The sequence below is a fragment of the Ursus americanus genome, chromosome 30 (assembly GCF_024610735.1).
Source record: "Ursus americanus isolate L20-20 chromosome 30, mUrsAme1.1.p, whole genome shotgun sequence".
Taxonomy (NCBI): Eukaryota; Metazoa; Chordata; class Mammalia; order Carnivora; family Ursidae; genus Ursus; species Ursus americanus.
This window is the reverse complement of record NC_142156.1, coordinates 15,131,439-15,375,231: the sequence shown is the minus strand read 5'-3', so window position 1 is coordinate 15,375,231 and position 243,793 is coordinate 15,131,439. Positions and strand designations below refer to the sequence as shown.

Here is a 243,793-nt window from a genome sequence, read left to right as displayed (position 1 = left end):
TATATGGGCAATTTAATGCAACATGCTCAAAGAGGAAAATGTATATTATTTTTGCTCCTTTCTAAAAATATGCTCTAACAAAATGCTTAGGAGTTGTTTTTAGCAATGTAAGCATTATAAGTATAGTTTTTTCCCTAATGGTGTTATTCTACAATAAGAAAATGCATTTCTTGACATGAAAAAAATTATTTAAAACAGGAAACTAAAACGATAGAAAGCAAAGATGATGAGATGCTAGGGTGTGTTATTTCTGGGTGGAGGACCCAGGGGTATTACTCTGGGCATTTTTCCCTAATACCATCCCCTGGAGTGCTGTTCTAAGAATTAAATTGCTATTATATAGACAGTGCTTGGCACAGTGTCTGAGCCACAGTAAGGGCCCAAAGTATGTCAGCTCCTCCCCTCCCCTATTCTCCAAATCTAGATCATGGGTCCCTTCCAAGCTGGTCTCCACTGGGTGGTGCTAATCTCCCTCACCGGGCTGGGGGCTCCATGAGACTTGGCCAGGGTAGCCCCATCCCCAGCAAAGGGAGTTGACCTTCAGTGAGCTGCAACATAGTAGGCCCTCAGCATCTTGCCAGGGAGTGAATGATCCTGCCCAGGACCTGGCAAACAGTGGGCGCCCAATAAGTATTCTTTTGAACGGGACAACTGAGCATACAGCCATGATAGAGGCGTTCCATCCCACCCATCCAGAAAGGGGCTTGACCAGACGTGGGGCGCCAAGAAGGTAAATTTTTGGCTGAGGGACCCACCTCCTCCTCGCTGCACCCCAGTTTAGACTGGGAGTTAAAGCCGCCTCTGGAAGGGGCAGAGCCTGCTCCCTCCCTCTGCCTCCCAGGATGGATGCCCCAGGCCTCAGGCAGGCAACGGAATGTTGTGTGGTTGGTTGCCCTGGCAACCAAAGCCTGCTAGGTGGCTGACTTCTTAGAGCACAGAGCTCGCCGCCTGCTGCCCTCCATCTGAAACCCCCAGGGCCTCCGGAGCTCGTGCAAGACTCCAGGCTGGTGGAAAGAAAGCCCGGGGCAATTGCAAGGAAGATGGCCGTGCCCTGGGAGGAATATTTCCAACTGGCCTTGCAAGAGAAAATGCCCAAGTGAGTGCTTCAGAACAGCAGGGAAGGGTGGAAGGGGGGAAGAAGTGGGTGGGATGACCCATGCCTTCCCCTTGCCTGTGGCACCCTGCTTCCTTCGGCAGTTCCTGGTGGCGGATTACTGTCCCCACTTCCCAGAGGGAGAAACTGAGGCTCAGAGGAAAGTGGTCTCTGGGCTAGTTAGGGCAGAGCTAGTTAGGGCAGAGCTGGGGGGCCAGCCCAGGCCTCTCTTCTGGTCCTGATCCCCACCCCGGGCTGACGTCCAGCTGAGATTAAATCGTTTGGACTGAGGGGGAAAGGAATTCTGTGAACTCGTGCTCCCCTCTTCCTGCGAACTCTGCATTTTCAAGGAGGAGTGGAGGAAGCTTGTCGGGGGCCTGCTTTGTGCTCTACAGCGACAGAGAGTCCCAAGCTCAGTACTGGGAATGCCCTGCTGGACAGAATGTTCAAGCAACCCTTCTGCTCTCTACACAGCACCGTGGAGGGCTGTGTGCAACTCCCCTTCCCCCAACACACACCCCAGCTAGACTCCAGATCCCAGCCTCCTCCTGGAGCCCCCGCAGGGAGGTCTAGGGGAGGTCTAACAGCCTTCCAGCCACAGCTTGGCCACAGCAAGGAGCTGACCTCCCCTGTGCCCCATTTAGCCTTCCACCAGCACCTTCCTTCCAGTTCACCTGGAGTTCACCGCGCCCCCCCAACCCCGTCACTGCACCAACCAACTGTGCTCTCAAACTGCAGCGTGACCACCCTCCTCACCCCTCCCCTACAACCACCTGACCAGAACCAAACCCCATTACCATCTCCTGCAGCTGCCCTGCCTCTCTTATGGTCCTCGCCCCCCACAGCAGCCTCAAGTGTCTTCTACAAACCAAGGTCTTTCTCTTGGAGCCTTGGCATTGGCTGTTCCCTGCAGGTATCCACGCGCTCACTCCCTCTTGCCCTTCCAGTCTCTGCCCAGATGACCTCAGGTCTCCTCGGAGACTTTTTCACCTCCCCATTGAAAGATGTCCTTTTGCCTGCTTAATGACCTACCATGTCCTAGCATTATTTATTGTTTGCTAGCTTTGTTTTCTGTGGCCCCCCAGCAGAACGCCGGCTTCTGGAAGGTGGGGATTTTTGTCTGCCTTGATCACATCTGCAGCAGTCCCCCCGCCCCCGCCCGTCCTAGAAAGGTGCCTGGCACAGTGCAGTTGCTCAGTATAATTTGTTGAATGAGTGAACAATTCAATAGCTAGTATATGGCTAATGGGGGCATTTTAGGCACTAGTGGAGAGTCTGGGGGCCCTGACTCTTGCCTCCTTTATCCCCACCTCCCCCTTGGAGCCCCTCCAGGAAGATCCCAGAGCAAAATGTGGACCACCTCCCACCAGTGCTGCGCCTCCTGGAGAAGAGGCAGGAGCTGGTGGATGCAGACCGGGCTCTGCAGGCCCAAAAGGAGGTGAGCCTCCACTGCAGTCCCTGAGATTTTGGGGGACCCCAGGCAAAAAAAAAAAAAAAAAAGATGGTGAGCAGGGGTTGAGAAGTGATAGAACCAACTTATTAGCTACAGGGTCGGAGACAGGTCATTTCATCACTCGGAACCTTGGGTTCCTCATCAGTGATCAAATGAGGATCAAATGAGATCAGCTGGTGCAAATAAATGTGCACTGAGCACCTACTATGTGCACCACACTGCACCGGGATCTAGAAATCTCGCCATAGTCCCCGCCCTCATGGGGCTCACGTCTAAAGAAGGAGACAGACAAGTGTCCAGGTAGTGACGGCTATCAGGTGGGGAAGCACTGAGAAGGCTGTGGGAACCCGGAGGAAGCCCATATCTCCACAAAGGGGTGGCCAAGGAGGGCTTCCTGGAGGAAGTCATGTCTGGGGATTGGGGAAGGGCATGTCAGCTAATCCGGCAAAGGGGGTGAGGTGAGGAGGGAGAAGTGGGCAGAGGGAACAGCGCATACAAAGATCGGAAGGCAAGGACAAAACACAGGTGGATGAGTGTCTGGAAGACAGTGTCAGAGGAACGGGGTAAGATGAGGCCAGAAGGAAGAACAGGGACAGCGGCATTCAGGGGCTTCAAGAAGGCATTCAGTCTTCATCACCTGTGGTGGGAGCCACGGCGGCGGCGGGGGGTGGCGGGTGTTTGAGCAGGAATGTACTGACAAGATCCAGGACAATAGATGACAGAAGTTAAGTATGAACCCGAAAGCACTGGATAACTTGAACCCCCAAACGCACACACACCCCCACTCCTCACCTCTCCCCAGGTGTTCCAGACCATGATGGCAGCGCAGAAGCAGCGCTGGGAACAGGTGGAACAGAAGGAGCGGGAGCTAAAGGGGTCTTTTGTCCGCTTTGACAAGTTCTTGCAGGTAGGTGGAGACGGCTGGGGGAGGGGAGGCAGGTCACTGGGTCACAAAGTCACCATCCCCTAGGGGCCAGACTTGCATGTGAATTCTAAAAGTGGGCTTCCTAATACAAGAGAGAGTAGTACGAAATACGCACTGCCTGATGCATTGGAGTTTTTTAAAAAGCATGGGGGAGAAGCGAGGGACCAAAACCAGAGATACTGGCTGAATCTGCCCACAGGCCATCTGTTTGCAACCAACCGCGCCGCGTGCCAGTGTTGGGGCAGGTGGAAGCGGTGAGCCCCGCCGGCTTCCAAGTACTGAGGGCAGTCGCCTCCTTTCCATCCGCCTCCCCAGGACACCGAGGCCCGACGCAGCCGCGCACTGCGGAGGGCGGCAGAAGAGCGGCTGCAGGCAAGCCGCCAGGAGGCCGAAGCGCTTCGGCTTTGGGCCCAGCTGGAGGAGCTGCAGCGGGAGCGCGCGCGGCTACAGCGGCGGCTGGAGCGTCTGGAGCCCTGCGCGCGCCTGCTGGGCCAAGTGCTGGAGCAGCTGCCCGAGGTGAGCGCCCTGCCGATGGTTTTGGGCCTCTGGGACGGCTCTGGGTGTGCACTACTGGAGCGCCGCCTGTATGCCAGGTATCACCACTTATTGAGCACTGACTGTATGCCAGGGACAAGGTTTGTCCTTGAACTCTTCCCAACGCCCGGTGAAGTGAGTCCTGCTCTTGTCTACAGCATTTTATAAATGGTGAAACTGTGGCTCACAATGGTAACTTCCTCTCTGGGAGACACAGGCGAAAGGCGGGGGGTGTATCCAGACACTCCATAAATAACAGTGGAATGAAACAATCCGAGGTAGTGAGGCTTGGCTAGGCTTTATGCTGGGGTGGGAAGGGCAGGGGTAGCCCTCATTCCTGGGGTAATGCCCTCCTTTCGCACGTGGGCTAACCGAGGAGGTGCCCGAGGGCCAGGTGGCATGGGGACCCCATCTCCACCCCACCCCAGTTCCAGGAGGTCCCCGAGCTGGTGGCGCGCTTCGACGGCCTGGCCGACATGCAGGAGGCGCTGAGGCTCACGGAGCGCCAGCGGCTGGCCGAGCTGGAGGAGGCGCGCGCGCGCCTGCAGCAGCTGCGGGACGCCGGGCAGGACGAGCTGCTGGGGCAGGGCCAGAGGCGAGCGCAGCTGCTGGAGCGCCTGGAGGCTGCGAGGGAGCGCACGCTGCGCGGGGTACGGCACACTGGGAGGAGGTGGGCACAGGGGACCCCAGCCTCCTATCGCCCGGGACGAGTGCCAGGGTTCATAGGAACAGAAGCGGCAGCGCTTACCCCCAGAGGGGCGTTGGCGGGAACGCGCAAATGCAAGCGTCAGAAAGCGCTTTAGTGCACAGGGGGACGGTCCTAGCGGACGTGACCCGGGGTTCCTGCTTTCCTCTCCCCGAGGCGCCCATGTGCCCCTGACTGGAGGGAAGTGGCGGGGCCCCAGCCCTCCTCAGCCAGCTCCAAGCTTGATCTGGAAGGGGGCGGGGTGTTCTTCAGGAATCCAAGTGGATTGAGATCCAGAACACAGCGGCCGAGAAGACCCTTCTCCTGGGCCGCACTAGAATGGCGGCGCTCAACCTCTTCCAGCTTGTGTGCCAGCACAAGAGGCAGCCCCCCGCCCTGGACATCGAGGACACTGAAGGGCAGCTGGAGCAGGTGCGCTCCCTCCTTACAGCCCCTCCACCCCCCGAACCTTCAGGAACTTCCCTGCACGGGAAATCTCACCCACTCTGGGTTAAGCATGACCCTCAGTGAGCCGCACAGACGCTGCCCGCACCACAGATGTGGGCTCCATGGCCACTTGGGAACCCTGCCTAGGACGCCTGGGTTGGGTCTCGGCTCCGAGGGGCATCTGGTCTGTGGCCACAAGGAAGTCGGGCTCCTCTCTGGGGCCCAGTGTGCTGATGACACCGCACGTTCATGACAGCAGTCTGTCCTTTGTCCCAGGGTCAGACAGCACAAACAAGTGACAACATCGATGAGAAACCAGGTGGAGACTCACCTTTAATTAATCCCTGAGCCTCTTGCTCCCTGCATGGACAGGCCTCAGCTTCCCTAGGAAGGGAGAGGGTGGGGCTGGGTCCTTCCTTGTCTTTCTGCACAAGTGCATCACAAATGTCACTGTGGACCAAGTCATTCAGGTTTGCAAGGTTGTAGAATGTTTGACATGGGTTATAACGGAAGGAGGGGTTTCTGACTTCGGACGACTCTGTTGCTTCTAATGGGGACCCAAAGCACGGTCCCTTTTACTGAAGAAACACGTAGAAATGCTTGCCTGCCCCTGCCACCCCTGTCCTGTGCCCAACACCCTGGATCCCAACCAAACACCAAGAACTTGGGCCCCGGGAGCCTGCCTTTGTGCCACATGCTGAGTGGGACAGATCTGTGGACACCACTGGTCTCCCAAGTGTGGCCCAGTACCCTGAGCCACACAAGATGACACCAGGAGGGACTGAGGCTCAGTATGACAGAGTGGGCAAAAGCCTGTCCCTTTTCAACCGACCCTGATCCTACCAAGGAGAAAGGCTCAGTGCAGGGCGAGTGTGCCTTTAACCCCTATAGTGCTCCCTGGGCCTGGGCCCGGGCCTCACACTCCCTGTAAGCAGCAGCGGCGGGCCAGAACCAGGAGTGCAACTGGGTTTCATGTTCATCATAGTATTTTTCCATTGCCCCGCCAGTTACGACAAGGGGTAACTAATTCTATTTTTGTTAGAAATACAGTTTCCTTCTCAAGTGTTTATTTCAGTGACAAATGTGAAGGGAGGGCCCAAGGGTAAGTTGGCCTCAAGTTCTGGCACTTGGCAGTGGGCCCATGGGCATTAAGTTCATATCAATAAGTGTTAATTAAAACGAAATATGGAAGTGTTAACCCATGGAGATGAGAGCAGGTCAAACACCAATGAATATGACTGATCTATTAAAAGGGGGAAAATGAATTAATAGAAGTGAAAATACTCATTTAATTATAATGCAGGTGATAACCAGCTAGGAAACTGAGGGTGTCTGCTCACAGACCATTCAGGAGGCTTGGACTGAGGCTGAAGGACCCAGAACAGCCTAGGGCAGGTTGGCTGGCCCCTGGGAACCACTGTCATCGCTTTTAATAGGGATCTCCACCCCCAACCCCTGCTCTGTGGCATCCTGGGTTGGGGGGGGGGGTGGAACTGGACACTCAGGGGCTGGGATGTGACTGGCTGTGCTGGGGACCCACAGGTGAAGCTGTTCATCCTGGACCTCTCTGCCATGCTGGCCAGTATTCGTCAGGCCGAGCCCACACCTGCCTCCCAGCCCTGACCCAGGTGAGTAGGGGGTCAGGGGGTCCCCCAGAAAAGAGGTGCACATTTCCTGCGGGGTGTGTGCTGAATGGTCCTCACCTTGAGCTCCGAGCGAGATGGGAGGGCCGTGCCCGCTCAGACTGCTGTGGGGAGTAATGGAGGGGCATACAACAAGTACTAAATAAATGTGGGCTATGTCCTTCATCCAATCCCTCATCCACCACATGGCCTGGGCCAGGTCCTCCCTCCCAGGGGAGTTATGGCATTAAACAAGCCAATGTGTGTCAGGTGTCTGGAATGAAGCCCAGTGCAAATTCTGGTAAATTCTAGATGAGTGTTTGGTAAGTAAAGTAAAACAGAGCAGCAAGAGGGCCACACAACAAGCACCCACACATGGGGCATCTGCTCACAAAGCTTCCTCTATTGTGGATCCGTGGCCTGAGAATCCAGCTGCTGGAGGCTGCCCTTGACCTTCCCAAGACCCCACACTGGGGCTGGGGAGCCCAGGGCTTGGAGGGCAGAGGCCAGGTCAGGTTCTGACCTCTGTGGGTGTGGTGGGGCCATGTGAACCCCTTCACAGCCAGAGGAGGAGCCGCTGAGCCCTGTGCCCCACACCCCACTTCCCAGCTCCTTCCCCATCCCCCACTCTCTCAACTCAGCAGGCATAGTAGCTGGGACTTTAATACCTGGGTCTGCCCCTTCTGGCTCCTTGGGTAGACTGCACTCCCGGTCCACTCGAGGTGCTTAGTAAAGGTTTATTACATTAAAAATACATCACTGGGCCTTAGGCACGCAGGGCTTGGCCCCATGTGGCCACCACCTTGGAGCTCAGGAACCACCTAGAACACATGGAAGCAGCGGCAGCTGAGTGTCCCGACCTTGCCAGCAAACCGCCGGGCACCCCCGAAGACCCTGTCTGAATGGCTCCATCCTGGGCAGAGGCAGCACCCCTCTTCTGCAGGGGGCTCCACGGCCAGCACAGGGCCAGGCGTACAGTGGCACACAGGGACATCCGCTGACGGAGGAGCACGGGGCTGGCTCACCTGCCTCACATCCTCTTCCTCATCTTGCCCTTCTTGGCGGGGGCGCCGCGGCCGAAGGCGGCCCGCTGCAGCTCCTGTGCCCGGCGGCGGTTGCGGGCCGAGAGCTGTTTCAGGCCCCCACGCTGTAGGAAGCGAAGCTTCTGCGCCCGGCGCCGCTGCTTCAGAATCTGCTGCTTGGTCTTGAGCTCCGAGCGCACGCGGCCTGCAGGGGCGCCAGGGGTGCGGGGCTGGGATGCACCTGCCAGGACAGGAATTCAGGGAGCGTGGCTTTCCAGTCCACTCCGAAAGCCGACTCCTACCCAGACCCCTCCAGACCACTCCCCTCCCCCTGCTCCCGCTCTGGGTTCACTGCTGTGGCCCCAGTGGTCTGGCTCATCGTAGGTGCTAATAAAGCTTCCAGAGTCTGCTGTCGTGGTCAACAGCGTGGACCCTCAAGCCCACACTGCCCGGGTTCAAATCCCAGCCGGGACCTCCCGGACCTTGAGCAAGTCACTTAACTTCTCTGAGCCTCCGTTCCCTACTCTGAATTAGAGAACAGCACCTACCCCACGGGTCCCAATGTGGAGATGAGGAGGAGGTGTGCACCGTGCTCAGAACAACAGTCAGCCCACAGTAAAGGCCTCCGAGGTGCGCTATCACGAGTACAGACCATCCGATGGAAATTACTGAGCATGTGCTCTATGCCAGGCACTGGGACCCAGCACGGACTGAGAAAGGCTCCAGTCCCTGTCTCCATGGACTGCACGCTCTAGGCTTGTTAGCTTAACTTCCTTGCACAGGAGAGAGGTCAGAGAGGGCCAGAGAGGGGAAGGGATGTGCCCACGGTCACACAGCAAAGTGGTACCAGCAGACGCCAGCCTGCTCTCCCAGGTCTCTGAGAGGGCACTTACTCTCTGCCGCCCTGGCTCTCCACTAAGCCCCGGGTCCCCTTCCTCTACCATGTTCCCTCTTCCTGCCTGGCTCCTCCCTTCCCACAAGAGTGAACTTTTCGGGGCTCCCACACAGATGATCAGTAAGGCAGCCCCAGATGTCTCCACAGGGGCCAAGGTGCCTGACAGGGACCCATCACCTCCAAGGAGGACAAAGCACGGAGGGAGAACAGCTGCTCCTTCCCGAAGCCCATAGGCCATCCTCACCCCGCGGCCCAGCAGGCCCAGAGCAGCGGGTAAAACCAGGAGCTGGGCCATGAGGGGTGAGAGGCCCAGAGGAGGCAGGAGCAGAGGCACAGAGAGAGGGAGACGGAGGCACCAAGCGGGAAAAGAGACACACAGAGAGACAGGGAAGGAGAGAGACAAAGACTGAGAGATGCGTGTGTAGAGAGAAAGAAAAATGACGAGGGAGACAGAAGGAGACAGAAAGACCAAGACACGGGAAGAAAGGAGACAAAGAATGAGGAGAAAGGCAGAGAGAAGAGAGGAACAGGGACGCAGAGTCAGAGAGGAACAGGGACCCAGAGAGGAAGCTTCCAAGAAAATCAGAGACAGAGACAGAAAGGGAAAACTGGAAGAGACCTAGCCAGAGAGGCGAGGCGCTGAGGGAAGAGGGGAGTCCACACGGAGCACTGAAGGGGCCCAGAGGAAGGTGCAGAGGACGAGCTAGGGGCTGTGACAGAGAACAGGGCCCAGACTGAAGGACCCAGACCCAGAGACACCCAAGAGGAAGTGAGCAGCCCCGCAGGGTTGCAGGGAGACAGCAGGGCTAGGCCCCTGGCCCGGGAAGGCCCTGGGGAGGGGAAGCACCTAGGCCCAGTTGCCGCTCTCGTGAGCTAATTCGTTCCCTGTGCCTATAAGACAGACGTTCCGTCTTCTTGCTGCCTGATCATGTGGGGAGTGTCCAGCACAGAACCTGTCCCCACACAGCAAGGGGGAGCCCGCTGACAGAGGTGGGGGCAGGGTGGGGGCCATCCCTCCCGCAGGGCACGGTGGACGTCCTGAGCCCTGCCACCCCGTGGCCCTTCTGCCCTGAGGGGCTGACCAAGGCCCTGGCATACAGGGCGGCTGAGCCGCTCGGTGGCTGTAAAGGACAGGCTCTGGCGGACAGAGCCCGCTCAAATCCCACTGCAGCCTGGCACGGGCGGAAGGGCTCAGCCCGGCCAAAGAGAACCAAGTGATGCTGATCAAATGGACCACTTGGCAACCTGTTTTGAGGACCATCCTACCTTGGCCTCTGCCCCGCTTCCCACCTCTTCGCTCTGGGCCTCGCTGGTGGGATGTTCCTTCATCTTCTGAGTCACGATCATCGATTTTCTGTTTCTGTTTCCACTTCTGGTAGCTGGGAAGCCTCGTTAAGGAGGCTGCGCGGGACCATGATGCCCTAGACTCCAGTGGGCGGGGAGCAGGTCCTGAACCCCCTCCAGCGGATATAGGTACCACCTCTCCGGGTGGGGCAACAGAAGCTGCTCACCCCGCCCCCACATCCAGAGTACGCACTGAGAGAGGCTGCTCGGCCCCTCCCCTGACCCACTCCCACCTCCAGGGGCTGCTCGGCCCCGCCCCCTGGCCCCGCCCCTCTGGATACAGGTCCCGTTTGTAGGAGCTGCTGATGTAGCGGCCACTCTCGGTCTTGATCTTTTTCTTGTCTTCCTGTCCTGATTGTCCCACAAACCGTTTCTTCTTCCGGTCCCTGCGGGAGACGGAATTGGGAGAGCTAATGTGGAAGGAGGTGGCCTGGGGCGCCCGCTTCCCCTCGGCGCCTGTTTCCTCCCCACCCCCTCAAGGGAAGCAGCCAGCCCAGGTCCAGCATACAGCAAGTGCTCAATAAAGGCCCATTCCCTGCCCCTCTTCACCTCTTCGTGGCAGCCTAGGTCTCAAAAGGTGGTGTGGGGGTCACTGGGAATTGGGGGGCTTGTATCAGGGGTAGGGGCCCAACGGGGGTTCCCAATCCTACTCCACCACCTCCTGGCTCTGTGACCCTGCGTTAAGTCACAGCATTTCTCTGGAACCAGAGTCCAAATGGGAGAAATGTGTCAGGAGCTCTGTCGAGAAAGACGAGCTGGCAGCAAGGAGAGACGGATCGAGATCCGTGCTGTGTACGGTCACATCAAGGGGACAGGACGTGGGGGTGGGGGCGGTGGGGTCACTGTCCTTGCTGTGTGTCATCACGTGGGACAACCCAGGAGGGCTCACAATCCATGCTGCATACAATCAAGTGGGGGGTGTGATACTTCCTGCTCTAGGGGAACAAACGGGAGTCAGGACAGATAGGGGCCACCTGCCCACTGTGTGGGACCGCAGGGCAGACAGGGGGGCACGGGGGTGCATGCTCACTTACTCACCACTTGAGCTGCTGCCGGCCCCTGGTCAGGTTCTGGGCCTCGTCCCCCATCAGGTCCAGGACAGCGCCAGCCACCTGCTGCTCGAATGCCCCCCCATCCCCACCGATGCTCAGGCTGCAGACGAAGGGCGGGGACATGCCACAGGGTCAGCGGGGGGCCCATCAGGCCCCACCTACCCCACCCCAGACCAGCCTGCCACTCACCCACGCTCACTGTCGAAGTCCTTGGGCCGGTAGGGGATGTAGAACTCCTGGTCCCGATGCCGGGCTTCCTCCCTCCGCCTCTTGGCTCCCCGGTTGGGTCCCAGCTGCTGCCGTTTCCGGCCCATGACCTCCGTGAAGACATCCTGGCAGACCAAGGCCCGGCGTCACACCTGCAGCCCCCGGGGAAGCCGCCGCCAGCCTCTCCACCCGCCAGTCTAGCTAGAGTTAAGGGCCAGCAGCTTCTGGGACTCTAAAAGTTTGGAACTGCCATCTGCACCCTGTTTCCTCGTCCGCACTGCGGGACGACCGCAGCACCAGCAAAGCAGGCCAGGTGCGGGAGGAGGGGCTGTGGGCCAACCGGGGTAAGACCCACTTTCCAGCCCCAGGCCCAGACTCTAGTGTCACCACGGTGGGACCTGTACCTCCACACTCTCTCCCGCTGCCTCCTCCTCCTCCTCCTCCTCGGGCTTCTGTTCCAGGGGTGCCGGGCAGCCGGGGGCAGGGCCAGCTGTGTCCTCCTGCCGCCCCTGCCGCCCCTGCCGTCCCTGCTGGAAGCTGGCGATGGCCTTGCGGTCCTTTTGCCGCTTGGCGCGCATCACCTGGCTGCTCAGGTCCCGGCTGGAGGCGTTGATCTCAAAGATGGTCTGTGGCGGGAACACATGGGTCCTTCACCCATGGGCCTCCTTCTTCCCAGCCCTGCCCTCACCAGCCTGGTGGGCTCCCTACGGCATTCCTCCCCAAGTCCTTTCAGCTCTGTAAGGTGCGTACTCTGGTTCCCTGTATTTCACCATTAGAAAGGAGGCCCAGAGAGGTCAAGAAAGCAACCCGAGGTCACAAAGCTGAGACAAGCGAGTGGCATCTCGATCCTGGTTCACCTGGTTCTGAAACCAGTACTCTCAACTAGGACCCTCTCCAGCTCCTTTTCCCTGATACTGGCTGCCTTCCAGGCTTGCCCACTCCTAGGTAGGTCCTTCTGAGCTTCTGTGCATGCTTGGCATTGGCCCCAGATGGAGTGCCCAGTGGGAGCCAAGAGGGGATGACAGGTGACTGAAATCACAAACAGGCCTGGCACATATCACTCCCCTCTGTGAGCCTCAGTCTACCCCTCTGGAAGGGGCAGGAAGTGGCTACCACATGGGGAATCTGCTGCAGACCAGCAGGGACAGTTCTAGAACAAGAGGCATCTCTAGGGATGCTGAAGAGGCAGTGCCTCAAGCTCAGAAGAAAAGCCCCGCTGGGGTCCTGCTGGGGGTCAGGAGCTCAGCCAGAGTCCTGGCTCCATGGCAGCCACCGTGACCCCTAGACCCCGTGGGCTCTCCCACTCCCTGACTCACCGTCCGTGAGCGGTAGCTCTTGATGCTGTCCACCAGCTTCAGCCGCTGCAGCTCCTTCTCCTCGAAGCGCGAGCCTGGTGGGCATGGGGAGGAGGAGGTGTGAGGCCGGGGAGGCTCCACGGGGCCCACCCGCTGCCCACCGCCCCACGCCCCCTGCAGGGACTCACTGAAGAGGGGGTGTAGGCCCAGCCCCGCGAGGTCCAGCTCCTTGGCCCGCTTGATGGACTCGGGCGAGGGTGCGGGCCGGGAGCGCACGTACTGCTGCTGGGCGTTGTCGGCCACCCGGCCCAGGCCCCGCAGCTCCAGCGCCGCCGCCAGGGTGCTCCGCAGGCCGCCCTCCTCGTCATCCACCACGCTCTGCGGCACCCGGCCCAGCACGCCATCCGTGCCGCCCGCGCCTGCCGCCACACACGCAGCCCATCAGAGGCCTGCCAGCCCGGCGTCCTACCTGCAGCCGTCCCTCCTCTCCCCGGCCCTGAAGCACGAAATAATCCCCAGCTACGGAGCGGCTGCTCCGACCGGCCGCTCAACAGAGCTCGACCCGCAATTACAGCCCGAGGGCCGCTGCCTGTTCTCCCGAAGATCGTTTTCTTGGAACTCAGCCCCCCCTATGAAGGTTCTTATTGTCCTTGGCTAACTTGTCACCAGAAGGGCGGGACTGAGGAGCTGCCGCGGGTCATCGGACCTGCGGAGCCTAAGCCATTCCCTCGCTCGCTCTTTCTGTTGACTCTCCCATGAGACCATGGAATCCCCCAACAATCCCACGTTACAGAAGAGGAAACTGAGGCTCAGCAGAGGTTTAGCCTTGCCCAGCAGCATGCTGAAGGGTTGTGTCAGGATTCGGCCCCCGCATCGGGTTAAGAGCCTGGCCGCCCACCTCCTCTGGACTACGTCGGTCCCGGGCCATGCTGCCCACCCTGGAGAGCTTCGGGGCAAACCCCCCAACAGTGAACTACTCCACAGCTGGCTTCTGTTAGGACCCTGCTATAGGGGCTCCTTCCCTCTCCCTGCCCCTCCCATCCCCACTGCTGGGTCTCAACCCACGGGGTCTGCCAAGGGCTCCAGAATCTACATTTGGACAATGGGCCCAGCGGCTCAATGGCAGACACTCCTGATGCTCTGAACCTCAGATGCAGCACACAGTAGGTGCTCAGTGAACACGTGCAGGGCTGCCCCGAGTGCAGGCTCCATTTACACCTGGCTTCCTGAATCCAGGCTCCCACCTCCCTGCTGAGTAACAAGCAACGTGGGATGTGTGGCTGGGCCTCACCTGTAAAGCGACCCTCCCGATGTTCCCAGACGGACACAGGAGACGATGTACATTAACAGTTCGACACACAGTAGGACCACAGGAGACTACCATGATCGCTGTTGCCCACCCCATGCAATTCCACCCCACAGAGAATAAGGGAAAGCTCTGTGAGCTCGGCCTGAATGAACCTCAGTCTCCCTCTGCCTGCCCCGGAAACTTAGTCAAGGGCAGGGTCTCAAACAGATGCCCGCAGGGGCCAGACAAGAGGAGCAGGGGAGGCAGGGGCTGCAGTGAACCTGGGGACCCATCTATCCGGGGCACATGGCCCAGACCAACTGCGCAGCAACCTCAGGAAAAGGTAGACTGAGCAGTCAGACCCAACTGTTTTCCAACAGACATCAGGAATCTGGATTTCTATGTGAAATTCTGAGTTTAAAATACAGGGATTGCGCCCTGGGGTCAAGTCCAGGCCGGCCTCCTCCCAGAGCCAAGACAGCTTCTCCCCGGCCTGCACCAGGAGCTCCACAGGTGACCCACAGGGACCTCCTGCCTCAGTGTCCCAGCCTCCACTCACCTGAGAACCCCTCATGGCGGGGGGCAGGGGTGAGGGCGCGGCCGAGGAACAGGTGCAGGTCCAGCAGATAGGGAACCTCGTCTGGGGCCACCAAGGAGTAGGCTGTGCCGCTTCGGCCGGCCCGGGCCACACGGCCTGTGGCGAAAAAAGGTCAAGCTGAAGCAAAGACAAAGGGCCCTACAGCCCAGCATGAGTCCCGCTGGCCCGACTCTAAGGGTGCGGGCCAGGCCAAGGCCACACCTCACTGAGCTGCTGTCCTCGACTACGAAAAGAGAAAGGGCTGCACAAGCGTGTGAGCCCAAACAGTGCTCTGGGAAATGAGCAGAAATAAAGGTAAGGCCCTGTGTTCATTATCAACATCAAAAGTCTTCAGCACCCCCACTTCGGGAGACTTTCCCCAAGGATCCAAAGATGCATGTTCAAGGGTGTCTACGGCAGCTCTGCCCGGAACAAGCCCAAGCGGGAAACCACTTCAAGCCTTGACAGAGGCCTGGCTAAACGACTTAGCTGATGACCACATGATGGGACAAAAACACAGGTGAGGAAAGGGGCCGGCACGCTGTAGCCAGTGACCAGACCTGGCCCCTCCCTGTTTGTGTCAATAAAGTTTTATAGGCACACAGCCATGCTCCTTCATTTACATATTTTCTAAGGCTGCTTTCGAGCTACAATGGCAGAGATCAGGGAGATTACAAGCCCTCAGAGCCTAAAGCATTTAGTATTTGGCCCTTTACAAACACAGATTTGCCAACCCCGTCACAGCGTGATGTTTAATGGTGAATGGAAAACACGCACGACACACACGCGCTGACGCAAGACAAAGGTGACAGGAAAAGAATGTCCAGTGTGATTCTAATTCTGTGTTAAGTGAATCCAAGTGTAACGTTACCTCTGGCTTGTTTCTGCATCTTGCAAAAACAAAGAGTCACCACATTTGCAAGATTCGTTCGGGGTGGTCTGACTCTCACTGTGGGTCACACGGCACGTGAGAAACTCGCTTTGCGGGGGGGGGGGGGTTCTGCAGACCCCTCAAGGAAGCTGAAGCCAGCTCTTCCCAGAGCCATAGACACCAGGGCACAGCAAGCAGCAACCAACAGGGAGCCCAGGCCCCTAGACCCGCGGCCGGGGACCCGGATGGAGGCCTCCCACACGCCCCGACTGAAGGTGGCAGCAATTCTCCCGGGGCCCAGCATGGCAGCCAGAATTTACTTATTCAACGAAGTTCAATCACATGGAACCTGCCCTCCCGATTCTTCTCTCACGGACACGCACTGAACTTATTTGTACTTACAAACGAAGCACGAAGCACGCACAGTTACGAGTTAAAAGAAGGCAAAGAGAATAGAATGGTGGTTGCCTGGGGCTGGGGGAGGGAGGGCAGGGAGTTAGTGTTAATGAGAACAGAGTTTCCGTTTGGAAAGACGAGAAGGTTCTGGAGGCGGACGGTGGTAACGATTGCACAACCACACGAATGTACTTAATGCTTCTGAACTTATGCCTAAAAACGATTAAAATCGTAATCGTGCATGATGTATACTTTACCACGACTTTTAAAGAGGCAGCAGTGACAAGAGACATACTAAAATGACAGCCATGTCACCAGGGAGGCAAGCAGGGACAGTGGGGAAGAGGAGGTTCCAAACCCAGCCATCCCACTTTGCTAACTGTATGACCCCTGGCCAGTTATGAACCTCCCTGGCCTCAGTTTCTTCTTCTATAAAATGGGGCTGATGCTGCTGGCACCCACTACATAGGATGGTTGTGCAGACAGAAAGAGCCAGTAAAATGCTCGCACCCAGGCCCGACAGGAGCGCTGGGGGGGTGGGCACCAGTTGCTGTCGTATCCCCAATAACAGGCACGTGGCTTACTGCCTTCTGTGTGCTTTGCTTCATTTTCCAGTTTTCCTACTATGTGGGAGCCTTACTTTCATCCCTGAAAAATTACAGAGTACTTGGCCTGGGAGGGCAGAGATGAAGGTGGGTCCCACGTGCTGACTTAACAAGGTCAGGAGCCCCTTCCCGTCTGCCCTCGATGAACAGGAGGCAGAGGGGTCTGTGTGTTATTTCGATCTTGCAAAGGTTTGAAGGAGAGGAACTAAAAAGACAGAGTTTCAGGGAGAGGACTGTGATGAGGAGGGGGGTCAGGGGACATGCCACCAGGCCCCAGGACAGGAAAGGGAGACAGAGCCCAGAACGGGGCATCCAGACAGCGGGAGGATTGCAGCTGCTCGGAGCTGTGGGAATCAGGCCTGGGCCACATCCCCCAGAGATGCGAACTCACGGGGCCCTTGGCCAGGCCTCGATTTCTCTGCCTAGAGCACTGAGCCCTGCACTGTCAGCTCCCACCCTGGGCCAGGTCCGGCCATGGGCTCCTCACCCACGCGGTGCAGGAAGAGCTTGCCCTTGGCAGGAAAGCTGTAGTTGATGACGTTGTCCAGCAGCGGGATGTCCAGGCCGCGGGCTGCTAGGTCCGTCACGATGAGGGTGGAACACTTGCCGTGGGTGAACTTGGCGAGGTTGATCTTACGGGCCGTCTGATCCAGGGCACTGTAGATGTGGGTGCAGCTCACCCCCTGCATTGTCAGCAGCTGTGCAGAGTGAAGACAAGAGGGAGGGAAAGGGGTAAGAGGGCTTCCGGGAGACAGGAGAGGAAGCCAGGCCATGGCGGGGGTGCCACGCTGTGCTGGGAAGACCGACGGCTCTGGAGGGGGACACCTCCGGTCTGAATCCTAGTTCTGAGGGGTAGTGTCATCAGTACAAACGGGGCCTCTATCACCTCCTATCTCTCTGCAGGGCCAGAGGGGTATCAAAGGAGATGACATGTGCAGAGGTCTCCTGTAAAAGTGCCAGCCCAGGACACCAACTTCATCCCGCCTCTGCCACTAACAAGCTGTGTGACCTTGAGCAAGTTACCTAACCTCTCTGTGCCTTTGCTTTCCTTATCTGTAGAATGGGGGAGACTAATAGTTCCTTCTTTGTGGCTTTGTGACAAGGACTAAATGAGTTACTACACATAAAAGGCTGAGCCCAGGGACATAAGAAGTACCGTGACAGTATTAACTGCTCTTTAAAAATTACTATTTTGGTTTTATTCATCAGTGATCCCAGCAGCTGCACAAAGGAAGCACCGTTAAACGTACGTGAAACCCAGTGAACTGCGTCCTCAGATAACAGACCCCAGGTGTGGCCACCGGGGTAGGTGGCAACGACTGGCAAGGGGCGCTGGCAGCCTCTGGGGCACCTGGACTGCCCCAGGCCAAGGGTCCCAGGTATATACGTATGGAAAAACTCCACCATGCTACTCCCGGAAGCTCAGGACACTTTACCCAGCTTCCAGCTTGCAGGGCACACCTCCATTTTAAAATGTGAGATACACGGAATGCTGAAAATCTACAGAAAATGGGAGGACTGGGGGCTGGGGAGGTACACATCAAAACAACCCGGATGTAGGGGACTATCAGAGGAATCAAGACTGGGCCTGAGTTGATAGAACTGAGTACTTGGGAGTTCGTGATGCTATTCGCTGACGTTAGTATGTGCTTGGAATTCTTTTTTGTTTTTTTAAAGATTTTATTATTTATTTGGGAGAGAGAGAAAGAGACAGAGAGAGAGCGTGCTCATTCGAGAAAGAGCCGGGGGGAGCAGCAGAGGAAGAGGGAGAAGCAGGCTCTCTGCTGAGCAGGGAGTCGGCTGCGGGGCTCGATCCCAGGACCCTGGAATCAGGACCTGCGCCCAAGGCAGATGCTTAACTGACTGAGCCACCCAGGCGCCCCAGCAATTCTTTATGACGCGAAAGTTAAAGAATAAAAGAGGACCATCCCTGGCCAGGCCTGTACCCAGCTCTGGTGCTGCCCTCTGGTGGCCGCACACGGAACTGCAGCTCCAAGCTTGCCACAGAGGAGGTGCTGCTCCCCAGGAGGGTGGCCCACTGGTGGCTTCCCCAACCCGACCCCCTCAGGGCCCCCTCACCTCGCTGAGGTACTCGGCGTGGTGCTTCGTGGCCACAAACACCACCGTCTGGTCCTGGGGCCGCACCACGGTGCGCAGCAGGTGGAGCAGCACGGCAGCCTTGGTGTCCTCGCGCGCGACGAAGAAGGCTGTCTGTGGGGAGAGGGGCCGCGGTGGGCTCACGGGGCCTCGGCTGCAGGCTGGGGCAGGGGCACGGGTGGAGCCTCACCTTGAGCTGCTCGTTGAGTTTGGCATCCACATCGAGCCGGATGAGCACAGGCTCCGTGAGGCCTGCGGTTGGCACAGGGCAGGTGTTGGGGGGTGGGTAGTCACGGAAGGACGAGCACCCCAAGGCCCCAAACCGGCGGTGGCCCCTAGCCGCGCCCCGGCTCACTCACCCGCCCGCGCGAACTCCACCAGCAGTTTGGGCAGCGTGGCAGAGAACAGGACGGTCTGGTGGCCCCCGGGGAGGCGGCCGATGATTTCCTGCAGCTGCTCAGCAAACCCCATCTCAAAGAGCCTGCGGACAGAGGGCGGGGGTCGGGAGAGGGGCTTCCATCCCAGCGAGCTCCAAACCCGCCGCCCTTGCCCCCGGTGCACTCTCTGCACTTGCACTGTGTGTGCCCCATGTGATTCTTCACGTCACTGTTTAGTTCACCTTTTCTCTGCGTGACCACCTCATCCCCACAGTGATGACCTAAAATCCTTGAGTCTGTTCTCAGTTACATGGCTCCGTGTCATGCTGAAGCCAAAGCTAGCGGCCCTCCCTCGGCGCCAGGCACGGTTTGCGTGCTTTCCAAGCACTGACTCTCCCAGCACCTGCCAGTGTGGGCTAGTGGATCCCCTGTCCGTGGATGAGCCCACCAAGGGCCACGGACCCTCAGATTTGCCCAAGTTCACAGAGCTGGGTTATGATCCCACCCCGTCTGGCTCCAGTCGGCGCTCCCCACGTTGTGCTACTTTGTATTTCTTTGAAATCATGTGTTTGTTGTTGTACTGGTTCCTTCCATATCCCTAAAAAGAAATACAGTGTACAAACACAAAATAAAAACTGTCGGTGCTGCCCTGGGTCTGTGGCCCGCGTTGGGGGAAACGCTGCCTTGAGTACGGCCACACAGGCCTCTCCTGGCGAAGTGCTTCCTCCGGGCCTCGGGGCCAACCTTGGCGCAGGTGCGCAGGCAGCGCGCGGCCTCACCTGTCTGCCTCGTCGAACACCACGTACTCCACACTCTGCAGCCTCAGGTTCATCTCCACAGCCACGTGCACCAAGCGCCCAGGGGTAGCAATGATTCTGGAAGGGGGTGTGTAGGCCAGGTCACCCGGGGCCGGGGCCGCCGGCAGAGCCCTCCTCGCCCTCCCCAGCAGCTGGCCGTCGGGGAAGAGACCCCAGACTGCCGTCCTCAACCCAAACTCACATGTCGGGATTTTCATGGAGGGCGGCAAACTGGTCTTCCATCCTGCGGGGGAAGGGGAGGTGTCAGCTTGACACACAGGCCGCTTTAGTCCCTCTGTCTCCAGAACCAGGTGGCCAGGTGAGGCCCACACCCGCCCCCAGACACCGCAGTAAGGAAAGGCTGTGGCCGAGCTACTGGGCAAAGGCACTGCCCCGACAAGACATGAGTTCAAACATACAGAAGGACTGATACTGCAGAGTTCCCCAAGAGATGGGCTCAGCCCTGGAGCTCCCCTCACTCCCTCTCTGGACTGTCACCTACCAGCTAACCCCGGAACTGCCAGCTCCCCAAGATGCCAGGCTGCTGGGTCTCTGTCCTTGTTCTTAAACCCCCAGGGCACACAGCCCTAACGCTGGTCCTCCTCTGAAACACCCTCGGGACACCCGTAGGAGCCAGAATTTTGAGTCTGGCCTAGCCCAGGGAGGCATTTCGGACAATCAGGAGCTCCAGAGATAACAAATTACAACGTGGGCAAAGGAACCCTTAAAAGCCAAACATTCTTCTCAGAATTCAAAGCGACCGGTCACAGTGACATTCCGAGAGAAGAATAAGGAAGGGGCTGCCCTGTGAGGGAGAAGCTGTGGGACGGGGCAGGAGGCTGGGGTCCAATCTTAGCTCGACCACCAAATCGCCACGTGGCTCTGGGCCTGTCATAGCCTCGGTCTGCTCATCTGGAGAACAGGTATGGTGACTGCCACCCCAAAAGATGAGACCACTGCATCGGGCAATCTGAGCTATTACAAACACTCCTTGGTTTCTGTGCAACAGCTCACTATTAGGTGTGCGTATTAAAGTAGGTACAACCGAGCAGCCTGAGAGTCGACCCTGTGCACCGCCGGCTCCCCTAGGAGCACCCGAACCCCTGTAGGAGCGGCGTGGGAAACTCCTGTGGTATTTCACTGCCTGTTCCCCCTTCTCTGTGGGGTGCGCAGAGACGCTGCCACTGTTCCTAAGCCGCCCGGGCTCCGTTGACCCGCACCCTGGAGACTCGGCTGGTGCTTGCAGGGTGGGGCCCATGGCAGGGGGCAAGGGGGTTCTTACTTGTCCCCGCCCAGGATCAGGGCGGTCCTGAGGCCTGTGAACTTGCCGAGCTGTGAAGAGAGAGAGAGGGAGAGAGGTGACTCGGCTCGCGGAGGCCTCCCCGACCGGCCCGGCTCAGCCCAGCGGCCCCAACAAACCTCCTTGGTGAACTTCATGGTCTGCAAGGCCAGCTCGCGGGTGGGTGAGAGGACGAGGGCGCGGGCCCCGGTCTGGGCGCTGCGGGTCTTGAGCCGCTCGAACATGGGGATAAGGAAGCAGGCCGTCTTGCCGCTGCCGGTCCGGGCCATGGCCACCACGTCCTTGCCATCCAGGATCACTGGGATGGTCTGCAGGGAAGCGGGTGGGAGAGGGGCAGGGTCAGGTCCTGCCCCCTGCACCACACGCTCCAGAGCACTGAGCCCCCAGGGAGAGGGTGAACTCGGGGTCTCGCTAAGTGGGAAGGGGTCTGTTGCCCGGTCCTGAGCCCATTCCTACCAAGGCTTATTTTGTACACTTCCAGGGATGAGCAGCTCACTACTCCCAACTCTTTCCACTGCTGGAACACACCCTTCTTAGGTAAAACCAGACTCTACCTCCCTGTCTTATCCTCGTCCTCGGAACCCCAGAGAATCATTGTCCGCCTCTTGGCTAAATGTCTGAGAACAATGCTCATGACCCAGGGGTGATAATGGGGCACCTGCGAGTTGCCTGGGCAGGGGCTTAGCAGTGGGCAGCCTTGAGGAGGCTCAAATGGCAAAGAGGACAACTTTCTCCACCTGGGAAACGGACCAGATGTGACAGCTCAGACAGGGGGCAGGGGTCTCGAGGCTGGACAGGAGGGTCAAATCCCTCCCCCCAAGCCCCATTAACCTTCCCCGTCTCGTACCTTCCTCTGGATGGGTGTTGGCACCTTGTAGCCCTTCTTCATGATGCCCTTGAACACCGGGTAACTCAAGCCTGGGAGAGAGACAGGGATGGTCGGGGGAGGGCAGCCCCCGTGACACACCACAGGAAGCCAACCAGGCCAGATGACCGTATCATCAACATCAACAGCAAGAAGAAACGAAAGGCGGCGGAACAAAACTTAGGAGACAAACCGACCCCCGGGGTGGGATTCACCTCACATGGATTCTGACTTGAATACACGCTTAGTGCCGTGAGACAACTTGGGGTCTCAAGGTGGCGGGATCTCAGCCCTGCTGAGGACCTGTGCCTGTTGCAGGCAAGGGTAAGGTCACGTGGGAAGTATTTAGGGCTACGAGAGGGGATGTCTGTGACTCGCGTCAGAATGCTCCAGGATGCGGGGGACAAGCAGGGGGGTGGTGTGGAAGAAACAGGATGGTCGACTGGCGATGGGTACGGGGAGACTGTTCTCTATTTTTTTTATACGTTTGAAATTTTTTATAGCTAAAAGAAATGGATGGGAAGTCGTCAGGGGCTGCGAAGGGCGCGGGTGTGGGTGCTGACCAATGAGGCACGTGGCCCCGCATGGGGGAGGAGGTGGCTTTGGAGACTGAACGTGACTCGGCCTTGTGGCAACGGGAGGACAATCGGAGGCCTGGGGACAGGAAGCACCGTGGCTGTAGCTGCTTTTTGGTCAACCCTTCATCTTTCTGATCCAGAAAGGCAAAAAGTAACCACATGTAGATATTTTTATTTGCTTTTTCTCTAATCACTGATAAAAGTTTAGCAGTTTTAATATATTAATTCACCGTCCAGACTCCTTTTGTGAGTCGACTATTCGTTTTCTTCACCCAATGTTCTGTCAGGGTATCTTTTTCTTACTGATTTGTAAAAGCTCTTTGTATGTTAGTGATGTTAATTCTGTATCTGTCCCCAAGGTGGCAAGTACGTCACAGATACAGCATTTACTGTAACTTAGTTTACAGGGTTTTTTGGCGAACACACATCTAAACGAAAAAAAGTCAGACAAGGTTCAGATCATACCTAGGGCTTCTTCTTTTTAAAACTATAAAAATATTCACCTTGATATTTATTTATTTATTTTTAAAGATTTTATTTATTTATGTGACAGAGAGACAGCCAGCGAGAGAGGGAACACAAGCAGGGGGAGTGGGAGAGGAAGCAGCAGGCTCATAGCGGAGGAGCCCGATGTGGGGTTCGATCCCATAACGCCGGGATCACGCCCTGAGCCGAAGGCAGACGCTTAACCGCTGTGCCACCCAGGCACCCCTCACCTTGATATTTAAATCTTGGCACCAGATGCTACTGACTGGTAAAGAGCAAGCAGGAGAGCTCGGCATTATTTCCCGCTAGCCAGGTGTCCCCATCCCCCCACTACACCTTTCCGCCCTCTCCTCTGAAGTGCATTCTGTCCTGTAGTAAATCCCTGAACGTCCTCGCCTGTTCTGTGGCCAGCGCTGCCCTGAGTCTGCTTTATCTGCTCTCTCACTGCGCCAGTCCTCAGCCTACCCAACACCTACCACAGAGCTGGGCCCCGAGCACAGAGGGCATGACGAACCCCTGCTGCGCCTCCCCCAAAGTCCCCGGACGCCTGGCTCACCCACCCATGGACTGGAAGCCTCCGGACTTCTTCTTCTTCTTGTTCTGGGCGCGTACCATCTCCCGTGTGTCCGGCTCCACGTCTGAGGTGCATTCCGAGGTAGGGAAGGTGGGCAGGGGTCTGCCAGGTCCCAGCTGGGAGGGAGGAACAGAGAGGCAGCGTCACCCCAGGCACAATCAGACCACTGGGGACAGGGAGAGGGACTACCTTGTTGTGGACACCCCTCCATTCAAGCCCATGATGCCCCCACCAGGTCACATGACTTCTCTACTAAAGGGCTCCCCTACGACTGGGCCAGGGCAGGGCAGAGGGTCAGAGTGTGGGCCATGCAGATTGACTGCCTAGGTTTCAATCCCAACTCTGTCACTTTGTCACTTACCTGTTGTGAAACCTCAGGCGAGAGACTTAATCTCCCCGAGTCTGTTTCCACGTCGGGGAAATGGGGATGACAGACAAGAGCACGTGTCTCACAGGGCGTGTGAAGACTAAATGGGTAAGTGTAAAGCCCAGAACAGCACCCAGCACATAAATGGTATCCTGGTCTGTCATCCAAAGCCCTCAAAATTAAAAACCCTAGGGGGCCAATCAAAGCACATACTGTGTGTGTGGTTCTAGACTTCTCCAAGCTGCCCTGTCCCCCTCTCCTGAGCCTCGTTCTGATCCATCACCCCTCCCAGCTCTGCGCTCTCTCGTGCTGGCCTCCTTCCTGCCTAGCCAGAACCCACTTGTCCTAGAACAGATATATCCAACCCAGACACCTCCTCTGGGGAGCCTTCTCAGACCACAGAGCTGTCCCCCTTCCTCTCGGAAATAACATTTCTGGAGCACTAATTCATAATAATGGTTAAAACTTCTGCGGCACCCACTCGAAGCCGGGTGCTGCTCTGAGCATTCGTATAAATTAGCCCACTTTGAATCCTCACGGCAACTCTATGCAGTAGCTACTATTAGTTTGTCCATTTTACAGAGAAGGAAACTGAGACACAGAGCGATGAAGTGACCTGCCCACGCTCACACGGCCGGCAGGGATTTGAACCCTGGCTTCAGAGTCTATGTTCTTTCCTCTGTGACCTTCTGTGGCCCCCTACAACCGTCTGGGTCAGAGCTGCAGCGGGTCCAGTGTGGTCTGTGAGCTAAGAATGGATTTTATACATTTAAAAGTTTGTAAAAATATCAAACAAAGAAGAGAATGACCTTACATGGCCCCACAAAGCCTAAAATATTTACCACCTGGTCCTTAACACGTAAAGTTTGCCAACTCTGCTGAGTGAGCAGAATGCGTGAACACTGTAATTTAATCCTTTCATGAGTCTTTAAGGCACATGTAATCCTCTGTCTTGTACACATGTGGAAACTTCTGCCTTCTACAGATGCGGCACAGAGAGATTAAGCAACTTCTCCAAAGTCCCACAGCCAGTACACGGTTGGGCCACATTTGAACACAGAACCGCACCAGGGCAAAGCTCTGTGTCTGAACTGTATCTGTGGGCTCATCTTTGGCACCTACTACCTTGCCCTCTTGTGTGCTTTACCAATGTCTCCACGTTTATAGAGCACCTACTGTGTGCCAAACACTGGCTCCATTGGGGTGGGAAAACATAAGATCCAGTCTGGTCCCTGGAACATAGATTCCTCTCTTACCTAAACACCCACTCTTTCATCTACTCACCCAAACCCCACTCTGTGCCAGGCACCGGCTGGGCACAAGGCTGTGGGAAATAATGGGCTTTTAGCTCTTCTGCCCCCCTGGTGCTCACATCCGACCCTCCACCTTTTGCATACAGTTGGCACTCAGTAGTGGAAACAGCATGGGCCCTAGAACCAGAGGTTTGAATCCTGGCTCTCCCACTCACAAGCTGTGAAGTCTTGGTCAAGTTCCTAAACCCCTCTAGGCCTCAGGGTTCTCCTCTGGAAAACGGGGACGGCAGCACTTAGCTTACAGAGCTGGTATGAGGATTAAATGATAAGGCTTGTAAAGTTCTTAGCATGGAGTCTGGCACACACTAATCGGTCAGCAAACGCGAGTTTAATTTATTATTTGTTACACAGGGGCTTTGGGGCGTCACTGCCTCAAGCCACGAGGCCCGGCCTCCGCTTAATTCAACCTGGCAACAATCCCCCAAAACTCTTGGAAGTCCGTACTTTGGCACCCGCACTTTTCATTGGACCAAAGGGCTCTAGGACCCGCCCCCTGGGCAGGAGGTAGCCAATGAGAGGCCGCGACCGAAAGCCGGCCAGGAAGGCCCGAACGCCCGGGCCCCTGGAACGCATAGGCTCTAGCGTCGGGGGCCGGGGCGTGACGGGTGTGGAGACACGTGCTCAGACTGGCGGTCCTGTCCCCGACCCCCGGCCAGCCGACCTCTCCCCACCCTCAGCCGTGCCCACTCCCCAGCTGGGGAAACCGAGGCCGCAGGGCAATGCGCGGAGCCGGGGCCCGGGCTCCAAAGTGTGCCCCGGCGCCGCGCGCCTACCTTCTGGGCCCGGGTGTCATCTTCCGCCTGGATCTCAAACTCGCCGTCCTCCGAGTCGCTGCTGCGGGCCTGGGAGGCCGCGCCTCGGCGCTTCCGCAGCCCCTTCTTTTTCCTCCACTGGGCCATGGCAGCGCGGGACCGAGGTCCGGCCGCCGCGCGCGTGCCGGCCGCCATGCGGGCCCCGGTGCAGGCAACCGGGGAGGGGGCGGGGCCTGCAGGGACGTACCAACGGCGCAGCCGGGCGGGGGGGGACACCGCGCCTATGCTGCCCGCCTGCGCTGCCTCTCCTTCTGTAGCCCTAGGAGGATTGGCGCGCACGCGCGAACACACACCTGACTGGCGTGAGAGGGACCTCTCCTCGGCTTCGGGGAAACTCCTGGTGCGTCCGAAACGGGGTGCCCCCCCCGGTGCTAGTGGTTCCGGCCGTGCCGCCCAGTCCCTCGCTGGTTGCCTTGGGCTGCGCGCGCCGGACACACGTCTCTAGGGCCTGGCTGTCGCGCGAGTCCGTCCGCGCGGTTCCCGGGGCTGGGGCTAGGGCTGGGGGTGGGGGTGGGAGCTGGGGGCGGCTCGAGCCCCCTGGGCTCTGGGACTCCGGGCTGCAGATAAACTGGGATCTCGGAGGCATCCACGGAGGAGTCCAGACCTGGTGAGGAGGGGCCGCTGAGTTTGCTGCCGACATCCTGGAGCCGAGATGCTCAGGTAGGAAAATTAACTCAAGAACGCAAGGACCTCGGACATCAGCCGGGGCATTGACTTGGGGATCGGGGAATATGGGGCAATTGGAGGGATGGGCGTGATCTGCCAGTAGTAGAATGGTTAAGTGCGTAAGCTCTGCACTCCTCTGTCAGGTTCAGATTTCTCTTCCACTGTTTTAGCTTTATTAGGTGCGACTTACAGGTGTGACTTCGGCTTCTAAAGCCTCAGTTTTGTCATCTGTAGAATGGACAGAACCGAAGCTACTTCGAAGGACTGTTAAGATGATTAAATGAAGCAATGCGCGTAAAGCTTTTTGCACAAGGTAGGCATGAGATAATGCTGGGTATTATATTCACCGCATAAACACAGGATTTAAGGACCTGCCTTGTCTCCCCCATCCCACCATGCTAAGTTTTCTTGTTGGTGCCAAAATAGGCACAGGCCCCATCTCTTCTTCATCCCCGTAGTGTTCAACATTGAGCACTGTATGCCAGGAATGCACATTTATTCATTAAATATTTGCCAATAACACCCCTCTCCCTATTGTTGTGACAGCCAAAAGACAGACGAACAGATTTCTGAAGTGTCGCCTGGGGTTGGCGGCTCCCCTTTTGCCCTTGGGTTGGGAACTTAAGAGACAGCCCATCTTCCTCTGCTGGCACTGACAATGACAGGGGTGTTTCACAGGGAGCCCTGGAGGCACGACCTGGCAGGCAAAGCATGCCTGCGATCACGCAGAACTATGGGCAGCATGAACACCCCTGTGGATCTGGCCATCAGTGGGATGCAGACCCTCCACCTTCAGCACCGTTGCCGGGGCAGCCACCGGGTCAAGGCCAGGGCGTCATACGTGGATGAGTCTTTGTTTGGCAGCCCTGCAGGTACCCGGCCCACACCACCAGACTTTGACCCACCCTGGGTGGAGAAGGCCAACAGAACCAGTGGAGTGGGCACAGGGACATCACGGGCCTCAGGGGCCAATGGGAGCTGTGAGACCACCTCCTCCAGCGGCAGCACCCCAACCCTTACACCAAGGAAGAAGAACAAATACAGGTAACGGGATGGGAAGATGCACTCCTGTACTTGTGAAGCCACCTGGGTTCCTATTAGAGCTCTGCTGTTGACGTGCTGTGTGACTTTGGGCAAGCACCTTGACCTCGCTGAGCTGCAGTTTCCTTATGTGGAAAATGGGACCTAGTGGGACTATGGAGAGTAAATGAAGTGAGGTGTGTACAGGGCTTGGCACAATATCCTGTCAGGAAGCTCTCAAAGTGATAATGATGATGGTTGAACACCCATTTCCAAATGCCACAGACCAAGCAAGTGAGGCCCAGGGGGGTCAGGTGATTTGCCCAAGATCACAGAACAGTTTGCATAAGAATATTAATGTGGTTGATCCACGAAATGACATAGATGTAGTGGGTCCCAATTTCAGCGAGTCATTTCGGAAATGGTTTTTGCTGCCTTTTCACGAACGACCTAGAAAAACAGGAGTTGATGCTGATGGTTATTATTGTAAATTAATAAGTTAGATTGTTTGGATTATTTCAGGTTGATATCCGCCTGGAGGAAGGTGTCTAGTGGTGAGCCACAGGGCTCTATCTTGTTTATTGTTATCGGTGGTTTGGACAAAAACACAGAAGACTGGAATATTCGTCATTTACCGCCGCCGTAATAAAATACCGTAGACTGGGGAGCTTAAACAATGGAAATTAGTTTTCTCGCAGTTCTGGAGGCTACACGTCCACGTTCAATGTGCTAGCAGACTGAAGCCTCTCCTCGCCTGTTCTCTCATGGCCTTTTCTCTGTGAGCATGTACGTTCATGGTGTCTCCCCCCTTCTCATAAGGACACCAATCCTGTTGCTTTAGAGCCCACCTTTATGACCTTGGTTAAGCCTAATTATCTCTTTAAAATTCAGTGTGAATTTTGGGAGGGCATTGTTCAATCCATAACAACTAGCCAATCATATTTGGGGTCCATTCTGAGCAGGAGGGGCATAGACTGGTGGAAAGAAGTGAAAATGGGAATGGTGCCTATTTAAGGACATAAAATTCAATGAGAGAAAAGCAAGGCTCCATTATTATTATGCCAGCTTGAGCGTGCATCTGACGTAGGGGCCATAAGGTAGGGTCAGGTTGTCATTAGCAGCACTGACACCTACAACGTAGCTGAAAACGCTGTTGTAGTGTGGGCTGCATTAACAGGGATATGGTGTCCATGATGAGGGAGGTCAACTCAACGCTCTCCTGGAGGACAGAATTTTGTGCAGGATGCTGACAAGTAGAGGGTGTCAGGTGAGAAGGTACATAAAAGAGAGAGAGGCTATTGAGTAAAACCTTTGGCGCTGGACAGACAGGCAACAAGCAGGTGTGGTTTGAGAAATTAAATCAAGTGGCAAAAAGTTGACTTTTCAAAGACTTGCAGTTTCAACACAGAAGCGCTTTCAGTCCTGGCCAAAAGCCATCAAGCTGACACCTTGTAGGTGTGCCATGAACATTTGTGAGATGAACAGAAAAAAATAATTGCTGAGTGAATCTAATTAAAGGTGAGAAAGCCTAGAAGTCACTTGTGTCTGATACGCTGATCCCAGAGCTTGGGCCCTTGAGCCAGGCTGGATTTGAATCTCGTCTCTACCCTCCTTGCTACAGGGGCCCCCTCCCTATGCCTCCTTTATTTGTTTGTAAAACGGGATTATTCTATCTCCCTCCTGTGGATGTTTGCGAGAGATAATGAGATGAGGCACATGACAGGCCGGAAGAGCCCTCAGTAAATATGCAAAAATTTTAAAAGCTGCTTTGGTGAGGAGGCCAGGTCAGCTTTATAACAAAAGTTCAAACTGAGCACCCTCTCAATGCCAGGCACCTTGCTGTGTCATTTCAAATACTGTGGGACGGGCCACAGGACTGCAGAGGATTCGGCTGACAAGGCCACTAGAGAGAAGGAGAATTGGGGGTAAGAAAGTAAAGACTGTAAAGATTAAGGTTATATTAACTGGGACTCTGAGATGCAAGTGACAGAAAACTTAACCAAACTGGCTTCAGCAGAAAAAGGACATGTCAGGCTTGCTTATCCGGGGCCCAAACTGTTGTTGGATCCTGTCTCCCTCTTAGCCCAGCTTACCCCCCAACGTTCCAGCCGAGCCAGCCACCCTTACATCCTGCCGGCCGGCTTATCAAGGCCAGTTGGCAGACAAACATCTCTCCTAGTAGCTTCAACAAGGGTCCTAAGGCAGGCGCTCATTGGGCAGGATGGGCCATATGGCCTTTCCCAAGCCAATCAGTGTGGCCAGGAAGGTGTAATATGCAAATTGACCAGGCCTGGGACATGTGGGGGAGGTAAAGGGGGAGGTCGGGATGCCGGGGACTGGCTGCTTGGCTGGGGAAAAACAACAGAGATGGGGGTGGTGGGACACCAGAGGGCTGTGGCGTCGCTGTGGCTGCCAGGCTGGGAGACAGGGACTTTGGGATCGACAGGCAACCCTCTCTGCTACTGCAGGTGCCTGGCAGGGGATGGGGGCTTAAGGTTTTTAGGGTTTGTTCGTTCATTCCCTCAGCTGACTGCATTTCTCTTCCCTTTATCAGACTGATCAGCCACACTCCTTCATACTGTGATGAGTCGCTCTTTGGCTCCCGACCATGGGGCACCAACTGGGAAGGACCGTGGATGGCAAAGGGGGATGCTGCCAAACTCCATTCCCTCTTCTGGACACCCCCAGCCACCCCTAGGGGCAGCCACTCGCCCCGCCCCAGGGAAACCCCGCTGCAAGCCATTCACCCAGCTGGTCCCTCGAAGACAGAGCTCAAGGTGGCAGCAGACTCCCAGAAGTTGTCCACGGGTGGGTTAGACTCTCCACATCCTCTGAGGCGGGAACGTTCCCATTCCCTCACACACCTGAATGTCCCCAGAACTGGTCGCCCACCTACCAGTGGCCCCCACACCAGCGGGCCCCGGGATCCCAGGCCTTCCCCATCGGGGGTGACCTTCCAGAGTCCCCTAGTGACACCCAGGGCTCGCTCGGTTCGTATTTCAGTGCCAGCCGCCCCCCAGCGAGGGGGGGCCACCCAGAAACCAAAGCCCCCTTGGAAATGAGTTTCTTGGCCGTCTCATCAGGTTTTCCCATGCGGTCATGGTGAGGGGCCCAGTTTCAGAGGAGGGCAGCCCGGAGTCTCCTAGGTAACCATGAGTCATTGGAGAAGCTCTCATGGGGGCAGACATAGCGAGAGTGGGCAGCGCCTCTCTTTATGCCGACAACTGCCTGTTTCTTCCTTTACCCCATCATGGGGTTTTGACGGCTGCCCCCTGAGATGCCTGTTCCAGTCTTGCTAGAGCCATAGGCCGTAGAAGTGCCAACCCAGGGGTGCTCCTGGGAGGGGCCCACCACTCCCCCATCACTTCCACATCGTCTTGCTGCCAAGCGTGAATAAATGGCACAATCGCCAACCTGAAGGGTCCCTTCTTCCTTCAAGCCAAGCTTCCTGCTCAGGATGAGTTTCCAGCTGAGTCTGGAGTTTTCCCAGGCACAGTGAATGGACCATGGGGAACAGGATCTGGGTGATGCATAGGTGGACATGTTTTTATTTTAACAATCGTGTATTTATTTTCACATATTAAAAATATATCAGTACCTCATCAAAGCCATGACTTGGACTAATTTTATTTTCCTTAGGGTAAGGGCCAATAGAGGCCTGAGTGGAATTAAATAACAACGTTTAATAATATAATAAGGAAGTGGCAGAAATCATAACTCTGGCCAGTTGACAACTAATGTTTGGGAACATGGGCCTCATACATTTCCCACGTTTTCCCAAAAAACAGAATGACGAGGACTCTGCCAAGTGGAGAAGTCCAAGAAGGCCAGAAGGTTACACATGGCATCCGAGAGCACTTGGGACAGAGAGCGGGGTAAGCACTCCAGGAGCGACCCGCTCTCTGGCTCAGGTGCCTGTCATCTGCACCACCCTGGGTCAGGTCACTTACCCTGCTCGGATGGAGTTGCACCCAGAATCCCAGGATCCTGCTGGATTTGTGTGGGGGCTAGGCTTTGGCCTCTTTGTGTCCCCATTTCCCTCCAGTGCACCTCCAGGAAGCACTGGGGTTCTAGAGAGCCCAGTTAGAAGCCACATCCTTGGTTCTGTACCTCCCCCTCCAGGAGGGGAAGAGCAGACACGTGGGGGAGCAGTCTGGGAGGGACCAACGGTGGCCAGGACCAGGGACACCCATGCACATGCCTACAGGGGTCAGGTGGGCCATGAGCGAAGCAAGCCCACCACACTCTTGGCACAAACACTTTGCAAACATGTAGGATGTTTAAACTCCTAGAATTTTCACAAAGAATTAGTTTCCTCCTTGGTTTCACCAGAGACATCTAGCTCTCTGCCTTTATCTCCTCTCCCTGTGTTATAACAGACGAACCAGAAATGCCTCTCCTTCTGAATAAAAGGGTGACAGCCCGAGTGTGATGATACTGGCGCAACTGACACAGGCCGCGTGTGTGGAAGGCAGCTGGGGGTGGTGGGGACTGGGGCACCCTGCAATGTCTGCCATCTAAAAGGGACTGCTGCTCGGCTCTAGAAGACAGGCAGACCCCGGGGTATCTGGATGAGATGTTTCCAGGAAAAGCAGAAAGCTGGATTTCTCTGGGACAGCCCCTGACCTGAAAACCTGATCCTGGAGTTTTCTGCCTGCCCTCCCCACACCCCCCAACCTCTTGCAGGCAGCTGTGACCACAGCCCACTGCCCTGGTGGCTGGTTATGTCCACTGCAGTCGTGGCAAGGAGCCTGGGGCCAAGAAGGCTGCAGCCCAGGGTCTGGCTTCCCACTGAGGCTAAAGGAAGGAATAGCTCTGTGCTGACACCCTGGCCCGCGTGCTCTCCCCATGGGCAGGGCATCTACACATATGGACACACGCAGCCAACAGCCCTGGGCAAAGTGACATTTATTTATAGGGTATGGTTTAAACGGCTTTTAACTTTGAAAAACCATTCAATCCAGGAATGGCAAGGCTTCCCCCTCCTTGTGGCCTCCTGGCCTGCTCTGTGGGAAGTGAGGAGCCCACTGGCACAGGCCAGGAGCCGGGCTCCCAGGGGGAGACTTATTTCTTGGCCTTGCCCTTGCCCTTGGCCTTGGCCTTGCCCTTCTCCTTGATCCTCCCTTTGCTCTTGCTCCGCTTCTTCTTCCTGGACTTGAGCATGGAGCGGACCAGGTAGCCCCTCCACAAAGCCTGGATGAGCGTGGCGGCCCGAACCATGCGCAGCATCTCCTGCTCCGCCTCTAGTCTCTTCTTGGCATTGACCTCCCGCTTGGCCCGGATCTGGGAGAACTCCTCCACTAGGACGTCGTGCTTCTGCTGCAGCTCCTCCAGCTGGACCTTCTCCTCCTTGTGGATGATGTCAAGCTTCTCGTACTCTTCCTGGGATGAGGGTCAGGGGGTGGGGGTCACCAAGCATAGGGCGCCACCTGCCACCCTCTCCCGCATGCACCCCCACCCATCCTGAAGGGGCTTCCGCCCCAAAAGCGCCGCCTGCACTAAGACTTTCTGCATCCAAGGCCCGGATGAGAACAGGAGAGGTGCTGTGGTCCATCCCCTCTTGAGGTGGGACCTGACTGAAGTCATCTCAGGAGGAAGGAAAGAACCCAGGCTGGTGGGTTGGGCAGACCGGGTTTCGCATCCCAGATTGGCTATGCCTTGAGGGGGCCTTCACTGTCGGAGCTTCATTTGTCCTCTGAAACATGGGGACAATTCCAAACCCAGGAAGTGGGTGGGAGCTTTCTGCAGGATTAAATGATGGGGTGGACACAGTGTACCAGATGCAGGGCCAGGCACATAGTGGGGACATAAAAATGCAAGCTCTGGGGCGCCTGGGTGGCTCAGTCGGTTAAGCATCCAACTCTTGCTCTCAATCCAGGTCATGATCTCAGGGTCATGAGATCGAGCCCCACATCAGGCTCTGTTCTCGGTGTGGAGTCTGCTTGGGATTCTCTCTCTCCGTCTCCCTCTGCCCATCCCCTCACTCATGCTCTCTCTCTTTCTCAAATAAATAAATCTTAAAAAAAAAAAAAAATGGAACTCCTGCCACTAAAGCCATGTGTTTCACAAAGGTACTCAGAGTGGAACTCAGGTGACTGAGTCCCACAGTTCTTTCTTACGTCCAACTGTTGCCTCCCGCTGCAGTTTACATCTCCCTCCCTCCCTCCCTTCCACTCCCTTACCAACAGCCTACCAGAAGTGGAGGGCTCCCCAAGGACACAGAGCTGAGTAGACTCGGTCTCTGCTGACAAGGAACCCACCACCCTCATTGGGACCAGAGAAACAAGAGCACAGCCTCTGAAGTCCCTCCTCCCTGGAGCACTCCTGATCAGACAGAGCAAGACCCCCACTTGCCCTTCTCCTGACTTGGGACCACTCAGAGGCTGATGTCATCTCTAGTGCTTACCAAACCTTCCTGGCCCTGAAGTCGGGACCGTGGGCCACCAATGTTATCACAAAGCTGTGGGGAGGGGCCGGGGAGGAGCTCGAGGGCACCCCGTTTTCCAGGCCACCATTCCCTAAGCACTTCCTCCAGGCCAGATCCTGTGCTGCGTGCAAGCATTTGTGACCATGGTGCCCCACTGCATCCCCGTCATGGTCCCAGCACGGTCAGCACTGCCTCTGGGGATCACAGGCACAATCAAGCTCAGAAAGGTCAAGCATGCCCCTTGCTTCAGGTCACCCAGATGGTCAGTGACACTGGAGTATAATCTCCAGGTGATAATGGGGACCATCCTCCCTGTGCTACTCCAGCACATGGCACATCTCAGGCCCATCTGGGTGACTGAGTGAAGCAGGGGAGGCAAGCTCATGCCTGAGTCTGCCGGGAAGGGGCCCCGGCTTGTGAGGCTGCTGGCAGGAGCTGAGCGTGGAAGGGACAGAGAGTATGGGATGTGGACACTAGATGGAGCCAAGATCGTTGGGCCTAGTGACAAGCACTTAGTAGCTTCCAGCTTCTGGCTTCTTCCTTTTCCATCTCTCCCTTCGCTGCCCCAGGCCAGACAAGCCTCAGGCCTAAGGAAGGGGGCAGGGAAGCCTGTCTGGAGAGGCCCAGAGCTTGGCATAGTTCATGGACCATTCCTAGAGGATCATGGGAAATGCACCCGAGAGACGTATTGCAGCACAAATACCTGCTTCTCACCCATCTCCATGTCGTACTTCTGGATCCAGTTCTCGATTTCCGTCTCCACTCTATATTTCTTCTAAAAAAATTCAGTGAGTCAGTGTTTGATGGATTAATATGAACAGTAAACTGCACCAAGCTCACTCTGCTCCAGGGTTATTGCCTTGCCCACCGAATCTACACAACAAGGTAGGTTCTCCTCCATTTCACAGATGCGGAAACTGAGGATCAGATGTGCTAACTCACTTGCCCAAGATCACAGAGCTGACAAGTGGTAGAACCTGGAACTGGGAGCCAGAGGTCTGGCTCCAGAACATTCTAGGCAGAGGAAGTAGCAAGTGCAAAGGCCCTGAGGTAGGAACAGGCTTGGGGTGTTTCAGAACAGAAATTGAGCTGGTGTGGCCAGAATGGAATGGCTGAGGAGGAGCAGGGTCCCCAGGAGGTCAGAGTGAGAAGCTGTCTCGTAGAAGGAAGGGTCAGCAGGGGAAGGAGTTTAGATCCTAGTGTAACGGAGAGGGGAAGCCATTGGATGGATTGAGATGTAGGAGAGGGACAGAATCTAATTTGTTTTTAAAAGATCAGCTCCCATACGTACTGTGGAATGTTGTTATTCAGCCATAAAAAGGAATGAAGAATTGATCAACGCTTACGTGGATGAACCCTGAAAACATGATGCTAAGTGAAAGAAACCAGACACCAAAGACCACATATTGTGTGATTCCATTTACGTGAAGCATCCAGAACAGGCAAACCCACAGAGACAGAACACAGATCAGCGGTTGCCAGGGGCTGGGGAAAGGGGAGTGGCTGCGAATGGGTCCAGGGTTTTATCTGGGGGGACGGAAATGTTCTGGAACTATCCAGAGGTATGTGTTGTACGGGGTGAAGGTACTAAATGCCACTGACTTGTTCACTTTACGATGGTTAATTTTATATTATATGAATTTCACCTCAGTGAAAAAGAAAGAAACCAGCTCCCTAATCCTGCAGAGCAAGAGCTCTTCACTTGGACACCGCGAATGGGACGGCTTCAGGGGGCCTGTGGCCCCAGGAATCGTCCACCAGTTACGAGTAGGTGTATCTGCACCTCCTTGTGGAGGAGAGGCCCATGGCTGCCACCAGATGCTGTGACACTAGACAAGAACTAGGAGCAAGTGTTGGAGAAGGCGCCCTTTGCGAGGAAACAGATTTGAGAGCAAGCTGGGTGCGTGCACGCTGGGGCTCCGCAGAGGCGATGGAGAAGACGAAAGAAGAGATGACGTTTACCGAGCGCTTACTACGCACTCATTCTTAGGAGAATCTCATTCAATTCTCCTAATGACCCGTTAGCCCAATCTGATCACTTTGGCCTTGAAAATGGCAAAACTGAGGCTGGAGGGGATTATGAAATTCACACCCTTTGTACAACAAGGTGGGTATTATCACCCCTGGGGGTGGGGGAGGGTGTGCTCAGAGCAGTTAAGGAACTTGCCCAAGGTCACACAGCCAGTTCGCTGCAGGACGGGACCAGTCCCTCTGCCCCAGTCCCCGGGCCTGTGAGCAGCCCGCTTGCAGGGGACGCTGGCTCAATCCTGGGCTTCCCCTGCTCCGCTGCCCTCCTCCTCAGGGGAGCTGTTCCCTGGGTGCCTGGAGCAGCCCTACCTTGCCCTGCCCTCACGCTGGACCTCTCTCTGCCCTTCCCCTGCCCCGCGGACCTCCCGTGGTCTCCACCCCTTCCCCCCTGTGCCCTACTGTCCCCCGCACCTTCCTCAGCGCCTGCTCTGCCTCCCGGTTTTCCACAACCAGGTTGTGGTATTGGGACCTCAGCATGAGTAACTCCTGCTGGATCTTGGCCACCCTGGCCTGCGAGGCCCGGAAGTCGGCCTTCTGCTGCTTCTTGGCCTCCTGCTTGGTGCGAAGGAGGCTGTTCTCTGAGAGCTTGAGCACCTGGTGCAAGTGGTTTTTCAGTTCTTGGATCACAAAGTTCTCTTTCTCCACCTGGGCCGGGAAGACGAGAGGCTCCGTTACTACCTCCCCGACGCCCGATAATCCCAGGAGAACCGGCATTCCTGCCCGCTAGGAACAGGCGTAGAGCGGAACAGGCGACCTGCCTTATTACCTTGCAGATTCCTACCCCTCACGCCCCAGGGGGACAGAGACGGCCTGCTTGCAGGCAAGGAAATTGAAGCTCAAGGGGTCAAGTCGTCTGTCTGGGGCTGTACGGCTGAGCCGGGACTCGAGGCCAGGTCTGCCTGATTCAGAGCCCATGTTCTTGGCCGCCCCCCTCTGCTTCCTGGCAGGAGTGATGGGCACAGGCAAGCCGGAGAGCGGCAGCCGGGCAGGTCTGGGACAGTGGCGGTGCTCCTGCCTGGGGTATAGAACGGGAGTGCTCAGTTGGCAGAGACACTTGGCATCATTCTTGAAAGTAAGAGATACACATACTGTGGGGATTGTCACCCGCTGACACTTGAGGGCCTGACTTGTCCCCTGCCCTCAACTGGTTCTAAGACAGGAATGGGGGTGGAGGATGGGGACTTTTTGTAAATAGGTTCCAAAGGCTGGTCCCAAGCCCTAGAGTCTCCCTCTGAGCACATCACTGCGGCGACTGGCTCAGGCCAGCGGCCTTGGGCTGGGCCGCAGGGGGTCTGAGCTCGCCTCCTGCCCACAGGGAGCAGCGGGGCGGAGGGGCCTTTGGGCAAGCCGATCCTAAGGGCAAGGCTTCCGGCTCTAGGTGTTGGGTTCTAGAGCAGCTGGTATTATCAGCAGTCAGAGCTTTTCTTGACCCCACAGCAGCCTAACTGGCGTCACCCCCTCATTTTACACTGAGATCCAAGGGACGTGATAAGATTTGCCCACCTGGAAAAATGGAATTCGACCCCAGATCTGTCCAACTTGGAGGCCTGAGCTGTTTCCACCACCTGATTGGGACCAACAAAGCCACTCGGGGCCCCTCTCCCTGTCCCTCACTGGCACCCTTCTAACCTGCGAGTGGTCTCCCTTGACTGACCACCCAAGAGCCTGTCATCTCTCCGCTCAGAAAGAGCTTCCAGAGGCGACCGGGCGGCTCAGTCAGTTGTTAAGCATTTGCCTTTGGTTCAGGTCATGATCCGGGGATCCTGGGATCGAGCCCCGCGTCAGGCTCCCTGCTCAGCAAGGAGTCTGCTCCTTCCCCGCCGCTGCCCCCAGCTCTGCTCTCAGTCTCTCTCTCTCAAATAAATATATAAAATCTTTAAAAAAAGGAAAAGAAAGAAAGTCATTTCCATGCCCCTCCTTTGTGCCAGGCTTACTGGGGACATGACAGCGGGCCGAAAGAGCCAAGGTCCCCGTCCTCTCATGGGGTTGCCAGACCTACACCAAATTATCAAATAATCACATAAACATTTACCAACAAACTCGGATGAATGCCTTAAAGGACGAAGGCGGTGAGAACGTAAGGACGGGGGAATGGCCTAAGCCTATGGGCTACTTCCAGGCTGTATCCCTCCTCCCCTTTCTTCCACTTGCTGGTTGGACCAGGGGTGACATGATGGGGGGGGAATTTCTGCGTCCACAGTTAGAAGTCCTGTATGGGGCACAGCAGAATGGCCAACACAGAAGGAGCCTGGACCCCTGACAATTTTACGAGGCAGAGTTCCCGTGCCTGCTCCAACTCTTCCACAAGAGAGAAATACATTTCCATCTTGGCTAAGCCACTATTATTCTGGGTCTCTGTTTCGGCAGCCAAGCCCTATACTTAGATACCATCTCACAATGTACGTAAAGCGTAATACATAGTTATGTGTCCCAAATGGTTATTAGGTTGGGATCATGTTAGCACTTCCCTTCTTAAAAATTCTTCTAGAGCTTCCACCTGTCCCATCTGCCCCTTGTCCTCAGAACAGAGATCACATGCCTTGATCAGGCCTCAAAGGCACAATGGGATCTGCTGGCAAGGCCTAAAGTATTTACTATCCAGCCCTTCGTAGAAAAAGTTTGCCTGCTGCTGGCCGGCAGGTCCCTGCCTACCTCTCTTGCCTGCTTCGCTCCCTCCCGTTCTTCATGTGTTGGCTTTGACGTCTCTGACCCTTTGGGTCTAAGCTCAGTTCTCTTGTAACACCGTCTTCTAGCACTCTATGCTTCCCCTTCATTATACTTCTCAAAACTGTAATTAAATCAGCTCTTGAAGACCTACCTCCGGTGAACTGCATGAGGCGGGGGCCATGTGGACTTACATATACGACCTGGTACCTGGCAAGCACTAACGACAATCTTTGTCGAGTGAATGAATGACAGCAGGCATTGCAATCACTGAGGAAAAACCACCACTGCCCAAAGGTCTGGCTCCTCTGTGCGGCTCCTTCCGTAACCTGACCAATACCATAAAACCATACCTCCGCGTCCCTGTTCTTCACGCTCGCCGCCAATTCATTTTCAAGAGTGTCGATGATTCCTTGGTTCCTCCTGTTCCGTCTGTTGATATCCTGTATGAACTGACTCTTGTCTCGAGCTTCCACGGGGCCAGTGAGTAGCTTCTCAAAGAGGAAACCCCGCAGTTCTATCAGGCAGTCGATGAAATTCTGGGCTTCGGCGCTTCTGCTCGGGGTGTACGTCTGCAAGAGCCTCACCGCCTGCGGATTATTGAGTAAGAGTCTCAGGGTGTCCTTGGTGGATTCTTTGATCTGCTGCATAAGGGGCGGGAGGCTGGATTTCTGCAGTTCTATGGAGAGAATGCGATCTCTGAACCACCCTTCCTCCTTATACTCTTCCTCCTCCTGCAATCGCCTTTCTTTATCCTGCAGGTAAATGACAGTGTCCAGGAGGCTGCGGCAGAGGTCCTCGTGCTCGCTCACGGCCTTCATGATGTCCTGCCCCAGCACCCCCTCCAGGGTCTCGTAATTGGAAGCCATGTAGGACAGCAGGGTCACCAGCTCCACCTTGTGGATGGTCTCGTCCAGTACGGACATGACCCTCTTGGCCTCGATGGTGGTGAGTTTGGACTTGGAGGGGACCAAGGGTTTTAGCAGGGAGGCTGGCTTCTTGGATGGCTCTGCCGTCAGCTTCATTCTGTTGATGTCGGGGCCCTGGTAGAGAGGGGCCACACCGAGGGCATCTAGAGCCATTTTCTGAGCAGTCTTCTTGCCTCCTTACGCCCTGGGAGATCAAGACGTGGCTAGACTGCACAGGTCTCCAGCTGTTATTGTCTCTGGCAACCCTGCGAAGGAAGGAGTGAGCGGTTAGTCGAGTCGTGCTGCCAGGATGTGGCTGGTGTGGCCCTGGCAGCCACACACAGGGTCGATGTCGAGAGTTCATCCCAGGTGCCCCACAGCAAGTACACAGAGCCCCTCACTGAAAGCAGTTTCTAGCTTTGTGACAGCATCGGGCCACAAGGGTGGGACGACCAAGGGGAGAGGTGTCAGGCAGGGAACACCGTTCTGTGGAAGCGACTTAACTATGTAGGATAGTAAGTAGCCCCTGAAATGGATTTGTTCAGTCATTTATAGTAATGAGCATTTAAATGCAACAGATATCATTTCGGGTGACTTAACATGAATGAATAAAAGTCAATGTGAGTGGACTTATTTAAAAAAAAAGTATCTAAATATGGAAAACGAGTTACACGGGTGGTGGAAAGAGTTGAGAGGCTACCCAGGGAAAGGGAAGCCATCCAGCCAATGTCAAAGGCAGGAGTCTACCACAGAAGGAGGTGGTGGTGAGCGTGGGGACAAGGGTCACCAGGGGGAAGCTAGAACCACAGCCGTTTCCTGTCCAGGAGGAGCTATAGCCCGGAGGAGCTGGGACCACTGCTGGCAATGCAGCCCAAAGCAGAGAGAAGAGGAAAACGCCATGGTTTCTTCTTCCTCGCGCCCTCCAGTCCAACACCAGTGCCTCCCATTGGCCAGACCCAGTTGGGAAACCAGATGACAAGGGAGCGTGGGCCCTGCAGCCTGCAGGTGTCGGCGGCCTGAGGCAGAGCAGCACAGGGACAGAGCAAACAAGGCAGCTGAGAGCAAACAGGACTAGGACCAGCACAGCACTGCCTCACTGGTCTTTAAGTGTGGACTGCAAACATCAGAGTGGGGGTGAACAATGACATCGAAACACAATTTTTAAGTCCTGTTTCACTAAATGTGATGTCGTATCCTGGATTGGATCTTGGAATGAAAAACGGACACTAGTAGGACAACGTAAAATCCAAAACCAAGCTGATAGCATAGTCAGCAGCGTTGTACCAATGCTAATTTCTTGCTTTCGACAGACACATCATGGCTATTTAAGATGTTAATGCCCTGGGAGCTGAATGAAGGGCATGTGGGACTCCTGAGCTATCTTTGCAACTTTCCTGTAAATCTACAATTATTACAAAATAAAAAGCTTATTTAAAATTCAAGACACTCAGAAAAATGTAAGGCAGCAATCAGAGACCAATCATCGATGTTGCCCACATGGCATGATGGCTGAGGACTAGATTTGCAGTGGCCCTGCTTGGGCTCAGACCCGTGCTGGGGCACCCTGGGCTGGCTGTCTCATCCCCCTCAGCCTGGGCTTCCTCAGCCATAAAACGGGGATCCTACGATTCAATGGGAAGTTTCTGGCACAGGGCCTGGGCATTGTGAGTGCACAGTAAATGATAACTAGCACGATTAGCCCAGGGAAACCGCGATCCCAAGTCCAGGACTGTGGTGATTTCCTCGTCTCAGTGTCTGGGCTTGGCTGGAGATCTGGAGGGACCAAACGAACACCTCCTGCCCGGGACTGGCTGGCCTTTCCCAACACACCATGTCTAAGAGGGACCCCACCATGTCCCCATCCCTCACCCTGCTCCTTCTTTATCTCTCGTCCTGATGATTGGCAATGCTGTCACCCTAGTTGCTCAAACTGGAAACTCGAGTGCCTCCCCCCCCACTTCCCCCCCACTTCCCAGTCCCTGTTCTCTCAGTGTTCTCTCCTTGACAGCTCCCAGTCCTTTCGTTCTTGGCAGCCTCTCTGCCACTGAGTGAGGGCCTTCTAATCTCTCACTTGGATGATTAAAGAGCTTCTTAACTGGTCTGCTTACATCTGCTCCTGCTCCCTGCAATAAGGATCATCCCCACAGTCATCTATTCGAGCATTTATTGAGCCCCTGGGGATATAAAAGAGATGCAAGGTATGGTTCCTATTCTCCCAGAGTTTATAACCTAGCTTGAAATGTGAAACATGCACACATGGAGGTTCAACAGCTATAGGAGGAAGGGCATGAAGTTGTATTCACAGAATAGGTTGAGGTCATGACCAGCCTTCAACAGCAGACTGGGGACTTTGGAGTTTATCTTATAGGAAATTGAGATCCATTTTGATTTCAGGAAACAAGTAACAGGATAAAATCAGATTTTTGAGAAAGATCGGTCATAATGGATGATTTATAGGGAAAAGTTTGGTGGCAGGTAGGTGGGCTGGGATATTATAAACCTTCCACCACAGGGCCTTTGTGCATGCTGGTTTTTCTTCTTCTTGAAACACTCTTCTCCCTTCTCCTTGCTAAGTTAATTCTTTGTACTCAGAGCTCAGTTCAGGTGTCCCTTCCTCACAGAAGGCATTCCTGGGCTTCCAGAACGGGTCAAATTCTTGTAGCAGGTTCTTATAAGGCCATGCCCCTTTTTTTTTTGCAGGCACCATCCCCATCCCAGTCTCCTTCCCTCTTGCTTGCCTATACTGTAGTGGCTGGAAATACTCAATGCTCAACTTCCCCACCTCCTTTACAGTTAGGATTGGCTATAGACACTGTTAGAGCCAATAAAATTGAGAAGTTTTCTAGGGGCTCTAAGGGAGACCTTATTCCTTCCCGATACAAAGGAAAGACATTGTTGGCTTGACCTCCATTCCCTGAACTTGGGCTTTAATGCTGGCAATGGCAGCCACTTTGTGAATGAGAAGGAAAGGTTAAGAGAATTGCAGGAATGCTGTCCCTAATGTCATTGAGCCTCTGGACCTTTCGAGGGTCCATCATCTCTTACCCAGATGACTGTGATAACCTCTTTACCGGTCACCCTGTCTCTGACCCCCTGCCCCACAGTCTCGTCTCAGCACAGCAGCCAGAAGGAGACTTTAAAAATGTCAGATCCTTTCACTCCTCTCTTCCAAATGCAGCTCCCCAGAGCTAATTGTTAAAATTTCGGGGTATTTGTGAGCTGGTTGTGAAGCCATTGGGAAGCTTGAAATCAGCCATGGTGGAAGTATTATGCCATGGAAATTGTTAAATACTACAAATCAGCACCCCTCCCCTCCAAACTGGCTGTTGAACGTTTACCAGCACACCACCACCTCCGACAGCTCCCCATCTCACTCAGGATAAAAGCCAAAGTCCTTACAGTGACCAGGAAGGCCCTACATCATCTGGCCGTTGCGACCACTCACTCTTCCGTCCTCATACTGACCTTTTTGCTGTTCCTTGAACATATCAGATGTGCTCCAACCTCTGACAAGGCCTTCTCACTTGCTGTCTGCACACCACTACCCCCAGCCCTCCAGCCCCAGGTCTGGAACATTCCTCTAAATATCCTCAAAGCTTGTTCCCTCCCTTGCTTCCTTCTCTGCTCAAATCTCAGGATAATAGTGAGTGCTTTCCAGATTCTCTTCCTAAAATATAAACCCTCTCCTCCTCCCTGCCCTTATCCTCTTACCCTGTTTACTTTTCTCCCAGTTAAGTATCACCATCCGATGTTTCTAAATGGGCATGTTTGTTTACTGTCTGCCTTTCCCCTCCCCTAAAAAGTCAGCTCCAGTGAAGGTAGGGGCTTTATTTTGATGACTGCTACATACCCGGCCCTGAAAAATACACGTCAGCCTCGTCCTGGGGAGAGGTCTTGGGCTGGCACGGACAGTCTCCCTGTGCCATTCTAATCATCACACTCCGTCTGTGGACGCCAGAAACGTTTTGAAGAAGGAGTCACCAGGACTTAATGAGCGAGACCGTTTTGCATTTGGGGGCCTGAGAGAGAAAGATGGGGCCCTTGAGAAACTAGGAAAATTGGGGGCAGAGGTTTGGAAGGGAGGACAAAGAGCTCGGTTTTAAACTCCTTTAGTTCTCGCTCTTATCACTGGTATAGACAGTGGACAAGGGAGTCTCCATCTCCCCACGACCTCTCTGTCAGGTGATAGCACCCCAGTTTTCCGTTGGGGAGCTCATCCTCTCTCCCACTGTATGCAGTCCTGGTGGGACTGCCAATCAAAGAAGGCTGGGAATCCTGAGGAGTCACACGTGGGTGGGAGATGGTGGGAGCTGGGTCATGCTAGTGGGGTGTTCCTAAAGATCCTGCACTAGGACCTCCAGAAACTTCCTTGGCTGCTGTCCTTTCTGGAGCCCGTTCTTCAGCTTTTCCTTCACCGTTTTGCTTTAGTCACAGTGTCTGTGGCTTGCTATCCAAGAACCCTAGCTGAGAACACTCTAGGCATCGGACAATGAACGATCTAGATCCAGGGGGCTCCAGGGAGCCCTTGGAGATGGAGACATAAATGTCGCTGATATCTGAAGCCACAAGAGATATTCGGTTCTCCAAACCAGAGTAAAAGGAGAGAAGAGTGTGCATCAGAGGAACATCTCAAGTGACTACGAGCCAGGAAGAAAGGCAGTCAGATCAGACGCTAAGGATGTTTCGTGGTCACTTGGCCGGGCAAGATGGGTCCCAAAGTCAGAAGCCCCTGGGAAGTGACCACTGAGACGAGAAGAGGCGTTATCTTGCATCTTTGTGTTCCCCACGCGCTTTTTGCTCCCAAGTCAATCTCGTGAATTCCCTCACGGCTTTTCCTGACGATAACGTTTTAGGGACAGCCTGGAGTTTCCTCAGCTCCTCTCAGGGAGGACGAGGGATCTTTGCCCCATGACCACAGGATGAACTTGAACAAAGTGTTTCACGAACGCTTTCTCCCCCATTGTCCCCCCAAAGCTTTCAGGCATAAATCAAAACGCCCGAATTCTTCAGAGATTGCGGCTGGAAATGCAACGTTATTTGAAATGTTTCCAATTTGCTTTCAGCCAAATTACCTCTTTTGCTTTAAAGGGCAAACTTGTTTTCTTTGATTATGATGACGCCCATCGGTTTTTGACAGCTCATTTGGGTGAACACGAAAAAGCCAGTGGAACGAGGATCGGGGGAAATGCATGACTCTGATGACAAAAAAATCACTGGAGAATCTCTTTTCCTTGAATCCTAATATGATTGTTTCATGTCCTTTTTAATGCCACCAACCTTAATATTTAAATCATTTCCAACTTAAGCCTCTCCTTTTAAAATCCCTGCCCTGAGAGTGAAGCAAGATTGCTAATGGATGGGGAACTTTAATTGGATCTTCCTTTATTTGTCATTAATTCTGCTGATGAACTTTATAAATGGAAATATATCTTTATCATGCAAATTATACCTCGTCTTCATTCAAATGGGCTTGTTGGATATTTTATTACTTTCACTCTCAGAACATTTTGAAAAAAAAAAAGGTTTGAGTGAAATTATATTTTTTTCCCTCGGGAGAAAAAGAGGAAGAAAATCCAACCCTTGCAGATACCCCACAAATCCAGCAATGGTACGTGGCATAGTCAGAGGGGTTTAAACAAAGTTGGAGTGTGTGTGTGGGGGGGTGTCTCATTTTACTTCATTTTATTCTTGGGGGGGTAGAAATCTCATTTTATTTTTTTTTAAAATTTTTTTAAGATTTTATTTATTTATTTGACAGAGATAGAGACAGCCAGCGAGAGAGGGAACACAAGCAGAGGGAGTGGGAGAGGAAGAAGCAGGCTCATAGCGGAGGAGCCTGATGTGGGGCTCGATCCCTGAACGCCGGGATCACGCCCTGAGCCGAAGGCAGGTGCTTAACCGCTGTACCACCCAGGCGCCCCAGAAATCTCATTTTAAAGAATGCCATTTTAATGTTAGCAAACTCTTGAGAACTAACTCCATACCAAAGGCTGTTCTAAATGCTTTGAGGGAATTAACTCCTTCATTCCTTACAACAACCTTTGAGCTAGGTGCTCTTGTTAGCTCTTCTTACAGGCAAACAAAGGGAGGCAGGGGGAGGTTAGATGCTTTCATGAGTTTACAGCTCCTAAGTGGCCAAGCTGGGGTCTTAGCCCAGGCAGCCTTTCTTGGGAGCCTGCCCCCTATAACTGCTGTTCTGTCTGGTCTCACCCTTTTTGGATCGACTTCTATAGTGGTAGTGTTCCTGCTGGTGTCGTGTTCCTGTAGGTATACCCAGGATTAGACACAGTTTGCAACAATAGAGCTGTCACCCCATCCCTCTCACCTAGCTCAAGAGAGCTTATCAGGATGCAAGTGAGTGAGTGGCTGAATTATTTTAGGGTGAGCCTTGAATCATCTCTCATTGACTTTTATGTTTTTGAGTCAATCATTACATACTTTGGAGCCCATTATAAACCAATTACCGAGACACACCTCATAACTGATCACGACACAGGGATCATTGGGCAGCAGGAGGCTGCCATGTATGAGGCAGAACGTGGGTTCTGGATCAGGAAAGAAGCCTTCATGAGGGTTAGTTCTAATTCAGGGTTGTCCAAATCTCTCTCACTAGCATGCCACCTTTGGGATTTCTGCCAAGTCTATAGACCAAGCTGTACTATTATCAACTCAACTTTTTGTTTTTCCTGAAGTATACTTTCATTCGTAAGTACTTTTCATTAAAAAGTATCTCCACTGTAACTGGAAAAATCTATATCATTTTCCTTACATAGAAGGTAATAATGTCTACAGCCTGTTATTTTACTCTATCTGGATGCTATTGCCCAGGACGATAAGTGTGAGCCCAGATCTCTATGGTTGAAAAGCAAGATTCGCAAGTGGTAGGGAGATGTTACAGACATACTAACAGAGAGAGAGAAGAGATAAATGACTAATGTCAAGAAGGAAAGAAGGGCCATCACTACTGCTCCCATGGATGTTAAAATGATAATAAAGGAATATAATGAACTACTCAATGGCCATAAATTTGATAACCTAGATGAAATGGACCAATTCTTTGAAGATACAATCTACCAAAACTCTCACAAAGAGAAATAGATAATCTCAATGGGCCTTTATATATTAAAGAAATTGGTCAATAATTAATAACTTCCCCAAACAGAAAACTCCAGGTCTAGAAGATTTCACTGGTGAATTCTACCAGACATTTGAGGAAGAAATGACACCAATTCTCTAACATTTCTTCCAGAAAATAGAAGCATAAGGAATATTTCCTAACAGATTCTACGAGGCTAGCATTACTCTAATACCAAAATAGACAAATACACTATAAGAAAGGAAAGCTACAGACCAGTATTTCTCACAAACGTGGATGCAGAAATCCTCAACACAATATTCACAAATTGAATCCAACAAGGTATGAAAAGAATTATATTCCATGACCAAGTGGGATTTCTTCCATGTCTGCAAGGCTGGCTCAACAAAAATCAATTAGTGTAATCCATCACATCAACGAAAAGAAAAATCATATTAACAGATGCAAAGAAGCATTTGGCAAACTCCAACACCATTCATGACTTAAAAAACAACAACAGCAAACCTCTCAGCAATTGAGGAATATAGTGGAATTACTTCAACTTGATAAAGGAGGACATCTACAAAAACCCTACAGCCAGCCTCATACTTAATTGTGAGAAACTAGAAGTTTATTCCCTAAGATCAGGAACAAGACAAGAATGTACCCTCTTATCCTTCCTGTTTAATATCATATTGGAAGTCCTAACTCATGCAACAAGACAAGAAAAGGAAGTAAAATGTAATACAGATTAGGAAGGAAGAGATAAAACTATCTTCATTCACAGTTGACATGATTATTTATGTAGAAAATCCCAAAATATCAATATACACACTTCTGGAATCACACGATCACAGCAAAGTTGCAGGATATAAGGTTAATATACAAAAGACTTATTAACACCAAACTGAGACTTTCTTACTGACATAATTAGAATTCTAAGAGACCTGAAAGGGGTCTTCGGAATAGGCTTCTCACCAGGAATCAATGTAAATACCATGAGTGCCATGTGTGTGTCTCTCTTCCTAAACCAGGTATTGTTGAAATAAAAAAGTGAGCTAAACACATCCTCTCTGATACCAGCCTTTGTAGTACGTGGATTCCTAGACAAGTTCATAGTACGTGGATTCCTAGACAACTAAATATTTCCTCAGTGATTCTTAGCTTCGATGGAGATTTTTTTTTGCCTTCCTAGCCCCAGTCTTGGTACTTCCCACAGCTAGACATAAAGGCTGCTTGCAGCTTAGCTGTGAGAGAGCTAAGAAAGAATGGTTGGAGGCAGAGCAGGCAAAGAGATGTTGTCACAAGAGATGGACCTCATGGGGCGCCTGGGTGGCACAGTGGTTAAGCGTCTGCCTTCGGCTCAGGGCGTGATCCCGGCGTTGCGGAATCGAGTCCCACATCGGGCTCCTCCGCTATGAGCCTGCTTCTTCCTCTCCCACTCCCCTGCTATGTTCCCTCTCTCACTGGCTGTCTCTGTCACATAAATAAATAAAAATCTTTAAAAAAAAAAAAAGAGAGAGAGAGATGGACCTCATGGTCTTTGTTTTTATTTTCTACCTTAGTGGAAAATTTGCAATTCCAGCATGACAGCAGATTGAATAAAACCATGTTGTGGATTCCAAAATTTGCATAGCTGTCTCACGTACTTGTGACAGTTCTGCCAAGTTTCTGAGATATACAATTCCCACCCACCCCAGGCCTTCAGGACCCAACACTAACACTAACCTAATACTCCCTGCTTCACTCCCTGGGGTCCTGCTTAGGACTCAAAGAAATCTTTAATGGCTAAGGGATTCCTGGTCACTTAGTTCTGATTTTACCCTCCTTGCTGGGTTAATAGGCAAAGGTTTTTTTGCCTTTGAAGCAGGAGGAATATTCCTTTTAGCCTCAGAAGATCCCACTGGTCTGGGAAATATGCAAACAGCTTTCTTCAGAAGAACTCTGTAGGCTTTATCTGAGCTTTCTAAGTCTAGAGTGGAGAGAGTGAGGGGCTGGAAAAAGGTAGAAAATCCCTGCTGGAGACTGCTCTCCCAAACCATGGTGGCATACTAGGCATTCAACAAATCACTGTTGAATAAAAGAAAAGATAGCACGTCCAGCTGTAACAATAGGCCCATTTCCTCACACCGAGATGTCGGCCTAATAGGATAATGTTATTTCACAAAATACATTATATCCTGAATTAGAACCAGAAAATAGTGTCATGTTTTAATAACGAAAACTATGGGCCAAGATTTGGCCTATGGATTGTTTCCCATTTCTGTACTCGGGGCTTGGAATTTTTAAACAAAAAGATTTAAATCGAATTTGTTTTTCTCTTTCATACTTGTTGTTGTCGTTGTTGCTGTTTTCCCTACCGCCGCTTTTGAACTATTACCCAATCCTCTCTTGTCCTTTTTGAGAACCTATGTTTTGTGGATTATATTTGGTTTGCAAAAGATTCCCAGGCGGGCGCTGTAGCAGGGAACGCCGGAGGTATTAACAGATGGGATCTCATCTGGGGTGATGACTCCGGGGCTGCAGGCTCCAACGTGACCCTGTGCTTTGGAAACAGACGACAGTGCGGAGTGACGGAGCCTAGGAGGGAATGTGCTCCTGGGGACAGATTTCTAAACTTCTGGTTCTAATGAACACTTTCTACTGGACATTGGCCACAGCTATAGCCCTGGGCAAATTCACTTGACCTTCTGGGCCTTCATCTCCTCCTCTCTGAAGTAGAAAAGAAACACACGAGCCTACGGCACCGTGATTAAGTTTGTGGGTTCTCGTGTCAGGCAAATTTGGAGTTCAATCCTCGCTGTGTGGCTTTAGGCAAGCCAATCAACCTCTCTAAGCTTCGGCTTCCTCATCTGTCAAATGGGGACAGTGATGGAACCCATGCTCAATAGAACTGTCGTTGAGTACGAAGTAAAATCCTGGCTCAATAATGTTTAGCCTTTATGACTTTTATTATGACTTCAAAAATAATATAGTTTCGTATTAACATTTGAACATTTATTTCTTAAAATAGGAGAGGTATTTTTCCTCAATATATACATTTTTTTTGTGCAGAAGTGTTTATAAAGAACTAAAATGGACCATTTTTGACTCTTTTTTATTATTTGCTTTTAATTTGACTGGTTCGTACATTATTTTCATTTTTCTGCTGGTGAAGGAGGAGGGCTGGAGCCTCTTAAGCCTCTCCTTTTCCGGTCTCCTCTTCCTTACAAATTAAGTCACCATGATTTTGAATTCTTCTTTTGCTTACAGTGTCGCTTTAGGAGTGTTTATTTCTGGTTATATCCAACTGTGGGTAGTATCCCTGTGGTCGTTTGAGACAGAAGGAAGAATTTCCTGGTGGTGCATTTAGAGTCTTCTAAAATAAACTTCCCCCACTTAAGAAAAATATTTAAATCATAATCTTATCACATGCAAAACACTGGCTTTTCCTGACTGCTTGATTACATTGAAGAAGTGTCTTTTTTTAAACCAAGGATCGTGGCCCTTTAGTGAATGGTGAAATCAATTTGCCCGTGGGGACTAGCATTCAAAATAAATGAAATAGAACAGAAAATATTAGGGTGCATTGCATGTAGTAAGTATTCATGTGTAATTAAACACGCGTGTGCTGGGTCGAGAAGGAAAATGTATTTCTTTGTCTGGTTTGTGGTTAAAAAAAAAAATCTGTGTTTGAAAGCCCCCATGTTAAAGGCATTTGATTGGTCGTAGAGTAGAATCTGCCGCTATTATTTGAAAGCTAAGGCCAAAGAGATACTTTTCCCCGACGCTCTGTGTTTCAAATGATCTTGATTTGCAATCACATTTGCTTTTAGTTCCACTAACTAGGGCCTGCAGGGAAAGGTAGGTGTATGTGTGTGTATGTGTCTGCGCGCACGCTCGTGTGTGTGTGTGTGTGTGTGTGTGTGTGTGTGTGTACCATTTGCCTTGTATGAAAATATCAGGCCAGGGGCTCCTAGCTGGCTCAGTGGGAGGAGCATGCAACTCTTGATCTCAGGGTTGTGAGTTTGAGCCCCACGTTGGGTGTAGAGAGTACTTAAATAAATAAAACTTAAAAAAAAGAAACGAGAAAAAGAAAATATGTCAGGACAGGGTTTCTCAAGCTTCACACTTTAGGTCAGCTCCTTTTTTGTCGTGGGGGCCCTCCTGGGTGCTCTAAGATGTTTAGTAGCATCTCTGGCATCTACCCATTCGATGCCAATAGCACATTTCTCCCACCAGTTCTGACCAGTTGGAGACAACATGTCCCCAGACATTGCCAAATGTCCCTGTGGGGTGGGGCTGGCGGGTCGGGGGATGCCCCTGGTGGAGAGTCACTGGTCTAGCCCACAGTGGCCTTCCTCCTCTATAAAACTCCTGGCTTCCAGTGAGTCCAGCACTCCATCCAGGTTCAAAGGAAGGCTTGTGCCTGGCTAGCTCAGCTCTGTCTGACAAGCTGAGCTCTGTACCATCTGAAGCTGCCATCAGTTACAGAGTCAAGATCAGGTTCACAAGCTGGATGTTAGGAGACCGAGGGGGCATGACTCTCCCCTGCTCTTGGAATAAGTCTGGGCAAGCCCCTTATCTCTCTGGCATCTGGGGATACAACACCTGTCCTAGCCACATCAAAAGGCAGCTGGGTGGAGGAGGGCTGATTTACTAGATGGGAAAGCCCTTTTGAGAGTTAAAAGCCCTCTTCAAAGAGGAGTGATAATTATTATACGTCCAGGCATCAATCAGGTGGGGCCTCATTGCCCTGAGCGCTTGTCTCCTAGGGGAAAAGTGTGGGGGTGAATTGAGCAATCAAGCAGAGAAGACTCACCCTTTTCATTGAATTTTTCACCATAAACGGAGTGAAAACCCAAGCTAAAGCCATGGCATTTATGTCTGACCACATAAGCCTAGAATGCTCCTGAGGGATGCCTTGCTCAGGGCTGGGGCAGACTTCTGTCTGGGATGCCCTGGGCAGACTGTCCAGCCTGGAGGCAGGGAGATTGATGCTGGGACTCTGTCACATCTGTTACCACTGCTTCCAATCTGAGGCTGTTTGGGGCTTTCTGGGTGGAGGGTGGAGTCTGGGAAAGGGAATGGTGGGGTGGATTCTTGCCTTCTACTCACTGCTTGTGTATATTGAGATGATGCATGAACAGTGACCTCAGACCTCACCCCTGCTCATGCTTGCCTTTCCTGCCATTGTCACTACTTTGCCTTTTGTCCTGGCCTGGCCTGGCTATCTGGCTCTGAGTCTACTCTCACTTCCCCTTGACCACCTTACCGGGGGCCTAGGGAATAAGAAAGTCATCCTGATCTGATTGGTTAGGAAATTCAGCCACTGGTTACCTGGGTGGCTCAGTCGGGTAAGTGTCTGACTCTTGGTTTTGGTCTCACTCTTGAGGTCGTGATTTCAGGGTTGGGAGATCAAGCCCCTAGTCAGGCACTGTGGTCAGCATGGATCTGCTTGAGATTCTCTCTCCCTCTCCTCTTGCCCCTCCTGCTCATACTCTCTTTCTCTCTCAAATAAATAAACAAATCTAAAAAAAAAAAATTCTGGCCACAACAGCTTTCCTCATTGCTAAAGAGGAGGAATCAAAGGCTTGGGTGGGGGGTGGCAGGAGTTTTAAACAGGGAGTAGCTGACAAGACCAGACCAGAGCCTGGGAAATTGTGGTAAAAGGGTTGGCAGGTGCAACATGACAAGAGGATCAGGTTTGGAAGGCTGTCGCAGTGTCCAGGGAACAGATAAGAGTGGCCTCAAGGAGAGACAAAGCAGTGGATGGGCTCCAGAACATCAAGAAGGCAGAATCAATGGGATGAGGTGAAGGACTGGACATGGGGGGTGGGGGAGAAGGAAGTAAGGGATGATGTCTAATGTGCTGGCTCAGGTGTCTGGATGGATTGTTTTGGTGTTGACCCAAAGGGTGACCACTGGAAGAGAAGCAGGGGTTGAGGGGTTAGGGTGTTTATTGTTGGTACAATTTGCTATTTGCCAACCCTTGAAAACTATGGGGTTGTGTGTGCCTGGAAGGAGCACCTCTTCCTAATTCACACCAAAGCACTATATATGTATAGACTGCACCACCCAAGTGGGACCCCTATGAGATATGCAGGAGTAGTTGGGTACCTGGAGTAGATTTCAAGAAAGACCCAGAAAGATCCAGAAATGTGAGAGCTGTCACCGCACAGATGGTGACTAAAGCCATGGTGGGGGCAGGGGACACACAGAGTGAGAAGGATGAAGCCCCTTCACTCTTTTGATGACATTCCTTCTCACTGGCTTCAACCTACCCGAGCTCCTGCTCTCACTCTCTGTGCTGCAGCCACACTGGTCTCTAAAGTGTTCAAAGCACGAGGATCTTCACATACCATGTTCCTTTTGCCAGAAACCAATTCCCAACCCCTAGATGAGCTAATTCCCAACCTTTGAGTCTCAGCTCAATGGCAGCCTCTCCCCAGACTGGAAAAGAAAGTGCACTATTATCTCTGGAAACCCTCTTCACCTTTTCTGCATGGTACTGATCATGGGTGTAATTTTTTTTTTTTTTACAGCTCTATTGGAGTATAATTTACATACCATAAAATTTACCCATTGTAAGTGTACAACTCAATGACTTTTTTGGTAAATGCTTTTTTGGTAAAAGTTATGCCACATCACCACAAAATTTCTATCACTCCCTAAAATTCCCATGAGATATTTTGCAAACAATTTCCATTCCCACCTTTAACTTTTCTAGATATATCATATAAATGAAATCATATAAATGGAATCATATAGTATGTAATCTTTTGCATCTGACTTTGTGCTAACACAGTAGTTTTTAAGCACTACTTAAAACTACTCTGGCCTCCAGGAGACATCTGACAATAATGTGGAGATAGATTTGGTTGTCCCAACCGGGAGGGGGTGTTACTGGCATGTAGTGGGTAGAGAAGCTGGGGAAACACTAAGTATCCTGTTCCGCACAGAACGGCCCCCTACAACAAAGAATTATCCAACCTGAAAGGTGCCAAGGTTGAGACTTAGCCTAATATTTTGACCTTCATCCATGTTGTAACGTGTGTCATCATTAGGTCCACTATTCTACTTTCTGTCTCTATGAATTTGGCTATTCTAGGCATTTTACATAGGTGGAATCATACATATTTGTCCTTTTGTGACTGGCTTATATTCACCTAGCATTGTGTCTTCATGGTCCATTCTTGCAGCATTTATCAGAATTTCATTCCTTTTAAAGGCTGAATCTAATTCCGTCGTGTGTATACCACATTCTGTTTATCCATTCATCCATTGATGGACTCGAGTTGCTTTTTGGGGAAAGGATTTGTTGACCTCCATGCTGCACCATTCTGGAAATGAATCTTTAATTATACATTTATCTGTATATTACTAGATTGATGACTACATCCCACATTAGACAAGCTCCCTGAGTGGAAAAATGAGGGTTTTGTTGTTGTTGTTGTTGATCACTTTACCCCAGCACCTGGCAGTACGCACTCAGTGAATACTTGTTGAATATATGAATATTTAAGGTATGGAACGAGATGACTCCCCCTGATCCATTTTAAACAGGAAGAGTCAAGGACAAATGTGCTTTAGGAAGAAAAAAAATTGCCTGTATTTACTGAGCTCAGCTCCATGCCAAGCTTTTCTTTGCCTCACCCCTTTAATTCTTACAATAAACATTTTGAATGTACAACGAAATCACATTTTAAGGCCAAGAATGGGAGTTAAGTTCTAAAGTTGTTAGCACAAAAGGCAAAAATTGGTACAATCAAAATGATCTAATCTGAACACTCACTCAAGTAAGATGCCTTTCGTTGCATGCTCACCTTGGAATGCATGGCCGTTGGGTGGAATGGTAGGGGACTTATAAACAACCCTTTCCTCCCCATCACCTATGTTTGACTTGAAGTTAGCTAACCAGGATGTGACTCCACTGGACTAGTTTCACCCACGCTTTAAGGATGGAGAAGCGGGGGGGGGGGCATCTGAGTGGTGCAGTCGTTAAATGTCTGCCTTCGGCTCAGGGCGTGATCCCAACGTTCTGGGATAGAGCCCCACATCACGCTTCTCCGCTAGGAGCCTGCTTCTTCCTCTCCCACTCCCCCTGCTTCTGTTCCCTCTCTCGCTGGCTGTCTCTCTCTGTCAAATAAATAAACAAAATCTTAAAAAAAAAAAAAAAAGGATGGAGAAGCGGGGATGCGAAGTGGTAAGCAGACGCGCAGAGTAGAGACAGGGACACAGAAGATGTCCGGGAGTCCTGGCAGGCAGTGGAGAGGGAGGTCTGGAATGAGGCAGGGGCTGGAGAGCACTGTTCTGGAGCACGAACGGGATCGCGGTGAGGGCTGCTGATTCCTCGGGCAGCCAAAAGATAGCAGACTGGACCCCATTCCACATCTCCCGCTCATTCCCGACCCTTCCCCACCTGGTCAACTCACCTGATCCAAGGGCTCCACGTTTCTCAGCGCAGTTCCCACCGCTGTGCCTGCGTTGCTAGGTTACCCGCCAAATCTCTGAAGGAGGGACTCGGCACCTGACTGACTTTCCTTTCACCATTCAATTTCTTGTTCCGCTCAGTTCGCCCCACCTCCTGAGGCTTGACCAATCAGAAGCACTACCTCTCTGACGCTCCACCAATTGAAAGACCCGGGACTCTCCCTGGGTTGGGCTGAACGCGTAAGGCAGGGAGGGTGGGAGGGGAAAGGGGCAGAAATTATTTGTCCCGCCCCTTCCCAAGGAGGTGGGCAGGGACTCGGGCATCAGCAGCGGGAGAGAACTGGGGAAAGACGTGAGGCTTGGCCAATCAGAGCTCATCATGCAGCCTAGGTAGCCAATAGGTCGCGTCAAAGGAGAAATGGGGCGGGGCCGGCGGGGTTGAAGGGACGGTAGGCGGCGGATGGGAGAGCGGGCGCAGCTGCGGTGGTGGCAGCGGCTGAAGTGGCGGCGCCTGCGGTGGCTGCGAAGGGTCCAGGCTCGGGGCTTTGGTGGCGGCGGCGCCCGCGGGCTGGGCTGCGCGGTGCGGACCCCGGCGCGCGGTCCGGGTTGCTGGGGCGGCGCGTGTAAGAATCCGAGGGGTGCGAGCGATGGCCTGACGGAGAGGTCAGGGGTCAGGGGTCAGAGGGCGCGGAGTGAAGGGTTGCGCTGTGCCCTGGGCAAAGGGAGGCGGGCAGGGCGGGCCCAGACGGGCTGCGGAGATGTTATCGCCGCGCTTTTCTCCCTCCAGCCCGGGTCGGGGCTTGGCGCCCGCTCTCCTAACTCCCGGCTTCCTGGGGCGACCCCCACCCGGGGGACCAGACCAGGGCTGGGAGCACGTGGGGCTGGAGCCCGCATTCCTTGTCCCCCACCCCACCCCGCCATCTGCTCAGCTCCCTGGCGCCCTGAGGCGCCCCACGCACAGAGACTTGTGCCCGGGTCAGCGATGGCTGCTGGCCCGCTTTCCTGGGACCTGACCCCACGGATGACCCTTCCCTTCTGGGTCCTCTGTAGAGGGAGAAGCTAAGCCTGCCGAAGGAGCATTAGGCTAGGACTCAGGAGTCCTGCACTGTGTGACCTTGGACAAGTCTCTTCTCCCCTCTGGGCCTCAGTTTTTCCCTCTCTACAAAATGATGGGCTTGAATTCAAATTGGGGGCCTGGACCTGCCAGGAGGTAGAGGGTAATGATTAAGTGGGGAGGCCCCTGAATTCAGACTGCCCTGTGAAATCTGGGCTCTACAACTTGCCTGCTTGTAAGAGGTTAAGTTAACCCCTCTAAGTCCCGGTTTTCCTCATCTGTGAAGTGGGGTATTAGCTAAAAAGGATTTCTCAACAGCAGCGCTACTGACATTTGAGCCACATATTTTGATATTGTGGTAGGTCTCGCCTGTGCATTGTAGGATGGATGTTTAGGGGCATCCCTGCCCTCTGCCTTCGAGCACCACCACCCCGTAGTTATGATAATTTAAAATGTCTCCTTATGTTGCTGGTATCCCCTGGGGAGCAAAGTCACCTGGGTTGAGATCCACAGAGCTAAGATACTGCATGCATTGCAACCAAACAGTCACGTATTAAACAGTTAAAATAAAAACCTCTAACCATTACAATAACAGCAATAAAAATTTAGAAACCTCTTCTCGATGAGACGAGAAGGTTGATTGATTCTCTCGCCTGTAAAATAAACATGGGAGAGAGTGGCAAGATGTTAATTGTCAAAGCTGAGTGATAGATGGATACGAGGAGGTTCCTTTACATATTCTTTCTATTTTTGAGTATATTTGAAAATACCTGTGGTAAAAAGTTAAACCAAAATGAAAATAAACAAAACATATAATTCTTAAGACAGCTGAATGGTAGCATCTCATATGGGATTTCCTCTTTTTTCTCTCCACTATTGAGCTTGCAAAGTAAAATTAATCCCCAGACCTGGGGAGAACTTAAAAAAAAGTCTTACAGGAAGTTGGCTGGACAGAGAGCGACAGGCTTAGCAAACAGAATGGCGCTCACTTTCGCTGCCTAGTTTTAAGAAGATATTGACGCACAGGAACTTGCGGTGGTGATGTGGGAAACATGCAAATTGCCAGGTTGCCATTTAGTGGGTGAGTTTGGAGGCCGATTTGATTGAGCCCACAAGGCCTCAGCTTGAGGAAGGAACCTGCTGCTGTTTTCAAGTTCAAAGGTCGGCTGTCAGATCTGCTGAGTCTTTACTTTGCGTATGGTCCTACTCAGCGGAAATGGGAATGTGTATAAATAGGAACTGTAACAGGCTAGTTCTGAGTGTTTTAAAATTGGGAGTCCAGGATGAGTGCTTTTGCTGTGTGACTCTGGACTTCATTTTAAAAAACACTCTTCTCCTTCCTCCTAAAACCAAAATCTAGGAGAATAATGCCTATATAAGAATGATAGGGGCACGCATAGGTGATCTGGCACGCTAATGCTACACGTCATTGAAGCTAGGTGCTTCGTAAATACCAAGGCTGGGTCTCGGAGAAACTGTAGTGTAGTGGATAGGGTAACAGGTCTGGAGCCAGACTGTGTAGTTCAAAGTTTGGCTTTCTAGCTGTGGGTTCTTGGGCAAGTTACTTAATCTCTCTGAGCCTAGACTCTCCCACTCTGTAATGGGGGCTAATAATCCTACTTACTCTTACGAAGTTTCAATCAGATTTACTTAAAAATTGCTTGAAGAACCCCTGGTACCTAGTAAGTGTTCATTGAGTATGAACTACTGTTATTTTAATGGTTGTATTTTTTTTTTAAATCTTTAAAATCCTCACAAAACACATAAACAAGGATAAAGAGGGATGGAGGTAGAACATCTTAGCCATAATCTCAATCTCCAGACATAATTATGCTTACATTTTCAGTATTTGTTCTTACAGAGTCCCCCCCCATATTTAAATGCTATTACAGTAATAGTCTTTATTGAGAAATGATTCACATACCATAAAGAATCCACCATTTCAAAGGGTACAATTCAGTAGTTTTTAGTACATTTGCGTGGTTATGCAACCATTGCCACCCTCTAATTCCAGAACATTTTCGTCAGTAGTGGTTGTATTTTGATCATTGTTTTTCTCTTTTTATCCCCCAAACCCTAGAAGATGCCTCCGATGGAGGAGTTTCTGGGAAGCACCTCTGGGCCAGTGGCTTTGAAGGGGAGCTCAAAGCAGAGACTATTTAAAGCTCTGGACATCGCATCCTGAGGGCTGCAGGAGAAGAGAGCATGGCCGTGAGTTTAGACGACGACGTTCCCCTCATTCTGACCTTGGATGAGGGTGGCGGTGCCCCACTAGCTCCCTCCAACGGCCTGGGCCAAGAGGAGCTGCCTAGCAGAAGTAAGACTGTGGGGTGCGCCAGGGACGGGGCACAGCTTTTCTGTTTCAGGGGGTGAATTGTGGGCTTGGTCATCTGGTAGCTAGACACATGTACGCTAATGCCTGACCCCACATTGGACACAAACTACTGGGAGACCGTGGGGTCCTATCTTGCATCCCCAGCTTAGAGATGCTTCCAGAGAGGGAGCAGCCTGCCCTCACAGGGCTCTCCCCTCCCTCAGAGTCTTATTTCCCTTGCACTTGAGGTACCCTGGCTTTGTTTGTGGGTGCTTGGTGGGGCAAAGGCAAATCTGCTCTTTGGCTAGTTTCCCTGCCCCATTCCGTGTTAAAAAAAGAAACAGATTTCAACACCAGCCTCCTCTGTCCAACCTGAAACTGTTGGCAGGAAAGCAGAGATGACTGCTTCTCCACTCTGGAACTCAGTCCCTGCATTGCCCAGGACAGGGCAGGAGGGGAGCAAGCATTTGTCGTGATCCATTGATTTGAGGGTGTGAAGTTTTGCTTTGTCTTCCTCTTAAACCAGAGCCTAGCACAAAGTGAGCCCAAGAGAGGTGAGCTTTAAATTTTTTACAGTTTAATTGTATTTCTGGCAGAATGAGAGACCTTAAAAAGCTTTCTGGTCCTTGTCCCGGAGCCATTTCCCTCATAAGCTCAGGCCTTGGGTCCAGGAGAGCTGAAAATAGCTTTGGTTTTGTGGAGGGTCCTAAGATGTCAGGTACTAACACTTTAGGATCTCCTCCATCCGCTAGCCATGCTCCTGAGCCAGGACAGAGAGGGTACTGCTGTCCTCCAGTTCACAAGCGAAGACACTTATGGCCAGGGAAAGACGAGCCTGGCTCTCCCATCTCCTTTGTCCAGAGAGAACATAGTTGAGTCTCAGGGAGCTCCGCAGCCTTCCCTTGGAAGTGATGAAGGACAGCAGTGTTCCTGTGGATGGGCGTGCTGTGGGAGGCCTGGCTCCCTATAAACTGGCCTGTCCTTGCCACAGCGTGTTCACCCCACTTAAAATGGTAGAGCTGGGTGGTCCAGGAAGGTTAGAATAGAAATCAGATTCTTTCCTAAGCACCATTCAGGGCCCAGAAATCGGTGGCTCTGACTTCAGGCTCACTTCTTAAATGCCCTAGAGCCGGCAGGCTAAGTGTTAGGCTCTTTCTTATCTATTATCTTAACTGAGATCCTTTTGCAGGGTAGGCAGTATTATCCCTATTTGACAGAGGAGGAGACTGTGAGTCAGAGAGATAAAATAGCATGCCCAAGGTCACACAGCCAAGCAAGTGGTTGAGCATAGATTTGAACCCAGGACTGCCTGACTCCCCTCCCCCTCCTCCCTGTTTGGCTCTCCTGCTTCTCCTCCTTGTTCCATCACAAGCCCTTAATAAATGCAAGTACTAGCCCTTAGCATTTACGTATAGTAATCTCATCATATAACCTGAAGATAAGATTGTTGTTATTTTCCATATTTACGGAGGAAGAAACAGCCTCAGAGAGGTTAAGTAACAAGTCCAAGGTCACACAGCTAGTAAGCAGTAATGCTCCTCTGATATCCACCACCACACCACTATGTAAGCTGCTTTGAAGAGAGTGATGTAAATGAATGTGACCTAGCCTCAGCTTCATTTTTATTTCATTTTTAATGTTTTATGTAATGAGTTGGATACTCAACCGACTGGGCCACCCAGGCAACCCCTCTTAGTCTCAGCTTCAAAGTAGGATACACCCTAGTGAGGGGGGGTGGTCAGGTCCACGGCCAACAAGGGAATGGACTGCAAGGGTGGGCGGTTGACATACTAAGGGTGTGGATCATTCTGGAAGTTGTCGGGCTCAAGATTCTAAATTGGAATCCTGGTCATTGTCATGGGTGCCTCTTTTAGGTCCTTCCACAGGATCAGAGCTGATGGCCAGGGTGTCTGGCTGTCCTGCAGATCAAAGTGGGAAGAGCAGCCTAGTTCTGTGTCAAGATCAGGTTTTGAACCACTGATGGAGCTTGAGTGGGAAAAGGCCACATAGACAATAAAACCAACCTTGGATGGGCCGCTAGTGAGGCTATTCCTATCTTGGCGAAGTTGGTGGCTTCTTTGGCTGTTTCAAAACAATGAAATATAAAACCATCAAGGTCCAGGGAAACTGTGCTTTCTGCACAGTGTGTTGGTGCCTCAGTTTCCCCCCACCCTCTTACTAGGTCATTTGCTCAAACCTCCAAGAACTAATAGGTATAATCCACTAAGGCTCATTGGCAAAACGGTCGGGCCTGTCCGAGGACAGTTTTGGCCTGTGTTATTTCGTCCTTGAATTTTGGCATTGACCTTCTACCCAAGGTCCCCCGTCCCTGCTGTCTGCGCAGCCTGTCTAAAACACAAATCGGACCCAGTACTCTCCCCAGCTTGCGGCTCCCCAGGACCTCCCTGTCCCCCACGGGATGCAAGCCAGGCTCTTTAGCCGGGTACAAGGCCTTGCATGCTCTGGCACCTTCTTGCCTGAATGGTCCCGTTTCCGGCCTTAGCCCGCAGTGTCACACTGCTGCTAGGTCTGAGAAGCCGCCGTGCATTCTTAAACCTCTCTGCGTTGCTGGTGTTGCTGTCTGGAGTGCCTTTCCCAGCCTCTTGTTTGTTGTTGTTTCTTGTTTCCAGTTCTGTCTTGGAAATCCTGCTGATAATCCCATCTCTTTGAAGGCTTCACCGAACCTCCCCTTCCTGACACGGCTAATTACTCACTGCTCTTTTCTGCTTTGGTATCTAGATGAGGCTTCCACTGTTACAAGTAGCTTACTGTGTGATAGTGACTTGTTTAACCATCTGATTACCTCCTGGGCCCCGAGTTCCATTCATCTTGGTATCACCCGGCTTGATGCCTGCAGTATTATAGGTACTCAACAAATCATGGTGGAAATAAACCTCGTTGGGTTTCTGGAGCCGTGTAGCTAGCTCGTGGGAGTGGCTGTCAGGGCCCTGGTCAGAGGTGGGCAGCATCTCCCCCTGCCTCTTCTCCTAACCAGTGCTCGGAGTCTCCTTGCTCACAGTACAGCCGATCGTCCTAGAGGCTGCTGCCATCACCCCCAGTCTGTAGCTGATATAAACCCTTGCGGTATCAAGGAGTTGGCAGAATTCAGGCAGAGGCCTTCAGCAGAGTTGGCAGCAACGTGGGCATGAGCCGCTGAGAACCAAGCCAGCTTTCTAAGGGCATAAGCCTTGGTCGGGCCTGGGTCTCCACCCAACCCAGCAGCTGTCCCTGAGGCCTTCTGCTGGCTCTGTACCTGTATACTCCTTTGTTTTAGTCCACTCCAGCTGCCATGACAAATAGCACAGAGTGGGGGGCTTAAGCAACCAAAGTTCATTTTCTCACAGTTCTGGAGGCTGGAAGTCCAAGATCAAGGTGTCAGCGGGCTTAGTTTTTTTTTCTGAGGCCTCCATGCTTTCCTTGCAGACAGCTGCCTTCTGACTGTGTCCTCACATGTTTGTCCCTCAGTCTGGGTGTCTGTGTCCTAATCCATTCTTACAAGGACACCAGTCAGATTGGATTAGTGCCCAGCCATAGGACCTCATTTTACTTTAATTACCCCTTTAAAATACAGCCACATTCTGAGGTCCTGGGGGTTAGAACTTCAACATAGGAATTTTAGGGGAGACACAGTTCGGCCTGTAACTCTCCTGCACACTCCTCAGATCCAAGTATACAGGAAACTGGCTGTGCTGCCTATGACCTTTGACCCTACGCTAGGGGTGGCCTATGGTGGGGTGTTATCTCCACAGGAAACTGGAGGGTTGGGATTGTTTTTTTCCCCTTTGTGGGCAAGAATGGATTTTATCCAAGACTCAGACGTCTCTGGGCTATAAGAGCGGCTGCCGAAATGCTAATGAATGACTCATAGGCAGAAGATGTCAGCTTGATAAAGGACGCAGGTAGAAGCAGAGGTATTTAAAGCCTGGAAATTAGGAATAACCTTGAAAACGGGCAGTGGGGCTGGCGTTTGACAGCGTCGTTTCGAAATAGCCCACAGTCTGCATTGTGTATCATGGTCTAGACCGCAGCTAGACCATAGTGTCTGAGTGCTGCGGGCAATACGAAGGATTTTCCAAGGGAATTCTGGTCACACTCACCGTTTGCCTTCTCATTGTCTTTTGACCCAACAGTTGCCTAAGATGGGCCTGCACTACGCTTTCTCTGGGTATAAAAAGGATTGGGGTCGAGGGGCAGGGCCAAGACACTTCGTCTCATGGGGCTACTTTGGTGCCGGTGGTCCCTGGTTTCCAGGTGACAAGCCATGCAGGGATAAGGCCTAAGGTAACAAAACAGAGGAGCCCCTGCTTCCTCCTTCACCCTGATGCGTAGTATGTCATCGGGAGTTACCTCGCTCAGTGCCGTATCTAACAGTGTAGAGGGCCACTGTCACCTTGCAGGGGGCCAACATGTGGCATCCTGGCTCCTTTTCTAGAGTCTTCATGTAGCCAGAGGCAGCTGGCACCAGGCTCAGTCAAGGTGGGCCAGAGCTGTTGGCCTTGGGGCAGGTGTAGCCAGGATGAGCTGGGAAAGAGCAGGGGGGGCTGTCCACCCGAGGATGATCAACCCCAAGGTGACCTCTCCATCACAGAAGTCTGGGCCCACGATTCTTGCCCAGTGTCCTCGCCAAAGAGTGAACACCACCCAAGGGACTGATGTAGCTTTTGCCACTTGTGATACCCTGGGTGGTAGACTGATTCAGCATGTGGACTCTCCTGGCTTCCAGTCCTAGCCACGTAGGGATCTTCGCCTCTGTAAGCCTCAGCCTCCTAGTCTGTAGAGTGGGGTCACACTAGCATCTCCCAGGAGGGTTGTTGGGATTTAGTGAGATCATGTGCATACTCCCCATGAGAAGTGCTCGGCCAGTCACAGGCATTGTTGTCATCGCTGGAGACTGGGCTGCTTCTTTGGAACATCATGGTACACGAGCAGGGGTTCTGAACCCAGGCCAGGATCTGAATCCTGTCTGCTTCCCCCCTGGCACTGCGGGTGGCCACTGGCAAGCCAGGAAGCCGAGGTAGCATGGCAGCTGGAGACCAAACAGCAATTAGATTTTCACAGCCTCCCGGGGAGCCTGGGCACTTGGCTCCGCAGAGTCATTCCCTGGGCTTTCTTCGGGCCTCACCAAGGCAGAATGCTGGGTGTCACCAGGCCGGCGGAGGCACCCATTAAAATGAGCTAGCACCCAGCCTGCTGGGTTCCAGCCTCATAACCCAGACTGGAAGCCCTTTGTTTTCTCAGCTCTCCGCGTCTCAGACAGGGGATCCTGTCTCTTGCCTTGGGCCCCCCGCCACGAAATGCCATCTCTCCCCTCCGCACACAGAAAGCCGCCATGGCGAAATGGCAGTCGTGGCAGCTGGGTGCGGGCTGGAGCACCGGCTGCTTTGCTGTCTCCCCCATTGCCTCGCGGGGGGGTGGTCTCTGTTCACATTTGCTCTGGAGTGCTCCATGAGCCAGAGCAGCCAGCTTCTCAGCCTCCAAGTCAGGGAGGGAACATGGGAGGGCTTGGATGGCTCACAGCAGAGCGTCTCTGGGGCTCCTGATGGCGGTGCCTTCCCCGAGGCTGCCTCAAATGGTGGCCCAGGAGGGAAACCCAGGCTCTTGAGGGGAAGCCCCAAGACCGATGGCGGTCTCCCAACTGCCTCCATCCCACCTTGGCATTCAGGGAGCCCACGGGGCAGCTCTCCATTCTTATCCCTTTGCTGGGGCAAATTCCCTCATTTGGACGTGTCTTCACTCCTTCCCTTCTCGCCCCGTCAGTCCAGCTGAGTAAGGTCATACACAATGAAGATCGTGGCTCTCGGGTACGAAGCCCCTACCACATGCCAGCCAGTGTCCAGAAGCACTTTGCTCGCGCTGGCTCTCTCGTTGGGTGGTCCCAGCAGGTGTGTGTGGCCGGCGCTTTCAGGAGCCTCGCACACAGGCGAGGAAACCGATGCTCTGGGAGGTTGAAACTTACCCAAAGTCACACAGCCAGGAAGGGCCACAGCATCTAACTCATGTCTTCTGACCCCAGACTCAGGCCCTTAACTCATGTGCCACGTGCCAAGGGGTAAGCTCGGTGGTAGAGGGAGAATTTTAGGCTGAATTTTCTCTTCCAAAAGAAAGTCAGTTTCCCTCTTTCTCTCTTTCTCTCTCTCTTTTTTTTTAACTTTTATTTCCTACGAGGCATGTTATTCTAAATAGGAGTTCCATACCTAGAGCTCTTTTCATAGTGTAAAAATAACCAAGCTGATGGGGTATCATTGTACAAACTATTGAATCATCACAGAGGAACCAGAAAACATGGGCACGTGAAAAACCAGACCACAAAGGACACCCATGATTCCCCCCAGTAGAAAACTCTGGCTCTCTGCTCCCCACATGCCCTTCCTCAGCTCTTCCTCCACACAGGCATTGGGCTCAATTTTCCATCACGGTGGTGGGGCTGAAAATGAGAACTTACAGGAGTCAAGATTGGGGAATAGAAAGGAAGGACAAAGGAACACCAGCGTGGGAGTGTGGCATAAGGCTCAAAAGGCTGGCTGGGGTCCTGAGGAGGGCGACCCCCTGAGGTCAGTGGTTCCCAGGGTATCCCCCTGGAGGACGTCCTTGGATTGGATAACTGAGTTAGGTCATGGGTGTTCGGGCTGCCTTTGGCACCAGGGGCCCCTTTTGCCTTGTTTGTTCTTTGTGGGAGGGACTTATTTCGCTGTAAAAATGTGCAGTTCTGCCTCTACTCGAACCACTCATGAGGATCTGGTTCAACGGAATTGACCTTGTAGCATAGGTCCTGGGGCCCGGCAGGCCTGGGGCTTCACTTCCCAGCAGCTGCCCCTTCACCTGCCCCTTCACTCTGGCACCTGCTGCCCTGTAGGATCACAGACTGGTTGTTACCAGATTTTCCACTGTATCAAGAGAAGTCAAAACCTACACTTTTAATCGGAAGTCTTCTGATTTTTAAATCTCGGTAACCAGTTCTCATTTCTTAAACACAGCCAACCGAATAAAATCTGGTCGGTGGGCCGCTGCTTTATGACCTGTGAGCGAGAGCACCCCGATTCAGCCTCGGCTTTCTGTTTAGAACCAGCTACTTTGAAACAAGGGAACAGTACACAATCGACCAAGGAACTGTGGCGCGTGAGATGTTCCTGACCTTTGGGTGGCATTCAGTGGGAATCAGAACCGGCCGGGAGGTTTTTCTCTCTGCTTACACATGATTTGCCTAGAGAAAGACCAGATTTCATCCATCCGTGGAATGGAGGCCGAAGCTAGGGGGTAGAAGTGCCAGGCACGTAAGGATAAGCGGACAGAGCAGGCGGGCGCATCTCCCCACAAACCCCTTCGTCTTCCTTTTCTGTTTATCCTTTCCTCCCTCTGGGCTACGATTCACATGACTCTGCTGGAGCGCCCATTTTCCATTCTTCTCATCTGCATTCTGTCCAACTTTAAGGTCCTCCTCTCTGTTCTTAGCTATTTGATCCAAGCTGGCTGGGACTTCTTCTTTTTTTTTTTTTTTTTTTGGCTTTTATTTTGAGATGTAGAATACTCAAGCAGGTGTTAGAAATAAAAAAAAAGTAGTAGTCTAATAGCTAGTGTCCGTCTCCTAATTCTCCTTATTTTAATAATCACTGTCGTCTTGTCAACTGAAAAACTAAGTAGAGATTTTCAGCTGGCAGCTGCGTAGTTTTTGAAAAACTTAGAACAACTGCTATGGAGGTCAGAAGGAATGTATCAGATGTAGTTATGGCTTGTGAAGAAAGGATTGATAGTCTGGTTGGCTGTGAGGCAGACGAGTATGTAACGTGTTCCTTTTGCGGCATGTATAACCGTGGAAGGGATTTGGAGGTTGGGAGAATAAGGAAGGCAGGGGAGGTGGGATATGGGGTAGGAGGAGTCGGTCTGCCTGATTTGGGGCTGGAGCAGCATTAGGAGAGGCTCTAGAGAGACTGTGTTTGAGCGTGCCGAGTCTTTAAGGAGATGCGCAGGGAGTGGAAGACCGTCCCAGAGGAAGGGAGCAAGGGGGCAGAGGCCTGGAGGTGTAGGAGTGGGTGGGTGTAGGGGGTGCTTGGGTTGGAGGGTGGGGAGGACAGACTGGCTCTCGATCTTGGAGGTTCTGTCCCCCTCCACCCTCAGGGACAGGTCAAGGAGCTGGGACCTCATCTTGGATGATGGAGAGGCCCAAAAGGGTGCTCTCAACTAGAGAGTGACATGGTCATGTTTCCAGGGAGTGTCTGAGAATTCATGCAGGACGCTCTGCGAGGAGTGGTTGGAGCTGGGTGTGGAGACCGGGTAATGTGGTGGCAGCCCAGGGACCTGGTGGGCCTGTTTTGTTCTGCCTGAACAGTGTTTTCAGAAGTGGCATCATCAAGCAGGCCTGATGCTTGGTCACGAGATGAGCATGGAGCACCTGTGGTCTCACACACCCCAGCTTCCCATGTTTGTTACCCCCTGGGGCCTGTAGGCATTGAGTTTGTTGCCTTTGGAGTAAATTCTGGTGGGGACGGCGCTGGCGGGGGACAGCGCTGGCGGGACGGCACCAGGGCAGGTGTGACACTGTGGCAGGAGTCAAGAGACCGAGTGACAGTGAAGGCTCAACTAAGGGAGTAGCAGACGGGCCTGTGGCCGGGTGGCATGTAGCAACAGGTGGGCATTGGGGATGCTGGGGACACAGGCAGGGGTGGTGGCATGGGCAGAGGGATGGGGGGTGTGCCCTTCCCTGTGCAGGCCAGAGGCCAGTGCTGCAGGGGCTCATGGGATGTGGGCCGTGGTTAAGAGTATGCGCTCGTGGGTCAGACTAGCTGAGTTTGAATCCTCTCTGCCATTTACTGCCAAGGGTTAAACAAGGTGGCATGCCTCAGACCTTCCGTACAGGGCCGCATTTGCACCAGATGGAGCCCTTGGTGGATGTGAGCCATCATTAGGGACAGAGCAGGCAGACCTATTTTCTGGAGAGCCTAGAATGCCAAGTTCAAACTTGGTTGAGTAGGGCTTGGGAGTTTCCGTGTCTGTTCGGGCCAGAAAGTGACGTGATGACAAAGCATCTCCCCTCTGACCTCTTGCCAGCACTGGCTGCCTTCCCCAGCCGCCATTATGCTCTTCCTTAGAAGCCCTGAGGTGGGCGAGCCCTGAACAGGAATGACTTTTCTCCCTGGAGATTGGTGGAGAGGAAACTCCTAGGGTGTTCTCTAGCGGCGGGATCCAGGTTTGGTGTTTTTCTCACTTTCCCAACCAGGCTCTGGCCTTCCCCAGGGCTGGGTCACGCGCACAGCCTTGGAACTCAGCACTGCGCCTGCCTCGTGCTAGGCGCTCAGGAAACATCTGGACGATGCAGAACTGGGGAGTACTCACACACGCTCACCTGGCCCGGGGCGTAGGTGAGTACCTCCTAGACACATCAGGGGCTGCATCTGACAAGGGGGAGGGAGTCAGGGAAAGAAGAGCGAGGTTGAGATGAGTCTATTCCGCTGTGCCCTGGCCCACCATGCCTTTCCTAGGTCCCCTGCGCCAAGCCCTTAGGATCAGAAAGGACCTTCTCTCCTGATTTAAAAAAGCATGGCGTCCGACTGTATCCGGCAGATAAGTTTCTGCTTTGTTCCAGTGCACTGGCACAACCCCCGGAACAATCCATTGTAATCGAGGGTCGATCAGGAAGTTCTTAGTCGGCTCAGCCGGGAAGCTAGATCTAACTTTGTCTGTCCTCCTAAACGATAAAGCCTTCGTGTGTCGCATTTCCCCTCCGTGGGGAAAAAGAGGATTGGGTTCTGTCCTCGTAACCACCCTTCATGTACTGAGGAAGTGAATACAACTGGGGTATTTGGATTGCAAATTTATAAAATACGTATATCTCTATATATATCTGTGTTTTAGCTATAAAAGCAAGCACAGAGCATGATATTGCAGCCGTAGTGTCTTTTTATTTTTATTTTGGAAGGCATGATTTAGGGGCTTTGTATTTCCACAAAGCTTCAATTACGTTTGGGGACTCTCCTCGGTGAAGCGGGTGGCTTCAGCCAGCTTATGGACCAACACTCACAGACATCTCCCATGAGCGCCCTGTGAGTTCCACCCCTGCTCCCAGGCCCGACACTGAATCCAATAGCTGCAAATCAGTGTCCTTTATGTTGCCTTAAAGTCTGTCTTCCCCGAGCCAGTCTCCTTACTCTCTTGTTGGAGGCAGCAAGCACTGTGACACTGGATTGCAGAAGGAAAACACGTGTGCGACAACGTTTCTAGCTGGTTTACCCTAGCAGGCCGTGTGCAGTAATGGTGTGCATCCCCATTTTGCAGATGTGTGGTTTGAGGCGTAGAGAGCGAAGCAGAGGGGGACCCATTCATTCTGTCACTGATGGTGGGCGCTGGGGCAGGCAGGTGTGTGGCGAGCCCTAATTCCAGACCCGTGCCACCTCTGCTCTCAGGCCTTGCACGGCGGGAGCGCTTCTCTGCCCAGGCTCGAGCGGCCTTGAAAGTTTCACTAACCTCAGAGCGTAGACAAGGAGACCGTAAACTTCCACCCGCTCCTATGGTGAAGGTTAGGCCAAGTTCTCGGATCAAGTGTAAGATGAAGCCCTTGGAAACCAAGTGCTCTGACCCACCTTCCCTGCCTGGCTCCGAGCCCCTGGCAGGGGTCCCAGCACTTTCCAGGCCATGAGAAATTTCTTCTCAGTTACACTCTGGGCTGAGCGGCCTCCCTTCTTTTACTCCACCCCAGAACTCAGGACCGATAATCAGAAGTCTGAAAACATGGCACCGTTCATATAATCTCATTTGCATTCTCATTTAAACCACTTTTCAGTACCAATGTCCCTGGGGGTTGCTGTCTCTTGCTTCTGATCTGTCCCCCCTCCAACTTTCTCCAGCTGAAGGCCTTTGTCCTGTTCTTCCACCCAGCCTTCCCCAAGCCTCCCTAACCAGTTAGGGTAGTGGCTGCCGGTCCACACCCTCCCATTCTCTACACTGTCTGTACCTCCTTCTCTGCTTTCCAGGTGCAGAGGCCTGTTCCCTCCCCAGCACCTGCGTGTGATAGATTTGATTAATGTCTTACAGACTGAATCGAGGTTCGTGTTGTGCCATGATGGATTCCTAAAGGTTGTAAGAAAATGGAATTTTGGTGAAGTAGATAATTTAAAATATGGGCAAGAGGGCTGAGTTCGGCAAAGCATCTTCATAGTCTGATTAATACCCCTGAGTTCATCCTGGGTCGAGTTGAGTATTATAAACCAAGTTCCTTTCAATCAGGGTTTAACCTGTTTGTGGATGTCTTTCGAGTGTCCCTGTGATGCCCGTTGGAGGCGGCTGGACAGGGGAGGAAGCCGTAGTGCCCCCCACAGTGTAACGTCTGGGTAGCTGCTGTTGTTTTGGGTGTTGATGTGGGGCACAGATGTACCTCTTTCTAGTAGTATAAGTTTTGCAAAGGCAGAGACCGTGTCTTTTCTACTCATAGCCTGAGCACTTTATAAATAGATGTGAAATAACATATCTGGGAGTGACTCACCAGGTTCACAGAACATCCAAGGCCCCAAGTGACTCTGTGGGTCACAGTGTAGCCAGCTCCTGGAGCCATCTGGGGTGACAAGGAGACTCATACACATGTGACGGGTCAGAAATAGTCCAGGCAGGGCCTGGTCTCTGTTGCCTCTGGGAAGAGCTGACTTTTTGGATGGTTCTAGCACTTTGTGCTTCTCCGGGAGCCCATACATGTCCCATAATTGCCGTGGCAGCCTGGGGTGCTCAGCTCCCACCTTCCCACCCCTCACCCCACCACCCTGCCATTGGTAGGCTGCCTTTTTTCTCTTGCTATAATCTCTCTTTTTGTTGGATTGGGTATTTATTTTTAAAAAATATTTATTTTATTTTATTTTATTCCTTTAGCTCTTGCTGAAAATCAGCTTGGGCAGAGTGATGGTGCGCAGTGCTGGCTAATGGCTTGGAGCCCCTCCAAGCTGCCGGATGTGTTGGCTCTCACTTGTGGGTGGTCGTCGACAAGCGTGATGCCTCCTCTCTATGACTCCCGAGGGTGCCCTCTTCTTGCGGGCTCGGCTGTTCACACTTGGCTGGCTGGCCTCGTCGTCTGCAATTGCAGTTTTTACGGCGCACCCCAAGGCCGGTCTGGTCGCCTCGACAGGGCCCAGATTTGTTCAGTACCAGAGCCCGCTCAGCCTGCAGGCCCATTGGCCCGTGTGCTGGTGCTGCAGGCTAGTTTGTGCTGTTTTCGTGTGTGGCGTGCCCAGCGTGTCTAGAGACTCTCAAGTCTGGAGACAGGGTTTGCTTGGGGAGTTGTCAGGCCGTTAGAAACGTGTGTGTGTTGGGTGGGCGATGTTGTCTGCCGGCACTCTGCAACATTCTACTGTTTCTCCAGGGACTCTCGGTCTACAGCAAAGGATGGGGTTGAAATTTTGGCGTCACCAGCTGGTAGCTGTGCAGGCTCGGGTGAGGAGCTGAGCCTCGGTTTCTTCATCTGTGAAATGGGGATAAGAATACCTCCATTCAGGGTTGACACAAAGATTAAGCTGGAAATTCCATATAACATCGCCTAGGACCAACTCAGGAAGTGGAAACAATAAGTAATAATAAAGTATCAGGGTTTCATTTTCAACAAAGTGGCGATGTTGCCCCTTCCTGAGCCCTGAGTAGGCAATTTAAGGACTCTGGATGGAGGGCGTGAACGTGCTCTTCCTCTTGTTAAATTCCCTGACCTCCTCTTAAGGAATGTTGGCTGGTTTGGGCATTTTCTTAAATGGAAAATGGAGGAATAATGTGTTCACTCACTTGACCACCATCCCGGGCGCACTACAGGGATTGTGTAATTCAAGCAGCTCTGTCTCTCGCCCACTCATCAGGTTGGCTTCTTGGTTTCCATTGTATTTTTCTTTATCCGTGATGCCTCTTTTGGGCTGCCTGCCCCACTTGACAGGAAGGGAAACTGAGGAAAAGGGAAGAGGAGGCCGAGGGCAGTGCCTGACCGCCGACTGCACAGGCTCTCGGACCCCACTTGGCTCCTGTGGGTGCAGCAGGAGCTAGACAAGCGCAGGTCTCTTGTCAAGTGGCATGCCTCAGCCCTCCAGCTCTCTGCAGGATGTCGGCTTCCGACCACTGTCACTTCCCCAAGAGGCCCAGGCCTCTGGCTACCTCACTCCTCATTGCTGCTCTTCCAAGCATAACTGCCAGCAGCCACAGAAGGTCCAGATGCTGGGGCATGGCCAGTGTTTGTGAAAGCTGGGTCCAGCCAGCCCGGCAGGTGCTCCCAAGCAGGGGCTGGTGCAGACCTCCGAGCTGTGCTGACGCATCAGCTGACGCAACAGGGGCATCGTGGAGGGTGAGTCTCATAGCCAGACTCGTCCTCTGAATGCCGCTTGTCTGCTGACCTCTTGTAGGGGCTCCAGAAGTGCCGCATGTGGTGAAAGATGCCTCTTCTCCCCGCACACTCTTCCATAGCTCCCTTCCTCGGCCCCGTGTGGTTCACAATTAGCATTTCTGATGCTTCCAAGTGAACGCGGGACAGATGTTCGCACAGGTGCTGCACTCCTCATTGGGTAAACAGAGTGGGGCTTGCAGCCTCTGTGTGTGTGTGTGTGTGTGTGTGTGTGTGAGAGAGAGAGAGAGAGAGAGAGAGAGAGAGAGAAGCAATGAAGGGGGGGCTTTTGTGGGTACGCAGACCTAACAAATGTCTTTTAAAGGCACCCGAAGCACTTTGCACATGGTAGGTGCTCAGCAAACAGTGATGGGTGATCGGTACCAGTGAAAGCCCTTTGTTTCCATAAACCCAGTGACACAGGAGCAGGAAGCAGCATTCCAATTCGAGTCTTGGAATTGACGGATGAAGGAAGGAGAAATCCCATCCTTCCCGCAGGCGTCCGGCAACCGCTTGCTCCCTCTCCGCCCTAGCAGAAGTGGGGGGTGATGCTGGGGCTCGCAGTAGTGGCCAGCGCAAGGTGGTAAGGAGGCTTAGGCAGTGGAGGTGAGCTTTGGGGGCTCCCAGTGAGGCACCTGCCCTACACAGGTGCGCTCACGGTGTTGCCCTGGGAGAGCGAACTTGCAGTTTTGCCTCGAGGCATTTGTAGGTGTGGTTGCTAGGGTCACCAAGACCGGCCACCTCCTCACATGTTTCCGATCGGCACACCTGGTCAGGTTACTTCCCTTTGGAACCCACTGGCTCCAGCCCGTCTCCCTCAGCGGGTCCTGCTCCTCCTGCCTGGTCTCTGCCTGGGTCAGCTTCAGGATCACCTAACCCTCTCAAATTTCCCAAACATGCCCTGCTTTTTGCTTCTTTGAGCTTTATGCATGACCGTCCCTGTTTCTGGAATGTTCCCCTCACCCCATCCCATCCCCCTTGTGAACTGTCTTCGTCCTTCATCCTTCAGCATTGGCCCAGACATCACGCCTAAATCCCCCCGCCTCTGCCCATGAGCCCCCATGGAGGGCAGTTCTCGTACTCTTTTCTAGGTTGTTGTAACTAAGAAGTGACTTTAGTGCACCAGAATCACATTCCTTCTCTTGCCTCCTGATGGTGAGCCCCATGAGGACAAAGTACACGGTTTGACTTTTTCAAATCTGACACCTGGCACAATGGCTACTATACAGTAGGTGCTAAATAAATGTCTTTAAATTAAACCATATTTATATCAGGAAGGCCAGCCTTTTAAAATTCCACCCTCCCTTGTTCTCCACCAGATGACTGCATGATTTATGAAGCCTGGAGAGTGGCTGTCAAGGTTATGTTTGCAACGTCAGGGTGCGAGTGCCCTGAGTAGCCAGCTAGGGGTGGGCACCTGGGGCAGTAATCACTACCCTTAATTACTAAGAGGCACTCATGTCCCCAGTCCCTCCCAGGAACCTCTGTTTACAGCTACTGCTCTCAACCTTCTAGCCATTTCCCTGCCAGTTCAAGGCCCTTCTGTGGCTGACCTCCTGTATCCAGAGACTCTCTCTGGATTTGGCCACGTCGGTCTTTGTGAGCTGGCCAGAAGCGAAGTTGAGGGTGGCACAGGGCATTATCCTGGCTACTTCCAAACCAAGGCTCCTCCTTCTAGAACAGTGCTTGACCCATAGTACTGGCCTAGTTGAGCCTTTTGTTTTTCCTTTCCTCCTCTTGGCCTGAGCCTTTGGCAGGACTGGTTTTGGGCATGAGGCCAGTGATTCAGCTACGTTGGCTCAGTGCCAGTCCTCGCCTTTCTGGAGGTCAGTATATCTGCCCGGGGCTCTGTCTGTGTTTGCAGTCTTTCCTAGGGTGCACTGATAACGTGGGTCTACCTCCCACACCATCTCGCAACCAGTCATCTGAAAGAGAAGGCCTGAGCAGGAGGAAATGTGCACTCTGCTTTCTTGCGGCAGGGTGTCTCTTGCCCGATTTTTATCTGGGGGCCTTTGAAGAGCCAGCCAGCAGCAGAAGCAGTGCCCGGAAAACTCATCAGTGTCACTCTGGTTTATTTTCCTCTGCTCTTTGAGTTTTTTCCCATGGAGTGGGGCTCTCAGCGACAACTGGTGAACGGTTGGGTGATGGCTCATTGTCATTCGGGTGGGCACTGGTTTCCGGAGGGCTCCGGGTGCTTTGTCTGTGCTGCCCGGAGCACAGCTGGCCCCAGTCCCAGTTAATGGGTGGAGAAACTGAGGCTCTAGGGATTCCGACAGGCGAACCGGGGGAGGGGAGGGGCCCAGTAGGGAGCAAGGTTTGAAGAGAATGTGCAGGGCCTGTGTGTGTGTTTGAGAATGGGCGAGGTTGTGCACATATAAGAGGAGCAGAAGGAAAAGGAGCAGAGATGGAATGAGATCTCGGCATACACCTGCCCAGCAGCCGTCACAGTCTGGTGTTCCTCGCCATCCCGGAGCTCATAGGCCTTTTATCCACAGCAGCCTCTGGTCCTAGGCCTCAGAGGAAGGTCTCGGTGGCTTCCCCAGCCCACGCAGACCCTGCCCTTGCTGGGCGGGGGTTGGATCACAGAAGCCCTCTGCCCGTTCTTTCCCTCTTTCCCCGGTGCAGCTTTATGGCGGCATATGGAAACTGTTTCTATTTACCCAGCCCCGCCAGGATGCTGCTGCATGCTGTGCTCCAGCGAACGGAAACCTTGGATTCCCCGCAGGGTCATTTCAGAGGCTGCATGCAAAGCAGCCAGCTGTTTTGCAGGGAGCGTCTGGGCCCTGTTACATCAGCACGGAGGAAGCGTTACCATCTGTGCAAACAGGTCATCCTGGTTTGGCGGCCTGTCCTCTGAATGGGGAACTTTCCTACTTGGAGTCAGTTTTTTGTTACTGTTGTTTCGTATTCTAATGCCTGCCTGGGCTTTTTCTTTCAGCCAGTGATTTTATGTTCATCTCCCGGGGCTGGTTGCCAGGATTCAGGGAGGGTAGTTAAGGAGTGGGTGTTGCATGAATCTTTAGTGGCTGAGGTCTTCGTCTGAAGAGGCAAGAGGCCCAGCCTCGTTTTCACAGGAGCATTCTCTGCCCAGGGCAGCAGAGGTGCAGAACAAAATGTTTCTCTTCGGGAACTTTCCCCGGAGGCACAGAATGGGATCTTACTGGTTGCCAAGAATGTTCCTGGTCAGCTTCCTCCGGCCCTTTTAAAACCTCTTTTAAAACCTCCTGCGAGCAAGAGCCACTGGAGAAGCTGGCTTGCTGGGAGGGCCTGGAAGCCTGCTCCTCCCACCCTCCTGCACCTGCTGTGTCTTTTTCCCTTCGTCCCTCCCACTCCCAGTCAGTCCGGCCGCCTCCCAGGAACCTGGACATGCGGAGGCCAGGGCCGCCAGCCATTGTCTTTCTGGAGGAGGTGGTGGAGGGTCAGGTCCCCGACAGCCCCGTGGTGAGGTCATCCCGTCTCCACCAGCTGGGCCCTTGCGGTATGCCTTGACCTTGCCTTTCCAGCTCACCTGGAAGAGCCCACCCTACTCCGGGTGAGGACGGTGCCAAAGTCTGAGGTCACATGTGTTAATCCTCATGAGGTCGGTTGGGCCCGACCTGGGGTGCTGTGGTGAGAGCCCCCCTGACTGCTTGTTATCCAGGACTCTCCTGTGCAAGGAGCACCCATGGGAGCACCAGCCATTCACCTGGAGGCCTGGGGGCCAGTATTTCTCCCAGGAAGTGCAGATTCAACCAGGGTGGGCAGGCGTAGGCGGGCAGGGCAGGTGGCTGCTTGCAGCCCCCAGGGTCTGAGGCTCCCCAGGCAGACGATCCGGAGGAGACCCAGTGGGCAGGATGTGTGAGCCGTAACCAGGATGTGGGGACATGTTATCCCCTGGCACTTCATGCCCAGTAGTGACCAGTCAGGGGAACTAGGAGTCCCTGTGCCGCCTCTCACATCCTGCTTTGAGGGAGTCTTTCCTAAGGAAGCCCACAGGGATCTGTTCCCCAACAGGCAGGGCCTTGTGCCCCCAGGCTCCCCACCATCTGAACCACAGGCCCACCGTCTGTGCTTGGGCTCAGCTGCCCCCTCGACCCTCTGGCCCCTGACCTGCCCCCCGCACCCCTGCCTTCCCTCCTGTATGGGCTGTAATTGTCCTGCCCCTCTTGGGAGCTGCTGAGCCTTTGAACATGCCTTATACTGCAGCAATGAAGCACTTGGGATTTGGAGCATTTCCATCACCTCCGTGGCTACTTTTCCAGCCTAGGAAGTGGGAAGCAGTGTTCGGGGGCAGGGAATTAGGACCCACGTGGTGCCCCAGCCCCCCCATTTGCGGTGCACTGAAAGTGCTTCTGGGCTTGGCTGCAGGGCTGCCCCCTCTGCGTGAGGCCTGCCTATAAAAGGAACAGGGCAAGCCAGGGGCTCCCTGCCTTCCATTTGCGCCCTTTGTATAATCCCTAAATGTGCCGCCCAGCTGCTGGAGCCAGGTGTGAGGGAGCTCTGTGAAATCTCCCATGGCTTTCCTGAAAAGCCTTGCAGCCTGTCCACCGCACCCCCCCCCCCACGGCCTTTCAGCTCTCCCCGCATATAAGAGCCATAAACAAGCTGTGGGGCTTTGCCTTTGGGGACCTAGTGAGCAAGCCAAGTTCTGTGTTCTGAGCAAGCATCAGGTTGAATGGTTAGAACAAAGTCCGCCCTGGAGGGGAGACTCCTCCATTCTTTCTTCTTGGCTCTGCCAGTCATATTTTTCCTTTTCTTTTTAAGGTTTTGCCCTGAATTACTCTTACACGAAATAGTGCCTCTCCAGCAAATCCTTAAAAGAATGATCTTTAGAAAAACGCTGAGATCAAGTCACTGCCCCTCAACGCCCTCTGGCATTCGCACTGTAGTCCTGAGGGAGCCTTCCTGCCAAGCTCTGTGCATACTTCCTGGGCCCTGCCCCCCGGTCACCGGCCAGGGAGTGTGATTCTGGAATCTTTGGGGAGGAGCTTCATTTCGCTTCAATGCAGATGTTTGTGTCCATCCTGTCCAGCACTGTTCTGGGCCCTGGGGACTCCACAACAAGACAAAAGTCCCTGGCCTCACAGAGCTGACATTCCAGGCAGGGAAACAGGCACTGAACAGGCCAAGAAGTAAATAAATGCCTTTCCAGGTGGTGATACAACCCCAGGGGGAAGCGCAGAGCCGCATAAGGAGGACAAGGAGGACAGGGCGTGCCAGTGACTTCCAAAAATGTGAGAAACCCGGGGAGGGCAGAGGGAACAGGAAGTGCAGAGGCCCCTAGGCAGAACCTTCCAGGCCTGTCGCAGGACAATAAGGAGGCCAGAGCGTGGGTGGGGCAAGATGTCTCAGTCTCATAGGCCATTTTAAATCCGGGAAGGACCGTTCTCGAGAGCTGGAGGCTGCAGTCTATTTGGAGCAGAGGAGTGAAATCATCTGGCTTAGGTTTTTAAAGGATTATTGTTACACTGAACTACAAAGTTTACTTAAAACACACACACACATACAACAAAGGACTTCTCTGACTGGCCTAGAGACTAGATAGAGGCAGGGCAGGGGGCAGGGAGCCCAGCTGGCAGAAGGGGTTGTGCTTCCCTGGGGGAGAGGTGGCTTGGGCCATGCACAGGGCTGGAGCGGATAAGCTGTGGGATCTCACGGGCCGGGTGCAACCGGTATCTGGGCGTCAGTCAGCGTAATGAATGAAGGGCATATGAGGGGCTAAGCCTCCTGACTTCCAAGGAACCTTCCTGCTCTGGGTTTCCTATGGGTGTAGCTGCTTGCTCAGAGCTTTAGGTCAAGGAAAATGTTTTCCCACCACCCCACCAAGACCTTCTGCCTGTCTGTCATTCACTCGCCGCCCTCACTAGGCGTCCCAAGTGCTCCAGCCACTGGGAATGGCAGTCTGTGTGAGGCCCGGTCGCTTCTCTTTGATGGCTCTCACAGCTAGTGAGGGGTGAGTGGTCAGTGGCTCTGGAGGGCGAGCCAGGAGGCGGGAGTGCTAGACTGGGCTCTCCTGCCCACTCCCCAGCCCCCAGTCTCCCACCTCTGAAAGGTGGGCATTGAGTTAAGTGGTCTTTACCATCCATTCCAGATCTGACAGTCATTGTTTCTAAGATGAGCAGCAGAAAGTACCCCCAAATCTATGCAGTGCTCTCAAACTAACAAACACAAGGAGAAAGAATCACCAGGAAAAGGAAATGCAGCAGCCCGGCCAATGACTATGGCAGTGTCCAAATGCGGACTCTGATTCCCAGCCCATAATACACCATTCACGCCCCCGCTCCCCACCTGCCCGAGCACATGGGGTGACCCTCCACTGCATTTAGCATGGTGCTTCCGAACACAGACCTGGTTCGCTTTCTAAACATGTGAGACCCGGGGCAAGTTCACACATCGCTCTGGGCAGCCGTTGCCTCATCCGTAAAATGGGGACAATCATGGTCCATTGGGAGGATGAAGTTCTTATGTATATGGAGTGCGTAGGAGGGTGCCCAGCACAGGGGACCGGCGCTGTAGGTGCAAGAGTCTGTTATTTGGGCAGAAGCTGAGTTGCTGAGCTCAAGGCTATGTAGATCTGTGGGGCTGCGGTTACTCAGGGGAGCTGGAAGGATGAGTGTGCTAAGAGACGCCCTTACCCTATCTGTGCAGCCAGGCGGTATTGGAAGCCTGTCGATAACTGGCAGGGTCTAGGTGGCTGCCCCCCCCCCCCATGGGAAGCTCCTGAATTTGAGTTGTTTTTAAGGCCATCTGCCCTTACCTGCCTGTCCCCTCGGAGTCTCTATGTACCGGGAAATATACAGATGCTGGGAATTGCAAGGGCAGCTGGTCCAACTCCCCGCTCGCTGGGTGAACCTCCTTTCTGTTGAAATATCCCCATGGATGGCTGTGGAACCTCTTCTTGAGGCCCCGTGGTGATGGGACCCTTGCTGCAGGGCCGGGGCTCTCCAGGTACCTCCGGTTCCCCCCAGGGCACCTGGGCACCTCCCTCCGCCCCTGGGGATGCCCACCAAATACATGAGTGCACAAACAATTCAATAGTTGGTTTAAAATAATTTTATGAAGAATTATTTCCAACTTATAGATCATGTTTAGAATAAAATAACAACCATGTACCCAGTATATATAATAGGGCCTAGCATTTACTAACTTACTTTAGCAAAGCAAATATGACAGCTAAAGCCCCCTCTCCCCAGGGCATCGTTGGTCAGCTCTGCTTGGTGGCAAGGCCCTCCCTGTGACATCCCCTCTGGGGTCCTCGTTCTGCCCTTTGCAGCCCTGTTACACGTCTGCTCTTGCACACCAGCCAGCCCTGTGTGATCCGTGGCTGTGGAGCACGTGTTTTATCTCTGCAGTGCTCCCTGTCACGTGGGGGCCCCCGCGTCCTCAGTGCTCCATAGTAACCAGCTGCCCTCTGGAGCCCAGCCTGTAAGCGCCAGGCTGACGAGCCACCCGTCTGTTAGAGCTTGGGAAGGAACGCGATTCTAAAGACCCTTGCTTGCCCGGATGCGTATCAGCTCCTTGCAGGGCAAAGAGGTCTGAATTTTTCCTGATGGCAAGCCATTATGAGATTTTAAGCAGCAGAGCACGGTCTGATTGCTGCTTTGCTGACCTCATCCTCCAACAAGATGCCTGGGGTCAGGTGGCCTGGAAAGCCTGGGGCAGTGGAGCCAGTCCGATGGCTAGTGCTGTCTTGTAGGTGAAAGGCAGGAGGCCAGCGAGGGTGGGGAGTGGAAATGGGTTTGGGAGAGGAGCCCTGCCAGAGCCGGTGACTCACTGGCCAGGATGGTGGAGAGAAAGGCAGTGTCAAAGCTTTCCATCAAAGGCTGGAAGCCTGCTCCTTCTCCCCGTCCCAGTGGTCCCTGTGGATTTCAGAAATGGGAGGGAGCTGTTGTTTGTGGCTTTGAGGAGAAGATGCCAGAGGGCACCTGCAAAGCCGCTGGTGTGGGTGTGAGTGAGGTGCGCGGGTAGCAAGGAGTGACTCGCGCTGGAGGATACTATAGCCGCCCCCCACCCCACCCCACCCCCGGTCACAGTGGTGTGCGGTCGAAGTGGGGAAGGCTAGAGGGGAGGAACTAGGAGGGCTGAGGGATCTCCTGGGTGGGAGGAAGAAGCTGGATCCATCTGCTGAGAGCCCCAAGAGGGAGGAAGGGCTGAGGAGGTTCGCACGGAGGGCCTCTGAGGCAGGGGCTCACACAGATGCCAGCATCCGGCACCGGCTGGGAGAGTGGCACTAATGTCCGCTGCCATCTGTGTCGGCTCATCGCCGCCCACCCCACACCGGCCCCGTTATTTCTTTCACCTAGGACTGCTGTGGCGCGGGCCAGGCTCCTGCTGCGGCGTGTGAAGGTCGCGGAGGACGAGCGCAGGCACGAGAGGTCACAGCACCGTCTAGCTGCCTGCCGGCGGCTTCTCCTACTGGGGAGGCCCATTCCGGCTCCTGCTTCCCTGGTCCACACCAGCACATCCAGGAAGGAGGTTTGACCTTCTCCTGTCTGCGCCTAGGGCTTCATTCTTCCAGAAATGGACACTGGGAGTGGAGTCGGGGAGTGTCGGCCTCGGGCAGCGAAGGACCAGAATGGTCAAGGGCGAGCTGCAGCCAGATGTGCCTCCTCCTGCTTGTAACGTCGTTGAGGGACGGGACTGCAGCTCTGTGTTTCAGCCTTTTGGCACTACCCTGACACCCTTTCTAGGCTTCCGTTTCTTGAGAGGCACGTAGCCTGCTGATGAGGAACTAACCACCCAGTTCGGTGTCCCAGCCCTGCTTCCCGCTCGCTGCTTGGCCTCAGGAATGTGCCTGGCCTTTCTGCAGCTTAGTTTCCTCAAGTCTGAAGGGGAATAATAGTACCTCCTTCATAGGCTTGTCGGGAGCATTGCACAGGTCAGTTGGTAGAAAGCACTTAGATACGTGTCAGTTATCTATCGCTATACAGCAGAGCATCCTAAAACACAGTGCTGAAGATACTGCCTTGAGATATTTTGAGCAAGAACCTGCAGTTTGGGTAGGGCCCAATGGAGGGGCTTATCTCTGTGCCACACGGCGTCAGTTTGGACACTTGTCTGGGGCTAGAGGATCTGGTTTTGAGATGGCTCATTCAGCTGACTGGCAAGTTGCAGGCTGTTGGCTGGGCACTCAGCTGGGCTGTGGACAGGGGGCCTTGCTTCTTCTCCATGGGCCTGTCCACCACACAACATGGTGGCTAGGGTCCAGGAGCAAGGGTCCCAGTAGAAAAAGGTGGGGCCTTATGACCTAGCCTCAGAAGTCATTAGCATTATGTCCTCCATCCTGCGTTGGTCAAGACAGGCACAAAGTCTCACCTGGTTTCAAGAGGGAGACACAGGCTCCACCTGTTTGTGGGGAAGTGGCAAGGTTCTAGACGAGCACGTAGGATGAAAGATCATGCTGTGGCTAGATTTGGAAAATACAATCTGCCACAGCATAGGTTTTGGCATGCAGGAAGCCTCAACAAATGTTTGTTACCACTGGTTTAAAACCATTGTCAGCTGTCCTTCTTCCCAGACTCCTGTCTCTTAGAGGGTGGTCGTAGAGCATAGTGGTTAAATCCATCTGTTCTGGAGCCAGGCTGCCCCTTAGAGCTGGGTGACCGTGGCTGAGTTGCTTAACCTCCTCGTGCAGTAGCATTTATGATAGTACATACCACTTGGGGTTGTGAGGATTACGTCAGCATGGAGCACAGAACACAGAGCCTGCAAGGAGTGTTAACTCCTGACTTATGTGCTTCATTGGTGCAGCCCCTTCCAGAAGGATCTTCCTAGTTACACATCCTAGCAATGGAGATGAAGCTCAGCGTGGAGTAGGTCTGTGAACTGGAAGTCTCTGCATTTCCAGAAGCCTGAGGTTGGGAAGGGAGAGAGGGAAGTGCACTGTTAAAAGGATAAGGTTCTTATCCTATGCGTGAAGTGACACAGTATCACTTGAAAATAGGCTGTGGTAAATTAAAAATGTGTACCGTAAACCCTGAAGCAACCTCTAAATAAGAAAAGAAAGCATTGTAGCTAAGCCAACAAAGGAGATAAAATGGAATCATAATAAATATTCAGTGATCCAAAAGAAGGCAGAAAAAGGGAACAAAGAACAGATGGCACAACTATAAAAAAAATAGCAAGACGATATATTTAAACCTAACCCTATCAATAATTACATTAAATGTGAGTGATCTAAATAGTCCAATTAAAAGGAGGAGATTATCAGATCGGGGAGGGAAGCAGGATCAAACTATATGCTGCCTCCAAGAAACACAGTTTAAATAAAAAGACACTAAGAGATTAAAAGTAAAGGAATGGAAAAAGCCACACTAATCACTAATCAACAGAAATAATCAAACGCTGGAGTAAATATGTTAATAATAGATAAAGACTGGTGTATATTTTGAGAATGCATGTATGTGTATAGATAAGAACTCTCAAAATTCACAAATAAGAAAATAACCCAAAAAAAGAAACAAGTAAAAGATTTGAAGAGGCTTTAACTAAAACATTACAAATGGCAAATAGGCGCATGAAAAGACGCTCGAGATTATTAGTCCTAATGCATGTTAAAAGCATTAGAACGGTCAAGATTAAGAAGACTGAGCATGCCAGGTGTGGGTGAGGGTGTGGAGGAACGGGGGCTCCCCTGCAGTGCAAGTCATTTGGAAAACAGTCTGGCAGTTTTGTTTTTTTTTTTTAAGATTTTATTTATTTATTCGACAGAGATAGAGACAGCCAGCGAGAGAGGGAACACAAGCAGGGGGAGTGGGAGAGGAAGAAGCAGGCTCCCAGCGGAGGAGCCTGATGTGGGGCTCGATCCCATAACACCGGGATCACGCCCTGAGCCGAAGGCAGATGCTTAACCGCTGTGCCACCCAGGCGCCCCTGGCAGTTTCTTAAAAAAGTTAAATGTATGATCTAGCTATTTCATCCCCTAGGTATTAACCCTAAAGAATTGAGAGTGTGTGTCCATACATGTTCATAGCAGCTTCATTTGAAACAGCCCCAAACTGGAAGCAGCCTGTCCGCCAACAGGTGAGCGGATGAACTGTGGTACGTCCGTACAGTGGAATACTACTCAGCCAAGACACTGGAATGAGCTACCGATAACACCATTCAGCATGGATGAGTTTCAAAGTAGTGACGCTGAGGGAGAGAAGAAGCCAAACCAAAAAAGCATACATACCCGGTGATTCCATCTGTGTAACATTCTGAGATGCAGATTCAGCTAACAGTGACAGTGCAGATCAGTGATTGCCTGGGTGTCGATGGGCAGGGGCGGGGCTTGAAGGGGTGTTGGATGTGGGATCTTGATTGTAGTGATGGTTTCATAAGTGTGTGCATATATCGGAACATAGCAAATTGTGCGCTTTACTGTGTCTCAAACATACCTACATAAAATTGTTTTTAGAAGTGGGTGAAGAAGAGCTTTGCAGGACCCGACTGCCCTTGGCTGGCAGTTCAAGTGTAGAAGGACCAGGTATGACCCTGCAGCCTTAGGACCCCTGCCACTTTCCTCCCCTTTCCTGTCTGGTGGTGAGCTTTACACATTTGCTTCCTACCACCTCTGCGTATCTCCTTATCCAAACATACTTCATTATTTTTCTGTAGGTGAATCAGTTTGAGTGTGAATTATGGGCAACCAGATTCTCATCCTAGATGATGATAAAAGTTTCCAATAAATTAATTTGTTGAAAGTCATTTCTTGGTGCCTTTGCTTACCATGTATCAGTAGACACACTTGAGGGTTGGGACAAACTCAATTCAGACAGGCTTAAGTATAAGAGGATCTTTATAGGCTCAGATTTTGGAAATGCCAGGAGGTGGATATCAGGTACATCTCAATGCTGGGGTGGAACTAATGTTACCTCTGTGATTCTTTTGTTCTCTGTTGGCTTTCTTCTCAGGCAGGCTTCCCTCACGTGGTGGGGAGGCAGCTACCCGCAGCAGCAGGGGAAGAGCCCCTCCTTCCCGAGCGGTCCAGGAAAAGGTCCAAATTCAGTCCTCATTGGCTGGGCTTGGGACAGCATCCCTGCCTGGGCCAATGACTGTCTGGGGAAACGAGGTGCTTTTATGGCACCTGCCCCGGAGCCAAGGGTGGAGCCGGCCAGAGACAAAGAATGGGTGGAGAGTAGGGAGAGGATGTTCTCCGAAGGCAGATGGGGTCAGTGTTATTGGAAGTAGAGGCATGGGTGTCAGCAGGGAAAAAATACAGATGACCCTGCACCGGGGAACAAATCCAATTATTTTTGTTTTCACCAAGTAGAATATTAACATGCTTCCAAAAGTCAAAAGTGTAAAAAAAAGGGGCGCCTGGGTGACTCGTTGGTTAAGCGTCCGACTCTTGATTTCGGCTCAGGTCATGATCTCAGGGTCATGGGATCGGGCCCCGCGTCAGCAGGCTCCACGCTCAGTACAAAGTCTGCTTGAGATTCTCTCTCTTCCCCTCCCTCTCCCCTTCCTCCTGCTCACTCTCTCTCTCTCTCTAAAATAAATAAATCTTTTAAAAAAGTGTTCAAAAAGATCACTCCCTTTGAGTGAGACTTCTGTGCTGCTCCCCACACCCCTTGGAGGTAAATTTATCCTTCTTATTTCTTTTCGTAAAGATAGATATCCACACGTTTTCCTGTTTCCTTTTTTTTTTTTTTACACAAAAGTAGTACATTATATGTATTCTTTTACACTTGCTTTTTCATTTAACAAGAGAATGAAAAGCATTTTTAATTAGCCACACTAATCCTTGCTATTATTCCATGGATGGAGCATTGACTTGTAGATAATGGGATATATGTGTGAGGATACAAGCCTTTTCTACTGGTGAATGGTCTCTTTATCCTCTTGAGCTGGGGTTGTAAGTGAATCCCTCTCCTCTTCCTATGCAGATGGAGGCAGCTATGCCGTCCACGACTCCCGGACCCCCAGTCTAGGCTCAGGGGGTGAGAGTCCCACCGGACACAACTGGGAGATCAATTATCAAGAGGCAGCAATCTACCTCCAGGTGAGTATCTCTGATCAGAATCTGTTTCTGGTGCGGGTTGACCGAGTCGCATAGCCAGGGCTCTGTTCATCCCAGAAATTCATTTCTGGCTCCAGTTCTTGTCCCTACTCCGTGTGTGAGCTTCTCATCTATAAGATGGGGAGAGCCAATGTGATCATGCCCAGATAGGGAGGGTGATGTGCCTGGGCTTTCTTGTGACCCCCAGTACGTGGCCCTGCCTGCCCCCGAGTCTCCCTGAGTCTATCCACTTGGCCTTCCCTGCCCTGGTCCCCCTTCTCAGGGGCACACTGGCAGCCAGTTCTCCGGGGGCGGGGGGGGGGCTTCTTTAAATACGTAACACTATAGCAGTGCTTTGTAAGCCCGCTATGGGAACTTAGAGACCTTTCTTCCTTTCCTATTAACTTGCTGTTGCTTTCGTGTTTGCTGTTTCTTGCTTGGTACTTGGTTGTTTTGGGGGTTTTTTTCTCTTTAAAATAAATACTTTATAGAAGTGATACATGCTTGTTGTGGTAAGTTTAGGCACAAAGGGGCTGTGGAAAAAAACATTCACCTAAGTCACTGTCAACATTATTGAAGAATAATACATAGGTTTTATGTGTTTTGTAAAGTAATCGTAAGGTCATGTGGTATCTACAGTTGTATAGCCTTTTTTTCCATAGTGTGCAACAGAAGCTTTTTTCTTAATGTTATTATAACTCTTATAAACGAATTTTAATGACTTTATAATTATATCTGGTAAATGTATCCTAATTTACTTAAACTATCCTGGTAAGTCTTTATATTTTCCCTTTTTATGCTTTCCTTATTATATATTATGCATTTCCCTATTATAAATTATAATCCAAGGACCATCTATGCAAAGAGCTATTTCTCTCTCTTTCTCTAATATCCAGGATTATGTCATTAGGAAAGCTTCTAGGAAGTGGAATTACCAGATGGAAGGAATCAACATTGTTAGGGCCCTTGGCGTACAGTTATCGAGTGTTCTCCAAAGGGGATATTGCCTCTTAACTGCCCGTCTCACTGCCTATGGCATTGCCATTGTAATCTTGCCATTCTTGTCACTGTAAGATTTCTGTTTCTCGTGCGCACAGAGTAAGAGTCTAGGTGAGGAAATGGAATCTTTCTGAAATTCATTTAAATAATAATTTTCCCTAATCTTTTCTCTTTGAAGCAGCTCTTACGTTGCAAGTATGTGTTTTGTTACTTCTTTTGAAAGATTTCGTTACGTTTGGATATTTGTTTGGTAGTCGTTCAGTCGTCTTTAGGCTTCTCATGTTTTATGCAGTGTCACATGAGTCGTACCCCTCAGCAGGTACGTTCCGATCCAGGTTAAGGCAATAGAAATGTTTCAGGGGGGGCGCCTGGGTGGCACAGCGGTTAAGCGTCTGCCTTCGGCTCAGGGCGTGATCCCGGCGTTCTGGGATCGAGCCCCACATCAGGCTCCTGCACTGTGAGCCTGCTTCTTCCTCTCCCACTCCCCCTGCTTGTGTTCCCTCTCTCGCTGGCTGTCTCTATCTCTGTGGAATAAATAAATAAAAAATCTTAAAAAAAAAAAAAAGAAAGAAAGAAATGTTTCAGGGACATTTTGGCGAGCTCAGGCATGCCGGTTGATGATCTGGCAGGGTCCCCCAGGGTCACCCCGTGCACTGTCACCTTCTCCAAGCTTGACTAGATGCTGGAGAAGAGCACGGGATGGATCAAAACACAGAGTTAGGATGGCCTGGGGGACTTAAGAAGTCTGGTAATCCCTTCTCTTCTTAAGCGGCTGAGAACATTAGTAATAAAAATATCTATTTTTAAGTGGGCCCCATTCTAACAACCGCGCCCCCCCCCCAAGGTGGTTTGATCATCTCCCATTTACAGAAGCAACTGACACTCAGGGGAGCTAAAGGAATCCAAGGCCACCCAGTTAGTAAGTCACAGAGCGTGGATTTAAACCATGTCTTGCTCACCTCCCAGGGATGCTTTTTCTACTGTACGTTGTTGCTTCATTTTTATACCTGACCACATGTATCCATTTGAAGATGGGCCATGTGGTTGTGGAAGAAGGGACTACAGGACTGCAGGTGTAGTGCGATGATTTTTGTATAACATTTATGCATGTATACACACTCACACACCTATTTAGGCTCACACACGTATATAGCAACATATACCTGTATGTGCCCGTGCACATGCGCACAGACCCCACTCACATCTGGAAGGTTACTCATCTAAATAGTAAAGGTGATTATCTTTGGCTGACAGAATTTTTACTGCCTTATAATCCTGTGTGTTGTTTGAAGGATCTTACCAGCAATGCATCATTGGAAATATAATAAAAATAAAAGCAGAACCCAGATGCCTGGGAACAGTGGTTGTGGCTGTTTCTGAGGGGTGGGGGCTGTAGCTGGTGTCAGATGGTTGTTTTCCTGCTCTGCGGCTGAGCAGCTGGTTGGTGTGCTTGGGTCATTGGCCCCTTGCCACTTGGAGGGTACTTGGTGCCTGTGGTTTCCTCTCTTCCCCAGTTTTACCTGTTGACTCGCTTATCCTCCAGAGCCATGTGCTCTGCTCTGCTCTGCAGTCGCAGTGCCTCCAAGACAATACTGGTTTCTTGGGTGGAATTTCTGTCCCAGGGAGCAGAGAGCGAAGCCAGAAGTCATACACAACTGGCCTGTCGTCTTATTTCTCCTAATCTAGTTCATGATCAACAGCGAGGAAACTAGGCCAGTGTTCTCCTTGGTTTTTGGATCAGAATTCAGTGCCATGAGTAATATTTCCCTCTGTCCTTGGTGCTGGAGACCTTGTCTTTTGTCTCCCCTGGCAATTCCTCGTCTGAGAGGTAAAACCTGAGCCCCCTTGTCCGTGGTCTCTGCTAGCCAGACCTTCAGGCCTGGCTATTTACTGGAAGACATTACCCGAGAATTGCATTTTCTAGTAATCTAAGCCAGAAGCTTCCCAGTCTCCCCCTGCGTGTCCCCCCAGCCACGGCGGTGCTGGTAGAAACCACAACTCTGCACAGATCACAGGGCTGCGAGCGAAGCTTGCCCAGCGTGCCCGCTGTTTGACTGCCGGGATGTTTGTTCTCTTTGTCTGGCCTGCCCCTGTTGAGTCTGTGGTTTGTCTTTATTTTTTGGTAATGAGGGTAGTGATGTGTTGGCTTCAGGGAAGTGATTCGCTCAAAACTACCCTGCAAACCACAGCCGAGGTCAGAGCTCCCCGCCCCACAGCTACTGGGCCGTTCCTGGGCTGATCTTTGGCAGGAGTGGGTCATCGTACCAAACATCCATTAAACACCTACTGTGTGTCCCAGGCACCATGCTGGGTGAGACTTGACAACATCCCGTGCCAGGCCAGAGTGCTTTCCACAGCGCAGTGCGCCCCTCTGGGCCAGTGCCCTCCTTCCTGCTGGCCTGCAGCTTCGGCAGGAATCACTGTGGAGTGTGTGAGTCTCACCTCCCTGGAATAAGGGTTGTGAGGATGGGGAGGGTGGCCTTCATTCCAGAAGAGCCGAATAGATGGAATAGTTGAAGGTCTGACCTCATTCCAGGACAGCTGGAGTGCTTCCAGAGGGCTCTGGGTCGGGGGACCTGGCTGTCCATTCTGGCTCCGCTACTTTCTCCTCCAGGAAATGAAGCCAGTGGGAAACGTCTATGCTGAGCATTCGTGCTGGAAGTGAATGAGCTAGGTGCTCTCAACTCAGCATGACGTTTGGGGCCGGATAACTCTTTGTGGTGGAGGCGTCTCCCGTGCATTTTAGGCTGTTGAGTGGCACCCCTGGGATTTGCACACTAGTTGCCAGGAGCACCCCCAGGGGTGATGAGCGGACGTCTCCCGGCCAGGTTGGGGTGGGGGAGGTGTGGCAGCATCGCTCCCAGTTCGGAAGCACTAAAGCAAGGTGAGGCATGCAGAGCCTTACCAAGTAAGTTTCCACTGCACGTTGGCTGCTGGATGGGGTGCAGATGTGATGGAGCGGGTGAGGTGGGGTGACCCTCATCCCTGGCCCACCAATTCCAGGGAGGCAGTGAAGACACCTCCCCTTCCCCCAACCATGACCAGAAGGCTGACCCTAATGGGGGGGTGGCCCTGGAATGTCATCTGCTTATAGTCACAAGTAGACCGCTCCGGGGCTCCGTCACTTAGTCTCTGCATCAGCAGCCGGAGGCTCGTCACGGAGCCAGGGTGCGGGACCCGACTGCCCAGTTCCGTAAGCTCAGGTGCTACTGAAGCTTCTGTAGCTCGATTTTCTCATCTGTCAAATGGGATAATAAAAGTACCCACCTGAGAGGGCCATGGTCAGGAGTAAAGGAGGGTCTAGGACTCAGGTAAGGGACTGAGCATGGTGCCTGGTCTGGTGGGCATTCAGTAAGGGTCAGCCCCTGTCCCGTTACTGTTGGAGCACGGGAATCAGGGCAAGGCCTGTCCTTGTGCAGGGGTTAGGAAATGAGGTGAAATAGTCAAGAAAGTTGGAAGCAGAACATACATATATATATAGTGAAGGTATTCTCAGGCTCCTTCTCAATGTTAGTATCATTTATAATCAGAATAACAGGTAACATCTGCAGGAGCCTACTGTACACCAGCCACCGTCCTAAGTGTCTTGCAGGAACCCTATGAGTAAGTACACGTGTTAGCCCATTGGTAGTTGGAGAGGGGGAAGGAACTTCCTGAGCGTTCTTCAGGGAGGAGCGGGGAAGCCAGGACTCAGCCGTGTTTGCTCACCCCAGACCCCCAGTTCCTTACGTTCCACAGACACTTCTGAGAGCGGGAGTTTGGCCTGAGGGGCTCACATGTGTCGCCGCTGTTCGGTCTCTTGGCACTATTCATTCTTTGATTCTTCCAGGTGGTTTTTAGGAAGGATCCCCATCAGCAGACTGATAGGGGTGCGGTTTGGTGAAGATAATATTTTGTTTAAAAAAAAAGATTTTATTTATTTATTTGAGAGAGAGAGCCTACAAGCAGGGGGAGCAGCTGGCAGAGGGAGAAGCAGGCTCCCCGCTGAGCAAGGAGCCTGATGCGGGACTTGGTCCCAGGACCCTGGGATCATGACCTGAGCCGAAGGCAGACGCTTAACCGACTGAACCACCTAGGCACCCCAAAGATAATACTTTTGATCTCCCATCATCTTCCATCTCTGGCCCGACTCTTTGCTCATCTGCCAGGGGCCTCCTTCTCTCCGCTGCCCACGGCACCTCAAGGTGTCTCGTCCTGAGGCCCGTTCACCCACCCTGCTCTCGTTTCCTCAGGAAGGCGAGAATAATGACAAGTTCTTCACCCACCCCAAGAACGCCAAAGCACTGGCGGCCTACCTCTTCGCACACAACCACCTCTTCTACCTGATGGAGCTGTCCACAGCCCTGCTCCTGCTGCTGCTCTCCCTGTGTGAGGCCCCTGCTGTCCCCGCACTCCGGCTTGGCATTTACGTGAGTGTCCGCGTGGCATGCCTGACAGGGAACATTCTGGAAGGGCAGATACTATGAGCTGATGTAAAACAGAGAGGCTCTGGAGTGTCATAGAGGCCTCACGAGCAGCAGTGGATCACCAGTCTTGCCTGGGGACCCTGCTGGAATGAATGTACCCCCCCCCCCCACTGTGATACAGCTCACTGGTAAATTCCAGGGAGGGGCACCATCTGATTGCCTCACTTAGGACCATGGGTCACACCGTGGCTCCCGGTGAGCAGTGCACCTGATTAGCCTGGGTTGGGGTGGGGGGTAGCCAGGTGTGACCACCGGTCAGGGAGACAGTGGGGCTGGTGATGCAGCCTCTCCCCCGTACCCTTTGGTTGCAGGTCCACGCGACCCTGGAGCTGTTCGCCCTGATGGTGGTTGTGTTTGAACTCTGCATGAAGTTGCGGTGGCTGGGCCTCCATACCTTCATCCGGCACAAACGGACCATGGTCAAGGTGATGGGCCCATCTCCGTATGGCCTTGTCTCTCATGGCACCTTCAAGCCCGTGTCTTCAGTTCAATGCCACAATCCCCCATGGGCTAAGCCCTGCACTCAGACGTGTGACCCTGGGGCCCGTCCTCGTCTTATGGAGCCTTGCTCCAGAGGTCATGGTGATGCCAACAGGAGCCACTGTGATTTGGCATCTAGTGTGTGCCAAGCCCTAGCATGACAGCCTTTGTGGGAGATGTGTTACTGTTCCCAGTTTACACCCTGCCACCCGGATGAGAATGGGACCTAAATCCCAGAGGCCTGGGATTCAAACCCAGGTCTGTCTGGCCTCCAAGCCCACGCTGATCAACAACCAGTAACCTATAGCTCTCTCTGTGCAGTGAGTAGGAATGTGGCAGAGTGCGCTTTGCTGTATAAAAAGCACGCATACTTGTCCAGGAGAATGTGCCCCAGGAATGGCAGATCAGCATGCCCGGTGGGCCCCAGCGGTGTGGGGAGAGCTGAAGGCGCAGGGCGGGCAGACGTGGCCGGGCAGAGTGGCAGTTTTGCTCGAAGTACTACCCATCGAGCTTCTGGGAGCTCTGCCTGTGGCTTCTCTCTCCTGGGACCACACGTCTGTGTCAGCGGCCACAGGGCTTGTCTCCAGGGACTGCTTGATGTTGGGGGAGGCCTGACAGAGAGCTGGAGAGAAGGGAAAGGCCTCTTGAGGCCAGAGTGGGCAGGATCTGGCCAGCCCGCTGTTCTGGGTATTTGGGAGGGAGCTGGGTTAGAGGGGCTGATGGTGCTCTGTGCCTGTCCTCCCCCAGACCTCCGTGCTGGTGGTGCAGTTCGTCGAGGCCATCGTGGTGTTGGTACGGCAGACGTCCCACGTGCGTGTGACCCGGGCGCTGCGCTGCATTTTCCTGGTGGACTGTCGGTACTGTGGAGGCGTCCGGCGGTAAGGCCTGGGGGACGAGACGGTCGCTATCTTGGCCTGGCCTGGACCCTCTGGGCCCATGGAGCGGGACCCAGTGAGTCAAGTAGTGATAAGATCAGTCCTGCACTCTGGAAGAACATAAGCACGCTCGCTTCCCTCGGCCACTCGACCCGCACGGAGCGGAAGGCAGGAATCTGCTCAGTTTGGTTTCCCGGCACTGGGTCTGGGGCTCTTTCCCGTCTTCCCCGCAGCCTTCTGGAGCTGGCTTCTCTCTCTGAGCACATTAGTTGCTCAAATACAGCAGTGGCGGCAGCCCGAAGCAGGCCACTCCTGAGAGGCCAAGTGATTCAGCAGGCTGACACCCCCACAGAGCCTGGGGGGCTGGACTCAGCCTGCCCTCCAGCCTGAAGTTAAGCTTAGTTCTGAAGAACCCATCTGGAAAATCTCTTGGCTGGGGCACTGTTGGTGAGAGCAGGCTAGCAGTTCATTCTTCAGGCCCATTGTCAAAGAGCTGGAAGCAAGCGTCCCGGGAGTAGGTGGCCCCGAAATGTCTTCATGCATCCCACGTCCCGCTCGGGGAAGCCTTGTGCCGAAGGCCGTGCACTTGGCCTCCTGCCCTTCCCTCCATTAGTCACAGGGCCCTTGTCTGCTGGGGCTACGAGCAGGGGGAGGGGCTGCGTGTGCCACACCTGCCCCCGGTCTTCCCTCTCGCCCCCTGCGTGCAAGTCCTCCGGGAAAACGCTAATGCAGCAGGACTTAGTGTTGTGTGAATCAGGAGCCCCAGGCCCCCAGCTCGCCCGTGGTGTCCCAGACAGCGCTACCCGCTTCACCCCTTCCTGCCCCGCTCTCTCCCCAGCAACCTGCGGCAGATCTTCCAGTCCCTGCCGCCCTTCATGGACATCCTCCTGCTGCTGCTCTTCTTCATGGTCATTTTCGCCATCCTTGGTGAGTCCCCTGCGCCCCAGGGCCCGGCAGCCTCTAAAAAGCGAATTCACAGTTGAAGAAACATTGACTTTGACAGTGTCAGAAGTCCAGAAGGCTTTTAAAGTGGTTAAACCCCATTTAACCATCAACTTCGGAGAGGCAGTGTTAGGAATAAAATGGAAGCCACCCCTGTATCTTTCCGTGAGGTCGATTCCCTTTCCCCTCAGAGGTCCCGCCTGACCTAGGCTTACCATCGCACACATATCTTTATAGTTTTACTTCCTGTTTCCTTAAATCACAAATAAGTGTGATTGCTTTGCATATGGGAACATTTTACATACATGGTTATGTAACGGGCGCGCGCCCTCCTGCGAAGTTTCTTCTGTTTTCGCTATTACACGTCACACTGCTGGGAACACTCACTCATCTCCTGGTGTACGAGAGTTTCTTTAGGGCGTGTGCCTAGGACGGTAGCAAGTGCACACTCCAGCCTCCCCAGGTTTCAAAGCAAGATCGTGGCCTTTCTAACCCTGAGGAAGCCTTGCCTCTTCAGGTAAGGCCAAGTATTTACGTGACAGCCACATCCAGACACAGGGCTCAGACAGTGGGGACCGTGGGACATGGCTGGGAAGCCTGGGGTCCCTTCTCTGGTCCTGGAATGGTGAAGACAGTGGATCCAGAGAGCCCTGCCTCTAAGGCCAGCGCCTCGGGCCCTTCTGACTGCTGTGTTCCGAGCCATTGGCTCCCGTGTCACCTACCCTCCCCCCCGCCACTTCCAGTCTCTGTGGAGTCTCCTTTGTGCTCCAAGGGGGCTACTTCCCTTGTCCCACTCAGGGGACTTCGAGGACTCGGGGGAATAGCCTATTCCAGGAGGGAGATACTGACGGTGTTCCCACCGCAGGACCCTGGGCTGGAGGAGAACAAGGGGATCCCTTTGGAACGGTTACTTGGCTGTCATGTTCCCAAAACCAAAATTGCAAACCAGCAGTCTGGATTCCAAACCCAGCCTGTGGATGAGTTTTATCTGGTCTGAAAATGTTGAGCCAACATTTAAAAATTAGATTTGTTGCTTGAAAATATAAATTTCCAGCCCTGAAAATTTTTTTTTTTTAATTAAAAAAGGGAGATGGGATTGACGAACGACATTGTGTTAGTTTTAGGTGCACAACGTAATGCCTTGGTACTTGTGTGTATCGTGAAGTGATCACCACAGTCAGTCTCCTTAACGTCCATCACCACACACACACTTACAGTTGCTTTTTTTCTTGTGATGAGAACTTTTAAGATCTACTCTCTGAGCAACTTCCAAATATATGATAGAGTGTTGTTACCTAGTCGCCATGCTGTACGTCCAGGCTTTTCAAACAGTAGACCCACTGGTTCTTAGGCCACATTCCCAAATGGCAGCATTTCTGCTGTGTCCAGGCACACCTGCTCCTTTAGACAGCACGGCGTGTTCTCCAGAATTCCGCAGTCCCCACCACTCCCTGACGCTCTCCCTCTGCCCCTGCGCTTGTTTACGTGTATTTGTGCAATCCTTTGACGTCTGGATGGGACCTCTGCTCTAACCTTTTTATGGTTTCTGCCACCTTCTAGGTTTCTACTTGTTCTCCCCTAATCCTTCAGATCCCGTAAGTAATCTCTGTATTTGTCTGTTTCTTTTGTTGTTGTTCGTTGTGGTTTTTTGTTTTGTTTTTGTTTTTGTTTTTTAGAGAGAGAGCATGTGCATGCATGGGAGGGGGGCCCAGGGAGAAAGAGAATCTCAAGCAAGCTCCCCACCAACATGGGGCTTGATCCCATGACCCTGAGATCATGACCCGAGCTGAAATCAGATGCTTAACCGGCTGAGCCATCCAGGCGTCCCTGTTTCTTTTTTTATGTGGGGCCTTTCCCCTCCGGCAGGGTGGCCAGCGTGACGCCCTGGACACATTAGGAAGGTCTCTCAGCATAATTTATGGTGCTGGAAAGTTCCTGTCACCCCTACTTGAACCGCTGCGTTCCTTAAGTGCCGAGGGAATCCCCTTTCCTGCCCTTGAGACGCATGTTTCCAGGATCAGATCTGGAACAGTTGGTGAAGGAGCAGTGGAGGGGAGCCAAGCCGATGGTGCAGACATGTGATTCTCTAGGAAAAGAGTCCCAGTCAGTTGTCTGCTTCTGCCAGAAGCACGGAGTTCAGGAAGGCGGAGGCGGCTGGACTCCACATTTGCTCCTTCCTCTGTCCTCCTCAGGAGTCCTTGGGAGGAGGGGGGAGGGAGGGGCAGGCTGGGGCGCTCCAGGTGGCCCATGGCGGCCTGTTCCTGGTGCCAGTGCATCTTCTGCCTTCTTTCCTTGCAGTACTTCAGCACGCTGGAGAACAGCATCGTCAGTCTGTTTGTCCTTCTGACCACAGCCAAGTGAGTGTGGGCTGGGCTTGGGCTTGGGCCCTCTGCTAGTGCCCCAGGGTCTTTCCTTTTCAGCCAAGAATGTTCCACACCTGAGCACAGACGGGTGCCCGGGGAGGGAGGTGGCCCGATGAGCTCGAAGCCCAGGGACGGAGAGGAGGGGAAGGTGGGGTGGGGCCGGGAAGGCAGAAAAGAGAGAGGTCTTCTGGGAAGATGGAGAATGGGAGAAAGCAGAGGCAGGGCCCTGCGGTCATGCTCCGCAAATCCAGTTTCCCAGATGTGATGATGCCCTCCTACTCCCGGAACCCCTGGTCCTGTGTCTTCTTCATCGTCTACCTCTCCATCGAGCTGTACTTCATCATGAACCTGGTGAGTGAGCATGCGTCACGCCCCCCCCCCCCCCCCGCTGGGGGTTCCATCCCAACCGGCACAGCACCAGGCACCGCGAGAATGGGCAATAGGGGCCCTCTCGGCCTCCTTTGGGGCAGGGGTCCCAGGCCGTGGTCAAGTGTGGCGTGGCGCCAGGCGCCCTGTCGGGACTTGAGTCCTGCTGGTTACAGTGGTAGCAGCCTCCCCGGGGCAGTCCTGCCATTGCCGTTAGCATTAGAGCCAGCCTGTTAGGTCAGGCTGCCCTGGGGCCTCTCCTTCGCCAGCAAACACGGGTCAGAATAACTATAAAAGCTGGTTGGGGAGCCTGGGTGGCTCAGTCGGTTGAGCGACCAACTCTTAATTTCAGCTCAGGTTATGATCTCGGGGTCACGAGATTCTCTCTCTTCCCCTCCCCGCCACCCAGGTCACACACACGTATGTGCACACTTGCGCGCTCTCTCTCTCTCTCTCTCAAAATAAATTAGTAAATAAACTAACTATAAAAGCTGGGCACTAATGACGTTGTGGCCGGGCAGCGGGCAAGGTACTTTATATAACAAGGATTAAATGATTTATCCCAAAAACCCTGGAGCTGCTGGTACGGTTCTCAACTTATCGATGAGGAAACTGAGGCCAGACCAGCAGAGTGACTTGCCCACAGCTGCACAGCTCAGGGTGGCCCGGCGAGGTGGTCGGATCGCAGAGCCCCACTCTTCCCCACCCTGTCCTGCTGCACCCACGTGTCTGTTTCCACCCCCGAGTGGGAACCATTAGAAAATCCAGCACAGGACCCACTCTGCTAAGGAGAAGGTAACGTCCTGGGACCTTTGAGGTGTTTGCTGAGGCCCAGCGGGCCTCCAGGAAGGTTCCTGCCATCAGCAGATTGCCCCGAAGATGAGGCCATTAGGCCCATGTTGAGACCACACGTCAATGCCAGAACTATCGGAGAGGCTTTATCAAGTCTTGTGGTTATTTTTAATTTATTTATCATTTTAAAAAAAGATTTTATTTATGTATTTGACAGAGAGAGGGAGCACAAGCAGGGGGTCAGGCAGGGAGAGGGAGAAGCAGGCTCCCTGCTGAGCAAGGAGCCTGACACGGAACTTGATCCCTGGACCCCAGGATCATGACCTGAGCTGAAGGCAGACACCTAGCCGACTGAGCCACCCAGGCTCCCTTATGTTTATTTTTAATTTTTTTTAAAGATTTTATTTTTAAGTAATCTCTACACCCAACGTGGGGCTGGAACTCACAACCCCGAGATCAAGAGTCACACGCTCTACCAGCTGAGCCAGCCAGGCGCCCCAAGTCTTGCATTTATTTTTACACTTCTGAAGAGCGTTCTTACACTGCTCACCACAGTCAGGGCCAGGGTAGAAATGGAAAGCACTCACCCGGGATAGACTTGTGCAATGTCCTAAAAACTTGAAGTCTTAAAAAGGAAAATATTTTCCTTTTTTATTCTTCCAAAACCAAAATGTTGGCTATCTTTATATGTGTTATAGTTCTTACATACTGTTGTTAGTTTAGAATCATAAAAATATATTCTGTGTAACTGATTTGCTTCAATTTGTAATATATTTAGAGCTGTGAAAATCTAGGGCATGGGTCAGCAAACTGCAGCCTGCTGGCCAAAGCCAGCCCACCGCCTGTTTCTATAAATAAAGTTTTATTGGCACACAGCCATGTCCATTTGTTTATGCATCATCTGTGGCTGGTCTCATGCTACAGCTGCAGGGTTGCGTAGTTTCAACAGACACCATCTGGCCTTCACAGCCTAAAATATTTGCTATCTGTCCCTCTACAGAAAAAGTTTGCTGACCCTCCCTTGATCTAAAAGGGGAAAAATGGGAGACCAATTTGAAGGGATGGAAAAGACAAGAGAGTTTCCCTCAAAATATTTTTGAGAGAAAAAGAAAGTGTTTCCACAAAAGGTTTTTTTTCAGTTCTGCTCCCGCCCTCCCGCTGCCCTTTGATGATGCAGACTGTATCGTTAATACGCCAGTTCTGGAATTAGGCAGCCTGGGAATGTTGTGCCCTGGAGGACAGGCTACCCCACTGCCCTGATTTCCGGGGCCAGGCGTGGAGCTGTGACTCGCCGGGAACAAGGGGACGCAGGAGGAAGCATCACGTGCAGCGGTGTTCCTTCCTGACCGATCTTGGGATGGGCACAGGTTCCCCGGCCATGATGCTTGGCTGAACTGGGTGTAGAACCCAGTGTGTTCCTCTCGCCGCTTCCCCTTAGAACGCTGCCCAGCCAGTCGTAAGCTTAGGCGGAGAGGAGCACCTTGGGAAAGTATAATAATGACTTCATGTATCCGAAGAGAGAAAATTTACAAGTGGCAGTGGATGGCCTTCCTCTGCTGATGCTTGGAGACAAACTTCCTATATGAGGGGCAGGTGGGAGGGTCTTCTCAAGCCCCTCTTCTGGGGTGGCTGGAACTGCCCAACCCCTTGAGGCCCCACCCCGCAGGGGAACCAGGTCTTGTATTCTTCGTTCACAGCTTCTGGCCGTGGTGTTCGACACCTTCAATGACATTGAGAAACGCAAGTTCAAGTCTCTGCTGCTGCATAAGCGAACCGCCATCCAGCATGCCTACCGCCTGCTCATCAGCCAACGGGTAGGGAGGGGTGGGGGCCGGGCCGGGCAGGGGACTGGTCCCTGCTGCCCCTCACTTGCCCCGAGCAGCCCCCTAAGCACGGCAGGGCCAGCAGCTTTAGAAACCAGCAGTTCTGCCCCTGGGAGAACACGAGCGAGCCAGGTGCCCTGGGATCCCTTGCTATCCTGGGGGTCCCAAGGGGCTGCTCCTCAGGGAAGGGGCATCTGGGCCCTGCATTTTCCTGCGTTCACGCAGCCATCTGCCCTCTTCCCGCAGAGGCCCGCCGGCATCTCGTACAGGCAGTTTGAAGGCCTGATGCGCTTCTACAGGCCCCGGATGAGTGCCAGGGAGCGTTATCTGACTTTCAAGGCCCTGAATCAGAGCAACACACCTCTGCTCAGGTAAGAGTGGACGCCAGGTGGGGCGGGGTGGCCAGAGGCATTCGTGAGAGGGAGCTGGAGCAGGCAAGGGCCCCAGGAGGTGGGTGGGCAAAGAAGCTTGTTAGAGACTAGTTTTCCCCACAGAGATTCTTCTACGTGTAGACGGTATTATTCATCAGGTTTCTTTTAACAAGTCACAAAAGCCCAGCCCAAACCCAACTCAAGCTGGCTTGACAAAAAAGGAATCCATTGGCTCATGAAATGGACTGGCCCCACCACTCGCTCTCAGCCCTGAGTGAGCAGAGCCACAGAGCCGGTGAACACACACACACACACACACACATACACACACACAGAGCCCTGGCAGAGCCTCCAGAACCAGCCCTGAGATCTCATGGGCAGTCTTGGTCTTCCAGACTGCTGATGATCGGAGCCCTTCTTTCTGGGAAAGGAAGCAGGTCTGCTGTAGAAACACGAGGAACCGAGCTCTGTTTGGGCTGAACTCAGTCCCCGATGTTCCATTAAGGCCTCTGCTAGAGGAGGCTCTATCCCTGTCCATCTAAGAGTTACAGTCATCCAGGGGGATTAAAGCTGTCTGTGGTCAGCGTAGACAAAGCAGATTCGGTACGCATGGCACCTGGAGGGAGGAAATTCAATGCCCCCAGGTAAGGGTCCCTGGGGCCCTGAGGTGTTGAAACTCGCAGATGTCCCCCCACATTGAAGGGGACCATGGGTGGACAAGGGAGACCTGAGCTCAGAGGGAACAGGTTCTGATTTTTTTACCTTTTCATGTGGCTTATAACAGCCTGAAGGACTTTTATGATATCTACGAAGTTGCTGCCTTGAAATGGAAGGTGAGTGCTCGTGCGGGACCAAAGACCAGGGAGCCAGAGACGGAGTGGGGCCGGCTGCTGGGGGTGGGGGGGGCTGCGGCCCAGGTCCTTCCCTGCTAGAACAGCTCAGCTCTAGGCTTGGCACCCCGCACTGTGGGATTACAGGTGGCCCCCCATGGACCCTGACAGTTGCACTGTCGCTTCCTGGTTAAGAACACTGAACCTCGGGTAGACCCCATTAGTCACGGACATCAGGCAAGTTACCGAACCTTCCCAAGGCCTGTCTCACCTGGGAAATGGGAGAACGATGATCCCTATCTACAGTTATTTTCAGGATTACATAAAAAGAAGGCATGTGCGCAGCTCCATTTACAAGCTCAGCGGACAGCGGCATCGTTGTTATTTCGATCCTTGGGTATTTTCATTGTTCCCCAAGTTAGCCAGGGGAGCAGGGAAGGAAAGCGGCAGCCTGGCCCCCAGGGCGAGGTGCTGGACACCGGTCCTCACACCCCCTCTCCATGGCCCTGTTTCCTGGCCAGGCCAAGAGAAATAGAGAACACTGGTTTGATGAGCTTCCCAGGACCGCATTCCTCATCTTCAAAGGTAAGGTTGAGCTGAGTGTGACATCTGGGCAGCTGGAGACAGATGGAGGTTTCCAGAGACCACAGATGAGCATTCGAAGAGCATGCTCACAGGGTGTGTGTGCGTGCGTCTGAGTGTCTGTGTGTGTACGAGAGACAGACAGTGTGGTCAGCCCAGCAGGCAAATACGTATGGTTTTTAAAAGGCGGTAGGATTACATTATTGATTCTCTTCTCAAACCTGCCTTTGTCCCTCATAGTGTACTCCGACCATCCTGCTGTGGCAGGACGCATAGTGAGCCCAGATGACACCATGCTTGCCCGGCATGAAATTCCAGATTCTAACATCCAAGTGTTACCCCTGAATTGAATGCCAGTTTTGAAGTTCCATGGAGGGGCATGGTCAGCTTGCAGGGGATTTCTTGTGCAAAAAACCTGAAGCCTTGGGTGTAGGCCATTAGGAACAAGAGTCAGGACAGGGTATCCTATTTTGTGATTTCTTTTGCAGCTAGGGCTTTGGGTACCGCTGTTAGTCCATATTCTTCAGAGGGTTTTCCATCCCATGGAGGGATAGTTAACTCAAGTGGTTGAATGTAGTCTCGGGTCGAGGCCAGCAGCAAGTTAAGGTTAGCAGTGACCAGCCAGGCTTCGCTCTGCTCCATTCTGGCTCCGAGCTGCCCGGGCTCTCCCCAGAGCAGCCGTTGGCTGTGTGGTCTTGCCTGAGCACAAGCGTGGGGTCACTCTCAGAGCACGCCCTCCTTCCTCACCCTTGGGCATAAACACCCCGATTGCTCACGTGTGAGAAGTGTGCCGTAGGGGAATGTGTCCTTGCAAATGAAGATTTTGATGTTAACATTTCTTCTCTTCAAATAGGAATTAATATCCTTGTGAAGTCCAAGGCCTTCCAGTATTTCATGTGTAAGTGTGAAATACCACAGCTCCAGGCCCCTTCCTGCCTGACTCTCTTACCGTTCCGGAAGGTGGAGAGGCAGGAGATTAGCCCTGCAGTCGTGTGGTTGACTTTTTATTATAGAAAATTCCAAGCATGTGTAAAAGTGGGGAGAGGATAACGAGCATCCACGTACCCATCACCCTGCTTCAACGGCCGTCACCCATGGCCAGTCTTTCTGTCCGTCTGTACCCTCACTGTGGCCCATCTTGCCCTCCCTAGACCTGGAGATTTTGGAAGCAGACTTCAGAACCACGGGATGTGGTTGTTTGCCCTGTCAAGTCTGTTTCAATCTGTAGGTTTCTCTTCCATCCCTTTTCTCCGTCTTGTGACATCCCATTTCTCCGTCTCATTTTTGCCATGTTCCTCTGTTGTTTATTTCCCGTCATCTGGTAGTTCTTTCTAGAGTTGTGTTGTCTAGTGTGGTAGCAATTTGCCATGTGTGGCTATTTAAATTTAAGCAACTAAAATGAAAAAAGCCACAGAAGCCACATCTCAAGTACTCAGTCACCACATACAGCTACCGACTACCAGTTGGACAGCACAGAGGAGGAAATTTCCGTCGTCGTAGGAAGTCCTCTTGGACAGCACTAATGGAAAGGCCTGGTTGCATTCAGTCTTTCTAAGGAGCTCTGGTTCCATTTAGTGGGAAATGGTGCTTAGAGACCAGTTTGAAATGCTAAAGGTGCTCACGGCTTGGAGTTGGTTATTATTTCTAGGGCTTTCCATGGACAGAGATAGGATTTTGTTTTTAAAAATAAACCATATCGGGAGTTTATCCTGACTTTCCTAATTCAAATTCAGGACTGTTGTGTTTTTACCAAACTTCCTCATTCTTTCATATCCAAATTCCCCCCCCCCGCCAGTCTTAAAATCCTGGTTCCCAACACCACTTACACAATTACTCATTCGCTGTACCCCACAGTAGACTCATAACCGTCTCCAGACAGTGCTCCCAACACAGTCCCAGCAACACAGCGCTGAGAACACTCCTTTGGGGACATACGTTCACATGACGGGTGTTACAATCACCTGTAGTAGTCCTTTCTCCACGTGGGGGTGTCAGCAACTGGACACACATTCAGGTTTCTTTATTCCATTTTATTTTTGATTTTCAGCGATTGCTTTTTTTTACATCTAACTTTGTTTTATGTAAATTATCTACATGGTTCCAAGTCAGATCTATAAAACCAAGTGTATTTAAGGATGTCTCATTTGCATCCTGTCAAACCTCCTCCAATGGATAACCTTTATTTTGGTTTCTTCTTCCATTTTTTAAAAACTATAAGTAGATACATACATAAGCCTATGCCCATGTCTTCAATCAATGATGGCATACTTCATACACTTTTCTCCACCTTGCTTTTTTTAGTTAACACTATACCCCAGAGGCCACTGCCCACCAACAGACAGAGAGTTGATACTTCACTGTTTCCTGAACGTGTCACAGTTGCTCCAGCCAGTCCCCTCTTGATCATTTAGGGCACGTCTAGGTTTTTGCTCTCACGAACAGTTCGCCAGCAAATGGCTTGCAGGACACATTGTTCTGTGTTTTGCTAGTCTCTCACGGGGCGGATCGCTAGAAGTGGGATTGGTATGGAAAAGGCCAAATGAATAGGTAATTTTGCTAACTAGTTCCTGCAGTCATCTTCAAGTCGCCTGTCCCCAGGGAAGAGCAACCATTCTAATGCTCAAACTTTGACACCGACTTGGAATGACCTGTAGGTTTTACTGAAACAACTGGTATCCCCACGGTGACATAGAGTGTGTTTTTGGAAACCTGTGACCATTTTCTAAGTGAAACCACTGGTTGATGTAACTCATGTAAAAGCACGAAGGGGAAGGAAGCCATCCATCACGTGGGTGTGTGGGGCATCCCCCGGGGGCTGCCGGGAAGGTAGCTGGGGCAAGGGGGGAGGTGCTGCGGCTGTGAGCTCTAGATTTGCACTCCCATCTGTGTTTTCTCTCTTACGGGCCTGTCCGTTTGCAGACTTGGTGGTGGCAGTCAACGGGGTCTGGATCCTCGTGGAGACCTTCATGCTGAAAGGTGAGCCCTGGCTGGGGGACCGGCCCGTCCGGTGGGCACACCTGGCCCACCGCCTGACCTCCCGCCTCTTATCTCGCAGGCGGGAACTTCTTCTCCAAGCACGTGCCCTGGAGTTACGTCGTCTTTCTGACTAGTAGGTTTCTGAACGTGGCTTTGCTGAACTGCTTGTCTTAAACACCAGCCTGTGGGGGAGGCTGCAGACCCCAGAAGAGCCTCAGTGGGAAACCGAGCCAGGCCAGGTGTGGGAGGGGCCGCGGTCGGGCCACTACTAACTGCATCCTCCTGTTCCCAGTCTACGGGGTGGAGCTGTTCCTGAAGGTTGCTGGCCTTGGCCCCGTGGAATACCTGTCCTCCGGGTGGAATCTGTGAGTGGTGCGCGTGTTTCCTAACCACATCCGAGACTGAGGGAGCCGCAGCTCCTCTCCCTCCACACCCACAGCATGCACGGCGGTCTGCAGCACAGGAGGAGGGGCGGAGGACAGGACAAGGCCTTTGTCTCCTGGAGCAGTTGTACCTGTGGCTCTGGGACTCGCCAGGGTCAGGCCTTGTCTTACTCTCAGGCCCCCCTTGCCCATTCCTCCGAGACAGGGCCTTTTAAGGGTCCTTAGGCTGGCTGGCTCTAACTAGTCATTGAGTCCCTGCACCGATCGCCAACAACTAAGCTCTTTTCTGCCCCATAAAAACCATGATTGCAACAGAGAAGGAAGCTCCCCCACCGACCTTGGTCAACCGCTAGCTGGGGGTGGTGAAGAGACCCGAGCAGCTCTTGTCCCCATTCCACTGAGACCTCTGAGGCCGCTTACCTCCCACTTAAGGGAACTCACCCACGAAATCAGGCTATACTCACGAGGTCTTGGTCTTGGCAGACAGTCCAAAGAGCAGTAGCGGGATGCTGTTTTCAGGGTGTTCACGCATGTCTGCCGAAGAGAGAAGGCCCCTGTCTTGAGCAGGGCTGGCTGGCTGGCCTCACGGGGAATCCGACCTGCCCATCCTGCCCCTTCCCTCAGTAACCTCATCGGGGTCAGAGGTTGCCCATGTAACCTGACATCTGCCGTTAGACCAGTGCAGGACCTTCAGGAGGGGGGTTTCTGGGCATCTCTGATCGCTGCTGCGTGTGCTGTGCCTGGGGGTCCAGCCAAGCCGGCCTCAGAAACCGCAGAGGGGCAGGGAGCTACTTCCCGAGCTGAGCTGCTGCCGGCTCTTGCTCTTGCCGGGGTGGGCACGTGGGCTTCTCGGAAGGGAGCATGGACAACAGGGCTGGGGAGCAGGGAGCTGCGGGAGGGAGGTGGGCCCGGGCAGGCCGAATGGACTGTGGCTTCTCCCTCCCAGGTTCGACTTCTCGGTCACGGTGTTCGCCTTCCTGGGACTGCTGGCTCTGGCCTTCAACATGGAGCCCTTTTATTTCATAGTGGTCCTGCGTCCTCTCCAGCTGCTGAGGTGACAGGGGCAGGGGCAGGGCAGGGAAAGCCTTGGGACTAGTCTGGGACGTGGCTGGAAGGCACCAGAAGATTCACAAGCCTGGGGTCAGGTTCACCCCACTGCGGAGGCACCGGCCCCTGTCTGTACCTGTGCGGGTGTGCGGCCTGCCAGCCTCCTCGCATCACAGGGATGGTAGCCTCTGACCGTGGAGGGGAAGCACGGCCCACGGCGCGGGTGACCTCAGCCTGCAGCCACAGAGACACATGCGCTCATTCATAAACCAGAAGGCCACAGCCTCCGAGGGTGCAAGGGGAGTTTTGAGGGGCCCCCATGCTTTTCTGGCACAGCTTCTTGTCAAGAAAAACCCTCCCTGGGTCTCACCTTTACCAGAGAGATGGCTGTGGGGAATCAGTAAGGGGCACTGCTCCATGGACCCCCCCCCTTACCACCTGGGGGTCATGAGCTCTTGGTGTCTTCAGAAGCCTGGGTCTCCTTGTGGGTATCCGGCCACGATCCCATACGTGTCCTTCCTGGGAGGAGAGGTGGAGGTAGGGATAGTGGTCAGGGGCCGTGTCTCTCTAGAGGACCCCACGGCCATGCCCCAGTGGTAGTGGCCGGGGTTGGGGGAATGTCCACTTCCTTCCCATACACGGTGGCCGGTTCCTGACCGCTGAGCCGCTGTGCCCCTGGCTCCTGTGCAGGCGTGGCTTCTGTTCTCTTCTTGCCTCTCCGTCCTGGGCGAGGCCTTGCCCCCCTCGGAGCCTCCTGGCTCTGCTGGTAAATGGCGGCGAACAGCCGCTGCTGCCTGCTCCCCCAAGGAGGAGACCGGGGAGATGCCACCGGGCGGGCGGCAGGGAGGGCAGCTGGGCTCCGGTGGGCGAGAGGCCTGGCCGTCCCCTCCGGCCCATGTTCGGGAGCGGGGCTGCGGCCACGCCGGCGTCTGAGCGCCGCCTGGTCTCTTCCCTCAGGTTGTTTAAGTTGAAAAAGCGCTACCGCAACGTGCTGGACACCATGTTTGAGCTGCTGCCCCGCATGGCCAGGTACTGTCCCGCCTCTGGGCCCCCAGGGCCAGGCGCCGCGAGGCTTGTGCCCCCGGGGGGCAGCTGGGTGGTAGTCGGGGGAGAGGAGGCGGCCCGGAAAGGACTGACATCGAGGGTCTGACGGGTCTCCAAGGAGACTGAGATGTTGACCACCACAGGTCTCCCTGGTACCACTTTTCTCCACTGACCTGTCTGAAATATTTAGTAGGGAGGGCAGGGAGCTGTCAACTCACTTACCACCTGTGTCTACATTCACAGGTAAGGGGTCACCTGTGAGTCTACCTTCACAGGTAAGGGGTGAATCTCTGGTAAAGGGGCATCTGTTACTAGAGTCCTGACTCGGGCCGTTTTTGACCCCAGACCTGAATCACGAGGCCCCTTCCCTGCAGGCACTTTCCAGTTGGTAAACCTGGCTAGGGGCATGCCTGTCCGTCAGTCAGCGCAGTGGGTCTGAGGATGCTGGGGCTGCCGGAGGCGCCGGGCTCTCCTGCCTGGCCCCCAGTCACCCTGTCCCTTCTGACCCTCCTCCCCAGCCTGGGCCTCACCTTGCTCATCTTTTACTACTCCTTCGCCATCGTGGGCATGGAATTCTTCTGTGGAATCCTCTACCCCAACTGCTGCAAGTGAGTACGCAGCGGGCCCGGCCCTGCCCGCCCCCAAGCAGCCCGTGTTTCCGGAGGACCCGGGCCAGGACTGGCGCGCTGCCCCCCGCCCCGCCGCGGGGTCCCCCGCAGCCTCGGGGGGCCGCAGGGACACAGCTCTCCGAGCCCCAGCACCCTTAGAAGCCCCGGGAATCACTTTGCTTTGCTTTTTGGGGGCTTGAGTACAATAGCTCAGTGAGGGACCTGGAATCAGAGGGCTGTCTCCAAAGCGAGGATATCCGAGCAGGTTTCCCTGTCCCCAAGCGGGCCTCTGTCCCCTCGCCCTTTGGGCTGAGGTCTGAAGGCCGCCCCTGAATCAGGAGCAGCCTGAGGCCTGAGTCCTCTGGCTTCCTCCCACTTCTCTGGGGTGGTGCGGACTGGGCAGGATTAGGCCAGTGGACAGCCACGGGAAGGCCTTTGGGGGCAGGGGTGGAGTGTGGGGAGAACCAGCTCCCATGACCTCTCCCTTCCTCCAAGCCGCCACAATGAAAGTAGTGTACTGTGACATTAATTCTCCAGTCACAGTGTTCCCTTCAAAACTGAGCCCGTAAGGCCTTAAGCACAAACTCCTTCCAAAGACACTGGCAGCCGTTTTGAGTGTCGGGCCGAGCTCAGAACCAGGCCGAGAGCAGCGGGCCACAAACACCGTGCGCCAGAGCCAGCAGGGCAGCAGCACGAGGCCCGGGACTCTGCCTTCTGAACACGTTCCCTGGGGCCCCGAGGACCAGACGGGTAGAAACATCGGCATGAATGTTAACAGAGCAGACAGAAAGGACTGGAAGGGAAACCGCAAATAAGCTCTCAGAACAGGGGCCGCCTTTTGGAGCTTCCTGCCTGGTGCTGGGGCGAGCCCAGCAAGGAGCTTCCCCCTCCATGGGGTCACTGCCCGGCGCCCAGGCTCCGGAGCAGATCCCAGATGGGAGAGTCAGGGGAGACGCTGCCTTTCTCTCCCTTGCCAGCGTCTCCCTCCGGTAGCTGGGAGGGAGACGGCTTCACTGGTAGCAAAGAAATGCCAGGTGGACACAGATAAGCAGGGGGCAAGCCTAGGAGTCCCCAGCAAAGCCCAGCCGGTGAGAGGAGCCGAGGGCTTCCCTTGAGCCGGGAATGTGGGCCAGAGAGCTGGGGGCTGGGCCAGGACGGCGGCTCCTTGGTTCGCTTAAGCCTTTTGTCCTCTGTCGAGGTGACCAATTGTCTTGTGACCTTCCCTTCCGCCCCTGTCTCCCTGGCCAGTACGAGCACCGTGGCTGACGCCTACCGCTGGCTCAATCACACCGTGGGCAATAAGACTGTTGTGGACGAAGGCTACTACTATCTCAATAACTTTGACAACATCCTGAACAGCTTCGGTGAGTGCAGAGGCCACAGGCGGGACAGTCCCCAGGCACACTGCCTTTGTCACCGCGGGCCCCAGACAGATGGGGCCTGGGCCTCCCCAGTCCGAGCTCTTTGTGACACTTTCCTGAGTCCTCTGGAGCCTCAGTGGGGCCTGCGGTTTGCCCCGCCGCGGGGTGCAGGCCAGGCCAGATCCCAGCACCCCCTTCCCACAAGGTTTCATTCCTGGGAGCAGAGGAGCGTCATGCTTTGCTGGGAGGGGGACAGCCTGAGGCTAGGGAACCCACCCCCAGTCACAACCCCATAGCTGCAGGGTAGGACAGCCACACCAGCCTGCCACAGTGCCCCGCGCTGACCCCAGCTCGGGCCCACACCGCGCTGCTCCTGGGTTCCACGGAGAGCCCGGGGCAGGGGCAGCCCCTCATGGCATTCCAGATACAGCCAGTCAGGTCCAGGTGCTCTTTCCCCACTGCCTGCCCCCAGCCCTGGCTCGTCCGTCGCAGGCTGCTGAGGCAGAGGGCACACCCTTTGGGGGACGGGCCAGGATGGCAGCACTCCCTGTGGGGTGCGCGCTCAGAGAGGGCCTTGGCACGCACAGCCCGAGCTGGCAGATGGGGATGCCATCATTTAGGTGCGTGGTACCTGGGATAGGTGGAGAGAGGACACTTGAAACAGACTTGGAAAAAGTGAGTCTGATTGAAACACTCCTCATTCTCCCTTCCCTTTGGCAGTGACCTTGTTCGAGCTCACAGTTGTCAACAACTGGTACATCATTATGGTAAGGACCTCGGTCAGCTCCTGGGGGCATCTTCCCACCATCCTCTGAGACCAGCTCTGGTCTTGCCTGGCCCTGGATGGGATGCATTGCTCTTCTGTTCCCTGTCGGGGTTCAGGCTCCTGGGTCACACAGGGTTGGGGTTCTGCGGAGAGCCCACAGTGTGGGCTGGGCCCCAGGAGCCATCCCTCTGCGTTTGCTAGACTTGGCTTTCATCCCTGCCCCCCGCATACCCCCTAGCGGCCCAGGGATGCCAGTTAGCCTGTGGGTCTCTGTCCTTCTCCCACTGCTGTCAAGAAACAGTGTGGCAAGAGTTGTGGGGTTCTGTTTTCCATTCCTTAAATTCTACCAAGTCGTCCACCCCTGCTTGAGACAAAGACCGCCTGTGTCAGCCCTGAGCCACCCGGGGAGCATCCGAGGCTCGTGCAGCACAGAAGAGTTTTTAGATCCCGGGAGCGAGGGCTCCCTCCTGTGATGGGGCAGGGTCTGTAACGAGCTGGGCGTGCGGGGGACCGTGGAGTGGCCCGAGTACACAGTGACCCGGGCTCGCTCACAGGCTGCCTCCCTGTGTCCCCAGGAAGGTGTCACCTCTCAGACCTCGCACTGGAGCCGCCTGTACTTCATGACCTTTTACATCGTGACCATGGTAAGTCCCCGGCCACGCTCTCCGCCCTTCAACACTCAGAGTACCCAGGTGCCCCTGCCTGGTGGGCGGCCGCCCCGGGAGGAGAGGCCGGGATGGGGGGTCAGCATCTGACCGGCTCTGCTGCCTGCGCAGCGGCTCACGCACCCGCCCTCCCGCTCTGCGCCCGGCCAGGTGGTGATGACCATCATTGTCGCCTTCATCCTCGAGGCCTTTGTCTTCCGCATGAACTACAGCCGCAAGAACCAGGACTCGGAAGGTCTGTGCAAGCAGCCGTGGCCGGAGCCGTCCCGCGGCTCGTCTGGCTGGCTGCCCAGCTGTCAGCTGTCTGGCTGTCCAGTCCCGCCGTCTGGTTGTCCAGGCTTCTGGCAGTTCAGCGTATCTGTCTGGTTTATCTGTTACATCTCTCGGTGCATTGATTTTCAAATACTTAGTGACGGAAGAATGCTCTCGATCTCATGTTCAAAATAAAAACAATCCATGTCCTAGATTAGAAGAACCGCAGAGCAGAGACAGGCCTATTGTGAACGCAGCAGCCCTCTGCCCCACCCTCCCACGCCTCCGGATGCTTGTCATCCATAGCTGGCTGGCCTTTTTGCTGTGACGTCTGCATCTCTAATTCACATGGTCACCGTGCAATTCTAGATTTAAAGGGTGCGAATGTCGTACCAGTGGTTCATCCTTCTGCTGCCGGATGAACGCAGCTCTGGTAACGGCCTCGCCTGTTCCGCGGTGCCGAGCTTTGTGTGTACTGGTCCTTCCAGATTCTCCATCACAGCCACCACACATCTGTTCATTGTTTCCAAATCTCTGTCTTGTCAGGCCATCTGACCATTTTGGCTCAGAGACTCCCTGCCGAAACCCTCTGTCCCCTATAAGCTGCTGGCCCAACCAGGGCCCCTGGCACCCGCAGCAAAGGGAGGGGAAGGGACGTGCGTGCCAGATGGCAGGAGGTGGGGGGCGTGTCATGCTGAGTGGGTTTGCTCGGAGAGGGAACCTTAGGATGCCTGCCAGGGCCGCAGGGATGAGGGCTGAACCAGACAAAGCCAGATCGGGGGGCTCTGAGCCCCAGCCTCCTTCCCAGCCCTGGCCTCCCCTCCCACAGTTGACGGTGGCATCACCCTCGAGAAGGAGATCTCCAAAGATGAGCTGGTCGCTGTCCTGGAGCTCTACCGGGAGGCGCGAGGAGCCACCTCGGACATCGCCTGGCTGCTTAAGGTCCTCTCCCAGATGGAGAAGCATGAGGTGAGGAGCCCCGGGGCCGCCTCCGATGGAGGGGGCAGGTTTTGGCCTATTGGAGGGCCTCCCCCGCGGTCATCCCCTCAAGCCAGCTGAGGCAGGGCACGAGGGCCCGCGCTCGGGCCGACCCTTCAGCCCCTGCTCTTTTTTAGCAAAACACCGTGGTATTTCTGGGACGGAGATCAAGGACCAAAAGTGACCTGAGCCTAAAGATGTACCAAGAGGAGATTCAGGTAGGCGCGCCCCTGCCCCCGCTTGCCCAGACCCTCCTGCCTGGGGGTGGGCCTCCCTGCTGCTGAGTGGAGGCTGCCCTCCTGTCCCTAGCCTGAGTGTGGAGTGGGGGAGGCTCAATGCGGGGATCGGGGCCATCCACTGGGATCGCTGCCAGGGGTGTCTGGGACGCAGTGCTGGGCGGGGCTCATGCTCGGCCGTGGACCCTTGGTCCTTCCCCAACACGAGCAGCTCTCCTATATGGCCCTGCCGCTTGAGCATTCTCCAGAACCTACCCCGATGTCTTACTCTGAGCCAGAGCCGCAGGTGCAGTGCGTACGGACGGCAGGGGACGTCACAGTCAGGAGGGAGTGCGGGGGCCCGAGAGCTGGCAAGGGCAGGGCTCGTCAGAGAGGTTGGCCTCTGGTCGCGGCCATTAGGTCATCAGATTCTCCTGGGCCTTGGGTCTCTTGGGTGTGTTGGCTATTTGAGGGTTTTTTGTTGTAGTTCTAATTTAAGAGAAGGGAAAAGTCAATTTTTTTTTTAGTAAAATCTCCCCATCTTTCCACATGGGCAGCTAAGTAAACGATCGAGCAACCCCATGTGGGCTGACACCCTGCATTCCAGACAGAACCCACAGAGCACAGGCCACCAGCCCACGAGCTCTGCTTTGGGTCTTCCATTCAGCCTCCGGGTCCCAGGGCTCAGGGGAGAGTCTCCCACACCACCCATCATGCTTCTGCTGTTTCTGGCACCCTAATGGCCAGAAACCCTCTGTTTTCCCTGGGACAGTGATGACCAGTGTCCATGCCTACAAGGCAGGGACAGTACCCCGAGCTGACTCTCACATTCTCTGTGAGAACACAAGGGGTACGGACACGTGGTGGTTCGTGAAACTGGGGCCGCAGACATGTGACATTCACATGAACCTGGGTTTGATGGCGGGCTCCGTGACCTTGGGCAAGTCCCTCAGTCCATTCACACCTGTGAAAGGGGGACAGGCTCTGGCTCAGAAAGCAGAGAAGATGACTGCATGTGGGCACGCACGCAATTGCTGTCCTTTGTCCTCTGCCCATCTGTCCACTCCCGGCCTCAGTGTCCCCCTCTGTACCTCTCCGTCTTGTTTAGGCTCTCAAGTTCTGTGGCTTAGATTCTTTAAACACGCAAGATAGCTTTTCTCATTCCTTCATCACCTGAACCCCGTCTCTGAAAATGTCAGATGACATGACAGTATGGGTCTTAGGTGGGTTACAGTTTTTTGGCAAATGCTCTCACGGCCTCATTGAAGGGCAGCAAAAGCAACGTGGGGGTTAGGAGAGGCTCTCAACTTCATCCAGCTTCACACAACTTCTGAGCCTCGGTTTTCTTGGGCGTATCATGAGGACACGGTTCCCACCAAGCTCAGAAGGGCTCACACCGGGGAATCCCTTTGTGAGGGACAAAAGATTATGTTCACAATCAAACGGAGGATGATATGACTACCCGGGCCTCGCTTAGAGATGATACGTGCCAAGGAGAATATTTATAAGGAGGCCTGCAAACCTCTAATTAATAAGGCAAAGATTTCACGGTAATTTTTCTGTTTGGGCCATATGCAGAACTCCCAGCAGGTCCTGGTGTCCTGAGGCTGGCTCCCGCTGCCTGCTGTGTGCCCCGGGCAGGGGGCGCTTTTCGGGCTGGGGCAGGCGCAGGGCTGGCTGGGAGGGGTGCAGCCCGCTCAGCACGCCGCCTGCGCTCTGCTCTAGGAGTGGTACGAGGAGCACGCCCGCGAGCAAGAGGAGCGGCAGAGGCAGCTCGGCGGCAGCGGCCAGGTCCCCGCCACCCAGCAGCTCCCAGGCAGCCGCCAGCGCGCCCAGACCATCACCTAACCCCAGCGCGCGACAGCCGTCTCTTCTATGCAATAACACAATAGTATTATTTCACTACGACGTATTGAAAAACAACGCGTGTGTGTGTGTACACACACGCACACGCATTCACATATATGCACATATTTATATATAGGAAGAGAAAAAGACAAGATGGGGTTTGGTGTGTAAGCACAGTGCCCTGTTTTTCTTAACCCCAGAGGTCATTTGGTTTGGGGGGTCAGGCCGCTGTGAGCTCTTCCTAACGTGGAAAGTTCCAGAAGGCCTCTCCAGAAGACCACTTGGGTAGATTCTGCCGATCTCTGCGGGGCTCGCCTTCAAAGTGGGCCAGCCCTCCCTAGGCCAGATCCAAACCGTCTTCCCGATGCTGCGCTCACACTCGCGTCCCGGCTGACAGCTTCCCCACTAACTTTCCCTGCGGCCCGCGTCACGGGGTGTCTGTGGCCTGCTTTAGGGACAAAACCACTTAGGATGTGAGTTAGTATTTCTCTATATATGATAATATAATAGAACATTCCTTTGGGGGACCAGTGCCTAGGACCTAAGGGATAGAGTAATCAAGGGGTGTGATCATAGCCATGTGGTCGGGTCTCAGCCAGGGCTGGGCAGCGCGAGATTGCGCAAGACTACGCGAATTTCACATCCTGGCTCTGTAAGCCTTCTCTCCCACACTTCCTTTGGTCTAACCCTCGTTGCTGCAGATCCTTCTAGAATGGCCTCCTTTAGCATCTCAGGGGGAGGAGAGCAAGCCAAAGGCCGGGCTGATGGCCACCGGACCCATTCCTGAGTTGGGCTTTCTCCACGAGCTCCCTTTTCCTTGTGATTCTCTCTGCCGGCAGAGAGACATCTTGGTTAACCCGGGATTCTGCTGAAGACGGGGGGCAGATCCTTCACATTGTGCGTCAGGTTCTGCTGCTGGGAAGGGGCGCACGGAGCAGATGCTCACCCGGGGAGGTCCAGGCAGGCCTGCGGCTGAGCCCCTGCCGGTGCACTGGGACAGCTACCCCCCAGCCCCGACCTTGATCAGTCCCCTCTGTGGACTCCACTGAGGCCAGATTGGGGACTCGGCTTGCCCCAGGTTCTTCACTGGGACAGCTGAGTTCAGGTGAGCCCTCAGTTGATCGAGTCCCCCCCCCGTATCTGTGGGGGTTCTCCTGAGGTCAGCATCGTTGGGGTAGGACCGGTGCTTGAATCCAGAGCCAGTGTTGGGGCTGGCAGCCTCCGTGAGCGCTGTTGGTGGCAGCAGAAGCAGGGTCAGAGCAGAGGGAGCTCTGGTTCAGCTCCCCTGGGCTGCAAACCGAGCATGGTGCAGGAGGCAGAGGCAGTGGGATGAATGGGGTCGGGAGGGGGCAGGGGAAGCAGCCCCCACTGGGCATCCTTGTCTAACCCCAGCTTTCCAGATGCCGCCGCTGCCTGCCAGGACTTAGGAGGAAGGTGGGTGGGCAGAAGTTTCCCCCTGCCATGCCCTCTTCCCAGCAGGGTATGGCCTGATCCCAGGGGTGCCATGCTGGCTCCCCCACTGCCTCTCCCCGGCTGTCTCGAAGGCCAAGCCTTCTCGAGGGCAGCCCTGGAAGGGCTGATTCCCAGAGCCAGCACTGCACAGCTGTGCCCCTCATCGGGGGAGGAGTGGTAGACGTTTGTTTCTGTTTTTAAAGCACAGCCCTTCGGGGAAACAGTGAACCAGGGAGATCCCCACGGGGCATCAGGAGACGGGCATTGTCCTCTTGGTCTCTGGAGGGCCACCAGCCAACACACACAGCTCTGCACCGAGCCTCAGGCCAGAACCCCTTGCCCTCTCCAGAGAAGGAACTTTATTTATTTGCACAATTGGGTGCCTTTTAGCATTTGTGTGTTGAAATGGGTATTTTGGAATCAGGAGTCAAAGGACAGCTTTCAAAGGAGGATAGGTCCTCTGCCCTGAGTGTTCAAGCCTCATTCTATCTAGTCCCTTCCCCTGGTGAACCAGGGAGGGGCGCCAGGGTAGTTGAGGCCCCTGGTGTGGGGGGTGGTACCAGGACTGGTGGGATCTAGTCCTCCCTCCAGCCCTGTCCTCTGGGAAAGGCCCTGGTTTCAGCTGGATGGGATGAATGCAGCGGCGACCATGCTGCGGGCCGGACTCTGGCCAGTAGTGGGCGCCTTTGTCATCGAGGCTAAGGACAGCTGGCCCCTCGGGGTCACCCAGGCCTGTGCGAGCTGAGGGACCTAGGACATCATCCAGCTCAGATGCCCTCTCACCACCCACGTCCTAGCCGAATGAAACCAAGGTCAACCTGGCCAACCTGCCCTTGGCCGTGATGGCATTGTGCCCCCGTCCCGCTTTGGGGGGACGCCACCCGGTCCCTCCTCCTCGCTTCCCTCCCCCAACCCAGCCTTACTCCACACCACGTGACAATCATTTTGTATGGATAGCGGGAGCAACGCTGTAAGGTTTTGTACATCGGTGATTTGTTACCTAGAAAAACCCACTGTGTCTCCAGATTTCTGGCATATTAATAAAGAAGCCTCTGCTTTGTAAACGTGGTTGCCGCCTCGTGACTTCGACCAAGTGACGTTCTGTGGCTGCCAGTACCATGGGGGGAAGGGGAGGGGTCCCATCCACAGTTGTTCCTGACCCCACCTTGGGCCCAAGCCTTTGGCCTTGGACCCAACCACTCCTCACCTGGCCCAGGTAAGGAAGAACCGGTAAAAGATGGGTGTGCTGCTTTCTGTACGCTTGAAATATTTAATAACTTTTTTCACTGGAAAAAAGACCGTTGAATCGCTTTGCTGCTGCTGGCAGAAGGCAGTCGGGCAAACTGAAGAGCTGCTTCTTGAAAAGGCAGGGCCACAGCTGACCGCGGGAAGGCACTGGGGAGCACTCAGTCCCGTGTTGGAACCCCGGCCCAGGGCTCCCCCTGAGGTAGGACAGGGCACAGTCCAACTGATGCCCGTTTCACAGCTGGGGAAACCCAAGATTCAGGGCACAGAGGAGTTTGCCAACAGCCAGCAGACAACTCTGGAGGTAGAGGCTAGAGCTGTGCCGTCCAACATGGCGGCCACAATGGGGCCAGTGTCATATGCTGATGTCTGGGAGCCATTAATACATATACTGTAGGACCTGTTTCTTTTGGCTTTTATTACGTCTCGACCAGAACTTTCAAAATTTGGTATGTGTTTCCCGTTCTATTGCTGTCGGACGGTGCAGCTCTAGAACTCAGCCCGGGCTGGCCTGAGGCCCACCGCGTTCTGCCCACCATCTGCGTGGCCCTGACACCCCGAGCCCAGGTGTGGCCGCGGTTTGAGTGAGCCCTGAGGAAAAGATGCAGGAAGGCAGCAGGCAGGACTACAGGCGCTGGAACACTCCGCTCAGCTGGTCCTCCGACCCCGGCCCGGAAGGCACGCAGCCCCCCAGAGGCTCCACAGATAATCCAAGGAAGGCTCCCTTCTGTCTGCAGCTCTGTGCACAGCGCAGCCCGGTCTCCGATGTCCCAGACACAAGGCTTAGCTGTCCTCTCTGCACAGGGCAGCAGCCAGGAACCACCAGCAGAGGCAGCGGGGTCCCCCGAGCCACCCCATTCGCAGCCACCCAGGCCAGACGTCCATGAGGCCGCCTGCAGTGACACCTCCCGGCCACCAGGCGGCCCCAACACGTGGCGTCACTCAAACGCAGTTTTCAAGTGAATCACCCCAAATTCGGTCAGCAGGGCCACCACGAGGAAGTTCGCGTAGAAGAGGAGCAGGCAGAAGCCGTAGACTCTGCTCGGCTGGAAGCACTGCAGTGGGACCGAGACCAGGGAGCAGACGAGGCTGAGGCCCAGGGCGCCCGCCAACACCCACACCAACAGTCCATCTGGCTCCAGCTGTGGGGGCAACGGGGGAGAGGCCGGGTCATCGCAGCCACCCGTCGCCCGCCCCTCGCTAGGGGCCAGGGAAGGACTTCTGGCCCCTCTGGCCACGTCCCACCTTGAACTTTGCTGCTTTGAGCGCCCTAACTTGGGGTCCTGTGTCACGGCGACCCTAGGAGACTAATACAGGCGGTGACATGCATGTGTTACACGCCTTTCTCAAGCCTTACACAAGAGTACGAAGTGAAATTGTCCTCTTCCCGCTTCCCTGCCTTCAGACTTCACGTCCGTCTCACCCCACACTGGGTACTGGGCTGGGTGTGTTACCCGCGCCATCTAGCCTCCCATCTCCCCACCGCCTGGGAGGGGAGCGCCGTTACCCCCAGCCACGGACGAGCAAACTAATGAGGGACAGAGCCCAAATCGCCCTCCAAGCTCTGAACGACACCCTATCCTGCCTCACCGCTCACTGTGACGTATCTGCACACACGGTGTGGGCGCGCACGCGTACACACACACACACACACACACACACACACGCCAGTCCTGCACAGCAGTTCTGAAACCAGAAACGGAATCGCACACCAGGTAGTGCTTAAGAGCAACCTGTGTTTTCCACCCAACACGACCCACGGCCAGCCTTCCCGATGACCTTCCCCGATACCTTGCGTCGTACATAATAGCGGGAGCATTTTGGAAACTTGGTACAAAGGCAGTGGAATGCGTACCCGCGTGCACACATGCGCCACAAAGAGCAAGAGAAAGGAAGAAATAGAGCCAACCCAGAAGCCTCAGTCTGCAACTGCCTGGGAATTGATAATAAAGGGAACCTAGTAAACCCATGAAGAGTATAAACAAAATTTGCAGATGGTGTTCACCTTTCAGAAAAGCAAACTTTCCTGGGCGCCTGGGTGGCTCAGTCGGTGAAGCGCCCGACTCTTGACTCCGGATTTCAGCTCAGGTCAAGATCTCAGGGTTGTGAGATCGAGCCTCTGCTTAAGATTCTCCCTCTCCCTCTCCCTTTGCCCCGGCAAGTGCTGGCGTTTTCAGCCTTTGTTAGAACAGGCTTTCTCAAGTGACCTAGCTTCATCAGTCCCCAGGGAGCCTATTTTAAAATGCAGGTTTCCAGGCCCCACCCTGTGGAATGCCTCGGACTGGAGGTCTCATGCACCCCCAGGAAATTCTTGGGCATCCTGGAAACATGAGAACCTACTCCATTCGATGTGTTTCAGAACCTTCTCCAAACCTGCCAGGCTCCCGCCTGCAGGGGCTGCCTTAGTCCCCCATCCTGTTTGTCCTCTGGGCAATGCTGGGATAAGGGGTTCGGCTTGGCCCTTACCTTGTGCATGCTACCCAGGAGGCCTGCAGGGGTGGTGGGGGACCATCAACCCCACTTCACAGACAAGGAGACTGAGGCCCAGAGATGTCCTAATTCACCCACAATCACACAGCAAGAGACTTCAGTGATGGGACCATTACCTAAATCCAGGGCCTTCTTGCCCCTTCCCGAAGCTACTTCCTAGTTACTCCATGAACTTGTAAGGAACACATCTTTTCAACCCTCTATTCAAGATATTTTTAAAACACTCTACGAATCAGGCTTGTCACAAATTCAGACAACACCTCTCCCCAGCAAGCATACGCCGCTGAGATGGGAATGGTCTCCCCCGGGGGGAGCGCACGAGAAGGGGCCCCTTGCAGGAGTGTCCGGCACTCACCTTCACCTCCGCCGCGTGGCTCCTGGAGATCTGGAGCAGACAGCCCAGCCCCACTCCCACCAGGAGATCTGTGGCCCAGCTCAGGAAGTTTGCCGGAACAACGCCCCACCGCCCCAACCGCATGTCCGTCGGGTTTCCTTATGGCCTCTGCACCCCCACCCCCAAAACGCCCTCTCTGAGGAGAGCCTGCCCAGTGTTAGCCCTTTTAGGAAGGTGAGGGTCTAGCGTGCATTTTGCACTCGATCATATCCGTAAGGAGGGAATGAGCTGACAGAAGGAAGTGCTTGGTGCACAGAGCAAGACGTGCACAGAGCTCCGAGCTCACAAGCTAGCACGTGGGGGCACCAGCACGGGCACCCAAGACCATCTACTTTCAAAGACCTTTCTTCCCCCAGCCCCAGGCTGCTTGCTTATCCTTGTCTTGTCTAGATAGACCAGGGGGTGGCAAGATACAGCCTGCAGCCCCATCTGGCCCACTGTCCGCTTTTATAAATAAAGTTTTATTGGAACACAGCCATGTCCATTCATTTCTGTATTGCCTACGGCTGTTCTCACACGACAACAGCAGAGTCAAGTAGCTGCCAAAGAGGTTGGTATGGCCCACAAAGTCTGAAATATTTACTTTCTGGCCCTTTCAGAAAAAGCTTGCCAACATCTAACATCATCAACCATGGCATCTAGAAGCAAGAGGAAGAGGGTCTTCCACAGGGCACATGTACGCTCAGCATGGGGGTATCTATAAAAAATACCACGGCCCTGGGGCGCCTGGGTGGCACAGCGGTTAAGCGTCTGCCTTAGGCTCAGGGCGTGATCCCGGCATTCTGGGATGGAGCCCCACATCAGGCTCCTCCGCTATGAGCCTGCTTCTTCCTCTCCTACTCCCCCTGCTTGTGTTCCCTCTCTCGCTGGCTGCCTCTATCTCTGTCAAATAAATAAATAAAATCTTTAAAAAAAAAATACCACGGCCCTAACTATAATACCTGCCAACCACCAAGTGCTTGCCACGTGCCACGCATTTCTGTCACCTCATTCAGTCCTTACAACAATCCGCCTGAGGTCGGTCCTCTCAACATCCCCATTTTACAGATGAGGAAGCTGAGGCCCCAGCAGCTGTGTCTCCTGCCCCCGGTGTTACAGGAAGGGCCAATCCCAGGAGTGGGGCACGGAGCACACCCATGGCCCTCGGAGCCCGTGCCACGGGGAGGGCAGCCCCACAAAGGATACTCAAGATGATGCCACCGAAACAGGCTGAGAACGCCATCCGCGGGTAGCCCTGGCGGGCTAGCGTGAAATCTGAGAAAGCATCTGCATGGAAACAGAGAGACGCCTTTGAATGGTGAGTGGCTCTCCTGGCCCTCTTTGGTCATTCACTCCTTGTTGTTACCCAGTCATTCAGTCAACAAACACTGATGAATGCCCATCTGGGCCTTGCACCAGCTAGCTGGGTGCTGCGGCCACAGCATCCCATGACACAATTTTCTCCTTGATTCTTTCTACCCCATTCTTTCCCACCAGGGGCAACTCTGGGGATATGACATACCATTACTGCTAGCATGCACAGCACTTTTACACAAATTCAGAAAAGGTGCCCAAAAACGTGAATGGAAGGAGAACTAGATTTCAGCCCCCCGACTCCTTGTCTGGATGCTCTTGTGCAGTGCACAACTTAGCCAACCCTACCTGGCAGCTATAGTTAGAGAAGGGTATATGTATGCATGTGTGAATGCCTGCGTATGTCACACATCCATGTACACATTCAGGATGGTTGACTGCCATGGGCTCCATGTCCTGCCTGAACTCTGGGGAGCCACATGTCCACACATTAGGGAGTGGGGAAGAAGCTGGGGCATCTATAGTCTCTTGGCCCAGGTACGATTCAGGCCATCTCACCCCAAGGCCCAGTGACGGTCACTCCAAAACAAGAGTGGACCCAAGCACATGCTGAGGGCAGGTGTCCTAGATGCCCCGCTCACGTGTGCTCTGGCAAGGGGGCAAAGAGCAGTGACGTGGCTGCACTCATCCCGGAACCCCAGCCGTCCCCGAGTCACCTCCAATGCTGTTCCCCCAGGCCAGCAGCGTGAGCCCCAGGACAGTATTGCTCAGCCGGAAGACCACTCCCAGGGACCGCAAGATGTTCACCACCTCGGTGGCGGCCGCGTTGATCCACAGGGCGCTGGTCAGGAAGCCCAGGAAGGCAAAGAGCTGCGGAGGGAATGGGCGCTGATGGGACCAAGGCCCGTCCCCAACAGGGATCCGGTCCCCAACAGGGATCCGGCCTCAGTTCCTCATCGGTAAAATGGGGCGACCCCAGTACCCACCGGCTGAGATTGTCATGAGCATACACGAGTTAATAGATTGAGAGCAGCTGGTGCTCGGCCCACAGTAAGTGTTCCGTAAAAGGTTAGCTCAGTAGTACTGTTTTGCCAGGAAAGAGTTCGGCAAGCTTTCTCTGGCTTCTAGTCTAGGGACCAAATGCTGTCCCATGACCACAAAAAGAAACTCCATGCCCATTAGCAGTGATTCCCCATCCCACCCAGCCGTCCTCCAGCCCCGGCCTCCACTGCTCTGCTTCCTGTCCGCGGGGATTTGCCTGCTCGAGACACATCATTACACGGCCTCCCTCACTCAGCGCTGCGTCTTTGAGGGACATCCATGCTGAAGTGTGTGCGGTACTTCAAAACCCAGGAAAAACACTGGCTGGACACGATTTCTCTAAACAATTGGTTGAAAACTCGACCTGCCTTGGGTGGACACATTCAAGAGTTTCCCAAAATAAAAGTTATAATTTTTTAAATCAATAAATAGTAAAAAAAAAAAATTTAAACTTTAAGCGAACTTTGAAGAGTACATCCTGAAAAACTGCCTAAAAATTCCTCAGCGGGCTGCAGGGTGGAGAGGATGGAAAAACCAAAACCCCACAAACACTGGACAATTCCATCCCTGGAACGTGGCTGTGGGACACGCACGCGCGTCCCCGAGAGCGTGGCAGGAGAGAGTCTGGTAATTATTCAAAAAGTGAAACGTAACGTCTGCCCCCGCAGCTTCACCCAGGAATGCACCCAAGAGAAACAAAAGCCTATTTGCAGACACTCGTGTTTACACAAACGTCACAGCAGCACTTCTTGTTAACATCCCCAAAGTACAAACAACCCATGTCCACTGATGGTGAACACAAAACAAAACGTGCTGTACCCGCAACACCGACGGTGCTCAGCCGTGAAAAGGAGTGACTCCCTAATCCCCGACTAACGCACCGAATGACCTTGACAACCTGATGCAAACTCACAAAAGACCACGTATCGTATGATCCCATTTCCATGAGAAGTCCAAACAGGCAACTCTACGGACACAGGACACAGACTGGTGGGGGAAGGGGACAGGGAGGGGGACGGGGGTGGGGGTGCGGGCAGAAGGGAAGGAAGTGACTGCTAATGGGTGTGGGTCTTGAAATGCTCTGAGACTGATAGTGGTAATAGGGGCACAAGTCTGTGAATATAATAAAAAACCACGGAAACCCACACTTTAAATAGGGGAATTCTATGGTATGTGAATTATATCTCAGTAAGATAAATTTATTACCAAAGGAAAAAAAAAAAAGACCTCAAAAAGGAACAAAACTCTCCAAAGTGGCTTTAAATTACAGAAAGGGATTCCTGGCCTATCTGCCCCGGGGGCACGAACAGCACGCCCTCCTGGGAGATTCCACTGTCCCCTCGCCCCACCTTGGAGTGATGGGATTCTTACCCAGTGAAACCTGGGGGGCTCGCTGTTGGATGTGGCAAAAAAGGTCACTGCAGCCACGGCTGTGCCGACGATCACCACGACAGCCCAGACAGGAACGAGGCCACCTATGTCATAGACGCCATCTGTGGAGGGCAAGAAAGGGAGCTGGTACTCCACCGCTTCAGCTTGGCCCCTGCTCCTGGAAGGCACACCCCTTCCCCAGAATGAGTGGGAGGGACTGGGGGAGAGATCCAGGGATAAAATTCACTTACACTTGATTGTTTGAACATACAATGTCCCCAGAGCCATCCCAGGCGTTCGCTTCCGGTGGGGGGGGGGGGAGGAATTAAAGACAGAGCCCTTGCCCTCAAGCTAGCCACATTGAAAAGTAGGCAGACAATATGAAAGACAGACTCTCCCCAGGCTTCTGCTGGGAGACCAGGATGGGAATGGCTAAGCCCACTCACCACTACTGTCCTCTCCCATGCCTGTGGCAGACATCACTAATCAACCGTCATGAGCTCCAAGGCAGCACCCTCCAGCCAGGCATTGCCAGTGGATGGACATCAGTCCAGTGATGAGCTGTACAGTCGAACCCAACCCTTACCCACCGGTCCTGGAGCCCAGCACCTGCTCTCTTGCTAAGTCCATTCCACAAACCAACCCATTCAAAGTTATAGAAGTTCCGGGGGCACCTGGGTGGCTCAGTCGGTTAAGCATCTGATTCTTGATTTCAGCTCAGGTCATGATCTCAGGGTCACGGGATCGAGTCCTACATCAGGCTCCATGCTCGGTGAGGAGTCTGCTTGAGATTCTCTGGCTCCCTCTCCCTCTGCCCTTAGCACCCCCCCCCCGCCACTCTCTCTCTCTAAAATAATAAATAAATCAATCTTTTTTTAAAAAGTTATGAAAGTTCCAGGGACTTCACAACAAAACATGAAAAGAGGAAAACCATACAGGCAGACGGGACTCTCTAGAATTCTCCACACACGACCCCTTCCATCACCAGGGAGTCAGTACGGGTCTCAAAGGCAGTGGATGGTCTGGCTGCCCAGACACTGGCATCAAGACTTTCCTGTCGTTCTTCTTCAGTCTAGCTCATTGGTTCTCCGACATCAGCTGGCATAAGACTTACACAAAGGAGCTGACACACAAAATCGTGTCCACCATACCCCGTGCGGGAATGTCAGGAGGTAATTTGACTGAACGCGGTTCTGGCCGGTAGTGCAGCTTTCGAACCCGACTCCTGCGCGAGGCGCCCTTTCTCTGTGTTTGCCAGGTCTGTTCTGGGTGAATTTTAGGAAGTGGCTGGGGTGTGGGGTGGTCGGGAAGGGCTTCTTTGAGTGCTGAGGGTGTACGTACGATGAGGCATAAGCAGACAGAGGGTACAAGGGCCGCAGGGGGAGGAGGGGAGAGCTGGGTGGGAAGGAACGAAGCAGGTGGACGCCAGCAAGAACAGAAGAGACCAGGGAGCGTGGCTGCCTTACAGATGGTCAGGGCGGGGTGGACTTGGACCAAGAGGCACTGGGGAGCCATGGATGTCTTTGAGTGGAGGAGTGACCACAACATAGGAAAAGCAGCGCTTTAGAAAGATGGTTCTGGGGTTGCCTAGAGAGGGAGGAGGCCGGGAGGCTCTGCTGGCCGACACGACACCCCCTCCAGCAGGGAGCTGAGTCCAGGGCTCAGCCCAGAAGGGGGTCATAAATGCTTTCGCCTGAACCGGTATCTCCGCAGCGCGGACCTGCTATCACCAGATGGTGCTGATATGTGGACACAACCCTACCAGGCCAGAATCACATCTCAAGCGAGCGACTTCCACCTCAGAGAAAGTCTCCAATGGCGCGAACAGGTCTGTTAACGTCTCTAACACCTGCTACAGGGCCTGTGGAACAAAGGCTCCAGGCTCAGATGCTTTACTTTTATTGTGTTTATCTTCGCAGCTACCTTGAATTTACTGGCAATGAAGCCAGTTTCCTATTGGTGCGGGTGACATAGCTTCCTTTTCAATAACTTTAAGTTTAAAAACAGCTGATTCCAGAAAAATCAAATCGAATAGTAGACGATGGGAGAAAAATCAAAGAGATGGCTTGTGAGTGACTAATGCTTGGGGTCTACTCTTTTAAGAAGCCCCAAAGATGAAAACGAGTCCCTGGCAGTGCCCTGGCCCGGGAGGCTAGGTTTATCTGCTCAACAGGGAACGAAAGACTAACGAGCCAGACAGCTGGCACCCCGAAGGGGCGCCCTTCTCAGCCCTGGGGTCACACGGAGCCCTGGAGGTCTCTCTCACAGTGTCCCCTCCCCCCATTAATCTGGGAGGCGCCCCACAGGGAATTTGCTGACCCTGTTACAGCAAAAATGCCATGCCCAGCCATGCATTTGTCCCCAGCGCCCTACCTCCTCCACCTCCAGGGGACGCCCAGGGGACAGAGAGGAGCGGGCAGCATGAGATACTAAAGGCAGACGACAGCAAGAAGCCCGAGCGGCGGGAGTCGGAAGGCGCCTGATAACACTGGGCATTTCTTGAGCCAGATCAGGTCGGAAAGGGCAAGGACAGCCTGGAGCAGACAGAGAAAACTCCAATTCCCCAGCCAGGTCCCCCAAGAAGCAAGGGAGGGGACTGCCTGGCTGCAGACCACGGACAACCCCCCACCGGGGGCGCCCTTCTCAGCGCCAGTCAGTTCTCCCTTCGGGAATGGGGCCCAGGTCTTCTGGAGAAGGCCGGACCTGGATTCTGATGCGAAATCTCCAAGTATTTTAATGCAGGCAAGCGAGCAGAGGGCTGGACCTAGCCTGAGGGTCACCAGTTTGCAGCCTCCATCTGTGGCCGGCAGTACTGGACCAGCTGAGCGTGGGACGCTGGTGTCCCTTACGGTACAAGCATATATTAAGTGCCTGCTATATGCCCAGGATTCCGCCGCGGGCTCAGGGCCCCAGCGGTGCGGTTGCAAAGAAAACTCTGGAATGTGGGGGGAGGAAGGTGGGCTGGCCTGGGGGAGGGGATACTCACAGGCCCCCGACTGCAGGGTCAGGACCAAGACCAGCGGGCTGATGGCCAGGTGCAGGCAGTTGAGGGGCCGCTTCCAGTTCCCGTCCTCCTTGTCGGGGTCCACGACAGGGACGGTGAGCAGCAGCAGGAACTCCACGGGCAGCTGGCAAGGGTGCCAACGCAGGAGGGTGTCACCAGGGAGGCCCGCGTCTGGGCTGGCCGAACCCGGGGCAAGGGTACGCCAGAACGCGGCCGCCATGGCTGAGGGCCCGACCTCGGGCAGGCCCGGGCCCCGCGCCGGCAGTCGTCTCCTGCTGCTGCTGGAGCAGCGGCCCAAGCCGAGGGCCTTCCAGCAACACAAATCCATCCCCGTACAGCTCTGGGGCACGGGGTCCTAAAATCGAGGTGTCGGCGGGGCCACGGGCATCCCCTGGCTTGTGGCTCCCGGTCACTCCCAGCTGTGCTTCTGTGATCCCATGTCCTCCGACTCTGGCCCCCCCCCAGCCCCCCTCTTTCCCTATAAGGACCCTTGTGATGACATCAGGCCCACCTGCCTAATTCAGGAGACTCTCTGTCTCTCCAGACCCTTCATCACACCTGCAAATCCCTTTTGTCAGGAAGGTAACACAGTCACGTTTCTGGGGATCGGAACCTGGCCATCTTTGGGGGGCCGTTGACTCAGCGGACGGTGGCACCTCACCACTAATCCTGACCACGGCCCCGTGCGTAGGAACTGTTCTTTCCCTCACCTTCCGGAAAAAGAGACTAAGGTTCAGAGGGGTTAAGGAACGTCTCCAAAGACACACAGAAGGGTATGTGAAGCTGGGATCCGGGGCCAGCTCCGACGGACTGCACACCTTGTGCTTTCAGCCAATGACTAAATAATCACACGTATGGAGCGCTCACTACACGCAAACCGCAGACATCACGGGTTCGGTTCCAAACCACCTCAGTTAAGCGCATGTCACAGTAAAGCGAGTCAAACGAATTTTTTTGGTTTCCCAGTGCATATAAAGGTTATGTTTACACTACGCCGTCTGTTAAGAGTGCCGTAGCACGGTGCCTCGAAAAATGTACGTTTCCTCAATTAAAAAATACGTTATTGCTAAAAGATGCTGACTAGCACCTGAGCTCCCAGCGAGCTGTAATCACCGCTCCCAGATCACCACGACCCTCGGAGTAGTGGTGAAAAGTCTGAAATATTGCAAGAAATCCCAGCATGTGACACAGGGACACGGAATCAGCAAATGCTTTTGGAAAAGTGGTGCCAACAGACCTGCCAAGTGTGGGGTCGCCGCAGACCCGCAATCTGTAAGAGACACAGTGTCTGTGAAGCTTGGGAAAGCCAAGTGCAATGAAACGAGGCAAATGCCTGTCTGGCACCATACTCAGCCCTTCACGTAGTCGTTTTTATGAAATTGTCACAATTTAACAAAACTGTGATAAGTCTGATACCGTTTGCAATTCTTCAATCCCTTCCTGGAACAGAATTAAATGCCCACGTCCTTTGTCAAGTGATTAAAGGCTGCAGAATATGATTTCCTGCCCCACTGACGTGGAACATGGCCACGGGACGAGCTTCGGCCGATGGGTGGTTGGGGAATGTGATGGGAGGAGAGCCTTAAAATGTGCGTGCAAATTTGTCTTGGCCTCTTGTGCCAAGACAAGAGCATACCCACAAAGTACACGGTGGCCCCAGGATGAGATGCTGGGCAGACCAGAAGCTCCGCATGCAGCCTGAATGAAGTATGGTCCCCCAAGACAGACGAGAAACAATACCGTCATTGTAAGTCAGTGCGATTTGGGGGGCTTGTTTGTTATGCGGCATTGTTACAGCAATAACTTACAAATACAACCGCTCCAGAAGAAACACTATCATTCGCCCCATTTTCTAGTGGAGGAGACTGAGGCTCAGAGAGGCCCAAGGTCGTGATGCCACCAGAGCCACCGTGGAGTGTAAATATAGTTCATTATTTGCCCCCTGGGACCAAGAAGCTCAGCATTTATGTGCATTGGTGGCTTCTGGGTTATCTCCAGGAGGAGACAAGGGCTGGGAGGTGAGACCCCTGCCTCTTTTGTCCTGGGTGGCGGAAGGCAGCTGCAGGTGTGCCTTGTGTCAAGCAGCTGGGCACCCCGCTCAGATCTAATCCTCAGGAGACTTTAGCCCAGGGAAGCAGCAAATGGTCAGCATAACCCAATCTCGTCCTCATTTGAGCTCCCCTTGACCCACTCCCTCATCCGAGCCCCACAGCCCTCCTCACCAACGCAGGAGGGGTTCCCTCCCCTCTCCTTCTGTCCCAGATGCAGTCCTTCCTCCATGGGGGGCAAACTCAGGCCATCAACCAGACTCTATGACTCAGTTTCCCCATCAAGTCCCATGTAATCTATTCTGAGAGGGTCTCAGCACATCCCAACCCCTCCCCTCTCATTGAGCTGGAGAAGGTTGAGTGGCCATTGTCCTGTGTTGTCACAGAGTCGTGAGCCTGGCTCCAGGGTCCCCCCTCCTACCTTGAACACCTTGAGGGCCCTCCAGTACGCTGACTTGATCCTCCACTTCCTATAATCCAGGGGGTTGAGGGCCTGGGCCAGGATCTGAGCCGTGGTCTCCTGGTAGAAGAGCAGCGGCCGGTACTCTTCACCTGGGTGTACAAGGGGGAGAGGGGCAGGTGTCTGGGGCTGGCTCAGCCTCCAGAAGACCCTCTCCCGGCCCCCTGGTCCTCCCAACCCTCAGGAAGAAGGAAAAGCCCAGGGTCTGGCTCAGCTGTTGTGCAGTGAGAGGGCATCGATGGCCCCATCTCCCCACCTCTTTACCCCCAGCCCTGCCCTGGGACCCCACCCCCGCCGGGCACAGAGTCCGCACTCACTGTAGTCATAGCTGTTGGAAGACACGGGCTCCTCTTCAGAATCCGAGAGAATTTCTGTAGGAGAGAGGGGTGTTTCACACGAGCCAGCTAGGAAGCCCAGACACCCCCCGCCCAGCACCGTCACACGGTTCCCCGGTAGGACACCTGCGGGACAGGGCTGTTTTCAGGGTACACGTGTCTAGGCCCTCTGGACCTTGGATTTCCCAGCAATCCCTATGCACACTCAGGATTCTTACCAAGTAAGAAAGTCTAACTCAAAACACATCCTCAGATGTAATGATGTAGGTATAAAGCCAAATTTAATAAAGGCATTTGAAGACGTTAACTCGAACATTTGCTGACTTCGATTTTGTACTTTTCAGAATTTGGAACCCACCATATTTTTCTTTTCCAGTCTGAAACTTTTTTTGGAAGTCCTCAGGAATGCTACAGCCTCAGCCCAGCAAAGAGGGGCCTAAAAGGAAAATGGTCTTCCTCGTTGCTAGCTCTAGTCCTGCCTCTGTGTGACCTTGGGCCCCTCTCCAGGCCTCATGCCCCCTTTTCCTCTAGCCTGATGGGCTATGATGGGTCTAGAAGACAGCACAGGGGTGATGGCTCAGTTGACAGGGGGAGGAGAGGAAAAATCATGGCAGACTTCCTGTAGGGGGAGTCACCAGCACCTGGGTGTTCACGGGTATGTGTATATGTACGTATGCGTGTTGCGTACCTGTGCTCTATGTATGTGTATGTATTTGTGTATGTGTATATTTGTACGACCGTGTGTTGTGCAGGTATGTGCGTGCATGTATTTGTGTACGTGTGGATTTGTACATGTGTGTGCTACGTGTGTTTGTGTGCGCACATATCGGTGTATGCGGAAGCATTTGGGTTCGAAGCCGAGGGCAGTGGGGAGCGTTACTGGATATAAGCAGTGACAGCTGTGAGACAGATGTTGCCCTGGAGACAGCATGGAGGAGGAAGAGCTAGTGAAACCAGACAAGCAGACGATAAGTCCTCACCAGCACAGCCAAAGCATGCAGGTGGGATCCTGGCAGGACAAGTAGGAAAAGTACCAAGAGGAGACGGACAATGATGGTGGCCTCCGGAGCCGTAAGGTAGTCACAAAGGGCGCAGAGGGTGCCGGCCCCCACTGGCCTTTCTTGGGAACTCAGTTCAGACGCTTACCTGGAGTACCCGGCATGGAGTAGACCAGGGATCTCCTGCGCTGCCATCGGTAGATCCAGGTGCCGAGAACCACAGTGACCACATAGAACACGTACAAGCCCAGGTAACCTGCAGACAAGGGTGCAGGCCGTCACCAAGTGGCATCCTGGCCACAGCCCCAGAGAGCAAGTACTGCCCGTTCTGCTGCTGGTGCCTGCCGGTGGCGGTCTGTGTTAGCCTAGCCCAGGACCAGGAGGGAAATGGCCATTTCCTACAGCCCCACCCCACCACCCTGCTTTTCCTTCCTGCCCTCCATAACTGGGCAATCAAAGAGGTAACGCCTGGCACAGACAGTGGCCTCCAGGACCTGATCCAAGTGCTAAGGGTTGGTGTCCTGCTCTGTGCCCTGGGAAGCCGAGCCCCGCAGACCGCAGCCCCTGAGCTCTGGCGGCACTGGGTGTGGCGAAAAGGGGCCTGATGACAAATCAGAAGGCAGCAAGAGAGAGTCTGTGGTGCCTTTCCAGGCCGCCTCGCTGCTGTGGTGTCCTGTCTCTGGCAGGACCTGTGACCCTCTGTGACTGTCGCCTGTGCTGGATGGCACCAGGTCTAGGCCTTCAGTCCTCGCTGGCGTCCAGCCCCATCCCCTTGCCTCTCAGGGGCTCCTACGGCTGCTGATCCCTAGATGTCTCTGCATCTCAGCATCCCTTGTGGGTTTCCAGAACCCTCTGTGAACTGTGCCTCTGTCCATGTCACTTGGACCACTCGAGGAGTGTGTATGCTGCAGGGACGCTGACGGCCCCAGTCAGCAGCCTGGCTACAGTGCTTGTTAAAACGGGACCCCGCGAAAATCCAGAACGTCACCCCAGGCTCCCCGCCGCCCTCCGTGGTTATTGGAACCACAGATTCCCTTTTCTGGCTCAAGCCAGCTTGAGTAGGGTTTCCCTCACTCGGAACTGTGTCCTGCTGGTACCCGCTCGTGTGCCCCAGCGTCTCCCACCCGCCCAGCCCTGCAGCGGCTCACCCAGAGCCCATGCCAGCGTGACCCTGCCGAGGTAGAGTGCGGTGAAGGTCAGGAACACGGCCACCATGTAGAAAACAATGTCTCTGAGAAACGGCCTGGAGGCGGCTGTGAAGGGGCGCAGGATGGCGATGCCACCGGCCACCACAGTGGTGACCAGCACGCCCGCACCTGGAGGAGAAAACGTGAGCTCAGCCCGCCCTGCACCCCCCCTGCTCCCCCCGCCCCCCCCGCCCACCCCTGCTGCCCCGGGGCCGCTCTTACCAAACAGCGCTCCAAAGGCCAGGCCAGCTGTGCGCGGATCCGAGAAAGCCACCAGGGCGCTGAAGATATCGGGTGCGCCATTCCCAAACGCCAGGAAGGTGACGCCATGGGGGGAGCACGTCAAGGGGACACAGAGCAGGGGCCCCGGCCTGGCCAGACCTGTCCTGGGCCGCGAGCCACCCCCCAGTCTCCCAGCCTCCCCCCTCACTGCCCTCCCACCCTCCAGGGTGCAGGCCCGGGACGAAAGGATACTGCCACGTTGTGGGAGAGCTTGAACATGGTGGAAATGGCTGACAAGTTCGGGCAGAAACTACGGAGAAACAGCAAACAGGGTGTGCCTTCACGGCCATCCTCCCCCTAAACACGGGGTCACCCCAATGTCAACCTCCCGGGGACTCCCTCCCCATCTATAAGCTGGATGGGAGCCCAAAGCCACACTCACAACTTTGCCGCGGTGACTCCCAGAATCAGAAACAGGTAAAGCAGCCAGAAAGCCTGGGAGAGAGGTACGGGGGTGGGGGGGAGCGTCAAGTCCAGCCTGGGCCACCAGCCCCGCTCACTCTGCCCCCCGGCCCCCCCAATCCCCACACCCCAGCCTGGGGCAGGGCCTCACGTAGAGGGTGATGGCCAGAGGGAGGAGGTTAGGGGGGAAGTGGCAGAAGATGCCTTCGAGGTAGTTCAGATAACCCCCTTTGCTGCGGCAGTCGGGGGTCGTCCGGATGAAGTCGCAACGGGCAGAGACGTTCAGGCCACACACGTCACGACACTGCAGGGAGGGAGGGAGGAGGACATCAGGGGTCGACACCCCGAGGGCCGCTGGACCAGGACCATCTAAGTAGCTGAAGACCCCTCCTTCAGCCCGACCCCTAAGCCCCCCACACCCTCCAAGTGCCCACTGCACACTTTAACTTTTTTAAATAGATATGTTTACACAAGTCATGAATTTGTTTCTCTGCCCTGCCCTCCATAAACCCACCTCTCCCCGAAGTTCCCACCACGATCAGTTTCCGGAGTCCCCAGCATGACCTTGTACACACATCCTATCATACGGCTGGTTGTGTTTTACGGAAATGGATCCACCCTAAATCTCCTGTCCCCACAATTTGCTCTTACCACTTCCCATGTATGCCACGTACTAACATACTGGGACACGTAATGATGAAGGTGACGAAGCGAAAGTACGCTGACTGATTTCCATGCGCCAGGCACAGGGCTGGGAGCTTAAAATGTATCTCAGGTCATCTGTCCCACAGTCTTGCAAGGAAGTCACTATTGTTATGCCCCATATACAGATAAGGAGACTAAAGCCGTGTCCTGGGGTCCACTCAGGGGTAGACAGGGCTGGAATTGAGCTTCTAGGGTTGGTTTGACGGTCTAGAACCCTGCCCATCACACTCCTCGTGGGCTCCCTGTCGAGTCTTTCTAACATGAGTGGAGTATTTCATGCCCTGAATGATACGGGGCGGGGGCAGGGGGTTATATTTCCCCACTGGCGGGCATATGGGTATATCTGATTTTTCAGTATAACCAGCAATGAACATCCTTGCACGTGACTCTCTGAGTACATATGAGAATATTTGGAGAGAGAGAATTCTAGAAGTGAAAGTGCTGAGTCAGAGTGCATCGCAGTCTGGGTTCCTCCAGAAGCAACCCGGAGGCAAGGATTTATGAGTGAGTAAGTACGGGAAGTGTATGGAATATAATCACCACAGTGGGGCAGTGGGAGAAGGAAGGGAAAGAAACCAGCAAGGCCGGGTTGGAACTGTCCACATTGGGCTAGTAATTCCAGGGGCAAGAGAGCTGCGGTATTTATACACCAACTCTCATCAGTCATCGGGCGAGGACGCTGGGCGTGGTGGGTAGGTGGTAGTTCCCTAGCACTTCCTGCCCACCATGTTTATAGAAGGTTCTGGAAAAAGATGCTGGCAACTAGAAGTCAACAGAAGCCCACCAAAACGTAGTGTCCGAAGGACATGGGCAGGGCCCCGACAGCACCTCTTGCAGAGGGACAAATATCTTCAACATCTGATGGGTTTTGCCAAAATACACTCCCCCAAGGCTTGCTGAGACACGCTGGCACCAGCCAACGGCAAATGGGATCCCACACCTGGACCTGCCACCAAGTCTTGTCCAGGCTGATGTGGTAGGAGTCTTCTTGCTGTTTAACGACAAGTCCCTACAAGTCCCTGAGTACTTCTCAGTGCCCTTCTCATGGTCATTTGCATTCCTTCTTTGAGCTGCCAGTTTTTTCAGCTGGAATGTTTGCTTCTTCTCATTGACCTGTAGGAGCTCTCTATATAATGGGCATTGGTCCTTTGTCCTCTCACACATTTGCTCAGGCATTGTCCCCCACCTGAAAGGTCCCTCCCCTTCTCAAACTTTCTGTGAAAAGCTCTGTAAATACCACCTCACACCCATTAGGATAGTTACTATACAAAGCAAACAAAGCCAGAAGCTAGCAAGTATCGGGCTGGGCTGGGGAGGAAACGGAGCCCTCGTGCACCGTTGGTGGCCATGTGCAAGAGCCACGGAGCACAGCAAGGCAGTTCCCCGAAAATTCAAAAAGAGAGTTAGTCACCAGCGATGGAACACACCGCACGGTGACCAGTGAGTGCTGCTGTCTGGTGAGTAGGAAAGCCGTCAGAACAATAAATCAGAAGAGTTCTCATCATGAGGAAAAAAAACCATTTTTCCTTTCTTGTTTAAATCTGAGAAGAGAGCTGTGACCTAGGCTTATTGTCATCATTTCATAATAGATGTAGGTTAAGTTGTTATGCTGGCTGTACACCTTACACTTAGCGCAGTGCTAGATGTCAATTCTATCTCAGTAAAAGTGGCAAAAACATCGAATGACCCTATGAGCGAGTAGATTCGCTTCTGGGTTTATACCAAAAACAGAACGGAAAGCCAGGTCTCGGAGAGAAGACGTGCACACCCGCGTTCCCGGCGGCACTGTTCGCGATCAGCAGAAGGGTTAGAACCAAATCCAGGGTCCCTGATGGATGAAAGGATGAGCCAGAGTTGGCATCTCCATCCAGCGGACCATCCTTCAGCCTTCAGAGGAAGGGAGCTCCAACACACGCTACAACACGGGTGAACCTTCTGGGGAACCACAACAGGGAACGCCATGCTCACTGCACAAAGCAACAGACAAGCACCCACTCACTCCATGTACAGGAGGTGTCTGGGCTGGTCAAATCCATAGAGACAGAAAGCAGGGGCTGGGGGAGGAGGAAGTGGGGAGTTCTTATTTACTGGGGATGGAGTCTCGGTTTTGCCAGATGGGAAAGTTCTGGATGCGGATGGCGGTGACGGCCGTACAACAGCGTGAACGTGCTAACGCCACTGATCGGCGCGCTGAGAAATGGTTCACCGAGGGAGAACTGTAGGTTATGTTGGTGAATTTTAGGTTATGTATATTTCACCCTAATTTCAAAAGAAACCGCTTTGTCAGATTGCGGCTCCAAGATCCTTCAGCCCTCTGTGAACTTCCACCAACACCACGCAGGGGGTGAGATTTCTGGATTCTGAGCCCTCTGGCCATCGTCCAAACCCTGCTCAGTGGCTCTCTGCCGATGCAACACCGAGCCTGTTGTACTTATGGCACCTGGCGTCCCTTCGGCCTGGTACCCCACTCCTTCTTTGTCCCCGTGAATCCACATTCATCCTCCAATCCTTAGTTCCCCCAGATGCTTCCTCCAGGAAGCCTTCCCTAACTGCTTCCAGCGTAGGGTGGATCCCCCAGTTATAAATTCTCATCACTCCAGGTCCTCTCCTTCTAAGCACTTACGTGTTTTGAAATCCCCAGTTATTTGTAGGATCATAGACTTGTTTCGTGTCTACCTCTCCCACCAAAGTCTTGCACAGTGCCGGGCACACAGTAGGTCCTCATAACTGTTTTGCCACACACTGTGCTGGCCACCATCTCACTCAGTCTTCATGACAGCCCCAGGAGGTTGGTACGATTCTTTCCACTTTACAGATCAGAAAACTGAGGCACAGAGAGGCGAAGTGACGTGCCCAAGGGCACACACCCCACCATTGCTAGCTGGTTTCAGACTCAGCTCTGCCTGAAAATTACTAGTTGAACTTCCTGGGGAAACAGCCCAACTGGGCAGGGGTAGCCTCCTCTTCCTGCCTGCCCTCCTTCCCTCCTCCCCGTCCTCAGGGTCAGCCAGGGAGGATGCAGGGAGACGCTCCCACCCCAGCTTGTCTCCCCAACAGCAGAGTGAGCCAGCACATCAGGTCCCCCAAGTCAGCCTCCAGCCCCCGAATTAGCCCCCATCCCAAGGGGGTCATGCCCTGCCCCAAGGCCCACCAGCACCTGTCCCCAGCTCTCTGCCGTGGGGTGGTACAGTTATAGTGGCCCTGCTCTGAGTCTGGGGTGGGGGACTTTTCACCTCCTCCCCATTCCCTTCTCATCCTCTTCCCCAAGTCACTTAAGGACACCTGGGAAAATAGTTGGCTCTCTTCTGGCTCTGGCCAGTTTCCCCTCCCTACACTTCAGCACAGAGATGTTTATATCCATCTCGAGGGGTTTAGGGGAGAATTTGTTGAGCCTGACACAGGGCTGGCCTGAGTGCTCAGGAACTCAGAGATTATCTGGCACAAGCCACAGATTACTGCAGTTTTCCTACCCCCGGGGAGCATGCCCCTCCTTGGAGAGGTAGCAGTGAATTTTATAACCGCAGTAACCATAAACCACTTGCCCTTCTGTAAAATAGGTGTAATTATCCGGTCAGCCTCAGAAGGTGAGCATGAACGAACTCTGCAGCCACGCTAAGTTGGCGTGGGCACAAAAAACTCTCAGCCCTTCAGTGCAAGAGGGAGTGATGTGTTCTTCCGTTCCCCTGGGAACAGGGGAGGGCGGGAACCCCAGCCCCCTGCAGGTGAAGGGGACTCCGGGGGGTCATCATGAGCAGTCCCCTGCCTTCAGTCTTTAACTTGGGATCCACCATGACCTCTCCTCTGCTTACAGACATCAAGATGGCATGATTCAAGTCCCTGCAGCCTGTCTCAATGGCCTTTGGGAAGAAGACTTCCTGCTTCTCACCCAAGGGTCCCCATTTCTCCTCCCTCCGAACATCTAAGTCAACAGCACCATTATCTCCCCAGAAATCTCCTTTCTTCCACCACTATGCCCTTTCCTCTAATCCATCAGTACGTCCCACTCATTGTGCCCCCAACATTTATCTCAAATCCTTCCATTCCTTTCCTATTCCCCACAACCACCACCACTCACCTAGAATAGCTGCAAAGCCCCCCACGGGTCTCCCTGCTGCCACCCTCACTCCTCTCAATCCATTCTCCCCAGAGAAGCCAGAGAGCTCCTCTAAAGACATAAATCAGACTTTGACATCCCTCTGCTTAAAACTCTCCATGAGCTCCCAACTATTGTAAACAAATATCATCTCCTAGCCTCAGCCCCTAAGGCCTTTTGTAATCTGGCCACCACTACCTCTCCATCTTCATCTCTTAATATCCTCTCCCTCACTCACCCTGTTCCAGCCATTCTGGCCTCCTCACTGCTCCGGGGACATACTAAGCTTGTTGTTGCCTCAGGGCCTTTGCACTTGCTGTTCTCTGCCTGGAAAGTTCTTTTTCCAGATTTTCCCAGATGCCTGTATAAGTGACTTACTTTTTCCATTCAGGGCTTGGCTCAGAGGTCATCTCCTCACAGAAGCCACCTGTGACCACCCACTCTGAAATATTTGGAAATACACCCTCCCACTCACAGCTCCCACCCGAAGAGGTCATTTGCAAAACACTTCACATCTTACCACCTGAAATGTACATGTTTGCTCCATTGTCTGTCCTCCCAGAAGACTGTTGGCTCCATGAGGGCAGGAATTTTTGTCTGTATTGTTCCCTGGTATACCCCAGGGTTCAGCTCAGTGCCTGGCACATAGTAGATGCTCAGTAAATATTTGTTGATTGGTTGAATGCACCCACACCTGATGCCAGCTTCCTACCTGGATGTTCACATCTTCCATGGGGGTCTGGTTCACACCTGAGGCTGAAAACTGGGGGCCAATGTGGGCCCCTGTAAATGGGCCCCTGGCCCCAGACACTGTCGCCACCATCAGCAGCCCCACACACAGCAAACTCAGCACCCGGTGCAGATACAGCTGTCTGCCGGCCATCAGACCCCGCGGAGCCTGGCCCTCACTCTCCGCTTTCCCTTCCGCAGTGTTTCACTTCCAAACAGCCAGGCACTCCAGGGGCCTGCAGAGAGTGAGGTGAGAAGGAAGGACAGTGTCACCAAAGAGCCTAGGCCCCAGCAGGAAGGGACTGAAAACTTTTTCATTGAGGAACTGCCCTCCCCACTCACCCCACCAAAGGAAAGCCAAGTGTAGAAACTCATTCTGGATGGAGGCTCTTTGGAGGGCCCCAGGGCCCCCACTCAGTCAGCATGCAGATCAGCTATGCCCTTCTTCCTAAGTACCCCCATAGTGTCTCCATGGAGACGCAGGCCTCTCCCACCCACACCCACACCCTAGCCTGAGACTGGAATATCGGGGCTGGAAGGAGGAATCCTGGGACTCCGGAGGAGATCTCAGCTCGGGGGACCCAGCTGGGGGAAATCAATACAGGAAGTGGGCAGTGGTGGGGACTTGGCTCAGAACAACAAAAACATACTTCTGAGGGTGGACGTGGCCTTTGGGCCACCAATTTGAGACGACTAAGCAATGCTGTTCTGTGTCTTCCAATGAGCTAAGCACTTATCACAGATGACCTCATTTAATTCCCGCAACTGGCCAAGAGAAGGTATTCTTATTATTTCCATTTTACAGACGAGCAAACCCGGGCACAGAGCCACGTCTGCGTCCTCACTCAGCCACTGCGCCTCACCTCTCTCATCCAGTCCTTGGGACAACCGTGGAGATGACGTCATTGCCCCCCCCACCTGTCTTGCAGAGAAGGGAGCTGGGCTCAGAGGAGTTCCCTAACCTGCCCAAAGCCACAAGGCAAGGAGGTCACAAAGCCAACAGCAGCTCCTCGGATGGGGAAATCAAGGCCCAGAGGGAAGTGAATTGCTCAAAACCACACAGCATGTTAGCAGCAGAGCTGAGCTGGATTCTAGCACCTGCCTTTCACCTCAACACCAAGACGAAACCAGCTTCAATCCTTCCAAAGAAATCAAACTGGGAGAAAGCCCAAGTCCTTGGCGCACCAATTGCCTTCTTTCGGCTCTGCTACAGGTTGTAGATGAACGTGTTTTGGTTTTGCCACCAACGGAAACAACGTCTCCAGAACACGTTATTTTTCGGTAATTCTTTGCGCAGCTATTTCTCAACGCCCTGACAGGGCAGGAGTGGGGAGGAGGCTCCAGAGGAAGAGAAGGAAAAGGAGAGGCAGAAAAGGCCTGTCCCAGCTCTCTTTTCTCACCTGTTAACTTTCCCCTCTCCTGTTGTTTCCGGGAACGTGGCACCGATTTGGAACCAGACACTCCAGGTTTCCAATTCAGTCACAGCCACTTAGGAGCTGCGTGGCCTCGGGGAGGTCACTTCACCTCTCTGAGCTTCTGATTCCGCATCTGCAAAATGGAGACAAATGCTGGCCCATCGGGGCATACAATAAGAGCTCAATAAATGCCTGCATCTCCGGTCTGCCTCCTTCCTCTCTGCTGCCGATTTCTGGCACTCATTCCCAAGGGAGCATTTATTGAGCGCCTTCTGTGCGCCTGTCCGGAGCCCTACGTTCAGAAGATCTGCAGTCCTGCTAGGAAGCGGCGAGTACAGGAAGTTGGGGCTGCAACCCCATCTGCGGCTGCACTTTCTAGGTAGGAGACCCCGGGAACGTCAACGTGCTGTTTCCCAATCCTGGACGGATGTTGAGAAGTTGAAGTCCGGGTGCCCGGCCCTCAGGCGGCGCCCTGGCGGACGAGGAGGTTCCCCTTACCTCGCGCCGGGCCTCGGACCCGCCAACTCCGAACCTCGACCCCGCCGGGCCTTGCGGCCTTCCCGGTCCCCCGCCGCCAGCCGGCGCTGGCCGACCTTGCCCCCACCCGTCGCCGCCGATCCCCGGGCCCAGCCGGTGGCAGAGTCCAGGGTACTTCCAGGCTCTGCCCCGGCCGGTCCCGCTCCGGCCCAGCCCTCAATGGCCCCGCCCAGTAACACGCCCCCGAGGCTGGGCCCGCCCCCTCCCTTAAAGGCACAGGCTCCCGCGAGGTCCCTGGACTGCCTTCTTTCTTGCAGTCCGGCGGTTCTTGCCGGTTCGGCTTGTGCCGCTAAAGCAGAAGCTGAGAGAAAACTTGACGGCTAAAGACAGCAGGAGGCCGGAGAGGGGGCAGTTAGAGGATGAAACTAGGGGTTTTATTCCCAGATGCCTCTGGGAATCGGCGGTGATAGGGGCGCTTGAAAAGGCCCTGCCTCACCCACAAATAATCGGGCGTCCTGCCTGAAATGCCTCTGTTCGCGAGACCTCCTGATTAGGGTCAGCACTCCCACTCGTAGCATCGCTTTTAAAAGAAGAATATGGCAAATAGATCAAGACCGCGGCGTCGGTGTTGCACTCGTACCCTCTCCCCGATTCCCAGCCTCTGGGGAGGTTCGGGTCCCCGCCGTCTTTCCGCGTGCTGGGTGACAGGGCAGCGGGCTGGAAAACTGGGGCTGACGTCTCCTCCCGGGCTCAACCCGCCCCGGCTCCTGCAAATGCCCCTGCGACGCCTCCGCCCAGCTCTCCGGCCGCCCCGCTTCCCCATCACCTGCAGGCGGCGGCCCCACTCCCAGCGGGAGTTCGGGGCCCCTCAGCGTCCAGCCCTCGCGCCCCTTTCTGACTTCATCTGGTATCCCCGCCGCCAGCCCCTCCCGCCCTGGCCCGGGAAGGGTTCCGCATTCCCCGAGCACCCTGCTACTACTCACACACGGCCGGCCGCACCTCTGCTCCTTCTGAGCTCTCTGCCCAGGATGCCACACTTCCTTTTCCACCCAACAAACCTCTTACTCATGCGCCTGGCCCAGCTCAAACGCCCGTCCTCCGCCCTCCCCTGCCAACCTCCATCGCCCCCACCCTCCCGGGTCCTTACCTTCAAAGAGAGCATACCTCTGGTTCCCCACTCCGGGTCGCATGACACTGTAGCCAGAGCATGTTATATTCGGAATCTCAGAGCGTGTAGTTTCTGTGCAAACACTCTTTGAGCCTCACTTTCCTTCCCTGAAAAATGGGGATGATAATAGTACCTACCACATGGGGTCTTGCAAGATGAAATTCAACACTGTGCGTAAAGCCCTGGGCCCCATGCCTGGTGGCTGAGTAAATACTCCCTCCATGGAAGCGTGGTTGCAGCCATTATTCCATGAATCCTGCAATATAGGGACTGACGTGCCTGATCCCCCATCAGCGGGGAGCCCATCAGAGCAGGGCCAAGGCCAAGCTCACCTGCATGCATGTACCAGCAGCCAACACAGGGCGCCCACAGCTCGTGTCTGTGTGGGGCAATGACTGAGCCCGCTCTGGGAGCAGCTGCTCCCCAGGCCACCCGCGGCTTTGGGAAGTAGCTCCAAAATTGCTGAGTTTGGAGCCAAAGTCCTTCCCTGAGGGGCCCTGACTGGTACTCGGTGGCCCCGCCAGCATCGGAACTCAATGTCACCATCCTAGGTCAGCTGGGCGAGCGGATCACTATCTCCTTGTGTCCCAGGGCAGTTGGGGGGGGCGGGGGAGGACATGAACGTGTGTTGGGACATCCCAGGAAAGAGCCAAGGGTTTGGCTTTTCCAAGGTAGGAAAAGAATCATGGGGGACAGAGAGGGGAGACAAACAGGGCCTGGGACACAACCCCCCCGCCATGGTTCTTGCTCTGGTGGACAGTGTTCTGGGTGAGGGCCAATTTCCCAGTCTGGGAAAGGTCATTTTGACATCACAGAGTCGTCATAGGAGGACCTCAGAAGTCACCCAATCCAGGTTCAGATCCTAACTTTGCCACTTACCGGCTACTTGACCTTGGAAAAAAGTCATTCAATCTTTTTAAGCCTCAGTGTCCTCATCTGGGAAATGGGGTTAAGAACAGCACCTGCAGGGGGGCGCCTGGGTGGCACAGTCGTTAAGCATCTGCCTTCGGCTCAGGGCGTGATCCCGGCATTGTGGGATTGAGCCCCACATCAGGCTCTTCCGCTATGAGCCTGCTTCTTCCTCTCCCACTCCCCCTGCTTGTGTTCCCTCTCTCGCTGGCTGTCTCTATCTCTGTCAAATAAATAAATAAAATCTTTAAAAAAAAAAAAAAAGAACAGCACCTGCAGGGCACTCACAGGACTGTAGTCAGGACGCACTGAGATCATACCTGTAAACCCCATAGCCCGCAGTCCGGTTCTTGTAACAGCTGGATACACGGAAGCTGCCGGTATTACTATTATCACTGTCATCATTATTGCCGCGGGTAGAAGGACCCGACACACGGTCTGACACACACAGTAGATGGAAATGTTGGTTGTGAATGAAGGATTTCCTGCTCGTGTCAGGTATCTATGCTTGCCATCCTCAAAACAACCACATTTTACTATATATCGGGGTTCTGTCCATCAAGAATTCGGGAAGAGCTCAGCTGGCTGGTCCTTGAGCGGGTCTCTAATGTGCTTACGGTCCAGCGGTGGCTGGGCTGGGGCGGCCAGGAGCTGCCTGGACATTCCTCTTTCTACATGGGGTCTCAGGGCACCTGCATGGGGTCTCTCTGCGTGAGCTGGTCTTTGGGCTTCCTCAGAGCATGGCGGCCACAGGCAGCCGGACTCCCCAGATGGCATAGCCAGGGTCCGGGGCAGCTCAGGCTATGTGTAAGGGTTCCAGGGGACGAGGCAGCAGCCACATTGCCTTTTATGACTTGGTTGTGGAAGTGACACTGTGTCACTGTGTCACACCATAGGCACAGGTCCATCCAGATTCAAGGAGAGGAAATAGACCCCACCTCTCAGGGGGAGATATGTCAAAGTCATGTCATAGGAAGAGTGTGTGATACGTGAGCTCTCAATGTAACTAGGTCTGGAAAGTACGATCTGCTGCCCTCGCCTGCTCCATGGATGACTGATGGTGTGTATTTAGCTGGCGGGCACAGCAACAGAGGGGAGTTATATTTTGGAGGCAGGAGGAAAAAGGACCCTCAAATCCCACTGGGTGGACAACTGCCTGCAGCAGCACATGCGGGCTGGTCCCGTCCTCAGCACCTTATGAACAAACCCCAAATGAATAAAAATAAATAAGGACTGTTTATTGAAGGCTTACATTTGCAGCGAGGGTTCACATGCTTGTCCCATCTAACAGCCCCATGGGGTGAGGGCTACAGTGATCCCCACTTCACAGAGCAGGCAAATTGAAGTTCAGGACATAAAGGGACTCAACCCCAAGGCACCCACTGGGAAGTGGCAGAGATGGGACTTGCACCTAAGTCTGTGTGACCTCAAGCGAGTCCCCTTTACCATCCTGAGCCGAGCATCCTGAATCACTCAAAGGTAAGGCCAGCTCTGCCCAACACCCCAGTTCAGGAGGCCCAGGGCATGGCAGCAGTTCCAGGAATAATGCAGGTACCTCGGGAACGTGAGCAGAAGTGGTAAGGCTTGAAGGGGTACGCCATAGAGGAACCAGGGAACCAGAAATTTCAGTCTTAGCCAAAGAGGCCCAGAGACTTGGAAAGTTCCTTCAGGATGCCTAAGTCTTACCTGCAATCAGTCCAAGTTCCCTCTTGATCCTAGCAGCCCTAGGAGGGAGCAAATGGTCACATCACACCTACTTACACCCCCCCAGGGACGTGGCACTCACTACCTATCATGGCAGCCAATTACAGAAGTGCTTTCATTGGCATTGCCGGGGGAGTCTCCATTGGAATAATCCTTCTAGAAAGTGAGTTGGCAATTGATAGCTGTCCACCTTAAAAGCCACAAAAACACATGCGTCTTTGCTCCAGAGCGTTTCTGAAGTGAAGAAGAGAAGACGTGAGCCGTGCTGTGTGCACGAGTGTTCCAGACAGCCACCTCTACAGTGTGCAACAGTGAGAAACCCCTTAATGGTCGGGCAACAGCAGATAGGGTGGACGTCTCTGGGATCTCCTCGGATCTCCTGGGAACTGTTGCCATGAGGTCATTTCACGTTCTGTTTTTCTTTCTCCTCTTCCATTGCCGCCTCCTCCTTCAGAGAGAGAAAATCTGCTGTTCTAGAATGTCCTCGCCTGAGCTCCAGCACTGCCTCGTGGAAGCGATTTAGATTACATGCGACGTGCAGAACTGAGAACTCTGAACTGAGAGAAGAACGGCTGAGGCCAGAGAACAGTGCACCCCAGCTCCGTGCTTTTCTGCCTGGTGCCTCCCGACCATCATGTTCCAGAACGCCTTCCTGTTCCTGGGGGACATCTGGTTCACCTCCAAGATATTCCATATACACTTGGCTTCCTCTTCCGATGGAGGCTTATAATTTATCTGCTTGCTTGCTTTGTTTTTTGAAAATGTTGAAAATTTATTTTTATGTTTTTTTAGAGAGACCTTGAGTGGGGGAGGAGCAGAAGGAGAGAGAGAAAATCTGAAGCACGCTCCATGCTCAGCTCGGAGCTGGACACGGGGCTCGATCTCATGACCCCGACATCAGGACCTGAGCCGAAATCAAGAGTCAGGTGCTTAACCAACTGAGCCACCCAGGCGCCCCTTTTAAGATGTTTTATTGTGGACTATATTTTATATGCAAAATAGGGCAAAATAGTTATTTATTTACAGTTAAAATAATAAAATAAACACATAAATGCCCTCCATTCAGGTTAAAAAACAACTTTATCAGTACCTTAGGAGTCCCTGAAATTATCATCAACTTGACTGTGTAAATCATTCTCCCATCATATGTATAAAACTTTCTTTTGTTTCACATATATATGAAATATACATATCATGCATATATGTCTTATTTCTAATGTACTTTATTTGATACACATAACAATATAGGAAATTGTTACATATTGTTATATATTATGTATACATATATATGTTATAATGTATATTATAGATATATTACATGCACATGTATGTATTTATCACTATATAAGTATTCCTAAGTATTCTCTGCCTGTCTTTGAACTCTACGGAAATTGAACAGTATTTTCTTTTTTTTTTTTTTTTAATTCGACAGAGAGAGACAGCCAGAGAGAGAGGGAACACAAGCAGGGGGAGTGGGAGAGGAAGAAGCAGGCTCATAGCCGAGGAGCCTGACGTGGGGCTCGATCCCGTAACGCCGGGATCACGCCCTGAGCCGAAGGCAGACGCTTAACCGCTTTGCCACCCAGGCGCCCCGAACAGTATTTTCTATATTCTTCTGCAACTTCTTTCCTATACCATTCTGTTCATGGCCTTCAACCCTTTTGTCCCATGTGCCTTCAATTCACACGTTTTCAGTGCCGTGTCATCGTCATTGCATGACTGGGCCAGGGTTTATGGGATGTTTTTCTGTTGATGGCTGTAGGTGGGTTGTTCCCAGGGGTACTGCTACCAATGACATCTTTTTGCACGTCTCCTGGTACATGTGCGAAAAAAATTTTCCTAGGGTAGGGTGTCAGCCAGTCTTCAACCAGAAGAACAACCAGGAGGAGATTGAGACTCAGTGATGTATTGCAAGGAGTGAATTTACAAGACTGTTGGGGGCTGGTTGGGTGAGTCCAAAATCCAGAGGGCAGGCTGGCGGAAAAGTCTTGGGCATGAGCCATCACGAGTAGAATTTCTTCTTTGGGGAAGCGTCAGCTCTGCTCTTAAAACCTTTCGAAAGATCGGATCAGAGCCACCCAGATGAACCAGGATAGCCTCATTTGCTTGAAATCAACTGATTATGGACTTTAATCACATCTACAAAATTCCTTCCCGGCTACCACTAGCTCAAAGCTTGACGGAACAACCGAGGACTATAGCCCAGCCAAGCTGACATATAACCATGCCTTTCATGGTCGTAAACCAGGAAGCGGGACTGCTTGGGCGAGAGCAAGGAGCGAGGTGGGAAAAGAGTCACAGTGTGCGTTTTTACACATGATATCATTCCATCTGTTTCTTTTGTTATCAGAAGGGCAGAAAGAATGGCTGTTGAAGTCTGAAAGCCCATTCAATAAACGATGAAATTCATTCTGCCCTCCTACCCCTTTCTAAGGATGCACCACCCCTCTACCCCGCCCCTGCCCTGCTCCAGACAACCAGTTAAGAGCAGGTGCATGCAACTATATGCCTATAGGTATCCCAACTTTGATTTCATTAAATTTTTATAAAAAACAGATTAGCGATATTGATGTTATTTTGTAACTTGCATTTTAAAAAATTAATAACATTTTATGGGTGTCCCTCATGCCAGGACACTTAAGTCTAAAATCATTCTTTATAATAGCTGCTTAATAGTCTGTTGGACAAAGAAAGGCACCGTAACTTTACAAACACTCCTGCACGGGTGGGCGCTTGCTGGGCTTCTGGGTTTTTGCCCCCATCCATAAACAGCCTTGCAGACATTTCCTCTGGTGCTGCTGCTTTTATTTCCATCAGACAGAATCCCAAAAGCAGAAGGCAGATTGACGGGCATGCGTATTTTAAATGTCAAGAGACGCTAGCAGCAGCTATTTCCCTAAGACGCTGTAGCGGTCCACACTTCCACCAGCAACATCCGATCAGCGAATAGCCATTCCCTGCAGGCTCACCAGCACTGATTTTTGACAATTTTGTTAACTCTTGCTAACCCAATGGGAAAAAAATCTGGGAGGGGGGGATTACTTTCTCATCATTGCTTTAATTTGTATTTTTTCCCCTGTTGGCAAGGCTGGCAAATTTTCAGAGGCTAGTCACTACTTGCATTTTCTTTTCATGAACTGCTGGCTCACGTCTTTTGAATATTTTTCCATGGGGCTCTCGCCACTGTTGCCAGTACAAAAGGGCATTGCGCAATCAGTTTTGGTGAGACTCTGTGCATGCGAGCCCTGCTCGTTTTTGGACCCCTGATTTGGCGTGGATAAGAAGTACGTCTTGGATCAGCCAGACTCAGGACTTACTTGGGTTAGTCCCTGGGGGATGTTGCCTCTCCTCTGGGACGCTGGTTCTCTCAGGGGTCTTGGGTCTCTTAGGCTTGTTGCAAAGATTGAAGGCCTACGTGCACATCAGACGCTTGGGATTCCCAAGCGCTCAGCTGGTGGCTGTCGGCTGTTGTTATCAGGGGTGGAGTCTGCAGGAACACAGAATTGCTCCGTGGTCACACGCAGCACACCCAAGGTGACTGGTGGTGGCCATGGGGGGGGGTGTCACATGATGCATGGGGGGGTTCAAAGGCCCTGCACTGGGACAATGCTGTCACAGCAGGGGACCTGCCTAACACGGACTGGGCATCGCGGAGCCTGACTGGTGTCCTCTCTGGCTGGGGAGCCCTGCTTTCTTGGCATGGATAGCTGCCTTGGATGGTGGGGACGTCGAAACTGGCTGTGATGAGGGGAAGACCTGGATAGGGGCCAGGGTGTGGCGGACAGGCCAGGATCCTGAGACATGAGGTCTGCCCCTTCTGGGGGGCACAAGGAAGTGGCATTAGGAGGCAGGACGGGAGAGGGTCCCATTACTCCCAGGCTTCTGTAGTGCCCAGGACGATGCACAAACCTCTGCACAAGCCTATATGGTAAAAATGATTATTAGCCCCTTTTCACTGGGCTCAGAGAGGTGAGGTCGCTTTCCCAAGATCACACAGCCGGCAAATGACAGAGTTGGGATTTGAACCCAAGTCTGTCTGAATCCCCAACTCCATGCTCTAACCATGACCGAACACTGTGGCTAATGAGAATGCTATTGCCCTTGCTTCCAGTTGGTCAGGCCACAGTGGGCACTTGGACCAAATGCCAGTGTGAAGCGTCCCACAGAATTCTCGGTGGAGCAGTGTCAGACAAGTACAGTATACTTAGAAGGCGCCAGTGCTGAGGTGTAACAGTGACGAGCGCCACCAACTTTCAGCTCTTACTTAACCCTGGTAGCCCTACGAGGTAGGTCCCATTCTCGGCTCTTTTTTAGAGATGGCCAAACCGAGGCACAGAATGGTGATGTCACTTTAGCCAAGGACCCCCGCCCAGCGAATGAGGGTTGGAGTGGAGACATAGGGCCCTTTCTGTCTGTAACCAGGGCCCCTGCAACACCATTTGGAGGGAGGCAGGAAATGGTTGGTATCAGACCTGAAAGGGTGGGAATTGGTGGAGTGCGCCCTCTGGTGGTGGGCACAATGGGCAGCGTCCACAGTACCCCCCACCCCAAGCTGAATTCAAATCCCTGTTCTGACATTTCAAATGACCTAAGCAAGTCATTTTACCTACTAGAGTCTCGGTTTCCCCATCTGCCAAATAGGAATAGTAATAGTGGGGGCTTCTCGGGTAGCTGTGAGGATTCGGTAACAGAAAGGGTTCACTGGTTATGATTAACACATGATAGTGATGACAGGTAACAGTGCCAAGGGAGTGATTCCTTCCTTTCCAGGGATGGGAAGAGAGCTGGAGTGTCCCCTTGGGTCCAGCTCACCAAGGGTAGGCAGAGTAGGGGAAGGGCACCCTGGAAGCTTTAGAAAGTCATTTTGGGGCAAATCAAGGACCATCCTGTGATCGCGTGCCACATTCTCTCCTCTTTCACTGGCCTTCTTTCTGTTCTTCCAAGGCCAGGAAGTCTCAGAGCAGCCTGCTTCCCACATCAGGACTGTAACCACTTTCTACCTCTTGGCTAATCTCCCCCAAACCCTGTCTTCCTCACTGTCTTCACTCCCCAGCTCAAACACCATCTGTGGCTCCCCATGCTCCCAAAGCTCACTGTCCACCACCTACCTTCAACCTACCCTTTCAAACCGCCTCCCTGTCCAATCAAAACAAAGGAACCTTGTCAAAATACTAAATCAGACCATGCCTTACTCTGCTCCAAACTCCCCTGCGGAGAAAAGTTTTGCAAATCTTTTATCTGATAAGGGACTTGTATTTAGCATCCGTACAAAACTGCTACAACTCAATAATAAAAAGGCAAAATAATGCATTAAAAACCAGGCAAGGGATCTGATTGACATTTCTCTGAATAGGCATACAAAGGGCCTGGAAGCATATTGTTTGTCATTAGGGAAGTGGGAATCAACACTCTGAGATATTACTTCACACCCCAAAGGATGGCTATGGCTTAGAAAGACAGATAATAACAAGTGTTGGAGAGGATGTGGAGAAAATGGACCCTCGTGCAGCGGTGAGAACGTAAAATCGTGCCACTGCTTGGGAAAATGGTTTGGCGGTTCCTCAAAATACTGAACATAGAATTACCATACGATTCAGTGTATTAGTCAACTCGGGCTGCCGTATCAAAGCACCTCATGGCTTATCCAACACACGTTTATTACTCACTGTTCAGAAAGCTGGGAAGTCCAAGGTCAAGGTGCCAGTGTTCTTAGCTCGGCCTCATGGGTTTTATTTAATTCAGTCACTATTATTATGCTCAAAGTGTCCTGGTTTTAACCACTGGGAGCCTTTTCATGCAGGCTCCTGCCCTTTGGATATAGCTCCATCCTTCTCTGAGTAGCTCTGTGGTTTCAAGCACAAGATGTCCCAGGCTCATCTTGTACGTTCCGTGGCTCAGCCCTGAAGTTAGCTTTTTCTCCATGGAGTCCCGACTCACTTTGGTGGATCTGGGCACAAGGTGTGCTCCTTATTGCTGGGGTGTCATTGCCCCTGGGGCTTCTAAATTGGACAGAGCAGGGGAATGTGTATGTAGATTTCTCTGTCTAAATCTGAAAAACCATGAGTTCATGCTGATACTTCCAATTCAGCCCACTGCTACAATGACCTTCCGAGACTTCTAGCTTTCCAGTATCTGTATGTCTCTCGGTGACAAACCTGGATCCCAAATCAGAATTACATTTATTCCTTTGCTCAATCTCACACTACACAGAGGATCGTTTCAGAATACCACTTTGGAAAAACAAACTCATGAGATGGAGTTTAAAATTCCTGCAGTGTGGTTCTGTGATGTATTTGAAATAAATCAACTTTGTTTGTCTCTGCTAGCATTCCTTTTTATGGATTTTCCCCATACTGTTGATTTGAATGTTTTTTAACTATGCAAAATATCAACACATTTCCAAAAGTCAAAACCGTACAGAAAGAGAACACTGTATGTTAATGATACTGGAATTTTTTTTTAAAAAAGGAAACTACAAAAAGATATCCTGATAGACATGTCATTCTGTCTCCTAACCCTTCTACTCCTTTCTCACCCACCTCCTTGGGGAACTAATTTCAGTAGTTTGGGGTTTATCCCACCTGTATTTCCTTTGCAAAAATTAGAAGATTCAAGTACATTTTATCTCCCCTTCTTTCTTACAAAAGATAGCATACCATATATACTTTTTCACACTTTGCTTTTTACAATGAACACTATGACTTAGTAATCACTCCAATCCAGTTTATAGAAAACTTCCCTATTCTCTTTTTTAACAGCTGTGTAGTACTCCATTGTGGGGCGGGTCCAGTTACTCAATGACTCTCTTACATATAAGCATTAGGGTGTTTCCAGTATTTTAAAATTACGAACAATGCTGCGGTGAACAAACTTATGTGCAAATATTTAGGTGGAATTGCGGGATCAGAAGGTAAATGCATGTGAAGCTTTTTGAGACACTACCTATTTCCCCTTCATTTAGCGCACCTACCAGCCATGTATGTGTGTCCATTTCCCCAGGGTCATCAAGAGAGTATGTTGTCAAGCTTCTTAAGTTTTTCTAATCCGATGGGTGAGAAGTCATTTTTTTTCAAGTTTTTTGAAAAGTGGTACAGTTTCTGTGCAGTCTTCATCCAGCTTCTCCCAAAGATAACATCCTACATAACCGAAATATAATGATCCAAATCAGGAAATTGACATTAACACCTCACTTTTAACTAAATTATAGACCTTATTCCAATCCCACTAGTTTTCACATGCATTCAAAACTTCTGGTGTATATTTCTATGAAATTTTATTCTCAATGTAGCTATAATTTGCATTTCTCTTATGGCCAACGAAGTGAGCATTTTCCGTAAGTTTAAGGATCATATTTAGATCTTTTTTTCATGAATTGTTTGTTTGTATTTTATGTCCATTTTTCTGTCTGGTTTTCACATTTCCATCCCCCCCCCCAAATTTAAAGAGTTCCTCATATATTAATGATATTAGCTTTTTACCTATGATATATGCTGTAAATATTTTTTACTGGTTTGTCAGTTATCTTTTGACTTTGCTTATGGTGTTTTCCACATGCAAAAGTTACAGAAGATTTTATATAGTCAACGTATTAATCTTTTACTACATCTGAATTTAAGTCATAGTTAGAAGGCCTTTTTCCACACACAACTTACAGAGGAATTCCCCCATATTTTCTTCTATATTTGCAGTTTTATTTTTTACACATAGATGCTCATCTTTCACGGGTTTCTATTTGTGTATGGTGTGAGGAGTGGATCCTGGATCAATTAAGTAAATATACCAAAATATTAGCAACTGATGGCAGGCACATGGGTATTTATCGCGGTTGCAACTTTTCTCAAGGTTTGACAATTTGAAAAATAAACAGCTGTGGGTAAAGTGTGTTAAGCAGTTTGCGTAGGTGAACGGAGGCACCGGTGGGGTGGGGCGTGGGCCTTTAAGATGGGCCCCGCCCACCCCGGAAGGACTCGCCCAAGCCCCGCTCCCCGCCTCGCCTCGCCTACGCCCCTGTCCACGCCAGCCCCGCCCTCCGCAGCCGAGTAAAGTCACGTGAGCCGGGCTGCGGCGCCCCGCTCCGCGCCGTCATGGCGGCCCCGATGTACGGCTCCCCGGGCGGCCGCCTGGCCCGGGCGCTGACGCGGGCACTGGCGCTGGCCCTGGTGCTGGCCCTGCTGGTCGGGCTGTTTCTGAGCGGCCTGACAGGTGCGATCCCGATCTCGGGACGCCAGTGGGGGCCCAACGGGCCGGTCCCTCCCGACTCCCGCAGCCGCTCGGTGCTCCTGGACGCCGAGACTGGCCAGCTTCGCCTGGTGGATGGCCGCCACCCGGAGGCCGTGGCTTGGGCCAACCTCACTAACGCCATCCGCGAGACCGGGTAAGGGTTGGCCGGACCTCGCGCGGGACCGGCCGGGGGAGGGGTTTGCACGGGCTCCGGGCCGGGCTCCCCCTAGGGCAGTGCCCCTGGCTCCCTGGGGGTCAGTTTCCCCGCCTCTGAGGCTGCAGCACAGCCATCTGGACCAGGTCCCTGGTTGGGTGGGGGCTAATGCAGCATCCCTCAGCTCATGGGGACCAGTCCCTCACCTTCAGCCAAGGGTGACAGTACCTCTGTTACACTTAGAGACCAGATCCCTGCCACCCAGGCCCCAGTGCCTCCATCTCTGCGGAGCAGCCCCCCCCCCCCCCAACCATCCCCACCTCGCCTTGTGTCAGAAGGCTGGTGATAGCTGTTTAAGAGAGAAACTCTCACTTCCTTGATTGTGGCTTACCCCATGGGTGCCAGCCTCCTGCCTCTGTTTCAGAACCAGGGCAGCAGGACTGAGCCTGGCTTCTAGGCCAGTGGGAAAACCCAGGATCCCTAAATTCATGTAGACCCAGATAGTATTTTGCTTGGGCTCTGCTCCTTCTTTCTCTCCTCCCACCTGGTCCAGGGGAAAGTTGCTTGGCCAGATAGTTGGTATGGAGCCAAGTGCTCCATGCTTGGTAGTCATGATCAGCTGTTGTGACTCTTCCTGCCTGTCTGGGCTCCCATTTCCTTGTCTGTGGCTCACATTTTGAGGATGTGCTCTGGCTGGGAGGTTGGATGGTACCCTTCTCAGGCCCTGTACCGGGGCTTGTGCCCATTCATTCATTCACTCACCTGATGTACTTGGCCTTGGGGACACAGAGCTGAGCAAGGCAGGTCTCCATTCAGTGGGGGAGACAGAGAGTGGCAGAACGGTAACCCGAGTCAGTGGGAGTGGGGAAAATCTGCCTTAAAGCCTTGTCAGCAGGGCTTAGGCACTGGATTAAAGCTATGCTAGGATTCTTAGTGAACCCTAAGTCCCCCCCTTCCACCTTCCCACTGCTCCCATCCATTTTGCTGGCATGTATTAATTCCTGCAGGTCCTGGGGACATACAGGATACTGAGGACACCACCATGTTGATGCTTTATGGTACTTGGGAGGGTATCAGATAGACAGAGATTGTGAGGAGGGGATTTGCTGCAGGCACAGGAGCTGGGTGGGGCTAATCTGGGCAGGCTCCCAGGGAGAGGAGGCCACAGGGTGGGCTAGTTATTGTCCATGGAAGGAACTAGAGCTCTGTGGCTCTGAAATCTGGTGACCCATTCTCTGCTGACTCACACATGTTTTTGGCCCTGCTTAGGGAAGCCAAGAGGGCATGACGCATCTCTGCCTCCATGCTAGCTAGGAAGGAGGCACAGAGGGGAGGCCCAGCATGGGGAGGGGGCCTCGTCCCACTGGGCTGCGTTGCTCTGAATTATGGAAAACAGAAGTGTAGAGAGGGCTTCCTTGATGATTGTGCTGGATGGTAAACCTCTTTGTGGCCCAGCTCCTTCACTGGGTGACCTTGGGCAAATCACTTCATTTTTCTGAACCTGTTTCCTCCCCTAAAGGTGAGGCTTGAAGGGAAATTCAGTGGGATCACAGAACACATCTCTGTTTGTTTACTGAAGGAAGAAATGAGTGAAAGAGAAAGGAGCAGGTGTCCTCTGCCCCCATTTTACAGTTAGGGAAACTGAGGCCTGAGGCGAGAGCCCAGGTCTCTTCATCACTTCTCATTCTCATGTCCCCTTTCCAGCATCCTTTCTGTCCAGTTGGCCCATTTAGCACTGGGTGCTGTGCTGTAGGGAGAACTGTATCAGAAGCCCTTATTTTGGGGCGCCTGGGTGGCTCAGTCGGTTAAGTGTCTGCCTTCGGCTCTGGTCATGACCCCAGGGTTCCGGGATTGAGTCCCGCATCGGGACTGCTCAGTGGGGAGTCTGCCTCTCCCTCTGTCCCTCCCCTCTGCTTATGCTCTCTCTCTCTCTCTCTTGCTGTCTCCCAAATAAATAAATAAAATATTTTTTAAAAAAGGAAGCCCCCATATTGGAAGCAGGGAAACTGAGGCCCTTAAGATCGACCTCTTAGAACTCACGAAACTCTGAGGTTTCCTGGCCCCCCGATCAGCAGAACCTCTGAACTGTGGGTGACTGTCTCATTTTTCAAAGGGTGGAGGCCAAGGATTTGACTCTTCCGTTTACCTGGAGTTGGGATCTCGCCTCCTTCTGTCCCCCAGAATTCACCAGGGGGGATCCTGGGATTGTCAGGATCGATTCCATGTCCTCTTTCCCCCCAGAGTCTGTCCTCTCATTTGTGCTGTGTCTGACCTTGGACCGATACTCCCCATGAAGCCTGAAACATTTAGGATTTGGTGCTTGGGCCTCACAGGTGCCCCAGGAGCCAGAGCCTGCGCCAGTGTGGTTCCAGCTTTGGTGCTGGGGAGGCTGCACCCCTCCAGCCCTACCTTTCCCTCCTTCCCTGACTCCCCAGCCAGCTGCCCGACACACATCATGAGTCAGCGTGGAGTTGGGAAAGGAAGTGAGTACCAATTAAAGGGAATTATCCTCAAGAAACAGGGAACCCACTCAAATCCGCCAACTAATGAACAGCAACCCAGCCCAATAAAATGGGTAAATACCATCCCGCTGCCCCCGGAAGTCAGAAAAGGTGAGCGTGTCCCATCAAGAGTGAGGAAGGCGTGGTAACCACACGTAAGGCAGGCGGGGGGTCCGTGGTGCACCATACCCTGGAGCAGGGCGTGGTGACCGGGGGAGGTGTGTGACCCCCTGCTCAGCACACAGCAGTGGTCTGGTTTTTCTCAAACGTGGCCTCTTGAGACCCTGGAGTCATCAGGCACTAGGCACCCTGACATAAAATCACAGTGCGGCCCATAGACTCTCCAGATTAAAAAAAAGAAAGAAAAAGAAGATTGGAGAAACAAATCAGTGCTGCCAACTTTTTATTTTTGTCAAGTGAGTACATTAAAAACCAAACAACAGCATTTATTGACCTCTGTCAATTTTATCTCATAAAAGGTCGGCTATTTTAGAACCAAGTAAGCAGGAAGGATGTGTTCTTTAATAGAGAAGAGTCTAATGGGTACATTTAACTTTAGAAACGCTTGTCGGTGGTTTTCTTTTGACCAGGGATAGGGATGGAGTTTCGCAAAGTTGTCAGTCGGCACAGCGGTGAGGGAATCTAGAGGCCGTTTACCCAAGTTCAGGCGTCCCCATTTTACAGATGGGGGAGCCGAGGCTGGAAGGACCAGGAAATGTAGTATGGAGCAGGGTTTCACGTTCACTATCAGAGAGATCTAGGCTTGTACCTTCACCTGCCTCATCTCTGTGGCGAGAATGGTGAGAACCTTGCAGGGGTGGGGGGGGTGAGGAATCATTTGATTAGGCTTAGGGACTGAGGCAACGCAAGGATCCTCAGAGATCAGCCTCAGGGGCTCCAGCACTGAAGTCTGGTGGCTTGGATGGGAATGTCCCCCACCCAGAGTGTTCTGGAAAGATAAGTGGAAACCCATCCATCTGGGTTTTCTGAGGACTCAGGCAAAGTGAATAAAACCCATCTAAATGGAATCACCCCACTTGCCCTTTGGAACAAGGCAGCACACAAGGAGATGGGGGTGGGTGGTGATTGTTAGACAAATAATTAACTTTTTGTGGTAAAAAAAAAAAAAAATCCCAGTAGTTTAGAAAAGTCAGACAGGATGTGTGAGGTAAGTCCCCCCATATATAACCACTGTTAGCTCTTTCTTCCAGAACTTTCTCTGCATAAATAGGCCTAAGTGTGCATGCATATGCGTAAGCATTGGTATGCGTGTGTGCATGCGTGCTTGTGTAAAATGCCTTCACACGCAGGTTATCCTGAGTCTACCGTTCATCCTTCTCTGATCTTTTTGTTAAATGTTGTCTCTGATATCTTGTCAGCACATGGCACCCCTTTCTCATCAGAGCAGTTGCCCTGTTATGTCATTACCTGCTTACATGCCACCCGTCACCCCCGCATTAGCCTTGGGATGGCCAGGCTTGAATGTCATTCACTTTTGTGTACCCTGGGCGTCTGGCACCTGCTAGGCTCTCAAAATGGCTTGCTTGCCGAAAGTATCAGGTGAGCGTGTTTTGATCGTCTTTTCCTCTCCAGAGTCTAGGCCACAGCTGTTCTTGCCCTGGAGCTCTCAGGTGGCATGTTGGCCACTTCCCCATGAGAACGCCCTGGCGGAGAGCCTCTTCAGAGCCTCTCAGAGGCTTGAGCCTCTTCCCGGTTTCAGAGCCTCTTCCCGGTCTCATTAGCGTCTTTCTGGTGCCCCTTATTTTCTTCGTGGAAATTGCCTTAACAGATGTTTGTCCCCGAGTTACAGAAGCCACGTGGGCAAATAGTTTTGTGTCCTAGGAGCAAGGGTGAAATGCAGAACCATAAAGGAAAAGATGGATAGATTTGCCTGTGCAAAAAACCCGAAAACCTCTATCTGGCAAAAGCAAAAGCAAAAAAATCAATTCAATCAATTAAAATACAAACATATTTTCAATATTAGTGACAAGCAAAGGGCTATGTGTACATAGAGAACGTCACAAATCAATATGAAAAGATAAACACGGTGGCAGAAAGTGAGTAAAGCACTTGAACCAAAGAACTGTAAGTGACCAATAAAAATTTAAAAACAAGTGTAGGGGCACCTGGGTGGCTCAGTCAGGTGAGCGTCAGACTCTTGATCTCAACTCAGGTCTAACTCTCAGGGTTATGAGTTCAAGCCCCGCATTGGGTGTGGAGCCTACTTTAAAAATTAATAAATACATTAATTAAATTTAAAAAATTAAAAGAAGTATAGTTGAACTCATTAAAAGAATTATAATTAGAACAACACGATTGCATTTTTCAACCATTGCCTTGGCAAAGATGAGAACGATTGCTAGAAGTCATGCTAAGCCTGGGAGTGGGCGGACAGTGTCCGTCGTGGTGAGGTGGTCTCCAGCCCAGCCTGGTTGTGGGCTGGTAGCACTGGCCTCACCCGGGCGCTAGGTAGAGATACAGGGTCTCGGGCCCTGCCCCAGACCTCCTGATTAGAATCTGCCTCCGAACCGGGTCTTCAAGTGCCGTGGATGCCCGTCAGAGTTGGGGAAGTGCTGCTTCCCGGATGGAGTGGGAGCCAGTCTGCGTGGAATTGAATCCCGGCTCTGCCCTTTGCCTGCTCTATAACTCTTGGCAGTTGTAACAGCTAGCGTTGGGCAACAGTGCTGTGTAACGAACCACCTGCCAAAGCCACCGGCTTCAAAATTAACCGCTTGTCCTCATGGATCCAGGGGGCATCCAGGGCAGCTCGGCTCATGCCATGGGTCTGCAGAGCTGGTCTGCTCCGTGTTTCTCTCCTGCTCCTGAGAGCAGCGGCCTGGCCAGGGCATGTTCTCCCAGCACTGGCAAAGGCATAAGAGGGCGCGCGGAAACAAAGGAGGCCTCTCAAAGGCTAATCTTACACCTGGCATACGCTTCTTCCCATCCATATTCCATTGGCCAGAGCAAGTCATATGACTGAGCCCCGCTCAATGGGGCTAGGGAAGGACTTGGCCATGGGTAGGAGGGACCACAGAGCCACATGGCAGGGGGCACAGATAGGGAGGAGGGGCAGCAGCCAGGCTTCCACGGCACTTACGGATCTCTGTGCCTTAATTTCTTCCTCTTCTGTACTACGGGGAATAACAGTGCCTGCCTGGGGCATTGTGGGATTGCCACAAGGGTGGAATGAGTTAGTAGACGAGAAGTGACTAGAACGTCACCTGGCCCAGAGGAAGCCCTCAGTTGACACTGGCTGGTGTGATGGTGGGGGCCGGGACGTGGATTAGTACAGCTTTCGGGGGGCGGCTGTTTGTCAGTGATTATTAAAGTTAAAAATACCTGTGCCCTCTGACCCAGCAACTCCACTTCGAGGGGGATTTGGCCTGACTAGTGCACACAGACAGACGGACGGCCATTCACGTGAATGGCAGTTCCTCAGTATGTCTTTTGTGGTTTAACACTGGAGATGGCCGCGTGCCCAGCCCAGGGCTGGCTCTGCATGTGCCCCCGTGCTGACCAGGCGTCGCTCTCCTCCCCGTCTAGGTGGGCCTTTCTGGAGCTGCGCACGAACGGCCGCTACAATGACAGCCTGCAGGCCTACGCCGCGGGCGTGGTGGAGGCCTCTGTGTCGGAGGAGGTAAGGGCCAGACGGGGGAACCTGGGACTCCCGCCTCCCACCCCACCCAGCGTGCGCCCCAGGGAGCTTGGAAGCGTCTGAGGGGAGGTGCGTGCAGGGTGGGCTCCCTGCTCCACCCCCAGCCCTCCGCGTAACTGGGCAGCAGGAGCTCACGTGCATTCTTTAGAAACTGAGGCTACGTACTGTTTGATGCATATGAAGGATACAGGACATGTTCCAGGTCACGAAGCACAGCAATAACACGAACACCCAGACTAAAACGTCCGGTGTCACTGATCCCTCTGAGGCCCCCTTCCCAGCCCTGCCCCCAGAGGCACCGTCACCCTGAATGTGACTTCCGTTCATTCGTTCATTCATTTATATTGAGATATAATTCACATACCTTAAAACTCACTATTTTAAAATGTACAATCCAGTGGTTTTTCGTACATTCACAGCATTGTGCAGCCATCACCACTACCCAATTCCAGAACATTCTCATCGCCCCAGAAAGAAACACCATACCCATCCCTCCCTTCTCTCCCTCACCGCGGCCCCTGGCAACCATGAATCTACCCTCTGTCTCCATGGGTTTGCCGATTCTTGACATTTCATGTGTCCACCTTCTTTTCCTCAGCATCCTGTTTTCAAGATTCATCCCTGTTCTAGACTGTGTCAGTCCTTCACTCCTTTTTGTGGCCAAATAATACTGTCTTGTGTGGCCGGACCACATTTTATTTATCCACGCATCTGTGGATGGACACTTGAGTCATTTCCACTCTCTTACTTTTGTTAAACTAGTTCTACGACACGTGCTGAACCCTCAGACAACATACTGGTTTGCGCTACTTGATTTGGGGCTTTAGGAAAGTGCTAGCATCAGTCTCAGAAGGCGGCCCATATCAGAAGTGGGTGAGACTTCGCGGTGACAGCCCGTCTCCCGCGGCGTGGGTGGCGGTGTGACACGCACTTGGGAGAGTCATTTGGCAGTGGTAGCCTTGAGCCCACACATGCCCTAGGGCCGCTGAGTGCCGTATGATAGAGCTTCGGGAAGGAATCAGCAACATGGACGCCTCCCGGATGCTGGCTGCTGAGGGGGAAAGATGACTGCACACAGGGGGCGCCCCTATAAAACTCACGCTCCTCATTCCGACAGCAGGCAGCCGTTTTGGACATCCGCTTGGGACCTTGATGTCTGGGGAGCTGCTCAGACGCTGGGCCAGGCCGGTGCTGTTTGGGGCGCGGTGATGAGGCGGGAGTCCGTGTCTCGCGGGGCCCCTAGCCTGCCAGGAACACTGAAGCCAGGCCCCAGGGGCTCTCCTGTGAGGAAACCCAGACACACGTGCCAGGCTCGTGTCGGGAGCCTGGCCCACATTCTCTCCCTCAGCCTGCACACCAGCCTCCCCGCCCCACCGAGGGAAGCATGACCGCCCCACTGAGGCTCAGAGAGGTGAACTCACTTACCCGGGGTCACACAGCCAGTCAGCAGAGGAGCCAGGATTCAAACCCAGCTCTGTCCAACCAGAGTCTCTGTTTCTAAGCGTTTTGCTCTGCCGCCTCCCCCACTGGCCCGGGAGCGTCTCGTCAGTGGTGGCACCCAGGCCAGAACCTGGTATAGGACAGGCACTTGGGAAATGCTTCTGGAAGTATTGGAAAGCTGCATGGAGGAAGTGGCATCATTTTGAGGCCTCGAGGGCAGAGGAGAATTTGGATGTGTTTCAGGGAGATGGCAATGGAGCAGGGTCCCTGAGCGATCAATCTTTGGGTACCGGGTGCTACCACAATCCCCTCACTGCCCTGTATGTCTTGGGACTATTTCCAGTGTGGCGAGGGGTGTGGCTGGAAGTTAACCCGCCAGCCTTGGCCCCGTGAGGTCCGTGCTTTGGGAAGTTACAAATCCACACCTTTCCAGGGCTCAAATCTTGACTCTTTGATTGCCTAGAGGACTCTGGCTAAGTCAGTCACCTGCCCGTGCCCCGGTGTCTTCAGCTTGAAAGCGGGGGTGGTGAGGGTGGCACTTTCCTTCCAGAGTTGCCATGATGTTTGCATGGGTCCATTCATACAGAGTGCCATTCATGTGAGCTCTGGGCGACGCACCACGTCCCCATAGCGCCACAAGATAGGGGACGTGCCTCCCCCTGCTGGAATGCCAGCTGGGTGGATTTGGGATTCCGGGCCAGGCCTGGCTGACCTTGGCCAGGCTCACCCATGCTTCCCCAATCAGCTGGCGGGGCAGCTGGGTGGCTTCGAATGGTTTCCTTCACGTGTCTGGGGGTTGACAGTCTGTCAGCTGGGGTGACGGGGCTGATGGGGCCGACGTGGTCTCGAACCTGCCAGCAGGCCAGCCTGGGCTTGTTCATGTGACACCAGGCCGGGAGGTGTGGAAGGCCCCTCGAGGGCTGGTTGAACTGGCCTGGCACTCACTTGCACGACGTCAGTTGTGAGCTCCCTGCCGTGCCCTCGGGGCTTAGGGCAGGACGCGGTAGGGCGCGAACGTGGTAGTTTGTTGACTGAGCGAATACATCCATGGCTTGGGGTCTCCAGTAACAGAGGAGGCACAGTCTAGGGCCTGACGGGACACGAGCAGGGCCTCGTGCGGAGGAGGGCCAGCGCGAGCAAAGGTGCGGAGGGGGCCTCAGCAGGGCACCGTGGTTCTCCGCGGCCTGGATAGGGGTGAAGAGTCAGCCCGAGTGGGGAGCCCGGCTCTCCCACCCCTACCCTGCCCGCCGTGCCTGCCCCACAGCTCATCTACATGCACTGGATGAACACGGTGGTGAATTACTGTGGCCCCTTCGAGTACGAAGTCGGTTACTGCGAGAAGCTCAAGAGCTTCCTGGAGACCAACCTGGAGTGGATGCAGGAGGAGATGGAGCGGCACCAGGGCTCTGCTTACTGGCATCAGGTGGGTGCGGCCCCCCTGCCCTGTGGGTCTGCTCTGGGGACCTGCCCCTGCTCTGGCTGCTGCCGTCCCGGCTGGCTGGCTGCCCATCTCCCAGGCCTCTTCCCCAGCCCTTCCCCCCTCTCCCTCCCTCTCTCCTTCATCCATCCACCCACCCACCCATCAGTCCCCCCTCCCTCCCTGTCTCCCCTTCCTTCCCACCCAGCCCCCCGTGTGTCTACTGTGTCAGCACACATACCACCCACAGGTTTATCCGTCTTCCTCTCTCTTCCTCTCACCCATCTGCCACCCCTGCCCATCTTAGGCCACTTCTCAGTTCTCCCACCAACCACCCCCCAACCGTTAACATACCCCATTTGGCTGCCTGTCCATCTCCCTGCCCACCGTCTACCCGTCTGTCCACTGCCCCCACACACATGCTTCCCATTCACTTGCCCAGCTGTCTGTCTGACCAGCCACCTTGTCTGCTTCATTCCCCACCTTCCTCCTGGCCATCGGCCATCGAAGCACCTGTCGGTGTCAGTCTGTCCATCCGTAGCTCCGTCACGGCTGCTCTGTCTCCCCATCTGGAGCCGCCCCATTCTGTGGGGATGATGTCCTCGCTCCTTTTGCACCCTGTCCATCCCCAGCTTCGTCTCTTGCTGACCTCCTCGCTCTGTGGTCCAGCCTCCCTGACCTCCTGGTTCCTCGAACAAGATGTGTTACCTCTTGCCTCAGGGCTTAGGACCTGCTGCCCCTTCTGCCCAGAGCACTTCCTCTTCCCCCCACCCCTCACCTCTGTCCCGTCCCCCCACTTCCCTGTGGTGCTCTAGTGAGGGCCTCAGAGTCTGTCTGCAGCGAGACTCGAGCCCCCCGAGGACAAGGCGGGGACCACATCTGCTTTGTTCAGCACAGCCTCCCCAGCGCCTAGCACAAGGGCCAGCACACAGTAGGTGCTTTACATGTAAAGTTGGTTGAATGTTTACTGATAGAAGAATGGATCTGTCTTGTCCTGTCTGCCCATCCAGTCTGCGCACCCGACTAGACATCTGTCCTTCTGTCCCGCCTGCCATCCACCTGGACGATTGCTTCTCTGTCCTTCCCTCCCTCCTACATAACTTCGTGGCCATGCAGCCATCTCTCAGTGCTGCCTGACTGTTCGTCCACGTGTCTTAGCTTTTTGTTCATCTGCCCATCCCACTTGCAGATGCGAACAAAGTGCCTGGTATATACCCAGAGCCGACCAAGGCCGCACGGGGGACACAGCGATGACCTCCCTAGTTAGCAGGGGCGGTGACCATGGGGAGAAGTCAGCTACTGAGACATGTGCCCTGAGGCAGCAGTACAGCCAGGAGCTGAGCTCAGAAGAGGGAGCAGTTGGCAGTGGGTCAGGGCTGGCCGGGAGGCTTTCTGGAGGAGGTGGCTTTGAGTTCTTACGGGGGGGCTATTTAGGTTGGCAGAGGGCAGAAACAATTAACTAAGTGATGGCAAGACAGTGCTTGGCACAGAGGGCTGGGTACTGGGTAAGGGGGGTCAGGGCTACCTGGGTCCCTCCTGCCCTGTCTGGATCCCCAGACCAGAGCCCCTCCCATTGCAGGAGAAGGCGTGAGCCCCCGGGGGGAGAGGCCTCACCCCGTCTGTGCCCCTCCCCCTAGGTGCGGCTGACCCTCCTGCAGCTGAAAGGCCTCGAGGACAGCTATGAAGGCAGTATGACCTTTCCAACTGGGAGGTTTACCATCAAGCCCTTGGGGTTCCTGTAAGTGCCACTCCCAGAGCGGACAGGGTAGGGGAGAGGGCCATGTACCTTATCGCCAGACAGACTTGGGCTCCAGTCCGGGTTCTGCCACCTCCTGGCCCGGCCTCGGACCGCTCACCTAGCTTCCGGAGCCTCAGCTTGCTCCTCTGTGAAAGGGATGTGGAAACGCACTCCCGGCAGGGCAGGCAGGCCTGGTAACCCTGTGGCACCCCCGCCCTCCTCAGCCTGTTGCAGCTCGCCGGGGACCTGGGAGACTTGGAGCCCGCCCTGAATAAGACCAAGAGCAAGCACGTTATGGGCTCCGGCTCTTGCTCTGCCCTCGTCAAGCTGTTGCCTGGCCACACGGACCTCCTGATCGCCCACAACACCTGGAGCTCCTACCAGAACATGCTGCGTGTCATCAAGAAGTACTGGTTCCAGTTCCGGGAAGACCCGCAAGGTGGGTGGACGTGGGTGTGTCTGTGTGGGCACAATGCGGGGGGGGAGGGGTGCGCCCGGAGCTGTGGGCCTTGGCCCCGTGCACCCCGTCCAGCCGCTCTAGGAGTCCATCTTATTGCTGACATTTTTGTTTCCTTTTAGTTCCTTTTCACTAGGTGTATCGGTTCCCTGTTGCTGCGAAACAAATCACTCCAAATTTGAAACAACAAAAGCTTGAAACACAACCGTTTATTTTTGCTAACATGTCTGTGGGTCAGCCGGACGGTTTGGTTATGCCGGGCCAGGCCTGGCTGATCTTGGCTGGGTCGCTGATGCTTGGCTCAGCCAGGGTGAGCTGGCTGACCCAGGATGGCCTCATCTGCGTGTCTGGGGGTGGCTCTCCGCTGGGTGTTGGGGCAGCTGGGCTGGCTCAGGCTTATTCGTGTGACATCTGGGCAGGGCAGTGTGGAAGGGCTCTTGAAGGCTGATTGAAACGGCTGCGACATTCTGTTGCTCAGAGCAAGTCAGGTGACCAGCTCCCATTTGAGAGGTGGGGAAACAGAGCCCAGCATTTGATGTGAGGGATCGCAGGGTCACACCGCAGATGGTAGGGGTGCAAGCACGGGAAGAATTACAGCGGACGCTCAGTGCAAACACTCAGCTACACAAGGAATGCATGAGTACGCTCTTCCTGTTGAATGTGGGAACTTTGCAGCTAAGGCCCCAGTACCCCAGCAGGGCTTCCCCCTCCGATCGCTGGCCCCAGCGTCCACCCCAGAGGTAGCCACTGCCGAATGTTTGCACTGCCTCCTTCTTGGCGAAACTTAAAAATTGAATGTTGCCAGGAGGTGGCGAGGGGGTGGGGAAACGTATACCCTCGTCCTCTGCTAATGGGAGTACCGGGTGGCGCCGCCACTTTGAGGACGAACCCAGCCAGTAGCTAATACAGTTCAAAATCTGTCACTCCCGTGGTCCAGCAATTCTTGGCTCAGATCTGCCCCTAGAGAAACATTTCAACTTCTGCATAGAAATGGTGTACAAGGATGTCACTACAGGAATGTTGGGAAACAGCCTAATGCCCGTTAGCGTAAGTAAATTTCTGCGTTGACACGTGTGCAGAGAAGCGTGCACATCACACGTGTGCAGCTGGAAGTGGCATATTGCCCACACCTGTGTGTAGCACCCACACTGAGAAACAGAACATCCCCAGCCCCCCCGAAGCTGCTCTCCTGGCCCTTTCCAGTCACGTATCCCCACCCAGCCTAATCTCCATCTGCCTCTCTCGGCGCGGAGGGGGTGTGCCTGATTCTGCGTGTCACGTGCATAGACACAGCGCGTGCTCGCTTGCGTCTGACTTCTCTCGCTTAGCGCCGCGCCTGTGAGGTTCACCCGTGGTGCTGTTCGTAGCCGCGGGTCTCATGGTCATTGCTATGGATCCATGAACATTGTAGTATCTTCTGACAAAAGCCTGCGGAAGGGGGCGCCCGGCTGGCTCAGTCGGTAGAGCGCGTAACTCTTTGATCTCGGGGTTGTGAGTTGTGCCCCGTGTTGGGAGTAGCGAGTATTTAAACAAAGAAACAAAAACCTACGTAAGTTACACACATATGGTATAGGAAATTGGAAAATACACTTAAACCTTCATATACCATCGAAATCACTTGAACACCCCATAACCTACAGGAGATAATTTCTGTGAATATTTGGTTCTGTTTTTTTTTCTAGACTAGAATGTACCTTATTTTTCCATTTGTTTTAATTGATTTTTATCATGCTAGTAATACACGAATACATTCTTGCTGACACAAATTCCAGCAATGCAGGTGAAGAAAGACCTCTCTTGTAATACCCTTCTTCCAAATTCCGGATCCTTCCTCAAAGGATACCTGCTGCCATTTTGGTTTGGATCCATCTAGATTTTTTTGCACTAGATGCACTTATATTGTGTATATATGAACCTTGTTTTTTTTTTTTAGTTAATAGGCTATTTTTTAGAAAAGCTTTAGGCTTACAGATAAATCGAGTAGATAATACAGAGTTCCCACATACCTCACTGCTCCTTTCTCCTGCTATAAACATGTTGCATTGGTGGGGTACGCTCGTTACAATTGACCTACCAATGTCGGTACGTTACTGTCAATGGAAATCCATAGTCGGCATTTCAGATCACTCTGAATAGTATGGTCGTGCAGATTTTGGTCAACGCACGATGATAGGTATCCACTTTATGGTAGTATACAGCAGTTTCACTGCCCTAAACGGTTTGCTTTCTGTTGTTGTTGTTGTGTTTTTTTTTTTTTCAAAAATAAATAAGACCATACCGTATGGATTGTTTGCAGCTTGGGCCCTTTGCTCAACAGCTGGCCTTGGAGAATTTTGGATATTGCCACGTTCAGTCCAGCTTTTAACAGCTGATGTTAAACTTCTAACTAGTTCTCCACTGGGGGTTTGGGCCACGTCCAGGTCTTTGGTGTTTCAGTCGGTGCTGCGGCAAGACAAGTGGGCCCCCAAGGGAAAACTGTAGGTTAAAAGATGAACATAAGTAGGGGCGCCGGGGTGGCGCAGTCGGTGAAGCGTCCGACTCTTGAGTTCGGCTCAGGCTGTGATCTCAGGATTGTGAGATGGAGCCCTGCGTCAGGCTCTGCACTGAGCACAGCGTCTGCTTGTCGCTCTCCCTCTGCTCCTCCCCCCACTTGCTCTCTCTCTCAAATAAATAAAATCTTAAAAAAAAAACAAAAAACAGAGGGGCGTAATTAGCGGCGCCTGGGTGGCTCAGTTGGTTAAGTGTCCAACTCTTGATTTCAGCCCAGGTCTTGATCTTGGGGTTGTGAGTTGAAGCCCAGCATTGGGCTCCTCACTGGGTGTGAAACCTACTTAAAAAAATAACAATAAACAAGATGGGCATAATTAAACATTTTAGGCTCTGGATACATGCAGCCAGATTGCCTCCAAAAGTGGCTGGTCCAGTTCACACTTGGCCACAAGTCTGTGAGTGTGTCCGCTTTCCCTCAGCCTTGTCAGCACTGGGTGTTACGTTCATTTCAATTTCTGCCATTCTGATGGGTGATAAATGACATCCTGGGCTGTGCTCCCCCCCCAACCCATGGCTATAAACACACCTTTAGGATGTATATGGGGGGGGGTCTGGACCAACACATGCAGTCATGTGACCACCACTCAGTAAAGACGGAGAACATTTCTGTCCCCCCGAGGCAGTTCCCTGTGCCCCTTTGTAGTTATTCCTCAGGCAACCACTCTTCTTGTTTCTTTCCCATTAGGTTAGAAGAAAATATAAATCTGCACTGATTTTTTAAAATTTCTGGTAGTAAAAAAAAAGAAAATTCTGGTTGTTTATTTATGTATTGGTTTATTTATTTTATTGAGGTGAAAGTCACACAACATAAGGTGAACCATTCTAAAGCGAACAATTCCCCGGCATTTAAAACATCCACAGCGTTGTACCGCCACCACCTGCATCTAGTTCCCAAACACCTTCATCACCCCAGAAGGAAACCCCAGGAAGCAGTCACTCCCCAGTCCCCTTTCCCACCAGCCCGGTTTGCTAAAATACCAGAATGGATAGAGGCTCCCCCAAGGTCTGCTGCTGCCTACCTGGAGGCTCCAGCTCTTGGGTTGGGGTGCGGGGGGGGGTCCCCAGGCGGGCTTGTCTGACCTGCACCCCCGCCCCCTGCCGGGCTCACTCTCCCCCCGCAGAGAACTCTCCCCTGGCTCCCGGCAACAAGGTGGTCTTCTCATCCTATCCCGGCACCCTCTTCTCCTGTGATGACTTCTACATCATGGGCAGTGGGCTGGTGAGTGTCCCTCCCATGTGGCCTTTCTCCCCCGGGCTGGGTGTCACCCAGCAGTTCTGGGCAGGTGGGTGGATGCAGGCCACCCCCCATCCCACGCTGGAGCCTCTTCTGCTGTGGTACTTGGACTACTGGGGAGGGGCGGGTGGCTTCTTACAAGCAGATTCCCAGTCCCCCCGGGGGCCGCCAAGTCCTGCAGACTCCCCGGACTCTGCATTCGGAACCAGCTCTTCATCAGTCGCTGCTCTTGGGGGCCCTTGACCTTGACCTCAGTGACCCCGTTTGGCTGTCTTTAGCATAAGCCATCCCTCTCTCCACACTTGCTGTTTCTCATCCTGCCTCCCCTCCTGCCTTCCTCAAACTCCCTCTAACCCGGCCAGGGTTTCTGAATAAGTGTTGTTTACAATGTGTTGTTTTTATCGGTTTTCCTGGCTGGGGTACAGGCTCATTTAGAAATCTGTTCCTGGCACCCCTCGCTGGGGCATTGAGCCCTGAGATTGCAACACGTGGAGGAGAAGAAAACACCGCTCTAAAAAATACCCTCCAAGCAGAAGGTGCCAGTCTCCCTGTGGGAGCGGCGACAAGGGGCTCTTTCCTTCCCTGCTACCTTCTGAGAGAAGTGGGGGGCTTAGTCCCCTGAAATGGGGCAAGAGGCATGAGAGGGCCAGGTGTAGGTGAGGGGACCCCTTGCAGCAGTCCGGCTAGGGAAAGGAGGGGACAGTCTGGGGAAGGACAGCTGAGGAGGTCTCACCCGGTCACCTGGGAGGGGTCCCGGCAGGAAACGTCCCTTCCATCGGGGTCTTTCACTGTTTGTGCCACAGACCCCTTTGACAGCCTGGGGGGCTGTGAACCCCTTCCCAGCATAACATTTTCAGATGCGTAAACCAAAATACATGGGATCATAAAGGAAACCAGTGATACTGAAATATGTTTAGCGAAATACCACATAAATAACATTCTCGTATCATCGATGCGCTGTTTTGTTAACTGACAACATAGCAACATCTGGGAGCCGGTGTGCTAACTACCATAATTTCGAAGGAACAGGGAGCGTAAATGATGTTTTGGGATAGGGGCAGCCCTGTCCTGTGGTGGGAACACATCTGAGTTCTGTTGGTGACGGTCTCCGGTACCCCTCAAGTCACGGCGGTGGGTCACCTGTGCTCGCGATGCGAGGAGATGCTGAGTTCCAGTTTGGTGGCGGTGGGAATGAAGAGGTGGTGTTTTCCCCTCCAAGTCTTCAGACTCCCTGAGTGCTACCCCAGGTTCAGAACTCACCCGCCCTGAGAGGGGAAACTGCCTTCCAGGGCTTTCTAGGCTGCGCTGATCTGAACCCCGGCCGTGGCTTTGGATGCTGGTTGAGGGACAAGGAAGGGACAGGCTGGAAGGAGTGGACGAAGGTGTTGCCACCTGGGCATTGCTCTCAAGAGGCTTACTTTCCAGATTTTTCTTTCAAGCATCACATTTATGGCTGTGCTATTGTTTAGCTGGTTTTTTGGCTTTGTATGAAAGAGGAGGAAGCGTGCTAACATCCTGCTGTAGAGGAACCAGCATTGATTTAAGAACTGGAAGTTTGGTGGTCAAATCTTGGCCCATCCACTTATCATACATGACCTTTGGCACGTCTCTTAGCTTCTTCAGGCCTCAGTGTACCTTTCAGTAGAAGGGGGCATTGGTAGCCAGGCTGTGCTTTTCCCAGGAGGGCTGTAAGAGGTCAGTGAGGCTGTGGTAGTCTACCAGTCTACCCCACCCCTACCAGGCTAACAGCCTCAAGCCACCCGACTTTCCCTGCAAAACTGCAAGGAAAGGGTAGAAATGGGACGCTGTCTCCCCAGGGAAAGAGTTGAGTGACTTGGTTGGGGGAATTGGGTCCATAAGGAGCACCACCTTGGGCTCTCCCAGGGTCTGTTCCCCAGGGCAAAGCGGGGTGCATGATTGTGAATCCCTGTTGGCGCTCAGCCAGGGAACCAGTGAGGAGTGTGTACCCAAACCAGCACATGAGGTTTTAAAAAACTGGAATCAGTGTATGGACCATGATTGATGCAGCACTGCCACTTGGTGGCAGCATGCCCCAGTTCTAAGTCAGGGGGCCCTTCCATGCAGCGCCCCCTCGGCCCTCCCACAGGTGACACTGGAGACCACCATTGGCAACAGGAACCCGGCCCTCTGGAAGTATGTGCAGCCCAAGGACTGTGTCCTGGAGTGGCTGCGTAACGTGGTGGCCAACCGCTTGGCCTTGGATGGGGACGCCTGGGCAGACATCTTCAAGAGGTTCAACAGTGGCACGTGAGTGGGCTCCTGGCACTGCGGCCTCCTCACTCAAGAAATGGACCAACCTCCCCGCTAACAGTCAGAGCCCAGGGACCTGACGTGGCACCAGGGCCACATGCCCCACACCCCCTGCAGAGCCCTCTCATGGCACCTACTGGAGTTGGAAGGTGTCTTAAAGTCTTCTCCCTTGTTTTAGACTTAGGGAAGCTGGGGCTTTGCCTCTTTTCTGCAGGCTCTTCCTTCCAGGGAAAGGCCCCCAGAGGGAGGCCAGGGCGAGAACTTGGGGTTTGAGGGCTTCAGAGACGGGAGGGCCATCTGAGCAAGTGGGCATGGGTCAGTGGGGGCCCTGTGAGCCAGAGACACCGGAGCTGGGTAGTGCAGGGTCTTAGAACGTCAGGCTAAAGAACTGAACTTTATTCCAAGAAGCATTAGGGAGGCATAGACTTCTCTGGAGCAGACAGACAGCATGCTGGGAGCCGAGGACACCTGGTCAAGCTGCAGTGTCAGGGCGACAGTCAGATGGCAGGACACCCCGCCATGCCACCCCTTCCCCTTGATTCCTTGTGGTGCAGGGGACTCGGGCAAGGGGCAGTCTGGGGCAGTGACCCCAAGGTGTGTTCAGTCCTCCTTCCTTGGGCATGCAGGTACAACAACCAGTGGATGATCGTGGACTACAAGGCATTCATCCCTGGCGGGCCCAGCCCTGGGAACAGGGTGCTCACCATCCTGGAGCAGATCCCGTGAGTGCCCTGGGAAGGAAAGCAGGGACCTGCCTAGGGAAAAGTCTGGAGGCATGCTGGAATGTGTGTGGGAAGGCGAACCTCTAAGGAAGGCCAGGTGGGAGGGGGAGGCAGCCTCTGACTGGGGGAAAAGATCCAGGACCTAATGTGCCTCTGGGCAATAGGGAGCCATCAAGGGTTCTTGAGCAGGGCAGTGCCCACAGGTGCCCCTTTTCTCACCGGTCTTGCCCCATCTCTCTTCTTGGTCCCAGGGGCATGGTGGTGGTGGCCGATAAGACCTCAGAACTCTACCAGAAGACCTACTGGGCCAGCTACAACATACCGTATGTCCCCACCCCCTGCTTCACCCCTATTCAGTTCTCTGTGCTGGTCAGGGGTCCATCCCTGCATGATCTTTTCAACCCACAGAGCAAAGAAACCACCCTGGCCTTTCTCTGGCCGGGAAAGCCCTGCCAATTTGAGGGCACAGTGGTGGGACTTAGGTCTGCGCCCACAGCAGGGTGATGAGGGGTGGCCAGGCTCAGGTGCCGACCCCTGCCGTGGCTCCCCCACTGCGTACCAAATGAGAGATTTGGTCCTTACAACCACCGCATGGTAGCCACGGCCCCTGTTCCCATTTCACAGACGAGGAAACTGAGGCCTCCAGCCTAACTTTCCCCAGGCACATTCCCCAGCTGTCCAGCAGTGAAGTCAGCTTGGACCGCAGAGCCTAAGCTTGGCCACCCCCCAGCATACACAGAAGACGTGACTATCGCTGTCCTGTCGTGGTTGTTAGTGATAATGTCGTGCTGTGGCCGCCCCTCCACCTCCCCGGCCAAGGCCAGCGTGGGCAGAGTGGCGAGTGACCGTCCTTATCCCCCACAGGTACTTTGAGAGTGTGTTCAACGCCAGCGGGCTGCAGGCCCTGGTGGCCCAGTACGGGGACTGGTTCTCCTATGATGGCAGCCCCCGGGCGCAGATCTTCCGGCGGAACCAGTCGCTGGTGCATGACTTGGACTCCATGCTCCGGCTCATGAGGTGCGTGGGGGAGCGCGAGCCCTGAGCCCCGCAGAGCTTTCCGTGCGCTCCACTGGTGCCCGGGTAAACCTCGCCACGAGCCCAGGGGTTCACAGGGTGGCGGCTGACCGTAACCACACGTGAAGGGGAGGGTGCTGACCCGCTGCTGAGCGGCCACCCGGTGCTGGCCACCGTGCTCGGTCCCGGAGGAATGGCACAAAGCAGGGAGCAGCCTGGCTGTGGGAGATGTGAACTCCGTCGAGCACTCACACTGATGTGGGTGCGGAGCGAGGACGGCCTGAGCCCCCAGGACTGCGATGAAGGGGCAGGATGGGGTGTCTAGCCTGGGTCGGGGATGGGGGGCCCTGAGGGGCCCTGGAGGAAGGGCTGCCTGAGCAGATGTGAGGACGGGCATAGATGATGAGGTGAAGGGTGAGGGAAGGCTGGGGCGGGGGGCGGGGGGGCGGGAGCTGGGCGTGTGAAGCCAGGTGCCTTGTTTCCGGGTCTGCTACCACCGGGAGCTCGGCCTCCCCTTCCCAGCACGCCTGATGTCCCCTCCCTTCCCACGTCCAGGTACAATGACTTCCTGCATGACCCCCTGTCACTGTGCAAAGCCTGCAACCCCCAGGCCAACGCAGAGAACGCCATCTCAGCCCGCTCTGACCTGAATCCAGCCAACGGCTCCTACCCTTTCCAGGCCCTGTACCAGCGCTCCCACGGGGGCATAGACGTAAAGGTGCTGCCCCGCCCCGGGCCTGGGGGCAGGGGATGGGCTTAGATGCCGTCATCGCTGTGGGGGACGGGGTGGGGGGCTGGTGGTGAAGGCTGGGGTCAGAGCAGATGGTGGGGTGGGGGGCAGGGTCAGCATGGGGCTGTGGGTGGGGTCAAAGGGCTGGGGTCAGGGCCCTCTGGATTGGGGCAGCTCAGAGCCTAGCCCAGGCTGGTGCTCAGTGACCTCTGCCCTGGCCCCCAGGTGACCAGCATGGCACTGGCCAGGGCCTTTCACATCATCGCAGTCAGTGGCCCTACGTGGGACCAGCTGCCCCCGTTCCAGTGGAGCTCCTCACCCTTCAGCAGCCTGCTGCACATGGGCCAGCCTGACCTCTGGAAGTTCTCGCCCATCGAGGTCTGGTGGGACTGAGTCTCCTTCTCTGCCCTGCTGACCCCCAGCGGGGCCACCCACCAGCCACCACCCTGACCTCCTGCCCGCTCCCTCTGTGGGCTTCGTCCCCTGCTGTACCCAGATCGGGGACCTGGGTCTGCCAGGTTCACTCTCGTTTGGGTCATCTCCTGGGTGGGACACGGGGCCCAGTGGGGCCCAGAACTGACTCGTTCACTCCCCTTAAGTGAGGGAGTGCCTCCCCTGTCCCCTGCCATTCTGCATCTCTCTCTCTACTCTGTCTGCTTCTCTCTTTCTCCTATGCTGGGGCCCTGTCCTCATGCTGCCCCCTCTTGAGGGTTTGGGAGGGGTCCTTGGATGGGGTTTGGGGCCACTGGTGGAGCAGGAGGGGACCATTCCAGTTCCTGCCTCCCAGCGTCATTCCTGCTGGTAGCTCTGGGACTTGTGGGGTTTCGGCCTGAGACCTGGGCATTGCGTCTGGGTGGCATCGGTCTTTCTGTCTCCTAGCCCCAGCCACTCTGCTCCCTCAGGAAGCAGCCCCCTTGTTCCCCCTCTGGACAGATTCCCTGAGGACAGAAACTTGAAAACAAACAAAAACCAAAGTTTCTGGTGACTTGTGGCTGGAGGGGCCTTCAGGGGCAGACAAGAGTGTCAGCCGCTATGCTGCAGCCTCATGTCCCCTGCCCCCGACTTGGGCCTGCCCCAGCCTCAGGGCGCTGCCCACAGCTCCCCTGCTGTAGGAACCAAATTGCAGGCTGTGCTGCCATTAAATGAGAGGCCGTGGCCCCTGTGCTGTGCTTTTTCTCCTCTCTGGTTTGGGTTCTGCACCATCTACCCATGCGTTCTCCTGTCCATTCTTCTGTCCACTCATCTGTCCATTTATTCATCTGCTAACCCACCTACCCATTGTCCATCTGCACTGGCTTCCATCCATCCATCCATCCATCTACTCATCTGTCCATCCAGCCATCCACCCACCCAACCACGCATCCATTCACCTATTCCCCCATCCACCCGTCCATTCACCTATCCGTCCGTCCGTCCATCCATCCATCCATCCACCCAACCACGCATCCATTCACCTATTCCCCCATCCACCCGTCCATTCACCTATCCGTCTGTCCGTCCATCCATCCATCCATCCATCCATCCATCCATCCATCCATCCACCCATCCATCCATCCACCCATCCATCCATCCATCCATCCACCCATCCATCCACCCATCCATCCATCCACCCACTTATCCATCCACCCATCCATCCATCCATCCATCCATCCACCCATCCACCCATCCATCCATCCATCCACCCATCCATCCATCCATCCACCCACTTATCCATCCATCCATTTGTCCTTCATCCATAGATCCATCCGTCCATCCATCCATCCACCCATCCATCCACCCATCCATCCATCCACCCACTTATCCATCCATCCATTTGTCCTTCATCCATAGATCCGTTTTCCGTCCACCCACCTGTTCATCTGTCATCCATCCATCCACGCATCCACCTATTCATTCATCTATATCCATCTGTCCGTCCATTCATCCATCCATCCGTCCGTCCATCCAGATGTTCTTAAGCACTTTGTTCTGGGTACTATCCCAGGGCCTTGTTAACCAACAAGACTTTCCCAAGTTCCACTGTAGGATACAGATCAACACAAAACAGAGGCTGTCACCGTCTGATCTTAGCCAGCTGGTTGACCCCAGGCCTCCACGCCTCAGCTCTTAGGGGGACAGAGGGGTCTGCCTTGCCTTTTTGGGGGGTTTTGTGCTAACTCGGGCGGGACAGGCGAGCTGGAAGCAATCCTATTCTGGGTAGCTTTTCCTGAACTGAGTGCTATCTTAGTCCCACCCTGTCCCCCAGGAAGAATTCTGGGGCCAAGGGGCTGATGGTTTGCTGTCCCTGCCAGCCTGTCCTTGATGTCCCATCCCCTATAAAATACATGTCTGTCCCTCCTGGCTGGAAGTCAGTGGAGAAGCCTGTGTCTGGGGTGGGTTTGACTCTCCCCTGAATCTCACAGCCCCTGCTGTTTGTCGGGGTGGGTAGGGGTTCTGCAGGCCCATGTGGATCTGCGTCAGATCCTGAGGGGCTAGAGGGGTCTCAGGCTTCACTCGGAACTTGGGGGTTCAGGGAATCACGTGGGGCTGCTATGGCTGGTGTGCTGGTGTCCCTTCCCAGACCTCGAGGAGTCCCGGCAAGCCCTCTTCTGTTTCCGTGTGCTGGTGTCAGCACACGCTTTCCTTGGAGGGCAGGCTTTCATGTCTGAGACGGTTTGCATGGCACTTCAAGGCCACTCCTTCCGAGTCCCTGAGATGGGTGTCCGTTGTCAGTTTACACACCCCCGGAGATGGGGGGCTCACTACTCTGCTCCCAGTGGTTCTGTGATCAGGCCATTCCGGTATCAGGCCTGTCAGAATGAGGCCAGCCTCATCTGCCTCAGGTTGGGGGCTGGTTCTGCCTCCAGTGGAGGCAACCCTTGCCCCAGCTCTTGCTCAGCTCCCTCCCTCCCTGGATCACAAGCCCAGCAGGGAGCAGGGTCCTGGCCCCCATGTCCATTGGGCTCCAGGGTTCCAGGAGGCAGGGTGCAGGGGTCAGGACTACAAGCAGGTAGGTGGTGGGGGGAGGAAGGGAGGCAGGGAGGCAGAGGGTGACAAAGGAGAAACTCAAAGGATCTTCATTTCATAAATACATTTTTTTCTTTTTCAATGAAAAAGTCTGCAAATAGAAAAATGCCTGGGGGGCGGGGCCAGGCCACGCCTCCTGCGGGAGAGGACAGGTGGTTCTCAGTCCTGGACCAGGCCCTGTGCGCCTTCCAGGGAGGAGGCCCGTCCTACCGCAGTCCCCATCCCTCCCGCCCACCGGCGCCGGGGACCTGGTATGGGACACGTGGGCGGCCCTCATGGAGCCGCGGTGGCTAGGGACAGAGAGGCTCCGTTCACAGCCTTGCTGGCTGCCGAGCCAGTTCCACCTCGGAGCTGCAGCCCCTGGCACAGGGCCCATGCGACCAGGAAGGGGACCGGCTGGCCTGGGCCTCAGGCTCCCAGGAAGACACAAGAAGAATATTTACAGCAAGGTGCTGGATAAAACTCCAGCTCCCCCAGGGGTCCCCCTGGGAGGAGAGGCAGATGGGCAGGGAAGGGCCCTCACTTGGGCAACCCGTTCTTCATGCCCAGCTGTTCCTTGAGGGCCCGCAGCTGGCCCAGACTGATGTTGCTGCCCCCACAGACAATGACCACGAGGGAGGACAGCGGGGCCCGGAGCTTGCCCTCTCCCTGCAGCTTCTGAACCACGCGGCTGTACACGGCGGCAAGGGCTGCCCCACAGGCGGGCTCCACCAGGATCTTCTCGTCATCTGCGGAGGAGGGGGTGATGAGGGTGGGGTCTGGGTGCAGGGTTCAGGGGAACTGTCGGGCCATTGGGAAAGCCTGAGGACTCAGGCCCCGGGCCAAACCTCCCCTCACTACCCCAGGTCGACCTTTAAGTCCTGATCCACGGCCAGGTTTCATTATGAGGCTCGCACCGATAAAATGATTGTAACTGCCTGAGCGCGGTGTTGAGAAGGCTTGAGTCGTCATCTGAGCATGACGGCCATGGTTGATGAGCCGGACTGAGTGTTAGTGCAGGAGATTAAGTGGCAGTGTTAGTGGTTACCTTTGTGTGTGTGTGTGTGTGTGTGTGTGTGTGTGCACGCGCACATGCGTGCACACATGAGCGCACCATCCCTGTCCTAGGCTGAACCCAGGAGTCCAGCCTACTTACAGACCCATTTCTGAAGCCAACCCTGAGGCCCATACTTTCCTTTTTCACCCCGACTACCAGGAAGCTCAGAGCTCACATTTTAAACAGTTATTATTCCCTGCTGTCATGGTGGTCAGGCTTACTTCTTCACTTGTGGCTTTGGCCTTTCTATTTTTACTGCTGCACTGTATTATCTTTCATTAATGGGAAGTTCTAGGAAGGGATGGGAGATAGGACTGTGAAGAAAATTTACAGTGAATGGGATGTCTTAGGACAGCACGTGGACAGCCAGTTAAGTCCTGAACCAGCAGGTCCGGACTTGGCACATACCCACGAACTTCTCAATGGCAGCCACAGCCTCCTGGTCTGAGATGACTTCAGAGAAGATGGGGTGTTCCTGAAACAGCTTCAGGGCCTGAGCCCCCACGGTCTTCACGCACAGGGCCTTGGCCACACTGGGAGGTGGGGATGGAGAAGAGGATGGGAATGGGGGAAACAGGTGGGTAGAGGGAGGCAGACATTGGGAAGAGGAGGGATAGAAAGAGAAAGATGGATTTGAGAAGGAGGAAGGAAGCGGGGTCCGTGGGCAGGTGTAAAGCCCTGAAAGGTCCCAGGGGCTCCCTGACCAAGTGTTGTCTTCTAATAAGGCACAGAGGCTTGACTGGGGGTAAATAGCATATTGTGCTCAACACTGACTGAGGAACAAACGCCAGAGAGGCCCCCTTGTGGTTCCCCGAAAGGACTCCCAGTCCCTGCTGCAGGTTGTCCCCCTCCACCCACTTAACCCTCACTAAGCTGAGCACCACTCTGCCTGCCCAGGTCTTGCCCTGTCCTTCAGGGCTCAGGATTAAGGCCATCTCCTCCAAGGAGTCCTCCAGGGAGAGCACTCAGTCCCGTGGTTCCATGTGGAATTCTGAAAGGGTCCTCCCCCATGACACAGGCATAGTGACTATGTCTTGAGGAACTATTAGGTGCCAAGGATTTGGCAAGCATTATTTAATTCTCACAACTGTTTTGCTGTTCATTGGTTTGATTTTATGGGAGAGGAAACCAAGGCAGAGCGCGTGTGGGTCACTTGCCCAAAGTTATGTGCCTAGGGAGTGGTGGTGCAGGCACCTCAAGCAGGATCTATGTAATTCCAGGACCTGCACTCGTAGTCAGTGCGTTCACTCCCCCCACCTTCCCTGGAGTCATCATCGGTTCTATTCCCAGCTCACCCAGGAGCACCTGGGGCCCGAACCACCTTAGCCCTATGCCCAGTGTGTGGCTCACGGTAGGCACCCCACAATTATTTCCTCAGTCCCAACAGTGCAGGATCAGAGCCCAACATGGTAGCTCCTGGGTGCCAGTCTCAGGAATCCAGAATCCTGGACTCGGTCTTCCCTATCTGTGGTAAGGACTTGTCTACCCAATATCTATTGTAGCTGCACACGTGGAGACCTGTTAGGAAGACATTTCCCAGCCTCCCTTGCAGTTGTTGTGGCCGTGTGACTAAGTTCTGGCCAATGAGAGGTAAGTGGAAGTACAGTGTCTGTCTTTAAAGGGAGGGGGCATCACTTCTGCTCTCCCTTTCTCCTCCTGCCAGATGGAGTGTGTGTGTGATAGTCGGCACTTAAGCAGCAATTTTGGGCCATAAGGCTACATGATGATGATGATGAACAAACTCAAGGAACCTGCGCCCCCGACTTCATGGAGCCCCTGGACTGCCTACCTCTAGACGTTTTTTCATTTTATATGAGAAGAATCAAAGTTCAATCTGGGTTTAAGTCACTGTTATTTGGGGCTCCTGTATAATGTGCCAAACCTAATCCTAATTGCCATCTGTCAACAGTTCGGGGCTGGGATATGAAATGAACCCGAGGGAGCAGGGGCCGTGTTTATTCACCGCTTTGCCCCAGGATCAGCAGTGCTTGCACGTATTAGGGGCCCAGTAAATGGCTGGCAAATTAATGAGGTGTGTAAAACCCTGTCACAGGGCACTTGATAAATGCTTAATCTTGGACTCTTGGTGTGAGGAAGCATGATGTCCATGGTACTGAGTCAACGCTGACTCGGGTTCAGTCCCAGCAGTACCACTCAATGGCCGTGTGACTCTGGGCAAGTGACCAAAGCCTCAGTTTCCTCATCTGTAAAATGGGACTGACATGGGGGTGTGCCTCACAGCCAGCGCCGAGGTGGGCTTCCCAAGGCTGACGAACCCCCGACGGAGGCAGCCCCGCTGCTCACCTGGTGACCTGGGGCAGGGAGACGAGCTTGCCAGCGGTGGTAGCAGCGTGGAAGCTGTGGGCTCCATCAGTCTCCATGGCGATGATGGGCACATCCCCCCAGCCCACCTCCTGCAGCCCCTGGACCACTCCGCACAGCAGGCCCCCGCCACCCACCGACAGCGCAATGGCCCCTGGCTTTGTGCTCAGCGTCTCCTTCAGCTCCTTCACGATGGACGTGTGGCCTTCCCTGGAGGGGGGGACAGGGGGCAGGTCAGGGCCGGGCTCCCTGGAGACCCCACGCAGGGGTCCCGGAGATGCCACTTGTCCTCATCCAGGCAGCTGATGGGCTCTGGGCTAGTTACCTCCGCCCCAGCTCCACCCCGATTTCCAGCTGTCAGCCTCTGCGTGTCTACCCAAGGGCTTCCTCTGGCCACTGGAGCTGCCTGCAGATGTGGCAGGAGATGACATCCCTGGAGAGCGGCCCTCCACCAATGTGGGGGTCCAGAATGGTGGCAGTGGGTGTCTAAGATCCCCAGCACCCTCTCCTGCAGCTGGATCCCTCTGGTTTGGGGCCTCTGAGGGAGTAAGCTCCAGCTGCCCACCGCGGTTGCCCACGAGAGCCCTTTATCCGCTCCCTTCTGGCCTCGGCTCCCTTCCTCCTCTAATGCATCACCACCCAGGGAAAGTGCTTTCCCTGGAATCTTCATCTTGGGGTCAGCTTTCTGGGGACCTGGCTGCAGATCCCTGTGCATCTGAGCTCACACATTCACTCGTGGCCGCGGGGGATGGGTAGTGGCGCACGTGTGTGTGCACCTGCTGCCGAGCCTGACGGCGGGCACACACGTACAACAGCTGTGCACAGGGCTGTGATGACACGCATTGTGGCAGGGGCCCACCCAGTGGTGTAGGAGGTGGACACCCCCCGCGCCAGGGGACTCTGGGCTCCACGTACCAGATGAGGGGGTCGTCAAAGGGAGGAACGTAGACCCATCCTGGGTTGTTCTTTGCCAGGGCCTTGGCCAGCTCGAAGGCCTCGTCCAACATCTGCAAGAATGCAGGGGAGGGGTGAGAGGCTGGGGGACCCTGTCCTGCTGCCAGGCGCCCTCCGCGGCCCCGGCCCTGGGTCGGTACTCACCTCCCCCACCACCTTGACTATGGCGCCTTCACTCTTGAGCCGCTCAATGGTGAGGGCAGGTGTGGTGCTGGGCACAACGATGGTGGCAGGGATGCCCAGCTTCCTGGCGGCATAGGCAGCTGCCATGCCTGCGTTGCCCGCTGTCAGGGACGGGGGTGGAAAGTGTGTCGGCACAGGAGGGCCTGGGAGCCCAACTGGGACTGCTCACCCCCAACCTTGGGGCTCTGAACACCTCCCTGAGTGACTGCTCACCTTCCCCCTGGAATTCCAAATTGGGGCTGCTGCAGATGTTTGTCATAGCTAGTTGCTAGGGAAACCAGGGCCCAGAGAGGTGGAGCACCTGGCCCAGGGACACACAGCAGGGGGCATGCAGGCCACTTACCGGAGGAGCAGACGAAATGTTCACAGCCTTGCTCAGCCCACTGTGGAGACAAGGCGGGAGGGTGAGGCCCACTTCCCAGTCTTCCCCCGGGCTCTCCCCTCCCACCTGGAGTGCTTCCCAGTAATTCCGAGATACACAGTACTGCCCTAGCCTCTCAGGTGACATCGCCCCTCCCCAAAAAGACTGGCTCAGGGAAGGGCAGGGGGAAGCAGGCAAATGATGGCTCGGATCAGGCCGTGAGGGGACTCTCCTGGGGGGGGGCGCCCTTTCTCTAGAGGGAGTGCTAATAGCAGATCCTCAGGCATCGTGGGGGTCAGCACAGGACACTGGCCTTGCCCTGTTGAGGAGAAAGGACCCGCCACCGTCACTCAGGTGATGCAGAGCCCATCCCGTACCATCTTGCAGAGGTGTCCAATGCCCCGGATCTTGAAGGAGCCTGACGGTTGGGCACTGTCCATCTTGAGGTAGACGCTCGTGCCTGCCACTTTGGACAGGGACATGCTGTCACGGATGGGGGTCTTGACGTGCAGGGGCTCTCCAGACATCATCGCTGGGAGGAAGGAAGGACACCCAGGTGGTCAGGAGAGCCGGCCGGGGTGCGAGCCACTGCCACATAGCCTTCAGCGTGCCTGCGAGTAACCCCTCCCCTCGCTTCCCACGAGGCCGAGGAAAGAGCCCAGAAAAGGAGCATCCTGGAGACCCGAATTCAAATCTCAACTGAGCCACCTACTCACCAGGTGACATCACACAAGCAATCCCCCCTCAGCCTCAGCTGCCTCCTCTGTAAAATGGGGACCAGGACACCACAGACACACACACACCATGCTGGGAATCTGTGAGCATCAGAAATAACATTCAGACCTTGCACCTTTCAAGGGGAGCGAGATGGAGATGGATTTGCAGTTGCTGATTCGGAGTGAGTTTCAAGATGGTTCAGTGCTAACGGGGCAGGACAGCAGGTACAGTTTATTTGTGCAAAAACTCAGGGACACACACACAATCCACAAGCTTCTGCGTGCATAGAACATCTCAGGAAACACAGAAGAAACTCGTTAGGACAAGGGGCTTCTGGGGAGAGCTGGCACTCGGCACCCCTTTTGTGCTGTTTGAATGTTTTAGCGTGTATAGGAATTATCTATTTAAATGCATGTATTTTTTCCATACTAACCTTTGGAAAACCCCATCCCCAGTTAGAGAAAGCTTTTTATAATCATTATTATATTATGTCATAATCGCTTCTAAAGTGATTACCATGTATCTCCCGCTGTTTTAAGCTTTACAGATATTAATGCATTTAATCCTTTTAACAATCCAAGGAGGTGCGTTATTAGCCCATTCCCCTGATGGGGAACAAGTCTCAGATTGTGTTTCCCAGAACGGCCACTGCAAGCTCTTCCCATCCCACGTGCATCTCTTTTGATGAGACTTTGATGCGTTTCTCAGTGAGAGGCAGGGTCTGTGCTTCCTGCCCTTGAACCCTGGAGGAGGGGGTGATCTGTGGCTGCCAGTGGAAGGGACACTCTGTGGCTTCCAAGCAGCACAGCGCTGGTGAATGTTTAACAACGGACTCTGCAAAGAAAAATCAAGCCCTGATTTGCCGTGTGTGCACTTCTGTGCTGTACCTTCACCAAGGCCACTTGCAAGCTCCCAACACGATGTCATCGAGTGTGGAGCTGGGAAGAGACAGCCCAGTGTGCTCTCCAGAGCTGGTGTGAGCCGGCTCCGGCCCCGCCCCACGCCCAAGACGAGGTCTCAGAAGGGGACATAGCCTCCGGCTGGCTGTCTCTCTTGGGCAGCTCCGTCTCCAACCCCAGCTGCCGTGATGGGAGTAAGCCCAGGCCACACAGAGAGGCCACACTTGGATGCCCTACCTGACAGCGGATGGCCAGCGTCACCTGTGGGACATGAGGGGTGACCTTGAGACATCACCAGCCACCATCACACTGCAGCCATCCGAGAGACCCCAGTGAGAACTGCCTGCGGAAACCAGTTAAGCCCCAGAGCCACGACAGACGACAGACGGCAATACAATGACTACTGTGGTTTTAGATCGCTACACCTTGGGGCAGTTCCTCACACAGCAATAAGGAGCAGAATCTTAATGTGACTTGCCCAAGGCCACACAGCTAGTGAGCTGGAGAGGCAGGATTGGAATTCAGACAGTCTGGCTCCAGAGCTAGGCTCTCTCCAGGACCTCGCGCGTGGCTCAGGCCTCCCTGTCTGGACCGACTGGGGGGGGGGGGGCGGGGGGGATACAGAAGCTGACGTCACTCAGAGTCTGGTCACATACGTGCAGCCCCTTTTCCTCCTCTTCTCCTGGATTCTAACTTGGGCTGAGCCAGAATTTGATCAGCAGGTGGTTGGGTGAGTAGCCTATCTGGCGGCCCCCACCTCCTTCCCCATTCCAGAAGGCCAAGCAAGACTGGCTCTTTCTCCGCAGTCCCACCCTATTTCCAATGACCCCACCTGGGACGGCCCTAGCCCTAGGCCATCACCACTCCCAGATTGGGCTAGATTTGCCTGGGTAGGAAGAAAAGTGAGGAGTGGGGTTCCTGACCACCCCGCCAAACTTAGCACCCCCAAACAGGGATAGCTCATGTCTGTCTGAATTGACTAACATCCAGGGTCTGGGAGGGCGGCTCAAAGAGATACCATCTCTCCCCTGGATCTCTTGAACAAAAGCCAGGGATTGGAGGCACCGTATTACAGAGGCAACCCCATATCTGTTTGAATTAACTTTAATTAACCTCCTGGAGGTTATCCCTGAAACAGTGGCACCCCCGGTTCTGGCCGAGCGGACCTTGTGCACGTTGCCAAGCCCTGACCTCAGGGAGCTCTCCTGGTTGGGAGTGGGAGGCATCCCCCACAAGAGCCCTTTCGGGTAGATTTGGGAAGCTTCCTCCCCCACCAGTGTCTGCTGGCAGCATGGATGCTGTCAAGTGAGGGGCAGGGACACCCCTACAGGAGGGCACCACTCCCTCCAGCTGGAAGCTGTCTGCCTACCTGTACCCTCTCTGTCAGAAGTCACTGCCCGCTCACTTGGCTCATAGCAAGAGCTCAATAAAGATGGGCTATTGCTATATCGGGCTCGACATTTTAAGTGCGCGATCTCATTTCACCTTTACACCAGCTTTATGAGGAAGGGTCTGTTATTATTCCCATTTCAGAGAGGAGAAAACTGAGGCCCAGAGCTGGATGCTGACCCCAGCCAGTCTGGCTTCAAAGCATGGGTTTCTGTGCTCCACTGACTCTACCTCCCCCTCTTCCCCTGGAGCCCCCACCCCCACCCCCCGCCCCTGGCCGCAGGCACTCCAGACTGGGGTGGGGCTGAGGAGGGGGGTACTTACCTGCAAGGTGGTGGAGCTGGGCGGTCGGCACAGAGGGAGCAAACCGGGAAGGGATAGACTGGAGATGGTCTAGATGTATAGACTGAGTAGAGTCCTGGGCCAGATGGAGGGGAGAGGGACAGGTACAAGGTCTCCTGAATCTTCCCAGGGGCTACGGATCTGGGCCTTTGGTCCGGGGCTTTATTCCCAGGGCGCCTCCCGGCAGCCAATGGGGGGCCCAGGGCTGGCCACGCCCCCGCCCAGCCCCGCCCCCTGGCTCGCAGCCGGGGGGGCTGCCAGGAGGAGAAGGGGAAGCTGGCTGCGCCTCTGCTGGCAGCCTCCTCCTGTCTCTCCCCCATTCAGCCCTCCCCTTCCCCATCCTCAGCTTCTTCACTGGCAAGTGCGAACAATACCAGCTTTCCGAGGACTGTTCCCAAGGGCTTGCAGTAGGATGGTTCCAGATAGTGCACCTCACGTCACTGGTTGTGCTTGGCACATAGTAGATACCCAGGAAACAAACCATGGGAGGAAGCGGGTTCTCTTATTATCCTCCTTTTACAGAAAGGGAGGCTGAGACCCAGCGAGTAAGAGAGATGAGCTGGCATTTGAACCCAGTCTGCCTGCTGCGATGTGATTGACCTTTCCCTGTCATCCTTTACGACTCTGTTGTCTTGAAGGGGCAGATGGCTTTGTGGGTATGACCCAGGAGGCTCAGGGTTCAAATCTGGACTCTGCCATATTTACCAGCTCTGTGGCCCTGGGCGGGTCAGCTTGCCTCTTGGAGCCTCCCTCTGCTCATCTGTAAAATGGGGATGAAAACAGAGCTTCCCTCCTCGGCTGAGATGACATAATAATGTATATGTGGGGGCCCGGAGCGGAGTGCAGGAAGTGTTAGCAGCCATCGTCATCGTCTTCATCATCACATGCACCTGAACTCACTCCCCGCCGGGTGCCAGGCCTCCTGTCCGCCCGCGGCTGTGTGCAGGGGTCTGTATGTCCACAGGGGTGGTGTGCCCAAACACGTCCGGCCGGATCTTTTTCCTGGTCCCCTCAACAAAGCTCTCTTGTCCGGCTGGCCAGGACGAGAATAGCAATGAGACAGAGGGCAGTGAGGGCACAAACAGCCCGCACAGCCGTCCCTCCCTGTGGGACAAGCTGACCCTCCACAGGCACTCCCAAGCCCCCTCCCCAGCGGCACGTCCCTGCGCATGCGTCGCGCATGCGCCGGAGATACACGATGGCAGGACTGTGAAGCCACATGGGCGTCGTGAAGTTCCCATGTAGACACGGCTTCCCTGTGTGCATCTGAGCGCTTACAGTCAGCACTCACATTGCCCGAGCCCCCGCCAGCGCCTGACCCTGCCAAGTGCTGCTGCGTGGGGTTTCACTGAACTCTCGAAGCCAGGTGAGTGGGCACCTGGAGTCCCATGTCACAGGTGAGCAGACAGGCTCAGGAATTCCGAGTTCTTTGCGGACACAGGGCTGATGCGAGGGTGCAGGTGGAGGCCGGGGGGTGGGGGGCACCTGGCTCAGCTTGGTCACGTTCAGAGGACTCAGATATAGGCTTTGGGTGCTATGTCCATGTGAGGTTATCCACGCAGCCAGGGGGACGACTGTCTCATACTGCTGGTCTCGGCTCCTCTCCCCAGCGGCAGCACTGTGACCGGGGGAGGGCAGGCAGCCGCAAGGGGTAGAACAAGACGATTCTGTCCTTCCGGAGACCTCTGTATATTGCCCCATTTGTTTCAACAAGAATGCATCCCTGATGTGATTCGAAAACCACCGCATTCAGAGAATCAATCACATAAGGACCGACAAGAAGGAAGAAGGCAAAATGTACAACCCTGTTGTTGACATCCTGTCTGAGCATATCCTTTCTTTAAAACAATCACTCTATTGAGATATAATTCGCATACCCTAGACTTCACCCATTTATGAAGTATCTGTTTTAGGACATTTTATCACCCCAAAGAAACCCCACACCTATTCCCAGTTGCTCCCCTTTTCCCCTCCCTGCAGCCCCCAGCAATCACCAGTGTGCTTTCTGTCTCTGGATTCTTCTGTTCCGGACATGTTCCGGACATTTTTTTCTTTTTTTAAGATTTTATTTATTTATTTGACAGAGATAGAGACAGCCAGCGAGAGAGGGAACACAAGCAGGGGGAGTGGGAGAGGAAGAAGCAGGCTCATAGAGGACGAGCCTGATGTGGGGCTCGATCCCATAATGCCAGGATCACGCCCTGAGCCGAAGGCAGATGCTCAACGACTGCGCCACCCAGGTGCCGCTCCGGACATTTTCTATCAGTGGAACCATACGGCACGTGGCCTTTCGTGTTTGGCTTCTTTCTCTCGACACCGTGTTTTCAAGACACATTACACTGTAGTGTGTGCTTTGTTCCTTTTTGTGGCTGAGCAACATTCCGTTGTATAGATGTGCCACATTTCATTATCCGGTCAGCAGTGGATACACATTTGCTATCTGGGCATATCTTCATTTTTAAATATATATATGAAATATGGAGGGACGCCTGGGTGGCTCAGTTGGTCGAGGGTCTGCCTTCGGCTCAGGTCATAATCTCAGGGGCCTGGGATCGAGCCCCGCATTGGGCTCCCTGCTCAGCAGGGAGTCTGCTTCTCCCTCTCCCTCTGCCTCCCACTTGTGCTCTTTCTCTCTTTCTCAAATAAATAAACAAAATCTTAAAAAAAAGAAATATGTACATGTGGGGATGCATGTGGATGGGAACCCAAGACGCTAGGAGGGCAGAGGGCTCACCCAAGAGGAGCAAATGCAGCAGAAGCTGAAAGAGTGGCCGTGCGATGGGGACGTTCTGACCAGGCAGCTGCAGGAGGGTCTTGGGCGAAGGCTGGCAGCTGTTATGGTGCAAATATCAGGGGGATCAGTTTGGGCCTGTGACTCCAGCATCCCAACGTGTGTCAGTTTTCATATAGCAAGTGAGTCACTTTTCTGACAGGCCCAAGTTCTAATCCAGCTTTTGTCATTGACTTGCTGGGTGACCTTGGATGAGTTACTTAACCTCTCTGTGCCTCAGTTTCTTTAACTGCTAGTAGTGTCCACCTCTTAGATTTGTTATGAGGATTTAAACCTAATTGGTGTAAAGTTATAAGGATAGTGCCCAGTGACTTGTGGGCATTTTAATAGGTGATGGTCATCTTTATTTTCTGGTGCTCAAGAGGGCATTTGAGTCCCTAGCTCTGGGTGATGGGCACAAGGACTTTTCTCTCCCATCTAGTCCTCCTCTAAAAGATCTTCAGAAGTAGGAGAGGAAAGTGAATGTCACCTTCTCCCATTTAGCAGATGGGCAAACGGAGGCCTGGGTCTTTCCAACACAGAAAGGTGAGGGCAGAGCCCACAGTCCCAGGAGGGGCAGCAGTCTGCCTGGGGGACCTTGGGCAAGTTGCCACCCTCCCGTCTGCCTGCTGGCTCTATTACATCACAACCTCCCCAGAAGTGTCCCCGAGGTTGGCCAGATCAGCGTGTCCTTGGCTGTGGGAGGTGGGGTTTCTGATTGTTTTTGCAGCTCTGAGAGGAACAGGCAGCTCTCATCTCTGTTTGCCCACTGTGGCTGGCACATCCAGCCCTGGAGTCTGCTGATTGGTTAAGGTCTCTGGCTCCTGAGTCCATTACACCTGGGTTGAAACTAATAGCCAGGTGTGACCTCAGAGGAGTCACTTAACTTCCCTTAACCTCGGTTTCTGGCCCCCAGAAATGGGGACCAATCAGCACAGTGCCAGGCACGGAATAAGGGCTCAAAGAATGGTAGCTGTTATTATAATTAATTTTGGTTTCGTTATTATAATCAAGGACCTTCCCAAACTTTCTGGTCCCCTTTCCCTGAGTTTTCCCTCCTCACTCGTGTTTCCTCCCCGTCAGGTCTGGGTTGGTACCTCTTTGCGATTCTGCAGTCTGGCAGCCCCTGGAGTCTCTTTCCAGGGGCTTGTGAGCAGCCTTAGGACAGGTCTGTACTGACCCCTTCCTTCCCTGCTGGATTCCGCACTCTTGCCTCCATCCACTCAACATGCTATGGGGCACAGCACAGCACCACCTCCCCCCACAAAGGCTTATCTGGTCCCAAATGTCAGTAGCGTCAAGGTTGAGAGACTTTGCCTAAGGGTAATATGGAATGAGACTAATACCTCCCTCATTCTATCTTCTCTACTTCTGTTAATATGACCAGGAGAAATTAATTAATCCCGAGCCGGCGACATGTGCTTTATCTAAAAAGCCTATTGTTCTATATCCAGCTGCTACTCAATTGACCTCCAGGGAAGTTAAAAGATTTTTTTTCTTGGTGAAATTAACCCAATCCGATCAGAGCTATCTTGTTTTGGACCTGATGCACTTGACCTCTGTGGCTTCCACTGTAGGACTTGGCATCCAGCCCTTTTCGTGTTCGTTCACCTGGCTTCAGTCCATCATTTGATTTGATTGAGACTTTGTAACCCCTTCTTGGGTCATTCGACAGCGCCGTCTGCAGTGATGCCTCCCCTTTTTGCGTCATCTGAAAACGTGGCAAACAGTCTCTTGGTGGGCCCTTATGGCTAAAACTGGCCACGGCCAAGGTCAGAGCCCCATGGCCACACTGGGCCTCCCCCTTGGGCTTATCATCACCTATCAGTCAACATGTGATAGGTGGAGTTGGCTAGGTCCAGAGGGCTTATGAGGGATTTTGTCCAAAGTTCATAGAAAAATCAAGATATTTGCAGCAGGATTAAATCTCAGACCACAAACTCCATGGAGACTTCTTTATTTCCCCCTAACTTGGCTGAATTTTTATTTCAAGCAGATAATTAATTGGAGGCAATGAGGGGTTTCCCTTTCTCACCAGGGATGGCAGGGACATTCAGGGGCCAAGTCAGTACGGGGTGGGTGCTGAATGGTTCCATTGTCCGCCCCCCACCCCAGCTTGCCTTGGAGCCCTTCCTCATTCCCAGCCACGTGGGTCCTTGTCTCATAGTCTGGGGCCCGTGGCAACCATTCGAGAGAATGGTTAGAAACTCGAGGTGGCTTCCCCCTGAGTTGTGCTGCTGCAATAAACTCTTTGTCTTAGTTTGCTGTTACTTCCATTCGCAGAGGCAAAAAAGCACTCCTGTTTGTAGGATGCCTGCCTTCTCCATTCCCCCAGCAGTGGAGCTCAGGACTAGACTCCTACCACTTTGCAGGACATATGTGAGCCAGTGATTAAAGCTTTGGTTGCTTGAAACTGTCCACTGTGGGAGTACTGACACCAGGAAAATCAGCAAATCCTACAAATCAGGACTCCTTTTTGCTCGCTTGCTTGCTTTCTCTCTGTCTCTCTTTTTCTCTCTGTCTCTCTCTCTTCCCCCGGGAGGGAAGTAAGGGGGAGGGAGCGATCATTAGTATTCTCAAAAGATTATTCCTCCCTCACACATGCCTCATGGCATGCATTTTCCCAGTCATGCAGACAAATAGCTGGTAAAAGGGGAAAAGTTAGGATGATGGTCCTGGGATAGCTCGTGTTCACTGCGCCTTCGTTATCTAATGGTTGTGACCAATGTCTTTTCCAGCTTTTTCTCTGTCCTCCGCTAGCTTCTCCACATCTTTGTCCAAGGGTTGGGCTTGTTTCTCTCTCTGCTGTAAAACACGGGATTTTTGTCAATGAAGTTCTATATTAATGAGAATAAAAACAGCCTCATTATTTGAGTCCTCGCTGAAGAGAAGCTTTCTGCAAAGAATTCACTTGTTGGGGGTGTTGTTATTTCCCACTGCTTTCGCAGGTTTGGGTGTAGGGACTTAAAAGAACCCTCTTTTTATTTTAGAATAGTTTTAGATTTACAGAAAATGAACTCTAAAACTGTAGACAGTACGGGAACTTCCTGGATTCCTGGGTCCCAACTTCCCTTGTTATTAACAACAGTACCATTAATATGGTACATTTGTCACAATTATAGATCTAATATTGATACACTGTTATTCACTGAAGTCCATACTCTATGCAGACTCCCTTAGCTTTCCCCTAATGTCCTCCCTCTGCTCGAGTCCCAACCAGGATAGCACACTGCATTTTATTATTGTCTCCTTCTGTTCCTCTTGGCTGTGACTGTTCCCCAGACTTCCCTAGTTTTCCATGACCTTGACCATTTTGAATAGTACTGGTCGTGGATTTTGTTGTTGTTTTTTCCTCGTGAGTAGAATGGTTTATAGGATCTGGGGAAGAAGACCATGGAGGTCAGGTGCTCTTCTCAGCACGTCACACGAAGACCGTGTCAGCTACCAACACGACTCACCACTGTTGAGGTTGACCCTCACCTCCTGGTTCAAGTCGTGTTTATCAGGTGTCTTTAGTGTAAAGTTCCTCCTTTTCTTCCCAGGTGTGGTGTTTTTTAAAGTTGCGTCCGTCTGTACGCCCCATGGACCCAGGTGTGTTAATTTGGGGTCCTTACTGTCCCTGCTTTTAATTGTCTTTCTGTCTGCAGGTCACTCAAATCTGTCTGCTTGGGATGAGGGCATCATTACACAAAGCCGAAGGATCGGTTAATGCTCCCCGCTTCCCCGGTGACAATGACCTGGCTATGTTGGGGCCACACCATCTCCTAGACAGATTTTTCAGACCTGTGCTGTCCAAGCTCGCCACCACTGGCCACTTGCAGTATTTAAATTTAATAAAAATTAAGCAAAATTTACAAATTCAGTTCTTCAAATGCACCAACACGTTTCAAGGGGTCGGTAGCCACAGCTGATGAATGGCTAGCCTACTGCACGGCGCAGGTGATGGGACATTTCCATCCACGATTTTGTCATGGCCCCTGCCTCCTTACCCTTCTCCTCCTCATCCCCACTTCCCCAGACGCCCCGGGGACAACCAGTGTGATCAGCACGGTTCTCCACAAGCCTCAGGTATTACATAGACTGGTATTTTAAGCATTTTTGGTCGCTGTTCTTTGTTACAAAAAAAAAAAAGTCGTTACCCACCGTACGTATATATTTTTTTCCTTTTCTCACAATGCACTGTGAACATCTCTGTGGGCCAATAGATTTAGATCTAATTTATTCCTTGTGATGGCTGCATAAAATTGCATGCTGAGGCTATATTATGACTTAGTCAACCATTTCCCAATTCAAGGGCGTCCAAGCTTTCAGTCTTCTGTTTGTTTGTTTGTTATTCTGAATAGGATTCTAAGAAACATTCTCCTACTCTTATCCCTACCCTCTGGCACTTTTTATTTTAGTGAATAAATCTCCTAAATTAAGATTTCTTAGTCAAAGGAATAGGTATTTACCCAGTTGTAATCAATATTGACAGATCTGTTTTCCAAAAGGCTGTAGCAATTTCTGATCCCACCAGCAACGTGGGAGGGTGCCTATTTTCCCTCATACTCACCAGCCCCGGTTGTTATTGCTTTTACGCATTTTAAAATTCTTTGCCAACTCAATAGTTTTTTGTTTTTTTGTTTTTTTTTGTTTTTGAAGGGCGTTTTATTGTTGTTCTGATTTGCATTTTCCTGTTGCCCCGTCTGTAACACTTCGTTGTATCTGCTTACTGACATGTTGACTCTAAGCCAGGAGGGCCAGGAATATCTATTTGTCTTCATCTCTCTTTTCCTGGGGGGTCTAGATTTTGGTTGTTTGGAGTCCTGTTTGCTGAATGCATACGTGAATGGCTTAATTCAGAAAGCCAGCTGGGAGGTGGACCTGGGTCTCCCGACATCCAGCACAACATAGCATCTTAGCTGAGGTCTCAGACTCTCGGAGCCTTGTCAAGATAAGTCATTCGAACCCAGAGAGGGTCTCAACCTAGGAGGCCACTGGCTTAATCACCAGCGACACTGCTTGCTTCACTGCCCCAGGCCCACTTCTTGAACGTGGTTAATGCATCTGGGTCTCCGTGGCCTGGAAAGTGTAGGATGCAGAGTCCAAATGTGATTCGGGAGGACTCCTCTCCTGTGTCTGAGGCTCCATCCCTCCTCCCCACGCTGGTCCCTCTCCCTGGGGACAACTGGAGGTGAGGATGGTGAAATGAAGCTTAATGAATAACCCAGGGGACTGGCCAGGGTGAGTGTTTGGCGGCCCTAGGTGCCAGGGACAGGGGCTGGCTGACGAACATAGCTCTGGGCTCTGGGACGGGATGGGTCAGTGACCTGGTCCACCTCTCCAGTCTTATCTGCTCTCTGATGCAGCCATCCTGGCGTCCCCACCTCATGCTCTGTCAAGACCGGGGCACCGGAGCCGGGCCCTCTGCTTCTGAGCGCTGGCTCTGCCACTGCTGTGTGACCTTGGGAAAGTGGCTTGGCCTTTCTGAGCTAAGTCTGATTCCACAATAGAGGCTTCGTTGCCACATACACCTCCCCAGGGTGTTGCAAGCATTCTGTGATACGATGATGTTGTGTTCCCAAACTGCGGATATTCGTTGCCACCTTTGCAATTTCTGCCATTTGCTGTGCAACCTCTTATAATAATACTAATACCAACGATAGCATCGAACACAGAAAGCACTTTCTGCTGTTCTAAATAGTTTGCATATATTAACTCACTTGATCCTCACATCAGCTCCACCAAAGAAAGTTGTGTTCTATCCACATCTTACAATTGAGGAAACAAGGCGCAGAGAGGTTAAAGGACTTACCCAAGTTTACACAGCCAGTGAGTGGCAGAGCTGTTTCTTGTGTTAAAACCTGGCCTTATGATCTGTGTCCTAACTATTAGGCAGACTGACTCTTCGTGCCAGAAACTAGTACCACTGCTGTGGCTACTACTTAATATTTTTTTAAAAACCAAAAAAACAAAAACAGATTCCATTTGAAGCATCAATTCCCGCCCTAGCTTCTTCCTAAGCAATAATGTTATGAAATATGGATTGTATGATTATGGATTATGCAATATGAAATAATATTATGAAATTATGGATTTGGTATCAGGTACAGTTGACCCTTGAACAACACGGAAGTTAAGGATGCAGCTCCCCTCATGAAGTTAAAAATTTGCGTATGACTTTTGACTCCCTCGAAACTTAATTCCTAAAAGCCTGTTGTTGACCAGAAATCTTACCAATAACAGAAAGTAGATTAACATGCATTTTGTGGGCTATATGTATTTTATACTGAATTCTTACAATAAAGTAAGCTAGAGAAAAGAAAATATTATCAAGAAAATTGTAAGAAAGAGAAAATACATTTACAGTCCCGTGCTGTAAAAAAATCCACATATAAACGGACCTGTATAGTTCAAATCCACGTTGTTCAAGAGCTGTCATGTTTCTTTTTTTTTTTTTTTAAAGATTTTATTTATTTATTTAACAGAGAGACAGCCAGTGAGAGAGGGAACACAAGCAGGGGGAGTGGGAGAGGAAGAAGCAGGCTCCCAGTGGAGGAGCCTGATGTGGGGCTCGATCCCACAACGCCGGGATCACGCCCTGAGCCGAAGGCAGGTGCCCAACCGCTGTGCCACCCAGGCGCCCCAAGAGCTGTTATGTTTCTTGTCCAAGTCTGAGCTGTGTGCTAAGGCCCCACTCCTCCAGGAAGCCCTCCCTGATTCCACCCCAACCCAGCTGCCCTATGAGGACCCTCTGTTCTCTGTCTTCCTGGGAGTGGTAAAATTGTCACTGAATCGGATGGCTTCCTCTCCCCTCTAGTCCAGAGGCCACCTCAGGGTATGAACTGGGTTTTGCCACCTGTCTGTCCCCAAGGCCCAGTCCAGGACAGGACACCTGACAAGGATGAGTCCATGTTTAATGGGAGGATGGCTATGAAGCTGCTAGAGTCCTCATCAAGAATCATGGCCAAGCAGCTCGACTTGACCCCAAGCAGTCAGGAGTTAATCATCAACCCTGGGGAGGTCCCGCACAGTCCTAGAAGGGCAAAGACTATCTTGGCTGCCAGGTGCTTCCTGGAGCTCACCTCCCATTTTGTATATAGGGAAACTGAGGCTCAGAGATGGATGTGACTAGCTCAGTTTCACCCAGTGAGATGGTGACAATGTAAATCTGGTCATGTTATTCCTCTGCCTACAGCCTTCTATGGCTCCCTAGCATTCCTGGGCAAGGTCCAGACTCTGGAATGGCACAGACATCCCTGCGGACTCTGGTCCTTGCCCACATCTCCAGCCCCAGACCTGCTTTCCTCCAAGAAGCTTTCCCAGCCCCGTGGGGCCAGGCAAGGCTCTGGATGTCCACCACCCTGCCCCACCTCTGCCTGACCACATCCGAGAACACTGATTGCAGCTGCTCGGGACTTCATGAGAACAGGGGACATGCTGTACTGTTGGAGACTAAAGTCCCAGGGCTTGACACAGAGTAAGTGTTCAATAAATAGTTGTTGAACGAAGGAACGGTCAGAGGCATTCATTTGAGTAATAAATAATTGTTTGGCTTCCTTTGTTGGGTGTAAAATATCAGAAGTGAGGAGGTGCTTCAGAAAAAAATGATGTCTTCTCAAGTGGCAGGTAACAATTGTGTCTTTGTCCTTTGACCTAAGCTGACCCAGACAGTGGTCAGGGGTCAAGGCTTGGCACTCAGGGCAAGCCCTGGATTCGGAGTAGGAAGATTTGGTCATGTCTGTGTCACAGAAGAGGTGGTCCAGGGTGTCTCTCGCTGGCTGCGTGGCCTTGGCCAAGTGAGTCTCCCTCTCCGAGCCTGCACCTTCATCTGTCAAATGGGACCATGGACAGCGCACAGGGAGGCTGTGAAACTTGATCTTGTCCCCTTTCTTCCTCCAGAGGGAGCTGTCCCTTTAACGTGGGAGGAGGGGCCAAGGCCACAGGAAGTTGCGGGAAGCTGGGAAGAGCTGGTGCGGGCAGGCTGGTGGGCCGCAGGCTGGAGCCAAGCTGAGTCTGGGGACTGTTCGACAGGCAGGTAAGGGGCCTGGGGCCCAAATGGTGCCTCTGGGGCTTTGTGTGCATGTGTGAATGTGAGTGTAGGGTAGTCCGGAAGGTTCTGGGGCAAGGTCCAGGTTGAGTGGACAGAAAGTGAGAAGGTATGGGTGCGAAACCCTCCCAGGAACACTGATTTAACTCAGGGTGCTCTGTGGTCTAGTCCGCCTTGGAGGAGAAGGCTGGGTGCCACGGACTGATGGCTGGGGAGCAGGTCCCACTTGCCAGAGGGGTGGGACTGAGCGGTATTCCAGCTAAGGTTCCCCAGCCCTGGCATCAGGGATTTGGCTGGGAGTGTTGCCAGGTGGCCTCTGGAAAAGCCTGAGGGAAAAGGCGGCAGAAACAGTCTTTACTTGGGCCCAATTCACAGAGGCAGTGGGTGAGGCCCAGTGAGGAAAGGTGACATGGCCACGGTCATTGTTTTCTGGGACCTGAACCGAAGCCCCAGGCTTCCCACTGTATCGCTCCACAGCAGAGAGGGCCCAGGGCTCCCACCTCAGCCTCAGTGGTGGCCACATGCTGTGGGAGCCATGTGTCCCCAGCCCACGGTCTCACCTTGGCCCTAGACCTTAGTCTGGGAGGCCTGCGCCCTTATGGGCATCTGGGCTTGATAAGGCTGTTCATTTGACAAGCCTGCTGTTCTCCTGTGGGCCGTTGGGGGAGCCTGGGGACGGAGCTGGTAGCATTTGGCTCCTAAGGACAACTGGCAATTAAGTATGAAATGCTCACACCTTTAACCATCACCACCACCACCACCACCCCCGTCATTACCATCATCATCATCACCATCATCACCACCTAGTAGAGAAAGTATGGCACGGTGCTAAGAGCACAGATGCCAAAGTGCACTGCCTGAGTTTGAATCCTGGCCATGCCATTTCCAGCTGTGTGACCTTGGACAGGTTACTTAACCTCTCTGGGCCTCAGTTTCATGGTCTATAAAATGGAGCTAATACGCGAACCTATCTCCGGGTTGTCGTAATGTTATATGAGATGCCATATGAGGTTCTTAGCACGGTCCCTGGCTGGCAGTAGGTCCCGCACAACTATTAGCTGTTATTTATGCCAGGTGTGGAGTTGATGCCTTCACTATGTGGCCTCACTGTGTCCGCACAGTGATTCCGTGATGCCCAGGCCCTTCTCCCAGTTTGTTGTGTGGTTAGTTCATTCTCATTTTTCAGGTCTCAGTTTTAATGGCCATTTCCCGCAAAAGGCTTTTCCTGACCTCTGTATCCACAATAGGTGTCCTTGTTCTCTTTAAGGCTCCCTGTATGTGTGCTTTCCTTAGTAGTTTTCATCATTTTTGATTATTTTGTTTGTGTACACAGTTACTTGTCAAATGCTGATCTCCCCATCAGCTCCAAGAGGAGATGTTTGTCTTGCTCACCATGGCATCCCCAGTTCCTAGGTCAGGGCCTGCACCTCGCAGGTATCCTATAGACATGCGAGAGAAAGGGTAAGCATGCCACATGGTTAGAAGGCCCCAGAGGGATGATGCCTCTAGAGGACTCACCTGATGTCTGGCAGAGTAGAGCAGAAGGGAATGTGGCACAGAGAAGTTGAGACACTTGTTTGGGTCACAGCTAGGCATACAGAGCTGGTTGCTAACTTTGGTCTCTGACTGACCCCTAAGCCCAGAGCCGAGGTGAGGCCCAGGCTGAGGTATGCTGAGTTTGGGTGACCCACCAGTCCCTCTCCCTTAGTGCCATGCCCAGTGCCCCGATGGAACTGGGTGGAGGTGGCTCAGACTCTGCCCAGCCTGGGGAATCCCAGGGCCATCCCAACAAGGGCCCTGGGGCCAAATCCAGAGACAGGAGACCTGGAACCCTCTGGTGGAGCAGGGGACAGGGGGGCATAGCTGTGACTAAGTAAGGGTGAGCAAGAAGCTTGGGCCCTGGAGGGTGGGGGAGGCTGCAGTGCTCCTCCTACTGGCCAGAAGTGGAACTGCAGGGCTTGGCTCAATGCTTTTCTGCCTGAAAGAAAAAAGAGGGGTTGCATTTGCTTCTTAAAAAAAACTCTCTCTGGGGCACCTGGGTGGCACAGCAGTTAAGCGTCTGCCTTTGGCTCAGGGCGTGATCCTGGCGTTATGGGATCGAGCCCCACATCAGGCTCCTCCGCTATGAGCCTGCTTCTTCCTCTCCCACTCCTCCTGCTTGTGTTCCCTCTCTCGCTGGCTGTCTCTATCTCTGTCGAATAAATAAATAAAATCTTTTTTAAAAAAACAAAAACCTCTCTATTTCTCCCCTCTTCTTATTTCCTCCCTTTCTGTTTCTTGTGTTTTCCCACGGGTTCTTTTACTAACTGTGCCTTTGCTTAAAACCTCCCGATGGCTTCTCGCTGCAAGTAGAATTAGAGTAACATCCCAGCTCCTCACCTTGGGCTAGAAGGTTCACCAAGTCCCTGCCCACCTCTCCTTGCTCACCTCCTGCATCCAATCCCTTCCCACACCAGCAACACCCCAAATTCATTTCTCCCTCAAGGTGCTTCCACCTGCTGTTCCGTCTGCAGGAATGCTTTTCCCTGGGCTCCCTGCTGTCTCTCATCTCGAACATTCCCCTTGGAGAACTTGCAGATGGAAAGAGAATTCAAAGCGCTCTCAGCCAACCCAATACTCACAGATCCGATTTGCATCCTGATTCAAACTGTTAGAAACCCCAAATCACTGACCACAAAACCAACCATTTATCCCATTTAATGAGACGACTGGAAAGGTGAGAAATTACCAGATATTTGATGATATTGAGAGATGATTATTAATATCTTTACATGTGATAATGGTATTGTGATGATGTCTTTTTAAAAATTAGCACCATTGAGATATGATTTCCATAAAATAAAATTGGCCCGGGGCACCTGGGTGGCTCAGTCGGTCAAGCATCTGATTCTTGATTTCGGCTCAGGTCATGATCTCAGGGTGGTGAGATCGAGGCTCCCTGCTTAAGAGTCTCTGTCTCTTCCTCTCCCTCAGCCCCTCCCCCTGCTCGCTGTCACTCTCTCTCTCAAAAAAAATTAGTCCACTTTGAGTAAGAATTCAGTGAGTTTGCACAAATGTATACAGTTGTGAAACCATGTGACTATATTGTTTAAAAGAGTTCTTTGCTTTTAGAGATCCGTGCTGAAGTGTTTACAGGTGAAGTAGTATAGGGAGAAAATATAATAGTAAGAATAACGGAGGGAAAAAACCTCATAGTTGGGGGGGGGGTGCAGGTGTGGCTGGAACAAGGCCGGCAACGAGCACTTGCGTGAGCTGAGTGACGGGCTACTCCAGGCGTTCATCATACAATTCTTGATATTTCGCTGTGTTTAAATTCTCCATAATACAAGTTCTTAAAAAGTTTTTCTCTCTTGAGAGACCATTTCTGGCCATTCTTGCTAAAACACTGCCTCCTGCCCCCGTCGCCCCTGTTTGAAATTGTGTGATTCTCTCTCCCCAACTAGAAAGTGAGCTCTGGCGAAGCAGGGCTGCCTCTGACCTGTGCGCTCCAAAACCTGGAACCACCGGGCACATAGTAGGTGCTCAATAAAAGGCTTTTTTATTTTTGCATGCATGCATGAATGGAGAATGAATGAATGAATTCTCCCATGCCCATTCATTCATCACAATGTATTGGCCACCTTCTGTACCCCCAGCCCTGTGGGCAGCCACAGTTACAGAATGAAAGGGTCCCGTGTCCAAACCTTTTTGTCCAGATGGGGAAACTGAGGCTGGGGAGGAGCAGATACTTGCCTGGAGTCTCACAGCTTGGCAGCCAGATAAGGCTAAGGAGCCCAGCTGAGGCTCCTCTCCATCTACCCCTCCCGTGTCCTGGGGAATGGGACTCTTGCAAGAGCTGCTGGGCTATGGCCTCCGTGCTCTCCTGCAGGCCTCCCGGTGGTTGCTGGAATGGAGAGCTCTCTGACAGGCTGTGCTAGGGCTGAGCCCTTCCACACCGTCACGCCTCTGCTGGAGAGCTGGGCGCTTTCCCAGGTGGCAGGCATGACGGTCTTCCTCAAGTGTGAGAATGTGCAGCCAGCCGGCTCCTTCAAGATCCGGGGCATTGGGCATTTCTGCCAGGAGGTGAGGTGTTGGCAGGTGGGGAGAAGTGAGATGGTTCGGGACAGAGGAGGAAGGGGATGGATGCCGGCTGCCTGGGGGTGAGGGCAGGAGGGGAGAAGTGGACTTGTACAGATGGGTGGGGCAGGATGAGGGGCGAGGCGTGTTGGGGTGGGCTGGGGAGGGACTAACTCCGTCCCACACAAGCTCTATGACATCTGGTTGGCTCAGTCCCCAACCCCCTTCCTTCTCTTCCCAGATGGCCAAGAAGGGATGCAGACACCTGGTGTGCTCCTCAGGTGACCCTCAGGGCTGGGTCCTCAGGACTGTGGGGGTGGGGGGTGGAAGAGCTGGTTGGAGCTGCAGTAGATGTCCAGGGATCAGGTTCCTCTTAAAGGTCCAGCCCCATCGAGGTCATGGTCAGATGGCCACTTCATATGTTCTCTCCCAACCCTCTTCCCATAATTCAGGACTCAGGGTAGAAGTGACAAAAACCCAGTTCATTCAGGTTTAAACTACAGGCCCCAAGAACTGAAAATTCTTGGGATAAGGGGCTTTCAGGTACAGCTGGATCCAGGAGCTCTCCTTCCCTTGACTTGTCTTTTCTCTGTACTAGCTCTATTTTCACACAGACTTCCTAGCAGCAAGATGGCCATCAGGAGTTCTAGGCTTGCCTCCTATCACCCTATCAGCCTAGTAAAAAGGAAGCACCCCCTTCTTGATGGTTCTCCTCAACCCATAATTGGTCTTTTCCACCCAGCTTGGATCATGTACTCATCCCTGAACCAGTCGTGGGTTAGGGGCTTGAGTTCTCTGATTGAGTCCATCTAGATCACATATCCACCTCTGGGACCAGAAAGAGGACTCAAAGGTGGGGCGTATGAATGCCGGGAAGGAGTGACCCACAAAGGAAAATGGAGGGGGACGGAGGAAAGTGTATTAACTGGCTAAGACAACACTGCCCACTGCACGCCCTTCTATTGCTTCCACAGGGGGCAACGCAGGCATTGCTGCTGCTTATGCCGCGCGGAAGCTGGGTATCCCAGCCACCATCGTGCTCCCGGAGGGCACCTCCCCGCAGGTGGTGAGGAGGCTGCAGGGGGAGGGGGCTGAGGTTCAGCTGACCGGAAAGGTAAGGACCCCAGGAAGGAGAAGCCAGCTGGAGTGGGCTGTTCCCCTTCTACCCGCACCTCACCCCTAGGAGATGGGATCTCCCTGCTTTTTTCTTTCTCTTTCTGATGAACTGTGCCTGGAGCCCAGTCTTCTCTTAGGATGGCTGAGCTGAGGGGTGGGAGTGAGGCAGGATGTATATTGAGGCCTGGGACCTCCTGCCTCCACTTACCCTGAGAAGACTTCGCCTGCGTGAACCCAGGAGAAACAGGAGCTGATGGACCAGGAGTGTGTCCATCTTTTTATAGCCTTTTATATTCCCTAACACTTGGAATTATTCATTTAAAAATGTTTGCCATCTGATGAGACGAAAAGTAGAAAGAAAGATGATGGTGGCATCATTTCTCATTCTGAGACCACCCCAATAATGAAAGGTGCCCACCACCAGGGATATCGCTGTTTCATCTTTTTATAGCCTTTTATATTCCCTAACACTTGGAATTATTCATTTAAAAATGTTTGCCATCTGATGAGACGAAAAGTAGAAAGAAAGATGATGGTGGCATCATTTCTCATTCTGAGATCACCCCAATAATGAAAGGTGCCCACCACCAGGGATATCGCTGTTTCATCTTGTTTATCCACCCGGAAGCCTCCGCCTTTGTCCCAGGAGGCTGTGGGGCCCACCCCAACTCTGGTCTCACCCTTGGGGTTCTCCCCAGCCTGCCAGACCCTGGGGCCATGCAGGAGACCTCAGGCTCTGCTCTGATCTCTAGAGCGGTCCGACTCCTGGGGCTCCTGAGGCCCTCGGTTTCTCTTTAGGTCTGGGACGAGGCCAGTCTGAAGGCGCAAGAGTTGGCCAAGAGGGATGGGTGGGTGAACGTCCCTCCATTTGACCACCCCCTTATCTGGTAAGTTTGCTGCCCTCCCCCGTGGAGCTCAGAGCCCAGACCCTCACTGAGTTGGGATCCTTCTATTGGACAGAAGGGGAAACTGAGGCCTAGAGAGGAGAACAGGCTTGGGAACCAGGCACATTGGGGTTCAGACCCTGCTTCTGTCACTTGTGAGTTGTGTGACTACAAAGTATCTCTCCTCCCCGTGCCTCAGTTTCTGCATGTGTACAATGGAAATGGCAGTAATCAATCCTATTTATTGAGTGTACTTTGGGATGCATTTAATCCATTGGCTCCTCCCCCGAGCCCTAGAGGTGGGTGTTTTATGTCCATTCCACAGGCACAGAGGGGTCAAGGAACTTGCCCGACATCACACAGCTAGTAAGTGGCCAAGACATCGGGTCCCAGGCCCAAAACTTAACTGATGCCATGTGATATGCTGGTCCCCTCTTAAGCACACACACTAATGCTGCCTCTTTCCAAGGCTGTGGAGGGGGTTAAATGGGATAATACGAGAACATGGCTGGGAGATTGATGGAGGGGAAAGAATGAGTGAGTGAATAAATTGAATGGATGAAAGCTGAGTGAGCTAAGTGTTACAGGGTCTCTGCTCCCCTTGCTGTGGTTGGGAATTGGGGTGGAGATGAGGACAGTTGTGTATACATCAGTCTTTGGGAATGGGGGCCTTTCTCACCCTGCTTTCTCCTTCCCCCAGGGAAGGCCATGCCAGCCTGGTGCGAGAGCTGAAGGCAGCACTGGGGACCCCACCAGGGGCCCTGGTGCTGGCAGTAGGGGGCGGAGGTCTCCTGGCTGGGGTGTCGGCTGGCCTGGCAGAGGTGGGCTGGCAGCATGTGCCCATCATTGCTGTGGAGACCCAAGGGGCACACTGTTTCAATGCAGCCATCAAGGCGGGCAGGCTAGTCACGCTGCCAGACATCACTAGGTAGGTGTGGGCTGGGGGCATTTGTAGGGGGCTGGAGGGTGGGGGTGTTGCTGTCCTAGGGCCTCTCAGTCCCAACCACTGGAGGTAGGGGGTACCCAAGAGGCTCAACTTCACCCTAGGACTTCAACCACAGTAATGTGGATCTCGAAAGGCAATGTCAGAAAAGTAGATGATTGATATGATTCATTTAAGTTTTATTAAGGAAACAAATTTCATTGGTCCGTATCATTACAAAAGCAGTTTAAGTGTGTTGCAGGTAAATTAGAAAATGTAGGCAAGCGATAAGCAACAGAAAACAAAGCGGCACCTTCCATTCCACCATCCAAAGATGAACAATAGGGTTACATTTTCCCAGGCTTTGTTTTTTCCCCTGTGCACACATAGATGCATACAAGTGAAATGTGCCTGGCACAGAATAGGTGCTCAACAGATGTTTGTGAAAAGAATGAATGAATTGATATCTATTTTTTAAAGTTTGGACCGTATCCTTCCTAAATTCTATTTTTCTAGTTCATATTATATATCATGAACATAGTTTCATTTTCTTCTGCAATTATCATTAGAGAATGATACAAGAATGAACAAGGGCTTCTTGTTGCTTTATGTAACTGATTTTAATTCAACTGAGGAAAAGTTCTTATGAACCAACTAACTAACTAATAGAGAGTGGCCAGCCTCCAGACCTTGCCTCATCTTATATCCTTCATCATCAGCAGCAGCACTAGGATCCCCACAGATGCTGTGTTCATTTCCTAGGGCTGCCATAGAGATGACCACGAACTAGGTAGCTTAAAAGAGCAGAAATGCATTCTGTCCTAGCCCTGGAAGCTACAGGTGTGACGTCAAGGTGCTGGCAGGGCCCCACCCCCTCTGAAGGCCCTAGGGCAGGAGCATCCTTCCTCGCCTCTTCCAGCTTCTGGTGGTGGTTGACAATCTTCAGTGTTCCTTGGCTCGTAGCCACCTCATTCTGCCTCTGTCTTCATAAGACCTTTTCTCTGTGTGTCTGTCCTCCTCTAGGAAGGGCACTAGTCATTGACTTTAGGTTCCGGCTTCATCCAGCCTGACCTTATCTTAACCAATTCCAACTGCAAAGACCCTATTTCCAAATCAGGGCACATTCTGAGGTTCTGTATGGTCGTGAATGTGGGGGGAGACACTACTCAACCCTCTACAGATATCAGCGCTGCCCATATTTTATTAAACACCCATTAGGTGCTGGAACTTAGGATATCGTGGTGTATGACAGAAAGGTGGCTAAAATCAGGACAGGCTGTTAAGTCATCTTTATTAAGCACCTATTGTGTACAAGGTTCTGGCTGGCCAGTTAGAGAAACAGTCCTTGCTTCAAGGAGAATTCTATCTGGACACAGGAATCTTTTTAATGTCTTTCTGGTACCATCTCTACTCCTTTCTGATGCCACCCTCCCTCCAGCGTCTCTGCACCACCTTTCCCTGAAAATTACTTGTGCCTCTAACTTCTGAACCTTTCCTGTCCCTTCCCCCCTGAAATACCAGTCCCTCTGACATGGACGAAGTCCTCCAAGGCTCAGCTGGGCAGTTGCCTCCCGTCTCTAAAGACCCCGAAGACACTCTGTGTCACTCTTCAGCTGTGAAGGAGCTCGTGGATGGGCTGGTCTGGGCCCCTAGTTGGGAAGGAGGGCCTTGAGGACGGGGACTGGCTATTCAGCTCTAAGTCCCTAGCACCTTCCAGAGCCTGGCGCGGCGGAGCACTAAGTAAAGTCCATGGACCTGCCGTTTTTGTAAATGACACCGCTATCCATCTGGGTGCTCTGACGGGACCCACCCGGCCGTCACCTTGCTGAGTTCTGTCCACTCTCCCTCTGGACTCCAGCCCCTGTCCTGCCCTTGTCCCCACCCCAGGGCATTAGTGCTCCCCCGGATGGCTGTCACAGTCCTCCTCCATCCCCGGGCCATCGTGTTTATCCATCCCTCAGTGGCTGGACGTTTGGGCTGTTTGTGTTTTGGGCTATGACGAGTCGAGCCGCTACAAACACTTGTATGGGCATCTGCGTGTGGATGAATGTGTCTCTGGGCTGCGTCCCTACGAGTGGCACTGCTGAGTGTCCTTGCTGTGTTGAGTCCTTTGTCTACCGCCAGGGCAGTGCGTCCTTCCTCTGCCACCAACCTACGGGACTCTTTACCCCCTGCTTACACCTGTCGATGCCTTCCCCCGGCTCTCGGGCCCAGATCCAGACTTCTCTCAGACCCACTGGCCGGTCTACCAGCCCCTTGGGCGGGTCACGCTCTTTCCTACCACCAACCTCTGTGCATGCTCTTTCCTCTGCCTGCAACGTTCTCCCCACTCCCCTTCCCTCCTTTCAGCTGGGATCTCTCACCCCAGAGAGACTGGCCCCACAACCCCCTCTCAGGGAGGGTCCCCTCCCAATGGTCTCCCTCTACTTATCTACTTCATTCTGTTTTCCCTCCCAGACTTTGTTCTTATTTATGTATTTATAATTGAAGTTTATAGTTGACCCATAATATCATTCATTTCAGGCGTACCGCACAGTGATCTTGGAATCCCATACATTCTGGCTGTGCTCACCCCATACGTGGAGTCGCCACCGGTCACCACACAAAGCCATGACCATATTATGAACTATTCCCTGTGCTGGACTTCTCATCCCCGTGGCTTATTAATTTTATAACTGAACGTTTATACCTCTTCATCCTCTTCACCTGCTTCGGCCAGCCCCACCAGCCCCCTCCCCTCTGACAACCATTAATGAGCTCGTCTGTAGTTATGAGTCTGTTTCTCTCTGGCTGCTGGCATTGCCTTTGGTCTTAGTAACAGCGATGGTAATAGCCACCACCAACCCTTCTGTAGAACTTTCTACATACCAGGCTCTCTTCCAGGCACTTGGAACGTTTTAACTCCACCCCCATCACAATCTCAGGAACCAGGGACTGGCGTTACCTCCATTTTTCAGACCAAGGAAGCTGAGGCTTGGGGAGGGGCAGTGACCTTCACGAAGTCCCACTCCTAGTGCGGGGCCCAGGTTTGACACCAGGCAGCCTGGCTCCCGAGTCTGCACACTGGGCCCCTCGGGGCTCAGAGCCAGTTCTGATGGGCTCTCCAAAGGCTCTCCCGGGCCTAAAACACGGCCCAGCTCAGGAAGGTACCAGTAGGTGGGCGATCCCAAGCACAGAGATAGAACAGCATGGACCCTGGAGCCAGACTGCCTGGATTTGAATCCACTTTCTGCTACTGACTTGCTGTGTGTCCTTGAGCTAATTCCTTAACCTCCCTGAGCCTCTCAGTTTCCTCACTTGTAAAATGGAGCTCATAAATTTCTAACTCGAAGGGGGATTACGGGAATTAAAACAGAAAACACATGCATCTATCACCTGGTAGATAGTCAGTAGAAGGTATCGTATAGACACGATAAATAATTATTAATGAACAAGATGCAAACAAATCTGTTTCCATGCTTGGCTTTCTGGGGTCTGTGCAAGGGAGGCCACCATCACGGTTATAGAGTTGGAGAGCGTGGTGCACATTTGTTGGGACACCAAATGGGACACCCCATTTGGGGGCACCTCCCCTGAGCCAGTGTTGCACTGGGTTCTTGCCACGCTGAGCCCCAGCCCATCGCAGGGCGGGAGGGGGCCCTGGGGCTTGGAGGGCTGGGTCCATAAGGGGCGGAGGCCCGAGGATTCACCAGCTCTGCCCCACACCCCGCACTCCCTGCCCTGCCTGTCCTCTCCTGCAGCGTGGCCAAGAGCCTGGGTGCCAAGACCGTGGCCGCGAGGGCCCTGGCGTGCACGCAGGAGCTGGAGATCATCTCCGAGGTGGTGGAAGACGTCCAAGCTGTGAGCGCCGTGCAGCAGTTCCTGGGTGAGGGAGCCTTGCCCCCCCTTCCCCAGGCGCAGGAACCTATGAAGATCCTGGGTCTCTGGGTGCTCTCTCTCGACTGTATGCTCAGTGCCTATGGCAGGGCTGGGTGCACAGCAATTATGCGCCAAGTGCATGCTGAGCGGGGGGTGGGGTGGGGGGGTGGGAGGGTGGCGCTCTCTCTAGCCTCCGGACATTTGTACGTGCTCTTCTTCCCGCTGGCCACCCCTCCCGGCTCCCTGTCGATGTCATGTGACTCAGGGCTACTCGGTCCTCATGGCACCTCCTCCAGGTCGCCTCCTCTGATCTTCCACCCTCATCCCGCCTGGGTTGGAGACTTCCCATGCACCAGGTCCACTGTTCACAGCTGCCTGGTTCTCATTCATCTACAGCGCTAGATGTAAACCCCGTGAGCATGAGGCCTGGTGTGTCCTCGTTACTGCTGTGACCCCAGGGCCTTTGTAGCATAGGGCCTGGCAGGGAGTGGGTGCTCAATAAATATTTGTTGAATGAATGGGTGAATGTATGAGTGAGTGGAAAGGTAGATAACGGATGGATGGATGGATGGACACATTGATTAATGGACACATTGATGGATGGACAGACAGTCAAATGATGGATAGGGGATGGATGGATGAATGCATGGATGGATGGATGGACGGACGGATGGATGGATGGATACATTGATTGATGGATACACTAATGGATGGACAGACAGACAGTCAAATGATGGATAGGGGATGATGGATGAATGGATGGATGGATAGATGGATATGCTGATTGATGGATACACTGATGGATGGACAGACAGACAGTCAAATGATGGATAGAGGAATGGATGGATGGATAGATAGATGAAAGGTGGATGGATGGAGGGATGGATGGTCAGATTGATGGATGGAGAGAGGGTCAGACGGATGATGGATTGTGAGCCGGCTGGCTAGCTCTCTGGCTGGCTTCGTGGATTTGCAGCGCCCAGAGTTGCGGAGCGCTAAGTGCTTCTTCCTCCCTTTCTCTCTTCTCATCCACCCCGTTCCCCTGCTCCGGGCAGATGACGAGCGCATGTTGGTGGAGCCTGCCTGCGGGGCCGCTTTGGCTGTCATCTACTCAGGCCTCCTGGGGAGACTCCAGGCCGAGGGCCGCCTGCGCCCCTCCCCGGCCTCGGTCGTGGTCATTGTGTGTGGAGGCAACAGCGTTGATAGTGGGGGGCTGCAGGCTCTGAAAGCCCAGCTGGGTCAGAGCTGAGGGCTCCTCGTCCGGGATGGACACCACTGTAGCTGCCTGAAGCTCTCTCCTTGTGCTCATGGGTGGCCGTGGAAGCTGCCCATGCTTCTGTGCCAGCTGCCTCCTACAGGAAGCCCTCCTGAATTGCTTCCCTTGGCTCCCCTGCAGCCCTGGCCATTAAACACTCTGAGTTGAGTTTGTAACTCCACCTGGTCTGGTCTTTCTGGGTCCATGAGCTCGTAGAAGGCGCACAGCAACCTTGAGGCTGGCTCTGCGGTGAAGGGACGCTGCATCACATAGCTTGGGCAATAAAGCCAAGGATTCAAACCTTGGGTCTCTAAAGCAGTCCCGCTGTCTTACAGGTCATGCTGAACTCCTGACAGGGCTTCCCTCGCCTGGCGGACCTGCCCAGGAGGAGAGGGGGGCATTCTGTGCAGCTGTGCTCGGGCTGGGGGGGCAAGGACAATGTCACCAGGCTTTATCAAGTGCTCTGTATGTGCCAGAAACTCCTCTAGAAACTTTCTACTCATTGTCTTCTTTAATGATCACAGAGGTACTATGAAGCAGAAACCATTATATCATCCCTGTTCTAAAGATGGGGAAACTGAGGCACAGGACGGTGACCAAACCCCCTTAAGGTCCTAGTGGGCACGTGTCCCAGCCAGGCTCAAACCCTGTGATTTTCAATATGACTCTGTATTTCTTGGACCTCAGCCTTCTTTGTGTGCCGGTTGGTGGTGATGGGACCCTGGGGAAGGAAGCGGGACCTCCAGGTTGGTATGGACACACTGGTGGGTCCCAAGGAGGGTGGGTGCTGGTCCTGGAATTGGGCACCTCTCCCGGTTGGGAAGCATCTCTTAGGAAGCGGAGGGGAAATTAGAATCTGTTGGAGCCACCAGGGGGCAGCAAAGTGTCTCTGATGGGTCAGCCTGGCTCTGGGCAGGGAAGGCCCAGCCCAGCCCCTCCAGCTTCCCTTGGCCCTGCCCCTCTGGGGCTCTCAGCCCAGTTGGGGGCTGCTGAGGTCCCACAGATGGCTGGGGCCCACAAGATCTTGGCATCGGGGAGCCCTATCCAACCCTCACTGCCCTTCTGGAAACAAGGCTAGAGAATGTGGGGTCCACCAGGCATCACAGCCCCTGGTGGGTAGTGAGGCCTCCTGCTGGGCCCCCTTTCCTGCCTCCTGCAGGCTGTGTGTGCGTGGGCCAGTGCCCTCCCTTCTCTGGGCCTCAGTCTGCTCTGTGCTGGAGGAGGCCCACTTGTGGCTTCCCACCTCCTTTTCTCTCCCCAGGGTGATCCCCCTGCGGGGCGCCTCCTCCCTCCCTCCCTCAAGGGGAGAATTTGAGAGTGACAGTGAGCTCCCTCTGTCTCTGTCCCATTCTCTTTTCGGCCCCAGACACTGCCCTTGATTGTCAGCATTGCCTCTCCCGAAGCCACCGGGCCCAGCCATATTTCCTTGGAATCCTACAGTGTGAGCTCCCCAGAATAGAGGGGGCGCAGAGAGCCCCAATGGTAGACTCAGCCAGAACCGAGCCTGACGCTGTTCCTGCTCACTAGCCTTGAGCAAGCAATGCTCTGCTTCAGAGCCTCAGTGTTCTAATCTGTAAGATGGGTGCTTTGTGGATTCTTGCTATGGACCTGGCATATTTCAACCAATGCTGGTTCTCAGTATCTCCGAGCACTCCTCCCAGCACAGAGCGGTGGGGAGGAGCCAGAACGTATTCCCGTCTTGAGTAAGCTACTGTGTGCAAATAGGCCTTAGCAGTCATTTCATTTAAGCCCCACAATTACCCACATGGTCCATACTATTACGTTCATTTTTGCAAATGAGGAAACTGAGGCACAGAAAAGTTGAGCGCTTCCTCCAGGTCTTACAACAGGACCGGAGCCCCGATGTGTGAACCCCTGAGGCGCGTGCATGGAACTGCTACTGTTCTCACTACTCCTTTCCTTTGCTTCAGCTGTGGCTCCCGCCTGCCAAGCCCTCCGTGCTTCTAAATCCTACATATTCTTCAAAGCCCATTGGGAGGGCAGCCTCTTCCCAGAAGCCCCACAGGATTGCTTCAGCCAGAGATGATCTTCCCCCACCCTGTACTCCTCCAGGTGAGTGGCAGAGCTCACCTCAGTACCAGGTGCTCTGTCTCCCAGTTGGGCCTCTGCCCTTGGCCGCACTCCTGGGAGACTTGTCAGCTGCTGTTTGCTGCCCTCCTGGTCTCAGCAAGCCAGAGATAAGAAGCGAGGGGCCTGTTGACCCCATTGAGATAACACCTGTCAATGACCTTACTGTAGCCCTTCCTGGTTGACCCCCCAGGAATGCCACGGGCAGAGCGGAGGCGCAGGGAGAGGGCGGGGACACGGGTGGTCGAAGCTGAGGCTGTGAATGCCGCGCGTGGATGCCGTGCCTGGTGTCGCAGGCTGGGTGACAGGCACAGGGACCCTCACTTCCCATCTCTGCCCTCTCACACCGCTCCGTGGGGGGAACGGGGAGCCTGGAGGAGGGTCCCGGGAGCAGGAGCTCCTCTGTATTTGCCCAGGGCTGTGCTGAGAGCACGGCAGCCTGGGCCACCAGGTATGTGTGTACCTGCCCCGGACGTGCCCAGCCTCCCCGGTCTCCCTGCTGGGGCTCCTGTCCTGGGGCAGAGGACCCCTTGGGCTCCCTGTGGTTTCTTCTGTCCCCTCACCGGGCTGACTCCAGCCCCCTGCCTCCCGAGGCCTCTCCTCCATCTGGTCCTTTATTCCGGCCTCAAGCCTGGGAATCCAGACAAGGCAGGGTGTGAGGAGGGGGCCCAGGGTCATACCACTGTTGCTCCCCCTTTCCCAGCCTTGGCAAGAGACTGTACAGGGCAGGACACGGGGCCCGGTCCCTGCAGAGCAGGGTCTGACCCTCTCGTTGGGGACATGATGGCTGAGGCTGAGGCTTGGTGTCCCAAGTCATCTTTGTGTGATTGTGTAGGCACGTGCATGCTCGTGACCTTGCATGCACGCGTGTTTGTGTCCGTGTGTGTGCCTGTGGGAGAGTGCACACTCTTGTATTTATGGGGGAATGTTGTCATGAAGTGAGGGCTCTTTGATTTCCCTCCAGGTATGTAGAGCTTCACATTTTTGCATTTGGGACTTATCATCTCATCACTAGCCACATATCAAACTTCAGTGTCTACAGTGAGGCAGGCAAGGAGCTAGACATTAGGGAATGGTGGGGACTGGAGCAAATGGAGCGCTTATGCTCTGTCGAAAGGAGGCAGCCACTGCTTGAGCACATCTGATCATGGGCCCGGTATAATAGATCTCCTGATTATTTAGCTCAGATTCAAAGCAATTTAGGAAACACCATAGGCTCTCTTTGCCCACATATTCATATAAAGTCTCTGACAAGTCCTGCAAGAAAGTGACTGCTCTGAATCGGGAGGAGGAGCACGTGGCGCCAGCTTGAGCCAGTGTGAGGGTTGTATCTCTCCTGGCCACAGTGACTGGTTCAGGGGTAGACCTAGGAGCCAAGGTGTCCAATTAGACTGTCTGTCAGGACTTCAAGAGGGAACTGGGAGGCACCCATGGACCGTTCATTTATGCAAGCCAGTACATTTTCCTTTATGCTTCAGCCCATGACTTCTGTCTCTCGGGAAGGGAAGGACCCTGACCGATGGCCCACAGTTTCTACAGGTCTCCTGATTTGCGCTCACTTGCTTTGAGCTGCGTAGGTTTGAGCCCGATCTGGGGTTGGCCCTCGGCAAAAATAAGGCCAACTCGGGAGGTTTGTTTTTCATTCTCTGCCTGTCTTGGGGTGCACTTTTCACTCTTGCTCGCAGGCACAAGGGTTCATGCTGCTTGTCTTTACAGGGAGAGCGAAGCATAACCCAACGTGATATTAATGACATTGGGGGGGCGGTGTCTTATGAAGCTGGGAGGCTGTTTTAAATCAGTGGGTAGGAGCCTCTTTTGGATGTAGCTGGTGTGAGTGGCGGTTGGGGCTGGTGGAAGCCGGAGATGCCATCAGCCCTAAGAGTACAGTTGCCTAATTTTCCGCGCACCCTTGGGGCCTGGGGCCAGCATCTCTCTGACTCAGAGCCTCATGCTCCCCTTTCCTGGGAGGCCTGGCAGGACTGTTAGCTGATGGCGAGGGAGTGGATGAGCCTTAGAGAGGGGCAGCTACTCGCTCCAGGACACCTGGGGCAAGGGCCCAAGCCTCATTGCGGTGGCCTGGTAGGGCTCCTTGTTCTCACGAGGATGTAGAGCCCACTTATTCCTAATTTTTGTGTCCAGCTCCTCCAGAGCTTTCATGGGGCGTCCCATGCAGAGGGGTACGGAGGAGCCATTCCAACCTGCACACCCAGTTCCATTATTTTGTGTCGCTGGTTTGTTTCAGAACAAATGAAGGCATGTGAGTTTATCAGGATTAGGTTCAGCTTTGTAATTCAGAAAAGGCAAAATAAGTGGCTTATACCAAAATAGACCTTTATTTCTCTTTTACTTAAAAGCCTGCAGTTAGGTAGCCTAGGGCTGGTGTCGTATCTCAGTGGCGTCAAAGACCCAAGCTCTTTTGCTTTTCATTGCACAGCAGTGAATGGATTCCATTCCCATGGTCACTTCATAGTCCCAGATGGATGCTGGGGGCCAGCCATCATACCCTCATTCCAGGCAGCAGGAAGGAGGAAAGGGTGAAGAAAGGCACCTTTCTTTTCTTTAAGGACACTCCCTATAATTAATAACACTATTTCTGCTTATAGCCCATTGGTCAGAATGTAGTCCCATGCCATAGCTAGCTGCAAGGGACGCTGGGAAATGTAGTCTTTATAACAGGCAGCCATATGCTCAGCTAAAACCAGAGATTCTCTCACAGGAAAAGAAGAATAAATGAATATTGAGGGATGGCAGGAAGTCTTTGGCATACAGAATAAATGTGTAAGCATACAGATTAAGCTGCTATAATGAAAAGACCCCATTCTACAGCGCTAGATGCGAGAAGGTAGGCAGCTCTGTTCCACTGGGTTTTACGGGGACCCAGGTTCTTTCTATCCTGTTGTTCCACCATCCCTGAAAATACCATCTTCATCCACGTGGTCTAAATTGGTCCATAATAACCAAGGCTGCAGTGGGAGAAAATAGAGGGCAAGAAGTTTCTTTTGTAAGGCCATCACCAGAATGTGGCACACTTTGCATCCATTCACAGCCCACTGGCCTGGACTAGATCACATGGCTCACCTAGCTGCAAAGGAATATGGGAAATGTAGTCTGTAGCCCAGGAGGCACTTACCCAACTGAAGCTCAGGGGAGAACTGGGATCAAAGGGCAATTAGCAGTCTTCACTAGGATGAGGAATGAAGGGATGGGTAACTGAGTGGCCGTGGATGAGAGGGTAGGAGGGGCCCTGACTGGACTGAAGTCTGTCTGCTATGGGGTTAGATGGGAAGATGCCCAGCTCCAGACTCACCTCTGCTTGGCTGGGTGATGCTGGGCAAGACCCTGGAGGCTTTGACCATCTGGTCTGACCATGTGGTTTGCTTTGGAGAAGAGGTGATGAGTTTGGAGAAATATCGAGAAAGTGGAATCGACCCAACCTGGTGATTCATTTGGTGGTGAGGGGACCCTCAGGGTTGGTGACCATCTGGGAAGATAGCTGAGAAGGGAGATCCAAAGGAGGGAGGATGTGGGAAGAAGAGCTAGTGGATTCATTCATTCATTCATTCATTCATTCATTCATTCATTCAGTAATTCATTTAGCAAATATTTATCAAGCACCTACTTTGTGTTGGACACTTTTGTAGGTGCTGGGAATACAGCAAAAGCCCTGGCCTCAGCGGGCTTACATTCTAATGGAGAGAGACAGACAATAACAAATCCCCAAATAAAAATATGACATGTCAGGTGCTGATAGATGCTGTGAGGAAGGATGGGGCAGGATAAAGGGAGACAGAACGCCTGGAAGAGGTGGGGGGCTATTTTATTTTGTTGGAGTATGCCAAAGCAATCCCAGGTATCATGTAGTTTCACTCATACAGTACGTCAGTATGGTCCCTAACAGATCAGGAAAAAAATTTTTTAATGTAAGCATCGCACCATGACCGCATCAATCACAATTAACAAATAACTCCTTAATGTTATCTACTACTCAGGCTGTATTCAGCTTTTCCCAGATTGTCTTGAAAATGTCTTGTTGGTTTGTTGGAATCAGGGTCCAAAGGGTTCACATTGCATTTGGCTGTGAAATGGGTCTCTTGGGTCTCTTAATCTATTGGTAGGTTGAGGTAGGATGGGCCAAGTAGGCCTCTTAGAAAAGGTGAAATCTGAGCTGACGTCTGAAGGAAATGAAAGAACAAGCCATGTGGGACATGTGAGGGAAGAGCAGAGGGAACAGCCCATGCAAAGGTCCTGAGGTAGGGACATGTGAGGATGCTAACATGGCTGCAGGGGAGTGGGTAAGGGAGAGAATGGCAGAAGATGGGAAAAGACAGAAAGGTTAAGAGTGTATGTGTGTAGGGAAGGGAACAGGACATTGGATCATGGAGCATCTTGCAGGCTGTGGGTTAGGACTGTGGTTTTTACTCTGAGCATGAGGGAGAGCCCTGGGACAGTAGAGCATGAGACCACATCCCCCCGCCTGCATCCCTCAGCCCTGTCCCCAGCTTTGAGTTCCATCTCCTGTCCAGAGACACCTCTGTCTCTGCAGTGGATTCTATGGGTGCCCTTCCCCCTGACTCAAACCCCTTTATCAGGTGGGCCCCCCCAGCTGCTGGGTGTGTGGCTGCTAACAGCCCATAGCTGCTTCCACCTGTCTCCAGAGAATAGCCAATGGGAGTCCCTGTGTCCAGAGACGCATGAGAGGTCCTGCCCTCCTGGGGTAGCCCATAGCCGATGACCCACAGATGGAGGGATAGAAAAGGCAGACCCCCTTGCAAGCTTGGGGGGGGGCAGCTTGGTGGTGCCATCCCTGGAGCAGGGATCCCAGGGGTGGTGGGTGGGATCAGGCTGAGGCCAGACCCCCCCCCCCAGCCCTCCTCTCCCTCTGTTCACTCCTACTGCCTCCGACTCCGAGCGCTCCCTCCAGAAGTCAGGTGCCAAGAATCCCCAGCTCGAGCCCTCCCTCCAGAAGTTGGGTGCCAAGAATCCCCAGCTCGGACTCTGAGCCACCCTAAACAGACTCTCCCGCCCCTCTCCCCGACCCCTTGGCCTCTCCCTTCCCCAGTGTTTGTGCTTTTTAAACTCCACCAAAAATGTCACGGGCTGGTTTCTCTCATTGCTTCCAAACTCCCTGATAAATTCCACTGGCCAGGCAACCCCAGGAGAGGTTTTCTGGAGCAAGGAACCCCATAAATCACCTGGCTGCCACTCCGGCGTGGGCAATATCTTATGTAAAAAGGTGTTTCCTGGGAGCGCCACAGGCAGGAGAATCCTATTACAAGCCGCCCCATTAATTATAAAGAGTCAAGTCGACCCTTTGCTGCGATTTTTTATCTTAAGTCCGAAAACTGATTACCTTCACCAATCCTTCCTCTTCCCTCCCACCTCCTCCCCCCGCAAAAAAAAAAGAAAAAAGAAAAAAACCAACCCAAAGAATAAAATAAATGTTTGAAGAACAAATACCAAAGTTTCTCCATTGAGGGCAGAAGCAGCGGGGAGAGAAGTGGGTGGGAAAGGGCCTTTGATTTTCCCTTTAAGGTAAAACGTACCAGTGCTTGGCCTGAGCGGGGCCGAGCACTTTCCTTGACTGGTCAAGCCTGGGAAGTGGGAGCTCTAATCTGTCCCACATTACAGACAGGGAAGCGGAGGCTCCTCTGACGTTATGTGACGTAGCCGCTTCTTCTGAGCTGGTGAGGTGAGCAGAGAGCGGGCCAGGCTGGGTATTTAAAGACCTAGGTTCAAACTCTGCCTCTGCTTCTTACTAGGGGGGACCTGAGCAGGAGAATTCACCTCTCTGAGCCCCAGTTTCCCCTCTTGCAAAACAAGGAATAAAAGACCCCACTGGGCCCCCTGACCAGTTTTGAGGCTGCCCCCTGCCCCCTGATCTGTTTGGAGTCTTGAACAAGCCAAAGGCAGATCTTTGCTCCCAGCCCTCACCCTGCTTACATTATCCCATGTCCCCTCTGTATTCAGAATAAAGGGTCCACCCCTCACTTTGGCCTACAGAACCCTATATCATCTGACCTCTGCTGACCTTTCAGACCCCAACAACTGCCTTTTCCAGGCCCCTCCTCCCCTCCCTCCCCAAACTACAACCAGACCAGCCTCCTTCTCTTCCTAGAATTCACCAAGCTTGATCCTGCCTCAGGGCCATCATCAGTGCTGTTCCCTTTGTCTATCACACTCTTCCCCCAGATCTCAGCTAAGTGGGCACTTCTCCTCATGCAGGCCTTACCTCAGAGGGGCCCTCCTGGCTCACAGCCTTGCCTCGCAGGGCTGAGTCTAGGTTGAGGCAAGCAAGGCACTCACCTGGGGAGCAAAGAGTGAGGGATGCCCCAAACTCAGAAATCAAGATAAATTATATTGTAATAAAAGATTTTTTCAATTAAAATTAATGCAAAAGAAATTTGTGATGAAGAAAATAGTGACATTTTAAATGAAGATAGGGTCTCACTTGGCCTTGCGTGTCTTACCTCACTGAATCCCAGGCCTGTCAGATCCTGTCTTGACTGGACAGGTTGCCATTTTGCTCATTATGGGCTATTTTGCATTAATTGTGATTTTTCAAAATATTATATGAAAACACAATTTACCTCGATAACTGAGTTTTGGGTGAGCATCTCTCCCACCCCGCCACTTAAATTTTGCACCCAAGGCGAGTACCCCTCTTGCCCCACCCTGGCCTGGCCGGATGCCCCTCCCAGCACCCAGAGCCTCTTGATCTCACCGCCTTCTCCTCCTACTGCTATTTGAAATGATGCTTCTTCTCCCTTGGCTCTTGTCCCTCCCAGTGAAGTATCAGCTCCATGAGGACTGGGATGGAGCCTATTGTATTCACATCGGTAACCCAGAGCCCAGAAGAATGCCCACACATACTAGGCATTCAGCAGATATGTGCTAACGGAAGGAATGAAGGAATGAATGAACGGAGAGAAAGTTCAAGAAGTCAGGCAGGTGTCTGTCTGTACAACTTGGCCACAGGGTCTTTGGTCCATTTTTCTGATGAGGAGGCTGAGGCCCAGAGGGGATGAGTCACCTCGTCAGGGGGAGAATCCCCTGGGGCTGCACGTTGACCACAGAGAAGTCTCTGGTGACCTGGAGTGGGCCAGATCGCGGCCAGCTCTGCTGGAGCACGCACGTTCCTGAAACGTGGTCCCCGAACTCCTGCTGCCACCTCGGATTGTGTGACTCCATGCGTCATCTTTACTGTTACCCAGTTCGTACGTTTCTTGAAACCTTAAATGCCTTTTAGAAAGAAAAGGTTATCACCACTCTAAGTGGAGAAACGGTATCACTTCTCAGAATTAGGTAATAAACATAGCGATAAATAAAAGGAGAAACAAAACGATCCCTTTACGTGGTCGCTGGCTTCTGTGTGCCACGTCTCCCAGCCTGCCTGTAGTGCATCTGATAAACAAGCGTGAGACGAGCGTGTAAGACACACCAGCACCCAACAGAGACTGGCCCCCAGACAGAGGAGCGGAGAAAGAACCCCAAGTGTGACCTCCTGCTGTGTATCGGGCTTCGTGAAAATGCCCATTCCCCCAGAGGTCCCTGTCCCTCGCTGCAGGGACACTCTGCCTTGATTAAATAATGGTCTGGCAGAACCACACAAAGATGTTGATCTTATTTCAGGGACCCCTCCCCCCCAAAAAAGTGCATGAAGCAAACTCCCTCTAGCAGGGTCCGCCAGGAGGAGCCCCCCCCCCCCACCAGCTCCAGCAGAGGCTCCAAAGCTTCTTCGTGCAGCAGCAGGGATGGATTTTTTAGTTAGGTTTGGGTGTCCTGTAGGTCCCAAACATAATCAAATTGCATTTCTTTTTTTTTCTCTCATTTTTAAAAAATAAGGTGAAACACAACATAAAATTAGTCGCATGAAGGTGAACAATTCAGAGGTGTTTAGCGCATTCATAACGAGGTGCGACCACCTTCTCGAGCCAGCAAGACATTTCCATGTCCCCAAAGGAAACTCGTGCCCAGTAAGCAGCCACCTCCCATCCCCCACCCCCTAGCCTGTGGCAACCAGCGATCAGATTTCTGTGTCTATGGATGTGCCTGTTCTGGACATTTTGTATAGATAAGACCAGACAATATGTGGTTTTCTTTCTTTTTTTTTTTTGAAGTATTTTTATCTAGAGAGAGAGAGAGAGCGTGCATGCGTGCGCGTGCGCACTCGTGCACAAGGGGGGCGGGGCGCGGTGAGAGAAGCAGGCTCCCCAATGAGCAGGGAGCCGGAATACGTGGTTTTCTTGTGCCTCGCTTCTTTCCCTCAGCGTCGTGTTTTTGAGGTTCCCCTGTGTCTTAGCAGGTGTCAGTCCTTCATTCCTTTTTTATGGCTGGGTAATAACATCCCACTGAATGGACGTACCACATCTTGTTCATCCTCCAATTGTGGACAGTGCATTTCTTTTTAGACAGATTGCCAAATTATTCTTGATTAAGCCTCGACCTCCTACTACGTGCCAGACACATTCTTATCTTCCCAGGCCCTATCATTTTCCAGCTGACAACATGGATATCTTTAAGGACGTTCTGAAAAGTCATAAATCGCGTGTCTGTCTAAATAGGCTGTGAAGTTAGTCCTTGTTTTAAAAAATGCTTTAGGCACTTCTTCAAAGAAGAAAACAGGTTCATGGTAACAATAGCATCCAGGAAGAGGTCACTGTTATTCTAACTATCCCATTATTACGTCAGTCAGGGTCTGTGACTCTGTGGCCTGCTCCCTTCCAGGCACTGTGCTTGGACTCTGAGAAATGTCTGACCTCAATCCTGACCATGAACCCTCGGGTTAGATCTGATTGTACCCTTTCTGTACACGGCAAACCTCAGAGAGGTTGAGTGTCCAACGTCAAGTCACACAGTTCCTGGTTTCAAGTTGCTCGCAGCCTGGGGATGGGGACAGAGACCCAGTGTGGGTTGGGATGTTCCATGGGGAAGATGTGGACACTGGCTCGGCTGGTGGCCTCATCTTCCCTTAGTCAGTTTGACCGAGGAGTTGGGAACCCTGCTGCTTCTGAGCAAAGAAGACTTGCGTGGTGAGATTTTCCTCCAGCAAGAAAGGGATCAGTCAGAATCTGGGTGTGTTCTAAGCGAGTCCTTCAGAAACCAACTGTGTGCTCCAATCCCCTGAGGATCGGACGCCTTGTGGCTCTGAAGTTCCAGAGTGGAGCCTGAGGTTCTGGATTTCTCCCCGGCTCCCAGGTGCTGCCGCTGCTGGGCTCAGGACCACACCTGGAGCATCACCGGGCTGGAAGATCTGGATTTGGTTCCCAACTCTGCTGTGAACTCTCTGTGGGAGCTTAGGCCAGTCTCTTGCTCTCTCTGAGTCTCGGTTTATTTCCCTGGTCAGTGGGGGCATTGTCCTCCATCTGGAACATTCTCTGAAGGATCAAAAAAAAAAAAAAAGTGGTGTTGGCACCAGAAAGCCATGGGCACCTGCTGGGGTGAGGGATTTCCTCCCAGAGCCCCCAGGAGCCCATCAGCAGGTGCGAGAGGGGAGTGGGGGCAGTCCTGAGCCCTGGCAGAAAACTCAGGAAGAGGAGGCCAGAGGCAGCAAGGCCCCAGAGAAGTGGCAGGAGAGGTTTCCGTTCATCACAGAAATGGCCCATTTGCAATGATCGGTTGCCCAGGTGTTAATAACGCTAATGGCATAGGAAGGGTAAACTCGGTCACTTGGCTGAACAGAAGAAATATGCAGAGAAGTGTTCAGGTTTCCATAAATCAGCCGTGTGCGGCGCTACGAGGGAGACAGGACTTAAAATTCCGGTCAGGAGATGGGTATTCTCATAATCCGAGCTGGAGAGGTAATTTATTCTGTTTATATCTTTTTACTGCACGACAAGGCTTGGGAGCAGGAGCTCTCCACAGCCATTCTGCATTTTAAATATTAGTCCTAAGCACAGTGGGTCAGCTTTCGTGCTCTGTGGGGTGTTCATTTCAGGGCAGGGGCACAGGGCTGGGGCCGGGGGAGAGCCTGACGATGGGGGCTGGAATACATGTGGTTTCACTGGTCAGTGTTGCCAGGGTGACAGCCTGGGGGCCGCCAGGGACAGGCGACGGGGCCCCTTTTGCCCCAAGCTGGAGGGCACAGCCAGGAGCTGGCTAACCTCCTTACTGGCACAGCTCAGAGTATTTTTTTCCCCCTCTCAGAAATCTTTTATTTTTAAATGATAATAAATACAGGTGATGGAGAGATAGAAGGAGAGGAACAGATACATTAATGGAGGTGGAAGGGGAAGGATGGGAGGCGCGGAGGGGCGATGGGAGGGTGATCGGGAGAAGCAAGGGCAGGTGGAAAAGCCGGAAGTCCTTGTGTCTTTTGACCTTGGCAGTTTTCATTATGCCCTTTGCCCTCTGACTGGTTTTCTTGAACCCCCACCCCCCACCCCCGGAACAAAATCCAGTGAGGTGGCTACCAGTGAGAATTAGAATTCATTACAATTTCTCCTAAAGAGCCTCTTTTCATGGCAGCTGGAATGCATACATTCATTCGTGTAGTTGTTGCTCTGCCGAGAACGAGACCTTCCCGGGGCCAGGCTGTGTCCTGGATCCAGGGGCAACATGAGCTCTGGGGGCAGGAGCTCTGGATTCAAACCTGGCTCTGTCATCACTCCCTGGTTGCATGCCCCAGGCAGCTCACTTCACCTCTCGGGGCTCAGTCTTCTCATCTGCAAAGTGGGGTTAATGGCACTCATGCTGAAGGGTGGTGTGTGAGGGTCTTTGTGGACTCCAGATGGACAAGGCTTTGTCAGGCAGTGGTCCTGCAAATTTGGGGGACATCAGAATCAGCTTGGGAGCTTGAACGTGTGGCACATCCGGGGCCCCATGCCTGGGAGCAGTGCCAGCCGTGGGCCCAGAGGCCTGGGGAGATACGTACTTCTAGCAAGCACCGTCCTCTGGTCACACTTTGAGAAAATGGTTGGGGGTGTCCAGGGACCAGCAATCCTCCAGCTTTCCCCCTTCCCTGTCCCGCTGTCCTAGGGAACTACCTCCCTACCTTAGTGGGCCCAATACCATGACCGTGGGCCCCGCAGGGCACTGCGACGGGGTGGCTGGGGCTGCAATTTCTACTCTTACAGTCCCTGGGTCCAGTAGGCTCTTGGGGAGTTGAGAGAAGCTCACAGGAGTGGGGGTTGGTTTGAGCTGATGTTGACCAGCACCTCCCTTGCCCCCCCACCCCGGCCACCAGTTGTCCTTCTCCAAGGAAGCTGGTGGGGGCAGGGAGATGGGGGTGGGGATTGAACCTGGGATCTAGATTTCCAGAACCTTGACCACAGGTTGAACGACATCCCTCCAACGTGAATGAAATGCCCTTGTGAGTCCATTTTGCAATGGGGCAAACCAAGGCTCGGAAAGGTGACACAGGGACCAGATAGTCTCCAAGACCCCAGGGCCCTTGCTCTGTTCTGCCCCCATCCTCCTCCCAGGGGACCGCTGCTCCCATCCCGACTCACTCAAAAACACTCAGAGGAAGGGCCCTGGGAGTTAGCCTCAAGTACTGACCTGGACCCCACAGATGCCTCTCCCTCCTGGAGTCTGGTGTCTGGAACTAGCATCCGAGATCTCGACGGGACCACCCCAGGGTTATTCAAGTACCCCCTGATGCACGGGGTGGCTCCTTCCACACCCGATTCTCCCAGCTGGAAACCGTGGGCGTGTGAAGGGCAGGTATACACTCCGTGCATACGTGTGTATACCTGGGTCTGTGTGTGTCCACAGGGGCTGGGCATGTGGGTTCAAAGCAAGTATCTGGGGGCGCCTGGGGGGCTTTGTCAGTCAAGCGTCTGCCTTTGGCTCAGGTCATGATCTCAGGGTCCTGGGATCGAGCCCCACATCAGGCTCCCTGCTCAGCAGAGAGCCTGCTTCTCCCTGTCCCTCTGCCCCTGCTCGTGCTCTCTCTTGCTCATTCTCTCTCTCTCAAATAAATAAATAAAATCTTTTAAAAAACAACAGAGCAGGAATGTGTAGACATGCACGTGTGTGCTTGTATGCACTTGCATATCTGCACTCACGCGGGGGGGTTTGCACATTAACGTGCGTGTGTTTGCACGTACCTACGTGTGTGGAGTGTGTGCCTGTCATCAAGAGTGTGCCTGTGTGTGCGACTGCAGGAGTGTGTCCGTGTGGCTGGTGCGTGTGTCTACGTGCCTGGGCCCGTGTCTGTATGTGTGGGTGTTTCTGTTTGTGCACATTTTGTGTGTGTGAATGTGTAATTGTGTGAGCATATACACGTTTGGGGTGTGTGTGTGTGTGTGTGTGTGTGTGTGTAGCGGGATGGCGGGGGGGAGGGGTGGTGCTACAGTGAATTCCCAGCCTGTGTGTCCACTCGGCTGCCCCGTGACGGAGTTCTTTGGCAGCTCTGGCTCAAGCTTTCCACCAGGGTAGGCAGCTGGGGGTCTGAGTGCACCCACAGGAGGGAGTGCTCCCACCTCTTGCAAATCCCCTTCTCCTTCCTCCTCCCTGCCTCCGCCACCCAGTCACAGGCCTGTCTGTGGGGAGCGGAAGTAGGTCCACTCCCCTGAACTTCACTTCCCCGGGTCTTTCTCTGGTGAAAGTTCTAAGGGAGCCCTCCTCAAAAAATTCACATGTGCCCAGCAAACATTTGGGGGCCTGGCAGAGATGGGGCCCAGAATCTTGCAAATTCTCTCTTGGGTTCTATGATTCATTACCATCAGGGCACCGTTGTGGGGCAGAAGCACAACCCAATGCCTATGTGGGCTTGAATCCCTGCTCTGCCACTCCCCGGCTATGTGACCTTGGGCAAGTCCCTTGACCTCTGTGAGCATCCTAATGGGGCAAATAACACCTACGCTGATACAAGTCCAAAGATTTAGCTAGGAGGACATTTATTCCAGCATGGTTTTAAGTGGTAAAAAAAAAAAAAAAAAAGGAACAGACCCAAATGTCCAACAATAGCACTGGTTAAAAAGAAAACAAAAACCCAGCAAGGGTGGGTCAGCCATCACCAGCAGGTTTCAGCCAGTCAATCCCAGGATGACATAACTTTGACTACGATCAGGTCATTAATCTGGGAGATACTGTTGAGTGAACCGGAGCCGGTAACCACATGGCAATGTTGAGAATGATCGCTAGTATCAAAATGAAGAAAAAAAGAAAAGTCTGGAAGGAAAGGCATCAGATACATTACCAAGGTGCTTGAGATTCTGGGTGATTACATTTTCTTCCCTTCGTTTATCTGAAATTTCTAAATTTTCCTCAATGAGCAAGGAGCATTCCTCTGAGAAAGATAAACGCATGTAAGGGCAAGAAAAGAAAAAGCCAAGCCACCTTGTGTGATTCTCACGAGGTCCGTATACAAGAGGGAGAGATTAGCAGGACTCTTAGCCCACTCCTTGGTGGTCCACGTCTCCTCCTCTCCTTCGCCCCCTCCCCTGTGTCCGGCTGCCACTAAAGGGGGCAAGCCCCTGCCCCCAGTTTGGCTGAAAACCAAGGCAGGACACGTTCATATTTATTTTTATCTCCCTCATCTGCTTTCCTAGCCCTACAGTGTCTGAGTTGGAAGGGAGGGTAGGAAGCCCATCTCCCATCCCCACTTTTGCAAGTAAGGAAACAGGCCTTGTCTTCAGGCAGTGGCCCAGGCCTCCCAAATCTCACCTAGCACTCTTCCCATCACACTGATTTACCTAACGGGGCCAGATAGGAGGTGGAGAACACATCCGCTTTGCTCTCCCTGGGGTCCTTCCGCCCTAATACAGCCTTGCAGATAACTAGCAACAGCTTACCAGCCGGATTTACAGGAGGCCTCATCGGGAGGGAAGCTAGAGTTCTTCTGACACCCCGGGGACAAATCATACAACCACTCATCCGTCAAATATCTTGAAGGCCTACTATGCGAGGGGCAGGCTCGTGTTAGATGGTGGTCTTTATATAAAGCATGGGGCCATACTGTGCCGGATACATAGTGACTGTCAAAAAAATTGGCAGCTACTTTGATTACCAAAAGCACCCCCTTCCAGATGGCTTTATACCCATCAAGTCTGTTTTATGTGGGACACATGAACTAGAGAGAAGGACTCTGTTCACTTGGAGGGACTCTGGGGACAGGCACACACACGAAAGAAAACTACACAGCACTGAGGGAAAAAAGAATTTTTTTATTAATCTTTCTTTTAAAAAAAGTTGATTTTTTGTTTTTTGTGGGTTTTTTTTAGGTAAACCTCTTTCTGTCTCCCCTCCCTCACTCTGCCCACCCTCCTCTTAAAAATATAAAAATGTCCAACCCCGGATAACTAGAGTACAATAAATAAACAGTAAACACAAAAACATACTTTATTTGTTTCTTCTTTATACAAAATAAGGAAACTAGAAGCGTTCGACTTCCAAAAAAGTATAATACTGTACATCCTGACGACCCAGCCTCCAGGCCCCGGGCAGGGAGGGTGGTCTGTGGGCCGGAGCCCAGAAATCTTGGCGCCTTGCCCAAGGGGAGAGCAGGGTGGGCGAGTGTTCCAGTCTGGTCTGGACCCCCGGGCTCACAATAAATGTCAAAGGAAGGAAGGGTTGGGGGGTGCCTGGCCCGGGGCCGCGAGGTCCGGACCGCCCCCTTCCTAGAAAGCTGACCTTGATCCTCAAGTGTGGCCACCTGGGGGCGCCCGCGCGCAGGCGGCTCTGTCCTCCTCCCGGTGACACCCCCACTCGAGCGCGCTCCTCTCTCGCTCTCTCTCCATCTTCTCGCGCTCTCTCCGGCTGGCGCTCTCTCCATCTTCTCTCTTCCTCATTTTGCTCCCTTCCCTCGCTCTCCCTTCACTCTCTCTCTTTTTCTTATCTCGTTTTAAAGACGGGGAAAGCAGAGTGAGAAATAAGGTTACCAAAATGCCACTCGGATTGCAGAGATGGGGAAAAATCGGCTCCGCCCCTTGGTCTCAACCCTCTGTTGGTCCAAAGAGGTGGTGGCAGCGGTCGGGGGAAGTCTAGAGCGTGCTTGACAAATCTCTCGACCCTCCGCAGTATCGACTTTGGTCCCAGGCACCGCTCGCACCGCCGGGAAGAGCGCTGGCAGCCGGCCGCGGGGGGGGGCCCGCGGCGCCCGCGGGGTGGACTCGGGGGCGCCCCCCGTGCGCCCTGCCGAGGAGCAGCGGCCGCTGCGTGCTGACCCGGGAGGGAACCCCTGAGGGCGGCGTGTCGGTTCGGGCGGCTGCGTCCGGGGGCGGCCCGGCCCGGCTGCCTTACCACACGGCAGCCTCGTTGAGCTCAGGGTTGGGGTGCGACAGGGGTCCGCTGTAGCCGCTGGCGCCGCTCATGGGGAAGGGCGGGCTGGGCCCGCCGCTGAACACCTCGCCGGGCAGGGGGTGCAGCGCGCCCGGCAGGCCCGGCTCGGGGCTCGGCGTGTCCGGGTGCGAGATCATGTCGGTGAACCTGGGGTTGTCGGCGGCGTGCGGGCCGGCCAGCGGCGGCTCCAGCGCGCCCAGCGGCGTCGAGCCGGGCCCCGACGCGGCAAGGAAGCTCGAGTCGGCCGGCGACTGCGCCTGCGACGGCGGGCCGTGCGCGAAGAAGTCATAGTTGCCTCCGGGAGCGTAGTAGTCGCCTTGGTAGTCTGCGGGAGGGGACCAGGAGGAGACAGGGAGAGGTCAGAGGCGACCAGGCCAGGAGGGACTCGGGAACGCGGGAGGGGCCCCGGGCGGATGGAGGCCCAGACCCAGAGGGAACCGCGGGACACTAACTCAGGTTGGCAAGCTCCGGCAGAGCAAGGGAGGGGGCGGCTGGCTGAGGTGTCAGAGGATGCAGACTCAGAGAGAGACCATGAGAGGTGCCCAGGCACCTATGCTGAGAGACCCACGGACCAGAGGGATGGACTCAGAGACAGAAACACAGAAAGATGTTGTGACTTCAAAGTCAGAGGTTTCCGGACAGACAGAGATGGAGAGAGACACTGGCAGTGGAGACGCATACAGTGACCCCTAGACTGTGTCTTAGAATTGGGAGGAGATCCACAGAGAATCTGAGACATGGAAACAGCCAACAGTCAGTGAGAGATCGGCAGAGAACAGAGTGACAGGGGAGCTAAGGCGGGCGCCCCCAGACTCAGGTCAGAAAAAAGACCCAGAGGCACCAAGCTCAAGGCAAAGACAGAGACCAGGGCGATTGTCTAGGACAAGCACAGAGAAAGAGAGGAGACCAGCTGCGTGGTTAGACCACACTGGTAATAACCGGTGAGAGACCAGGGGCGAGATGAAAGGTCAGGAAAGACAGAGGAGCCCACAAAACCGCCAGATGGGTCAGAGACGCCAGAGATGCCTGGAGTAGAGCTGGGTGGCGATGCTGGGGTGGACAGAGACCAGAGCACCAAACGGTTGAGAGGGAGCGGCCACCTGGCAGGGGAGAAGCCACACCTGGACCCCACACCCAAGCAGCGGAAAGGGGCTGTCGAGTTGGGCCGAGGACCTGGCAACAGCACTCGGAGCTCGTAAGGCGGCTGAGTGCCCTCTTCGTCACCACAGGCACCCCGCGGACCTGGCCAGCCCTTCACCCCCTCAAGTACAGCCCTGCGACCCTCTGGGTGAATGTGTCCCTAGGGTCCGCTCTCTCCTCCCTAGGCCTGACTTGAGGGAGGGCGTTTGCCTGATCATGGGCACTTAAGCGTGCATTTGCCAGGACACCCAGGTTCTGAAACATTTGGTGACACTGAGTCCTTTTGAGAATCTGGTGATAGCTATGGGCTCTCTCCAGAAAAATGCACAAATTGCATTTTTGCCCGCAAAATCGGGGCTCAGGGACTCCAGGTTACAAGCCCACCCATTCTCAATAAAGTGTTTCTGCATCAACTCTCTGACCTCCTCCCAGAGCTCCCACCCTGGGGACTTCCTCCAGGTCGGCCTCGGGAAGGTTTGGGGTATGGGACCCCAGGAAAGGAGCACTTGTCGCCGGCACTGGTGACAATTACCCGCTTTGTGCGGTGGGAAAACCAGCGCACCCCCAAGCCGGGTTTCCTCTGCAACACCCCCACCCCGCGCTGGGTCTTGGGGTCTCAGTCACCTGGGCGAATTCTGGAGGTCCCCTGCCGCCCGCCGCCCTTCTTTCTCCAAACCCTGAAATCAGTCCCAATGGGGGTGCCCGGAGGCGCGCCTTGTAGACGGTTTAAGCAACAGCTAAAACGGTCGCCAATTACTTTTTAAAAACCACTCATTCCATTCTCCCCGAAAGTGAAGGGAAAGGTTGGACGCAGCGAATTTGGGGCCCCTAAGGGACGGGGATGGGGGACGGCCGCGGTCCGCAGCGAGCCGGCAAGCCAGCAAGGGCCGCGGCCCCCGCGCGGAGCGCGCCGCCTCCGCCCATATGGCGGCCGGGCCGGAGGTAATTGGAACAAACGCCGTCTGAAAAGGGCACAAAAGCCGCAGCTGGGGCTTTGTCCGCGCTCCCACGGGGAGCCGCCGGCTCCGCCGCCCAGCTCCTTTCTCGCCCGCTGCCGGCCGCCGCCGCCCGGATCTCCCAGCGCGGACTAGGCGGGGCTGCCTCCCTGGGGCTGGGGGGTCCTGGCCCCCATTCCGGAGAAAGAGGGGCCCGCGTGTCCAGGCTCCCACCCCATCCAGCAGACGCGCGGGCAGAAGAGGCAGCGGCATCGGTGGGGGCACACCAGTCCTCGGGGAAACCTTGCTTAATTACCCAGGCGGGGAGAAATTCCGGACTGCACCGCCCCACCACCTCCCCGAGCCCGGGCGGAGATGGTATGCGGAACGAGGCAAAGATAGGTAGGGAGAGTTCGTGGCTGAAGACGGCCCCACACGTCCAGCCTCTGAGCTGCCTTCCGTGTCTGTAGTCCCCAATCCAGGCCATGCCAGCGCAGAGTCTCTCCCCCAGAAGATCAGCCGCGCAATTTCCCCACAATTTCAGGGGACCCTGGCCGGACCTGAAGACCTAACCCCCTAGGTGGACCGTGCACTGAAGCCTGCCTTCCTGGGTCGGCCTGGGTGTACCGCGCTGCCTACGCTACCAGGGGCCTCGGCATTGCCTTCAATGTTTGTAAGAAAAGTCACCTCTCCCCAAACTGGGCCGCTAGCCTCCCCACCACAGAACTCAGCAGAGATCAGTCTCAGGCACAGGCATTCCGCGGGCTCTCCAAATTCAGAGGCTCAGAAACACAAGCGGGAGGTGTTTTCCTCCGGCCCAAAGGTTGAGGAAGTGCAAGACAGTGAGTGGATTCCCTAGAGCACCTGGGGTCTCAAAATACCAGCACGAGGGAGCTGGGATGGTCGTGGGGGGTTGGGATGGGTCGCCAAGCAAGTACGAAGGAAATGCAGGGGTGAGGGGACAAGGGAGGAGGAAAAAAGGAGAGAAGGAAGAAAAGGAGTGCCGGTGAGGAGAGTTCACTCAGGCCAGAGCCCCGGAACGCCAGCCGCAGAATGCAAACTCTGCCAACTCCAGCTCCTTGCCCCTGCAGCCTAAAGACAGAGAGTGGGGAACTGGGTGGGCCCAACTCTTTCACTTCCAACCCCAATGAACCCTGGTGGGCTTGGGGCTGGAGAATGGGCGAAAGTCCTGCCCAGAGCAACCGCCCGCAATCCTGGCTAACAGTGCCAGTCGCTGAGCGCGTGGTCCCCGAGGCGGAACAAGAGGTGCGACTTGGAAGCTCGCTAGCAGGTGACCCGGGATGGATTCTGACCCCTCCATCCCTACTGCCCGCGCTGCCCTCCAGTGCCTGTGTTCCTGCTGGTTCCAAGTGCAGGGGCAGCAGGAAGGCTGGGTGTCCGGTTGGGGCAGGTGCATGTGGATTTGTGGCGCTCGCCTTGGTATGATGCTTGCGAGTGTGTGAGCCTGTGAATCTCTTTGGGTATGTTTGTCAGCGAGTGAATCTGGGGAGTGGCGCACACCTGTGTGTGTTGTTGTGTGTGATCACGTGCCTAGATTTGTATCCCTGAGGTCTCTGAACTGTGGGTGCGTGTGTTTATCTGCGTGTATCACTGTATGGGTGAGTGAACCCCTGTGTCTGATTGTGTCCAGGAGGTGTCTATGGGTGAGCGTGCGTCCGTCTGTGGCTGTGTGTCTGTTAAGGTGTGTTCATGATTGTGTCTGTTCCGCGTGCGTAGAAGGGAGGGAGGGATCTCTGGCGGCCACCAGTGCCAGCATCCGGCCCTGCGTCCTCCGACCCCAGAACCGCACGGGCCTGGGTGTAGGGCAGCGCGCTCCGGGGTGGGGGTGGGGGGTCCTTACCTCCGTAGTAGGTGTACGGAGCGGACCCCAACATCTCAGACTCGTCCAAGCGGCCGCCCAGCGGACGCATGCGCCGCGGACTCCGGAAGAAGGCGTGTCTCCGGGCGCCGAGTGCGCTCAGCTGTTTCATCCTGCGTTCTTTGGACCTTCGGTTCTGGAACCACACCTGGGACAGGGCGGGAATTGTGAGCTTCGGTCCAGGGCGCCCTCCCCTCCCTGCCCAGGCCGCCCCTTCTGGGTCCTATAGCCTTCTCCGCACCAAGACTGCCCAGAGGCGGGGGCCGGGCGGATTAGGCCGGGAGAGGTGGAGAGGGGCTTCGGGGAACCAGCCAAGGGTGAAGGATTTTGCGGACCCGTGGGGCGACTCATAAAGACTTGGGCTTCCTGGTCCTCGGCCCGCCCTCGGCCTGACGGCTTTATAAAGGCCTCCCGCCCGGCAGGGCTCTAGTCCCGGCCCCTCGGCTCCCCAGCCTCCCCAACCTCCCCAGCCGGGTTCTCGCGGTTTGTCTGTCTGCCCATGCACCCGCGCGGGGAGGGGGGCACGTGAAGAGCCTTGCTTCTTTCTCTGCTCCGAAAGATGGGAGGAAAAGAGGGGTACCCCAGCGAGGCTTTAAACTCTCCTCGAACGCGGAGGGGGCGGGATTCCGAGGGGTGAGTGACCCGCCCAAGATCGCACCCTCAGGGGGACAGCAGGACTAAGCGGAATCTTTTGGTTAGAAGTTGGACCAGCGGGCCCTGATGTCGGGCACACAGTCTGCCCTCCAGCAGCCCCGCACTCGGCGCACTCTTCGCCAAGGAGGCTGCGTGGAAGGCTCTTCTGAGCTTCCCGGCTCCCGGGCTCAGGAGGCTGGGGAAGGGTGACCCGGGCCCGGCCGCACCTGGATGACGCGCATGTTGAGGCCGGTCTCCTGCGCCAGCTGTTCGCGGATGTGGCGCGTGGGCTTGGGTGTGGCGGCAAAGGCGGCCTTGAGCGTCTCCAGCTGCTTGGCTTTGATGGTGGTGCGCGGGCCGCGCCGCTTCGTGCCGGAGTTCTGCTCCTCGTTCTCGTTGTTGGCTGTCTCCTTGTCCGACGACGTCGAGTTGTCCGTCTCCTTGGGGTCGTCCTGGAGCGGGTCCTGGAGGTCCGGGGACAAACTGCGGTCCGTACAGGACGACACTGCGGGCGGACGGAACGGAAAGAGGACAGCGGCGTCAGCGGCGGCCCAAGGTCTCTCCAATCGGGTAGCCTTCCCGCCGACCCAGGCCCCCGCCGACCCAGGCCCCCGCCATCCGCGCCGGGCTCCCTTCCGAGCCTAGCGACAGCCCCTCCCCCAGCGGCCCGGCGCCCGCCCACTCCCTCCAGGCGGGGCCGGGCCTTCGGAGGGACCCTTCCCTAGCCCTCGCGTCACTTTTCGCCTACCGCTTGGGAAAGGGGGAGGCACGCCCTCTGGGGGAGCCCGGCTCCTTGGAGAGGGGACCGGAGGAGGCCACAGATGCCCTCTGGGCCTCGGATCTTCCTCCCCCATCTCTCCTTCCTCCAGACCCCAATTACCGTCCTCCCAGCGCAGCCTGAAATTACCAGGAGCTGAAAAGACTCGGAAGGGGGGGAGGATTGTGTGGCTCCAAATTGGGGGAGGAGAAAAAGGCCCCCAGCAACTTGGAAAAGGCCCCTCAATGGAAGGAGGAGGGGGGAGAACCGCTAGTAGTTGTATCCTGTAGGACAGACTCCAAATGCTATTCCCTTCCCCAGCCGCCCAAGCCCCTCGCTCCCCGCCCTTCCATTTGCCCTAGAAATGCCCGATGGGAGTGGAGAGCCCTGAGCCAGGTGCAGAAAGTGCCCAAGGGTCCGAGTGGAGAGTGCCAGGCGGGCTGCGGCTGCATGGTCTTAGGGCCTGAGGCCGGGGAGGGGAGGCGGCCGCCTACCTGAGTTGAGGCTGCCCTCCTTGAGGCTGGAGGAGCTCAGGTAGTCGTCCTTGCACACGAACTTATTCTCGTCGATGACGTAGAGCTCCTCACCTGTGGACAGCTGCTTGTTGCACACCATGCAGGTGAAACAGTTGAGGTGGAAGACTTTACTGCGGGCCTTGCGCACCAGGTCGCTGGGCGAGATGCCTTGCGCGCAGCCCGCACACTTCGTGCCGAAGCGCCTGCACACACACAACATGGCCTGTCACCTTGCAGCAGCCCAGGTCCCGTCCTCTTGAGCCCCTGACCCTTCCCACCCAGCCTAGCCTCTGGGAGGCCCCCGTCTCCACATCTGTCCAATGAGACCCCAATCCTGTTCTCCCTGGCTAGTGAAAGAGAGGTGAGACGAATGTCCTGGGCTGTTCGTGGGGTTGGGACTGTCACGCCCTGTTCAGGTTTATTTGTCCTCCACAAGGTTTAGAGCAATGGGTGCAGCCTTCAGCCAAGCAGACTCCCCAAGCACAGAGCACCCCAAGATGCTCCCTGCATCCCTACCAGATCTGCCTAGGCTGCCTGGGGCAAACTTGGCCGGCCAAGTTATTTAGCATTTTAAGCCAGGGCAGCCAGGTTCAGGCCACTCCTTGGCGTTGCCTCCTGGATCCTGTCCAATCTGCTGGGGCCCAGGTAAGGCCAGTTGGCCTGGCTGGCAGGTCCTAACAATGGGGTTAGGAGCTCCGCTCCTGAGCTGGACCTGAGCAGGCAGGAAGGAACCTTTGGCTGATTCCCAGGGCCACCAACACCGGAGGCCTTCCAGTCTCGACTCTGGGATCCACAGGAGCTAGTTGGCCCTGTAGACAGCAGGGCCTCAGAACGGTAGACTCTGGAAAGCAGGGATTGAGTCTCCAACCCCCCAAAATCTTTGGCCCTGGCAGACACGGGGAGAATGTGACCAGAAGGCAATCCTAAACCTGCAGGGCCGGTATACAGGATCTCTCAAATTCCCCGGTATACAGGATCTCTTAAATTCCCCCCTTGCCCACGTTCCTGATCTAAATCCTTTCTTTCTTCCTTGAGCACTTGGAGAAGGCCAGCCTCCCCCAAAATGGGTGGTGCAGGCCAGCACTGGGAGGGGTGAGGTGCAGGTTGAGGGGGAGAGCGAGGGCCCAGGACATTGGGGCCCCACATCTACTCATACCCATGTCTCTAAACAGGGCGAATTTGGGTGACGTTGATGTAGTGAGGGCATTAGAAGCCATAAGTCACTTTTGGCCTTATCCGGCAGTGTAATTGGCCATATGCACCTTATCAAAAATCATTAGGCACTTTGCAAGCACAGTCACATTAGGGGCCTCAGGCCTCCGGAGCCAGGGAGTTTACACGTGTAAAGCCGTGGCTGACATTTTCTCCTATTCAAATTCCCTAGTGCCGAGCCGCTGGGGCCCGTGAGCAGCCTTTCTCCACGGTGTTAATCACGCCCCCCCTTCCCTCGGTGCCCGGAATTCACAGGCACAAAGCCGGTTCCCGGCGCCTGGCGGAAGCAGGCAGTGCTGAGCTGCCGGAAAACCCACAGACTTCCAGGCTATCCCTTGGCGTTTCCCAGGTGGGGAAACTGAGGCCCAGAAAAGTGCTCTGCCCTGGCTCACCTGAGGGCCCCTATGGGCAGCAAGGGGAGGTGACACATCGCAGACTGGACCCTGGAGGTCCTGGTTCTCAGCTTCGATTTCGTTTGTACATTTCAAGACGGGAGAAAATGTGTAAGGAGTTGGTGGGGTGGGGGGCGAGGAGGAGAAGGTTCCCTCCCCCCATCATCAGAAGAGATCTTCCCGGCTGAGCCCCCTTGGAGTTGGGGAAGTTTCTGTTTGTCCAGGAGGGCTCTGGGGCCCTGGCCTGCCAGGAGGTCAGCCCCTGGGCTCCCGCACTCTGTCTGGTGGGAGAAGCCTCCAGCAGCCCCTAACTTGGGCATAAATTCTTCCTTTCTCAGAACCGGGCTTGAACTTCCGCCCTGGGGTCGCAGCTGCGGGGAAGGGCGCAGACACAGAGCGGGGAGCAAGTTTGTCAGGGCTTCTTCGCCCTGCCCCACCGCGGCTCCAAGCCGGCCTGGAAGAGCGAACTAAAGCCAGCGAAGCAGCGTTCTTCTTACCCCGCCCGATTCGGGCGCTTTCCCGGACCAAGGACAGGACGAGAGCAGCGGGCCGCCCCGCTTCCCATTTAAGCTTGTGAGCCCAGGAGGCTGGTTTCGCGGTCTCCCCTTCCCGGGCGCCCCAACGGAGCGCGCGCAGGGCGGGCGCGCGGGCGGCAGGGCTGCGCGGCCTCTTACCTGAAGAAGTCATTTTTGCAGTAGAGCTTGCCCTCGCGCGAGAAGCACTTCTCCGAGAGGTTGGTCTTACACTCGCAGCACTGAACGCATTTGATGTGCCACGCGCGGTCCAGCACGTTCAGCAGAAAGCGGTCGAGGATGGGCCGCTCGCAGCCGGCACAGTGCACCATCATAGCGCCCCGGCGGCTCGGGCCGCTCTGCCCTCCCTTTGGGCCCCCGGCCCTCGGGCCCCCGGGCCCCGCCGCTGCGCTCCGCCTCTTATCTCGGCCGCCGCCGGACGAGTCCGGTCCGGACCAAGACTCAGCCGGTCAAGTCCTTGGGTGATCGCTGGCCTGGCGCTGGGCTGCCCGGGGTAGGGTGGGGAGGGGTGGTTTTCACAGCCTCATGCCCCGGGCCGCGCGCCCCAGTGCTTGTTCCGGGCTCCCCCAGGTGTCTTGGGTGGCCAATGGCCTCGGCGCTGCGGAGCGGCTTTCCCCGGTGGCGGAGGCGCCGGCACTTTCCCCCACTTTCAAGCGGTCCCGATCCTCATCTTTGTCTGGCCGCCGCCTAATTCGCGCATCCTTATTCAGATTTGGTGACGTGGCGCGGCACGTAGGGGGCCCAGCGGCCAATGGGCGCGCGGTGGCCATGGCAACCTCTTAAATTTATAGCATATCTAAATTGGCTACAGCGTTGCGGTCCGGACAGAGCAAAAAAAACAGGGCATCAGTATTGTTGAGTATTAGCTTGTACCTGGTTCGGAGGCTAAGTAAGTATTCACCTTCCAGTTTGGGGCTGGGGGCGGGGGGCCGCGCGATCTGAAAACTGCATCTCCCTTCCTCTCTCTTCTCACCAATATCTGGGGGCCAGAATTCCAGGGCCTAGTGGGAGAGGACCCCTGCCCCGTTCGCCATCCCCGGAACTTGCAGAAGTTGCCCGAGGCCGGGAGCGCGCTCTACATCCGCCTCCTCTTCCCTAGTCCAGCCCGCCCAGATTAGACTCCCTCATCCCCGCGTCCCTGGGGTCTGCGTACTGGAGCTCCGACAGCGCGGTTCACGCGGCTCCCAGAGCCCGGCCCGGGTTCTTTTGTCATACACCGAGCTGGGGCCCAGCCCGGCCTTTCTCATGGACACACAGAGAGAGCGAGAAGCGAGGGCGAGAGAGGGCAAGTGGGCTTGCGTGTGAGCGCGAGCCGCGCCCTTTGGGTGTTTTCCCCGCGCAGGCCTAGGCCCAAGTTGGGGGAGGGTATCATCTGGCCTAGCCCGGGACCCCGGAGTTTCAGGCCTGAACGCGCAGCCCACGGGGCTCAGGAGGAGACGTGGGGAGGAGGCGGTCAGGGCAGGCGGGTCTTTCTGAAGCCGTATCAGAGGTGGTGTTCACCACGTCTCTCCTTTCCTCGACGCACCTTCCAGATCCCAGGTCAGCCAGTCAGGGCGCGGTGGTGAGTGGGTCGCACTGCCGAGGCGGGGGACGCTAGAGATTGCGTGGGCGCTGCTCGCACACGCGGTGCGCTCGGGCTATGTGTGCGGGTTCCAATCTCCGTGGGACGCAGAAGAGCGGCTCGACGTTGGGGAGCTGAGGGTCTGGGGAGCGTGTGTGCGCGGGAGTGCTTGCAGGTGTGTGTGAAGGGGGAGACGGGGGTCCGGGGAACGCCGGGAGAGGCCAGGCCTCCTTTCCCAAGGGGCCAATCTGGCGATGGGGCTCTCCAAGTTTGGGAGGCTGGGAAGGCTCCGCAGGATTTTTCCATCCTGCTCACGGAAAGTCTCAGCTGCCCGCTGACCCGGTAGGTAGGCCCTGGGAGGCAGCCAGAAAAGTGTGTTTGTGCCAAGCTTTGGCTGTGAATGCGTGTTTGGGTGCATGTACTGAATTTGTTAGTGCATATTTGCTGTTGGAGAATTGCATTTTTTGCCTCTGTTTATAGATAGTAATCCATCATGCGAGTACATTTCGATATGTGTCTTTTTTGTGCAAATTTGTGTGTTTGTAGTTGTGTATAGTTCTGCTGTGTATTCGTCTGTGTACTCTTATTTTCGTTGGTCTCTGTATAGGCGTGTATGCTTACTTTTGGACACTCGAATGTGAGGGTGTTTGCGTGCATGAGTGTGCATCTGTGTACAGTTATTGCGTGTGTGTGTACTAGCATTGATGTGTAAGTGGACTTTAAGAAAAATCTCCATGTGTGTGTTTTTGTGCGGGTGACCGTGTGCATGCTTGAGACCCCATGTGGATGTGACTGAGCAGGGTTGAGTGTGTTTGTGAGTGCAGAATTTTGTGGGTCTGTGTTTGTGTGCCAGTCACGATGTGTGTGTCTGCATGGGATAGCAGTGTTTTTGTTTCTGTGACTCCTGGAGGTTTTGGGGGTACGGTGTGTGTACTCCTAGCATTACCTTTGTGGGTGTGACAGGGGCAGGGTTTCTGGATGCCTGTGTTGGGGCATTTGGTGGAAGCACAGAGATGCTCACTTCTCTCTCTGTTCCTGTCTAGGCCTAGTGCTGTCCCCCACAGTCTCTAGGGGAGGTGATCTGGCTGGGGACAGGAAATTGACAGATGCTGGTCACCAGGTGGGACACTGACCCACAGCTGGGCCTCTGAAAAGAAGTCCCCAAATCAGGTAGCTTCTGCCTGATGGTGCTGTTATTCCATCCTCTGGCTTGCCCAGGGACAGGTGTCTACACCACGTAGCATAGCAGTGTGGCTGGTTAGAGCCTGGCTCGGCCAGCACAAGTAGACTGCATCTCGCCTGGTCCCCCAGGCCCAGCTGGGAGAGGTCCAAGGGCCCCAAATGAAACTGCAGTTTCTGGAGGGCCTGGCCCTGCCCACCTGGGGCACGAGGAGCCCTGAGCCCCAGCGGGGCAGGGTCCGGAGAGATAACCAAGAACACAGGAGGAGAGAGGTACCAGGCTGGAAGTGGAGGCCAATTGGGTTGCCGACTCACTCTTTGTTTCACGGGGGTTTCTCTCTCCCGCGTTCTCTGCACGTCTGTTTTCCTTTCTGTCTCCTTTTCTTTCTCAAGTTCAACCTCTGTTCTCTTTCCATTTCCCTTTCCCTCTGTTTCTCCATCACTTTCCTTCTTGATTTCACTGTTTTTATTTCCCTTCCTCTGCCTCTCTCCTGGGCGTCCAAATCCAGCACCCGGCTCAACGCTGCAATGAACAGTTCTCATCGAGCACCGTACAGCTCTTGGGGTGCTGGGAGACTCACATACAGTCATTAAAAGCCTCCATCTGACAGCCTTTCCCCAGCTCTGGACTAGGCGCCCCGAACCCACCCTTCTTTAACGCCCCCCCCCACCTCTGTCCTCCCTGAGAGCTGGGTTGCTGTGTTTTCCCAAGCCCTGGCTTTGCCAATGCTGCCCGGCTGCTGGGGGCTGTGCCCTGGGTTCCATGTGGGGCAAATCCACCCACCCCCAACCTCCTGGGTGTGCTTAAATGCCAATGCGCAGCCAGGCCCCAGCACCAGTGGTACCAGGCCAGGGAGGGAGCAGGAATTGGGGGACAGCCTCAGAGAGCAGCTCTGGATGTTGCAAGGGGGCTGAATGCCGGGTTGCAGGAGATGAGGGCTCTGCTTCCAGAAGCGCCTGTCTGGCCTTCTGGCTCCTAAAGCTGGGTTTACCCATCCTGTCCAGGTCACAGCCCCCCTGAAGTCGCCCTGGGAACCTCCACACAGCCTAGCCCCAGTCCAAAACTTCCATGCCCTAGCCCCGCTGCAGGAAAGCCTGCTTGGCCTTTGCCAGCCCTCCACCTTCCAGGGCGCGCAGCATCCGAAAAACGCCAGCAGACCAACTATTAGACGAATTATCCCGCCCTAACAGCGCTAACAGATGGCGACCAGGCAGCGAAATCCCCTCCTATATGTAACTAATAAACCGCTTGTGTCTTAACAGGGTAATGCATGGAGACGCAATGTCACTTATACAAGATGTTGATGGAATTTACTATATAAAAATCTTCCTCCTAGACTAAAGAGTATCAACATTACAACTCGACAGACGGCGGCGGGATAAGTAAAACAGACAAAAGACAAACAAGATAATAATCTGTTTCCAATCACTTAAGCCCTGTAGAGTTAGTAATATGCGGCTTGCATATTCCCCCTTGAGTTCGGTAATTAATTACCGGCGAAGAGGCATACACCCGCCCGGGGTGGGAGTTTTGAGGCGCGCTGAGCTGGGGCTTGGGGGGCGTCTTTCCTGTCTTCTCCAGCCCGGGACGCGGGGCAGCGGCCGGAGTGAGGACTCTTCGGGGCTTCTGGAGCTGACCTACCCCTCAGGCTAAAGAGAATTTTCAGTTGCACCTCCCTGCTCCTCAGTGGAAACACTCTTGCCTTGGGTGGGGGGTGGTGGTGGTGGTTCTGCAGCCCAGCGGGAACGTGGGGCTTTTCTGGTGGCCCGAGTATCTCCGTTCGACCCTCTGAAGGCATTCCCTCCCTTTGAATGGGCCGGAGTGGCTTGCTTTCTTGGGGAACGCGCGCCCTGAGGAAACCCGAGGGGTGCGCCCCTCGTCCTCTCCTCCGCGTGGTATCTCGGGCGGCGCAGCGGGTCCTCTCCCGACTTCGATCATTACCTCCCCCCAACCCCCCAGCCAAACGCATTCTCCTCATCCCCCCCCACCCCGCCCCCCAGAGCCAGAGCGGCTTTAACATTAAACAAACGCAGCCAGCGCCTCAGAGCTGCGCTCTCGGCCGGGTCTGCGCGGCGGCGGCGTTACAAATTGTAAATTTAAATTGCTCGCCGGATTCATTACCTCCCCTCTTTGATTTCAGCCAGCCGTGAAAAATTATACTGGTGTACCACTGAGAAACTGTTTTGCCGCAAAGAGCCCGCGCCTAATCACTGGCTTTCTCCCTCCGACAAAAGTGTAATTATTTTGTTTGGGGTGTAAATATAGGCCGCGCCGCGCACACACACTCAGCGTCCCGCCGCGCCGCCGCGCACTGCCCGCCGCCGCGCGGAATCGGCCCCCGAGTAGGAGCGAGCGTGGAGGCTAGGCCCTGCCGCCCCTGGGGCCGGAGAAGAGCGGCTGGTTTGGCGCTCCGGCGAGACCCAGAGAGCCGAGCGGGCAGGCCCGGTCCCCAGCCCCTGTCCTCAGCAGTTCGAGTTTGCCCGAGGACGCGCAGAACGTGTGCGCCCTGGCTGGCCTGGGTGGACGCCGGTGGGGCGTGATGCGTGGGTCAGGGTTCGGGCTCAGGCCTAGGTATCCGCGCAGGGATGCAGAAGGAACGTGGGGGTGCATGAGCCTTTCGGGAGCCCCGAGGGGGCGGCCACCTGGGGGCAGCCCTGAGTCCAGGAAGGGAAAGTATCTGGGCCTGGGCGTCCCCAGGAGTGTCGCCGGGGCATAGGCAGAACAGTGGAAGACAAGGGCGATAAGGCCGGTGTGCCCCTTTCGCTCTGCCTTGGACTGCCTGGTTTCCAGAACATCTCCGTGGGGTGCAGGGCCTTCCTGTCAGTTGAATTGCGCACGGCTTAATTAACGGTCTCGTTAACTGGGCAGGCCCGACCTGGAACGTTTAATCAAAAAGGCAAGGAATCCCTGTTTCCTTCCTTCCTTCCTTCCTTCCTTCCTTCCTTCCTTCCTTCCTTCCTTCCTCCCTCCCTCCCTCCCTCCCTCCCTCCCATCCGCCTGCTCTTCCTTCCTTCCTTCCTTCCTTCCTTCCTTCCTTCCTTCCTTCCTTCCATTTATCCATTCAACAATGGCACTTCTCCCCAAGCTCCCTCCCTCCCCTGAGTCCCCTTCCCAGCACCGGGAAGGGGGGCTCTGGAGTCTGAACTCAACCCCCGCCCAGTATCTGGACTGGGACTCTAAGGGGCCTGTGGGGTGCAAGCCAGCAGGGGTTGGGCAACACTATCGTGTTGGGTGGCTTTGGGACAGGCACTGGTGCCAGAAGGCTGTGTCAACTTCAGGGGGCCAGGAGTCCGGCCATCGATGGAGGTTGGCTGGGCAGCCTTACCAGGCACCAGGGGCAGGCCTGGCATCTCTGAGAGGGAGCAGGTGGGGAGCGCAGTGGCTGAACAGCACTTCGGGTTGTGGGAGAGCCAGTCCTAAAGTGAGTGCGTGTGCTTGTGAATGCTGTCGAGCTTAGAAACCCAGACGCTTCTGTGGCCAGAGCCGGGTGTGGTGGCCCTTCTCCCCTTCCTGCAAGCCCCCCTCCTTGAATGCACCCTCCCAGTGGCCCTACCCGTCAGGCTGCCCGGCCAGCTCCTGCAGGCTCTATTCCCGAGGTTGCGCGCTGCAACCCAGGGCTGAACTCAGACTCCATTCGCTGGGAGGGCACAGGCTGGGGCTGATTCCTGGGGGCCAGAGGGGGCCTGAAGAGGACAGAAAGAAAGGTGCAAGCCAGTCCCCCGACTTGTGAGGAAAACACCGAGGCTTTTTGTTCAGAGAGGGAAAACCCTCGCACTTGGCGCTGAGCTGGGGGCTACCTAAACCACTGCCGGATGAAGCGCGTATCCCAGGCGGCCTGATAAGCTGAAGGTCTGAGCTGAGAACCGCTGGAACCCTCCTCCTTCTTGCCTCGCCTCTTAGGCCTGGAGGCCAGCCCCAGCGGTTTGGCGTCGGAGGGCAGGCAGCACTGAGGGCTCAGAGGCTGTGGTCGCGGCTTCTCTGGCCCCATTGAGCGTATCTGAAGGTGGAGACCATCCACCGGCGGAGGAAGCGGTTTCTAACAAGATACCTGCAGCCCTGCTCCATCTCTGGAACACAATGGGGAGAGCTTTCCAGGGACACTAACCTTCAAGTTAAGGGCCCCCTAGACTTTCTAATTATCCTCCCTCAGACCAGTTAGTCAGCGTTTGAGTCTGTATCTTGCTGCCCCTTTCTCTCCTCTTGGTCTTTTTCACGGTCTCGATAACATTGCCCCCCTTCTCCTCTCCCCATTCTATCCCACCTCCTCTCCCCGCCCCTCCGTATCCCACCTCCTTTTTGTTAGCCTAATACGGGCTCCTTTATAATTCGCCAGACTTTGGCAGCCGCGCGCTGTGTGTGTGTGCGCGCACGCGTGTATTTCTCGGCTGCTAATGATTGTGTGTTGATAGAGTAAAGCAGTGGCCTCATTAGCCTTTGTTTAGAAGGTGTTAAAAGGGAAATCTGCATCGGAAAGCAGCGGTTTACACCGCAGCCCGGCTGAACAGCGCGCTGGAGTGGGCTGGGTGGGGGGCGTCCCCCCCACCTCCAAGCGCCCACCGCCGCGGACTCCGGGAGGGGGGAGGGGCCCAGGGAAAGCGACCCCCAGCTCCTTCCTCCCAAGGCGAGTATGTTTACCCCGCTGAGCGCCCTTCTGCTCCACGGGGACCTCAGCGGGGATCGCTCTTTCTCTAAAACTCCTTTGAGCTGCCCAACAGCGCGCGGTGGCCTTTCTCCTCCAGGTTTCTTGGGGAAGGTGGAGGGGAAGGACAGAATGCTGTTTTGGGGAAGAAAAATTCCAGGGATTTATTTATTTATTTATTTTTCCTGAAGGGGATGGTGAAGCATCTTATTTTGGAGGCGGATACCAATCCATCTAGTGTCTGGACTGGGCTCCGGGTCTTCTGGCTGGTTGGTTTGTGGGGATATCTCTGTGCTCCAGACGCTGGTGTGGGGGCCCTAAGCTTTAGATCTGCAAGAGTGCTCTTTCTTTCCTTCTAACATATTTGCAGACGGCTAGAGGAAGTCTTCCTTGTACAGGAGGCTCATTCTTAAACTTCCCTCGTCTATACCCCCACCCTAGGGCTCCACTTGGGGAACAAATTGTTGGGTGGCCGACTTCTCTGAAGCTTGGTGAAAACGCAGAACTTTACTGACCCTGGGCTACATTCTCTCTCTCTCTCTCTGTTTATGTATGTTGAGTGTAGGATTTGGAGAATGAGCTTCACGCACAGGGCATTTCCCACTCCCTCGGGGAAGCAAGGTTTCAGGCAAAGGAGAACAGGAGAAGAGATTCTTTTTATCCTGGATCCTACGAAATGCCCCAGGGAAAAAAGAGAAAAAGTCTTTTGAGCAGCCTCTGTAGGTGAGGCTAGTTGAACTCGGAACTGGATGCTTCCTCTGGCAAAAGGGAGAAAAATGAGGCTGAATTTGTGTGGTGGGATGTATGGTTTCTGAACACAACATAATCCGTTGCTTTTTGCCAGGCTTAGGTTGAATCGGAAGAAACCCTTTCTCATCTTTCTGGCTCCCCTCTCCCAGTGGTGGTTTTTCCTTTCCTGGGTTTGATGCCGTGGGTCTTGGGCCAAGCTCAGCTGGTCTGGGCGTCCTTGTGTGTCCACAGCTCGGGATGTGCATCAGCGAACCGTTCGACATCGCCGGTTTTTTTTTTTTTTTTTGGTCGGAGGCTAGACGTCTGGGGACAGATGTGGGAGGCTGGGGCCTGGGACAGTGACAGTGAAACGAATTCCAAACCCAATCTGAACTCGCCACGGGGACACCCCAGCCCTCAACACCATGTAGACGGAAGTGAGACTCCGGGTGAAGCCAAGTTAAAATCAGCCGCTGCGATGTGGTGGGATGGGATCAAGGTCGAGTTCGGAGGACGCGGGGAGAGGATAGGAAGATCTCTCTGTCTCTGCTATGTGCTCTCTTTCTCTCTCCGAAGCAGGTTTGGTGGAGAAAGCGGCGGGCGCGCCAGCGGCGGCTGCAGGGCTGAGCGCGGGCGCTGGAGTTTGGAGCAAGACAAAGACGGGAGCTGTCCGCGGTGCTGAACCTGCCGCGCCGCCAAGGGGGCAACCGGGCTTTGTAACCTGCCCTCTCCTCCTTTACCCCCTCCTTTTGTCTTTCCTTTACTCTGTGATTTTTGCCCTCTCCTACGCTTATTTCCCTCCTTTTGTTTTTCCTTAGAACCCGCACCCTGTACACAGGTATATATATCAAAGAACAAAACAATTGTCTAAAAGTGGTGTCTTCTCCTTTCTTCCCAAATAAATGATGTAAGAAAGGTTTATTTTAATGTACTCTTTAACAGTTACAAGTAGCTACTTCTAACCCCAAAGAAATGAAAATTCATGCTTAAAACAATAGAATTGAGCAATAGCGAGTACCGTGAATCTGCCCTTTGATTTATTCTGAAGAAGAGGCTAGGGGTTTAGACATTTTAGTTTCAGGAAAATCATATCCTTGGCACCTTAACTTCGTGGGTTCAAAAATATAAGAGCTGGAGAGGATTGGTGGTCAAATATGAAGGTGAACAGAGTAAGGCACTTGCCTACAAGTCGATAGATGGCTTGTGAGGGTCAAAGCATGGACATTAAGTTGACTTAACCCTTTGAGGCCAAGATGAGATCTGAAAGGATAACAATCTTCAGGATTATTAAGATGGAAATGATTCCTTTTGAAAGTTTGGGTACAAAAGGGTTAATCTGGTGTTTCATTTTCTAAATGTGCACCGTGTTATCTAGACGCCTGGCATGGTGTATAACCAAGCATCGATTCCTCTGCTCAAATTTGTATGCAGCACATGTCTAAAGAAGTTTGTGCAGGGGAGAAAATAATCACATACTCCCTCTGGAGGGGGTCTCCCACCCATTTTAATGCACACAGATCTGTACACATTCCTTCTGGCATCTCATAGATACACTGTTTCCCAGAGAGCCCAGATATCCTGGGGCCACTTCTTCATATGGTCCTCTCTGAACTCTTCAAGCCTCCCCACCACAGGGGTGTCAGCTAAGCCCAGTTGTTAGCATTGTCAATACATCTGGAGAGAGGTCTCTGTGAATTCAATGGAATAGATTCACTCTGGCTCCCCACCTGGGCATTCTAGAGCTAATTTGCCCATAAAGGCAGAGGAACCAGAATTCTCAAATGAGGATAATTTGTAATAAGAGGTTGAATCTTTGGGTTGGGGTAATGAGCCCCAGTTCCTCCAAACCCTGTCTGTTAAAACTACTGGAGATCTTTCATTAAGGCCAAAACAGTCATACCTCTGGATCATATACCTCTCAGCCTCTTAGAATGCAGAACCTCATAGTGCCAGGAGAGAAATCTTGACCTTGAGTAAAGGAGAAAGGAAAAAAAAAAAAAGCAGTCATTTATTGAATGACCATTATGTGCATTTGATTCCTAATCTTCATTGAGATTCTGAAAAGTGGTAGGTATTTATCATAGCTCCATATTACAGATGAGGACATTGAGGCTCAGAGATATTCATTAAGTTTCTTATGGTTACACAGTGATTCTGAACTGGGTCTCAGTGATTTTGGAGCCTGTGCTTGCTCTCATGCCCCATGCTTTTCTGGGAGCCACACTGATGGTTAGACTGGTGGTTATATCAGTGGTCACACAGCCACAGTCCCTTTGGATTCCCTAGCCATCATGGCCTTTGGTCTGGATTTGGAAGTTGGTTTAAACTCTAAATCTGAAAGCAAGAAAAAAGAATGGAGAGGACAGAGGATCCTCCGTTCATGTGGGTTAGGTGGGTTTTCACAAAATGTGAAAAGGGTCCTGGACCATCTGGTAGGAGTCACACCTAATAGTCCTCCTTACCTCTCTCATTCTCTCCTGCCTCGTATCCAATCCATCAGCAAGTTCAGTTAGCTCTGCCTCCAAAATATATTCCAACCCATCTACTTCTCATCTTCTTCTCCATTATCACCCTGGTCTAAGCCACCATCATCTCATCTGTTTCATAACAGTAGCCTCTTAACTGGTCTCCCTATTTCTTCTATCCTTGCTCTCCTCCGCAATCCATTCTCTACGTGATAACTAAAGTTATATTTTAAAATCATAAATCAGATCTTGTCATTCTTCTGCTTTTAGCCCTCCAATGACTCCCCAGTGCACTTGGAATAAAATCCATATTCCTCACCCTGCTCTGGAGGGGCCTTTGCGAAGGGCTCCCACCCATCTCTGTAACATGCTCCCCCTTTATTGGCTCCCCTGCTGTGTCTCACACACTTCTCATTTTTCTCACCTCCAGACCTTTGCACTTGGCTTGCCCCTCTGCCCTCAGGTCCTTATGATATCGGCTCCCTCTTGTCACTTAGGTCTCAGCTCAAATGTCAACTCCTCAGAGAAATCTTTCCTGACCACCTTAGCTAAGCACCCTATCCTCAGTCCCTCCCCAGTCTACCTCTCTGTCAATTTTCTTTGTATCCCTTATCAATATCTAGAATTATCCTATTTATATGTTCAGGTGCACATTGTCTGTCTTTCATCATAAAGTATGAGGTCTTTGAGAGCAGATGTTGTGTTCATCTTGTTCACTGTTGAATCCCCTGTGCCTAGCCCAGGACCTGGAATATAGCTGTTCAATACATATGTGTCGACTGAATGAATAATAAATGAATATATAGATGACCCACATGGTACAGAAGTGAATGGAGATGGATGTGCAAAGCTGAGGAGGGGCTGAACTTCATTTGCCTATCTTTTGGGCTCTACAAATGCAACAGCTGGCTGGGTGGGTTCCCAGGATGAAAAAGGGAAGAAAGAAGTTTGCCTGAAGATCCCAAGAGGGGACAGTCTTTAGGTCCTTTCTGAAGACCAGATACAAGATCAAACTGGGGTGAAGAATCAGGTTTATGCCTTGGAGAGTGATTTTTATTTGTTCTTGTTGGGTCTGAAACCTTCTCTTGGTTACAAACAAAAGGGTGATAATGGAAAAGCACGGCAAATCACAAGATACCTAAATTACAAAATCTTTTTTTGAAAAATCTAGCCAGTACCACTTGTGAGAAAAGTAATACAGTGTGGTGTTAACGGTTTCAACTCTGGAGCGCAATTCCCCTGGGCTGGAATCTGGCTCCATTGCTGACCAGCTGTGCGATATGGGGCTAGTCATTTAACCTCTCTGTTCCTCAGTTTCCTCATCTATGAAATAGAGATAAAAGTAGTATACCTGTCTCATAGTGGCCATGAGGGATGGCTTTAGTCTGTTTTATTTGTATTGGAGTTTGGAATAGGAGAGGGAAAAGGGAGCATAGTATGTTCAGGGATGTGAGTGGGGAAGATGATGGTACAGACTGAATGCAAAGGGAAAAAGATGAGATTCATCTTTTAAGATCTCATTTTCTCCTTCCAGAGCTCTTCTCTTATCTGTCAAGGTAGAAGAGGGCTCTGAAGCTAGAGGGCCAGGCTTAGAGTCTTAACTTCATTGCTGACCAGCTCAGTCATGGCAGGAAGGAATGCTCAGCCTCTTTGAGTCTCAGTCTTCTCATCTGCAAAATGGGCAATAATTGTGCCTTCTTCAGAGGGTTGCCTGGAGCATTTGGGAAGACGATGTTTGGGAACCTGCATAACATCGAGCTTTCCAGTAGTTAGCTGAGTCTAATTTGGAGCCTATTTTCTTTACTCTTTACAAAGGGAAGAGTCTCTTTGAGCAGGTGAAATTGAGCGAGACCATTTTGTTGGGCCCTGGGATAGACAGAGTAGGAAGGTGAGAGTTACCTTCTTGGACGAAGGTGTAAGTAACTATGTGCCTGGAGTCATTAAAGGGTCTTCCAATATCCAATCCCACTGCTGGGGATGGCCCAGTTTCAGATGGAGCTTGTTCCCAGAGGCCTTATGCCCCCCATGGTAGTCACTTTCACCCTTCAGGGGAACCGTCCTTTACACAATAGAAGTGTTACACAAAGACATGTCTCCATCCCACAATGGTCAATGTCACCAGGTATTAAATGCCCTACTGGAATGTGACATTAAGATAATTCTCCTGGTGAATCCTTTTGCTAAATTAATGATCACTCCCTAATTTGTATGCATTAAAAAAGTCGCTGAATCTTTTCAGGTGCCTGACGTTGTGCTATGCATTGCCATGATCCGTGTAAAAAATGTCATTTTGTGGCGTGCTCAGAACGGCATTAGGAGGCAGGCCCCATTTTACAGATGGAGAAACAAAGAGAGGGGAAGTCACACAGCAGGTAAGTGTCAGAGCCCACCACCCAGATTTGTACCTGGATCTGAAGATTCAGTCTGAATTTCTGGCCACAGTACTAATGTGTCTCTCCTTTTTTTTTTCTTTTTTTTTGCAAAAATTTAAAGAAAGACTTTCACAATACAACGTGGGCTGTCCATGGAAATCTTCTGTGAGGTGGTGCACAATGCCAGCTGTGAACAGAGCACGTGTTTCTCTCAGCGTGGCCCCCCCTGCTGGTGCATCTCGTTGACACCTAGTCCAAAAGATCCCCTGATGAAATTGAGGCGGATTGGAGTCTCCCTTTCTCTGAGTAACTCCAAACAGGTTTCCTTCCTTCCTCTTCTTGGGTTCTTCTCTCCAGAAACCACCCATTTCCTATCCAGCTCTCTTGTTGCTTGTCTTTCCCGGAGACTGCAGGAGCTGGCAAGCTCGGCAGAGGGGGGCTGATCTGTATTCATCTACTTCTTCCTTACCCACCCCTTCTTACAGTTTCCTTATATCAGACAGTTTTGATACAGGTGTTTTGAATGAGTGAATGAACAACCAGGTGACCCCATAGTGTCTTGTCCCTAATATCTGTAACAATCCCTGATCATGATTCATCTGCTGGTACATACACCTAGAGCCGACTTTATTATAACAGAGCAGGCACTATTAACACCTTGGGCTGGAGAATTCTTTGCTGTGGGACGCTGTCCTGTGCACAGAAGGACGCTGAGCAGCGAGCATCCCCTGCCTCTCCTCCCTACTGCCAGTAGTAGCACCTCCTCCCAGTTGTGACAACCCAAAGCATCACTAGATGTGGCCAAATGTCCCCAGGGTACAAAATCACCCCCACTTAAGAAGTACCGATCTAGAGCCAGATGTGCTGGACTACCTCCAGTCCTAGGAAGCCTAAGGGTTCTAGAACCTGCCCTGTACTCTTTGAACAATATACAATAATACCGAGATCCTACTATGGAATAGAGCTCGTGCTCGGTCTGGGGGTGGTGTTTTCAATGGTAAATCAGACATCTGCAAAGTGCCTCCTTTCATCGGCTCCTTCCGTAAGCCTGTCTTGGTTGCCTCCTGTGTGCCAAGCACTGTTCCCCGAGGCTGAGGCTGCAGTTGGCTCCCAGAACGAGGAGAGGAGCACCCTTCCCCCAGCCCCCAAACTGCTCCCGGCTGGGCAGGGAGCACCCACCATCAACTTGAATTTCCATTCAACGTCTATGCATTACTAGGAACATCAAAGGAGGAAGAGCTACAGACTTGCTGGGCCGTTCATTCCTTCCTTCCTTCCCCCAAAGCATTCGGCCCACGCTTTTGCTTTCCTTACTTAAAGGCTCACTGCCCTCATTTGCAAACCAGGAAAAATAATAATGATAAAGGAAATGAAGAAGCTCATGGAGTTGTGAGGATTAAATGAGATGATAAATGTAAAGGGCTTTGTACAGTGCCTGGCACAAGGTAAGTGCCCAGTTAATGATGGCTGCTGTTAATTATTAGCGATGAAATCGGGAGTAGCAGTAAGAACAGCACAGATTTGCTGAATGATTGTTTGAAGTGCATGCATGAAAGTGCCTTGTCTGCAAAAAGGAATCAATAAATATTTACATAATAGAATTGTACCCTTATTAAGGAAAATAAGAAGGAGGGATCCCTCAGAATAAAGGAGGAGGGTGTAAGCTCCCTTTCCTGGACCAGGTCCCCAGAGCTACTGATTTGTTCTGTTCAGGGTCCAGTCTTTTTATTTTTCTAAAGCCCGCCAGTATTTCTACTGTTCTCGCCTTTTCTCTCCCTGCTCCCCGCTGCTGTTAACCTGAGTGTCTGTTTCTCCCTCCCCTTCTGGGAAGCCCCCTTTCTGACAGTCAGGGCTGATTTTGTCTCCCAAGGGACATACAGCTCTATGTGGGGACAGGTTGGCTGACCTCACCAGGTGCAGTGTGCTATGGGCATCAGGTAGGTAGGCCAGGGACACTGCTGTACATCCCACAACACACAGGACCATTTCCTCCAACCCCAGAATTATTCAAAGTCTCAGTAGAGTAGAGGCCGAGAAACCCCACCTTACATCCTACCGTTGGTAGAAGCCCCCATTCCACTGCCTGGGATTAAGGCCCTGACACCCAAGCCCTCGCACTAAAGGCCCCTACTGCAGGGTGTGTGTGTGTGTGTGTGTGTGTGTGTGTGTGTGTGTGTCCACACCCAGCCAGGCCTGGCCCACTCCCTCCTGAGCCCATCGGTAGCCCCAGCCGTTCAGATCCCCAGGGCCAGTAGCCACCTGCGCTTCTCCGGAGGGCTCTCCTGGCAGGCAAGTGTTGTGAAAACCTCTTGGGGCCGCTTTGCCTTTCCTGCTTCTCTCTGGGAGGCTTCAGGATTTTTGAGACCTCATGA

The 243,793-nt window shown here is 53.6% G+C and overlaps 10 protein-coding genes and 1 long non-coding RNA gene across 31 annotated transcripts; 6 read left to right on the top strand and 5 right to left on the bottom strand.

The window, feature by feature from the left end:
* Positions 1–897: 897 nt before the first annotated feature.
* Positions 898–6,809, top strand: CFAP73 (cilia and flagella associated protein 73). The gene is made up of 7 exons (XM_087857332.1): positions 898–1,096; positions 2,426–2,531; positions 3,349–3,453; positions 3,787–3,987; positions 4,434–4,715; positions 4,964–5,122; positions 6,680–6,809. Exons 1-7 carry the CDS (start codon positions 1,041–1,043, stop codon positions 6,758–6,760), a joined length of 990 nt encoding a protein of 329 aa, XP_087713458.1. The 5' UTR covers positions 898–1,040; the 3' UTR covers positions 6,761–6,809.
* Positions 6,810–7,478: 669 nt separating this feature from the next.
* Positions 7,479–26,053, bottom strand: DDX54 (DEAD-box helicase 54). Of its 3 annotated transcripts, XM_045776351.2 has the most exons (21): positions 25,839–26,053; positions 23,372–23,501; positions 21,730–21,800; positions 21,002–21,190; positions 20,865–20,914; positions 19,785–19,826; positions 19,565–19,660; positions 18,768–18,889; positions 18,599–18,660; positions 18,391–18,522; positions 16,799–17,009; positions 14,422–14,556; positions 12,763–12,993; positions 12,596–12,669; positions 11,684–11,905; positions 11,262–11,404; positions 11,059–11,172; positions 10,302–10,406; positions 9,943–10,055; positions 7,785–8,022; positions 7,479–7,580 (listed from the first exon to the last, which is right to left on the bottom strand). In XM_045776351.2, exons 1-20 carry the CDS (start codon positions 26,010–26,012, stop codon positions 7,790–7,792), a joined length of 2,649 nt encoding a protein of 882 aa, XP_045632307.2. In that variant the 5' UTR covers positions 26,013–26,053; the 3' UTR covers positions 7,479–7,580; positions 7,785–7,789. The 3 variants fall into 3 exon arrangements, with proteins under 3 accessions (XP_045632307.2, XP_087713454.1, XP_087713455.1); XM_087857328.1 differs by having other exon boundaries at positions 7,479–8,022; XM_087857329.1 differs by having other exon boundaries at positions 7,479–8,022; positions 9,967–10,055.
* A 120-nt stretch (positions 26,054–26,173) lies between these two features.
* RITA1 (RBPJ interacting and tubulin associated 1) lies at positions 26,174–31,170 on the top strand. Of its 2 annotated transcripts, none has more exons than XM_045776374.2 (4): positions 26,174–26,537; positions 26,778–26,856; positions 27,222–27,587; positions 30,118–31,170. In XM_045776374.2, the coding sequence occupies exons 3-4, from the start codon at positions 27,277–27,279 to the stop codon at positions 30,623–30,625; spliced, it is 819 nt and encodes a 272-aa protein (XP_045632330.2). In that variant the 5' UTR covers positions 26,174–26,537; positions 26,778–26,856; positions 27,222–27,276; the 3' UTR covers positions 30,626–31,170. The 2 variants fall into 2 exon arrangements, with proteins under 2 accessions (XP_045632330.2, XP_045632320.2); XM_045776364.2 differs by having other exon boundaries at positions 26,175–26,537; positions 26,714–26,856.
* A 1,284-nt stretch (positions 31,171–32,454) lies between these two features.
* Positions 32,455–55,189, bottom strand: DRC10 (dynein regulatory complex subunit 10). 2 transcript variants are annotated; one of them, XM_045776334.2, is made up of 5 exons: positions 55,080–55,189; positions 39,036–39,856; positions 36,430–36,663; positions 34,694–34,765; positions 32,455–32,945 (listed from the first exon to the last, which is right to left on the bottom strand). In XM_045776334.2, exons 2-5 carry the CDS (start codon positions 39,762–39,764, stop codon positions 32,628–32,630), a joined length of 1,353 nt encoding a protein of 450 aa, XP_045632290.1. In that variant the 5' UTR covers positions 39,765–39,856; positions 55,080–55,189; the 3' UTR covers positions 32,455–32,627. The 2 variants fall into 2 exon arrangements, with proteins under 2 accessions (XP_045632290.1, XP_045632298.1); XM_045776342.2 differs by lacking the exon at positions 36,430–36,663.
* Positions 55,190–55,520: 331 nt separating this feature from the next.
* TPCN1 (two pore segment channel 1) lies at positions 55,521–114,281 on the top strand. Of its 6 annotated transcripts, none has more exons than XM_045776280.2 (28): positions 55,521–55,700; positions 58,215–58,448; positions 84,621–84,736; positions 89,965–90,141; positions 90,510–90,623; positions 91,426–91,556; positions 92,392–92,480; positions 94,056–94,090; positions 94,794–94,852; positions 95,110–95,209; positions 97,714–97,830; positions 98,086–98,210; positions 98,995–99,043; positions 99,562–99,625; positions 100,476–100,520; positions 102,542–102,598; positions 102,678–102,731; positions 102,891–102,963; positions 103,928–104,035; positions 104,986–105,057; positions 105,591–105,680; positions 106,929–107,044; positions 107,762–107,808; positions 108,383–108,451; positions 108,623–108,707; positions 109,554–109,693; positions 109,840–109,920; positions 111,643–114,281. In XM_045776280.2, exons 2-28 carry the CDS (start codon positions 58,337–58,339, stop codon positions 111,763–111,765), a joined length of 2,448 nt encoding a protein of 815 aa, XP_045632236.1. In that variant the 5' UTR covers positions 55,521–55,700; positions 58,215–58,336; the 3' UTR covers positions 111,766–114,281. The 6 variants fall into 6 exon arrangements, with proteins under 6 accessions (XP_045632236.1, XP_045632228.1, XP_045632232.1 ...); XM_045776272.2 differs by having other exon boundaries at positions 58,212–58,448; XM_045776276.2 differs by having other exon boundaries at positions 55,521–55,740; positions 58,212–58,448.
* Positions 104,031–137,380, bottom strand: SLC8B1 (solute carrier family 8 member B1). Of its 4 annotated transcripts, none has more exons than XM_087857324.1 (18): positions 137,208–137,380; positions 136,695–136,842; positions 135,278–135,530; positions 129,919–130,071; positions 129,748–129,800; positions 129,558–129,615; positions 129,306–129,411; positions 129,045–129,212; positions 128,045–128,152; positions 126,881–126,934; positions 126,525–126,655; positions 124,038–124,179; positions 121,052–121,173; positions 119,356–119,509; positions 118,532–118,612; positions 117,308–117,375; positions 104,464–104,547; positions 104,031–104,262 (listed from the first exon to the last, which is right to left on the bottom strand). In XM_087857324.1, the coding sequence occupies exons 3-18, from the start codon at positions 135,446–135,448 to the stop codon at positions 104,074–104,076; spliced, it is 1,842 nt and encodes a 613-aa protein (XP_087713450.1). In that variant the 5' UTR covers positions 135,449–135,530; positions 136,695–136,842; positions 137,208–137,380; the 3' UTR covers positions 104,031–104,073. The 4 variants fall into 4 exon arrangements, with proteins under 4 accessions (XP_087713450.1, XP_087713453.1, XP_087713452.1 ...); XM_087857326.1 differs by having other exon boundaries at positions 104,135–104,262; positions 104,399–104,547; XM_087857325.1 differs by lacking the exons at positions 104,031–104,262; positions 104,464–104,547 and adding an exon at positions 114,861–115,604.
* Positions 117,575–119,509, top strand: LOC148107441 (uncharacterized). Its single transcript, XR_015722327.1, has 3 exons — positions 117,575–118,022; positions 118,394–118,643; positions 119,376–119,509. It is a non-coding gene; the product is annotated as an uncharacterized LOC148107441 (long non-coding RNA).
* An 11,612-nt stretch (positions 137,381–148,992) lies between the features above and the next one.
* On the top strand, positions 148,993–171,417 carry PLBD2 (phospholipase B domain containing 2). The gene is made up of 12 exons (XM_045776260.2): positions 148,993–149,341; positions 155,386–155,479; positions 158,202–158,360; positions 159,992–160,092; positions 160,317–160,531; positions 164,221–164,318; positions 166,441–166,601; positions 167,231–167,326; positions 167,578–167,649; positions 168,191–168,343; positions 168,896–169,058; positions 169,296–171,417. The coding sequence occupies exons 1-12, from the start codon at positions 149,052–149,054 to the stop codon at positions 169,461–169,463; spliced, it is 1,770 nt and encodes a 589-aa protein (XP_045632216.1). The 5' UTR covers positions 148,993–149,051; the 3' UTR covers positions 169,464–171,417.
* A 708-nt stretch (positions 171,418–172,125) lies between these two features.
* SDS (serine dehydratase) lies at positions 172,126–180,405 on the bottom strand. Of its 3 annotated transcripts, none has more exons than XM_045776250.2 (8): positions 180,262–180,405; positions 177,310–177,464; positions 176,915–176,954; positions 176,533–176,672; positions 176,350–176,441; positions 175,417–175,644; positions 173,521–173,645; positions 172,126–172,804 (listed from the first exon to the last, which is right to left on the bottom strand). In XM_045776250.2, the coding sequence occupies exons 2-8, from the start codon at positions 177,460–177,462 to the stop codon at positions 172,596–172,598; spliced, it is 987 nt and encodes a 328-aa protein (XP_045632206.2). In that variant the 5' UTR covers positions 177,463–177,464; positions 180,262–180,405; the 3' UTR covers positions 172,126–172,595. The 3 variants fall into 3 exon arrangements, with proteins under 3 accessions (XP_045632206.2, XP_087713448.1, XP_087713447.1); XM_087857322.1 differs by lacking the exon at positions 180,262–180,405 and adding an exon at positions 178,786–179,083; XM_087857321.1 differs by lacking the exon at positions 180,262–180,405 and adding an exon at positions 177,649–178,618.
* A 10,554-nt stretch (positions 180,406–190,959) lies between these two features.
* Positions 190,960–215,483, top strand: SDSL (serine dehydratase like). 7 transcript variants are annotated; one of them, XM_087857320.1, is made up of 10 exons: positions 190,971–191,066; positions 194,522–194,592; positions 194,947–195,140; positions 195,376–195,415; positions 196,109–196,248; positions 197,049–197,137; positions 197,835–198,062; positions 201,797–201,921; positions 205,101–205,242; positions 214,453–215,483. In XM_087857320.1, exons 3-9 carry the CDS (start codon positions 194,967–194,969, stop codon positions 205,214–205,216), a joined length of 912 nt encoding a protein of 303 aa, XP_087713446.1. In that variant the 5' UTR covers positions 190,971–191,066; positions 194,522–194,592; positions 194,947–194,966; the 3' UTR covers positions 205,217–205,242; positions 214,453–215,483. The 7 variants fall into 7 exon arrangements, with proteins under 7 accessions (XP_045632192.2, XP_087713446.1, XP_087713445.1 ...); XM_045776207.2 differs by lacking the exons at positions 205,101–205,242; positions 214,453–215,483 and adding exons at positions 193,592–193,794; positions 202,970–203,350 and having other exon boundaries at positions 190,984–191,066; XM_045776221.2 differs by lacking the exons at positions 205,101–205,242; positions 214,453–215,483 and adding exons at positions 193,564–193,794; positions 202,970–203,350 and having other exon boundaries at positions 190,992–191,066.
* A 4,953-nt stretch (positions 215,484–220,436) lies between these two features.
* LHX5 (LIM homeobox 5) lies at positions 220,437–228,789 on the bottom strand. Its single transcript, XM_045779415.2, has 5 exons — positions 228,617–228,789; positions 226,318–226,541; positions 225,294–225,571; positions 224,416–224,581; positions 220,437–220,804 (listed from the first exon to the last, which is right to left on the bottom strand). Exons 1-5 carry the CDS (start codon positions 228,787–228,789, stop codon positions 220,437–220,439), a joined length of 1,209 nt encoding a protein of 402 aa, XP_045635371.2.
* Between the last annotated feature and the right edge of the window lie 15,004 nt (positions 228,790–243,793).

Excerpts from the sequence above, each read along its gene's own strand:
- CFAP73 (XM_087857332.1), top strand. The coding sequence starts at position 1,041 with ATGGCCGTGCCCTGGGAGGAATATTTCCAACTGGCCTTGCAAGAGAAA. Across the intron at positions 2,532-3,348 it reads CTCTGCAGGCCCAAAAGGAG|GTGTTCCAGACCATGATGGC; the intron begins GTGAGCCTCCAC and ends ACCTCTCCCCAG. Across the intron at positions 4,716-4,963 it reads CCTCCTATCGCCCGGGACGA|GAATCCAAGTGGATTGAGAT; the intron begins GTGCCAGGGTTC and ends GGTGTTCTTCAG.
- DDX54 (XM_087857328.1), bottom strand. The coding sequence starts at position 26,012 with ATGGCGGCCGGCACGCGCGCGGCGGCCGGACCTCGGTCCCGCGCTGCC. Across the intron at positions 19,661-19,784 it reads CTCCATGAAAATCCCGACAT|AATCATTGCTACCCCTGGGC; the intron begins GTGAGTTTGGGT and ends ACCCCCTTCCAG. Across the intron at positions 12,994-14,421 it reads CCGCCATGAGGGGTTCTCAG|GCGCGGGCGGCACGGATGGC; the intron begins GTGAGTGGAGGC and ends GTGTGGCGGCAG.
- RITA1 (XM_045776374.2), top strand. The coding sequence starts at position 27,277 with ATGGGCAGCATGAACACCCCTGTGGATCTGGCCATCAGTGGGATGCAG. Across the intron at positions 27,588-30,117 it reads AGGAAGAAGAACAAATACAG|ACTGATCAGCCACACTCCTT; the intron begins GTAACGGGATGG and ends TCCCTTTATCAG.
- DRC10 (XM_045776334.2), bottom strand. The coding sequence starts at position 39,764 with ATGGCTCTAGATGCCCTCGGTGTGGCCCCTCTCTACCAGGGCCCCGAC. Across the intron at positions 34,766-36,429 it reads CAGAGCAGGCGCTGAGGAAG|AAGAAATATAGAGTGGAGAC; the intron begins GTGCGGGGGACA and ends GAATTTTTTTAG. Across the intron at positions 32,946-34,693 it reads TGGAGATGGGTGAGAAGCAG|GAAGAGTACGAGAAGCTTGA; the intron begins GTATTTGTGCTG and ends CCCTCATCCCAG.
- TPCN1 (XM_045776280.2), top strand. The coding sequence starts at position 58,337 with ATGGCCGTGAGTTTAGACGACGACGTTCCCCTCATTCTGACCTTGGAT. Across the intron at positions 102,964-103,927 it reads CTGTCCTCCGGGTGGAATCT|GTTCGACTTCTCGGTCACGG; the intron begins GTGAGTGGTGCG and ends TCTCCCTCCCAG. Across the intron at positions 109,694-109,839 it reads CCCAGATGGAGAAGCATGAG|CAAAACACCGTGGTATTTCT; the intron begins GTGAGGAGCCCC and ends GCTCTTTTTTAG.
- SLC8B1 (XM_087857324.1), bottom strand. The coding sequence starts at position 135,448 with ATGGCCGGCAGACAGCTGTATCTGCACCGGGTGCTGAGTTTGCTGTGT. Across the intron at positions 129,801-129,918 it reads CTCTGGCCATCACCCTCTAC|GCTTTCTGGCTGCTTTACCT; the intron begins GTGAGGCCCTGC and ends CCTCTCTCCCAG. Across the intron at positions 129,616-129,747 it reads GGAGTCACCGCGGCAAAGTT|TTTCTGCCCGAACTTGTCAG; the intron begins GTGAGTGTGGCT and ends GTTTCTCCGTAG.
- PLBD2 (XM_045776260.2), top strand. The coding sequence starts at position 149,052 with ATGGCGGCCCCGATGTACGGCTCCCCGGGCGGCCGCCTGGCCCGGGCG. Across the intron at positions 160,093-160,316 it reads ATCAAGCCCTTGGGGTTCCT|CCTGTTGCAGCTCGCCGGGG; the intron begins GTAAGTGCCACT and ends CGCCCTCCTCAG. Across the intron at positions 169,059-169,295 it reads ACGGGGGCATAGACGTAAAG|GTGACCAGCATGGCACTGGC; the intron begins GTGCTGCCCCGC and ends CCTGGCCCCCAG.
- SDS (XM_087857322.1), bottom strand. The coding sequence starts at position 178,840 with ATGTCTCAAGGTCACCCCTCATGTCCCACAGGTGACGCTGGCCATCCG. Across the intron at positions 173,646-175,416 it reads TCCCTGCCCCAGGTCACCAG|TGTGGCCAAGGCCCTGTGCG; the intron begins GTGAGCAGCGGG and ends CCCACCTCCCAG. Across the intron at positions 172,805-173,520 it reads TGCCATTGAGAAGTTCGTGG|ATGACGAGAAGATCCTGGTG; the intron begins GTATGTGCCAAG and ends CCTCCTCCGCAG.
- SDSL (XM_045776236.2), top strand. The coding sequence starts at position 194,967 with ATGGAGAGCTCTCTGACAGGCTGTGCTAGGGCTGAGCCCTTCCACACC. Across the intron at positions 195,141-195,375 it reads TTGGGCATTTCTGCCAGGAG|ATGGCCAAGAAGGGATGCAG; the intron begins GTGAGGTGTTGG and ends TTCTCTTCCCAG. Across the intron at positions 195,416-196,108 it reads ACACCTGGTGTGCTCCTCAG|GGGGCAACGCAGGCATTGCT; the intron begins GTGACCCTCAGG and ends TTGCTTCCACAG.
- LHX5 (XM_045779415.2), bottom strand. The coding sequence starts at position 228,789 with ATGATGGTGCACTGTGCCGGCTGCGAGCGGCCCATCCTCGACCGCTTT. Across the intron at positions 226,542-228,616 it reads TGCAAAAATGACTTCTTCAG|GCGCTTCGGCACGAAGTGTG; the intron begins GTAAGAGGCCGC and ends GTGTGTGTGCAG. Across the intron at positions 225,572-226,317 it reads GGAGGGCAGCCTCAACTCAG|TGTCGTCCTGTACGGACCGC; the intron begins GTAGGCGGCCGC and ends GTCCGCCCGCAG.